The 288,358-nt window shown below is 47.1% G+C and overlaps 2 protein-coding genes across 2 annotated transcripts; both read left to right on the top strand.

The window, feature by feature from the left end:
* The first annotated feature begins 52,239 nt into the window (after positions 1 to 52,239).
* IGSF3 (immunoglobulin superfamily member 3) lies at positions 52,240 to 151,056 on the top strand. The gene is made up of 11 exons (XM_069541282.1): positions 52,240 to 52,352; positions 52,987 to 53,654; positions 107,237 to 107,614; positions 115,378 to 115,788; positions 119,800 to 120,189; positions 124,351 to 124,752; positions 127,653 to 128,057; positions 137,131 to 137,541; positions 140,987 to 141,394; positions 145,582 to 146,058; positions 147,895 to 151,056. The coding sequence occupies exons 2-11, from the start codon at positions 53,612 to 53,614 to the stop codon at positions 148,143 to 148,145; spliced, it is 3,576 nt and encodes a 1,191-aa protein (XP_069397383.1). The 5' UTR covers positions 52,240 to 52,352; positions 52,987 to 53,611; the 3' UTR covers positions 148,146 to 151,056.
* Positions 151,057 to 154,478: 3,422 nt separating this feature from the next.
* Positions 154,479 to 198,402, top strand: CD58 (CD58 molecule). Its single transcript, XM_060027765.1, has 6 exons — positions 154,479 to 154,608; positions 176,684 to 176,980; positions 184,549 to 184,818; positions 189,316 to 189,387; positions 192,187 to 192,227; positions 197,215 to 198,402. Exons 1-5 carry the CDS (start codon positions 154,539 to 154,541, stop codon positions 192,204 to 192,206), a joined length of 729 nt encoding a protein of 242 aa, XP_059883748.1. The 5' UTR covers positions 154,479 to 154,538; the 3' UTR covers positions 192,207 to 192,227; positions 197,215 to 198,402.
* Positions 198,403 to 288,358: the final 89,956 nt, after the last annotated feature.

The following is a 288,358-nucleotide window of genomic DNA, read 5'->3' as shown; positions in this document are numbered from 1 at the left end:
TGGGGGGGGCCGTAAAGGCCTCTGAGAGAAGGGATACACTATGTCTATGTACGTCACTAGTTGTATAATCACATGATTACAGAGAAAAGAGATTTGTGCCAAACAGAGCTGGCCCACGCATACTAGTTATACAGACCTAGGCATGCAGTTTCAGCTTGTGAGCCTCAGTTTCCACGTTTGTGAAAGACGACAAAGGCTCCATCCTCAAGCTTATTGTGAGTCAGATGAAGTGATGTGTGTCCAGTGTCTAGGGCAGTGCCTGGCCCCAAGGAGATCCTCGACAAACATCACCTCTCCTGTTTGCCACTATGTTCCTGATAAACGGGTCTACTTCAGAGAATAAGGGGCGGGGACAAAACTGAGAAGCTTTGCCTTCAGAAATTAGCCGGGAGAGCTGGAGGCTCTCAGGGTTTCGGAATACTTTCCAGCAAGAAAGTTGCGGATTAAGACCAACAAGAGCTAGGAAACTATAAGATTTCTTAGGGCACGTATTGCTTTGCTCTGCTTTTTATTTTTGTAGCCTTCTTCCCCGTACTTATTTCTCAGGGCTGCTGAGCTAGAACGCCAGCAGGACCTGTGAGTTTGTGATAGAAGAAGCAGTGAAACAGAGCGCTTCTCAGCTGCTAGGCTTGGGGACACGAGCCCAGGGAACAAGAAGACGGTACTGGCTGCAGAGTAGGGGAAAAGACTGAGGGCCAGCACCTGAGAAGAACAGGATGGAGACACCGGCTGGCCTAGGCCCTGAGAAGGGTCCACGGTGGCTGGAAGTCCATGTAACTCTCCCACAAACAGCAAGAACGCAGTAAATGCTGGTTGCATGAACAACTGAATAGAGAAGGTAAAAGAAGTGGTGGTATGCTGGAATTCGAGCTGGAAGATCCAGGTTTAAAGTGAGCTCTAACTTTTCCCACTTGCTAGCTGTGTGCCCCTCAAAGTCCTTCTGTGAGCCTCAGTTTCATCGAGTCTGGGATGGTGAGGTAGGAGAGGGGCAGCAATTCTGCTGGCTCAGTTTAGCTCAGAAGGTTGTGGTGAGAGCTAGATAAGGTAACTGATGAAAAACACACGTGACAGTGAGAGTGGCCATCAAAAACTTATGGGGAAATCATCAAAGGGAGGTGTCTGGGCTTAGTGCAGGCACAGCCAGATCCCACTGCAGGAGAGAGGGCAATCTCTTCCGAGTTAGATGAGCTGGGCGGAAAAGAAAAAGATCACCGATCACTGCAGGGCAATCCAGCAGCTCCCGGGACTGCTTTATTTCAGAGGACCATGGGGCAAAGCTTCCGCCTGCTGCTGCTGCTGCTGCCACCCTCTGGTCACAACCTGAACTGCACCCTTGCTAATTGCACTGGAGGTGGTTAGAACGCTTAACCTTTGCATACACACTATTTGTGTAGTGTTTTTGTTTACATTTCCCCCCCCTTAAAAAAACCATGTTCTTTCACCCACACAATATCCTTGCAGTATAAGCATTTTTGTAGGTGAAGAAACCAAAGCTTGAGGAAGTTAAATGAATTTCTGTGGAGACTTAGCCAGGAGATGACCCAGATTCTTTTATCCAAGAACTGCGTTCTTTCTGCCACTACTATAGTAGGTCTCAGAATCTGAGCATGGGCTTCTCCTTACCTCTTCTCCTACCCCATCCTTCCTCCACGGTCCCAAACTCCTGATACCCCATCTGTATCCGAGGCCACCTGTGAGCAGGGGTGGTGCGGCTACAAAGATGAGCAAGGGACGTGCAGCCCCTGTCCTCCCAGGGATCTCAGACTCATGATGCAGGTGAGACGGGCATCCAGGGACCCCAGTACCCATGAGAAGTGCCACGGACACGCTCAGGTGGAATTCATGGGAGAGCAAAGAGGCTCCAGCTGGGAGAGGTTGAGCCTGAGCTGACCCTTAAGAGACTAACAGGATACAAGTTCATAAAGTGGTCAGTGAAGGACATCCCAGGCTGAGGGCCCAGCAGGAGGGAAGCACAGATGCAGACAAGCTTCAGTGCGAGGGAAAGAGGTGCTCCTGTTCGGCAGAAGAGAGAAGTGGGCAGTGACACTGGACCTGGAGGTTGGGGACAGGATGACATTCACACTCCTTTCTAAGGGCCCTCCATTCTTCCATGCTTTCCACTTACTCTTTTAACAAATATTTATTGTGACAGGCACATATTCAGTTTGTTTCTAAGGATAATAGCAAAACCAACACTTTGTCACATAGTATTCGTTTATTTATTCAATGAATATTTATCGACTGCCTATTTCCCTGTGCCAGGTGCTCTCCGGGGCCCTGGGATGTATTCTACGCCCCCCTCCCCCAATGAACTTGCATTCCAGTGGAGACACAGACAATCTACAGCATAAATAAGTAACATGTAAGCATTTAGGTGGTGAAAATGAGGGAGAAAAATGAGGACTAAAGCAGGGGTGCAAGCCGGGGTGGAGGTTTTGCACTTTTAGAGAGTGTGACCACGAAGGTCTTACTGAGGAAGTGGCTCAGGGTAAAGGCCTAAGGGAGTGTGTGTGGAGGGGTGGAGTGTGTCGGGGAGGAGTGCTCCAGGCGGGGGAACAGAGCACACGAAGGCCCTGAGGTGGGACCGCAGCGCATGGCGTTTGGGGAGGGGGTTTCCAGTGGGGACGTGTGGGGCCGGGCAGGTGTTGGGAGGAGAAGAGGTCGGGGAGGCAGAGGAGGGACAGGCGGTAGGAAGTCATAGGAGGCTTTGTTCCGAGCAGAAGCAACTCAGTGCTGCCTGCCTTGAAGTCTCCTTTCTGCAGAGTTTAAAGCAATGTGAAAGGAGACTTTTCTGCAGCCTGGCTCTGTAGATTCGACTGGGGTGTGGGGAAGTGAGGCCAGGGGGCCCTGGGATGCACAACAAACCACCACAAACATAGTGGCATAAAACAACCACCATGCCATTATGCTCCCAGGACCCGTGGGCACGGCCCTTCCCTGCCCTGCCACGTCTGTAGCCTCCACTGGGAAGGCTCAGGTGGCTGGAGGGATGCTGGGAGAGCTGGGAGAGCTGGGCCTGGGGGAGGCACATCCAACACTGACTCTGTTCGTAGGCCTGATGCTTGCACTGGGGGGCTGCAGCACTGTGGGCTGGAGGACACCACGTGGCCCTTTATGCGGCAGTGTGGTGGCTTCCTTCCGAGAGGGAGGGGCCACCAGAGAGCCAGGATTCCAAGAAGAGCAGGCACAAGGGCCTGGCCTTTTATGACCTATAGCCTCAGGAGTCCCAGACATCATTCCCATGCACTCAGCTGGCTGAAGGGGTCACAGAGCTCAGATTTCAGGGGCGACTAGGTCCCATGTCTTGATGGGGGGCATCTCAAAATAATAGCAGCCTCTTTAAAACACCACTTCAATGAACCGTGAGGCCTGAGGCCGGTCTACAGGCCGGTCAGAGCAGAGCACCAGACTTCCCTGGTGGCGCAGTGGTTAAGAATCCGCCTGTCAATGCAGGGGACACGGGTTCGAGCCCTGGTCCGGGAAGATCCCACATGCCACGGAGCAACTAAGTCCGTGCACCACAACTACTGAGCCTGTGAGCCACAACTAATGAGCCCACGTGCCACAACTACTGAAGCCCACGCGCACCTAGAGCCCATGCCCCACAACAAGAGAAGCCACCGCAAGGAGAAGCCCGCACACCGCAACGAAGGGTAACCCCTGCTCGCCGCAACTAGAGAAAGCCCACGCGCAGCAACGAAGACCCAATGCAGCCCAAAATAAGTAAATAAATAAATTTATATTAAAAAAAAATCAGACAGAAGACCCAAGTTACCTTTAACACCGTGCTCACGTGAAGAGGTCTACTGCCTGTGTATCTCTGGGCCTTTACAAGAACGAGCTCTGATGAACATGGGAATACATGATTCACAATAGCCAACAGATGGAAACATGCCCAGTGTCCATCGACAGATGAATGGATAAAGAAAACGTGGTATATGCATACAATGGAACATTTTTCATCCTTTAAAAAGAAGGAGATCCTGTCATTTTGACAACATAGATAATGGTGGACATTATGCTGTGTCACAGAAGGACAAGGACTGCATGATTCCACTTATCTGAGGTACCTAAAATAGTCACACTCATGGAAGCAGAGAATACAGTGTGGTCGCCAGGGGCTGAGGGAAGGGGACATGGGGAGTTGTTGCTCAGTGGATGTAAAGTTTCAGTTATGCCAGGTGAGTAAGTTCCAGAGACCTGCTCTACAACACAGGGCCTGTAGTTCGCAATACGGTATTGTGCACCTCAAAATTTGTTAAGAGGGTAGATCTCACGTTGTGTTCTTCCCCCCGCCCCCAGCTTTACTGAGATATACTTGACATATAACATTGTATATGTTTAAGGCTTACAACCCAATGATTTGATAGGAGTGTATGTTGCAAAATGACTATCATAATAAAGTTAGTTAAGAGCTCCATCACCTCACAGAATTATCTTTGTGTGTGTGTGTGTGTGTGTGTGTGTGTGTGTGTGTTAAGAACATTTAAGACCTACTCTTAGCAACTTTCAAGCACGTAATTCAGCATTGTTAACTATAGATCCCCAGAACGTATTCCTTTGATGAGTAAAGTTTGTAGAGGAAAATCTTCCCATGTCCCCCACTCCCAGCCCCTGGCAACCACCATTCTAACTCTCTGTTTCTATGAGTTCAGCATTTTTAGATTCCACCTATAAGTGAGATCATACAGTATTTGTCTTTCTCTGAATTATTTTGCTTAGCATAATACCCTCAAGGTCCATCCGTGTTGCCACAAATGGCAGGGGTTCCTCCTCTTTTATGGCTGAATTATGTATTTTCTCTAACGTTCATCCGTTGAGGGACATTTAGGTTGTTTCCATGTCTTGGCTATTGTGAATAGTGCTGCCACGTACACAGCATGCAGAGATCTCTGAGTTAGTGTTTTTATTTCCTTTGGAAATAAACCCGGAAGTGGAATTGCTGGATCATATGGTAGTTCTATGTTTAATTTTATGAGGAACCTCCATACTATTTTCCACAATGGCTGTACCATCATGTTAAGTGTTGTTATGACAAAAAAACAAACAAAGGGACACAAGGGGACTTTGGAAGGTGCTGGATATGGCTGTTACCTGGATTGTGGTATCATGAATCTTGGCATATGTCCAAACCCATCAAATTGTGTACATTAAATATGTGCAGTTCTTTGCATATCATTTATACATCAATAAAACTGTTTAAAAAAAAAAAAGAAGAAAAAGAACAGTTCTCCAGAAGGGCCCTGGAAAGGCGGCTGCATCCTAGGCCTTTTCCCACTGTAGGCTGTGTCTGTAAACATACAACGAATCCCTCCTCCCTCCCCACGGGGGACGGGGCAGTGTCGGGTACCAAATCTGTGCCAAGTATGTATTAATAAACCCTGAACCGTATTGGCAGCTTTGTGGTTTTCTGCAGCCTTTTGCAACCTGGAAAACGTTTTCCGATTAGAAGCCCCTGCTGTTTTATCTATGACACGTGAAACCGAATAAGTCTACACGTGTCCACTGGGAGTTGGTGAGTAACATCAGAGTGTGCAGCGAGGGGAGAGGAATTAAAAAGGGAGCTAATGTCATCCGTGGGGAATAGCTGGGGGAGGGAAAAACCCGCTCTGGAGGAGAAGGGCTGCCGAAGGATTTTTTTGCCATGTGTCACGGCCGCTCAGGCAGGAGCACACGTCTGCTGTCCACACCCCCAATGTGTAAAAGGCAGCTGCACAGAATGTTACACATGGGCTGACTTACAGGGAGAAAAATTTTTATCTCACAAGGCAGATTTGATTTCCTGAGACCATATGCTCGCTTGTCTTTTCCCCAAAGAGCCCACGATCTCATGTGGGAAAAATTCAGAGTTTTATTGGCTTTCGGAGAAGAGGGAATTGGAAATGTTAGCTAAATAGAGACCATGTGGACCAGAATCTCGTAGCACTCCCCCAGGGCTGTGGATGAGCTTCGTGTTGTGAAGCTGCAGCTCTGCAGACACAAATGCAAAACTAAGGAGAGCGGTGGCTGGGAGCAAGGAAACGTGGGCTTTGGTCCCTGCTCCGTCGCTTACCTCTTCTGAACCACGCTTTGCCTGGGATGTGAGGCGAGGGCAAGATTTGCCCTGTTTATTTTGGAAAACCGATGTGAGTAGAAGGGGCACCATATATAACACTGACTTGGGACACAAAAGCGGTGGTCGCAGGCCAGGTATTGTTATTATATGAAGATGTAACTTACAATCTGACCAAAGCTAAGTTATTCATTTGTCTACTTTTTAAGCAACTATTACTTGAATGCTATATTAGGACACTCTGTCTACAGGTGGCACAAAGCCAAATGAAAATACCTTACTCAAAATAGGGAAGTCATTAGTTCATTCACTTATTCATTCATTCAACAGTAAGTTGACAATACCCTGAGTCCCTGCTATGTGCCAGTTGCTGTTCTAAGAATTGAATATACGGCAGCCAACTAAACAGTCCAAGTTTCTCAGGATGTACATGCTAATGAAGAGATACAGATGGTAATAGCCACATATATACGTAAATTTTCAGGTAGCGGTGAGTGATATAAAGAAAAATTAAGCAAGGCAAGGGGACACAGAGTGACAAGGAAGTGCTGTTTTAAGGAGGACTGGCCAGGGATGGCCTAACTGAAAAGGCAGCAGCTGAGCAGAGCCCTGAAAGAAAGAGGGAGCAAACCATGCAGCAGTCTGATGGAAGAGCATTCCAGAGAGTGGGAACAGCAAGTGCAAAGGCCCTGAGGTGGGAGTCAAGGGCCAGTGAGAATGGAGTGAGCTGAGCTAGGGCGAGAGTGGTGAGAGATGAGGTCAGAGGGGAGCAGGCAGGTCACGCAGGGCCTCTGAGTCAAGGGAAGGATCTTGGAATTGAACAGAGAGCTTTCAGAGGGTTCTAAGCAGAGCAGTGGTATTATCTGACTTACGGTTTTAACAGGATCTCTTGGGCTACCCTGTGGAGAATAGTGCATAAGGGAAGAGAGTGGAGCCAGGGAGACCAGTGTGCAGGTGTTGCAGCGGCCTGAGTCCGAGGATTAGGAAGGTGGCTGCAGACATACAAGGAGGGGCTGGATTATGGATGTAGCTCTCAAGCAGTGCTCGTGGGATGCGTTTATGGCTCGGATGTAGGGTGTAGGTTACCACAAAGGTCTAGGGTGGTTCCGGCACAGCTGGATCCATGAGTACAAATATTAAAATCAAGACTCAGCCTTTCTGTATCTCTTGGCTTTGCTTTCTTCTGTGTTGGTTTCATTTTCGGGTGGGCTCGTCCACATGGTGGTAAAGATAGCCACCTGCCCCTATGACTTACTTCGGGAAGCCCTCTCAGAAGGGCAAGGAAGCATTTGTTCCAAAGTCTTCAGTTAGATGTCCTCTCTCATCGTATCGGTTTGAACAGGGCCCTGTACTCACAGTGAACCAATGAGAATGGCCAGGGGATGGAGTCACATTGACTGGGATAGGCTAAGCCACATGACCCCTTTCTAGAGCAGTGGGGAGAGTTAGCTTCCACTTGGCGCGGGAGGAGTTGCAGGTAAAGGAAAGAAAACCGAGTGGCTACTGAGAGAAGGGGGCTGGCTGTGGCACGGCTGCCGCCATGTGCACAGCAACCGGGGGAACTTCAGCAAGGGCAGCCAGGGCAAATAGAAACAGGTATACACCAAAGATGCTAATTGGCAAAATATCGTGTGTGGAGGTTGAGGGAGAAGGGAGGTCAGAGATAATGCTAGAATCATTTAGGCAATATGTTAACAGAAATGAGGACCGTGGGATCCAAAGTATGTTTATATTGCAAAGGGGTGAGTTGATGAGTTAGGTTTTGCCATGTGAGAGGCACATAAATGACTAACCACGAGTCAAGGCAGGACAAAATAGATGTTAAATGAGAGGCATAAGCAAAATACACCTGGGAAGCTTTAACTGTGGTGCCCGCAGGTCAGAAATGGAGACAAGGACAGCACAGTCAGGTAGACATTTAGGTCTGCCTCTCAACAGACCGGGAGTGGCGTTTCACTGTCACTGATAACGGGCACTTAATTATCCAGGGCCGCTGGCCCCGCTAAGTGTGCAGCATCTCTTCAGTTGTTAGCTTCTCCAGCAGTCTGCGCCCCGAGCTGCTAATAGGTACCCATCTGACTGCCCAGCTTCCCTCTCCCTCAGGCACAGCCTTCTGTACCAGCAGCGAAACAGCCAGGGGAAGAATCACCTGCAGTTGATGGGCAAAGAGCACTTTGGCTGCAGATGGAAAACCCGAGAAACCTGGGTGGTTTTCAGGGGAGAAACAGGTGGCAAAGGAGGGGGCCCACCCATAATTAAAGCCCAGCCCAGCCCAGCCCTTCTAAAAGGGAAGCGAAATACAATCAGTGCAACTTCCTCCAAAGACCGATGAGAGAGCCGCAGAGAAAGAAATCCACTCCTGTCTGTGGAGAAAAACGGAGAGAATTAAACGAGAATAGGCTGCATCAGTTAAAGCTTCCTGGGAAAAGATAAGAGTGGTGAAAAATCAGAATTAGATCACACCAGCCAAAGCAATTAAGGAGAATAAGATGTGCTTTCACAAATATCAGGGGAAGGGAGATTATGAAGAGGAAATAAGACTTAATAAATGCAGAGGACCATGAAATTAACGATGACCACAAATGGCTGAAACACCGATTCATTCTTTGTTAGCCTTTAAGTAGGAAAACAAAGAAAAGAAATTGAGCAATTAAAAAGCAAGTACAGGGGCTTCCCTGGTGGTGCAGTGGTTAAGAATCTGCGTACCAATGCAGGGGACACAGGTTCGAGCCCTGGTCCGGGAAGATCTCACATGCCGTGGAGCAACTAAGCCCGTGCGCCACAACTACTGAGCCTGCGCTCTAGAGCCCGCGAGCCACAACTACTGAACCCGTGAGCCTAGAGCCTGTGCTCCGCAACAAGAGAAGCCACTGCAATGAGAAGCCCGCGCACCACAAGGAAGAGTAGCCCCCGCTCGCTGCAACTAGAGAAAGCCCGTGCACAGCGGCGAACACCCAACGCAGCCAAAAATAAATAAATTTATTTTAAAAAAAGAAAAAAGCAAGGACAACTTGAGAAGAGAGTGACACAGCTGCCGGCAGGGAGGAGGTGTCTACCTCCATGGTCCTCAGATTTTTCGGGCACTTTTTTGGGACCTGACATACAGGGCTCTCGTGTCAGCCGCAGCCCGGCATGTGCACTGGGCTGGTGGGAGTGGTACCCTCATTCTCCTGAGTCTAATGAACTGATGGAGCTGAGGAAAGAGACAGAGTGAGAAGGGGAAGGAGAGACTCCTATGCTCTGGTGAGTTTGGAACCATCATAATGACCCCGAACTGAGTTCAGCTGGGCTTCAGCGTGGCCCCTCCCCTCCCATCCTTCCCGCCCTGCCTCGGGACCTCCGGCCTCAGGGCTTACTATCCAGTGTTTAGTGCACATTTCTGAACCTTTTCCCTGTGAAGAGCCCACCCACAGGACTGTCCTGTTTCTGAGAAACGGAGAGGCTAGGGCGTGCTGACCAAGCAAGAGTGGCTTGTCCTTTTTTGCTTAAGTGAGGAGATCAAGTTGATTTCTACAACTTGTAACCAAAAGTCCTGACTTAGCCAGCCAGGTTCTATGACAGGCACTGGGGATACAACGGCATGAAGATAAGGGCACTGCTCTCAAAGAGCTCACAGCCCCGTAGGAGAGACCTCACACATATACAACTTTTTGCAATACAGTGCGATGGAGGCAATCAGGGTGAACGTCTGGAGGAGGTGCCCCAACAGCTCAGAGGAGGAAGCGACTCTGCTCAGGTGGAATAGTGAAGGCTTCTAAAGGTCTCTTGAGCTTGCTTCTGACAGATGCCTGGGATTTTTGACATGTGGCATAGGAGCGCTTTTCGGACAGCGGGAACCCTGAGTGCCAAGGCCAAGAGGCACCAACAGCACGTGGCCTCCAGGATGTAAGTCATTCCCTTCCGTTTCTAACTCTTTCCAATGTCTCCATCCTCCAGCTGCCTAACATTCTCTTGTAACGAATATTTCTTGCTAGAGAGAGTGTTTTAGGAATAGATTAAACTTTTGGCTAAACTCAAGTGTTAGGACACTCTTACCTCCCTTAACTGCATTACAAAAAAGACTGAAAGGGCTCCCCTGGTGGTGCAGTGGTTGGAAGTCTGCCTGCCGATGCATGGGACACGGGTTCGTGCCCCGGTCGGGGAAGATCCCACATGCCGCGGAGCGGCTGGGCCCGTGAGCCATGGCCGCTGGGCCTGCGCGTCCGGAGCCTGTGCTCCGCAACGGGAGAGGCCACAGCAGTGAGAGGCCCACGTACCTCAAAACAAACAAACAAAAAAAAAAGACTGAAAAATTGCATATATATGTGGCTATTATTATCTGTATCTCTTCATTAGCACGTACATCCTATGAGAAACTTGGACTGTTTAGTTTGCTGCTGTATATCCAATTCTTAGAACAGCAGCTGTTCTAACTCAAAGACTTGGTTAAGGACAGTGCCTAACCAAGTAATAGACCTCCTGACTTGGTGGTTACAGAGGTTTGGAGGGAGTCGGGGAGGGACTCAAGGGCTGGAGAGCACCCTATTGATGACCACCTCCTCTGTCTAGATGGCCCCTAGGCCACTGGAAGCACACAGCACCTCACACACCTTCTTCTCCTCATTCTTTTGTTCAGGGGGCGCCATGCTGAGCGCACAGATGACTCCTGCCCTCCCAAAGGCTAGAGGCTAGCAGGAGGCTCAGATCATCACAGAAATGAATGGACAGCTGCCAGTGGGAGAAGTGCTGGGAAGGAGAGGCATGGGTGTTGTGACCGTGGACTGGACTGAGTCGGGTGGCGGGGGGTGGTGGTGCAGGTGGTGTGATCTGGCCAGGAAGACCAGGGGAGGCCTCCCTGAGAAAGCTCCACTAACCTGGGATGGCCAGGACAGGTGCCTTACCTAGACTAAGAGGGGTGGGAAGAACAGTCTCCAAGGCAGAGAGGAGAGCGGAGCAGAGGCCCATGGTGGGAGGGCTCGTGGGTGGAAGGAAGGTCGTGTGCCTAGAACTGAGAGAGCAGGGGCTGGGGGAGGGGCCTGAAGTAAGACCGAGCTGGAGAAGTACACAGGTGCCAGAACAGGCAGGGACGAGGCTGATTCTTTATCCCAACGGCAATGGGAAGCCACTGAAGAGTGCAAGCAGTGGGTGACCGGACGGGTTCTGATTTGTGTAAAATAAACTGGAGGGAGCCACCTGGTGTGGGTTCAGGTTCAGATGACAGAAGATAGATGGAAAGTGGGCAGGATGTGGTGATGGACTGAATATGGTGGAGTGGGGGGCGGGTAGGGAGACGAAGGCATAGCATATCTGATGGTCAGAGGTACCATCAATAAAGATGGGGACCCCAGAAGAGGACTGTGGCCTCACTAAGCCTCAGCTCCCTTTGCTCTCGTGCGTGGACCTTGCCAAGGACCGTTTGGAGGTGCCAGCACTGTCACCGTCGCCTTGATTGGCCTCCAGGCTTCTCCTTTGATTATCAATAGGCCACAAGGTGTCCTGCTTTCTCAGTGGAGGGAGAGAGGCACAGCCGGACAGCAATAAGACCTTGAAGTTGTGGCTATATTGTTTTTGCCAACTTTTCTGCTCCCCCCTCTAGAGGGAAGACAAGAGTCTAATGATGAAGACAAGAACTTTAAAAGGAGCTATCGACTTGGGAAAACATACGGAAGAGTTACACGATCAATCAACCATACAGTGTTGGAGCCGAAAAAAAACTTAGTGAAAGAAAAAAATCTCTTCCAGAGCAACTCTGACAGCTGTTAAAACACTCCCTGCTTCAGCATTTCCAATTGCTGGGGGCAAACTGTCTGAACAAGCAGCCGACTCCATTGTCAGAGGGCTCTGATAGCAGGAGATAGGGTTTTCTTGCATTCAGTGGGAATTTATCTCTGAGCAACTCCCACCCATTTGTCTTCGTTCCATTCTCTGGAGGCAGAGCAGGTCAATGTCCCTTTTAAAATGTGGTGCCCAGAAGGCGACACAAGACTCCAAATGTGGTCTGATTAAATTAAAGCCCTGTGGGGAATTTAGAGGGGAAAAAAATAAAGCCACCGAGTTAACCAGCTTTAGAAAATGGCAATCATAGAAAGCGCCCATAAGAAGAACCTTAGAATCATAAACTAAAGCCTTTGAAAATACCCAGCTGGTCCCTTTCCCTGAAGAGATCACACCTAAACCTGTCCAACCCAGAGAAGCTGACCTATTTTTTAACATCTCTAAAAGCAAGGATTCCACGGATGTTTATTGCCAAGAGGCTTCTTACAAATCAATCATTGTAAAATATTTTCAAATATTTTCTACAAAACACAAGCAGTGTTTTCTAGTAGACTAATTTGTTTTCACATTTTCCTTTCTTGCTATTATCTCTCCCACCACATAAATTGTCTTCCTAATGAAGCCGCTTATTGTATCATTTTCCGGGAGTGCATGTTCTTCTGCTCCTTCTGCTTCTGTTTCAGTTCCTACTGCATTAATTAACCACACTTCCTCTATTATTTTCCTCTTTTTTGTATGGGATCCATGCTATTTATCCTTATATTGTTGCATAATGCTTTTTGTGATGGATGTGTTCTCAAAATTGTGCGCAAATCTAATCTTTGTAAATTGAGTCTCTTCAATTAGAAGTGCCTTCCAAATGCATTTTGAGTGTCATTTTTTTTTTTTTTTTTTTTTTGCGGTACGAGGGCCTCTCACTGTTGTGGCCTCTCTCATCGCGGAGCACAGGCTCCGGACGCGCAGGCTCAGCGGCCATGGCTCACGGGCCCAGCCGCTCCGCGGCATGTGGGATCTTCCCGGACCGGGGCACGAACCCGTGTCCCCTGCATCGGCAGGCGCACTCCCAACCACTACGCCACCAGGGAAGCCCGAGTGTCATTTTGAGGCGTTCTGTGGGAGGTGGCCTGGTAGAAGGGGAAACACTGGGCATTTGGAGCGAGAAAACGAAACCACCCAGATCGGGGTCTGCATCTTACAAGCTGTGTAACCTTGACTGGTTACATAATCTATGTGGGCCTTTGTTTCTAATCCACGAAATGGAGATAATAGCGCCGCCTCAAAACGTTGTTGGAAAAAAATAACTAAGCAAGGATTTCCCTGGTGGCGCAGTGGTTAAGAATCCGCCTGCCAGTGCAAGGGACATGGGTTCGATTCCTGGTCCTGGAGGATCCCACATGCCGTGGAGCAACTCAGCCTGTGCGCCACAACTACTGAGCCTGCGCTCTAGAGTCTGTGAGCCACAATTACTGAGCCCACGTGCCACAACTACTGAAACCCCGCACCTAGAGCCCATGCTCCATACCAAGGGAAGCCACCGCAATGAGAAGCCCACTCACCGCAACGAAGAGTAGCCCCAGCTCACCGCAACTAGAGAAAGCCCGCGCGTAGCAACGAGGACCCAACGCAGCCAAAAATAAATAAATAAGTAAAATAACTATGCAAAGCAAAATCCCTGCAACTCAGGAAATAGATACATCTTTCTGTCTTTAAAGTGGAGAATCATTTTTTAAAGTAAATAATCTTCTCAGAAATCTATTTTGCAAGTTCAGACGTTTCTGATCACACGTCCTTAAAGCAGGAAGCAGCAAACATTGATTTCCTTCACTGACTTAGGAACCTTCTACCAGACCTTGTCTTGGGTTCTCCCCTCTAGGCCCTACCCTGTTCTGACAGACCTTCTCACCTGGTCCATAACAGAGGTTAACATCTGCAGGGCTAGCTGCTGCTTTGCCAAGTCTGCTTCTACTCAGCAAGCCTGAGTTCTTGACGCGTAAGTCACATTCCTCTGTTCTCACTATCATCTACGTCTGCTTCTGAACATCTTTACCTGCTCTTTTTTTTTGTTATTTGAGTCTTTTTGGTTTCCCCAAAGTTCTTCCCCAGAAGGGTGGGATTTTGCATTCACTCGAACCACGCATCTCTCCTACACGACTCTGAGTTCCTTGAGAGACCACGCACGCCCACAGGCCAAGCACAGTGCGTGAATGAAGGGCTAGTGACCCTCCCTGGGAAGCTCTTCTACAGCCTGACATATGGAGAAAGTCACTTCCATTCTCAATTTATCTGTAAAATGAGGAAATACAATGATATTCGTGGTTTCCAGGCTGGAGTTCATCGTGTTTAGGGATCCACAGTGGGAGAAATGGAGAAAAGGAGAAAACTACTCTGAATGTTTTTAAGAGTTCAAAAGAAAGTGTGCCTCTACCCAATTATGGCTACACTGGTTCATGTAAACCCTGTCTCTTGATCTAGTTGGAATGATGTCAGTTCTGTGCAGTATCACAGGTACAGTCATGTCACTCAGCATGTGCACCAGTCAGGATTCTTGGTTGTGCAGAACAGAAACCAAGTCTGATTAACTAAAACAAAACATAAGTGCATTGGAAAGATGTCAGCTAGCTCCAGAAGAAATGGAAAAGCAGGAGGAACAGGCTCTGGAAATGGGCAGTAAACAGAAAGCTGAGCAATGAGGTACTCAGCGAAGGTCCCATCAAAGGAGCAGCCCAGTGGGGGGGTGCCACTGGACACCAGGCACTGACTCACTGGAACCACCACTCTGGCGCATAGGACGCTGTTGCCCAGTGAGATGAATTCCAAACCATGGCGGCTGCTTTGTGTCCCTCACTCCAGATGCAAAGTCCCAGGTGATCATCCCGTGGGCTAATCTTAAACTTTCTGTGCTCGTGTCCAGCTTCTGGAGAACAAGGATACTTGCTGGGTACTTTCTAGTATCAGTTCTTCAGCGACTCTACTGTATTAGGAAAATTCCCTAAATATAGAAAGAGAATCAGCTGTTGACAGCCCCCCAAATGTCCACTATGGTTGTTAAATGTTTGCCATGATGAGTAAACTAATTAGAACTTAATTGATGGGGGAAAATTTTATTTTGAAACATTGGATCCATAGAAGAAAAAGTAATGAACATGCTTGATGATTAAAAAAAAAAATTGATCAGAAAGGATGATTTCTAATGTCACTCCCAGGCTTCGGTGCCCCCTGCAGGCAAGATAGAGGAATAAGAACTGAACTGATTTTTCTCAAGCTCTTTGCTTCATCAAATACAGTTGTCCCTCAGCATCCAAGGGAGATTGGTTCCAGGACCCTCTGTGGATACCAAAATCTGCAGAGGCTCTTGTCCTTTATATAAAATGGTGTAGTATTTGCATATAACCTACGCACATCCTCCCTTCCATATACTTTTTTTTTTTTTTTTTTGTGCGGTACACGTGCCTTTCACTGTCACGGCCTCTCCCGTTGCAGAGCACAGGCTCTGGTCACGCAGGCCCAGCAGCCATGGCTCACGGGCCCAGCCGCTCCGCGGCATGTGGGATCCTGCACTACCAGGGAAGCCCCCTTTACATATAATTTAAATCACCTCTAGATTACTTATAATAGCTAACACAATGTAAATGCTATGTAAATAGTTGTAAATACAGTACAGATATTATGTAAGTAGTTGCCAGTGCAAGACAAATACAAATTTTGCTTTTTGGAACTTTCTGGAATTTAAAAAATATATATATTTTTGATCCGTGGTTGGCTGAACACACAGATGCAGAACGTGTGCCTGTGGAATTTGCCTCGCACTGACTGTATATGTCATAAAAACCTGGACTTATAGAATTAATCACTGCTCAGGAGTAATTAGCCATAGCTAATTTTAGGTTCTGCTGCATATAAGAGAAAACAAAGGGAATAATAGCATAAACATGATATGGAGTTTTCTTTTACATAAAAGAAATCTGGAGGTGGGCAGTCCCAGGCTGGTATGGTAGTTTCATAGTGTTCATGAACGCAGGCATCTTTTATTTTTGCTCTTCCATCCTTAGTAGTTCAGGCTTTTATCCACAGGGATACTTCCTCGAGGCTGCTGGAGCTCCAGCCATCACGTCTGCATTCCAGACAGGAAGTAGGAGGAATAGTGAAGGGACAAATGGCAAAAAGGCACATACAAACTGCCCTCTTAAGACTTCCTGAGAGTTGTACTTAACAATGTCTGCTTATATCTTATTGACCACCTCTAATTTCAGGACAGCCTGGGAAGTATATGATCTTTTAGCTGGGCACTTTGCCACCCAAATATTGAATGGGAAGCTAGCAATCTTTTCCTCCCCAAGGAACTCTCAAGGTGATCAGAGGTAGGCAGAGGTCTCATTTGGTGCCCATCAGCTCTCTACAGTTAGGTTTGTGGGTATCACTTAAGATCAAGGAAGCCTCAGAGGGGAAGACCAGCACAGATGCCTTAGGAGCTACCTTTCTGAAATGCTTGGAAGGTGGTAATGGGTCCTTTGAGGAGCTTCCTAGAGAATAACAAAAATAGTGAACACTTGTTGAGTGTTTACCTTCCGCCAGGTGCTGTGCGAAGTGTTTTATCTCCAATCTCTCACCTCATTCTCACAGCTACTCCATGAGGTAGGCACAAATGTGCCCAGACTGCACTTGAGGAAACCAAGCGTTAGTGGCGATAAGCATTTTGTCTGATCAGAGTTAGTAAGTGGGAAAGTGGGTCAAAACCTAAAGGGTCTGTCTGACTCTGAGCCTAATACACATACACACATAGCAGCTGCGCCGTCCCATACGGTGGTCGCCAGCCACACGTACATTTAGATTAAAATTAATTAAATGGAATTAAATTAAAAATGAAGTTCCTCAGTCCCACTAGCCACATTTCAAGGGCTCAGTAGCCACATGTGGCTAGTAGCTACCATATTGGATAGCGAATATATAGAGCATTTCCAGCATCACAGACAGTTCTATTGGACCACCCTGTGCTACATGAATGGATCATTCCTGGATTCCAGCTCTCATCATAAATGAGGCGATGAGATAGTCTCTTCTTTTCCCTGGCCCCCTTTCCCGTTTCTGTAGCCCCATCTTGTTACACATACAGCTCAGCCATGCAAAGAGATGAAAGAAATTCTGAAAAAGAAAATACCCACGGAAGTTGGAAAAGCGGTGGCGTGTGTTATTTGTGCTGCTACAGTACTTAACTCTGGGGCAGGGGAGCCACTGTGGAGGGCAGAGCCGGCCTGGGGTGGAGGATGTTCCCTGCAGTTCACAGTCAGCTCAGCTCACAGGGTGGCCCCTAGACTGGCCTGAATTCCTGAACACTAAGTTGCAGCCCCCTTATCTTGCCCCTCCTTTCTTTAGCTCTTCCTCCCTCCTTTTCCCATTTTGGCACATGCCACATGTGCTTTCATTTAAACCTGCTCTTTTTAAAATTTGCAAAGCTCCCAGCTGTTGCAAAGTCAGATTTTTAAGAACACATTTGCATCTTTTCTCAGTTGCTGCCTTAATTACATATAATAAAGGTACTTAGTTATAGAAGAATAGCTGATGAGCCTGCACCACCATAAAGAGGTCTTGCCAAAAGCCATTTCCTTTGTCAAGAGAGAACTTGCTCAAAGACAGTGAGAAGCCATGATTCATTCTTATGCCACAGCGTTACTATAAAAAATTCGGTTCACTGTCGCACAAACTTTAAGCAGTGACAGAGTTCTCAGCCATGTTCTGCCACCAACACCTGTGCCTGGACTGGAAAAGTGTGATAAGAGAAGACCGGCGTCGTTTGTGACGGGTTTATCGGGGTCAGGAAGCTTTGTGAGCTGCCTGCCTGTTTTTGCCAATAAAGCATTATTGGGACATAGTCATGCTCATTGGTTTACCCATTGTTTACGGTGGCTTCCACACCACACCAGCAGAGCTGAGTAGCTGCCATGGACTCCATCTGTAAAGCCTAAAATACCCTCTGCCCTTTCACCAGCCCTTGGCTTAGAAGGCAGGAGTTGGGGTAGATCAGAGGTCTCAGTCCTATCCTGTATTCTTTTGTTGTTTTTGCGGTACGCGGGCCTCTCACTGTTGTGGCCTCTCCCGTTGCGGAGCACAGGCTCCAGACGCGCAGGCTCAGCGGCCATGACTCACGGGCCCAGCCGCCCCGCGGCATGTGGGATCTTCCCGGACCGGGGCACGAACCCGTGTCCCCTGCATCGGCAGGCGGACTCTCAACCACTGCGCCACCAGGGAAGCCCAGTCCTATCCTGTTTGGGTGTCTCTATTGGAGGGTTTGCATGGACCCTGCCCTCCCACCTGGTCCAGGGCACCATCACCTCACCCCTGCATGACTTCCCTGGCGTACTTCCTGACTACCTGTGTCTCCCTGTCCCCTGCAGTCTATTCTCTATTCTCCAGTGACTGGTCTAGTCACTGCAACCAGAATGCCCCTTTGAAACATAAGCCCTTTCTTATCATTACCTTGCTCAAAGCCCTCCAAGGGCTTCCATTTCATAGAGAGTAAAGTCTGAAGTCCTTAGGGTGACCTGTAGGCCCGTCCATCATCTCACCACCACCCACCTTGCCCCACCTGGCTTCCCCTGCCCCAGCCAAAGCGGCCTCCTTACTTAGCCTTGAACTACCAGGCCCTGTCTCCACGCACAGGCAGAGGGGGCCACCTGGCCCCCAAATTGCCTGTCCACAGAATGCCCTGTTGCCGGGAAGTAGCAACCCAGTCAGACCCCTGGCATTCAAGTGTGGCATCGTGACTGGTTCTCACTGAGGGAACATAACAGAAAGCGGTGCTTGTCACTTCCGCTGGGGGTGTGGTCTTCAGAACCGTCTGTGCCTTCTCCACTCCCCATCTGCCCCTTAATGGGGAGGTCTTCGAGGCCCTTGGAAACAGGAAAGCTGCAGGATAAAAGGCATTTGAGTCTCTGGACCCAAATGAAGACTGCCCATCAGCAGCAGCTTAACAGTGGACTGGAACTTGAGCAGGAAATAAACATTCATTGTTGCCATCCTTTCATTATGGAGTTTTAGGATTTGTCTGTCATGGCAGCATTATCTGGACTAAGACAGGGCCTTTGCACTTGCTGTTCCCTCTGCCTGGAAGGCTCTTCCCCAAATATCTGTATGGCTTTTCACTTCCTTTAGGTCTCTGTTCAAATGCCATCTTATCCTAGAGACTTTCCCAGATGACCCTAAATAGAAGAGAGCAAATCACCTGCTACCCCAGTACTATCCACCCTGTACTGTTTCATTTTGCTTCATAGCACACACCATCACCTGACAGTCTCTACTTACTAGCTCATCGCTCAGTGCCTGAGTTGTGTGCCGTCTCTCTCACTCCACTAGAATGTAAGCACCCACGTGTCCCCGGGGCTGAGCACAGTCCCTGCTACAGCGTAGAGGTTCAATGAATGTCTGATGAATGAATGAATGAATGAATGAATAGACCAACAATCTCAAGGATTAGAGGAGAAAATAATAAGATTTAGAGTAGATGGTCGGGTGGGGAGAAGAAAGGATGTGGGATGATTCCTTTTGCAATTTTTAACATTAAGTTTTATCTGATGCCAAAGGCAGTGCAGACACCTGGCGTTTGGAGCACCTGCTCTCATGAGTGTGTGGGCACAGGTGGCAGCATACCGTGAGGGCTGCTCTGTCACAGGGAGCCCAGGGTGCTCAGGGGATGGGCGTCAAAATTAGCCTGTGGGGTCAAGGGACACTGGCCAAAGGAGACAACACGTAGAAGGAACTGGCTGTGAGAAGAAGCCAGAAGAGGAGATTCCGGCATATGGGAAAGCAGGATACGAGCCCTGAACACTCTGATGTGGCATGAATTTGGGGCAGGTGGGGAGTGAGAGTAGGGGTGGGCAGCAAGGCCTGTGGGGCCAGATCATGAACAGACTTGCCTGCTATGCTAAGAAGCTTGAACTATTTCCTGAAACAGATGGGAACCAGGCAAGAGAGGGCATAATCAGGGGTGCATTGTATGAGGCTCTTTCTGGCAGCAGCCTGTAAACGGGATTGGCAAGCACGTGAGATTAGAGGCTAAGTGAGGCGACTATATGGAGATGCCATGAGGTGGTCCAGGGTCCCCACCGCTCTCTGCTGGCAGACAACACAAGCAACACGGCCTAGCTCTGGGCAATGGGAGCCTGGGAATCTGTTTCTACTGTCTTCCTCCCTGTTCCAGGTGACGGGGTGGGTACCATCTGGGTCTAGTTTCATAAAACCATGGGCTCCAGGAAAAGGCAGTGACTGCAAGCAGTGGCATCTCTGAATCCTTACTGCATTCTACCTTCCCTCCCTATCCAGCAGGGACCCTGCAGGGATGGGGGACCCTGAGGTATCACTGCCACAAACCAGTGCCTATGAATATGCCGAGAGCCTTGGGGTCCAGCTGAATGGAGGATGTTTGGGAGGCCCCGGGCACTCAGATCTAAGTGTTTAGGGTCTTGGCACCGGAGGGGTGTCCAGAGAGGAGATATGTAGATGGTGCAACTGCATTTCACATGAGTGGGGTTGGCATTCTCCAGTTAGGAGAGACCAAGGAAGATAGGGGGACGTCCGCAGGGGGTGGCTGCAACCATGCAAATGTCAGCAGTAGCCCTTCGAGACTCTTGGCTTGCTCCCAGGCACTGGGCGGCTTCCACACGGCAGTGTCCACACAGCACTAGAACTCTGGATACGTTCATTTCCATCATCTCCTGAGCTCACCCTCCCGTGGAGCACTTGCTGAGGATTCCAGGAATGGGAGGAGGGTGGAGAGGGTCTCCCAGGGATGTAGCTGAGCAGTGGCTGAACTGCAGGGGTCACGGCTTCCAGCAATGACTCATGAAATCTGGGAGATGGTCGGGTCAGCCCTTGTTTCTCACATGGTTTGTGCTGTGAGCGAGCCTTCTGGGTTCAAGGAGCTTGGAGAAGTTGCCAGGCTGAAGTGAGGAGTCCATGCGGTGGATGTGTCAGTGAGATTGGAAACAGAGGAAGCCATGTGGAACATGTGACGCGTGCCTGAAACAGGGTATTATTGCCCAGAACTGGCTTCTACAGCTCTCTGTGACTTGTTATACATGGGTGGCATGGGAGTTTGAGTTAGATGTTTACAAGGGCCCACAGCCATGTAGATGAGTAAAGCGGGCAGGTGGTGACTGGTCTCCATCCAAAGGGGGAGCCGCCCTTTATCTCCAGCCACTTGTTGCCATGGGGCTCTGGAGGCCAGTGTCATCAGATCTTCTGATTCTTTAAGAGAAGGGCAAGGTCCAGATTGTTATGGGCTGTCTCCTCTATCCGTCACTTTTTCTAGGTTAGGCTGTGGTAACAAGTAGCCCTCAGGGTATCACTGGCTCGTAACAGTAAAGGTTCATTTCTGTTCCTGTTACATATCAGTAGCAATGGTTCTGCTCTGCGGTTCCTCTCTTTCCAGGATCCAGACTGAAGAGCAGACCCCATCCTGGATGTGCTCCCAGGTGTCAGAGGGAACTTCTGCTCACATCCCATCCACCAAAGCAAGCACCCTGGCCAATCCTGAGCAACTGAGGAGAAGGGTGATTGCCCACCCCCTCACCCCCGCACAGGGAGACATAGCTGTTCACGTGGCCACTGGTGGGAGGGGAGATGGTAATCGGGGCAAGAATATGATCTGCCACACTTCCTCTTTTTAAACGTTGGCAACTGCACCAGAAACATCATAAAATGTGGGCAGAGCCAAAGAAACACAGGGAACCACAAGCTACTAATTTATAACTTCTAATTTATGAGGTCAGAGATGGAGTGAACAGTGTCGCTCTCTTCCTAAAACACAGACACTGGCTCAGAATCCCCTTAATAGTCCTCTCAAAAAGAAAGGAAAATGGTTACAACACCTTAACATTACGGGTGAATCTATACTGGCTCCTAGTAATCATTATTTCCTTTTATAGGTACTCATAAATTCCCTTGAAACAATTCTTTCATAAATACTACCCGGGATCCAGGTTGCTTACCATTTGTGGTTTTCAGAATTCACCTTCTGTTTTGTTTTTTTTTAATTTATTTTTTTCTTATTAGTCATCCATTATATACACATCAGTGTATACAGGTCAATCCCAATCTCCCAATTCATCACCACCACCACACCCACTGCCGCTTTCCCCCACTTGGTGTCCATACATTTTTTTCTCTACTTCTGTGTCTCAATTTCTGCCCTGCAAACCGGTTCATCTGTACCATTTTTCTAGGTTCCACATATATGCATTAATATACGATATTTGTTTTTCTCTTTCTGACTTACTTCACTCTGTATGACAGTCTCTAGATGCATCCACGTCTCTACAAATGACCCAAGTTCGTTCCTTTTTATGGCTGAATAATATTCCATTGTATATATGTACCACATCTTCTTTATCCATTCATCTGTCGTTGGGCATTTAGGTTGCTTCCATGACCTGGCTATTGTAAATAGTGCTGCAATGAACATTGGGGCACATGTGTCTTTTTGAATTATGGTTTTCTCTGGGTATATGCCCAGTAGTGGGATTGCTGGGTCATATGGTAGTTCTATTTTTAGTTCTTAAAGGAACCTCCATACTGTTCTCCATAGTGGCCGTATCAATTTACATTCCCACCGACAGTGCAAGAGGGTTCCCTTTTCTCCACACCCTCTCCAGCATTTGTTGTTTGTAGATTTTCTGATGATGCCCATTCTAACTGGTGTGAGGTGATACCTCATTGTAGTTTTAATTTGCATTTCTCTAATAATTAGTGATGTTGAGCATCTCTTCATGTGCCTCTTGGCCATCTGTATGTCTTCTCTGGAGAAATGTCTATTTAGGTCTTCTGCCCATTTTTGGATTGGGTTGTTTGCTTTTTTAATATTTAGCTGCATGAGCTGTTTATATATTTTGGAGATTAATCCTTTGTCCGATGATTCATTTGCAAACATTTTCTCCAATTCTGAGGGTTGTCTTTTCGTCTTGTTTGTGGTTTCCTTTGCTGTGCAAAAGCTTTTAAGTTTCATTAAGTCCCATTTGTTTATTTTTGTTTTTATTTCCATTACTCTAGGAGGTGGGTCAAAAAATACCTTGCTGTGATTTATGTCAAAGAATGTTCTTCCTATGTTTTCCTCTAAGAGTTGTATACATCATTGCAGCACTATTTACAATAGCCAGGTCATGCAAGCAACCTAAATGCCCATCGACAGACGAATGGATAAAGAAGATGTGGTACATATATACAATGGAATATTACTCAGCCATAAAAAGGAACGAAATTGGGTCATTTGTTGAGATGTGGATGGATCTAGAGACTGTCATACAGAGTGAAGTAAGTCAGAAAGAGAAAAACAAATATCATATAGTAACGCATATATCTGGAACCTAGAAAATGGTACAGATGAACCAGCTTGCAGAGCAGAAATTGAGACACAGATGTAGAGAGCAAACGTATGGACACCAAGGGGGGAAAGCGGCGGGGGCGTGCTGGTGGTGGTGTGATGAATTGGGAGATTGGGGTTGACCTGTATACACTGTTCTGTATAAAATGGATAACTAATAAGAAAAAAAATAAGTGAGTTTAGTTGCAGAACACAAGATCAATATACAAAACAAATTGAATGTATTTCTGTATACTAACAATAAGCATGGAAAATAAAATTTTAAATGGAATTTTTCAACAGCACCAAAACCACAAAATACTTAAGAATAAATTTAACCAAACATGTACATGCCCTGTACACTAAAAACTACAAAAAAAAAAAAAACCCCTGCCCTTAGCAGCAGTGGGAGCAAAAATGCCAAAAGCCAGGCTCTGGGTCCCCCATCTGGACCCACAACCTACCTCAAAGAAACCCAGTACTGTGTGATCCCAGGATCAGGGAACCACCTGGGGGATGGGGGCGTAGCTCCTGGTGTTACTACCTGTGAATCCTCCCAGCTCCCCAGAGCCTAGCTTCAGCAAGGCCAAGGCCGCTCAGCACCACCCTGGAGATCAAGGCCCCGAGCCTCTGAGTTCTTTCCAGTCCATGGTAGGGCCAGCAGCTTTCAGCTCTAGCACTGAGGACCCCTTGCCTATGCTGCACCTGACTGCGCAAGACATCATCCTGAGCAGCACCACGGCAGTTCCACTACCAGATGTGTGTCCACTGGGGTCTGTGGCCCTCACCAAGGAGAGCTCAACCAGGAGGCCGCCTGGTACCACACTCCTCACCCCTCAGACTGTGAGCGCATCCGGCAGTCCCTCCCCAGGAGCCCCTGTCCGAATCCCCAAGCACCAGCAGGTGCTGCCCCCGCACTTGCACACTGCAGAGTTCTACCGGCGTCTGTGGACAGAGACGCTCTCCTCCATCTTCTTCTATCTGCAGGGCACTAAGGTGCAGTACCAGGCAGCCAAAGCCCTAAAAAAAAACAGTCGTGGCAATTCCATACCAGATACGTGATATGCTTCCAGAGGCACAAGGAGCCCGAGGCCACCGCCGTCCAGTTGGGGCAGGGCACCTAAACCTACTTTAATTAGGAGAAGTGGGGATCATGGAAGAAGGAAGACTTCACCTTTGAGTGCGCCGGCCCCTCACTCCACCCCACCCCTCTCCCTGGCATGCTGATCCTTCTGCCCAGGTGAGGGCCTTGCCCTGGAAGATTGATGGGACTCCTCGCCCCCCTTTAGAAAGCAGGGAGCGAGCCCCGAAGTTTTCCCATCCTGGCGGCCCAGGAGCAAGGGCAAGGAGCAAGCTCCGACCTCCCCAGTAAGGGACATTTTTTGGTAAACCTATTTTCATTTTGGAAAATATTTATGAATAAAAAAATTTATATAAAAAAAAGGAAAGACGTACCCTGTTTGCGAATTGGAAGACTCAGTGTTGTTAAGCTGTCAGTTCTCCATAAATTGATTCAATACGATCCCAAAGAAAATCTGAGCAGATTATTTTTTAGCAATTGTCGTGCTAAACCTAAAAGTTATATGGAATTGCAGAGAACCTATATTAGCCAAAATAACTGTGAAAAAGAAATTCAAAATTGGAGGACTTGAACTATTCAAGTCTTGTTTTAAAGCTACTGTAACCAAGCTATATTGTCTGTAGTTGCTTTCTCACTGTAATGGCTAAGTTGAAGAGCTGTGACAGGGACCATATGGCCCACAAATCCTAAAATATTTACTATCTAGCCTTTTACAGAGTTTTCTGACCCCTGTGATAGATGATGTTTATATATAAGACATACTCTTATGTACAATTCCTAGCCCGAAAGGTATTGTTCTACCACTTTCTCTGCTGCTCGTTATAGCATATTAGAATGCAGGTTAGTCAACATAATTTTAGAAATAATCTTTAATCCCAACTAATATATTTAAGAATATAAATTGTTCATAAATTATGATACCTTATAATTATTAATATATTGTTTGCAATATCCCTTACAACTGCTCACAAAGCCATGGTTGAAAACTGCTCCTAGCAGAATGAATATAATTGCACATTAAATTTGTATGTAAATATGTAAATGAGGCATAGTACTACTAGGCTTGTTTTATAAATGAGTGGCAAATGTATCTGTTAGAGCCTGCTGTAGGTGGTTAGGAAAAGCAGACCAACGAGACAGTGGGATGAATAGGTACAAACTGGTGATGGATTGGATATAGGTAGTGAAGACAAGTATTGAGAAAAGTAATTCTGAGGGTTGGAATCTGAGTTTTTAGATGTAGTTGCTTTTGACCTCATGCGACGATTGTGAAGAAATATTTATTTAGCTGTCGAGAGCAGAAAGGCTACGAGTTCAATTTGCAACTGCTCAAAGCAATGCGTTTCAGATTAATGAACTTGCCAGGTCATCCTGTTGGAATGCAGACTGATTCAGTAGTTTTGGGACAAGTCTCAACTTTCTGCAGTTCCAAGAAGTTTCCAGGTGATTCTGACATGGCTGATTCAAGGGGCACGCTTTGAGTAGCTAACAGAAATTCAAGTGTAGGTTTCTTCTGGAAGATAAGGGGAAGGTTGTAACAGGGAGTGATTTTTATGCATGGAAGGAAAGAGTCTATTGGTCTCCTCTAGAGGCAAGATTGTAAAGGGCCTGCAATCTTGAGGAGATCCTTAATGCAGAGAAGAGGAGGATCCAGGGCAATCAAGGAGAAAGAATAAGAGCTGTCAGGAAAAAGAAAAAGACAAACCAGGTGAATTTAGTGTCATTAAGGAATCCTATGGAACGCTGAGTTTCAAGGAGGAGGTCAGTGGAATTCCAATATATAATTCATTCATCACATTAACTTCCCTGGTCCCTTTTCAGGTCCTCTCTTAGCTATAGTAGATGTCAATGGATTGTCTGTGCAAAACTTACCCACTCCTTTTGCTAAAAAGGCCTCTCCTTATCAGTATGAGGTCCTTAAGAGCTGCCATGTTTTTATATAACCCCATGCCCCCTCCCTCCCTACGGTTGATTGGTCCAGGCATGAACACCTGATCCCAGTTTGGCCAATCATAGTTCTTCCCTAGGATAACTTGAAATAGGACTTGATCATGACAAAAGTTGTTCGGTACAGAATAGTTTCTATAGTGGTGAAGGTGTTAGGTACAGAATCTGCTAGTTGTTGCCAGCCATGTTAGAACCAGCACAGAGGAAAATTAAAGACAGTTGATAGAACAGAGCCTGGCAGTGTTCCAGCTGTTCCAGCTATTCCCAAGCCCAACTATATGCCCTTTTATTCCCCGTAATTTGGTTATTCAACACTCCCTTCTGTGACCCTGAAAATTCCCCTCTTGCCTAAGTGAGTTTGAGTCACTTTCAGCAGAATTCTGACTAATACCCAGCAAATCTTTTCCCAACACGTTTCCTCGTACACGTCACTTCCCAGGGCCTCTGCACCCTGTTGACTAAAGCCTTCCCCAGGTGCTTCCACAGGGTGACACGAGGCCAGAACCAGCTGCTTGGCAAGGACCAGAAACTCCAGCTTTGGTCTTGGCGGATGTGCATTTGTCAGGGAACACCAGTGTCCCAAATCCATGTGTTCACGCCAACAGCCGAAAAGAGCCCACGAAGGTATAATCTTCAGCACACTGGGCCCGTCCTGACAGATTGTTAAGACCCTGGGCCGGAGCTTAATGTGCACGAGCATTTGCAAGGCACAATTTCCTTTTTACTCATTTCGACTAAATTAAATTCATTTTGGAATTCTCAAAGGCATTACTTGTTGATTTCTCCCGTCACCCTTACGTCACATTCTGGGTACATTTCCTCCCAAACTGAAAGTCACCCTCTTCTCTAGTTTCCTGGGTGCCTCAGATCCCTGGAGAGCTTCTATCCCTTGGTAGTTTGTTACGGTTCATGGAATAAGTTAACTCCTTCACTGTTGGGAAATTTAAAAAACGAAAAATAAAACCTGCTGTTCTACAAAAAGGCAAAGAACTTCCCACTCCCTTCCCCACCTTCGCTACACACACACACACACACACACACACACACACACACACACACACACACACACACACACACACACACACACACACACCAGGCCTGTCTGAGGGCAAGAAGCCTACCTCCCACCACCCCCTCCGCAGGCAGAAATGCTGGCATTCGTGAGCTGTCACTCTGAGGAAGACAGCAGCTGTGTTATTCTCTGATTTATAGAACAGATTTGCATATCCTTGCCTTTGAAGATTGCCTATAATCTGACACATAAATATTTGAAAGACAGGATGGTGGAAACAGACCTAAGCAGCTTAATCGAACACTTGGCAGGTAGAGGACTTAGGCTGGTGTTCATTTAAAATGTCCCCATTGCCCTGGGGCCTCTTGGTATGTGTATACAAAATTGAAATTCAATGTTTAAACCTAATCCTACAGTCAAAAATCCCACTTGGAGGAAAAGCCAGAAGAATGCCCGTTGGAAAATAGGTTTCATTTCATGTCTGGTCTCTTGGGTCAAAATCCTGTTTGACTTCCTTAAATTCTGCTCCAAGAAACAGGGGGCAAGGAGCAGAAGCATCTCAGCCACTCCAGAAGCCCCACCTGTGCAAATGGGGTGATCTGAACTCCACCCTGCCCTGCAGCAGCCCTGAGGCCACAGAGAGACAGCTTCACCGGGAGTAGGAACGCTATTTCCCGAGAGTAATTAGGGGTTTGGCTGTCTTAGGGAGCCAGGAGACCCTGTTCGAGGAGCAAGGGAGCTTCAGATTTTCCATGCCTCTTCCCTCATGCAGCATTTCCCAAAATGTGGTACAGAGCACAGTTTCTGGAGTTATTATAGGTTCCTATTAGATGGCCATAGTCAGAAGCTCTAAGTCCTGCAGTAATAACAATCATAGTTTGTTTAATCTAATTGTTAGAGCAGAATATATGCATTCTTATTTTCACAGGAGTCCTATTAATATACTATAGAATAAGTAGAAAATAGCAAATTATTCCCTAATCTGATTCAATAAATATGTGTTGATTCTCCTACTTGGCCTAGGAGAGGGACTGTCAAAGGTGGTCTTCATCCTCAAGACAGACCACCCATGCCACTCGTAGCTGGGCCCCTTTTCAGATGTCATACAAAGTTGGGGGAGGGCTGAAGGAGGAGGTGCTCCAAGATAGAAGGACTTTTGTAAAATTCTGAATGGGAGAGGGCAGATGATCCAGTAAACAGAGACCCAGACTGAAAGTCAGGAGACGTGGTTAGCCCCATCCTGCCGTGAGTTCTGTGGTCCACGTCCTGAGTTCAACCACTTCCCCTCTCTAGACCTCTGTTGGCTCATCTGCAGAATGAGGCAGTTGATCTTAGGGACACCCCCCCCTCAACTCCCTTTGCTGTTAATATTCTACAACAGGCTGGGTTAGAGCTAAGATTCAGGTACGTCTGAATGATGGAGTGACATCTTCCCACCTGGATTTCCGGATCTCCAGAGAAAGAACCCCCGCTGGGGTTGCCTGCAGACTTGGGACAAGGAGAGGAAGGAGGCAGGGAGATTGGTGACAAAAGTCAAATGTGAAGGGCTTCCCTGGTGGCGCAGTGGTTGAGAGTCTGCCTGCCGATGCAGGGGACACGGGTTCGTGCCCCGGTCCGGGAAGATCCCACATGCCGCGGAGCGGCTAGGCCCGTGAGCCATGGCCGCTGAGCCTGCATGTCCGGAGCCTGTGCTCTGCAGCGGGAGAGGCCGCGACAGTGAGAGGCCCGCGTACCGCAAAAAAAAAAAGTCACATGTGAAGCTCCTATAAGATGGTTTAACTTCAAGGAGAACAGAGCCTGGCAGATTCAGCGGCACAGGTCCAAGTCAGGAGGAATCAGTGGTCCTGGGGCCAGTGTGGTAGTCTCTACGGCAACCAGCCACCCTGGAGGCAAGAGGACAGCTGGGGTGTCTCGCCCTCCTCCCAGCCCCCCGGATGCTGAGCGACCCTGTTCTAGGGCCCAGTAGTATTGTCACACTGGGGGCAGGGAGGTGTTTTCCTTCTTGTACTCCCAAACTGACTGCCAAGAGCCAAAGGTCCAGGAAGGCAAAGCGATTTGCAGACATGGCTGAGACATCCCCAGGGACTTCCAGAAAGTGGGTATGAGACACACCAGGCAGGTGGGTGTCCTGGGGCCGTGAACAGGGACGGGGTACTGATGTTAATGTGGCCTCATTTGGACACTCCACGAGCCTACACTCGTTTACTTAACATGGATCTGGGGAGGTAGCTGCCTGGAAGACGGAGGCAAAAAGACCAGCCTCCAGAGGAAGCCCCGTGAGCAAGCCTGCCGTCACAGCTGACAGAGGAAGGGGGAGGAGGACACACTGCTCTGGCCTGGCCGGGCTATGACGGGCAGGACTAGCTTGAACCTGGCAGAAGCAGCTGAAAATCCCCAGAGAGGTTTTCACTGTTGGCAAGACGAGGAAAGAAGAAGAATGACCAGCCTCTGAAATGGAATGAGATATGGGGACCACATCTATCAGTCCATCCTCATGCCCACCTAGAAACTGGGCTACAGAAAGGTGGGAGAGATTCCTACACCAACAGCCCAGAATTTCAGGCCCTGCCTCTTCATCCCGCAGAGCTGTCACACCGAGCAGCAGCCTTCCCCTGCTTCCACGCAAAGGAGGAGCAGCTGGGCCCGCCCTGGCACGATGGGGGAGGCTGTGAGCCCATGGGGGACACAGAAAGACACACACAGGAAGCAGTGCCATGGTTACCTTGCACCTGTCTGTTCATACCCCCAGGTAGCTGTGGCCGAGGAAATCTCTGCTACACAGATTAGGCAGAAGCCTTTGACCTGATGTGTGGGTCCTTTGTCAGAATCACGGTGGCTGTCCCTCTCTTCACAGGCTGATCTCACAGCTTGCCTATTGTCCTGTGGCCTCAGCAGCTGTGCCTCTGACCTGGGTGGGGCTGCAAGTCTGGGCAGGAGAGGCTTTGGGAAGCCAGAGTTGTTGCCAGTCATCTGTTTCCAGCCTGGGGTGGGAGCTGGGCTGGGTTCCAGGAGCAACATTTGATCAGTCATTAGGCACAGACTCTGCTCCAGCCACACCATCACCTCATTCCTGCCTCAGGGCCTTTGCACTTGCTGTCCCTCTGCCTAGAGTACTTTTCCTCCTGATCTTCACCTGACGTGTGCTCCCTGTTCCGTCAGATGTTACCTTCTCAGAGAGGCCTTCCCTGACCACCCAGGCTAGTGTAGCCCCTGTTCTCTCTCTGCTATACTGCCCTGTTTATTTCCTTTTTGGCACTCCCAACAATCTGTAATTCTCCTGTTAACCTGCTGACATGTTCACTGTCCCGTTCCCCATTGGAACGTTAGCTCTTTGCGGGAAGGGGTCTTTTGTTTCTTATTCACAACTGTCCACAGCTTCCAGCACGTTGCCTGGTGCATGGTAGGCGCTTAACAAGTATCTGTTGGATGAATAAATGAATGAACGCCACAGCAGCCATGATAAACTCACCCCCACGCTTCTCCCTTCTTCACAGAAACTCAGTGTTGTTTGGCAGCCTGTCCTACTCATTACCATGAGTTACGAGCCATCATGGTGTCCCTTTCCCTGTGCTAGTAAGTGGCTACGGAAAGAACAAGTAATAGAATTCTGGCCAGAACCATGAGCAGAAGTCTACTAGGTGAGGGTCAGAGGTTCTAAAAGAGGTTTTCCCAGCAGATACTGCCATTTGATCTGAATACCACGCCTGAGTGCAGCTGTAGACCCTGGGTCCTTTATGGCGTTACTGAAGAACAGGACTTCCTGTTCCGGCCATAATAAATGTTCCCATTTTTAAGCCATTGTAAGCGGCATCTTTTGTTCCTTGCTGCCAAAGGCTTTTGAACCATAGAGACTACGGCATATGCTGGTCCTTAGTCCTAGCGGCGGCCCCTGGCCGGTAGACTGGAGCCTCGACTTTTATCCCCTGGGTGTAGTGTTAAGTGAACATGAATTAATGAACTAGTTCCTTCCTTACCTCATCTGTACATCCAACAAACTTCACTGGAAACATCTGTGCTAGAAAGAGAGATGGATGAGGGAAGGTCCCGGTCCTGAAGGAGCTCAGAACCCACGGGAGGAAAGCTTGTGAATAGACTGGCAATCCGGAGGGTGCCTGTTACAACAGGGGTCTGCGAGGTGCCACGTGGAGTCGAGAGCAGGGGAAACAAGTGTCTGAAAGCAGGAGGCGGGAGGGTGACTACAAAAGAGGTTGTGTGTGAGCTGAGTCTTGAACAAAAAACAGGAGTTGCCCAGATGGACAAGCTGGCAGAGGGAACAATAATATCCCCCGTTCTAGACAAGTAAAAGATGAGCGGGACTGCTTTTTAAACACCTACAATGAGCCAGGCACCGTGCTAAGTGATTTAACATACATTTCCCCTCTCATCCTAAGGATATGCATTTCAAGGCAAATACTGTTAACCCATTTTACAGTATGGAAACTGAGGCTTCAACTAGTTGTGATGTACCCAAGGTCATGCAGCCAGAAGGTGGCAGGGTCAGGCTTTGAACATGGACTGTCTGGCTCCAGATCCCATATTTTTTCTACTACCCCAGCACTCTTCCTACAGACGTGGACCCAGCAAGAACACATTTGTAGTCTGACCCGGTGACCCACATGTAGAAGAGACACGGCTCCATGAGCAGCAGAGAGAAGTGAGTGAGAAGCAATTGGCAGTGTGCTCTGGGTGGGGTAGAGGTGAGGTGGGTGGTTGACAGAGAGATGGTGGGCAGAAAGGAGAACGTAGGTGACCTGGAAATGCCTATCTCTCTTACATGGGGTTTATTTTAAGTTGCATGACTATAGTCAGGGTTGCCATCTCCTAACCATTTTCTTTTACATCACCCTTATAGCTAAATATTATCCTAAAAATTTACCAGCCCACACATTTTTGTTAACCAGCCTGCTACAAATATTATACAGATGGCAAAATAAATAAAACCTATCAGTAGTTATGACTAGCCTCCCTGAAATGATAAGTGGCCTCCGACTCACAGGGACTAGGCTTTGAGAAGACTGCCTTAAATAATGAACAGGAAGATGAAACAAACACTCCGTCTCCAGGCACTGCGTGGCCCTGCAAGTTAGCACCCCAGATCCTGCAGACACTCTGGTTTGCAAACTCTCTTTTTCATGAAACAAGGGGTATGGCAGACACCCATCATCATAATAAAATAATGACACCAGCTAATTTCCCGAGGCTTCGATCTCAGCAGGGAAGGATATAATATTACAAGCCAGCAGAAGCCAACCAAGTGGTGATGAGGTAGTTCTGTTTTACATTACATTAAATGTTACTATTTCTGAAGGGAGTATCTGTGGAGCGCTGGTGTAACCCATAGCAACCAGCTAATAAATTGTAACTTACACTGCCTCAGCTTATTGTAGGGGTGGAGAACAGCAGGAAAGAAAAAAAAAAAAGACCAAAATTAAGAAAAAAAAAAAGCAAATGCTGGCAAAAACGCCACGTTTTCCCCCTCTCACTACCTCCCCTACACAGACACACACAGACACACCACCCCGCACCCCACAGCAAATACAGGCTGCACCAGCGTACTCTAGCAAAATTACTTAAGGGGAAGCAGGACGATTCGTGGTTAAGGGTTTAGAATTCTTGACCTTCACGTTTATACATTTGGTGCCTCTTTTAACGCTCCAAAGATGTACTTTAAATGTTTCTGACTCTGGGCCCTCCCCTCTACAAGGATAACCCTGTGCATCATTTCACAGCCTCTACTGAGGGTGCCAGTCCTCAGCGTCAAGGCTGCACCTAGAACGGCGCTGCTAAGCTCACCTTTTCTCTCTCTGTCTGCAAATAGCTCACACCTAATGGCCCCCATACTTCAAACTCACAGCTTGCTGCTGAAGCTCCTTCTTTGCTACAATGTGCCCACTCTCCAACCCCAAGTCCAATAGACTCCTCCCACCCATTAACTCCTGTTCCCAGAGCCATTCAGTCTTTCCCACACCCAATCAGGCTCCCTGAAACTTAGGCACTGGATTCCTATTTACATGGGGCCCTCTGTGGCCTTCAGAAAGTCTGTTGACGTGTGGGCTGATTAACTGTGTACCCGCCCCATCTGTCTATGTGAACACCGGTGGACTTAAGGAAATTGCTTCCTATTCCGAAATGCCCGTCGCTCAGCCTACTGGGAGGAAGCGACTGACACTCATGCCACCTGAATAAGTGTCCCTGGGCATCTCCTTTCTGTCTGGCCATCTCCGCTCTGCATGCAGAAGAGGGGTGTCAGGGAGTACACCAAGGCTCAGACCAGAGGGAATTCCCTTGTCTCTTCCCCTAGGGGACCAGCACAGGGTACAGAGACACGTGGGGCTTGGAATCAGGCCGTCGGGATCAAGAAGCACCTCAGGTACTTACTAGCTGAGGGTCATTTGGCAAAACTATTTTGCTTCTGGGGGCTTAATTTCCTCATCTGCAAGTGAGGCTACTGTATCAGTTAGCACACATTTGGCGGCAGTAACGGAAAACCCAACTGACAAGACTTTAAAAAGGAGGAAAGATGTTTTCTCACTTGGCCATGGTTAGGGCAGGCTGGAGGCTCTGTTTCTACTTCCCTGTGATTCTCTCCTGGTGGGTCCCTTTTCTCCCTACGTTCTCCTCACCAGAGCATGTCTCTCTACTGCAGTTTGTGTGTTTGTCTCCTCCCCTGGACCTGATCCCCTCACTCATCTCCGAAAGCCCCCTGCCTCTAGCTCCGTGCCTGAATGTGGTCGGGATGAAGAGATGGGTGGGTGAATGAATGAATGAGTGATTAGAAACAGTCTCCCTTCTTATAGAAGGAAAAGGAAATTGGGGGAAATAGAAAGCTGTAATAAGTGTGAAAATGCTCTGTAACCTGTGAGATGCTGCAAAAACTTTAGGAAATGTTATATGTATTCGTTATTACAATCATGAAGCTTCCTGCTGTAGGAGCAGCCTATTGGATGCTAGCATGGGCTCTAAGGCACATCATACTGTCGGCGAGGTTTTTGATAGGACAACGGAGGGAAGATTTTTTTTTTTCAGGAAAAGTAGATGATTTTTGGCCCCTAAAGAAAAGAAAAAAAAGAATTTAACACCCACAGTGTAATTATTTGGTATGTGGGCCTCTCACTGTTGTGGCCTCTCCCGTTGCGGAGCACAGGCTCCGGACGCGCAGGCTCAGCGGCCATGGCTCACGGGCACAGCCGCTCCGCGGCATTGGGATCTTTCCGGACCGGGGCACGAACCCGTGTCCCCTGCATCGGCAGGCGGACTCTCAACCACTGCGCCACCAGAGAAACCCCCACAGTGTAATTATTAATTACAAAGGTCAAAAGTTATCTTTACAATGAAGAGATCTGATAGACATTCCCTTAGCCAAATTTTTAAAGTTGGTATCACAGACAGTGAGGGTAACTGACGTTATGGCCTCCTGATGTGGGCAGTGGGATGCACACGGCTTCACCTGTGTAGTATTCTTGTCTCAGACACTCAGCCTGAATATAATCATGAGGAAACAATCAGTAAAACCCAGATCGTGGGACATTCCACAGGATAACCAGCTGAACTCTTTGATAATATCAGTGTCATTAAGAAAAAAAGTCAGGGCTTCCCTGGTGGCGCAGTGGTTGAGAGTCCGCCTGCCGATGCAGGGCACACGGGTTCGTGCCCCGGTCCCGGAAGATCCTACATGTCATGGAGCGGCTGGACCCATGAGCCATGGCCGCTGAGCCTGCGCGTCCGGAGCCTGTGCTCTGCGACGGGAGAGGCCGCAACAGTGAGAGGCCCGCGTACCACAACAACAACAACAAAAATACTGGGCAGAAAGACATTAGCAGAGAGCATGAAAATCCTATTTACTTATTTAGACACTATTCTAGTTAGACATTTACATTTTGTCCATTTTGATTCCCTCAATTTTTATTATTATGCATTTGTCTCTGGAATCCTTTTACCTAGGCTAAATTAGAAAAATTAGGGTAATGTATCAGAGCACATATATTTGTAAGGATACATCATTCTTTCAAAAACATCATCTGGGCTCCTGCTGTGGATTCCTTCTGTGCCTCTTCTCTCTCTCTCTCTCTCTTTCTATCCTCTCGTGTCTTCCCATCAGCGACCTCAAGTGCCCTATGCATTTAAACGACCTTGGTCCCTGCCCTCCAGTCCTGTATACCCTACACAAGACTTCCTTTGAGCCAAGCAAGGGAAAAAGCACCAGTCACAGCCCCAATGCCTACCTTGTATAAACACACCTGAGACTTGGACAGAAAGGGTCAGCTGGACTAAAATTTAGCCTTGGTTTATCCAGTCCACAGTAGAGGTGGTATTTGGGGAAGGATCGTGGTAGAGGGAGGGGCTCTGAATTGAAAGGCTTGGTCTGGCCCTGGCTGATAAAATGTAGATCAGGCCAAGCCCAGGATGCTAGACCATCTGGCAGAATTTCTAGGAAGGGCTGGTCCCTGCTGTGTCTAGTCCCTGAAGCCGGAAGAGGCCAGGCTGTCCTACTGGCCATTGGCAAGTGGCCCTTTGTCCTCTGGGGTATCCAGTCTTGGCTGTGCTCATTTACCAGATCCACACGCCTCTATGGTATTTGGCTGTCTTGTGACTTCATTCCTCAACTTTCCTCTGGTACACCCCTGCTCCCCAAGCAGGGCCCGACTTTTCCACAGGCAGGACCAGCAAGGTCCTGATGGTGACACAGAGGCCCTCTGGCACCCCACCTCACGGGATGCTGCCCCTAGTTTTAGGACTGTCAGGCCTGATTTACCCATTAGGCATAGAGGACAAAGAACCTTAAGTCCACAATACTTTTAGGGGCCCACAAAAATGTTTTAATTTCTTTTAACATCAAAGGGGAAAAAATGAGCTGTTAGGGTCAAAGATTATATTCTTTATTCCAACATAGTCATAAAACATAATTTGTAATATTTTTATAGGAGAAGACCTGCTCCCTACACACCCCCAAGGAAAGCATGCCCTGGAAGGTCATGACACAGCCCTGGGGGCTAGTTGCCTCTACTCCCCTCCCTCCCCCAAACCCAGGGCGCCCAGAAAGACGAAGGTCCCATACGCCTCAGCACCTCTGTCCACGTTCCTTTGCTCTGCTGCTGCGCCTTCCCCAGCTTCTCTCCCCACTGCAGCTCTAGGACTCATGTTTTCATGAATCTGCAGCCAAGTGAGACAAGTAAGAACAATGTGATGATTTCTTCACAAAGTTAAAATTATACCAAGTACAGGACGTTCCTTTTTTCTGAAGTTGTATATTTCTTTTTTTTTAATTTTTATTGGAGTATAATTGATTTACAATGTGTTAGTTTCAGGTGTATAGCAAAGTGAATCTGTTATACATATACATATATCTATTCTTTTTTTAGGTTATTTTCCCATATAGGTCATTACACAGTATTGAGTAGAGTGTCCTGTGCTATACGGTAGGTCCTTATTCGTTATCTAATTTATATATAGTGGTGTGTATATGTCAGTCCCAACCTCCCAATTTGTCCCTCCCCCTCCTTTCCCCCGGTAACCATAAGTTTGTTTTCTAGATCTGTAATGAAGTTATGAACTTCTGATTTCTCTTTCTTTCTTTCTTTCTTTTTAAATTTCAGGTACTAAAAGGCCTTTCATCTATAAAATTATGATATTTTGTATGATCATTATCTCACAAAATGTAAACGTCGGTGACCCAGTAGTGGCCCTGCCCTCCCCAATGATGCCATGAACATTGTGCTGGTCTCTGACCAGCACTGGCTGAGATTACCTGAGCTTATTTTCAGGACTTACCTCTCATGGCTCATCCTCCAGGATGCCCTCCCTGGCCCTGGGCTCTAGGCTCCGTAGGTCCCTCCACTGTTTCCACCACGGCATTCACTTCCTCTGGTCCTGTTAGCGTTTTCTCGACCGCAGCCATGACTAGGCATCTTCTGGAAGGCAGGCCTGCACCTTACTTCTGTGTGTCTCCTCCGCCTGGCACGGTGCCTGGCACACAGTAACTGCCCAATCAGTCTTTGTTGAATGAATGAAGAAATAGGCTAATTCCCAGAAAATTAAGTTAATGAATAGAATTTCTCCAGTTTTTTGTTTTTTGCTCTCTACATTTTTATTAAATCTTTGGCACCTGTTACTGCTTGTCCACTGGCCAGTGCTAGCAGATGACAGAGAGAATTAGCAAGTAGCAAATGAATATTAATGCACCCAGACATAGCCGCCAGCACTTAGTTTGACAGCTTGTTTTTTCTATGGACAGGTGTTTGGGCTTATGGTTGTGGTTTTATATTGGGTGTTAGTGTCTGTAAATTTAATTAAATTTAACATTTCTAAGCAACTTAAGCATACAGTACCTAAATATCTAATTTTGTGCTAAATCATAGGCTGTATTTTGGACTTAAATATATCAATATTTTATGGTGTTCTGAAAAGGGTACCGTGATTAATAGGAGCTCCACTGTATAAAACATTAGAGACTAGAAGATAGAGAACCACTGTCCTGGTGCAAATGTGGGCTCTGGGGGCAGATTGTAAACAGAATGGGGGGTGGGGGGGACTTCCCTGGTGGCACAGTGGTTAAGAACCCACCTGCCAGTGCAGGGGACATGGGTTCGATCCCTGGTCCAGGAAGATCCCACATGCCGCGGAGCAACTAAGCCCGTGCGCCACAACTACTGAGCCTGTGCTCTAGAGCCCACGAGCCACAACTACTGAGCCCACATGCCACAACTACTGAAGCCCGTGTGCCTAGAGCCCATGCTCCGCAACAAGAGAAGCCACCGCAATGAGAAGCCTGCGCGCTGCAACGAAGCGTAGCCCCCGCTCGCCGCAACTGGAGAAAGCCCGCGCGTAACAACGAAGACCCAACGCAGCCAAAAATAAATAAATAAATGAACAGAATGGTGATTCTTTCCTGTTATAGGGAGCCTAAAAGAAGAGGGGCAAGCGGAATCCAGGAAGAAGGGTTGGAGAGGTTTGTACAAGACCGGGGCAAATGATCTGTCCCTGTTCCTCCCTCCCATGGCTTGGGTCTGAGAATGTAATTCTCTCTTGTTTGTTTTTGCTGAGGCTTTAGGTGCATCTATATTAATGTCTGTGTGTGTTGAGGGTGTGGCAAATAATCAAAACAGTTATTATTTGGTAAAAAAGAACAGGCTTCAGTCCGTCTACTAAAGATGGATCTCCCCACATTCAGCTCTGATCCTGTTACCTGTCTATTGAGAATATCCCCAGGGGCCGCCCTTTGCAACCTAAGCAGATCCTCATTTCTTGGCCTGCTATTTAAGGCGTCTCAAATCCTGACCCAGTGTAACTTTTCAACATTATTTCCACCCCTCCTCTACACACTATCCATATGCCAGCTGAACCGGATATTCCACTTGGCTTTCCAGACCAGTCCACTTTCTGGATTCTGCCTTTCCTAGTACAGACTCCTAGTTTCTAGACCTGGAAAGCCCTTCACTCTGTCTCTAAAAATCCTACCTACTTTTCAAGACCCGGCTTCTACTCTACTTCCTTCATGGAGACTAGCCCACTTTCCCCCAATGGATGCTATCACTATCTTCTTTGACCTCCTGTATCTCTTTCAAGGCACTTAACACATTCTGCTTTCTAGAAGAGTCATTTTCTATTTTATTATTCCCATCCCCCAATACAAACACACATAGATTTGTTATAAGTAATTTATGGTAAGGCAGTTTTCTTCATCTGTGTCTGATACCATGCCTGGCACGTTGTTCTCATTTTCTCTATGTTGCATCGAATTGAATTGGTGTCCTCAATAAAGCCAAGCTAAATTCTGCAACTATTTTGCTGATATTCTGGGTATCAAATTTCTTCCAGTTGCAAAACACAGATGAACCAACACAAAAGGGCAGCGTCAATAAGGAAACTAGTTGATAATATCTCACATACTAAGATGGCAGGAGTTAGGGAGGCTCCTGGGTTGAATTCAGTGCCTCAGTGATGTCATGAAAGACCTTCCTTCTTCCATGTGGGCCCCCCTTAGACCTGGCCTCAGTGTGGCTGCTTTCAGACTCAGGTTCTATACACAGATAACACAGGGGAGCTAAGAGAAGAAATATCCTTTCTAGGATTCTCTTTATATCATAAGGGAAAATCTTTTCTAAGAGACTGCCAACAGATCTCCCCTCACATGTTATTGATCAGAATCGCAACACATGTCCAGGCCTACAACAATTGCTGGCAGAGGGACCAGAATTATCTTGATCAGCTCACACTAACCAATTAGACTAGGGTCTAATCCCTAGTCAGGGAAAAGACCCAGACTCCCCTAAGCACGTGGCCACCATGTATCTGAACAAAACTGGGTTCTGTGTCAAGGAGGAAGTAAGAAATGGCTTTGTCTAGGCTCAGTAGTGCCTACCAAAGTCACTCTACATTACAGGCTATATAAAGCCTGGATCTACCAGTGTCCTAAAGTAGTCCTGGAGAGTAATGGGTAGGATGGGAACGCTCACCGCTCACAGGGAGATCATAAGATGGCTACCATTCATTTCTATCCCTTCCTCCTTGACCTTCCAACACCCCTTCCCTTATCCTCAAGTTCAGCCAATGACTTTGCCAGGAAAACATAAGCAGTGAAATTTCGTATACTTCTACCGACATCTACTCACTAGCTTACGTCAGTGCCCACGTATTGTGCCTTTCCTCCCACATTATGTATGGTCCATTCTTGTTCCCAGCTAAGACCAGTGCCTCCATTTATACCCTGCGTCTTATTTCCACTCAACTCAAGGCCATCATCCGGCGAATCTCCTTTCTGTCTCCTGCATCACTTGATTTTCCTCTCTCTACTGAATCATTCCCATCCATAAACAACATGCTCCCAACCTTAAGACACCTTCCCTGATTGCACATCCTTCTACCACTATGGATGCATTTTCCTATTTTTCTTTTATATCAGAATCCCTCAAAGGGGATTTCTATGGCCGTGGTTCCAGTTCCTCTCCTCCCATTCACTCTTCAATTCCTTGTAAGCAGGCTTCCACTCTTACCACTCCACTAAAACTGTTCCTCTCAAGCTAACTAAAAACGTTCGTGGACTAAATCCAGTGGTCAATTCTCAGTCATCATCTTATTGAATCCATTAGCAGTATTTGACATAACTGATTCCTTCTTTCTACCAGTAACACAGTCTGTTACTTGGTACCAGGACACCACACATGCCTGGTTCTTCTCCTTTTGCACCGACTGGTCCTTCTCGGTCACATTTGCAATCCTTCTTCCTTTCTGGATGTTATGGTGTCTCGGGCCTCAGTCCTTGGACTCCTCTTCTGTACCTATACACCCACACACCGTTGGTGCTTTCAGTCTCATGGCTTTAACTATCATTGATATGCTGATGACTCCCAAGATGTGTTTGCAGCCTGGACATCCCCTGGATTCTAGACTCATACATCCAGCTGCCTACTTGACATCCCAGTTTGAATGTCCATAAGACGTTTCAAATTTCACGTGATTGTACCAGTTATCTATTGCTCATCAGAAACCCTAAAGCTTCGTGGCATTTTGGGCTGGACCAGCTGGATCACTCAGGAGACTGAAATGCTCTGGAGGCTCTACTGGGACCAGATGGTTGAAGATGCCCTCATTTACATGTCGGGCCATTAGCTGGAGCTCTTGGTCGTCCTCCATATTCCTCTCCAGCAGGACAGTCTGTGCTTCTCACATGGCTGAGGCAGCCTTCTAAGAGGGCAAGTCCCAGGGTACAAGCCCCAGTGCATGACTCATTGGGAGCCATTGAGGCAACAGTCTCTCACAATATCCAAAACAGAACTCAGAGCATTTACTCTAAATGGCAATTTCATTCAGGCCAAAACTCTCACAGACATTCTAGAACTCCTCTCTTGTTTTCACACTGCTCATGGAATCCGTCATCAAATTCTGTCACTTCCTCCTTAAAAAACATATGCTGAATCCAACCCACTTCTCACCACCTCCTTTCTTCCGCATGATCGAGGCCACCGCCGTCTCTCCCCTGAACTACTACTGCACTGGCCTTTAACTAGTTTCCCTGCTGCCACTCTGACCCCTGTGGTCTACCTTCAACCCATGATCCTGAGCACTCCTGTTAAAACCTTAATTGGATTATACCACTCCTCTCCTTAAAACTCTCCCAAGTTTTTACAATGATCAACAAGTCCCTACATGACTGCACTCCCTGTTACCACCCTACCCTCCTGCACATGCGAACCATTACCTCTCTGGCCTCATTTCCAACTATTCTCCCACCCCGACTCAGCTGCAGCCACACCAGCCTCCTAGATGCTTCTTAGCCCCACCTGGTGCACTCCTGCCTCAGGGCCTTTGCACTTGCTGTCCCTCCCCCACCCCCACCCCACCCCCCACCCAAAAGGTTTTTCCCTCAGACATCTGCAGGCTGGGCTCTTTCACCTCCTTCAGCTCTTTATTCAAATATCACTTTCCAGGGAGTGTTGGCCACTGGATTGAAAATTGCAAATCCCCCCTCCTCCAGCACTCCTATCCCCTCCCTGATTTTATTCTTTCCACAGCCCTTTTCATCATCTAACATCCTGTCTATTTTACTTATTTACTTGTTTCTTGTCTGTCTCCCCCTCCTAGAATATTAACTCCATGAGATCGGGATTTTCTTTTTGTTTGTTTTTTCTCCCAGCACCTGGAACACGGACTGACATTTAGTAGGTGTTAATCATATCCATTAAATGACGGAATTCTTTAAGCATTTACTAGGTGCTACAGATATTACCCACCGTATCACCCCTGAGCTCCCTGTGCTAACCCTGTGAACGAAGCACTCGGATACCTCCTCACGTGAACCAGGTGCTATTACCTCCAGTTTGAAGGTGAGGAACCTGAGGCTGGTAGGGTAACTAAATTATCTAAGGACACGTAGCCAGTGAAGGAAGAAGCTCTTCCCCGAAAGCTGAACTGCATTACGGTGTTCTCTCACAGCCCAGAGGTGGGGTTGGGAGCTCTGGGGCCCTCTGGGCGACATCTTCGCGTGGTGAGCCTTCCAACTGCCTTGCTGGACTTCCATTGCTGCTCCAAATCTGCAGTGTGAAAGGAAAAAGAAGGAGGAGGAGAAGGAAGAGGAGGAAGAAGAGAAGAAGAAAGCGTTGGGAGAGAAAGGGATGGAGGAAGCGGTGGAAGTAGTGGGGTCCGGAGCCATCCATCTGCTTCCTGCCTCGACAGTAGGACCCATGAGCACCCGGGAAGCACTCCCGGGCGGAGGACTCGTGTGTGCTTCCCACCACACACCCCAGCTCCTGGTGCTTCTTTCAAACCCTGGCAGTGAGGTCTGTCCTGGTTTTCCCTGATGGTCACGACTGGATTCCTAGGTTGAAAACAAGCCTCTTAATGAGCAGCAGGTGCTGAGCTTTGAGAACAGCCCTGAGCCACCCCATCTCCGTTCCCAGGAGGCTTTGCTCTCACCCTCCCCACCCCCTCACCCTGCACCCCTAGCTGGCCTCAGGCAAGATCAGGCCTCTCTCAGTTCTGGGGTGGAGCTTGGAGAGGGTTGTCAGCCCTCACCACTGCACAGACCAGAATGGCTCTGCGGTGGGTGAGGATGAAAGGGAACCTCTGGCTGGCTGACATCTGGCGGCCAGGAGCGGCCTGTGGGCTGGGACAACCCAGCTGAATTCCACAGGGCAGCCATTGTTGCGATGGTCTTGTGACTGATACACACACGCACATATTTAAAAAAAAAAAAATTCTTCTTTTTTTTAAACAGTCTAGGACCAAGACAGACGGCTGTGGTTGGGTAGTGTCTGCAGAAAACTAGCAACTACTGTGTTTGGGTTATCATATGACAGCTCACAAAGAAAGGGGCTTTGTTCTGTGATTGGTTTCTCTAGTCATTAAACGTATAATATCTGCCATGAGGTCCCTGCTGTTTAAGTAGAGGTACTTTAGATATGTTTCTTAGAGACATGTGTGGTTACTTAATTTAAGGTTCTTTCTTTCTTCTTTTTCTTTCTTTCTTTCTTTCTTTCTTTCTTTCTTTCTTTCTTTCTTTCTTTCTTCCTTTCTTTCTTTCTTCCTTTCTTTCTTTCTTCTCTGTCTCTTTCTCTCTCATTGTCTCCCTCTTTCTCTCTCTTCCTTCTTTCTTTTCTTTCCCTCTGCTCCTTCCTTCATTCCTCTCTCTTCCTAATTTTTCTTCTTTGGGTCATTCTCTCTTTTCCAAGTTCTTTTCTTCCCTTTCTGCTGCTCCCTACCACTTTTTCCATAAATAGAAAATTATAAGTGAGGAAAAGAGTGGAAAGAGGACCGGGGGGCAGGGGGCGGGTGTCAGAGACGTGTTATAGAAATCACAAGTGATTATGAAAGAAGCTTGTTAATATCCATGTATGGTCATTTGTGCTGTGAACTTAAGGCACAACTGTGGGCTCCTAAACATTGTCAGCTTTACCCAAAGCCACCCAGTAGAAATGCTGTCTCTGATTAAGTCCCAAGGGCCGTGAGCTCTGGGCTGGGGTGGAACCTGGGGATCCCAGGGAGATGGGCAGGGGAGGTGGACGGCATATGTCCCTTGCCTGGGGACTTTGTGGATGGAACTAAAAAGGAAGGCTCTTGGGCACAAGTAGGAACAAAAAATCTGACCTCCTACTTGTCTGCAGGGACCATCCATCCAGAGCAGCTGGGCAGAGAAGCAGATGCCACGGATAAAGTCACCCAGAATAAAACTCATGAAATGCCCCAACCCCTGGCTGCCGTGGCTTCCTGGAGCTCAGGGGCTGGGGGTCCACTCTGTGGGCTTGAGGATACAGTCCGGGGTATTCGCATAACCACTCCTTCACCTAGCCACTAGAGCTTTAGTTGAGTGCCGGCTAGGTGCCAGGCTCAAGGCAGAGAGGGGAAGACACAGTTCTATCAGACAGTCTCTGACCTCGAGAAACTCGTTAGACAAAATACACAAGTAAACACATAACCTTAATCAGTGGAAAAGCGCTAGCCCAGAGGTCTACACAGAGCTTTCCTAGATGATGCACTCAGTGCTGGGAGGAGGCAAGCAAGGAGAGGGGAGGAAGTCTGCTTCATAGAGAAGCTGATGCTTCAACTGTTCCTACTAGAAGGGTGAGCGTTTGATGGTAGTGGAAGGAGAAAGGGCATACCTGGCAGATGACAGCGTATATAAAGGCACATCCAGGAAGCCATAGGTAACTGGGTGAGACCAGATCATATCATAGTGGGAAGCATCAAGGGCATAGAGAAGTTGGAAATGGCTCCAGCGCGGGCGTGGGGATGGGGGTATTGGAGGAGAGGCCAGTAACCCATTCTAAGGGGTTTGAATCTTCTGTAAGCAATTGGAAGCTCCAGAAGGGTTCCACCTGCACTTTAGAAAGATGTGTACTTTAGAAGGATGCATGGGCTGGGAGTGAGACCAGGTGAGAAACCATGACAAGAGTCTAGAAAGGGGTGATGAAGCCTGAGCAAGGGCAGAAGCCATGAAAACAGAAAGGAGCACACAGCTTTGAAAGATGTTAAGGAAGGAGGTAGAGTCGCCAGTCCCTGTTACCACTTGGACCTGGAAAGTGAGAAGTCTAAAATTAGTCCCAAGGTTCTGACTTGTCCAGTGAAAAGTGGTATCATTAACTGAGACAGGAAATTGAGGAGAAAAAAAATAGTTTAGGGCTTCCCTGGTGGTGCAGTGGTTGAGAGTCCGCCTGCCGGTGCAGGGGACATGGGTTCGTGCCCCGGTCTGGGAGGATCCCACATGCCGCGGAGCGGCTGGGCCTGTGAGCCGTGGCCGCTGGGCCTGCGCGTCCGGAGCCTGTGCTCCGCAACGGGAGAGGCCACAACAGTGAGAGGCCCGCGTACCTCAAAAAAAAAAAAAAAAAAAGTTTAGAGGGAAAAATGACGAGCTAAGTTTTGGGCATGTTTAGTCTAAGGTCTCAAAAGGCGGTTTCCTCCATAGGGGTAAAGCTCAGAAAAAAGGACTGGGCTGAAAATTACCATTAGGAAGCTGTCTACTGAGAGAGAAGTAGAGACCATGTGGGGGCTGGGGGAGAACAGGGTCATAGAGAGAGTACACAGGGGCGGTGAGCTATTCTGGCCTTTTTCCCATACCCCATGTCCTATCCATCAGGAAGAGCTGTCAGCTTTCCCTTCAAAGTATATCCTGAATTCACTTCTCACCACCTCCATCACCACCACCCTAGTCTAAGCCTCCATCATCTCCCACCTGGACCTTGCAATGATCTACTAATTCGTCTTCTTGCTTCTACTTTTGCGTCCCTGTAGCCTATTTCCTATACAACAGCCAGATTGGCCTTTTAAAAAAGTAAAGTAAGTCATGTCACTTTAATGCTGTAAGCCATCCAATGGTTTGCCTTGACACATGGAATAAAACCCAAATTCCCCTCCTCACATGATCTGCCTTTGCCTTGTTTCCTGAACTCACCTTCCACCACTCTCTCTCTCTCCCGCTCACTCTGCTTCTGCCACACTGACTTTCTCTCCCTCAAATGTGTCTCAGGGCCTTTGCACATGTTTTCCTCTCAGCCTGGAATACTCTTCCTCTAGATCTTTCTACAGCATCCAGTTCTCTGACAAAATTTTCCAGTTTGAATTTTAGTACGCGTAGTTATTCTATTGGCTGTGTCAGATAACTCCAATATCTTAAGGATGTGTGGGCCTGTTTTAGTTTTCTGCAGTTTCTACTGGTTCTCACTCATACTGTCTTATTTCCTGGTTATATATGATTATATGCTGGAAATTTCTTTGTAGAATCATAATAGGATCTCCCTCCTGAGAGGATTTTCATTTGCTTCTAGAAGGTGCCTGGTGCCGCTTGCAGTCTGCAACTCCTTTCATGGAAGTTCTAGGCTCCAGGTCTCCTGTCGCATCCAGATGACGTGAAGCCAAGTCCACAAATATTTATTTACTGAGCACATTCTTTGCGCCAGGCATTTTGCTAGGCATTGGCATACACTAGAGGACAAGGCTGAGCAGATTCTGGCCCACAGGGAGCTTGCATTCTCAGGAAAAGACAGACAATGAACAGAAGAATCAACACAGTGCAAATTCTACGAGGATAGGAAGCATGCCTGCTTTCTCCAGCACTTCAGGGCATAGAACAGTGCTTTATGTTAACTAAATATTTGCTACATTAAAAAAAAAAATCCTGTCTCAATGTTATTTTTCAGTATTACTTAATCACTGGTGTTTCAACTGTATTGCTGGCTGACTGCTCTTTTCCTCTTAAATATGTAGTATTTTAAGCATATAAAGGGTTAAATAGACTTGTATGTCAGCCTGGAAATATAATCACCATTTATTATCTTACTCTTATGGGGAGTTGTGTTCTGAGTTCCAAATAATTAACTTCAAAGTGAACTTTTGGAAACTGTCAGCCGGGCCCATATATATTTGGGTGAGGTTGGCCAATGTCTTTGTACTCTTTTATAGGAACAGGCAACATGCCAGCCAGACCAGGCCAGACAGGCTGGGTGATCAGTGGGGTAACAGATGTCTCAGAAAGAGCACTTCCACATCCAGAAGGCTCTGTTCCGCTCTAAGCTCGTGGTTGCTTAATCCTTAGAATCTTAGGTCTATGGTGACACACCTTCCCCTGTAGGAGGACGGAGGCTCTATGATCAAACTAATGTTCTTTTTTTTACAAGAGAGGCCAAGCCAAATTCTTAAGAGTCCTCCACCTGGGCAACAGCATGGTTGAAAGTGGCAGCCAGCCCTGGCCGCCAGCCCGGCTGCCCTGGGACACTGAGAGAGTGAGAGAGAGATTGGGGTCAGCCAATCTAACTCACAGGAATCACTCCAACATGACAAGTGCCACAGTGTTCAGCCTGAGCTCAAAATCCTTGCCTACCCAGAGGCTCTGGGTTATTTCCATTCTTTAGCAAAGGGAGAGAGTGCAGAGAGAGAAGAGCACAGGTGCTGAGCCAGAGTTGGGTGTAAGAAGCCCATCTAAGGCTGTTGTTGGGTTTAAACAAACAAACAAAAAAATTAGGACTTGCTGAGATTTTGGAAAGGAGGAATGAAGAGCAATGAGATGCTCAAGGCTTGGGGTGGGAAGGATGGTGAGCCTCTTGACACGGTCAGGACTAAGTTTAGAATGGAATAGTGGTGGAAATGATGGGTTCTTCTAATTCTTTTGATCTTGGTGACATGCTATTGTAGTTGAGGGTCCTCCCAATCAAAATCAGAAATGGACTTGGATAGAGGAGTTGGATCTTGAATTTCCATTTATGATGGAAAGATCCGTCATAAAATTTTGAGCTGGAAGAGCCCTTAGAACTCATTTAGTCCAGTCTCACACCGATGCTTGGAGACTGAATCTTCTGGGATGGGGTTTGGGAATCTGGATTTTAATGCTTCTGGAGTAATTCAAGCACAGCAGTTTGGGACCTTCTGACTCATCTGACCAACCCCATTTTACAGAAGACGAAACTTGGGTCCAGAGAGGTCAAAAGACAGCGTAGGCAGCAGAGCCTGGACTGAAAGCTCGAATTTCTGGCTCCTGGTTCCCGGCTCCTTGGACTGTGTGAGGTTTATAATCAGTGAAGAGAATAGCTAATGAGCACTGAGAACTAAGTACCAGACATTTTGCTAAGCTCTTTCTACATATCAGCTCGTTTAATCCTCACAAGCTCCTTGCGACAGCAGATGCTATTGCAATCCCTTTTTACAAACCAGAAACCTAGGGTGAAGGAGGTGAAGTAACTTGACCAGAGTTGAGTGTCAGTAAGTGCAGATCATACAAACCCAGGCACCCTTCTCCAGGTCCACTGTTCTCTGTCAGCCGGAGAATAAGCGAGCACAGCTGTGGGGGTTTGTGGAGGAAGGAGAATGTTCGCTGAATGAATCTTACTTTTCATCCCAGATGAACCAGCCTTCAGAGTTCCAGGTGCGGGTGGGTGCAAGTCCAGACCCTTCTCTAACGCTAGATGACACCCCTTGGGTTCTGAGCACCCACCTGTGGGGAAGGCTTAAGGGGCCTACCCCTTCACCACGCCATCTCAACATATAAGAGTCAACTCTGTATTTTTTAAAGACAGACAGTATCCTGAGTAAGCAATTCCTAGTCTTCAGCTCTGGGGATCCTCGCCCGCACAGGAGGGTAATCACCAAGAAGGAAGCTTCTACCAGGAAGATTGTTTAGTGGCACTTTGAGCTCTGACTTGGCTGTTTAGTGAAGGCATTGCTATTTCCACCCAGTATTTCAAGATGCATTAGGAGCAATTAACATCAGTGCTTGTGAGCACGCAGTGTCAGGCTATCTTTAGGCAAAATGCCTTGCCCTCCGCTTTCTTTCAGCTGACAACAGAGAATGAGGTTAATGCCCCCTTCCTTTTTTTCCTTTTTTAAAAAATAGAACTTTCTGTCACTTGTGGTTTTATATTAGTCTTTTGATTGCAGCCACAACAGGCCTGGAGACGTCAAAACAGATAGAACCACTTGGCCATATTTATCCACAAAGAAATTCTGTGCTGTTGTTTCCCAAGAGTGTTCATTTTTAAATACTAGCTTCCAACAAATAAAATTAGGAAGAATTCAGTGAATTCTGGATCTACTGCTTTTCCTGAATAGTAGGAAAATCAGGCAATATTGGATCTTTGCTTTTCGAGTGCAGCGCTTTGCTGGAGCTGTGCTCCTGTAGGCTTCTTCGTTTGACTCCCCGAGGGAGAAGATTGAGTTTTCCGAAACACTCAAACTATCCACCCGATTCCAGACCAGTCCAGGAGAGGCGTCAACATTCCAGCGTAAGATGTTTTGAAGCAAGTTGCTAATGTTCAGCCTGGGCACCAGGCATTTGCTGACTGGGGACTCCTGTCCCCTCTTCTCCTTGGGTGCTTCCCCCTCCCTTGTGACTTGAGTCTCTCTCGGCCTGTGGATGATCTCCTGAAAGGGCCACTGTTCAGCACTTACTTCATGTACTTGCTCCTCTGTCCGAAGGGCAGAGGCATCCTTTTAATTGTACTTTACTCTCCCCGCCTGACAGCACAGCTCTTTGAATATCAATGTGGAAATAGGAAAGATACTAGGCTGGGAACCAGCCATAACGTATCTGGGGTGGTGATGGAAGTCCAGGGTTGACAGATCATCCAGACGGATGCCAGGGGTCTAGGTGGTAGGAGGTGGGGTGGGTTGAGAAGGAAAGAACTGAGAAGGGATAATTGAGTACAGGGTTCAAAGATGCAGGAAGTGGCCTGGGCAGAGGACTGGGGATTGAATGCTTGGGAAGCGTGGTCTTGGAGAAGGGGTTGGGCAGCCTGGTGGGGCTGAGAGCTCCATTGCAGGCTCATGTGGATCTTATGGAAGAATCCTCGACTCTCCTCTTTCTCGCCCCTTCCATATCCAGTTCTCCAGAAAATTCCATTGAATCTACTTTTAAAATGCTTCCAGACGCCACCCATTTCTCACAACCTGTATCTCTACCACCCTAGTCTGAGCCACTATCCTCTGTCGCCTTTTCAGTGTGCCTCTTCCACTCCTATCTCCCAACACTGTAGTCCCCCCCACACCAGACTGCCCCCAAGCCTGCAAAGGCCTACAGGATTTTGCCTTTGCAACTTCCCTGATCATATTTCTCCTTCTCCTTCCCTCCTATGCCGTTTCAGGCACACTAACACACCTTCTATTATCAGAGCATGTTAAGGGGCTTTGTGCTTGCTCTTCCTTAAGCTTGGAATGCTCTTCCTCTAGAAATATCCGGGACTCACTCACTCCTTCTAATTTGATCTCAGCTCAGATGTCACTGCCTTTGTGAGACCTTCCCTGACCGCCTACTTAGAGCAGAATCTTCCTCCTAACCCCACACACATACGTGCATATTCCCTTATCCCAGTTTTCCTCAGAATATGTCACATTATGCCATATATCTCTTTGTCTCATTGTCTGTGTTTCCCGTGAGAATTGTAAGCACCACGAGTGAGAGCAGAGAGTTTTCTTGGCACATAATAGACGCTCAATAAATAAAGGAAGAGGTCTAGCAGATAAGGAGAAGTGAGAGATGCCGGAGTCAGGGTTGTCTTGGGGGAAAGAGGTAATATTAAACACAAGAAGAGATTTTCAATACAACACTTGGCAGATGTGATAAATATTTAATTTAATTCAATTTGGTCGAAGTATTAATAGTGTAATTATTGTATGCAGATCACAATGTCAAGAGCTGTTTGGGGTAAATGATAATTAAAGGGTAGATCCTGCCCACAAGAAATTTATAGCCAAGAGAGAGGGGTGAGGGCAAATAAGACCCCTTAGTTATTTTTGCATCCCCATAGCATGACCTTCATTGCCCTGCACCCTGGTGAGGGGAGGGGGTAATTAACATTTTTTTTTTTTCTGGGTATCAGTGAATTATCAGACTATTTCTTCACTAAATACTGTCACCATCACACTGTCCAATGGGGTGGAAAATACCTTACAAAGCCGTAGCACCTTTCTGACTTCTGAACTCCGCTCTACCCTTACCCCCCACCCCAATTACATGGACATCTTCATTTGCATGCCTCCTGAGCATCTCAAGCTCAATACATCCAATCTGATTCTATGTACGGTGATCTCAGTTGCCGAGGTTGCACTGTGTTCCATGCCTCACCCTCAACCTGGCACTCCACAGAGCCTAGCTCCTGACCTGCTCATTCCTCTCCCTCCCTGTTGCTACTTCTGTGGTCCTGGTCACCATCATCTCTCGTCTGCAGATGTCGAGCCTCCTGTAGAACTCCCCTCCCATCCATCCTCCACACCTAGGCCAGAGTGGGCTTTCTAGAATGTACTTCTGATAACAATACTGCCTTACTCAAAATCTGCAGGGGCTTTGCTATGGCTCTGGGCTAAAGTCCACACCCCTTAACACATCATACAAAGCCCTTCAGGTTCTGACACCTGGTTTCTTCTCTGCTCGTTTCTTGCCACTTCTTTCTTACAGACTAATTTGGGCCCAACAGAGATCTCTGATCCCCTACCTGGGCCACTCTCTCTCTCCGCTCCGGGCCTTCAAGGATACTGATTCCAGGGCCTGTGAGTCCTCCCCTTCCTCCTCTCTCTCCCCCTGGTGCCTCGTTCTGCTCTTTTGGATTCTACCTAGTTTTCATTTCCTCTGAGAAGCCTTCCCGGCACCTGGCCTGATCTGATCAAACCCCCCTCCTCCTCATGCCCTGACCCCGCAACACAGGGTCAGAGGCCTTGCATGTGCTTCCTCAACACTGTTCTTTTCCTGCCATACCTGTTTTATGGTTTCCTTACTAGACTGCAAGCTCCAGGAGGGCAGGACTGTCCTATTCTACCTTGGTTACCTCGGGTCTGTGCTTACTCAGTACATGCGTGTGTTAGACAAGTATTGAATGAATGAAAATGCACTTGCTTGGATACGAGTGTTCCTCATAAAATAATTATAGCTTGCATTTACTGAGTGCTTAAGATGTAGCAGGCACCATCCTAAGTGTTTTACAAGTGTGCCATGGACATCTCATATATCCCTATTAAGCATAGGCCATTTCCTCATATAACAGGTGGGTAAACTGAGGCACAGGGCTATTGAGTAACTCGACCAAGGTCTGCAGCAGGGAAGTGGAAGAGCCGGGGTTAGAAGCCAGACTGTTTCCAGAGTCCAATTCAGTCTCAACGTCTAGGAAATTCTGTTTTAGAGTGAAGTGCAATGTGGGGTTCTACTATATGAACAGATTCAAGGCTCCTGCAGAGGGCTTTGTTTTTGTTTCCCAGAGAGGGGACGCGCTCTCGGTCCGCCCTCTTCCAGGCTCAGGGGTCCTTTGCTGGGCTTTGGGAAGGGCCTGTGCATCCAGCCCGCGGCCGGCCAGTCTGCGTGTGAGCCCCCTGATTAACTTTCGGCGCTGCCCGGCCCCCACGCCAGCTGCGCCCAGGTCCTCGGTTGGCCCTTGCTACCCGCAGGTGCGGGCGGGGCTCCACCAGCCGCACCCTGAGCCCCCGCCCGGCCCCCAGCTCGGCCGCCCGGCCCCCAGGGTTGGGGGGAAGGGGCGGGCCCGGGGGCGGTGCCTCTAGCCGAGGCCACCGCCCTCGCCCCGCGCTCGGCTGGCCCGGGTGCAACGGGCCGGGTGGAGGGGGCGGGGACTGGGGAGGGGCCGGAGCGCGGCCGCCGGTGCCGCTGCCGGAGCAGAGAGAGGAGGTGGCGCGTCCCTAAAGGCGTGCGCCGGGACAGACGGACCGACGGACCGACGCGCGAAGGGAGAGGGCCGGCGGCGAGGTCGGTATCCGGCGACCGCGCGCGCGGCGCGGGGAGGGCGGCAGCGAGGGGAGCCGGAGCCCGGGGGGAGGGCGGTGGGAGGGGCGGCGGTGGGCCCGGCTGCGGCTCCGCTCGGGGGGTCGGCCTGAGACCCCTCCCCTGGCAGCGAAAGCGGAGCCCCGGGCTCCCTTCTCCCTCCTTCTCTTTTCTTTCCAATCAGCGAAAAATAAACACCCGGAGAGGTAAAACAATAGCGGGGCCACCTGGGACGCGGCGCGCGCACAGCTCCCACGTTGGGGCGAGGGCCGGGGGTGGAACGGGGAGTGGCGGCCCCACCTCGGAGCCTCTTCCCGATTTGCCCCCGCGGAGGGTGGGGCTACCCGCGGCGCCGGGGCTCGGTGGGAGGCGGAAGGAATTCCCAGGAGTGAAGCATTTGGTGAAAGTATTGCAGGAACAATCGGGCTTCCCACAATTGCTCGGCTCTGTGCAGGGAAACTGAAGTGGAGGCTAAGGTGGCGACTTGGCCAAGGTCAGACTGCAAAGGTTGACCGTCCTGGTCCAGGACCAGGTGCCCGGACCAGCTTGGCGCTCTGCCCCTCTCGCTTTTGCGGCGGCCGTGCTTGCCTTTGATAAATCTCTGTTGTGTTTGTTTTAGAGAGCTGCTGGCATTGTGGGACCGCTTCAGGGCTGCCGAAAGAACGCCAACTTGCTTCGTGTGTTGCGGGCAGGTCTGGGGCAGGTGGTAGCCCCGTGATCCACCATCATGCGTGGAGACGGACTTTTTGATGAAGAAACCCAGAGCAGTCGATGCCGACCAGGGCGATTTGGCTGTCAAAGGTTTTGACAAAACCTGCCCCGTTCCCTTTGGGGAATCCGAATGAGGGAGATTACAGACACCTTCACTGCGAAGCCAAGGACATTTCTGTATAATCAGTGGATGAAAGGATTTTCTCAGACTCTTTCTTTCCTTTTCCTTGAGGATTAATCCACCGCAATCTACAATTACAGTGGAAACCACAAGGCACAGGATGTGGCACGAGCCTCCAGCGCCGTCCGAATTGTTTTGGACCCTTCCTTTAGCCTAGGAGAGTTTAACACTTGCCACCCGCCGCCCCTCCCCCACTCCCTCCTGCTGAGCTCTTTAACCTGTTCTCATTCCCTGAGTTAAGTTCTCTTTCCAAAACTGTCTTCTGGAGCTCTAAGTGGATTGCCAGAAATGAGAGATTAAGTGCTGGGAGAAGAGGAAGCGCCCTGTGTTGTGTCTCCTCTCAGCTGCCGACATGAAGTGCTTTCTCCCAGTGCTGAGCTGTCTGGCTGTGCTGGGTAAGTGGCTGCTGCCTATCAGCGCGATCGATGTGAAAGTTTCACCTGCTCTTGGTTCCTGTAATTCCTTGTGGTTCTTTGCCATCAACACTCGGCTTTGGGGGACCCCGGGAGGCAGCGTTGTGTGTCACAGGTTGGAATAGAGCCCCATTTCTGACCCAGGAGGAAAGGTGGCCCATCGTTTGTTGTCTTTAAGAAGGGACATTTGCTGTCCTTCAGTGTCTGTCCCGGGCCCCGCCGTGGGGTCCCCTATCTATGTCGACGCTTTAGGGACTCCGTGTGGATCGTGGATTGGTTTCTTGTCTTTTATAAACATGGTGCTTCAGCGTCTTCATGTCTGTGTCAGTCCACATCAATTCCTAATCCGATCCGAAGTGGCAGCGTTATTCCCACTCTCAGGAAAGTTGGTTTGATGATAACGATGGTGTTTTTTTTTGTTGTTTTTTGGTTTTTTTGAGGGAGAAGTAAGCATGGGTGGAATAGGGGTTGAAGGGATGCTTTGCCCTACCTAAGTGATCAGTAGACTAAAAATGTTTGAGGGTCTAGTCATATGTCCCCTCACCAAAGAAGCTCAGATTGTAGTTCTGGGGGGAAGAGAGACTGGAGGAGTGGTGCCTGGTAGGGGCTGTGCTAGGATTGGGTTTTGTGACCCACAGAAGGTTAGGATGGTTAGATCGGGATGGAGAAACTGGGGCCTGAGAGGTGAACCCTTGACACCTCTCTTAAGATTCCCTCCCATTGAAGAGTCCCCCCTTTGCCCGACATTCTCCCATTCAACAGTGCTTTCCATGCCACTGAATGCTGTCTTACTCTTAAGTGTGGTATCTCAGGACACATCTTGGGTCTAGGATAAGCTCCCTGCCCGGGATCTGATGCATCCTCTCCCTCCATTGCCTTAGACCTCGCACATGAGCACACCCCACTGCCCTCTGGGTTCAGCTCAGTCCCCTGCATTCAGAAGAGGTTATCACTGCTGCATGTGGTGTTTGCATCTCCACATCTAGGTGTCTTGCATTTATGGGACTTACTTGTGATCTAGTGGCAGTGGAGATTGCTTTCATGTGTTGTCTACACCCTGCAAGAAGAGTTCACAGAAGAGTGGAAAAGGAGTGGACTTTGCGGTGGAGAACCTGAGTTCAGATCTCAGTCTGACTATGATTGACGTCTGAATCACAGTAAAATGGGGTGTACCGCCAAGGGCTGTCTTGACAGTTAAAGGCTATAAGGTGTCCTGAAGGTCTTGACTGCTTTGAAAAATGTCAGGAACACGTAAGTATGAGCCATCAGTGGTTCTCAAACTTGGGAGCATGTTAGAATCACTGGGGGAGCTTTAAAAAAATCCCGATGTCCAGGCAGCGGCCCCAGACCAATTAAACCAGGTTCTCTGGGAAGGTGACCCAGGCATGAGTCTTAGCTCTCGTAGACAATTCCAGTGTGGAGCTGAGTTGGAGAACCGGTGTGTGAGTTCATCACTGCCAGCTCTGCCCTCCCCTCCTCAGCGCTCACAGGGACACCCAGTCTGGTGGCAAGTTTCGTCAGTCTTCTGCTCAGGTGTGGGTCAGGATACAGTGTCTCTGTGTCTCCTGTATGCTCAGGCAGAGTCAAGAAGACAGGTAGCTCTCCATTGGCCAGTCCTAAGTACTGTATTGGTATTTGTCATTCACTTAGTGTGTGGGTTTAAATCAGTAATTAGCGATTCATGTGGATACAAGAGGACCAAGAGGCGAACCCTCCCGGGAGGCTTGCGCAAGGGGTTGATGGTGTGGCTAAGGCGGGAAAGAGAGCTGAGTGGAAGGGTGGGGCCCAGGGCAGGAGAAGGAATCACCAATGGGCAAACAAGGCAATGTGACATTTGTGCCTTTTGTTTCTCCTGGCTGCTCCAGAAATGTAAGGCTGCTGGCTGGTTCCCCTTCTGTTCACCCTCTGGGCCACCCTGGAGTGGAGCCCTGGCACTGGGCGCTAGTATCTTTCCTCCACTCCCAGCCTCAAGTATAAACAGGTGCCACGGAGGAAAATGAGTGTCAAGGTGGTGTCAGAGGGGAACGGCGGCCGAAGAGCACACCTGGGTGAGAGTGGGGAGGTTTAGAACTCTGGACGTGCCTGGGTTTTTGATCCCCACTGGTGAAATCTCACCCTTTCTTACCACTCGATGGCTGGCAGCATGGCAGGGAGGGGGCCTCGCTACTACTTTGTTAACCTTGGAGACTAGAAGGTCTTTGTGGAGGGAGCAGAACCCAGGTTGGGGTCTTATTTCTTGCTTGTGATCTGGTGTGATCGGATTCACGTGTCAGCATTCTGGCTGTGTAATGAAAATGAATGTGTAATATGAATTGAAAATAGCAGAGACTCTCAAGGTTTTGTGTCCGGGTGGGTCACACGCTTGGAATAAAATTTTGTATGTAAAAAGTAGGACCAGTTTAAGTGCTCTGCAAAGTGAGACTGATACAGGTGCTGCCAGCCTCCAGAAGTGGCAATTTGAGAAAACCCTGTGACAGTATGTGAGGGGCGTACAGGGTAGATCTGAGATGCTTGTGACTCCCTCGACATCATCAGACCCGTGCTTTCCGCTCCCTTCCGTTACCGATGTCTAGGACTTGGATCAGGTTCCTCCTTTTCTGCCTGCTTGGGTACCGATTCCTGCCCTCTCGACCACCGTGTCTTGTTTCGTCCTGTTGCAGCTCTGGGTGCCCCACCCAACTAGGCAACCATCGGCTGCCATGGCCACCCTTATTCCAGTTCGAAAGCCGTCTTAAGCATGGGCTTGGTTGAGCCAAGAGGATAGTAGAGTCTCCGCTACTGAGAATGGGTGGGGCCGGAGGGGCAGAAGATGAGTAAAGAACAGGGGCTGGTGTGGACGTGGCTTGAGTGTGAAAGAGGGAATGAGGAGAGAAGGGGGTGGTTGTGTCTGTGCCTAGGCCCGGGGCAGGGAGCAGCCTGTGTGAGTGACAGGGACATGGGAAGGTGACAGCACTGTGGGGGAGACAATAGCATTTGTGTCTGCAAGAGCAGGAAGGGAAGAATCAGGGAAGTTGAATATAAACTTTAGGCACGTAAGACAGATTTCGATTTTGCGTAACCATGAGGAGTTAGGCCTTCCAGACCAGTGCTGATGCGGCAAACACGATGAAATAGCTTTGAAAGTGTTAGCAATGAAAAACGTAAGTGATGGGGACATCCCTGGCTCAACACAGAGAACTTGTAGGTGTCAGATGGTCATCTGTGTTCTTCTCCAGTGGGAGAGAAATTCGTTCGTAGAGTTTGAAAAGCCTCTTGTTTGAATAGGTTGGGACTGAGGAAGCGATCACGACCTTCCCAGTTAGTTAGGGAAGGCTTCTTAGGGGAGAGGCCAGAGGGTGCTTCCAAAAGAGATTGAAAGAGACTTTGATGTTCTGGGGGGAGTGAGCTCAGAGGCAGGACTGGGTGATCAAAGGCAGAGGAGAAGGAGGAGGAAGTGGAGAGCAGCGAGGTGGCCTGGGGTAGTCGGGGGAAGGGTTTGGAAGGAAGAGGATGAAGATCGTGATTTACGGATGAACAAACACCACTGTCCCCACAGTTGTCCCAGAGGCAGTGCCCTTCCCTTTTCTGGGGACCATTTGACAAGGGTGCCAGAGAAGGGAATTCTTGTCAGGACTAGGCTTGCTAAGATGCCTTTCAACTGTGTGAATCATTGAGCCACCCCTGGGCACCCAGGGCTGTGTTAAGATGTCCCAATCCCCTCCATTTGTCATTGCAGCAAGAGAATAACAGTACTACCACCTCTCCTAACTTTAGCCCTTACTGTGAAGCAAGTCCTATCTCATTAAATCCTCAAACAGTCTTGCCAGCTAGACACCTTATATTATCATTCGTTCGTAGATGGGGATATTGAGGTCCAGGGAGGTTAAGGAACTTGCCTGAAATGGTTTGGAATGGTGCTCTACAGGGGTGGGGATCCAGGTCCTTTCTGTCTTGTTCCAAGTGCATGCCTCTATTCCCAAGGTCATCTCATGGTCCAAGATGGCTGTGCTAGTCCCAACCATTACGAAGGAGGAAAAGGGTTGGTGAAGGGCATGCCCTTGTGCACACATTGCTTCTGCTTATATCCCCATTGGTTAGAACTTGATCACATGACCATACTTTGCTGCAACGGAGGCTGGGAAATGTCATCTAATTCTAAGTATCCAGCCAAAACTGGGGCTCTATTATTGTAGGGGAAGGAGAGGACAGAATTTTGGAGGGGACAGCTCTTGGTCTCTGGCACAGTTACAAAGCTAGGAAGTGGCAGAACAGGGTTTTGAAATCAGGACCATTTGGTTCAAATCCTGTGTTCTTGCATCTAACAAGATGCCCCTCTGAGTATGAGGCCCCGCCCCGGGCCTCCAGGAAGCCTTTTTGGGAAGGCGTGAGCTAGATGAACCAACACTTGTTACCTGGGAAGCAACGCAAATCAGCATACAATTGAGTGCTCAATATTGTGGTTTTAACAGTGGTACTGTAGTGTTTATAGAATGCTTATGTGCCAGTCACAGCCAAACACTTTATAGAGCATGATCTTCCGTATAAAGTGCTTAGGGACCATCTCTGTGCAGTTCATTACTGTAGCCCCAGAACTCAGCCTTGTGCCTGGCACGAAGTAGGTATTCAGTTAAATTTTTGATGAATGAATGGTTTCACAAGGTAGGTGTTGTTTCTATATTGACTCCCTCGATCAAGATGAGGAAATTCAAGGCTCAGGGAGTTCAAATCATTGTGCTCAAAGGGAAAGAGCTAGAAATTGGCAGGGCCTGGGTTTGAATCCAGGTTGTCTGGCTATAGAGCTCATGCTTTTACTCCACTGACCAGGGGTTCTTAACCTTTTTTGTGCCGTGGGTCCTTCTGGCAGCCTGGTGAAGCCTATGGACCCCTTCTTAGGATAACATTCTCAAATGCATAAATAAAAACTTAGGATAACAGAGAAAATCAATTATATTGAAATGCTGCCATGAAAATATTTAAAATTATGATACAGCAATGTGCTTCTTTAATAACACATTAATAACAAGATCTACCAGCAGATCTAACAAGTACGTAATTTTGCTGTAGTGAAGGGTGAAAATGATATTTTGAGGTATCTGCATCCACTGTGATGTGATATGAAAGTAGCTATGGTTTGTATTGTGACAGTCACAGGTCCTGGAAACATTACCATGATGCTTGCCTACATTCACAATTAAGGAACAGTTAACTTAGAGGTTCGTGAAAATGAAGATGTAATTTTTTTTCCCGTTCAAGTTCACATACCTCCTGAAGTCTGTCCATGGACTCCCGGGAAGTTCAAGGTAAAGTTCAATGTGGTCACTGGTTGTTGTTTCCCATAGGTCACTGGGAAAGACCTATGCGTGAGGACTTGGGCTGGGCTTTCAGAAATGGGCAGTCTTTGGATGGGGAGGGCATTCTCTTCCCATGAGAGTCCTGCCAATGCAGAGGAGTCAGCAGTCATAGTGGTGGCAGAGTGGCCCTTTAGGGATTGGAGAAATGACTGTCAGTAGTTTCAGGGACCAGTTCATGTGGGATGTTGCCGGACACAGAGAATTAGTTCAGATTGTAATGAGTTTGAGATTTGGGCTTAGACTGGGTCTGCCTTGAGCCCAGGCAGACCACTTCCACTGAGCCCTAGCCTGGGAACTGGATGAAGTGGCTCCACTTCCTGGCCTCCCATGGTCCCTGGCCTTGTGCATCCTGAATTATGGCTCCTTGATTAGTATTTGTAGGTTCCTTTGGGAGTTCCTCATTCACCGTGATTGGACACCTGTTTCTTTGCTGCTTTGATGTGAGCACAGCTATTCCTTGTAAAGGGTTGGATTTTAATTTAAGGAAATTTAGGACACCTGTGTGTGAATGACCCTATTTTTTCAAAGAAATGAATGGTTGCATGAAAACCAAGCTTATATTTGTAGAAAATCACATGTTGCCAAATTCCCTCATCGAGACCCTTTTATTAAGTGACTAATTGTGGGCCACAGTGGCAGGCACTTAACAAAGACCATGACAATGGGCCTCCCTTAACTAGAATCCCATCCCAGATAAGTGGGATTTTGTTTTTACTTTTTTTTTTTTTTTTTTTTTTTTGCGGCACGCGGTCCTCCAACTGTTGCGGCCTCTCCCGTTGCGGAGCACAGTCTCCGGACGCGCAGGCCCAGCGGCTACGGCCCACGGGCCCAGCCGCCCCGCGGCACGCGGGATCCTCCCGGACCGGGGCACGAGCCCGCACCCCCTGCATCGGCAGGCGGACTCCCAACCACTACGCCACCAGGGAAGCCCTTGTTTTTACTTTTGAGCTCCACTTTCAGGAAGGTGAAAATCACAAGATGTAGTAGCAAGGATTGATTCTAGAAATTGGCTTCCAGGCCACCATCAGCCCAGTCTCTACATCTTCTGCATCTGTAATTACAGTAGCAGGAGAGAATCATGAGCCTGGGGGCACTGCAAGATTCTGAATCAAAGATTAAATTATATTAACTCTACTCAGGCTGGGAAGTGGTCAGATGTATCTTAAAAAGCTTTATAATAGGTTTTATGATCATGAGAGTTGAAACAAAGGTTCTGCCTAACCCTCTATTAACCCTCTATGAAATTCACCCGAATACCCTATTTCCCTTCATCCAGGTGATGCAGGCTTTGCTGGAACACAACCATGTCCCTCCCCTCTAGGAGATGATAATCTAAAGCCTGGGGTAAAAAAGGGGTAAATCACTTTGCAGGTGGACAAGGAGACAGTGATATACCACGTGTTCTCCAAGGACAGTTGTCCTGTTGGGGAAGGAGAGGCGAGGCAAGTTTGGTCTTGCTTTCAGCTTAGCAGGAGGAGTGAAGGGAATGCTCTGTCCAGGAGAGGGATGCGACTGGAGTAGCTCTCGAGTGGTCAGTCTGGAAGGGCTTTCTGGATGGGCGGGAATTTTAGGCATTTATTTAAGTAATAGGAGAGTGAGGTCCTGGCAGAATTGTGGGGTGGAGGACACCGGGGCACAAGGGGCTGTTTTGAGAAGACTTCTGAAGGGGTGGAGAAGCCCGAGTGTCAGTGGGCCTGGGCCCTTAGAGGTGCTGGTGGGAAGAACTGGAACAGTCGGTTGGTGTGAGGTCTAGGTATTTGGATCAGAGACAGATGGCAGACACCAGAGAGCTGTAGGTAGGTGTCCTAGAGGACCAGCGGGAGAAGTGGCAGGGAGGGCAGGGGGCATTACTGGAGGTGGGGGGTCCAGAGTGGAAGTGAAGGGGACCTGTTTCTGTACCGAAGGAAGAGCTTTTGTATGTCCATCAAAACATCATCAGAGCAAAGACATTCTAGCAAAACTGTGAACTCAAAGAGACTGGTGTCCAGTCTTCTCGTGGGACCTCTTCCCATCAACTGACAGGTCCCCAGACCTTCCCTTTATTAAAACAGAGGGAAGAAATCTGATACCAGCTATGCGTACTTTCCCATTATGATTCTTTCTTTTTTTATATAAATTTATTTATTTTATTTATTTATTTTTGGCTGCGTTGGGTCTTTGTTGTGGCACGTGGGCTTTTCGTTGTGGTGGCTTCTCTTGTTGCGGAGCTCGGGCTCTAGGTGCGCGGGCTTCAGTAGCTGTGGCTCGCGGGCTCTAGAGCACAGGCTCAGTAGTTGCGGCGCACGGGCTTAGTTGCTCTGCGGCATGTGGGATCCTCCTGGACCAGGGCTCGAACCCGCGTCCCCTGCTTTGGCAGGCGGACTCTTAACCACTGCGCCATGAGGGAAGTCCCTCATTATGATTCTTTGATATAGTGGAGTATGTTCAGAATTGCCTTAAGTTGGTGTTATTTTCATGTATTTGTTTCTGCTTTTGCTTGTAACACCCATTTTCCGCTACTCTGGGGTACGGTCTGCTCCTTTTCCATGGCAGCCTCTGCAAACACCTTCTCTGCTCTCAGCTGGGCACTGGCTCCTGCTTGTGTTATGCTGGTAACCGAGCCATGTCATGAGATGGGCTGCCTACCTCCTTCTCAGGGACCCCCTTTATTAACTCTCCTTCCCCCAAGAGCCCCATAAATTTGAAATCTTCTGTCTCCCAGCCAGGCAGCATTGATTAAGTAGTATTAATCTGTTTTTTCTATGTGATAATCAGTGTGACCCCTCACATTTGATACAGTAGTCCAGTTTTAAAGCAAAATTAGTTTGGTGCTCGGGGTTGCCAGTGACCAAAGGAGACATAGCCTGGACCCATTAGGTACCTTAGCCCTGTGTCCGCAGCTTAGGGAAAGTGGTATCATGGTGAGGTGTTTTTGAAACCTGTAAGGTGGCCAGCTTCCTCACCCCAAGTGTTACTTTGAGAGCCCTAAGGGGCTTGCGTAACTTACTTAGGGGTTTTTGCCCATCAACTGGTTGCATCGGCAACCTTGATTTGACCGTTGCTAGGAAGGGCTTTTAGGAGGAGCAGGAACTGGAGACCTGTGTGTGAGTAACCATGGCTGCTTCAGGGCAAACCCCACCTTCCCTGTCCTGGCCAGTTACCACTTCCCCACCCCACATACCCACCCTTTCTAAAGACTTCCAGAGAATGAAATTTCACAACCTCTTAGATGTAGCACCCCCATCAGGAAGGAAATCTCGATTTTCACTGAAGATTTGGCATAATTTAAAACAAATAAAGTGCTTCAGGGTAGAATGTTACATAACAGAAAGGTGATGAGCTGTAAGTTGCAGTTTCACAAGATAGCTTATTTTTGCTTGCTCTATTTCTTTGACTTCTAATTTTTTGGACAGAGTGACATGTGAATATAGTTCTGTTGTAAAAATCCAAACAGTATCGACAGAAAGTAAAAAGTGAAAGTTCCCCTCTCTGCCCTGAGCCCCTTGTTGAGTCTGAAATATATTTTTTTACAGTTTGATACACTATGTTCTCTCAGGCTTTTTTTCTATAATTTCTAGTCATATACTCGCACAAATATAGATTTTTTTTTGACATAAATGGACTCATACAGAACATATTATTCAACAACTTGATTTTAAAGGGGTGATTTATTCCACTGTTTTTTTCAGTCTCAGTTTTATGGCCATATAAGAACTGATTTGGTTATTTTATAGCTAGAAGAAGCTGTAATTGGTGAAATCGTTGGGGAGTAGTGAGCCTTATTCAATAGCCATATAACAGAATAATTTTGTCTTGCTGTATCAAGAGCAAGAGTCATAATAAAAACACTACCCTTAAGTTTTAATGTACTTAAGAGAAATAATTGACTTGTTTATTCTGAATATGTTCTCTAGAAACACATACATTTAACAAATTAAGCACACACATATTTTATTGACCGTCTTAGTTATAATCTTGAATTAAAATAAAGCCCATTCAAAACTTGTTAAGAGGACAGTCGTAAATACTGGATTTTGTATCCAATTCAATCAACTGTTCTTATTTGTTCATAGACTAGGAAAAAAATGAGAAGTTTTCCTGCGTTTTCAACTCCCACATGATTCTTCCATTTAGAGTGAGCTGGACTGGAGTAACCTTTAAGGTTGCTGGCTACCAGACCTTCAAGGCCTTAACCCAAAGGAAGAGAACTTTTTTTCTTTAACCCTGCAGGAGCAACTATTGCTGTAAAAAGATGATCATTTCAAAGTGTTGGGTTACTTCTCAGGTTCACTGGTGTGACTTTCTTTAAAACCCTGGGGGCAAAAGCAGGTTTCCTGGCTGGTTCACCTTTAGACCTGATTTTTAAAAGAGTCGCTGTTTTGGAGGGGTGGTTGTCGGGTTCACATATCACAGCCAAGCCTTCTTAAACATCAGGGTTTGACCTGGCTACCACCCATCCAGAGACCACTAGAATCTCCTTACAGTACTTTCCTGAAAAGACTTCCATCTATTCCTTCGACAAATATTTGAGTGCCTGTTACAAGCAGTCATCGTTCTGTTATCTCAAATACCAAGAACCGAAAGCTAAAATCATAATGAACATTTTAAGTAGTCACCTGATAGGTATTTTTAATCTTCAATAAATAGAAAGATTAATTAAAGACACTCTGACGTAAGGGAACTCTTTTCCTAAGGTAAGTCTTTTTACTGACTATTTCTTACATCTTTTCTTCCTGTTTTGTTCTCAGCTCTTCATTAGCAGCCATGAATTACACATGCCCTGGGCAGGCCTGGTGAAGGGCCTATAGGAGTAGGAGAAGGGTACCAATGATGGTGGGAGACGTGCTTATTAACTGCTGGGGATGTTGTATTGGAATCGGGAATTGCATACTTAGCTCTGAACTTCTAGGAAGTCAGAACAAAGGAGACCTAGAATAGTCACATACTTTGCCATCAGATAGGAGACAGCGTCCACAGCCAGCTTTCTGCTGAGGACCCTGGTGTTAGGGGTATGGTGGTGTTAAGGCTGATCACCCTTACGTGGTACTTGGCCTCCCTTAACTCCTGTCCGGAGCCCAAGGCTCTCACCACGGTTGTTTTCCGGAAGCTGCTGGGTTAGCTCAGCCGGGTGGCACGGGACACACTGACGGACTCTTCCAGATCTGCACCTTCCCGGGGGCCTTCCCTCGACATGGGGTTAACCTTAAGAAGCCCTGATCTGCGCTTCTCTCCCTCGTCCCTGGTATTTCTCCCCTCTCGCCCACGTACTCTAAGTCTGCAGGTCCCAGGCAGGTTGTAAGCTGTGCCCGGTGGCGATGGCTTGAGCCCCGGAGCAGGCAGGGCTGCTCCCAGGAGCCTGTGCGCAGGGCCAGCCTTCTCCCCACGAGCAGCTCTCCTCAGAGACCTTTCTGGTTTTCCGCAGTGCTTTTGTTCTGCGGTGGTTTTGTGTTGGTCTGGAGATGGATGGTCCGTTGCGGGGGTTCTGCTTCGCAGATGGACACATCTGTTGGTTTATTAGAGGAGGGACTGTGCGGATAAGTTTGTTCTTGGCTCATCCCCAAGCTAGACAACCCTCCCTGACGCTGTTCAGAGATGATTTGCTGAGCAGTATCTTAAGGTCTTCTGATGTTTCAGTACAGTAAGGTAGCTTGCTGGAGAGTTTGGCAATCTGTCTACTGGTATTGCATTACAAAAGAGCAAGATTGCATTCGGAGCACCGGCCCAGGTCTTTCTCCTTCCCTGTGTCAGGATGGGGGATGACTTTTAGCTGGGTGTCCCCGCACCCCTCGGCTGGGAGAAGCAGCACGCGTAGTAGCCCCTTTCTCTCTCACACTCCGAGTCCAGGTCCATCCACTCCACCCCCCACGCCCAAGGGTGGATTTCTAAGAAGGTTGAAAGTAGGTGAAAATGAATGTGGCTCTAGACTTGAATTTATTTTAGAAGACTCTTTGCAGATCTCATTATGCATAATCCCCTTATTTAAAAGGGGAATTATTCTGGAGGTGATGAAAAGACTGATGGCCTGGGTGGGGAGAGAGTGGGAGGAGGCCTGGAAAACTCTCCCAGCAGAAGAGAGAAATTCTGGGTACGTCGTCTTTGTTTTAATTAAAACGTTACGCAACACAAACATTGCCTTCCCGCTCTTACCCCACCACAGAAGAGCTGTAATTTCCCATATTTGGAATCTAGGAAGAGCCAGGCCACGCTTGAGGACAAGGCCAGATTCAATCTATGCTTTGGGGGAAAGTGAGTGTGAGAGCCGGAAGGGCGGAGGCATTTCTGGCGAATCTATGGTTAATGTATGTGCTTCCTTGTCATAATTTATTCAGCAGCCCCTGATGTCCTGGGGCTGGTGCTATGCCCATCAGTAATCTGACTCTTGTTTTCTTCTGCATATTTTCCCTTTTTCAAATGTATAGGCATTCAGGCTTTAATCAAGTAGGCTTTTTCTCTGTCATCTGCAACGGGGAATGACTGAAGTCAGGTGGAGGATTTTAAGTAACTAATCACTTAAGACATTCAGAGCATAATCTCCCCTAGCCCCTGATCATGCCTGCATCCCAGAGATTGGCAGGGTTCCGCAAAGGAGGCAGGACAGGGACTTTGGCGTCCTTCGGAGAGACCGGGTGTCCTCCTTGCTGGCGACAGAGTTTTGTCTGCCTTTGGCATGGGGACAGGGCCTGCTGATCATTTGCTATGTCAAGAGAGTTTAAGACGTTCCATGAATGTGACCAGTGTTTTACCAAATCTCTGTGCTGGTACAGCGAGCAGTGACGGGCCAGACACGCATGAAGATACTATCCAGGCTCATTGATGTCTCTGCAGTGTGTCAAGGGCTGGCTCTCACGGAGATGCCGCAAAATAGATAGGAGGCCTGCCGGTTAGTGGTGTTCACCGATGTTTTTCATGAAATTACGTCAGGTCAATCAAAAGATCAGGGGTGCGGGGCCTAAAGTTTTCACGTGCTTTGCTTGGAATTTGAATGTGACTTCATCTAGGTGTCACGTATTAGGCTGAATTGGATTACAGCTGCTCTCCAAATTGTCATTTCTTTATTTTTTTTCCCACCTGTTCTCTGATGTTAGCTCTGGTTCTCGCTGCCCGAAGTGTCCTGCAAAAGAATTTGGTGAATATTACTCGAAGGGCAGCCTTTGATGCTTCGTCTTAATAGGATCGTAAAATCCCTAACAAGGTAGACTAACGAGGAAGATTAGTTTGAATTAGAAAAATGTCCGAGTTACCAGATATTTCTCCAGAACTTCACTGTTAGTACTTTTAAGTAAATACTGGAACTCAGACTAGGCTAATAGAGCACCTGCTGAAGATCCTCGGGGCATCCTGCTTTAGGAGAGAAATAAGAAGGATTTGCAATTAACCTACCAATTGTTCATGTAAATGGCGTTTCTGAAATACGAGGCTGTGCTTAAAAACAGTTTGTTCTATTAAGTATTTTAAATAATCCCCGTGAAACCCCATGTACTTATGCTGCTGGCAATATCTGTGTGGTATACGGAGCTGTCTTTCGAGGACCTAATTCAGCCTTATCAGCAATGTTAGAAATTCCAAGTTGGTGAAGGCCCTGACACTTACGTCCCCGAATTAGTTAGATCACTTTGCCGGATGCTTCCACAGCACCTGCACTTGTCTACCGTAACATGAATTAATAAGTTTAACAGATATCCAGTGCTTTCTGCTACGTGTTTGGCTGTGTGTTATATAGAGGAGACAGAGCCATCCTTGTGGATTATAGGCGTGCAAAGAAGTCAGGCAGTAAACACATAACTACGCATATAATTAATTATAATAGTGCAGCTAAACTGTGTATTCCTTTCTTTTCTTTTTTTAAAAACAGATGACTTTTTTTTTTAACATCTTTATTGAGGTATAATTGCTTTACAGTCGTGTGTTAGTTTCTGCTTTATAACAAAGTGAATCAGCTATACGTATACTTATGTTCCCATATCTCTTCCCTCTTGCGTCTCCCTCCCTCCCACCCGAGATGACTTTTTAGTTCATGGTTTAATGCACTAGACTGTAAGTTCCATCAGGACAGGGAGTATGGCTGTGTAGTTGGTCATGGTGTCCCAAGCCAGTTGCCTGGCACAGAGTAAATATTAGGTTGAACTGTGTGACGTTGCCATGTTCGTAGGTCAAAAACGGTCGAGTGTCGGCAGTGTCATACAGTTCAACCTAATATTGCTCCGTCACTGTGTATCGCATGTTGCATACGTGTCATGAGTTCTGAGAGTGGCTGCATTCAACGCAGTTTTCTTTAGCCCCTGAAATCCCAGCTCTACAGTATTTGAAAAGGAACTCCAAAACTTCCAATAGGTAAAAACTCATGGACCTGTGATGTAGACGTAGGGCATCTGTGAGACTTCAGAGCCTCGTGTTCAGTATATTTTCTATACAGTTCTTTGTGCATTTTCCACTCAAGGGTGGAGGCATGTGCCTTTGGGGTCTGGACTGCTGTCCGTAGCCCAAAGAATCTGGGAGAATGTGCTGGAAAGCTGAGCTGGGAGGCAAGGATAGGAACAGGGTGGCCTGAAGAGGAACGAGGGTGCAGAGACCTGTGACCCCGGCTGAAGGAGTCGTCCCTGACCCTGAGTGAAGGGAGGACTTGTTTTCAGAGCCCAGACCTCCTGTGCTAAGGTATTCTTGGTCCACAGACTTATGGTGCCCATGATGTGCCCAGAGAGCAGCTAGGCACTGGCAGGCCTCATTGGGAACCTCCTTTGTGCCTGACAGGCTGTGGGCTGGATGTAGACCCCTGGCCCAGTGGAGGCAAGGGTTGAAATGAGGAGAAGGCCCAGCTGGGCCCTGCTGGGAGAGGCCCAGCCCTCTGGCCTGGGGCCCGCTCCCTGGATGTGGAACTGGGAGTCAGGCCAGTCAGGCCCAGCCTAGGGTTTGGACCGGAGCTTCCCCACCTCCTCTGCGAAGTCCTTGTTTGCATCTGTTTGGATTTCATGGCCCTCTTTCCACTTTCTATGCACAAATGTCCAATTGTGCCACTCTATTATAATGCTCACTGTTTTCTCACACCCACAGGATAATTCCTCGTTTGGCTGAATTCCACCGATATTTGTTGAGCGTCCATATGTGCCAGTGCAGGACGGGTGTGGCCAGGGAGGGAAGACGCAAGGATGCATGACGCCGGGCCCTGCCTGTGGCAGACACTGTTGGTTACCTACACAACAGCCATTTGTTTTCTCTTCTTGTTGGCAGAGCTCTGGTTTCCTTTGAATGTCATGCCTCCCTCCCCACCTCCCTGCCAACTACTCAAGGAAAGGTAACTCTGCTTTAAGCTCTATGGTAAAAGCTGGTGGATCCAAGCCAGTCATGGACGCCCATAGTCTAGATACGGGCGTGTGACATCGTTTTGGCCAGTGAGATATGAGAAGTCCTCTGGGGAGGTCGGAGAGTGGATTCTGGGAAAGACATTTTCTCTCTTAAAAGGAAACGCAGAAGGGACAGCTCCATGCACTAGATTCTTGGAAAAGAGGCAGCCATTTCGTCACCACGAGGAAAAGCAAATCTGTTGAGGCCATCCGAGGGGAAAAGATGGGAAGAACCAGGGTCCTTGATGATAGAGGCGCTGAAGACTGAGCAGGCCGACCTTGCACTTTCTGTCATCACTGTTTCAGCCGAAGGAATTGTAGGCAGTTAGGGTAAGGAGTCCCCGGAGGAAAAGAACCAGGCATGGCTTTCTTGACATAAGAGAAGCCATTTTGGGCCTAAGTTACTTTGGGATCTGAGCCTGGCCACAGTGCTTGCCCTCGAACAGACCTCAGTAGTTAATAATCTTAAGGGAACAAAAGAATGCAAGAACTGTTATCAGTCAAGAGATAGTAAGTATATAACAAAGATAATAGATCAGTTATAAAGACTCCCACTTCTTTTTCAATAGTGAAGATTAGCCTGAAGCACTCAACCACCAGATCAACTGGAGCCTAAGGGATGATGATGTTGACCTTTTCTGACCCTCGTGACTTCAGTCAACTGAAGCTTAGACTCTCAACCACCCAAGCCCCTCCATGAATATCATGTACCCTGAGCTTAAAACTATCCTAATTTTGTTGTTCGGGGTGACACTGCTTTGGGAAAGACCCCCGTGTTCTCCTTAACTTGCTTCAAGTAATAAATCCTTCCTTCTCCTGAGTGTTGGCTTGGTTGTGTCTTTCTTGGTTGAACACCCACCAAGAGGCAAACCCAGTCTTTCGGGTGAGAGAATTGCCGTTTTCCACTACGTACAGTTGAAGGCAGCCTACATCAGCCACTCCCTCAAAGGAGCCGGAAATAGGATTTACACTTGTAAAACAGTACAATGTAGATTCTCATGAGAAGGCACGCTAGGCAGAGACAGCGCTTAGCCCTGTGGTAAACCAGAAGAGAAAGAGGTTAAGTATGTTAGTGGGAAGGACTCAGGCGAGGAGGTCGTATTTGGAGTGGATCATGAGGTAGGATGAGGATTTGCACAAGAAGAGTAGGAGGGTGGCGTGAACAGACCTGTGGAGATGGGAGTGGACATGGCTGTGGCAGAGAACAGGGAGGTTACGTCCTGCCTAATTCCACAGGCAGATTCTAGAGCGCTGCAAATTGCAGGCTTAGAAGGTGACCCTTGATTTACACAGTGGGGAGGACTGTGGGCCCCTGAGCGGGGGAGAAACTAAGAAAGTGGACCTTGGAAGGGAGGATTAGGCAGCCGTGTACCAGGTCGATGGCAAGGGAAGAAAATAAAAGCCGAGTGACCAGTTTAAGCTCCTGGAATAATTCAGTTGTTGGTGGTGAGATTTGAGTTGGAAGTAGTAGGAAATGGGGGAAAATATCAAAGGAAAACTGTAAAGGAAAGTAACTGTTGAAAGAAGGGAGGATTGAATGAAGAGATGATTGAATCTTGCGTCTAGAAGATGACTGTAGGAGTTTGAGTGTGATGACTTGACATAAAATGGAAATTTGGAAGAGGGGACCGAATTTAGGAAGATGCTGTCTGTTTTTGCCACTGGGTTTTGAGGTAATGATGGAAGCTCTAAGTGATGAGACCTTGAATTCATTTGAAAATAGGGGCTTTACCTTGGGAATGAGAGGTCTTAGGACTTAGACGATGTGGCAGAGACAACAGCTCACCAGATGTGCACGCACCCCTCCAAATTTGTGCCGATTTTTTGACACTGTGTGACTAATGTGAGCCAGTGAAACGGGTGAGGAAGTGACAGGTGTCATCTCCTGGCCGAGGCAGCCAAGAGCCTGTGTTCCTTCATTTTGTCCTCCCCTGCCACAGCATCCTTGGGGCCGAGGGCCAGGGGCCGGGGGTGTGGCCACAGAGGGAGGAGTGCTGTCCTTCCAGAATCAGACTTGGATTGCTCCACCTTTAGCTGGGGATCCTTGGGGAAGCCAGGTCTGGAGCTGTAACAGGGTGGCGCCGCTGACGGCTGTTTGTGGTCCAGGTGATAGATAAGTGGTCTTCAGGTTACACTTTTCCATCTGCTTCTGACTTGATTTGCTCAGAGATCTGTGTTCTGACTTGATTTACTTCTGACCTGATTTGCTCAGAGATCCGGGAGCTAGAGCTTGCTGGCTGGTGTTTATTCTCTCTCTGGGGCTCTGAGTATTTTTGGAGGGTGAGTTTACTGCCACCCTCAAGGCCCTTTAGCTTAGGGGGATCCTTGTCCCTGAGCCGTGTCAGCAAGATGGCTGCTCTCTCCCATCGGTCACCAGAATGTCAGTGGCTTGCAGAGGGGAATGTTTTGGTGACTGGTATCCACTGGTGACCAGCTTGAGCATCTCAACCATCCAGCTATAGGTGGAGCTTCAGGAAAAAGTTCCAGGCCTCTAGACTAGACGAAGAATGAGGTACGAAGCCCGTCTTTTTCGCCTTTCCTAGCCTGAAAAGCTTCCGAATGTGCCTTTTCTTAAAGGCTCGGGAGCGCAGATCTCGGCCCTTGAAGCACGGGCGCGCTTTGTTCAGTGCCGGGTGCATTTGGCCCGCCTGACTCAAGTCCTTTTCCGAAGGGCAGGGGCCCCGACGCAGTGCTGCGAGGCACTTGGCATCTGGTTTTCGTCAGGCAACGAGTAAAAGTGCAGATGCTGAATCTGATCTTGCTTTAAACAAAGCAGAGTTAGACACAAAGGAAGGGCCTTTGTGCGGCGCCTCTCCTGCTCCGATGTAATCTCTGCTGTGTCCTGTTTCTCCTCTAACTGAGAACTTTGACTCTGCAAATAAATACTCGGAGGAAAACCCTTCAGACTTGGGGACGGCCGGCATGGGCCACCGGGGCTCTTCTTTATGATTTGAAAATTTAAAGACAGGGACAGACTGTTTCTCTTTTTCCTGTTTCTCGTGGAGGGTTGGTGTTTTTATTTTCCCCCCACTTTCAGCAAAATAGGGCTGTCATATATATTTGTCGATGCTGTCCTGTTCATGGGCTCGTTTTACCCACCACTCTCCCTGCTTCCTCTGACAGGCGCAGAACGGCCAAGTCTAGTCCCAAGAGGAGCTGTCTGTCTGTCAGCCTGGCCTTTCCTTTGTCCATCCAGTCATCCATCCATCCGTCCACCCGACCACCACTCGATAAGCATTGGTTATTCAGCCAGCGGTGTGATTTGGAGCAAGTTACTTAACTCTTCTAAGCGCCCATTTCCTTATCCGAACATAGCAGGAGCCATTCATTTGGGTTATCGTGAGACTTGAATGGAACCGTCGGGGAGAGTCTTAATGTGGGAGATGCTGCGTAAGTGGTAGTTGTCACCATTGTTGTTCAGGACCCGGGTGCCACCCTAGTCAGCTGACGGCCTCAGGTTGGCCTTAGTTAGATAACGTGGTCATTTGGAGGTTGGATTTAGGCCACAGTACATACTGCTGAGCCATTAAGACACCACCTTTGGACCACATTGTCACCTCCCTCGGGATATCTTGCTGTTCTTGTTTCAGTCTTGGCGAGGCCATTGTGGGTGAAATCTCTGAGCCTTTGAGCAAATGGCCCCTGGGCGTTCCCCAGCTTTGGTGTTCTCTCATGCTGACAGCATCGGGTGGCTCTGAGGGGTCCTCCCCCCATGGTCTGGGTGGTGCTGCCTGGGTCTCCCCTGCCCTGCCCTGCAGCAGTCACCTCTTTTGCCACCTGCCACACCTCCGCCTCTGATGTCCCCCAATGTGTCAACCATTGTTCCCCCTTCTCCATCTCCTCCAGCACCTGTTCCTGTCAACACTGCTGTCTCTTGCCTGTTCTTCAAGGTTTCCTTCGTTTTGCGTTCTCTCCCAGTGCTTCAGGGAGCAGTGTTGACATCCTCTGTGTACCGTACTGGGCTTTACTCCAGAGAACCTGCCCTGGCCCTGTGAGTGTCAAGCAAAAAGGATGTAATTAGACCGTCCTGGAGAAAGGGAGTGGTTTATCACTGGGTGGCGGGGAGGGTTTGCGGAGATAGCAGCCTTACCTGACTGGGTGTCACCTGAAACACTGGCATCTAACAGGCAAGAAGGCTCTACCCGGCTTTCCTGAAGGACGCGCAGTCTTGTTCCCAGTTTCCTTTGTTGCCCAGCTTAGCTGTCTGCAGCTAATGCCCTCTCTGCATTTCACCCCTGACAGCTCACTTGATTCTGCCTCGGGCAACTTTAGTTTCCTGTGGGTTCTCTTCTGGGGCCGCTTTCTGCCTCATTCCAGCTCCATTCAGAGAACTGAGGAAATGCTTGCCTTCGTTATTTTTAAAATTTATTTCTTTTTAAAATTTTATTTAATTACTGGCTATGTTGTGTCTTTGTTGCCGCACGTGGGCTTTCTCTAGTTGCGGCGAGCGGGGGCTACTCTTCATTGCAGTGCGCAGGCTTCTCATTGCGGTGGCTTCTCGCTGCGGAGCACGGGCTCTAGGCGCGCGGGCTTCAGCAGTTGTGGTGCGAGGGCTCAGTAGTTGTGGCTCACGGACTCTAGAGCGCGGGCTCAGTAGTTGTGGCTCACGGGCTTAGTTGCTCCGCAGCACGTGGGATCTTCCCGGACCAGGGCTCAAACCCATGTCCCCTGCATTGGCAGGAGGGTTCTTAACCACTGCGCCTCCAGGGGCAGTCCCTCGCCTTCGTTATTCATGAGCCCAAACTAACCCTGTCTTGGCCGGAACATGTTTTGTGTTAAGAGGAACTTTCAGAGTAAAATTAGACGTAGTAAAGAACTGGCACCATGAATTTCCAAGCCTTTTAAGGTTCCTAGAAGTCCTTTGGATCCATTCTCTCTTTTTGACCCCACCCCCACCCAGCCCCCAAGTCCCCCCGCTTCCTCCTAAAGATACTGACGATGGCATTTAACCAGAAGCCAGGGAAAGGAATGCTGCGTCCTGGCGCCTGTGGGAAGTGACGGGGAGTGGCTGGAGCTCGTGTTCCGTGTCAGAGCCCAAGGGTTCAAACGGGTGGGGATGAACCGCAATGTGTCATAAAGGAGACTTTGTCCTGCCCCAGCTTGGCTCTGTGTTTAAGCTGACGACTTTATAGGGAGATGATGCAGTTGTGGGAAAGCACTTCTGTGACCCCTCGTTAAAGGAGAGGAAATGAGAGACCTGGAGGCCACAGCCAGGCCGGCCTTGAGCAAAATGGTCAAGCGCGGTGCTGTCCCACCCACCTCTGTGCTGTCCCCAGCCTCAGCCCCTTCCCCAGCAGCCGCCTCCACGAGCTCCCCGACCCGCTCCGCCCCCCCAGGCTGCAGCCTTTCTCCTTCACCCTCTGCAGTGTTTCAGTTCCTCACCGGGTCCTCCGGCTCATCCCCGGCCCCGGCTGGTTGAAGGCTGTGGGTCAGTGGAGTCGCTCACTTACACTGGGGAGGGCGGGTGGGCAGAGGCTGACACTCATGGACCCCCACTGGGTGCCAGGTCTGTACATTCGCTCACATCCTCCGACTTCATTCTTGTCGTTTCGAGCCAGGGGACCGTGAGGCAGCCCCGTACAGATGGCATAGTTGGGGCCCGGCAAGGTTATGTGATTTCTCCAAGTCACAGCCAGCATGGGCCACTTCTTTGAGCTCCAGTTAAGGAAAAGGAACCTAGTATTGTTTTAATGTGCTTTATTGTGGTATAATGTACATACAACAAAATTCACCAATTTTAAGTGTACAATTCGTTGAGTGTTGACAAGTGTAAACAGTCATGGAAACCACCATCACAGACAAATGTAGAATGCTCCCATCACCCCCAAAAGCTCCCTCCCCACATCTCCAGGTCCAGCAACCACTGACCTGATTTCTGTAACTGCAGTTCTGCCCTGTCCAGCGTGTGGTCCACATGGAATCCTACGTACGAAGTCTTTTGAATCTGGTTTCTCTCGCTCATCAAAGTGCTTTCATTCATGTGGTTGTATGGGTCTGGTTCATTCCTTTTGATTGCTGAGTAGTATTCCATCGCATGAATGTATCCCCGTTCGTTTCTCCACTCCCCAGCTGATGGACGTTCGGTCTGTTTCTAGTTTGGGGCTATTATGAATAAAGCTGCTCTTCTGTGTGTCAGTCTTTGTGTGGACGTAGGTTCTCATTTGTCTTGTGTAAACACCAGGAGTGGGGTTGCTGGGCCATATGGTGAGTGTGTTGAACTTTATAAGAAACTTCCAGATCGTTTCCCATGGTGAGGCGCATCTCACGTTCCCACCAGCAGAGAATGAAAGGGACCCGGTGCATTTGACTTCTAATCTCGGACCTTTCTGGTCAGACTGTAGTGTCACTCGCTGCTGTTTTAGTGGCGGATGGTTAACGAGTCCCGAGCCGGCCCTTCTAAGAGCGGGTGTCTGGAGAGGTTTCAGTGTTTGGAGCCAGTTGATACGGGGAAGGCCAGGCAGGGCAGCCTTCTCCTCTGACGGCCGTGTACTCCACGGACGTCCTCCTTTGCTGGCTTTCCCTTTGGCCGTCACCTCGGTTCGCAATTCACAGTCACCCGTGGATTTGCGCTGCTGTAACCGGGGCCCTCTTGCAGGGTGGACACCGGAACATTCTGCACATGCGTTGTTCCCTTCCCCAGCCATCGTGGCCCTGTGGGCTAGCTTCAGGCCAGAGCTGGAGTTGGAGACACCCTCTCCCCAGCGACGGCGGGAGCGGCAGCCACTGGGAGCCATGGGCAGGCTGCGCGCTGGAGGGCGTTTTGCTGGGGCCTGGGCAGCCGTTTGGCGGCCGCGGTTTCACGGGCGTCTCAGGGCTGGAGCTTGGTGAACAGGCACCCAGCGACGGCGGTGGCCTGGATTCTTCTCCTGTTTTGTGCCGAGGTTTTGACAGAGCCCGTAAATGGTAGCGGTGGATGCAGTTCGCCCTGGTGCGGCCTCTGGGGGAAATGGAGAGGAGGAGTTTGAGGACCTGTGGTTGGGTGTACTTTTTTCTTCACTTGTGGCAACATTTCCGGAGCGGTGTTCTTGGTAGGGGTCAGGATGGAAGGAAGCACAGGCCATCCTTTCTAAAGGAGTGGGAGTGCGCAGCTGTTTGTCCTGCGGCACGTGGACCGTGGAGGGGCCTCGCCACGTTGGGGCCACAGGTTTGGAGAGGTCAGAGACCGCTGGCAAACCCGCCCGTGGGGGCAGAACGAGCCCTGCCCTCGGAGTGGGACGCCCTGGCTGCTGCCCTTGCCTTGACTCCTACTGACTTGATGACCTTGGGCGAGTCACTGACTCCCTGGCCCTTAGCTCCTCACTGAGGAGTAGGAACAACATCCCGGTGGCCCAGGGATTTGGATGCCAACCGCCCTGCCCACAGGGAATCCTCCTGAGTGCGTGAAGTCCCTTCCTGCAGCTATAACCTGGCCTCAGCTCCCCTCCCTTCCTCTCCCCCGGACCTGATTGCTGCCCAGCAACCCCCCAGGAGGACCAGGCATGGATGGGTGCCCCTGGGGCAGGCCGGCACCAGGTGACGTCTGCTGAGAACGGTCAGCCTCTGAGCACCCAGCCTGGAAACTTCCTGCTTGCTCCCTTAGACTGGCAGGAATAGATGCACAAAAGAGGACAGAGCTGCTGACGAGCGGCCCAGAGTCGAGGACACAAAGGACTGCAGGGGAGTGAGTCAAGGCCCCTGAAGGTCCTGCCACGAGTGTCCATCCAGATGAGATCTCAGTGGCCCAGGGGTGTGAACAGAACAATTGCCGGGATTCCAGCGCAAGGAGGATGCTTTAGAAGAGGGAGGCGCGGGACTTCCCTGGCGGTCCAGTGGTTAAGTCTCCGTGCTTCCACCGCAGGGGGCGTGGGTTCCATCCCTGGTTGGGGAACTAAGGACCCGCATGGTGCCATGGGAGGGACGAGAGCACTGATCTGGGAGTCTGGAGACCTGGCCTCTCTAAGTCCCTTTGTCAGGAACTGGTCGTGTGACCTTGGACAGGTTGACCTCAGCTCTGGAGTGCATTGCCTCTGCAGAGGAGCTGGCGCCACAATCCCGGCCCCTTTCACTGTTCACACTGTGTTTTCCGGACCTGTGGGCTTTGTTACTGGCTGCTAAATGCCTGTGGTTAATGAATAATTGCTTCAGGGGCAGAGGTGGGCGAGTGACGACTATGAGTGAAGATGTGTGGGACACACGTGTGTGAGATGATTTTAGGCAACAGCATTCCGAGGAACTTGGAAACGACTTGCTAAGTGTTTTTTGCTGCAGGCTCGATGGCAGGTGGCCCTGGTGGCCCTGAGCTCCCAAGGCCCGCTGGAGCCGTAATTGATGTCGCTGCGGCCAAGCCTCTGCCCTGCACCTGCCGCTGCCACGCCCTGCCATTCAGTACACTTCAGACATCCTACGTCCCAGTTGAAAACCACTGGCTATAATTCTGGTTGAGGCTTTCCCTTTTCCACATTTTCTTAATCCAGTTGAGCTAATCTGCCTTTTCCTACCTATGTGACAGGAATTTTTAGCTCCCTCTCAGGTCAAGTTTTGCTCTGTCTAGAATTCCACTGTGTTTCTTTGGGGTTTATCTTTTATATCCCAGGCATCCTGACCAACTCGATTGCTTGGACCCCTGCCCTGTAAGCGTGGGGACTCAGGTCCTACCTGCTTGGAGGCATCCAGAATTCTAATATGGTTCATGATGATTCCAGTTTCACTCAGAAGCCTACAGTATGACCTCTTATCCTTACTGAAGTCATTCCAGACTTAAAAGCCTAAGGACCATTTTTTTTTCACTAAAAAGTTGTGTGTGTGTGTTTTTTTTTTAATGATGTTAACAGGTAATTCATGCACATATTAAACAACAAACTTGGGAGTATGAAAACAAATGTTCTGTAATTCAAAGTAAAATTTCATGGAACAAACACTTGAGTGATTTTGAATGGTGATCATTCTATCAATCCTAGTTTAAAATCTGATAACGTTTTATTAGGTGCTGCAGTATTGTAAAGGGTCATCAGAAACACCAGTTTGAGAAATAATGTTCCTAACTCTTCTGACTTAAATCACAACACAATTTGAAAGCCCCCTCTTCCAGCTTCCTTTTGTCCTCTTCTACCTGCGGCTCCAGGCTCTGCCCTTTCTGAAGGTTGCCTTCCTTCCACTGTTACAGGGGCTCCTCTTTGTTGCGTTTTCTTTGCTCCAAGTGCAGCTGCTGCTTTTCCTTATTTTAATTTTGTATTGTGGAAAATTTCAAATATACACTAAAGTGGAGAATATAGGATAATGAACCCCCATGCACCTATCCCCCAGTTCTAACAATTATCAGCTCATGGCCAGTCTTGTTTTATGTGTACCCTTGCTCACTTCTGTATCCTTTCTGTATTATTTTCCAGAAAATCCAAGGAAAACTTACTCTACTCCCATGTGTTGTTGAGAACTCTTGCCCACTAAGCTGCATTTATTAGTAATGTATTTTCTCATTTAAAAATGATTTTCAGAATAACAAGGAGATAACATTTCATCCCCATCAGATTGGTGACGCTGTAATAGTCGAACAATACCAGGAGATGATGAAGATACAAAAAGAATACTTAAACACTGACCTTGGGAATATAAAATTGGTGTACCAGTGTTGCAGAGTCATTTGGGCAATGTCTCCTGTGACCAAAGATACCCCAGACAAACATCTACAAGCGTATTTATTGCAGTGACATGTTGGAAACGTCTGAAAAATTCATCAACAGGAAAATGAATTTAAAATTTGTGATACAGATGGTGGTGAATATTCCTGCAATGAACTGTGATCTGCAGCGATCAGAATGAATTCACTAGAGTGACATATGTCAGCAACGATTACTCTCAAAAGTGTTTTGTCAAGTAAGAAAGATGCAGAAGAGTACATACAGTGTGATGCCATTTTACAAAGTTTGAAATCATGCAAAAATTATTAATATGTTTTTGGATACATACATATATAGGAAAAGCGTAAAAATGCATGAGAGTGATAAATACCAAGTTCAGAATGTTATTTCTGGGGTGGGTAGGGGTAATTGAATTGGGAAGGAACTTGATAGGGACTTGATCAGTGTGTAATGCTTTCTTTCTTTCTTTCTTTTTTTGCAATTAATTAATTAATTTGGCTGCATTGGGTCTTAGTAGTGGCATGCGAGATCTCTCGTTGCGGCATGCAGGCTCCTCGTTGCGGCGTGCGGGCTTCTCTCTAGTTGAGGCATGCGGGCTCCAGAGCGTGCAGGCTCAGTAGTTGCGGCGTGTGGGTTCTCTAGTTGTGGCGCGGACTCAGTAGTTTTAGCATGTGGGCTTAGTTGCCCCATGACGTGTGGGATCTTAGCTGCCCGACCAGGGATCGAACCCACGTCCCCTACATTGGAAGGCAGATTCTTAACCACTGGACCACCAGGCAAATCCCATAAAGCTTTCTTTCTTGAAAAAAAATCTAAAGCAAATGTGGCAAAAATGAGGATTTGACTGTCTTGGATGTATACAGGTATTTATTATTCTCTATACTTTTCTATATATTTTAAATACTTTCTCATTCAAGAAGTAAATTTAAGAAATGTATAATTGTTCTTTATCTTCTGACGAGCTTGAGATGGTCACTGTGTCACATGATGTTGTCAGCATCTAAACCAAAGCTCAAAAACTTGTCCAGTCCTGAGAAAATGCTTATTTTCTTTGTCATCTAATGACATTAGATCACAGTTTCTCCCTAAATTTAATGGATTCCTAGAAGTCCATGACTCCACGTATTTTCCAAACGCTCATATTGATAGTTAGCAAAAGCCAAGTAATGAAGCCCTAAGGATTGGACTTAACAAGCTTACAGAAGAAGCAATTGCATTGTATTTTCTTTTTCTTGTTGGAGAAGGTGAGGACAGTGTGAAGAGGGGAGACTGAGGAGGGCATCCTGTCTTGCCTGTATGGGGACTGGTCCTAGATGAAGCTTCTTCCCTTTCATGTGCAGTCGGCTAACACCTGTTTGCACTGGAATAGGCTGGATGGGCCTTGGAAGAGGGAGGGTTTAGATAATGAGAAGTGGTTGACCTGATGTGTCGCAGGATTGAGGGCCCATCTATAGTGAGACAGACCCCTCAAGACCTAGTCCCTGCCCGCCATCTTCACCTCTGCTCCCTGCCCGCCTCCATTCATGCTCCCCTTCCAGCCAGAGAGCCCACACCAGCCCTGTGAGTGAACGCATCCTTGGTTCTCTGGCCTCTGGCTTTGCCCGTGCCCTGTCTTCTCACGTGGCATGAGTGCCTGTACCTGCTCCTGGGCTGCCTGCCTGACTCCTGCTTCCAAGACTCAGATCAAGGTGCGCTGCGTGCGACCCCCTCCCTGACTCCCCAGGCTGACCCCGCCTCCCCCAGTACCTGTACAACTCGCTGCTTGTGTGTGGCTTAATTCCATGCTCATCTCCCTACCTGTCGTGCAAGTGGCGTGGTTCAGAGCACAGACCCCACGTGTGCCCGGGGCAGAGTACTTAACCTCTGGGCGCCGCACTCACCTGCAAATGAGGATAAGGATGGCACCTGCCTCCTGTCGTTGTTGTCAGGGTTAAATGTTGTCACGTGTATGAGGCGTTTAGAGCAGGCCCTGGCAGGATACTTCTGCGAGAGTTAGCTGGTGCTGCTGTCGTCATTCTTCCATTCTCTTCCCTTCCTCTTTCTTTTCACTCTTCCTCCTCTTCTCCCTTCCCTCTTTCCTCTGTCTTTTAACATCTTTTTTTTTTTTTTTTTTTTTTTTTTGCGGTACGCGGGCCTCTCACTGTTGTGGCCTCTCCCGTTGTGGAGCACAGGCTCCGGACGCGCAGGCTCAGCGGCCATGGCTCACGGGCCCAGCCGCTCCGCGGCACGTGGGATCTTCGCAGACCGGGGCACGAACCCGTGTCCCCTGCATCGGCAGGCGGACTCTCAACCACTGCGCCACCAGGGAAGCCCTTCTTTTTCCATCTTGTTTAGCTCTTCAACACCGGAAGATGGAAAACATTGGAAGCAAAATGTATAGGTGGGAATGAGTCACGGCGGGCTTGGGGGGGGAAAGGCAAATTGTGGAAGGACTGGTAGGAATCAGATTACATAGATGGGGGAGCGAGGCCAGAATCTGGGAGCCTAGAACACCAAGAGGAGGAGTTGGACATGAAGGGATTGGCTAAGTGGAGCCCCTGGGCCATTGTGCCTGAGGCGGGAAACTGCCGTGGGGGACATAAGAGGCAGTAAGTTAGTGGGTGGACTGGCTGGGGCGGAAGGAGAGAGTGGCAGTAAGGAGCCAAGTATTAAAATATGCTAAAGACCTTTAAGATTGAAGAGAAGACAGCTGGACAGGGCTGCTGGTGGTGGCAGGGGAACAGGAGGGGTTCTGGTGAGGAAGGAGCAGGCTTGGGTGAAGCGGTAGAGTTAGGCTGCAGGAAGCCACAAAAAGAGGGAAGACAGCAGAGATAACTTTTTTTTTTAATTTTATTTTTAGTTTTAATACATGTGGAATGGCTTAGGATTTGGCATCAAATTGGTGTATGTATTGAGAATACCTGCTGCGGATGCCAGCTAGAGACACCATGCGCTCCTACACTTACAGGCAGGACAAGAGCCGGGAGACAGTGTGCCCAAGCATCGTCGTCAGAGCTCTCTGGCTGGGTTAGGTGTTGTAGGATTCTGTCCTCGACCTCTCTGCATTTTTCTAGTCCGTTTTGATGAAGGTAGAGGTCATACTCCTCCAAATCATTTAGAGTTATGTACATCACTTTAAAACAAGAAAGGACAGCAAGTATGTGGCTTGATAAGGAAGAAAGAGATGGGCTGATGGGCTGGCTTCTGTTAGGACGGGCAGGGATAAGTGCAAGGTTCTGAATCCAGTTGCACAAGTGTGGGAAGGGCAGGTGGTGGAAGGATGGAAGGCTTTAGCTGGCAGGCGTCAACCATGTGATGTGGCCACCAAACAAATCTGTCTTATCTGTCTTATCTGTGGTGTCTAGAGCTGAGGGGTAGTGGTCTGCTCGCTCCTTGCTGACCAGACCATGCGTGGGGAAGAGCACAAAGTTCCGGGCGACACGCTTGGCGGGACAGAGGCAAACTGGAGCCCGTTTGTAAGAAACAGGGAGAGGAACCGAATCCGTATCATGCACAGCCACGGAAGATGTCCAGCTGTTCAGCCTGGAGACAGAAGCTTCAGAGCTTCTAGATGGCGAGCTCCTTGAGGTCCAAGATCGTTCTGTGCGTCTCTTTGTAGCCTCAGTGTCTGCTTCAGTGTCCAGTGCCTAGAATGTGCTCGTTTATTGCCCATTGAATGGATAAATGAGAGACTGGGTTTGTCCAGGACCCTGGAGCCCGATTTCAGTTCACAGTAAAGAACTTTCCCATAGAGCTTCCCCGCCTGGGCTGCCATCAGCGGCGATGTGCCTCTGCCGGGGGGATGTCCACAGGCACAGTCAAGTTTAGGTGGGTGGTTAGACCAGTGGGCCCCAAGAATCTATCATTGTTTACATGAGTCAGGACTTCTTGGTGGAGGAGAGGAAGGGGGAGTGGGTAGAAATGTGTGATCATTGAGGGTGGCCAGGAGCAAGTAGATTTGTAAATGAATCTGATGGCAAATTTACTTACAAGTACACACCCCCGTCCCCAAAACGGTGCTTTTTACAATTTCTAGGTAAAATGCCCTAATTTGAAATAGCATCGAGTAGAATTTAAGTTAATAGTGCGAACTGCAGTGCCATCTGCTTGGCTTCATGGCCCAGTAGATCTGCAGAGCCATTTGTCACAATTTGTTTTAAAGCCAGGAAGAAAAATACTCCTGGATGCCATCCAGAACTTCTCGTGGAGATGCTGTCTTTGGAATGTGGAAGGGGTGGGTGGTGAGAAAGCTGCCCACTTGGGCAGAAGGAGGGCCATGTGCTGGGAGGCAAGAGACGGGGGTTCCAGTTTCCCTCGCTGGCTTGCTCATAACCTTGGGGAAGTTGCACAACCTCTTATGCTTTGGGGCCTGGTGTGGAGCGGCCCGGCAGACCACAGCTTCTCCACGTCAGGGCTGGGCCAGGTGACTGTTCATTTTTTCATTCATTCAGCTAGTATTTTTGAGCTCCTATTAAGGGCCAGGCACCATTCTTTTTTTTTTTTTTTTAATTTATTTATTTTTGGCTGCCTTGGGTCTTTGTTGCTGCGCACGGGCTTTCTCTAGTTGTGGCGAGCGGGGGCTACTCTTGGCTGCAGTGCACGGGCTTCTCATTGCGGTGCCTTCTCTTGTTGCAGAGCACGAGCTCTAGGCATGTGGGCTTCGGTAGTTGCGCCATGTGGACTCAGTAGTTGTGGCTTGCAGGCTCTAGAACGCAGACTCAGTAGCTGTGGCGCACGGGCTTAGTTGCTCCGCGGCATGTGGGATCTTCCTGGACTAGGGATCGAACCCATGTCCCCTGCATTGGCAGGCGGATTCTTAACCACTGCGCCACCAGGGAAGCCCCACACACCATTCTTGAAGCTGGGGATTCGGCAGTATTGGTGCTTTTTCTAGTCTAAGACCTAGGATGCTAAGAACATCACCATCCATTACACTAATGTTACTGGAGAGCACAGCATTTCCTTCAGGCATAAGAACCGCATGTGGGAAAACTGTTCTGAGCTGGGGGAAGTTGTCACCAGCCTTCCAGCTGATGTGCTTGAAACCTAAAGGGCAAGTAGGGCTGACTCAGAAGTGCATGAAAATCAAGCCGTGAAGCCTTGGATAGCTGAACAGATGCTTCCAGAGGCACCTTCCAGCCTGGAAGGAATCGTAAACCTGGGGTGGGGCATTCTTCCCGGGAAAGATGGCTGTGGAGTGGGGCTCTCAGCAGGATGAGGGGTCCTGCTTTGTTCAAGGAGAGGCTGAGGGAGGCCTCAGGGTGGGGTGAGGGGTGATATCAGCCTCTGTGAGGAGGGTGGGTACACGGAAAGGGGGTTCCCAGAGAGCAGCCAACTGAGTTCATCCCACGAGCACTCATTGGGCACCTACCGTCCGAAGTGCGGAGGGCGCACAGAGATGAGTTAAGGTGAGGCTCTGACTTAAGGTGCCCTGAGTCTGCACGCAGGCAGGCGAGCGTGGAGATAAATGTTGGTGCCGGGCAGGCACACCACACGGGGAGAGAGTGACTGACAGCCTAAGGGGGCGAGGAAGGCTTCCCAGCAGGGATGACAAATGAGCTGGGCCTCAAAGTGTGACTAGGAGTTGGTTGGGTGTGGAGTAGAGAAAAGGCCATTGCAGGGGAGGAGCCTTGAAATCTTCCCGAGTTTACCTTCACGTTGTGAGTGGAGGCCAGAGACCCCGTACCCAGATGTTGTTCACGGGATTCTTGGTTCTCTGTGGGATATACTGCTTCAGCGCCCCCGCAAGGGGACGGTCATCCCTGTGTTTGAGGATGAGAATTCTTGGTGCTGACGCTGCCTCCAGTCTTTTCTGAAACATCGTGGGTGTAAAACAAACGAACAGAATAGTCTTTCCTGTTCTGTGTGTGGGGAGTTGGAAAGGATGAGGGGCAGCGAGGTGACTGACACAGCCCTGGGCGCAGAGGCCTAGGACAATGGACGGAGATGTGAGTGCAGGAAGGCAAGAAAGGATCCGGGCCGAGTTCCTATGAATGTGCAGAGTTTAGGGACAGTTGCATGAGTGGGCGTGAAATTAACCAAGGAGTGGAGGAGACCATGGACTCCTCTATTCCAGGAAGAGAACTGAGTAAGGTAGACATCGGTGGGACAGTTTTGGAGGAATAGGCCTTATGGAAAGACACAATGAATTTACGTAAACAAATTTCTGGAGATAGCGACTTGAGAGCTTTGTCAAGCTCAGTGCCTTAACACCAGTGAGATGTGGGAACCGAAGGTGAGTTTGAGATGGGGCTTTGGGATTGTGCTGTTTAGAGGCAGGTTAATAAATTAATTAATTAATAAAATAATTAATTAATAAATGCTTTGTAAGCAGTCATCCCAAATCTGTGTCTTAAAAAGTATTTTATTGTCTTTCAGGAATTCTCTGTAGCTCAGGATTCCGGGAAGGGTTTGGCTGGTGGCTGTGTCTCAGTGTCTTTCATGCTGGGGCCGGGCCACTGGCGAGCTGGAACAGCAGGGCCACCATCTAACTGTCTTCACGGGGTCACTCCCAGGCGGTGACTTGGGTTCCTCAGCATGGGGCGCTCAGAGCAGTCCGGCTGCTTATGTGGCTCTCAGAGCTCCAGTTGAAGTCACAGAGGGTCACTGCTCTCACAGTCATGAGCCCACCCAGCTTCAAGGGGAAGAAACACAGATCCCTCTTCTGGATGGGAACAGTGTCAAAGTCACGTAGGCAGAGCTGGCAGGATGGGAGATCGCGTTACAGGCAACTTTGGGAAATATACCTGGGCTCAGGTGGGGCGCTCGTATGAACAGGTGAACTCCCTAATAGTATGATTACAGCAGAGGAGAGTGGAGGGCACCTCCTGTGGTTTGGTGGGCAACCTGAGTCTCTGGGCAGGAGGCAGGAGGGGACGTACCCAATTACTGAGGAGATGTGGGCAGGGATGGAGGAGGAGAACCAGGTGTTCTGGGCGCAGAGCCGGGCTTGCTGTGGGAGCTCCGAGGCAGATGTGAACAGGGAGGACCGGAGAGTGGTGGGTTTGGCCAGGACGATGGCTCTTGTTTATCAAGTTGGTTTCTTCACTAGCTTGAGCCCTCTGCATCCTCCTCCCCTAGCCCCATTTTCCCCTTAGATTTTGAAATGACATTTCATTAGGAGAAGTTTTAAACTATCTTTGTCTTTTTTATTGCTTTCCTGTTTTATTTTGGCATGCCGTGTATTTTATTCATTTATTTTTGAATAGGTAAGGCAATTAAAAAGGGTAGCTTAGGAGGTAGACTGTGCAGAGTGTCTGCTTCTCACCCCATGCCCCCCAGAGGTCACCGGTGTTCTCGGTTTCACATGTTTCCTTCAAAAAGTGTTCTCTCTCTGTGTTGCTGCTGTGATGCTGACTGTGGGCTCCTGCTCTCTGGCCTCCATTTCAGCCTCCACAGCATAGGGTGGGGTGGGGTGGGGTGGAGGCCCTTCCCTAGCTGGCATCCCCTCTGCAGACCAGAATCTACCCACCTTTGCAGGAAGGCAGGGCCTGCGGGCTCAGGGCTGACTTCAGCCCTGGATTCTGTTCAAGCTTTTCTGAACCTGAAATTTTAAATGTTGCTTCTTAATTCAGGTCAGATTCCTCTCGTGGTGGTTCTTCATTTCTACTTTGTATGGTTTCTAAGTGTTCTTTTACTCCCAAGGTGGTGATTCTGATACTTGGTTTCGTTCTATCATTTACATGTAAAATTTCCTGGAAGAGGAAAATATATATAATTAGGGGAGTCCTGGGGCTCTGAATGTTGGTATCACAAAATCACACAATCTGAAAAGGGACTTTAAGGCTTGTCTAGGTGTTTTCCCTTTTGTGTTTGTGTTTAAAATGTTTTTTAAAGAAGCTTTTTTTTTTTTTTTTTTTTTTGCATATAGGGTATTCAGCACTAGACAGGAAACTAAAATATTGTCTAAAGCCACCCCCCCCCCCGCCAAAAACAAAAAACCAAAAAACCCAAACCAACTCTGCTATCCTTCCTGGGATGGATGGTGACCTGCTGAGACCTCCCAGTTCCCTGGTGCAGGCGGTGGAAGTACCTGGCCCAGCTCTGGACAGGAATGCTTGAACCCGGGTTATTCTCGATGATCCGAGTGTGGGGATGTTTGGTGCTGTGTCCAGGCTTGGGTCTGACTTCTCCTTAGCTGGCTTTCAGGGGGACAGATTGCAGCTGAACTCTGCCCGAGACCCTAGTGCAGCTCCTAGAAACCCGAGGCTGTGTCTGCAGTGCACAGCATCGATCCGTAGCGTTCGAGTCTATTTTTTCTCTCTGCGTGTCCACAAAATTCATTCCTTTACAATGAGCCTGTCAGGGATAGCTGCAGTGAAGAAATGCTCCACTCCAGTCCCAGGGCCTCATACTTCTGGAATTCTGCCTTGGCAAGTGAATCAAGTACTCTGTAAACACGCTAATGTCACGGTCCCTACCCATGGGGAGTTAGAACTTTTTCAAAGCCCCTTTCTATCTGTTGCCTCACCTGTTCCTCACTGCAGCCCTTCATCTTTCTGGATTTGGCTGGAGGTTCTGTAAAAAGCATTTAAACAACAGCTCCTTTGCCCCCCAAAAGTGCCCCCCATGCCCTGGGGCCTGTTCTCTTGGCCCTGCAGGTCTGGTGAGTTAATCCTGTCGGACAAGGGCAGCTCTGAGTTAATGAGTACAATCTCTCTTTCCCCCCCTTGGAACATGGATTTTTTAAAAGTCTTTCCTAACTTTGGAGAGACAGAAATATATGGCTGAAAAAGGATTGCGGGGCAGGATTAAAAACTAATCCTTCAGCGTCCACGTGCCCATTTGTTGCCTTCCGGGTTTGCTCTCCGTCCCAGCTCCGAGGGCGCCTCACTCAGCATGTTGTGTGGTTAGTTATTCCACAGTGGTCTTGAAAGTGGTTTCGGAGACGCTGTTTCAATCCTGGAGGATGTGTCACCATGCGATGACAGTCTGCTGTGCTGAGAGATGCTGACAGCCCCTGCCCAGACCCACACCGGCTCCGCATCTCATCTGGCCAACACAAAAGGCAACTGATCATTCCAGTTCTCAGCACTGGGTGGGCTGGAGACCTTTGGGGGTGGTCATCGTTGTCCGGTATTTTCAAGGTGCAGCTCTAGCCAAGCAATAACCACAGCCATATCGTCAGAGCCCTCATCACTGGGATCATTTTCTGTTTTGAACGTCTCGGTTGTCTTTCCTCTCTTTCCTCAGTCAAGCCTTCCTTGATTAGGTCGCGTGAGCCTGGAGTCCTTGATTGCCTTCCAGGGATGGGCTCTGCCCTTGTTGACTTCTGCTATGACTTGACCTTTGTGCTGACGATACCCATTTGGGAGCTGCGGGGTCTGCAACTGATGCAGACTTGGAGGACTGAATGCCAAGTATTTGGGAGCAGCTTGGAAATGAACTGTCTTCTGGCAACTTTCTCAAACGGATCGATGGTTTATTATGACCTCTGAGGCCCCTCTTGTCTGAACGCTTGCTATCCATCAGTCGTGTGACTGTTCTCTGCTCCCTCTGTCCTGCCAAGGGCTAGCTGGAGGAGATGATTTCTCGCTGCACGGGATGCGGTGGTCTAGAGAGCTGGATGGGCCCAGGGAATAAATTCGCAGTCCAATGATGACATCATCCACTTCCCCCTAAGCCTACCCCTCCTCTGTTTCCATTCTGCACGCCACCCCCCCCCACCCCGGTTGCCTAAGATTTGGGGGTTGTTCTCGACAGCTCCCTAGACACCCCCGTGCGCTCTTGACTGCTGATGTCATTTCCTTAGCATCTCTCCTGCCAGACCACACCCCCTCCACCCCCTGTGCTCTGCTCTAGTTGGGGCCCCAGCAGCTCTCACTGCCGGAGCCTTCTGCTGGGGCCCCTTTCCCAGCATTCCTGCCAGAACTATCTTCCCAAGACCTGATTCAGAAGATAGATAGATAGATAAATAGATAGACAGGTAGATTTTCCCTTATTTACACCCCTCAGTGGCTCCCCATTGCCTGTGGTCCATGGGCCGAAGCTTCTTTCGCGTGGCATCCAGGCCACACCCTGATCCGCCCCTTTCTGTTGCTTCCTCTTGGTCTTCCTTTACCCCTCAGTTTTCCCCTCACCTGTCAATGGCAAACTGCTACAGCACTCTGGCCCCTCTGGCTCTCTCCTGTAGCTCTGCGCACACTCAGGTTGCTCTGTGCTGAGATCCTGCGACATGTCCTCCTGCCGTCACCCAGCAGGCATGCCCACTCCTCTCAATTAAAACCTGGCTCAAGGAAGCTCCTTCTCTGAAGCCTTTCCCGACTTCCCCTGGTGAGAGGGGACCCTTGCTCCACGTCCTCCAAGCGTCCTTGACCGTGCCACGAGCACGTTGCAGCCTCCATTTACACATCTATCTCCCCCTCCTAGACCGTGGGGATTTGGGTCTGCGCAACGCCTGGCAAAGAAGAGCACGATATATCAGTATTTGTAGAATGGATGAGAAAGGAGCTTGGAGTCAGAGATTGGGGGTTGTGGTGCTGGCTCTGCACCTACTAGGACACTGAATTTCTCCGAGCCTCAGTTTGCTCATCTCATCTGTGAAATGGGGACAGTACACTTTTCTTACGAGATGGCTGTGAAGTTAAAATGAGAAGACAGCTGGGAAAAGGCTAGTGTGGCGCAGATTTGGCGCGTGTCTGGAGCCAAGCAGGGACTCGCTCCCTATTGCCCACCTCAGCTGACAGCTGGGGAGGAAGTCTCCATTTCGCGGTGATGAGTCTCATGACCACCTTGTGCTTCTGTCTCCTCTCAGAGAGGGCTTCTCATCTTGCCCCTGTTGCGGGGGTGTGTGTGTGCCTGGGGGTGCCTTACAGCAGGAGGGCTGGGTTTGCCACCAGGGGGCAAAGGCGTGTGAACCCTCCTTACTCTGTGGAGGCCTCAGCAAACGTTCAGAACCCGAATCCTGTTTGTCCAAGTTTCTCCAGGGCCTGGAGCGCCCGCTTGGCTGCCAGCAGGGATTGAGAAACGGCCCTGCGTGGGCTGTCGTGTCCTGGGCCCTGTGTAAACCAGTGGCAGCCTGCCTGTTAATGCCTGGACTTCTGCTTTCTCAGGATTTCTCCAACTGTCTGTCCCTCAGGTGCCTTCTCTGTGGTATCCCGGAAGGATGATTTTCATCACGGCTCATGGTATCTGTTAACGCCGTGCAGACGCATCCAGTGGGAAGAAGCAGGGGAGATGTGTTAGAGAGATCCACCTGGAATTGCAAGTTTAATAACTTGGAAAAAAAAAGGAGTTTTAGGGAAGTGACTAAACAGCTTTAAAAGAATGGAGATGAGGTCAAACCTGTTCAACCAGGTCCTTGAGCAGTAGGTAGCTCAAATAGAAGGCGACTGATTAAACACGTGACACGTCGCACACTTGCTGGGCCACTTGGCCAGTGTGGCCCCTGCTCGTTTTGGCATCGGTTCCTCTCTCAGCCCCTTCCCTATTTCACATCAACCCCCTCCGCCGCTTATACAACCTCTGACTCATCTGCACCAGAGTGCTCACCCCTCTTGACTCCTTTCTGGGGGGCAGTGAGGAGGAAGGTGGTCTGAGAAATGACTTAGGAGCATTTGTCCTCGTTGCGGGAGTAATCCACGCAGAGTGCAGAGCGGTGGGAAAACACTAAGTGCAAAGAAAACAGTCACTTGTTACCTTACTGCCTTTTAGCATTCTCTTGTGTGTTCGCTCAGCACTTTCCCCACCCGTGTGTGTGTGTGTGTGTGTGTGGGTGTGGGTGTGGGTGTGAGGGGGGGGCTCTTTACAAAAACACGTTCAAACCCTTTTAGAGCCTTTTCCTCCTCTAACTTAGTAATGCGCTTTCAGCAGTGCTGGTGTTCATCAGTGTTTTCCTCTGTGATTTGTAATGGCTGCGTAGTATTTCACCTCACGGGGAAGTGCTGTAATTTACGTAACCGAGTCTCCCCGTGGACCTTTCCTTGCTCTGGGAATGCCCCAGGGGTGTGTTGCTCGTTCTTCTCCCTCCCTCTGGAAGGTTCCCGTACTCTGCCAGCACAACCCTCCACGTTCCAGTACTGTGTCCAGACTACTCCACCTCAGTTCTCTGCGCGGGGCTGCTGCAGAGTTAATCTCTGCCACCGTGGTTCTGTCTTCCGTGCCTGTGCCCCCCAGTAAGAACAGGCAGGGCCCACTGCCTATCACCTGTTCACAGTCATGCTCGAAGCATGTTCCTCTAATTGAATTGGGAAGAAAAGATTCAACCCCAGAGTTGCCCACAGAGGAGGGCAAAGAGCAAGAGACTGAACCACCAACAAGGAAAGTCAAAGCTGAGAGATGAAGAAGGGCCACGGATTGCTATTCTGAGTAACACGTGCCTGGGAAAATCCCCAGAAGCCATGTCAGGGCACTTGACTCTTAAGTTTTTGTTGAGTGTAGACGTTGGTACTTAATTATTACTGGCCGCCCACACTCAAAGCAAAGTGGCCCCCTCCTCGGGTGGTCCCTGCTGCCCTAAGTGGTTGTATGCCAGGTCATGGAGTACAGATGCCCAGCTGGTCAAGTCTGGCTGGACCTGGGTGGGCCCCCAAGTCTACAGCTTGGGAGGGCTGGTTAAGAGTTGCTCAATCATTGAGCTTGCTGTCTGGGTAATTTGCGCCAAGAGACAGAGCGGGGAGCTGCGGGTGAGTGCAGCGGCGACAGTAGGCACGTGTGTAGGCTGCGTTTTCGGAGCCCAGAAACTGAGGCCAAGGGCAGGAAGCACATCCCTGAAGGGTGGAGTGGAGCTGTCTGTGGGGAGGGGGCCTAGGTCATGCAGGTTTTCCAGTTCTGGGCCTTCCAGGGCTTCGCTGTGCTGTGGTTGTACTCTCGGGTTGCTCTGAACCTCCACTCTGAGTTGTACCCCCTTCTCCACCCTCCTCCCCGGCACACACTTGAGCTAGTCGAATGGGCTCAGCTTCCTGTGATTATCTGTTCACCGTCCAACAGGACAGCCCGCGTGTGTTGGAGATGGTTGCGGTCTAGGAGAACGGTCATCTCTGCTGCCCGCCCAGCTGCTGCCCTTACTGTCCTATGCAGCCAACCCCAGCTCCCAGAGCCACCTGCCCTTTCCCACAGGAAGCTGGCTGGGAACCTCTGGAACCAAATGCGGGTGTTCAGGGCTTTTCCTCACCTCAGGGAAGTGAGCACTGGGAGCCAGTGCCCTGCTGGAGTCATCGAACTCCTTCACCCATCCATCAGTAATGTTTACTGAAGTCTCTCCTAAGCCCAGTGCTGGGCTCTGCCCAGGGCCGCACAGAGAGAGACACAGTTGGTCACTGTCTGGTGACTCCAGCCCTGAGAGTCACTGCACGGCCGGGGGACCAGAGGAGAAGGCTCTGGGCGGGGGCCTTGGTTGGAGTTGAGAAGAGCATTTGTGTTTTACACAAGGAGGCTTACTGGGTCGGAGCTGGAGGGGCTGCACCTGGAGTGGGAAACTGCTCTGAGGGCCCCTGCAGACAACCCGTTCAGAACTGGGCGCCCCTGGGCAGCAAGGCAGTCCCCACTTTCTAGCTCTGTGTCTCCGAGGCTTGGGTGCTGAGAGGCAGAAGCGGGGGGCGTGTGTCAAGGACCCCTTCACGTCAGGTCTTGTTCCTGATGTCACTGGGGAAGCCCCGGAAGGTCTTCTGCTTCCTTCTGCTGCCCAAAGAAGCCCTTTGAGATTGTTCAGGAAGGACCTGGGCTCAGTGGTCCTCTTCCTGATGGGACTGGCCAGCTTCCAGGAGAAAAAACAGGACGGCTGAGTGTGAGGGCAGCCGCGGAGGAGTTGTTCTGCCCCGTGTGCCGGGAGGGTGGGCAGACAGTAAAGAGACTGTTGTGAAGCCCAGCAGACACCTCTCGATCTGGCTCAGAATCTGGAGCAACCGAGACATCCTAGGTCCAGAAATGCAGCCTAAATGAGCAGCAGCGGCAACAGTCCTGAAATGTATGCTTGTGAGAAGGACCAAGGCATCTGCTGGTTCTGAGGGACGGTCCTTTTCTAGAACTCACTGTAAGCTTGTGGTTCCTGGGCCCCTGGACTTGCCAGGAACTGCTGTGCCATGAGGCCGCCTTCTTACTAAAAAGAATCAGCCTGACACCCAGCCCACTTGTGTTATTTTTGAGACCGATGGAAGGAAACAGTGGTCAGTAGATCTAGGGTAACTACAGCGAGAGCATTTACAGGCAAGTAATGTGATTCTTTTTATCTTAATTTTTTTCCCCTCTGGAAAACAGAAGGCAAATACAGGTACTTATATTCAATTATGATCATCTTCCATTGGATTTGCTGCCTTGAGTCCTGGTGGAGCTGGGAGACGGGTCCATCTCATAGCCATGGGCATGGTTGGCAGGGCTGCAGGACTCCCCCTTGGCTGCCTGTCCTTCCAGATGTTGCTTCCATGCCATTCCTGGTTTGGGGGTGAGGGGGAATACAGGTGAGGAATATTATGGGCTGGGTAGGACTCTGGAGTGTTATTCCTGCCTTTTCAGGGAAAGGAGTGGAGGGTAGTGGCAAGAGGTGAGTGCCAGGAGAGGAGGGGCTGAGGTGGAAGAGCAGGGAGGTGTGGTCTTTGGATTGGTCCTCGTGCCAAGCACGTCATGCGATGAAAAGAGCCATGGACATCCTGGAAGTGCCCAGGTCTTCCCTATGGTTTAAATAGTGAAGGAGAGGAGAGCTGGAGGATTTCATAAATTCAGGTGAGAAAAGGACAAGAAATTGAAGGCATGTGAAAAGAGAAGGGCTTGTTTGTTATAGCCCCCACCCCCCCAAAAAAAGAAAAAAGTAAACCTAAATATCCACCAATATGGGAATGAATAAAATGGGGTGTCGTCCTGTTGTGGAATACTATACAGCTGTATAAAAGGAAAGACCCAGAATTCTATTCAATCTCAAAAGTGTTGAGGAGGAAAACTAAGGAATATTTCTGTATGAAAGGATGATGTTTATGTTAAAAAATGCTGATCAATAGTGTATATTTTCAATGGCTTTATATATGTATAAATATATATTTACTATATATATATATATATATATATATATATATTTTTTTTTTTCCTTTTTTAAGTCAGGAGTGATCCATCCCTAAGTCTTAACTGTACCAATCTCTGGGGAAAGGAGGGGGAAGCAGGATTCTAGCTAGTAGTCAGAAGAGATTAAAAGCTTGTAATATTTTAACTAAAAATTTTTGTCTAAAGTATTAGAATGTTTAAAAAACTTTTGAAGTCATAGTTTAGCAGTCCTCTAAGGTGGCAGCTTCAACATCTAGTAATGAGTGAATTAGACAACAGCTCAGAAGCAGGGACCCAGCCCAGGGTCTTGGTAGCTAAACGTCCTGGGATGGTGGGGCACCTAGTGACTCAGCGGACATCATGGAGATCAAAGTCAGTTTGGGACGAAGTGATTCACTTGTTTGCAGCCCTCTTTGCTGGTTCTGGAGCTGGTAGTCACACCTTAGAAGTAGCATCAATAATTTAACATTTATTCATCATTGTCTCTAGAACATCTCTTTTAGGTACCACCGGAGATTTAAACTAAAAAAAGAATGAAGGATTAAATGAGTGATATTTTTGTCCTTGAACTTAAAACCAGGTCAGGCCCTCATCTTGTCTCACCTGACTGTTAATTTGGTCTCCCTGCTTCCAGTCTTGCCCTCTACTCTGTCCTCCCCCTGCCACTCGAGTGATGATTCAGAAACACAAAACCTGACCTGTCTCCCACTTGCCTCTTCTCAGCTGCCCTGGTCCCAGAGGAGGGGTTTGATTTTATTTGCATGACTTTCAGTGCCCTTTCCCGCCTGGCACTGACGTGCCCCCCAGTCACGTGACAAAAGAGACCTTGGCAAACTTCTTGCTAATAATCCTGGGACATAGTACAATGTTTTCACATGGCATGTACCTCACCTTGCTTCCTTCAAGACCCAGTTCAGATGTTACTGCCTCTGTGAAGCCTCTTTGTCCTTACTTTCTCCTTTTGAGGGGTCTTAACCTTGCACTTTGCACCTCACTGCCATCACATCCCGTTGTATAGTATTAATTAGTTATGAGTATTTCTTTGGGAATTGTCAACTTAGGCTCAAACTACGTCTTATTCATCTCTCCTTCATGGTTTCTGTGCTGGTCCCCTTCATATAATAGGTATTCAAAAAATGTTGGCTGAAAGTATAACACATGTTCTAGTTACATTTGTTGTGTAACAAATTGTTTCACAACTCAGTGACTTAAAATAACCATTTTATTAGGCTCACAGCATCTGTGGGTTGGAAATTTGGGCAGGCACTGGCAGGGGTGGCTTCTCTCTGCTCTACAATGTCGGGGGCCTCGGCTTGGAGGATCCCAAGGCTGGGAGGCGGCTCACAGCTCAGGCCTGGAATCATGAAGGCTGGTTCCTGCCCTTGGCTGGCTACTGATGGCGAGCTCTACTGGGGCTGTGGACTGGAGCACCCTCTCCATGTCTTGGACTCCCTCACAGCATGGCAACCTCAGGACTTCTTCCATGTTGGCATCAAGTTGCAGAGTGGAAGCCGCATTGCTTTTTATGGCCGAGGCTTGAAAGTCACACCATGTCACAAACCTGCCCAGATTCAAAGGGAAGGGTATAAACTCCGTCTCTTGGTCACAGTGCAGAGGAGCATGTGGGACGGGAGATATTGTTACTGCCATGTTTGGAAAATACAAACCGCCGTGGTTGGTGTGTGGGAGAGATCAGTTGCACAGCTAGAACTAACACAACTACTGCTACAACTACAGTTGCTGGCTTAATGCATACTGAGCACTTATGGTGGGCCAGGTCCTAAGGGTTTTAACTCATTTAATCCTTCAACAATACTGTGAAGATCATATTACTTTACAGATAAGGATGCTGGGTCACAGAGAGGTTAAGTGACCAGCCAGGGTCTCCAGCTACTGCCTGTGCTGTGAGAGGTCAGAGAGGGAGAAGCTCCAGAATTAGCTCCATCCTTCAGGTCCGCTGCTGTGTTGTGCCACTGCATGGCTATTTCAAGGGATGTTTTTGATGGCAGTAAGGACCTGGGTGCAGGTCTTTGTGCTCGTGGTCTGGGGAAGCTGAGCCATGAGCTGTCCTGGCTCTGTGGCTCCCCCGTGTGTGTGGACCTTGGTCAGGCTGCCTCCGGAAGGCAGTGACATTGACCTAGCGGGGCCTTCCTTGTTAAGGTGTTTTCCATAGTGTGGGTGTCTCCAGCCTGGCTTCGTTGACATATTAATACACATAACTTACTGTCCCTGATTGGGACCCAGCAACTGCTGGCTCTTGGTGGTAAGGGCCAAGCTCCGTGTCTGTCTGTCCCCTGACCCAGAAAGGGATCCAGTGAGGATTCGTTTTAGCTCATGCCCCTTCTTGTCCTCCCTTGGCTGAAGGCTAAAATGTGAGAATCCCCAGCCTTGTCACTGGAGTGGCCTTCCTGACTGCTCTCTTGGGAGCCTTTCCGTTCTGTGAGGCCCTGAGGTGGCCTGGTTTCCCCCCCATGGCTGGTCTGTTTGGCATTTTTAACATGAGACCTTGCACACTCCCCATCATCGTCTTCAGGACCAAGTTGGCAGGGAAACCCAGGTTTATCATCACTCATCACTGATATTCACCAGGCACCTTCAGTATGAGCCACAGACTAAGAAAACGATTAGCCATGTTCTTTGTCATGGAGAAAGTGACGTAACCTGAAAAACCATTTCCTCCTCGGGTAAATGTGGCTATGATGAAATCAACCTCATTTACTGTGAGGATTAAATGAGATGACGCGGGCAGAGTATGCCTGACACACTAAGGTGCTAATCATTATCCTCCTTCACCTTCATTTTAAACATATACTTGCTTATTTTTAAAAATGGTAAAATAGAGGAAAGGAAAAGAGAGAGGGAAAAATCATTCACCATTCAGATTCAGCCCAGTACCATTAATGTTTTGTTTGGTTATTTTTCTAGGTACAGTATATATTTTTTTAACATAAATTTACTGTGTGTGCAGTTTTTCATTTTTAACTGAAATTCAAACGTTAATCTTCTCTTTCATGCTTTTGTACTTAACAAAGATTTTTCCTGATTTTGGATTAGTATCTCACGTTGGTAGAAACAAGATGAAATTTTAAATTTTTCATTTGGTGACTTTCACAGTATTATTTGATCTCTAGGATTACCTCTGAGATTGATATATAGTGCATTTACATTATTCCCATTTTACAGATTAAGAAATATACTAGTGTGGCCGAGGCACATGCAGAATTCCTAACAACTGTGTGCTGTTTGAGCTCTGAGGATTATAGAGGTCACAACTGGAACAGGAGATGTGGAGTGGTGAGCTAGATCCTTCTGACACTTTGACATGCTCACTTATGCATCTTGAACTCAGAAATTGGATCCCGTGCTTAGAGATGTGTGTCCCTGCGCCCAGGCATGTTCAAAAAATGCGTGGGAAGCTGGCTTTCACAGGCGCAGCCACACCTCCCTGCTCACTAACTCCTGAATCACGTTGCCTCTAGCCAGGTTGTCTAGGACTCAGCACGAAGGAAAAAGTGGGAGCAAACTTGGACAAGCAATAGCTTGAAAAACTAGTTAAGTGATATCATGTGTTTATGGATTACAGACTGCCAAAACTAATCTAAAAGGATGTAGCCTTTCCCACTGACCATTTATTGTCTAAATCAGTGATTCTTAATCTTTTTTTCTGGGTCTTGAATCTCTTTATCTTTTGAAGTTCATGGACTTTTTTTCTAGAAGAACACACACAAGTGCATGCAATTTAATTTTTCTTTCAATCTTAGGACCCACAGGTGTCTATATTAGATACATGTTGGTACAAAACAAATTACTCCAACACTTAAGACTAAAAGAACAGTAAATTCTTCTCAATTTTATTGCAAATGTAAAACTGCTCTTAAAATAAAAATTGTCCTAAAATAAAAATCTTGATGGGAGAAACTGTGTTCTGCTAAACCAGTAGTTATTGCTAAACTGCTAAACCAGTAGTTATTGCAATTGTGAGTATAATTCTTAAAGCAAAACAAAACAAAAAAACCCAAAACCAAACCAAAAAAACAACAGTTAACATTTATTATCTCTCACAGTTTCTGTGGATCAGGAATTCAAGAGCATCTTAACCGTGAAACTCTGACACTGGGGCTCCCAGGGGGGTTCAGTCAAGATGTCATTTGGGGCTGCAGTCGTCTGAAGGCTTGGCAAGGGCTGGAGGAAGGAGCTCCTAGGAGGCTTAGTTATACGCTGGTTGTCGGCACTAGGCTTCACGTGGACCTGGTCACAGGGCTGCTTTGATGTCCTCATGACATGGCATTTGGCTTTCCTCAGGGTATGTGATCCCAGAGAGCACGGTGAAAACCCCAGTGTTTTTTTATGACCAACTTTGGAAATCACACTCCATCATTTCTGCATTTCCTTTTGGTCACACAGGTCAGCCGTATTCAGTACCTAGGGCAAGGTATGGGGGAGTAGCTTCCAGGCCCTCTCCGGGTGTGCCACCCTCCCAGCACATTGACCTGGAAGTTCTAATCCTGTCATTTAGGGTTTTTATCTGGGGCTGGAGGGCGGGGTGCTATTACATAGGCACGATTGATTAAATCATTGGCCATTGGTGATTAAACTCAACTTCCAACCCCTTTCTCCTCCCTGGACTTCAGAGGGTGGGGCTGAACATTCCAGCCCTCTCTTGAAAATATCTAAGGGCCTACCTTGAATGACCTCATTAGCAACAACTTCTGTATGGTCAGAGTCTCCTTGTGAATAACAAAAGACTCTATAGCTAAGGAAATTCCCAGAGTTTTAGGAGCTGTGGGCCAGGAACTAGGGGACAAAGACCAAATATATAGTCTTTCTTGTTACTTGGGCCTGGCTGCTTGCTGCTTGAAAGGCAATACAAGAGACACATGTTGGCCGGAAAGGAAAGGTTGCTCTATTCAGGAGGCTGGCCAAACCCAGCTCCAAGATTCTGCTTGACCCTGAAAGGGAGAATCATTTGCGGAGGGGGTCAGAGTCTTCGTTACCTTCCACGGTTTGCAGACTTTCTTTTGATTGGTTGGTGGTGAAGTAACAGGCCAGTGCTCCAGGAATCTTGTGCTCAGCCTGAAGTTACCATCCTCCACCTGGGTGGGGACCTTAGTACCTGCAGAAGAACTCAAAGGTATTGTTGATGTTTTTCTCCTTGAGGAGGAACCAGGACCCTGCCCCACGGCTGCTCCTCCTCAGTTCCTGCATTCCTTAATCACTTGCCATTCTATTACCCAGTATTTTCTTTCTCGTCCTTTTCTCTCTTTGTTTTTTTAAGAGTCTCTTTTCTTATTTTAAAAAATTTATTTTTTTGAGATATCATTGACATTTAACATTATATTAGTGTCAAGTGTACAACAATGATTCGGTATTGTAGATGTTGTGAAATTGTTACTGAACCACACTCAGGTCTGCTTCCTTGATGCACACAGCAAAGCCAATCTACTGACACTGGGTTGTGGTGAAGCAAGGTACAGCGTTTATTGCAGGCGCCTAATGCGCAAAAGACCCAAACTCCCCAATGGTTGGTTGGTTGGTTTGTTTGCGGTACACGGGCCTCTCACTGCTGTGGCCTCTCCCGTTGCGGAGCACAGGCTCCGGACGCGCAGGCTCAGCGGCAATGGCTCACGGGCCCAGCCGCTCTGCGGCATGTGGGATCTTCCCGGACCGGGGCACGAACCCGTGTCCCCCGCATCGGCGCACGAACCCGTGTCCCGCGCATCGGCAGGCAGACTCTCAACCACTGCACCACCAGGCAAGCCCGGTAGTACTATTTTTTAATTTTTTTGAGGAACCTCAGTATTGTTTTCCATAGCGGCTGCATCAATTTATATTCCCACCCACGGAGCACAGAGATTCCCTTTTCTCCACATCCTCACCAACACTTGTTTTTTCTTGTCTTTTTGATAATAGCCATTCTAATACATGTGAGCTGATGCCTCATTGTGATTTTAAGTTGCATTTCCCTGACGATGTTGAGCATCTTTTCGCGTGTCTATTGGCCATTTGTGTATCTTCTTTGGAAAAAACATCTGTTCAGATCCTCTGCCCACTTTTTAATCAGATTGTTTCTTTGCTGTTGAGTTGTATGAGTTCTTTATAAGGACTTTATTTTCTTTAGAGCAGTTTTGGTTTTTCAGTAAGATTGAGAGGAAGATACAGAGATTTTCCATATCCCTTTAGTCCCCACACATTCATAAATTGCCGCATTATCAACATCACTCATCAGAGTGGTACGTTTTTTAACCAAGAATGAACCTGTATTAAAACATCATAATCATCCAAAGTCCATAGTTGACCTCAGGGTTCACTCTTGGTGTTATACATTCTGTGGGTTTGGACAAATGTATAATGAACGACATATATCCATCATTGTATTGATAGTATCATACAGAGTATTTTCACTGCCCTAAAAATACTTTGTGCTCTCCGTATTCATATCCCTGCCCTCACGACCACTGATCTTTATGGAGACTGATTTGTCTCCATAGTTTTGCTTTTTTCAGAATGTCATTTACTTGGAATCATACAGTGTGTAGCATTTTCTGATGGGCTTCTTTCACATAATAATACGTATTTTCAAGTTCCTCCGTGTCCTTTCATGGCTTGATAGCCCATTTCTTTTCACTGCTGAATAATATTCCATTGTCTGGATGTATCACAGCTTATGTATCCATTCACCTACTGAAGGACATCTCATTTGCTTCCAAGTTTTGGCAGATATGAAGAGAGCTGCTGTACATATCCATGTGTAGGTGTTTGTGTAGACAGAAGTTTTCAATTGCTTTGTGTAAATACTAAGGAGTGCAATTGCTGAATTGTTTGGTAGGAATATGGTTACTTTTGCAAGATACCACAAGGCTGCCCTCCAGAGCATAGAGCATCAGTACCATTTTGCATTTCTGTTGCAGGAAGGGAGACCCCTTCCAGGGCCCGAGAGCGGGCTCTCGTCTAACTCTCGGAAATGAATTGTCCGAGGAGACACACGAGCTGACAAAGCAGGAGACTTTATTGGCAAGGAGCGCCTGGGCGGAGGGCAGGAGGGTAAGGGAACCCAGGAGGACTGCTCTGCCACGTGGCTCACAGTCTCAGGTTTTATGGTGATGGGATTAGTTTCCGGGTTGTTTCTAGCCAATCATTCTGACTCAGCGTCCTTCCCGGTGGCATGCACGTCACTCAGCCAAGATGGATTCCAGCGAGGAGGATTCTGGGAGGTTGGTTGGACATGTGAACTGGCGTCTTCTCTCTCCTTTTGACCTTTCCCGAATTCTTCCGGTTGTTGGTGGCTTGTAAGTTATGTGTTCCTTACCAGATCTCCTGTTGTAAAATAACTCATGCAAATTGTTACTGTCTTTGCCTGGCCAGGGTGGGCGGTTTCAGTCAGTGCTTCCCCTAACATGTCCACCAGCAGTGAATGAGCATTCCTGTTGCTCTGCATCCTCACCAGCATTTGGTGTTGTCAGCATTCCAAATTTTGGTCATTCTACTAGGTGTGTAGTAGTATCTCATTTTTGCTTTAATTTGCATTTCCCTGATGATGTATGATGTGGAGGGACCATCCTTTCATATGCTTACTTGCCATCTGTATATCTTCTTTGGTGAGGTGTCTGTTAAGGTCTTTGGCCCATCTTTTAATCAGGTTGTTTTTTTTTTCTTTGTTTTAGGAGTTCATTTTATGTTTTACAGTACAGTTCATTATCAGATGTGTCTTTCACAAGTATTTTCTCCCAGTCTGTGGCTTGTCTTCTAATTCTCTTGATATTGGCTTTTGCAGAGCAGATGTTTTAAATTTTAATGAAGGCCAACTTATCATTTATTGCTTTCATGGATAATGCCTTTGGTACTAGGACTGAAAGGACATCACCATACCCAAGGTCATCTGGGTTTTCTCCTATGTTATCTTTTAGGAGTTTTTAATTAATTAATTTATTTATGGTTGCATTGGGTCTTCGTTGCTGCACGCGGGCTTTCTCTAGTTGCAGCGAGTGGGGGCCACTCTTCATTGCGGTGCGTGGGCTTCTCAATGCGGTGGCTTCTCTTGTTGCGGAGCACGGGCTCTAAGCATACGGGTTCAGTAGTTGTGGCATGTGGGCTCAGTAGTTGTGGCTCGCGGGCTCCAGAGCACAGGCTCAGTAGTTGTGGCGCACGGGCCCAGTTGCTCCACGGCATGTGGGATCTTCCCGGACCAGGGCTCAAACCCATGTCCCCTGCATTGGCAGGCGGGTTCTTAACCACTGCGCCACCAGGGAAGTCCACTCTTAGGAGTTTTATAGTTTTGCATTTTACAATTAGGTCTGTGATCTATTTTGAGTTAATTTTTGTGAAGAGTGTAAGGTTTGTGTCTAGATTCTTTTTTTTTTTTATGTGAGTGTCTAGTAGTTTGAACACCATTTGTTGAAGAGACCATCTTTACTCCACTGTTTTTCCTTTGACCTGTGTCAGAGATCAGTTGACTATATTTATGATGCTAATGTAAATGGTATTGGGCTTTTACTTTTAGATTCTATTTATTCATTATTGGTATATAGGAAAGCAGTTGACTTTTGTACATTAACCTCTTGTATCCTGCAGTCTTGCTGTAATCTCTTAGTTCAGGAGTTTCTTTGTCAATAAAAACTTTTTTATTTTTACATAGGCAATCATGTCACCCGCAAACAAAGACAGTTTTATGTCTTCCTTCCCAATATATATACCTTTTAAGTCTTTTTCTTGCCTTATTGAAAAGGAATGGTGAGAAGGGACATCTTTGCATTGTTCCTGATCTTAGCGGGAAAGCTTTGAGTTTCTCACCATTAAGTGTGATGTTAGCTATAGGTTTTTTGTAGGTAGTCTTTATCAAGTTGAGGAAGTTCTATTCTGTTCCTAGTTTACTGTGAGTTTTCTTAATGATTGGGTGTTGAATTTTTTTTTTTTTTTTTTTGCGGTACATGGGCCTCTCACTGCTGTGGCCTCTCCCGTTGCGGAGCACAGGCTCCGGACGCGCAGGCTCAGCGGCCATGGCTCACGGGCCCAGCCGTCCCACGGTATGTGGGATCTACCCGGACCAGGGCACGAACCCGTGTCCCCTGCATCGGCAGGCAGACTCTCAACCACTGCGCCACCAGGGAAACCCTGGGTGTTGAATTTTGTCAAATACTTTTTCTGCATCTGTTGATATGACCATGTGGTTTTTCTTTTTTAGTTTGATGTGGTATGTGATAATACATTGATTGATTTTCGAATGTTGAACAACTACACCTGGGATGAATCTCATTTGGTTCTGGTATATAATTCTTTTTATATTTTTTGGATTCAATTTGCTAATATTTTGTTGAGAATTTTTGCACCTATGTTCATGAGAAATATTTGTCTGTAGTTTTCTTATAATGCCTTTGTTGATTTTGGTATTAGGGTAATGCTGGCCTGATAGAATGAGTTAGGAGGGGGTATTCCCTCTGTTTCCATCCTATGAAAGAGAGTGTAGAGAATTGGTATACTTTCTTCCTTAAATGTTCGGTAGAATTCGCCAGTGACCCCATCTGGGCCTGGTGCTTTCTGTTTTGGACGGTTATTAATTATTGATTCAGTGTCTTTAATAGGTATAGACCTATTCAGATCATCTTTGCTTCTTGTGTGAGTTTTTGCGGATTGTATATTTCAAGGAATTGGTCCGTTTTATCTAGGTTATCAAATTTGTGATCATACAGTTGTTCATAGGATTTCTTTATTATTCTTTTAATTTCCATAGAATCTTATAATTTCCTCTTTCATTTTGGATATTAATAACTTGTACCCTCTTTTTTTCTTTGTTAACCTGGCTACAGGCTTATTGGTTTTATTGATATTTTCAAAAAAACAGCTTTTGGTTTCATTGACTTTTCTCTGTTGATTTTCTGTTTTTAATTTCATTGATTTCTACCCTAATTCTTATTTCTTCTGCTTACTTTGGATTTACTTTACTCCTCCTTTCCTAATTTCCTAAGGTAGAAACTTAGATTATTGACTTAAGATTTTTATTCTTTTCTAATTCAATGCTATAAATTTTCCTCTAAGCACTGCTTTCCCTGCATATCATAGGTTTTGCTAAGTCATATTTTAATTTTCATTTATTGATAGTTTAAAAGTATTTTTTTAAATTTCTCTTGAGATTTTCTTCTGTGACCCGTGTGTTATTCAGAGGTGTTTTGTTTAATCTCCACATATTTTGGTATTTTCCAGTTATCTTTCTATTATTGGTTTCTAGTTTAATTCCATTTTGGTCTACCAGCAGATATTATATGATTTCTATATTCTAAAATTTGTTAAGGGGTATTTTATGGCCCAGAATGTGGTCTGTGTTGGTGAATGTTCCATGTGAGCATGAGAAGAATGGGTATTCTACTGTCGTTGGATGAAATAGTCTGTAGATGTCTATTGTATCCAGTTCATTGAAGGTGTTGTTGAGTTCAGCTATGTTCTTATGGATTTACTGCTTGCTGATTCTGTCCATTTCTGAGAGAGAGATGTTGACATCATCAACTATGCTAGTGGATTCATCTTTTTTTCCTTGCAGTTCTATCAGTTTTTGCCTCATGTAGTTTGATGCTCTGTTGTTATGTGCATATGCAATAAGACCTGTTATGTCTTCTTGGAGAATTGACTCCTTTAATCATTATGTAATGTCCTTCTTCATTCCTGATAATTTTCCTTACTTTGAAGTCTGTCTAAAATTAATATAGCCACTCAGCTCTTTTGATTAGTGTTAACATGGTATATTTTTCTCCATTCATTTACTTTTAATGTTTGTCTTTATGTCTAAAGTGGGTTTCTTGTAGACAAGATATAGTTGGGTAGTGTTTTTAATCCACTCTGACAATCTCTGTCTTTTAATTGGTACGTTTAGACCATTGATATTGAAAGTGATTATTGATATAGTTGGATTAATATCTACCATATTCATTACTATTTTTTGTTGCCCTTGTTTTTTGTTCCTATTTTTGTCTCCCACTCTTTTTATGTCTTTTGTGTCTAGTCCTTTTTATACAGTTATATATAATACTTGGATCATTTTAATTTAGAGAAGTGATAACTTACTTATTGCAAAACAAAGAGTACAGAAATGTCTAAAGTAAAAAATGTTATTTTTGATCCCTGCCCAGAGGAACCTTCTATTGTAGGCTGAGAGGGAAGATGGAAGGGACAGTGGGGTCAGGAGATGCCTTGGCCAGGGTCGGGGCTCTTTTTTTTTTTTTCTTTGCGATATGGGGGCCTCTCACTGTTGTGGCCTCTCCCGTTGTGGAGCACAGGCTCCGGACGCGCAGGCCCAGCGGCCATGGCCCACGGGCCCAGACGCTCCGCAGCACTTGGGATCCTCCCGGACTGGGGCACGAACCCGTGTCCCCTGCATCGGCAGGCGGACTCTCAACCACTGCGCCACCAGGGAAGCCCGGGGCTCTGTCTTTTTGAAGGTAGCAGCATCTAGGAAAATGAGATCCGGACAGCAGGGGCAGTGCCAGGAGAAGGAAATGGGGAATGTGGGGTATAGAATGGGAATTAAACTGTTGAGAAGAAAAAGTTAATTTCTATTTCTATGTTAAGGTCCACTTCCTAAGAGCAGCATTATTTTTAAGGGTCAGAGGCCCTTTGTGGGGTCGGAAGGGAATGCAGAAGATATTTAATAAGCAGGTGCAGCTGAATGTGTATGGTTAAAGTACAGTCTAGTATCTATTTATTTATTTATTTGTCATGACTGTTTCTAACCGGCTTCCGACTCGGACAAGTTGTTTTGACCCTGATGCCCTGGCTCATTCAGGCCACTTAACACTGTTTACCTTTCAGGGGAATGATGTGTATGATCCTCCGATCTAGTGCTTTTGTAAGGTCTGTAAATAGAATGCAGTCTAGGTGAGCTCAGTATTGCATCATCATAGCCAGTATCTGATGGGCCTCAGCTGCTTTCTTCTGCCCATTCACTAGAGGAGAATAAAACTTTTCTTGACCCAAATCAGCAAAGGGAGGAGCTCAAAGCTGTTGAGAGTCTTAAATCAGGATCTGGTCTTTAATTTGGGCACCTGGCTGGCACTCTGTCGATAAAGACATCTCGACACTGCTCTGCATTAGAGTTTTAAAAACTCCTAATGCCCAGGCTTCTGCACACCAGACCAGTTACATGGGGTGGGGCCCGGGCCCTGTTAGTTTTTAAAGCTCTCCAGGTGATCCCAGTGTGGGTCTAAGGTTGAGAAGTAGTGCCCTAACAAAGATGCTGGCTGGTCCTGACCTGCTTGCAGCCTTCTTTGCAGCGGGGGGGGCGTGGTTGCGGCTGTTTTGTCGAAATGCAGGGAGACCTAAAAGTTATGAACGTAGTTACATTGTTCTCAAAGTTCTGCATCTCTGGAGTACTGCAAACATTTGGTTCAAGTGTCATTATATACATATATATATTTTTAAATTGTTGTAGGACACAGTAAAAATGTTACACACTAAATTTTAACATACTGAAAATAACTAATGAGCTGTCTTCTCCATGACCTTCAATATAGTTGTGAATGCTGTCAACCAGAATGTATCACGTCAATTCACGCACCACGTCCATCTGTTGATTTGCCACCTCTCCCACCCCCCTTTTCACTTTCCTTGCTTCTGCTGCTTAAGCCGAGGTGGGGTTCCATGTAAAATTTTGTTTGGGAGAAAAGGTTGTGCACGAATGAAAGTTTATGAGCCACAGGCCTTTCCTTGTAGCGTCTGTTTTAGATTAGATCAGCTTGCTTTGAGGCTCAGGCATCCCCCGGGCTGGGCTTAGAGCTGCATCCTGCTAGGATCTGAGCCGTCCCGGCTGTTCCCCAGCTGGATCCACTGCAGATAAGTTTAAGCTGGGGCAGCTGTGATGGCCTTTTGGCGGGAGAGTGGGAGAAGCTTTCATGGGAGTGGGAGTGGGCTGCAGCTGTGGGTGGAGGTGGGCGACCCCACAAATGGTGTCATCGTCAAGAGGCCATTGGCGTGTCCTTAAGGGCTCACTGGCCCAAATCCTGTCCTCTCTGGATCCAGAGCCACAGAGTATTCCAGCCAGGAGGGGCCCTAGCTAGCAGCTCTTTCTTAAGGACTAATTATGGGCTAGGCCCCATGCTAGGGGCTTTATATATGTTATCTAATTAAGTCTTTTGATAGCTCTGCGAGGCACACATGATTATCCCTATCTTACAGATGAGAAAACTGAAGCTTGGAGAGGTTAAGTAACTTATCCAAGGTCACAACGAATCTAATAAGTGACAAAGCCAGCATCGGCACACGTGCTAGTCCACTCCAAAGCCTTCTCAGAAATCATTTTGTGGATGAAGAGATCAAGGTACAAGAGAGGAAAAGCAGCTTGTCCAAGACGGCACAGCCAGCTCCAGTTCCTGGCAAAGCTGTGACTAGCCCTCCCCTGCTCTTTCTGCCACAGTGCTGTGCGCCCCCTGCTGTCAAGGGGAAGGCCACAGGGGTGTGCCCCCCTCCCACCTTCTCAGTGGCTCAGGCAGAATCAGTTGTGCTGGCATGGAATGAGTAAGCAAACTCACTCTATTTCCCGCCCCTGAGTCTGCGAGGGGAGACCATGTTAAGAACATGGAGAAGGCAGGCAGAGGCCAGGCGGAGACGCGTATCCCAGCCAGAGGGTGGGGCGGCCGGTGGTGAATCAGAGCTCAGTCTCCAAAGCAGCCCGACTTCCTTGTTACGGGGGGGGGGCGCCGTCAGTTGCCCCCATCGGCGGCGTGTGGGCATCTGGGCGTCAGGGATGTGCGTCAGCCCTTCCCATTCCTGTTCATGTGGACTCCGAACAGCGGCCTGCAGGAGCTCAGCTTTGCCCCCGCATATGGAGGAAAGAGGGTGTAACGAATGCTCTACATGGTGTCGTGGGAGTAGCTACCTCTTGCAAATAAGGGTGCAGCACCAAAGAAAGGGCCCCAGGACTCCCTCCTCCCAGCCCTCTAATCAAGAAAGGAGCATTTATGTAGTATCAGGCAGATTGCAAGGCAGTTGGTTGTATTTGTTTTCCTCTGAATTTGTGCCAAGGATTCAACTTTTCCTGCTCATTTTATTAAAAACTTTATAAAGGGCATTAATAAATAGATATAAAATTGCCGCATGAATGACAGAGGGACTCAATGAATTTCCCAAGAGTCAGCCATTGAATAAGTAACAGAACCATGTCCTTGCGTGATCAAATTCCCATATATGCAAATTAGAGACAGTGCTTTACCACAGTGTTTTAATTAATATTTATAAATCAAAGAGCGCCTCAGAAAGGGCCAGTAAGCTACTTATATTATTACCATGTCACACGAATAACAAAACCTTTGAACATTGCTGCCTGCTTTGCATTTTGGTCTGAGAAGTAAGTGAGCCTGTTGTGTGTGTCTCCCCCACAGGGGTAGTGTCAGCACAGCGGCAAGTCGCCGTCCAGGAAGGACCCTTGTACCGCACAGAGGGCTCCCACATCACCATCTGGTGCAATGTCAGTGGCTACCAGGGGCCTTCTGAGCAGAATTTCCAGTGGTCCATTTACCTGCCTTCCGCCCCTGAGCGCGAGGTCCAGATCGTCAGCACCATGGACTCTTCCTTCCCTTACGCCATCTATACCCAGCGTGTCCGCAGCGGGAAGATCTACGTGGAGAGGGTCCAGGGGAACTCGGCTTTACTGCACATCACCGATCTCCAGGCCCGGGATGCTGGGGAGTATGAATGCCACACGCCCAACACCGATGAGCGATACTTCGGGAGTTACAGTGCCAAGATGAACCTCATGGGTAAGGAGATAACTGTGTTCACATGGCTGCTGTTCTGTCTGAGTGTCATAGTCAGTGTGAGCTGCTATCATAAATTATCATAGACTGCACTGGGTGCTTAAACAACAAGCATTTATTTCCCAGTTCTGGAGGCTGGAAGTCCCAGATCAGGGTGCCAGCACGGTTAGTACTGGTGAGAGCCCTCTTCAGGGTTGCAGAGTACTGACTTCTTGTTGTCTCCTTACATGGCAGAAAGGGAAGAAGAAAGCTGTCTGGGGTCCGTTTATAAGGGCACTAATCCCAGGGACTTTCCTGGAGGTCCAGTGGTTAAGACTCTACGCTTCCACTGCAGCGGGCACGGGTTCAATCCCTGCTCTGGGAACTAGGACCCTGCATGCAGTGTGGTGCAGCCAAAGAAAAAGGTGGGGGGCACTAATCCCATTCATGAGGGCTTCACCCTCATGACCTAATCGCCTCCCCAAAGCCTCATCTCCAGATACCATCACACTGGGGATTAGGTTTCAGCACAGGAATTTGGGGGGGAACATAAACATTCAATCCATAACACTGAGTCACTTCTTTTATAGTGCAGTTTTATTTGACTTTAAACCTTTTAAAATCCAAAGCTCCCCAAATATTTTAGAGGTCAACAGGTAGCATAAGTGAACCAGGTTTGTGTGTTCACTTGTAAATAGTAGAAAGCTGAAGCTAAAACTTAAAGAAGATCTAATGCAGATGTTAAGAATTTCAGAGAAGGTCAACTGACCCTCGAACTGGTGAAAGGGGATATAAAAATATAAGGCAAGGACATTTGTGGTTGATAAGCTGAAGAAGCTGATGAGGAACACTAAGCAGGTGACATCAACTGGAAGAGAGGCCAAACCTCTAAGAAACTATGGGCCTTTGTTTTTTTTTAATTTAATTAATTTATTTTTTATACAGCAGGTTCTTATTAGTTACCTATTTTATACGTATTAGTGTATACATGTCAATCCTAATCTCCCAATTCATCACACCACCACCACCCCCCCTCCCGCCACTTTCCCCCCTTGGTGTCCATACGTTTGTTCTCTACATCTGTGCCTCTATTTCTGCCCTGCAAACTGGTTCATCTGTACCATTTTTCTAGGTTCCACATATATGCGTTAATATACATATTAACGCATATTTGTTTTTCTCTTTCTGACTTACTTCACTCTTACTTACAGTCTCTAGATCCATCCACGTCTCAACAAAAGACCCAATTTCGTTCCTTTTTATGGCTGAGTAATATTCCATTGTATATATCTACCACATCTTTTTTATTCATTTGTCTGTTGCTGGGCATTTAGGTTGCTTCCATGACCTGGCTATTGTAAATAGTGCTGCAATGAACATTGGGGTGCATGTGTCTTTTTGAATTATGGTTTTCTCTGGGTATATGCCCAGTAGTGGGATTGTTGGGTCATATGATAATTCTATTTTTATTTCTTTAAGTAACCTCCATACTGTTCTCCATAGTGGTTGTATCAATTTACATTCCCACCAACAGTGCAAGAGGGTTCCCTTTTCTTCACACCCTCTCCAGCATTTGTTGTTTGTAGATTTTCTGATGATGCCCATTCTAACTGGTGTGAGGTGATACCTCATTGTAGTTTGGATTTGCATTTCCCTAATAATTAGTGATGTTGAGCAGCTTTTCATGTGCTTCTTGGCCATATGTATGTCTTCTTTGGAGAAATGTCTATTTAGGTCTTCTGCCCCTTTTTGGATTGGGTTGTTTGTTTTTTTAATATTGAGCTGCATGAGCTGTTTATATATTTTGGAGATTAATCCTTTGTCCGATGATTCATTTGCAAATATTTTCTCCCATTCTGAGGGTTGTCTTTTTGTCTTGTTTGTAGTTTCCTTTGCTTTGCAAAAGCTTCTAAGTTTCATTAGGTCCCATTTGTTTATTTTTGTTTTTATTTCCATTACTCTAGGAGGTGGATCAAAAAAGATCCTGCTGTGATTTATGTTAAAGAGTGTTCCTCCTATGTTTTCCTCTGAGAGTTTTAGTGTACAGTCTTACATTTAGATCTCTAATCCATTTTGAGTTTATTTTTGTGTATGTTGTTAGGAAGTGTTCTAATTTCATTCTTCTACATGTAGCTGTCCAGTTTTCCCAGAACCACTTATTGAAGAGACTGTCTTTTCTCCATTGTATATCCTTGCCTCCTTTGTCATAGATTAGTTGACCATAGGTGTGTGGGTTTATCTCTGGGCTTTCTATCCTGTTCCATTGATCTATATTTCTGTTTTTGTGCCAGTACCATATTGTCTTGATTTCTGTAGCTTTGTAGTATAGTCTGAAGTCAGGGAGTCTGATTCCTCCAGCTCCGTTTTTGTCCCTCAGGAGTGCTTTGGCTATCCGGGGTCTTTTGTGTCTCCATACAAATTTTAAGATTTTTTTGTTCTAGTTCTGTAAAAAATGCAACTGGTAATTTGATAGGGATTGCGTTGAATCTGTAGATTGCTTTGGGTAGTATAGTCATTTTTACAATATTGATTCTTCCAATCCACGAACATGGTATATCTCTCCATCTGTTTGTGTCACCTTTGTTTTCTTTCATCAGTGTCTTACAGTTTTCTGAGTACATGTCTTTTACCTCCTTAGGTAGGTTTATTCCTAGGTATTTTATTCTTTTTGTTGCAATGATGAATGGGATTGTTTCCTTAATTTCTCTTTCTGATCTTTCATTGTTAGTGTATAGGAATGCAGGAGATTTCTGTGCATTAATTTTGTATCCTGCAACTTTACCAGATTCATTGATGAGCTCTAGTAGTTTTCTGGTGGCACCTTTAGGATTCTCTATGTATAGTATCATGTCATCTGCAAACAGTGACAATTTTACTTCTTCTTTTCCAATTTGTATTCCTTTTATTTCTTTTTCTTCTCTAATTGCTGTGGCTAGGACTTCCAAAACTATGTTGAATAATAGTGGTGAGAGTAGACATCCTTGTCTTGTTCCTGATCTTAGAGGAAATGCTTTCAGGTTTTCACCATTGAGAATGATGTTTGCTGTGGTTTTGTCATATATGGCCTTTATTATGTTGAGGTAGGTTCCCTCCATGCCCACTTTCTGGAGCATTTTTATCATGAATGGGTATTGAATTTTGTCAAAAGGTTTTCCTGCATCTATTGAGATGATCATATGGCTTTTATTCTTCAATTTGTTAATATGGTGTATCACATTGATTGATTTGCATACATTGAAGAATCCTTGCATTCCTGGGATAAATCCCACTTGATCATGGTGTATGATCCTTTTAATGTGCTGTTGGATTCTGTTTGCTAGTATTTTGTTGAGAATTTTTGCATCTGTATTCATCAGTGATATTGGTCTGTAATCTTCTTTTTTTGTAATATCTTTGTTTGGTTTTGGTATTGGGGTGATGGTGGCCTCATAGAATGAGTTTGGGAGTGTTCCTTCCTCTGCAGTTTTTTGGAAGAGGTTGAGAAGGATGGGTGTTAGCTCTTCTCTAAATGTTTGGTAGAGTTCACCTGTGAAGCCATCTGGTCCTGGACTTTTGTTTGTTGGAAGATTTTTAACCACAGTTTCAATTTCATTACTTGTGATTGGTCTGTTCATATTTTCTATTTCTTCCTGATTCTGTCTTGGAAGATTATACCTTTCTAAGAATTTGTCCATTTCTTCCAGGTTGTCCATTTTATTGGCATAGAGTTGCTTGTAGTAGTCTCTTAGTATGCTTTGTATTTCTGCAGTGTCTGTTGTAACTTCTCCTTTTTCATTTCTAATTTTATTGATTTGAGTCCTCTCCCTCTTTTTCTTGATGAGTCTGGCTAAAGGTTTACCAATTTTGTTTCTCTTCTCAAAGAACCAGCTTTTAGTTTTATTGATCTTTGCTATTGCTTTCTTTGTTTCTATTTCATTTATTTCTGCTCTGATCTTTATGATTTATTTCCTTCTACTAACTTAACTTTGGGTTTTTTTCATTTTTCTTTCTCTAGTTCCTTTAGGAGTAAGGTTAGATTGTTTCTTTGAGAGTTTTCTTGTTTCTTGAGGTAGGCTTGGTATTGCTATAAACTTCCCTCTTAGTACTGCTTTTGCCGCATCCCATAGGTTTTGGATTATCGTGTTTTCATTGTAATTTGTCTCTATGTATTTTTTGATTTCCTCTTTGATTTCTTCAGTGATCTCTTGGTTATTTAGTTACATATTGTTTAGTCTCCATGTACTTGTGTTTTTTACGTTTTTTTCCCTGTAATTGATTTCTAATCTCATAGCATTGTGGTCAGAAAAGATGCTTGATATGATTCCAATTTTCTTAAATTTACTGAGGCTTGATTTGTGACCCAAGATGTGATCTATCCTGGAGAATGTTCCATGTGTATTTGAGAAGAAAGTGTAATCTGCTGTTTTTGGATGGAATGTCCTATAAATACCAATTAAATCTATCTGGTCTATTGTGTCATTTACAGCTTGTTTTTCCTTATTAATTTTCTGTTTGGATGATCTGTCCTTTGGTGTAAGTGAGGTGTTAAAGTCCCCCACTATTATAGTGTTACTGTCGATTTCCTCTTTTATAGCTGTTAGCAGTTGCCTTATGTATTGAGATGCTCCTATGTGGGGTGCATATATATTTATAATTGTTATATCTTCTTCTTGGATTGATCCCTTGATCATTATGTAGTGTCCTTCCTTGTCTCTTGTAACATTCTTTATTTTAAAGTCTATTTTATCTGATATGAGTATTGCTACTCCAACTTTCTTTTGATTTCCATTTGCATGGAATATCATTTTCCATCCCCTCACTTTCAGACTGCATGTGTCCCTAGGTCTGAAGTGGGTCTCTTGTAGACAGCATATATATGGGTCTTTTTTTGTATCCATTCAGCAAGCCTGTGTCTTTTGGCTGGAGCATTTAATCCATTCACGTTTAAGGTAATTATCGATATGTTTGTTTCTATGACCATTTCCTTAATTGTTTTGGGTTTGTTTTTGTAGGTCCTTTTCTTCTCTTGTGTTTCCCGCTTATAGAAGTTCCTATAGCATTTGTGGTAGAGCTGGTTTGGTGGTGCTGAATTCTCTTAGCTTTTGCTTGTCTGTAAAGCTTTTGATTTCTATGTCAAATCTGAATGAGATCCTTGCCAGGTAGAGTAATCTTGGTTGTAGTTTCTTCCCTTTCATCACTTTAAATATATCATGCCACTCCCTTCTGGCTTGTAGAGTTTCTGCTGAGAAATCAGCTGTTAACCTGATGGGAGTTCCCTTGTATGTTATTTGTTGTTTTTCCCTTGTTACTTTCAGTAATTTTTCTTTGTCTTTAATTTTTGCCAGTTTGATTACTATGTGTCTTGGCATGTTTCTCCTTGGGTTTATCCTGCCTGGGACTCTCTGTGCTTCCTGGACTTGGGCGGCTATTTCCTTTCCCATGTTAGAGAAGTTTTCTACTTTAATCTCTTCAAATATTTTCTCGGGTCACTTCTCTCTCTCTTCTCCTTCTGGGACCCCTTTAATGCGAATGTTGTTGCATTTAATGTTGTCCCAGAAGTCTCTTAGGCTGTCCTCATTTCTTTTCATTCCTTTTTCTTTATTCTGTTCCGCAGCAGTGAATGTCACCATTCTGTCTTCCAGGTCACTTATCCGTTCTTCTGCCTCAGTTATGCTGCTATTGATTCCTTCAGGTGTATTTTTCATTTCAGTTATTGTATTGTTCATCTGTGTTTGTTTGGTTTTTAATTCTTCTAGGTCTTTGTTAAACATTTCTTGCATCTTCTCGATCTTCGCCTCCATTATTTTTCTGAAGCCCTGGATCATCTTCACTATCATTATTCTGAATTTTTTTTCCTGGAAGGTTGCCTATTACCACTTCATTTAGTTGTTTTTCTGGAAGGTTGCCTATTACCACTTCATTTAGTTGTTTTTCTGGGGTTTTATCTTGTTCCTTAATCTGGTACAAAGTTCTCTGCCTTTTCATCTTGTCTTTCTGTGAATGTGGTTTTCCTTCCACAGGCTGCAAAATTGTAGTTCTTCTTGCTTCTGCTGTCTGCCCTCTGGTGGATGAGGTTATCTAGAGGTTTGTGCAAGCTTCCTGATGGGAGGGACTGGTGGTGGGTAGAACTGGGTGTTGTTCTCAGTGATGGGCCTTTGGAAGGTGTCTCTGAGCTGCCTGGGGCACTGCTGAGTCAGGAAGCTGATGCAGCTGCAGGACCATGCTCAGACCTGAAGTGGGTCTGTGTGTCCTTTGGCTCCAGGGTGAGGAATTTTGTACCAGCTGTCTCCCTTGGCCCCTGGATGATGGAGGGAGGTGGAGGAGAAGGGAGAGGGATTTCATTGTGGCCGGCTCTGCGCCACAGTGTTTGCCAATGTGAAGGGTCAGAAATATCAAGGCTGTTCTGTTTTTCTGTCCACGTCATAATTTCCAGGCTTAATTGTGATAATAAAAACTAGAAATTAAGATTTCGATCCTTCACATCGAGAGGGGGTCATGTTTAGTCTCCACAGGAAACTGCTGACCAGGTGACCACAGAGGAAATCTCATTGCTTGCCTGACTCATCCCCATACCGTGGCTTCCTTCCAGCCCACGAACATGACACATGTTGACACATGAATAATATGAAAATTAAACCTACTAAAAAATTGAGGATGCTGCTGCCTCTCTCTACCACAACCTTTATTTATTTATTTATGTACGGCTGCTTTGGGTCTTCGTTGCTGCGCACGGGCTTTCTCTAGTTGCGTCGAGCGGGGGCTACTCTTTGTTGTGGTGCACAGGCTTCTCATTGTGGTGGCTTCTGTTGTTGCAGAGCATGGGCTCTAGGCGCATGGGCTTCAGTAGTTGTGGCTCGCGGGCTCAGTAGTTGTGGCTCACGGGCTCTAGAACACAGGCTCAGTAGTTGTGCTGCATGGGGTTAGTTGCTCTGTGGCATGTGGGGTCTTCCTGGACCAGGGCTCGAACCCGTGTCTCCTGCATTGGCAGGTGGATTCTTAACCACTGCACCACCAGGGAAGTCCTTTTTTTTAAAAAAAAAAAAAAGAAGAAGAAGAAGAAGAAGAAATAACCTTCCTAGTGCACTGCACTGCTGACATGGGGGTGGGGTGGCTAGAAGGGAGAAAATGAGCAAGTTGTATAGAAAATGGGAAACTCGAAGTTCCAGGAACTCTTTTTGTTTGAAGTTCAGTGAGAAGCCAAGTTAAAATGTCTGGAAGCAATACTACCGTGAACAACAAAATCTTATTTGACCTGACACAGAATTCCTTTTACATGTTATTTTCAGGGAGTTCATTTATTATATAAACTGAAATTTGACCCACTTTCTTTTAAGTCTACAAACATTATTTTACTTGTGTATTTTTTTTATTGAAGTATAGTTGATTTAGAATGTTTCAGGTGTATAGCAGAGTGATTCAGTTATACAGACATGTATTCTTTTTCAGATTGCTTCCCATTATAGGTTATTACAAGATATTGAATATAGTTCTCTGTGCTATATAGTAAGTCCTTGTAGTTTTCTATTTTATATATAGTAGTGTATATCTGTGAATCTCGAATTCTGAATTTATCCCTCTGCCCCCAAGTCACTTTTTATCTGAGTGTTATTGAAATATCAACCAGGTAAGTGTAAGCGCCAAAAAATTGCAGTCCAAATCCAAACAGAAAATTTGTTCGGTTTCTGTGCCATCTGGGGTCCTCCATGGCCACACAGGGACTGTCGAAGGCTGGTGGGTGGGAGCTCAGCCCCACAAGTGTAAGATCTGTGGCTTTGTGACCGTGTCCCATGGCTGTTCCTGTGTTGCAGTGATCCCGGACTCCCTGCAGTCCACTGCTGTGCGCCACACTCTGCACAGAGTGGAGCAGGACCCCCTAGAGCTCACGTGTGAGGTGGCCACGGAGACGTTACAGCACAGCCACCTGTCCGTGGCCTGGCTACGGCAGCGGGGCGGCGAGAAGCCGGTGGAGGTCATTGCCCTGAGCCGGGATTTTGTGCTGCAGTCGAGCAGCGACTACGCGCAGAGGCAGAGCCTGGGGGAGGTGCGCCTGGACAAGCTGGGGAGCAGCACCTTCCGCCTCACCGTCTTCCACTTGCAGCCCTCCGACCAGGGCGAGTTCTACTGCGAGGCCACCGAGTGGATCCAGGACCCAGACGGCTCGTGGTACCCGATGACCCGAAAGCGTTCTGAGGGGACTGTGGTCAACGTCCAGCCCACCGGTCAGTCTCTCGTCCCCACTCTCTGTCTGGCAGGGAGGGTGGTCAGACAGGCTGTGCAGACCCTTCTGGCGGTTCTGCAAGTACTTGGGGTACATAGGGCCCAGGTAGCCCCAGCCCTGACCTTCTCAGGCTGCACTCCCCCGGCCCCTGAGTCCAGCTGGGCTCTCGACCGGAGCCAAAAGCTATTGCTTGACCGCCTCAGCTGGGCTGGGGGCGGGTGTTCCCATGGGCCTTCGGTTCCCTGGCTTGGTTGGAAGTTGGTGGCGTGCCGTCCTGGAGCTGCAGCAAGTGCCCAAGGGCCTTTCCTTGTGTTACTGCTCACCTTCAGCGAGGGGCTGCCATTGTCCTGGTGAGCGGAGCTGTGGTTTGTGGGAGGTGAGCTGGGGCATCTGAGGCACAGGTGGGGGGCCCCCTTCGGGACCTGTAGTTTGACACCCCGCCACCCCACCCCATCCCATTTGCTCCAGTCAGATGGCGGTGGTCTTGGTCTTTGCATAGCTTTCCTGCCACCTGGTCTTCTGCCATCCTAAGGGTGTGCTTCAGACTTACCTAATAGCACAGATTCCCAGGCTCAGGCAGTGCAGATTCCTGAATCAGCCTTCTGGGGTGGGACCCGGGAAGCTGCATTTTCAGTACACTTCCACCGTCTGTGCTTTGTCAGGCGCAGAGCTAGAGGTAAAAGGGCAGAAGCGACTCTCTGGACATCTCATGGGCGTGAGGGCTTTTACGAGAAGGGTTGGGCTCCCGCGCTGGGAGCACTTTATCTGCTCTGTAGGACCCAGAGCATTTAGCCGCTTCTGGAACTTCCGGTACTAAACCTACAGAAGGCACTTTATTTCATATTTATCCCTTCCCTTCCTGGCTGGTGTTAAGAGCAGCTTCAAAAGTCTGGGCCAGATTTTAAGTCTTAGCGCTTTCAAATTAGGTTGCATCAGTTAATCTTCTTTATTTTAATCTTACCAATTTGGAATGAGGATTTTTTTGAATTTGCCCAGCAAATGTATCCAGACGAAGCCAGCAAAGGGAAAACTAGGTGAAAAAATAGTTGATGACTTCACTCCGTGTCTGTGCTGCTCTGGTTCAGTGGTTGCAGCCCCAAGGCTGCCCTTCTCTTAGTTGATTTCAGTCAACACTTAGTAAGTCTCTGCAATGCTGCAGGTGTGGCGATAGGCATCGGGGATTCAGAGATGAATAACGCTTGGTCCCTGCACTCGGGGAACTACAGAATTTGTATGAGGAAAGGAAGGGCTCCCCGCTACCGCCCTGCCTGAGCATAGCTTGAAAACCACTGCTGCCAACATTTGGAGGAGGGAATAGAGATTTTTAAGCAGAGAGTGACACAGTCAGGCCTGGGTTTTAGAAGGGAACAACCATGGAGGCCACCTAGTGTTGACTAAACAGGTTGGGTCTGAAGTTGGGAGACCAGGTAGGGAAGGGCTGATAAGGCCAGGGCTAGCTCAGTGGCAGTGACCTAGGAAGCGGGCAGTGGGTGCTCGAGGCAACAGAATGGAGAGTATTGTGGAAGGAGGAATCCGAGGCTGGGGCTTCGGGGGATACCTGGAACTGTGATAAGGAGGGATGAGGCAATGTGCCAAGTCTTGCTTGAGAGCCTCTGCTTCCCCTTCAGTGGCAGCACTGGGTGTCTTTGCATTTGTTCTTGTAAATTTTGGTCAAGGAGTCCATGCCGCAAGCAGACCTTCATAGAGATGCTCAGCACGTGAAGCACCCAGCATGTGATCAGACGTGGCACTCAGAGGCTGAGCTTGGGAGGGATGAGGGCCCAGGATAACTGTGGCAGTAAGAGGTGGTCAGGGGAGCAGGTTCGAGAGACAGAGTGGTCAGGCCAGCGGGAGAAGCAGGAGGGATGGTGTCATGGACCCAAGGGAGGAGAGCTGGTCCAGAGGCTAAAACATACTTGAGAAACGCCTTTGGTTGTGATGGGCAGGGGGTGTCATTGGGGACATTTGCTGGGTCAGTGAAGTGTGGGAGAAGGCCCAAAGCCAAATTTCAGTGAGCTGAGGAGTGAGGGGGTATTGGAAAAAGCATAAATCGATTTATGGAGGTTTAATTGACTGGGTATAACAAGGGCAAATGGCTGTGCAGAAAAGAGGATGGTTTGCCCTGAATCTCATCTTCAACCTGGGAATGTGAAAGCTTCACCAAGCCATGGGGAGATTCCCGTGAGACCAGAAGACTCTTCGGCCGCCAAAAGAAGACAGCCACTGTTGCAGCCAGCCTAACTCTGAAGAAGTAGGAAGTCTGAGGTCTGGGGCACCTGTTTGCATGTCTTCAGTGGCATTTATGTGGAAGGGGTGCTTTTTTTTTTTTCTTTTTTGCTAAAATCTCTGATGTTGAGCTATAGATTACTGTAATCTGATTGACCAGAAAGGCAGTATGTGGCAAATGACATGGGCTCCGTCCCACGTGGGTGTATGCCTCTAGGCAGAGGCTGGCAGAGTGAAACCCAGGTCTCTCGGCTTGTTCTTTTGGGAAGGGAAGCTGAGGCAGCAGCTGTCACTTTAGAAGTGAGCCCTTGGAGTCGTTGAGGGTAATTCGCTTTGTCAGGAAGTTTGGGTAATAAAGGAAGAAGCTGATTCACTGGAGAAAATGGGTGTTGGGGGCAAGACCCTGGCTCATGTGGGAGGGGAGGAGGTGGAGAGCCTGACGAACAGGTGGGTACAAAGCCAAACTTGAGCTGGAGAATAGGAATGTGGAAGCAGCACTCTTGTGATTGCTGTGTTTTTTAGGGAAACAGGATTCTCATCTGCTTGAAGAGTGCATGGGACAGGGGGATAAGAATGGGGCAAGGGCCTTAAAGATAAGATACCACTTCAAGATAGCGGTAACGGCTTGGAAATGCCAGTGTGGGGAAGACAGTCGAGATTGGAGCTAATGGTTATACAAGGAATTCAAACATCCCTGTCAATGTGATTCTCCAGTCAATGTTTTCCTTAGAGGCATAGAGCTAGAACTGGGAGGGGAAGGACTTGGGCAGTACTTACAACTGAAGCCTCTCCCACCCAAGGCTCTGTGACTCTGTTTTCCAGGACCCTTCACTCCTTTGTCTTCTGCCACGGGTGCCTGTGAGATACGATCATTATCTCATGGCATTGACAGTCACTGTGCACCGTTACATGGCGTGTGGGAGAGTTAGTGGCGATGAGCCCTTCTTTGATCACGCCCCCCCCATGCCTGGTTTAACTCCCAGCTCTCTGAAGGGTGCTTGGGTTCATTGACCATTTCAGAGGTCATCTGGCTGTCCTTGGAAGTAGGTACTTTCCCACTCCATCTTTCTAGAGATTTGATCTGACAGGTGATAGATTAGTGAAAAGACATTAGTTTTCACTTTTCCTATGCAGTTTTGTTAGGGATTGTCTTACCTGTGTCTTACTTCCAGTATTCACTTGGGGGTGGAGGACATCTTTCTCTCTCTCTCTCCAGATAGATAGATAGATAGATAGATAGATAGATAGATAGATAGACAGATTTCTCTCTCTCTCTCCAGATAGATAGATAGATAGATAGATAGATGGATAGATAGATAGAATGTTTATTTAGATTGGGGTCAGCACCTGGGGCACTGGGTAATTTGTCTCACAAGTCTCAGCAGGGTCATGTCTATAATATTTACTGAAAATATTTGTAATCCTGATGCTTTAATGGAGTTCTGGGCATATAGATCAAGGATGGACCTTTGTAATCTGCTGTGCAAGTGAAATTAGGAGTGATATTGCTTGCTGATCTCAGAGTCTAACCTGGGGCGTTATACGCTGCAGACAGAGCCCTGTCGACTTGACTGGGATAGCAAGCCCTTTAGACTCTCTGGGTCTGGCTACCTTTGAGTTCCCTCTGTGATATTCGAGAGTTTTTCTCTCAAGACAAGTGTGGAGGTGCCTTCCCAGTAGTCATCTTGGTGAGAAGGTGTGGGTGGCGGGAATTTGCTGATGCAGTTTGGAGAGCTGGTGCCCTCGGTCACCCAGAATGCAAACGTTTTGTTATTTGTTTTCTCAGACAAAGAGTTCACCGTTCGGCTGGAGACCGACAAGCGGCTGTATACGGTAGGTGAACCGGCGGAGTTCAGGTGCATCCTGGAGGGGCAGAACACTCCCGACCGTTACTTTGCCGTCTCCTGGGCCTTCAACAGCTCGCTCATTGCCAGCATGGGGCCGAATGCTGTGCCGGTCCTCAACAGTGAGTTCACCCATCGGGAGGCCAGGGGCCAACTCAAAGTGGCCAAGGAGAGCGACAACGTCTTCGTGCTGAAGATTTACCACCTCCGCCAGGAGGACAGTGGGAAATACAACTGTCGTGTGACAGAGAGAGAGAAAACAGTCACCGGGGAATTCATCGACAAGGAGAGCAAGCGTCCCAAGAACATCCCCATCATCGTCCTCCCCATCAGTAAGTGCAGGGATGTGCTGCTTCCTCCTCCTCCCACTCGTCTGGTTCAGTAGCTAGCACCATCTGACAGAAGTCGGGGGAGAGGAGAAGAGCTGTGGGGAGGGAAGGGCAGGGCGGGGCAGGTTCAGTCCAAGCTGGCAGAGAAAACCCGTTACCCCCTCTCCTCTCTCCAGCTCACCTGCCCACACTTAGCAACCCTGGTAGGCAGAGCGCCGGGTGTATGTTTGCAGGCTGGAGAGGGGCACGGCAGATCCTAGCGCTAGCAGCTCTGTGTAAATGCCTGCAGTGCCAGCTCAGCCTGGATGCCGACCAGGAATCCAGGACAGCTGTTTGCTCCTGTGTGGGAATGAAGTCCCAGAAGAAGTGGGTGGATGCCCGTCTTGAAATCTCACTTAAGAGGGTTGGTCTTTTATGGGAGGATTTTAAATGCTAACGTGCATTATTAAGAAAGATTCGCTCTCTGGGTTTTGGAGGTATAGGGGATTGGCATTACCCTAATTGTCCATCCCCTGTCGGAGGAATTGGGTTTTTAAAAGTCAGTGGATGGGACCTCTCACATCCTCCTGGAGCACAGGCTTTTAAAGCTTAGCTTGTTTCCAAGGATGCTGAGGTGGGCTCCCCGCCTCCTTGTAGCTGGCATTGTCTGGGTGGGAATCAGTCAGGACTGGGGACTCGGGGGACTGCCTGTGTTTGCTTATGTTGGGTTTAATTATCCACAGTATCAGGATGTTCTCATTAATATCTCATTTCTCTCATAGTTTTGTTTTTAGTAAAATGAGAATGCTTAGAATGCCCTGATTTTAAGCAAGATGGTGACGTTTTTAAACTAACCTTTATTTAACCTTTTGCTCCACTGCTCAAGCTGTTCTTTCTCTTAGCCCTGTAATGATTCCTTTTTCATTTTTATTTACACTTTTACATATTTAATATAGTTTCAAGTGTGAAGAAAGGAAACAGACAACAGGGGTCTTGCCACTCTTTTTTTCTTTTCTCACCAACAGGATGACTTTCCTTTGTGCTTTGTTTTTTTTTTTTAATCTCTCTCTCACACACATCTCATCTTGAAATCCTTTTCTTTCTTAGACTGTTTCCCCCTGCAATGCCTAGCATGGTGCTTTGCGTAGGGTAGGTGCTTGCTGAATGGAATTTGTTAAACTGGATGCCCACTCTCTTTAGTATTTTCCTGTCGGGCTGCGCCTGCCTTAACCACGGTCTCTCTACTTTTAAATCTGCAACTAATTCCTCACTGTTCTATAAGGATCCAGTGAAGGGCAGCCACACTGTGTACTTCCCTATTTTTTGTACTAAGAGATTTCCTCCATCCCCTTCCGAGAACTTGTTTGATGATCTGTGGCCTGCTATATTGCTTTTCCAGCAGATAACTGGGTAGTTAAAGTCCCCCAGCACCACCAGATCCTGCCCCAAGGCCACTTGGGTAAGTCTACCAAAGAACAACAGTGATCACATCGGTAATGGTGATAATAAAAACTCAGATTTTAATGGCGCTTTTCCTCTCAAGAGCCCAAAGTGCTTCTCTGCGTGTATCATCTCCTTCTCCACTCCCACCCCTCCAGTCCTTGGAGAGGCCAGTATTCTATTCATCCTGTGAATGAAGAGGCCAGAGCACCGTACAGGGAAGTGGCTGAGCTGGTCTGATAGTGGTCGGTCGAGCTTGCATCGCATGGGAAGTATTTGCTTCTAACTCCAGACTCACTGCTCTGCGCTTAGCCTGTGCTCCGTCATCAACCTCCTGATTGGAAATTTCGTTTTTAACCGTGCACTCAGATTCTCATTAGTTCTGTCCTAGTTTTCATTTAATCCAGAGAGTTTTAAATTGTTGGCTGCCTTTTCTCAGGCCTGAGAACACTTGTAAATAGTCTTTAACGGGCAGTCAGCACCGTGTCTGCATTTGCCTTTGCCTGGGCTGCGGAATGGTTTTGCTTCTCGTAGTTTCACATCTAACTGCGTGGTTTTTCCAGGCTTGCTCGAGTAACAGAGCACCAAACAGCAGCCCTTGTAACAAACAAGCCAGGGCTTATAGAAGACAGAGCCCATTGGGGTGACAGTCGGGGGTGGGAGTGATGTCCTGCAAGTCATTCTTCTGCTTGAGGCAAGCAAAGGGATTTTTTTTTCCATTGATGCCGAAGCTGCCCTTCTTTAATTCCTCACTTTGAATTGATAACGCTGGAAGTGAGTCATTAATGAGTCTTTAATCTGAAGAGGAATATTGTTATTATTAATGAGGATGATGAAAAATAATTACCCCATCTGATACCCTCAGTGTCGTGACCCTAAGAAGTAGGACTCTTAGTCTCTCCATTTTGCACATAAGAAGTGGAAGCTTGGGTAGGTTCAGTAAGAGCCCCAAGATTGCAGAGTTAGGAAGCAGTAGACCTGGGCCTGAGCGTGGTCTGCCTGCCTCCAAATCCTTGCTTTCAGCCACTCCTGCTACAGATGTAGCTACTCGGGAGCCTGTCATCTCCATGACTCATCTAGGTATGACTCCTGGGAAAATTCCTATTCCCCACCCTGTCTGTCCGGACTTTTTGTCATGTGAAACAAGCCAACCCAGAATGGGTGGAAGACACGTTCACTATAGCAAGAGCTCCATGCCTGGGCTCAGTGCTCATCTTTGCGTGTTTCTGCCTGTGGGGGAAACACACGGGAGAAAAGATTGATTCAAATGCATGGTCGTGGGTATGCTTTTCCCCTCAGTAATTGGGTGTGCCTCTTAATCTGGGATTTGATTTACTGATTGATTTAAAATTGATGTATGTGTTTCATGTGGATGGTGCCCAGAAAATTGGAGCCGAATTCATCTGGTACTTTCTGTTTTTTTTTAACACTTAAGGGCTTTTGGAGCTCTATAGATAATTATACAAAATAATCTACGCATAATTAAGATAAAGTATCCACATTCTTTATAAAAACGAAGAGTCAATGGGAGTAGTAAAGTTAATTATGATCATGGTAACCAGTTTTTGAAAACCTACGTATTAGGTGATTTCTAGACATTGTCTCATTTACTTTTTAACCTTTGAAAAACGTAGCACTCTCCCTATCTCATAGAAGAAGGCGTGTAGAGCTTAAATAATTCCATTGGGGGAGTTCATATAGCTAAGTGAGGAGCGAAGGAGAGAGGACTCCTTATCCCAGAGTTTGATTGGCAGAAACTCAAGGTCAAGAGCAGTGGAACCCCAGGGCTGAAGGTGGACAGCAGCAGGAAGGCGAGCCACCGGCTTTGGTCTGTTCCTGTGTGTTAATGAACGTATGAAAGCTTGCTCCCCACACACGCTGTGAAAGGAGGCCATCTGTGCTCTATTGCTGCCCTCACCCAAGCAAGCACGTGTTGTCCTCCAAATACTTCCTGTCACTTTTTTTTTTCCTATCTCCTGATATTGCCCTGAAGGACTCAGATGGCATGTTTGGATGTTCAGCTTTTATGTGACTGCTGCAGCCCCTCAATTATGGGAAGATTCGGTGAAGTAGAATTTTCAAGGTATTCAACGTACTGAAAATCCAGGTCAAAAATTCTTGAACCCTGCTGAACACGTTACAGTCATCCTTCAGATTCCGAGGGGGATTGGTTCCGGGACCGCCCCAAATCTGCGGATGCTCAAGTCCCGTATATAAAATGGCATTGGATTTGCACATAACCTGTGCACATCCTCTCTAGGTTACTTATACCTGATACAATGTACATGCTATGTAAAGAGTTGCCAGTGCACAGCAAATTCAAGCTTTGCCTTTTGGAACCTACTGGAATTTTTTTTTTTTTTTTTTGGCATATTTTCTATCCATGGTTGGTTGAATCCATGGATGTGGAAGCAGTGATGTGGAGGGCCTGATGAATTGCTTTGTGCCCTAAGGGTAATGTCTTTCTGTTCTGATTCAGTCTCAGGTCTTAGACGCTCATGATCCCACACGTTATCTTTGTGTCCAGTAAAGGGCCTCCTAGGTTATCAGCTCTAAAATCACAGGGAGCGAAACCCAGAAGCAGCCAGGGCTTGCAGCAGCAGCAAGTGTCAGAGTGCTTGCATCCTCCAAGGTCCCCTTGTACCTGAATAGAGTGACATTTGTACCCCTCCTCCTTTGATGTCAGTGGGGAGGGCTCAGTGGAGCCCAGAAAGCCCCAGCGTGGCACTCTCTCCCTCTGCACAGAGAGCAGCATCTCGGTGGAGGTGGCCAGCAATGCCAGCGTCGTCCTGGAGGGTGAGAATCTACACCTCTCCTGCAGCATCCGCACAGCGGGTAGACCCCTAGGCCGCTTCTCCGTCATCTGGCAGCTGGTGGACAGGCAGAACCGCCGCAGCAACATCATGTGGCTGGACCGGGACGGCACCGTGCAGCCTGGCACGTCCTACTGGGAGCGCAGCAGCTTTGGGGGCGTCCAGATGGAGCAGGTGCAGCCCAACTCGTTCAGCCTGGGCATCTTCAACAGCAGGAGGGAGGACGAGGGCCAGTACGAATGCCACGTGACCGAATGGGTGCGTGCAGTGGATGGCGAGTGGCAGATCGTGGGGGAACGCCGGGCCAGCACCCTCGTGTCCATCACGGCTCTCGGTAAGTAAGCTCGGCAGTCTTTTCGTGGGACCGTTGGGGAGATGCTCCCATATCAAGACTCTGGTAGGAGGTAGACGGCACCTTCCAAAGGGTTTGATTGAAGAAAGTATTTATGGAAGTGTGGATGGGGTTCAAGGAACCAACAGTGGTTCTCCATGGTGGGCCCTGGGGATGGGCAACAGCTGAGCGCTGTTACTACTCCTTGGTCTGGGTGGTAGGAGTGAAGTTGTAAGGATTCTGGCCTGGGGAGTGGTGGCCCCAGGTGGAGGAACAAAGGCCACTGCCAAAATTAACCTGGAAGAGCGGGAACAAATCCTCTCCCTCCTGCACCCCAGGCCCTCCTGTGCAGGGGCTCAGCCCTCCTGAAAATTCAGAGCAGGGCAGAGAAGGGTAGGAAATCACCTTTTGCTATCTATTTAGCCCTTACTACCCTTCCTGGCTGAGTGTAAGCACTTAAGCTTAATTGTCCCTTGGAATCCTCACCTAGCCTACAGATAGACACTGTCATTTTACAAGGAGACTAGTGAGACAAGTTGGCTGATTTGCCCAGGACTATAGCTTTTAAGTGACAGACACACAATCTGAACCCAGGAAACCAGCAATCTGTCTTAAATTTTTTTTTCAAAGCCCGTGTTTTTACCTTTTCCTCTATAAGGCTCTTCCTAAAGAAAACCATTTCCTGATTAGCATGAAATTAAAAGATACCTTGAAATTTGCTAAAACCAAAGAATATTAGATTTGCTTCTCACAGGGTAAAGAGGCTTCTATCAACATTTATCTGCCTAATAGAATCAGTATATTAAAAGACCAATCTGCTACTTTGCTGGGGAGGTAACTTGTCATGTTAGGTGTTTCTGTTTGTTAAGAGACTGTGACATCAGTTGTCCTCAGTGACTTTGCATCCCACCCCTGGGACCATGCTGCCACCTTCCTCATAGGTAGGGCTGGTGGTGCTTTGGACCATCCTACCCCAGTAAGGATGGCAACACCAAGTGGTTTTGCCCCCAACAAAGTCCTTTTTCACCCCAGATTAGAATTATTTTTACTTTCCATAAGCTTAATCCCAAAGGTTGATCTGCTTTCGGCACTCATCATCCCAATCAGATTTCTGTCTCTGGAAACCTCATCCAGTGGTTGAGTTTCCAGGTCAGCTCACTCCCCATGTCTCTCTCAGCTCAGTACCCTATGTGGACACGTGGAAATGGAACCTGTGAGGAAAGTCCTGGGTGTCCAGCAGAGGGAGTCTTTCCCATCCTGTGAGGCTAGGAATGTCTGAGGGGTGGTTAGGGTTAGAAGTAATTTTTCAGCATGAGGTTGTCCTCTGAGTTTTTTCATATTCACCGTATGTCTGTGGTTCCCATAGCCAGAGCTCACCAAGGGACTCTGGCCAGGCTCTGCCGAAAGATTCATTCGGTGCCTTTTTACCTATGAAGTTTAAAGTACTTTCCTTTATGTCTATTTTTTTTTTAAACAAACTACATATTTAACAAAATATAGTATACACTGTGTGTCAGGTACTATTCCAAGTATTTTTTTTTTTTTTTTTTTGGCGGTACGCGGGCCTCTCACCGCTGTGGCCTCTCCCGTTGCGGAGCACAGGCTCCGAACGCGCAGGCTCAGCGGCCACGGCTCACGGGCCCAGCCGCTCCGCGGCATGTGGGATCCTCCCGGACCGGGGCACGAACCCGCGTCCCCTGCATCGGGAGGCAGACTCCCAACCACTGCGCCACCAGGGAAGCCCTTCCAAGTATTTTATAAATACTAACTCATTTAATCTTCACAAGGACCCATTTTACAGATGGGGAAATAGAGGCAGAGAGAAGTTAAGTAACTTGCTCAACGTCACATAGCTAGACAGTGCCAAAGTTGGGCATCTGGCTCCAGGGTCTGTGCCTTTAACCACTGTCTTATGCTTCCTGGGAGTAAAGCAACCTAATAAGTCCCCCGGAATCAGTGGCACACAGATTTGTAGCGTGACTGCCATTCACTGGCAGCTTGATAGTGGACAATTTATCTACCCTCTCTGAGCCTCAGTTTCCTTGTCTGGAAGAAAGGGGTGATGGATTCAGTGAAGTGTGATGAAAGCCAAGCAGTTGGCACCATGCCTGGCCCATAATGCTCAGGAAATACTGGCTGCTCTCAGTTTTATGAGCATAACGAATGTGGTAACAGTCAGTTGTGTTTCAAGGCTGAAGGGACTCTGATCACTTCTACTGAGGAGTCAGTACTGGGGATTAGTGATGCTGGAATACGGAGAGACTCAGCCTAGCATACCTGCAGGGCCTCACCCCAGGTCCTACTTGGTGAAGGTCAGTCCCTCCTGCTGTGGGTCCCTCGCTGCCTCTTTGCCCTGGATTCTGTGGGGAGGTAGAAGAGGGACTGGAGAGCAAGCCAGCGCTGCCCAGCCCGGGGAGCACAGGCACCTGCTCCACCTGCCTCCCCTGCTCCGGCACTGACGCAGCGGTGGGCCAGGCACAGGGGCCGTCCGGGCTGGGGCGGGGTGCATCCACCTTAGTGTGATGAAGGAAATCGGCCCTGAGGCTCTTTTCTCCTGTTTCAGCACGGAATCCCACGATATCTCGGGATGGTCCCGCCTACATGCACTCAGTCCCTGTGAGTGGGACTGATCGAGCACAGATCCACGTGAGGGTTCATCAGGAAGGGTTCACTAGTGCTGCTTGAGGATTGCTGCCGGCCTCTTTCTGTGGGGTCCTGTGAACTGCTGGGTTTGTGTGTCAACACGCTAGCAAAAGTAATACTGGCCTGGGCATCCAGAGAGCCCCACGTGTGAGCCTTTGCTCTGTCCCGCTAGCTTCTGCCAGGAGCCCTGTCACCGCGTCACAGGGCCCTGAGAAGGCCAAGTGTCTCCTCTGGCCTGAGTTTCTCTGCTCTCTCTCCAGAAACGGGCTTTGCAGTCACTGCCATCTCCCGCACGCCGGGGGTGACCTACAGTGACTCCTTTGACCTGCAGTGCATCATCAAACCCCATTACCCCGCCCGGGTCCCTGTGTCAGTGACGTGGCGGTTCCAGCCGGTGGGCACCGCCGAGTTCCATGACCTGGTGACCTTTACCCGGGATGGAGGAGTCCAGTGGGGGGACAGGTCCTCCAGCTTCCGGACCCGAACGGCCATTGAAAAGGCTGAGTCCAGCAACAACGTCCGTCTGAGCATCAGCCGGGCCAGCGACACGGAGGCGGGCAAGTACCAGTGTGTGGCGGAGCTGTGGCGGAGAAACTACAACAACAGCTGGACGCGGCTGGCCGAGAGGACCTCCAACCTGCTGGAGATCAGGGTGCTGCAGCCAGGTGAGGGTCCCGGGGTCCCCCACCCCTGCTCCGGCTGAAGAGAGCCGCAGAGAGGCGGGAAGTGACGTGCGTGGAGCCCTCGGCCCGGCTGCTCTTATTTCCCAACTTTCTAGTTTGAGAAATTTCAGGTGTGTAGGCGGTTGCAAGACTCGTATTCCCTTTTCATGATGACCAGCTGTTAACATCTTACCACGTTTGTTTCTCCCTCCGTGTGTAATTTTTTGTTGTTTTTGAACCATTTGAGGGTAAGTTGCCAATATCAGGAGACTTCCTTCTAAATACTTCAGTGTGTATCTCTGAAGATCAGAAGTCCCACCCGACCGCTACAGTGTAATCAGACTCTGGGAATTTGACGTGATTATAGGACAGTACCAGCATTTCCGCAGTTGTCCCGAAAACGCCCCTTATAGTGTTTTTTCCTTCTAGGATCCAGTCAGGGGTCACACATTGTATTTAGTCGTCATGTCTCTTTATTTTTCTTTAATTTTTAAAATTTGTTAAATTTTAATTTATTTATTTTTAATAATTTGGCAGTTTCTTTTCTTTTTTAAAAAGTTATTTATTTATTTGGTTGCACTGGGTCTTAGTTACGGCTCTCGGGCTCCTTAGTTGCAGCGCGCCGGCTCCTTAGTTGCAGCATGCAAACTCTTAGTTGTGGCATGCATGTGGGATCTAGTTCCCTGACCAGGGATCATACCTGGGCCCCCTGCATTGGGAGCACGGAGTCTTATCCACTGTGCCACCAGGTAAGTCCCTGTCATGTCTCTTTAGACTCCTTTAATCTACAGTAGTTCCCCAGCCGCACGTGCATGCGTGCGCATGTGTGTGAAGACGTTGATATCTGTGAAGTGTGCAGGCCAACTAGGCTGTTTTGCAGAAAGCTCCGTCTCTTAATGTCATCTCCTATAATCCTTGCAACAGTGATGTGAACAAGGTACCACTGTCCCCCCCCCCCCAGTTTGCAGACAAGGAACCTCAGAGGCAAAAGGGAAAATAACAGGTACTTACTGAGTATTTGCTTTGTGCTAGGTGCTTAGGGTTGGTTATTTTATGAGAATTTCACAACAGCCTCAGGAAAGATTAAGTGATCAGCCCAGGGTTGCCTAGCTGGTGAATGGAGCCAAGGTTTGAATCCTTGTCCTTCCTTCCTCGACACTTTCCCTGACCCAGACCCTGTCCCCCTGCCCTGGATTTGAGCGCATGAGAGCAGGCAGGCGGAGTCTATCTCGCAGCAGGTGATAAGGATGCACTCATCTGGGGAGCCTTAGTCAGGGGACGTTGTGCAAACACTCACCGTCATCAGGCCCTTCCCTTAACGCGGGGGAGAGGGTAAGTTAGTGCTGCTCTTACACGGTTTCCTCCGTGTCTGTACCTGTCTCCGGTTAGGGTGGAAGCAGGCGGAGGGTGGACCCCGGCCCTGGCTCCTGCTTCCCTCCATTGCCTGGCCCCAAGCAGGAGAGCACAGGCATGCGTGAGACGAAGGGGGGGGGGGGCTGGATGGGAGGTGACTTTGCAAAGACTTCTTTCTGACTTTCTGCCCCACCCACTTTGCAAAGATGGTTTGAACACATTGCAAAAAGGATTTTTCTGCCTGCTTACAGCCACGATGTGTGCCCAACCCGGTCTGCTCCACCACTGCAGATGATCACAGTGCTTGTTATTTTCAGCAACGCGAGGTTAGGAAACGGCAGTGTCTGGGCTTATCCTTCGCCTCTTCTAACCCCATAACGGAGTCTGTATCGAACCAGTTTGGAACAAGTGAACTGTATAAATGATGGGACAGTTCCTTGGCCAATTAGAGCCTAAACTTGGACAACGAGATGCCAGGGAAGAGGCTGTTCTGCTGAAGTGGATTTTCAGGTTAATGGAAGGTTAAGCGGAAGACCCCATTTCGTGTGAACCCTTGTTGTGGAAAGTGCCGAGGGACTCGCCTGCCTGCCTCGCTGAGTAATTGCGCCCTTTGTGGTCTCCTCTGGCCTCAGGGTCGGGCTGTGGGCCTCCTTGTGCCCCTCACGTGGTTCCAGCTGCAGAAAGTAGAGGAAGTGCTGACCCCAGGACCTTGCCTAGCCTTGCCTTTTTGAATAAATCCCTAATATTTGCCTGTTTGTCTTACGACTTAGAATCTAAGGCTGGAGTGCCTCAGGGAAGAAAATGGAGTTAGGTCATTGAAGGTTCTCATTATTTGGATTCAGATCAATTCATGGTGCTCCTCAAGGGGAAAAGGGGCAAAAATGTATTAAATACGTCTTGGGTGCCAGGCCTTGTGCTTAGTACCTCTGTTTTCTTTTTAAATTTTTCCAGCAATGAAATAACGTGTAGACACTTTTATGCCCATTTTGCTCCTGAGGAAACCCAGGCTCCCAGTGTTTGGGAGGCTTGACGGAGGCAAACCAGCTTGTCAAATGAAAAACAGATCGGAACAAGACTGGAGCCTAGGTCGTTCCGATGTCCATGTATCTCTATTTTCCATTACATCATTTTATTGCCCCCTGGAGAAGAGTTAGGGGACCCGGGATCTGCTCTGAGGATTGTCTTCGTGTCTCCTGTGGCTTACGCTGAGTCCGTTTGTTTGTGATTTCACTGTAAAGCAAGAACTAGCGGCGGCTGGCGTGGGAACCTTGGGAATGAGCACCAGGGTGCTTGGCCTCTCCTCAGAGGTGCATGGTAAGGCACTTGGCTGGCCCTCTGGGGGGCCGCAGAGAGCAAGGGGGGGTGCTGAGGCTGGGCGGGCGCGGCCCCTGGGAAGGGCTGTGGCACCAGGGAGAGTGCATCCTCCTTAAGTGTTACAATCTCTCCTTATTAAATATTTATGCATTGAGCACTTACTATTTTCCAAAGGGCTTCATGTTCATTTTTACTCTTTTCCCCCCGCACACGCTGGTTGGTACTGGTGCTTTTATTTGGGGGAAGTAGAAGTGGAAAAATACCAGAGGGCTGACCGCGTGCCGGAGAGTATACTGGACACTTGGTGTAGATGACCTCAGTCACCTTTGCTGCAGCCCTGGGAAGAAGCTACTGCTTTCCCATTTTATAAATGGAGTAACTGAGCCTCAGAGAGGTTGGGACTTGGCGGAGTCAAGAAATAGAGAGTGGGAAGTGGGGATGGGAACCCAGGTATGAACTTTATTAAAAAGCAGTTGGGGTGGATGAGAGGAAGACTTCAGCCTTTTTTAAGGCCATATAATAAAAAACGATCCTTTCTAGGACTTCCCTGGTGGTCCAGTGGTTTAAGCCTCTGCACTTCCATTGCAGGGGCACGGGTTCCATCCCTGGGTGGGGAACTAAGATCCTGCATGCTGCACGGCGCAGCCTAAGAAAGGGGGGAAAAAATTATCCTTTCAGCATTCAGTTAATAGTATCATTTACAGAAGCGGTTTCTCTTTGTCGAGTGCTGTGTGGAGGCGTCTCAGCACCTGTAGCGGCAGAAGTAACAACAGTAACGATAGTAGCTAATCTTTGCTGAGCTTTCGTAGCATGCCCATTACCACCTTGAATGCTTTATACACAGTAACATTCTTCGTTCTTAATTCATGCAATGCCATGAGGGGGTGCTAGCTTCACCCATTTTATAGGACGCTGACACAGAGGATAAATAAATTCTCCAGTGATTCATAATAAGTGGCAGAGGCAAGATGCAAATCCAGACAGGCAGTCTGGCTCCAGAGTCCAGGCTCTTCATTTTATTTTATTATGGTAGTTTTTTTTTTTTTCCCTCGGGAATTCTCTTTGGTACCATATACTTTGATTGAATCCCCGCTCTCTCTGGTTTACCATCCCTGAGCCCCTTTAGCAAATACTTAAATTTGTTCTTTTTAAGTTGGGGTCACAAGGTCCCTGTAGAGGTTCCTCAAGACACGGTTTGCTAATGGTGTAGGAGTTTTTGTGCCTCTTCAAATGCCTCTGTTTCTTCTAACTTCTGCCACCAGGGGGCTCTAAGGCTTGGGGGCTCTAAGGCTTGGGGGCTCTAAGGCTGCTCTCCTTCCATATCTTGCCTCTCAAAACATAGATTCTTCTCCCCGCTCTGTTGTTCTCCACAGGAATATCATCGCCCTCCCCCTGCCCCCAACCCTTTTAGAAGATGATTTTGTCCAATATTCTTATTCCGACAGCAGGAAGCAGAAACCCAGGGACCGTTGGCCCGCTCATGCCAGTCCATTTATCAGCCCTCCACAGCTTATGTCGCCGGCTTCCAAGAAGGCTCTGTGTGGTCTGTGCCCCAGACCAGTCCTTCTGCCAGAGCTGCCTGCTGACCTGACCACATCACGGGTATTTGTTTCTTTAAAATCTCTGGCTGGATGGCCTGATGAACGTGTTGTGGATCTCTTATTGACCATTCCAGACTTCCTGTTCCAAATGCACATCCCTAAGGTAATCTTCAAGGAACGCCATCCCTCCTGTTTTGTTGTTGATCTGTCTTCGCCTTAGCCATCGATGGCAGAGTGTGACTCCACAAGGGGCGTTTAGGCAAGCCTTTAAGCCAGTTCAACATATTCGATTCTTAGCTCCTAATCCATTCTTTTCTCTTTCAATTTTGAAGCATTGCTGCGCTTCCTTCTGATTTTCTTTAGCACCCAAAACACCCTCCAATTACATCTCCCTAAATACAGAGGAATAAGGGAAATGTCAGCGCTCATATTCCAGGTATTTACAACCGTATCTTGGTTTGGCTATTAAACATTGCATGTTAAAATTGACGAAGCAATAAACACGCTTCCAGGAGGACAGCCTCCGGTGTGGAAAGCTGGCTTGTCAGTGGGTGTATTCTGCTGGGATTTTACTGATGGGCAGTCAGGATGAATATTCAGTACCCTCCGGATGCTGCCAAACCCGTTCTCTCCAATTTCTTATTGCTGACCTGGCAGATTGGCAGAGCTGAGGGCTTTTTCTTTGACTTCCAGGAGTCCAGGGCTTGTGACAGTGGCTCTCCTTGTCACAGTCCAGTAGGTGACAGGCTGCCCCATCCTTCAGAGCGATTGGCCCCTCATTTCTTTCAGGAGAACCTGGGGTTCTCCTTCCATCCCAGGGGCATGTGGCTTCTGCCTGCTGGCTGTTAACAGATAGAGTGAGCATGAGAGCAGGAGCCCTAGAGGAGTCCCCCCTCCCCCCCGCGCCTCCCCCCCCAGGCCTCGTTGTCATGGTAACACCAGGTGCACCTATTTGGAGTCAGTGAGCAAGGGTCACTGCTGTGTCTGCAGACGTGTAAGGCAGACAGGGCAGTAACCCTCCTTCTATGAGGACAGGTGGGACATGGACATGCACACGCGCACACACACACACACACACACCCCACAGCTCTTCCTTCATTCTCTCCCAGTCTTTTGGCTGACTTGCGTCCCTCAGTTTGAAAAATCTCTGCTGTCCAGCCACTGGCCCCCTCTCCACGTGACTGATTCCTGTCACGGATCCATAATAAAGAACAGTCTTCCTTTTCTCCCTCTGCTCCCTCACTGCCTGTATGCTACCCTCTGGCCGCTGCTTGCACCATTGCACAGAAACTGCTGTCTCTAGAGTTACCTGTGGCCCCCTCACTGCCACACCTGTGGCTTCTCAAACTTAGCGCATCAGAATCACCTGGAGGGCACGTGAGCCCGCAGGTCTCTGGGCCTCACCTGTGGTGTTTGTGAGATAGCGTCTCCACCCCAGGTGGTGCCGATGCTGCCCGGCCACAGGGGATCGGAGGCCTCAGAAGGAAACTCTCCAGATGCAGAAAGAAAGGGCCCTTCCCTCCAGCAGGGTACAGCCCCGCTCTGGAAGTCGTGAGGTACCTGAGACGGCAGCTGCTGGGTGCGCTGGAGTCTGTGCTCGCAGGTGGGGTGCTGAAAGGTGGGGCCTGGCCCGCAGCCTCACACCCTTCTTCCTGCCTGTTCGTCCTGCTGACTCACTGTTGGCGATCAACCAAGTCCTCAGCGTCTTGTCTTTCACCTTTGTGCTTATTGCCTAAGTCCATTCACTCACACAGCCAAGTCCAAGGTTTCTCAGGCTTTCAGGTTCATTTGAGTCACCTGGGAGTCTTGTTAAAAGGCAGAGTCTGGTTCAGGAGGTCTGGGGTGGGGCCCAAGAGTCTGCATTTCTAACAAGCTTCCAGGCAACACGGATGCTGCCAGTCCGTGGACAATACTTTCAGTAGCAAGTTTGTGACTCAGGTTTGGCAGTTCTCCATCTAATATGGAGCTTTGAACGTGGGACTGAACCCGGAAACTGAAAAGAAAGAGGAATAGTGAAAACGTACTGCGTGTTGATTATAGACCAGGTTCTGTGCTAAACTCTTACTGTAGAGTATTGCTTTTAATCTGCACAGCACTGCTCTCAGGTCAATGCTGTGATTGTTCTCATCTTGCAGATGAGAATACCTACGGTTCTTAAGGGGGCTGGGCTCTCCTAACCCCACGGAGGAAGGTGGGGCCAGCAGGCCGCGCACCGCCCAGGGCAGTGCTGGGCAGGATGTGTGAGTGCCTCCTAATTAGTTGTGTGCAGGCTGCTGTCTCCCCTGGGCTTCAGGAAAGGTCCTCCCTGTCCTTGAGAAGCGGGAGGAGATTCAGAGCGTAGAAGAGGAGCTGACCCCTTGCCTACCTGTCAGACATGCACCAAATTTCAAAAGTGCCTCTCTTTCAAGCTTTTCAACACTTCACAATATTTTGACGTGGGAAGGAGGAGAAAAAATGGAAATGCTTTGAAACAATTCTCTTCCTTGGATTCTCGTTCTCAGACCATGTGACTGAGCTGAAGTTTAGTCATAGGCATCCAGTTTAATATATGCGGTTACTATAGCAATGGAGGTTTCCTTAGTAACAGTTGCAAAAATAATCTGGCCCCAATTAATAATGCATTTTAAAGCTCTTTCTACTCTACACTGAACAACCCAGTTTTTTGGGCCCAGAACCAGATAATTCAGGTGGTGTCATTTGCTCTGATAGAGATATCATTTGCATGCGGCGAATCGGGTTGGAAAGGAATGAAAAGGGAGCTGGTTGTTTCAAGTATTAGAGGCAGCGGATAGGAAAAGTCGACTGGCAAGCTAAGGTGAATCTAGTTTCCAGAGCTTGGGTGCTTGCTGGTTAAGCCTGCCCTGTATTCCAGTGCCCTGGAGGACTTGTGCGTTTGAAGAAGGGAGAAGGCGGGAGACTGGGCTTGTTCCCAAAAAAAGATGAAACTAGAAGGGTAGGGTCATGGGCCGGGGGATTTCTCTCAGACGGGTGCCGGGTGCATTCTTGATGGCTTGAGAAGGTCTGTAGGTACGTGAATCCAGCTTCCTTTGTGAAGAGTGTCCCCTGATTTAGCACCGGGAAACAGCCTCAGAGTTGCTTTCGCAGTTATGGTATTGGGCGTCCGATTCTGCCGTACTTAGCTCGCTGAATCCTCTCAGCCACTCAGAACCGTTGTCTGTGGGTTACCCCAGTGCCCAGGTGACAGTCTGGGGCTTTCAGAAGTTTCAGTTGCCTTGGTGCGTGGAACTCAGACCTTGATCCTGTCTTTCCACACTAAGCTCTAAGCGAGCCAGCTAGCCAGCACTGGCAGAGGAGGCCCAGGCACGACCAGTGGGCTCAGTCCTGTGTCTAGATCAAGAGAGATGACCAGCAGAGGTGCTGGAGAAGGGCCCAGGCCAACCTGTTCTGGCCTCCCCTCTGGGCAGGGTCACTGGAGGAAGCCCAGCTTGCTCTCCCTGTCAGGGTCTGTGGCTTGTCCTGGGCTCCTTTCTCAGCTGACAAGTATTTAGTCCTCGACAAGTGAAGGGTAAAGAGAAAGGTGAGGGTGGGATGATGCTTCTACTATTAGCTCCGTAAGAGGAACTTGGAATTGTGACTTTTTCCTTTTTTCTCTTTTTCAGTAGGGGGAGGATGGTGGGGAGGGGGAGCAGAGCTAAGTATAATAATGATGGAGTGGGTGAGATCTCAAATTACCTTCATAAGATATATTTCATTAGACCGTGGCTTCTTGCCACCTTAAAGGAGAGCACGGTCATTAATTAGCAGGTAGGGAGGCCCTCTGGAGTCTGCCCTCCCTTCTGGTTTAGGAGCAGGATCGTGAGGGGAAGGGGAGGCGGAGTCGGCTCTGTTCTGTCCCACTGTTTGTCATTTTCTTCTCTGCCTTCTCTCTTCCCATCCTCCAGGAAGAGCACCCCAGCATCCTCCAGCCACCTGCTACCGTATTTCTCCAGCTCCCTCTCGTTCGCTCACCCACTCACTCAGTCACTAACTCACACATCCCAGCAAACGTTGATTGAGTGGGTGCTCTCCAAAGCCTGAATCCGGGGGTGCGGTGATGAGAACCTCTCCAGGCAGGACCGTCTTATTCTTCAGAGCACCCCCAGCACTTAGCCTCGTGAGGGGCACGGAGTGGGCACACTCTAAGTATTTGCAGATCGAATGGAGAAAGCTTGATCTCTGCTCTCGGGGAGCTCATGGATAGCATGGGAGGGACGTAAGGAAAAACAAGCTGAAGATGCGTAAGGGTGCTGATGGGAGCACAGAAGAGGGGCATCTGACCCAGTGGGATGGGAGTGAGGGAGAAGAGGACTAGAGGGTGAGTAGGGAGAAGGGTCGGAGGGGAGATGGTAGGAGACAGGCAGGGAGGACAGCTGAGCGGAGACCGAGCTCAGGGAGAAGCGGCATGGGGAGGTGTGGTGTGGGTGTGACGGGGGAGGCTTGGAGGTGATGAGGACAGCGGGGTGAGGGCCAGATCCTGGAGGGACTTTGTACTCTGAAAGGAAATGTTTTTCTTGTCTATAAGCAGTTGGGAGCCATTAAACTTCTTAAGCAGGGAATTGATACGGGCTGGGTGTGTTTTTGCCGGATCCCCCTGGCGGCCATATGATGGCAGGGAGAGCTGGCAGGAGAGACGGCGAGGACCTGAGCCAGAGAGAGGCAAGGAGGAGGCCAGCGGAGGGTTGTTTGGGGTGCGATTGGCTCTGTTCTGCTGTCCTCACGCCGAGCCATGCTTTGGGGGAAGCCCATCAGTGTTTGGTCCTCTAGGAGCCGTGCTGGACAAAACCAGGCGGTGAGCCTGGAGGCGGGACTCGGGCCACATTCCAGGGGTGTGTGGTGATTCTACTGAAGCATCCCCTTTTCCTTTGCAGTGACAAAGTTGCAGGTGAGCAAATCAAAGAGGACCCTCACCCTGGTGGAAAACAGGCCCATCCAGCTGAACTGTTCGGTCAAGTCCCAGACCAGCCAGAACTCCCACTTCGCCGTGCTCTGGTATGTCCACAAGCCCTCGGACGCCGACGGCAAACTCATCCTCAAAACCACCCACAACTCCGCCTTTGAGTACGGCACCTACGCCGAGGAGGAGGGCCTGAGAGCCAGGCTGCAGTTTGAGAGGCACGTGTCCGGGGGTCTGTTCAGCCTCACTGTCCAGAGAGCCGAGGTCAGCGACAGCGGCAGCTACTACTGCCATGTGGAAGAGTGGCTGCTGAGCCCCAACTACGCCTGGTACAAGCTGGCGGAGGAGGTTTCGGGGCGCACGGAAGTCACTGTGAAGCAGCCAGGTAAGGATAGACGGTGCAGCCAGCCTGGGCCAGTAGGCTGAGGGCAGAGACTGCCTGGGGGTGCGGCAGGGCTCTGCGCGGTCCATGAGGGATGTGCATGCGGTACAGAGCATCATCCTCGTTCACTGCAGGCCCACCCACCTTACCTAGCGGGTCCTGGTGCTGATGGCGAACTCAGAGAAGCATCCTCTGTCAGCGTCTGCTGTTGTACGCAGCATCTTCACCCGGGAGAGGCCCGAGGGGCAGCTGGGGGTTGCAAGGTGCGGCAAGGCAGGATCCCTGGCAGCGCCTGGATCTCATTCTGGGTTTGCAGTTTGCACCTTGGATCTCGGGCTGGTGCCGGCTCCATACCCAGGATTCCTGCCTGGAGGGCGTTTTCTGGTTTCCCCTTCTTCCATACCACGCACAGCCCACGGATGAGCCCTTCCTGTCTCTGAACAGAACCACCCTTTGGCCCCCTCTCAGACCCTGTGGGTGCAGCCTTTATTCCGTTTATATCCGGCTCCCTGACAGATGGCGGCTGACTTCTGCTGGAGCACTTCCCAGGCAGGAGAGCTGACTGCCTCCGCAGCCCTCAGTTCCACTTTTGGGCAGCCCTGGTTGTTGAAAAGTTCCTCCTCCCTGTAATTTCCCTCTCAGGTTTTAGGTCTGCCCGAGAACAACCCAAGATTAGTCTGAGTCATATCCTTTCAAACATGTGAAGGGAGCCCTTTCTCCTTGTTGAAAAGCTCTAGTTCTTTGAACTTCTCACATAGTGTGGCCCTAAGCTCCCTCTCCATCCGTCATTCCTGCGTGCCCTATAGTTAGTTGTTATCCCTACCTCTGGTGCCCGATGAGCTGTGGGATGCTGTGTTGCCACCCTGAGTCCGAGCTCCTTGCCTTTGCTTATGCTACCCTCTCCTCCTGGAATGCACCCCTCCTGTGGCTTCTCCCCTGTCTTCACCCCATTCCTAAGACTTTACTCAGCACCACCTCCAGGAAGCCTTCCCTGATTTCTCCTATATCACCAGGGGTTCCGTATAAAACACATAATGTAATAATTATTTTCATTTCTTCTCCACTATACCGTAAGCATTTTGAGGACAGGTGCTGTGTCTTTGTATCTCCAGCCACTGACGTGACACCCTGAATAAATACTGGTTGAATAAGGAATAAATGGTTGCTTTCCTTGACACCCCAGGGCCTTTGTACTTGCTCTTCTCATAACCTGGAATGTGTTGACCATAGATGTCCATCTATCTCGTTCTTCCTCAGGGAGGCATTCCTAGCTCACTTTAACTAAAATGGCACCCTAGTCACTCTGTATCCCCTTTCCCCAGCCCCTTCATAGCACATGTCACCGCCTGGCATACCTATTCATATATGAGTAATTATGAACTACCTGTTCAGATTTTATACTCATGGAAATTCATTTATCATTGGTTATTATGTTCACTGTAGTGAACACTATCACTTGTTCACTCTTAATATATTCAAATTCACTAGACGGGTAGCCGCATGAGTGAGCACAGGTCCTGTTCTCTTTACCATGCTATCCTCATGGCTTGTCTCCCAGGAGGCCTCAATAAAAGTTTATTCTGGGATTTCCCTGGTGGTCTAGTGATGAATACTCCGTGCTTCCACTGTAGGGGGTGCGGGTTCGATCCCTGGTTGGGGAACTAAGATCCCGCATGGCGCGGCATGGCCAAAAAAAAAAAAAAAGTTCTGTGATCAAATGGAACCAGATGCAGAAGTCCAGATGTGGCCTGGCCCTTGCTGAACGCCATGGGGCTTGTCCCCTCCTTTCCTCAGGATATTGTATGTCTCACGCTGTCCCAATCCAGGGATTCAGGTCTGCCCACGGTGACATTTCATGCCGACCCTTCTGGTGCATAAAATAGGAAGCTGTGGTCTAAGTGATTCCTGTTGGTATTTCCAGTGACCTACGTCCTGCCTTCAGGCCAGTCCCTGGGGCTTTTGAGAACTGAAGGTTGCCATTAGGCCCACATATGTTCTTTCAGGTTTCTGTTCTTCCTGTCTTTTCTCAGTTCTGACCGTTTTCCCCGTTGGGAGGTCATGGTCACCCTCCCCCACCGTGTTTCCTCTTAGTCATCATTCTGCCTTTCCCTTTTCTCATTTGTGCTGAAACTAAGAGGTTCTTGGTAGGTCCTAAATTTATCAAGGGAATTTCCCCATTGGAGGTTAACAGACTCGCCGCAAGCTAACTGGGGCAGTGCACTAGGGCTGTAAGGATTCTTGTCAAAACAGTGAAATCTCTGCTTATGGGGAATATTAACACTATAAACAGAAAACTCACAGGACACATTAAAACAACACACTCCCCCTTTTCCGTTGAGATTTTTAATTTGTGTGTTTTTCTCGCCCCCCCCGCCCCACTTCGTCTAGTTCCCCCCCCTCCCCCCCCCTTTTTTATAAGAAAGCATACATTTATAGAGCTTTTGGAAAATACTAAAAAAGCACAAAGGAGAAAATAACCTTTCAACCCAGAGACAAGCAGAGTTAATATCTTCCCAAGTATATATTTTCAGAGACTGGTTATTTGAAATATATTCTCTTGTTTTTTTTAAAATTTTTTGACCTTTTATTACAAAGGTGAAATAAATGTGCATTAGAAAACATTCTGACAGTATTAAACTGGAAAAGTGAAAGTCCCTCCCTCCTCAGATATCACTCAGGAGGTGTCCTTCTCAGGGGCTTCTGGGCACTTACAGTGTCATAGCTTTTTAACCCCTCGGGTCCAAAGAGGCTTTTGGGGCCTTTATGAAATTGTATGTGATCAGAGTGTACCGCGTTTAATGACACCTTTTCTCTGGAGGAGAATCTGATTGGCTGAGGTTTCAAACAGCCATCAGTATCAGTCTTTTCTTTACTGATGTCAGATCGGTTCTGTTTCCACCTTGAGAGGGAACCCGTGTGGGGTGTTTTTGGTAAAGAAAGTAAGAACCGCAATTCTCAGGGCCAGCTGGTGAACGTATTAACGTGGCTTTCCCTTGCAGTTCTTTTGAGGCTGACAGCCCAGCACATTCTAGCCATCATGTGGTCAGTTTTAAAAATTTGCTCTCCCAGCAGGGTTCTCACCATGCCCTTTGCTGTCCCTTCCCAGCCACGCCCTCCCCTTGGCCATACTCTTTGTGGTCTGCTGTCCCTTGGACGTGGAGTCATCTACCATGCACGCTTGTCCTCTCCTAAGCATCTGAACCGATGAGAGTTATAAATTAGGGGGCAGCTGTTACCGTAACATTGAACTCCATGAAACTCAGGCACTCAGACCCGTGATCAAGAACTCAGAACGTTCAGGGTGTGCGCCTGAGCAGTGCTTCTGCTGATTGAACGTGCTGCTGTCCTCCTGCGTTTGGAAGGCACCCGCTCACGTCCGCTGGGAAGGGGTGCATGCACGTGGCTCGTTGCTTTCTTGTTGGCAACGTCTCTTTCCTCGCCTTTGCAGACAGCCGCCTGAAGCTCAGCCAGGCGCAGGGCAACCTGTCGGTGCTGGAGACGCGGCAGGTGCAGCTGGAGTGTGTGGTCCTGAACCGCACGAGCGCGGCCTCCCAGCTGCTGGTGGAGTGGTTCGTGTGGAAGCCCAATCACCCAGAGCGGGAGACCTTGGCCCGCCTGAGTCGCGATGCCACCTTCCACTACGGAGAGCAGGCGGCCAAGAACAACCTGAAGGGCCGGCTGCACTTGGAGAGCCCTTCCCCAGGCGTGTACCGGCTCTTCATCCAGAACGTGGCGGTGCAGGACAGCGGAACCTACAGCTGCCGCGTCGAGGAGTGGCTGCCCAGCCCTGGTGGCACGTGGTACAGACGGGCAGAGGACACCGCTGGCCAGACGGCTGTTCAAGTCATGCGACCAGGTGAGAGTTAATGTCCCCAGGCCTCCGCCCTCTTTGGTGGTTCCCCTCTAAGTGTGATATTTTATGCACTGCATAAAATTAGTTAATTTTAAAGTGAACTAATTGTTAATTAAATTAACCCAATTAATTAGTTACTTGCAGTTAAATATATGAGCATTTACGTTGTACATTTGCATTCACAGTTGTCTGAGATTTTTTTTCCCCTAGTGAATGGAAAATTGCACATCTGGCCTTGGCCTAAGGTGATTCTGTTTCTTAGCTAGAGTAGCATTTGTCAATTATTTATTGCAGAGCCTAGAATATTTTCTTTTTAAAGAATACATTCAGATTCAGACAAGTGGCAAAAATCTTGAAACAGGGGGCTTCCCTGGCGGCGCAGTGGTTGAGAGTCTGCCTGCCCATGCAGGGGACACGGGTTCATGCCCTGGTCCGGGAAAATCCCACATGCCGCGGAGCGGCTGGGCCCGTGAGCCATGGCCGTTGAGCCTGCGCGTCCGGAGCCTGTGCTCCGCAACGGGAGAGGCCACAACGGTGAGAGGCCCGCGTACCACAAAAAAAAAAAAAAAAAAAAATCTTGAAACAGTAGCCATGTGGTTCAGAAAATTCAGCTTGTGGATTTTCAATGGAAAAGAATTGATTCATATGATTTAAATGGAAAATGACGTAACTGCAGCCGTTATACTCTCACTTCCTAATAATTTTATTGGTACTAATGACTGTTCTTTGTGGCCTTGTGCTTTTCTTTATTGTTGCTTCTAAAGTACCCAAATGCATATAATTACTGGGTAGAATTATTGTTCCACATTCACACACATAATTAAAGCAAAGATGTGCAGGGTTCCTGTGTCCTGCGAAACATCACATCATCCTTCATTCATATCGGAGCAAAGAGTCGGTGATCCCCTGAAGGACATGGAGCGGAAATGCACTGTGACCTCCATCCAGGGGAATGCTTTGTCTTGTGTTCTGAGCATCCGGGGTGCTGTTTGTGGTCGTGGGCACCGTTGGAAGCTTTCATAATGTTTTCACATCTAAGTAGAACAGCTCTTTTTGTTGGTGGAATCCTGGAGCTTCACGGTTGTGCCTGCCCCACACATCAATGAACACACTTCGGGGAGTGCATATAGCCTTTGTTACAGGAGAGGGACATTATCTCTCTCCTCTGTGTCTTGCCTAAGCTGGAGGGGAAATTGCCTCTACTTTGAGTCACCCATATTTCCCATGAGCTTTCTTTCCCCCATCCTCCTTGCTTAGAAGCTGCTGCGTGTCTTTTCCCAAAGGTAAATGGTAAACGCAGCAGCTGAGCACTCTCCTCCTCCACCTCCCACCCATTATGGAGATCCGCACACTGAGGCCCCAGGCAGCATGGGAGGAGGCAGCCAGCTGCGCCCCAGCCACAGTGAGGCTGTTTATGTTCAGTCTTCACCACAGCCCCAAGTGGTAGGTTTTACTGTCGAGGGAACTGAAGCCTGAAGAGAAATGTCGCACAGCCAGTACTTTGAGCAGAGTGGGTGGTCGCCCAAGGTTCCCTCCCGCCACACTGTGTGCTCACAATGTGACCCCTAAGTCTGCCTTGTGTTCAGTCAGTTGAGTAGCCTTCCTCCCTCCCCCCCTCCTTCCCTCCCTTCCTTCCTTCCTTTCTTCCCTGATTATATAAGGTGATCATTTGGAAAACAGATCATTGCTAATAACAAAGCATTTGGAAAACAGAAAAATATAGTTTTGAAAAGAAAATTTATCTGTGGGGACTTCCCTGGTGGTCCAGTGGTTAAGACTCCGTGCTTCCAGTGCAGGGGGCACAGGTTCAATCCCTGGTCGAGGAACTGAGATCCCCCATGCCCTACAGCCAAAAAAAACAAAAAGTTATGTGTAATCTCACTACCTACATATCTTCATATTCCCTCTGTCTCTCTCCCTCTCTCTCTCTTTCTAAACGAAGTCAGGATCTTATTGTTCTATGTGATTTTTTTTTTCCCCACTCAGCATTCTTTTGTGAGCCTTTCCCCATGTCATTGAAAGCATTTCATGACCACCATTTTTACTGGTTGCATAACATTCATTATGTAGATGTACCTCAAAGCTTTTTTTCTGAGATATAAGTTGAACATATAGAAGACTTGAAATAAAAGAGCTCTAAAAGTTGGGTTAAGAATCGCCTTGCATTGCTTAGGGGCGACCGTAGTATGAAATATACAAACTGAAGGACTACCCTGGGTGAGATTGTAGCTGAGTGGATGAGTAGTTGTGTTTGGCTCACTGGGGTGGAGAGAGAACCACATTCCTCACCCACAGCCCAGAGTCACTGGTCAAGGTCACAGCATGGGAGCATCAGCATGGCCTCGGGGAGGGGCAGGGACGAACTTTTTTCTTGTAGCTTACACACGGAAAAGGAAGGAAAGAGTGTCAAAGGCTGACCAGGGAGATACTCTGGCCTCTTCTAGAAGGGGACAGACACGGGAAGCCCAAAACTTGAGTCATTAACAGAGACAGGGCACTTGAAGGGGCCCCGAAAAATTGTGAGCTTTAGACAAGAAGACAGCAAAGAGAGAGTAGATGGGAAGAGGCCCTTCTGGGGAACTGAATGTGCCACGGTCCCTGACCACCTTGCCATGATGGGTCCATTGCCTCACTGCACAGCATCTCTCTCTGTGGGCACGTCTGCCTTGCTCCCTGGAGGGATAAGGCGATGAGTGAGGGAGTTTGAGTCACCTGTAAACTGATTTCCCGTCCTGCCGCTTTCTGCCCTCCAGCATCTCTCCCCAGCCCCAGTGAGAGCTGGGCTGAGGCACCGTGCCTGCCACCTATAGCTGGCTCCTAAGCTTTTGTGTCCAGCGGTGCACCCAAGGTTCCAGATGTGCTAAGGGGGGTGGGGAGGGGCTTGTCAGAGCCCCACGGAAGCAGTGGTAACCGGCTTTGTGTTCGCTGGCACGCCGATTCAGCCACTTCATTGAAAGCCCAGGACGGAACTTGGGAAATGCTCCTGTTTGGTTGTCGTCCAAGTAGAATCCGATTTGGTCTCTCTGCTTTCGTTGATGCCACATTGGCATCTTTCATGAGCATTTCACAAACAGAGCCAAAGGGAGGCCTTTTAGGAGGTAGGGAGTGAATTACTTGTTTAGAACGTACCCCAGTGAGCCAAAACCCGCGAAAGAAAGAAACAGATACAGCTGTCTGGTGGTGTCTGTGGGATGTGCTTTACCTGCTCAGGTGTCTCCCCGTGGCTAGTCTGCATCTCCCACCTCTGTCAGGACACTGTCTGTGTTATCCTCCTGGGGGTCCATACTCAGGGTGAGGGGCCCTTTCAGGTTTATTGTCTTTTGTTTAGCTTCAATCCTTGGAGAAGTTTTACCTGCTTGGGTTGGTTCCCTGTGGTGTAGGCAAATTAATCTACATGCACCCGGTTTCAATTCAAAAGCTGCTGATGGGGTGAATTCATTTCCAAGGGCTGCCATAACAGATTAGCGCAAGCATTGTAGCTTCAAACAACAGAAATCTATTCTCTCTCAGTTCTGGAGGCTAGAAGTGTGAAATCAAGGTGTCATCAGGGCCCTGCTCCCCTGAAGGTTCTAGGGAGGGGTCCTTCCTCGCCTCTTGCAGCTTCTCACGGCCCCGTTTTCCCTGGCTTGTGGCTGCGTCACTCCAGTCTCTGCCTCTGCCTTCCCGTGTCCTTCTCTCTGTATGTCTCTCTGTGTCCTCTCCTCTTCTTATATCGAGGCCTGCCCCAAATCAGTATATGAGTGCCTCTTAACTAATTACATCTGCAAAGACCCTATTTCCAGTTAAGGAAATTCGGAGGGTCCAGGTGGACATGAATTTGGGGGGACACTATTCAACCCCACTGCAAGGGGTTACAGTGAAAATAAGTGTCCCTCCCTCCCTGGATTCCTGTAAGCCTCCATGTTACCAGCTCCTTGTGCATTCTTCCAGATGTTCCATGCAAATATAAACAGATTCTTATGTCAGTATAAAACTTATTTTCTCTTTTCTTCCACTCGATGATGCATAGAGTCCACAGTGTGCTGTACTCTAACAGTTTTTCTTGAATCTCCTTCCACCTCTCTGCACACAACGCCCCCTTGTTCCTTTCAGTGGATACGTAGAATCCTCTTGCATATTACTAGAACATATTTAGTGGTGGACATTTAGGTTGTTTTGAACAGAAATTAAAACAGCCTTATCTCCCCCAGATGCCGCCCTGCAGGTGGACACGGTGGTCCCCAATGCCACGGTGTCCGAGAAGGCGGCTTTCCAGCTAGACTGTAGCATCGTGTCTCGCTCCAGCCAGGACTCCCGCTTCGCTGTGGCCTGGTACTCCCTGAGGACTAAAGCTGGAGGGAAAAGGGGCAGCCCTGGCCTGGAAGATGGGGAGGAGGAAGGGGAGGAGGGGGAAGAAGAGGAGGAAGAGGACCCCACAGAGCGGACGGCCCTGCTGAGCGTGGGCCCAGACGCTGTCTTTGGCCCAGAGGGCAGCCCCTGGGAGGGCAGGCTTCGCTTCCAGAGGCTCTCCCCGCTACTCTACCGGCTCACAGTGCTGCAGGCAAGCCCTCGGGACACGGGCAACTACTCCTGCCGCGTGGAGGAGTGGCTGCCCAGCCCTCAGAAGGAATGGTACCGGCTGACGGAGGAAGAGTCCGCCCCCATCGGCATCCGGGTTCTGGACACAAGTGAGTTTTTCCAGTTTTCAGGGTGGGGGGGTGTCACTGTTGATTCCACCTGTCCGGAAGATAAAATCAGAGCTTGATGGTGGACTACTAAGCAGTTTTCTTGCCTGTTGTGGGCATTTAGGATTTGACAAACGAGTTCATATAACTGACCCTTGATTGCCCTTGGGAAAAATAGAGAGAGGAATTAAAGTTATAATTGAAGTGATGATCTTTATAATAAGCTTGATGCTCCACCAGATTCAATTTTCGTTGGATTTCATTATACAAGTGTATTGTTAGATGTTACCTTGTTAACTCGTTAGAATAGCCAGCTTAGTCTCTTCTTAGCAAATCAGTAGCAGAAGAGGAAGAAAAAATAAAATGAAGTCTGAGTACCTCACTGCCACTCTCCCTTTTTCTCAAGTTCCTGAGTCATTTTTATTTCGGAGGGTAACTTGGAGGATTAGGTGGACTTTGCATGGTTAGTTGGGAAGACCAGCCTAGAAGGGCAGTGATGTTACAGAGCATCTGGAAAGAGCTTAGCAGCAGCTCTGTTAGCCAACAGCTATTGCTACAGAATGATCCAGAACCCAATGTTTTTATAATACCGAGGGACTCATGAACAGAGACTGGAGGAAATTCTTGCTGACCTGAATTATTAGCTCTAACGAGGAGCTCTTTTGGTTGGCCTTCTGTCAAAATGTGGAATTTAGCAGACGGAAAATGGTGTTTGTTATAGTAGAATTAGCCTATGATACAGAAATTAAAAATTGGCTAAAAATTTCAACTTCTTCTCAATCACAACATTTTATCAGATCATTTTCAGTTTTGTCAGCTTTTTCTTTTCTTTGATAACCTCCTGTTTATTAAATAGAACCTTATGAAACTGAGATTTCGTTGGTCAAAAGTGTTTGATATCACCAGTCTCATAGACCTTGGAAATCTAGTAAGTGTAAGTGTGCGTTAAATTTTCTTAATAATACTGATGAGCAACAGCTGTGCGGTAGAAAGGAAAGCCCAAAAAACCCCCCCGAAAAACCCTAAATCATACTTAGACCCCCTAACGATCTGCTGAATAACCCACTGTCCAAAAGTACAAGGGAAGGTGTTTAGACAACATTTTTTTCAGCCCATGTGGCTGTCCAAACTTAGTAAACTTCATAGCACACAGGGATCATCCAGCAGCCTTATTTTACAGAGAAAACGCAGCCTCCCAGAGCCCAGGCTCCTGTCACAGAGCAGCAGTCCTTGATGAGGTCAGGGGTGTGAGGTTTCCTTCTCCTCTGTATCCAGAAATAACTAACACTGTGTTCTGTGCAGCCACAGATACACTGCAGACATTTGTAAGTGGTCCATAATGACTTTTTAATTGATAACATTAATCAAATGAGCATCATTTCTGGTAAAACTGCTCTCAGAAGCTGGTGGGTAGAGAATGTGTTCTGTTCCAAAGAAGGACATTGGCAGCAGAGCTAAGTGCAAAGGGACACGTAAAATACAACCAGGAAGGAGGTTCAGGCTGAAGTGGATTCAGCATCTTCACCACCCCAGATACGGTTGAGTTCACAATCAATAAATTACACTTTCTTGTGTGGCTTTCCGAGCAATACAACTGACTCCTAGTGGGAAATGGAGGCATGGCTTTGTTTGAACTTCCAGCTGTGTTGGAAGAGATGCGGTTGTGAAAACAAGAATACCAGGGTAGTCTGCCCTCCAGTAGTGGCAGGAGGGGAAAGACAGGGTGGATGCAGGAGTCCTGCCAAGTTGCATCCATGCAGTTGGGTGGGGTCTTCAGGAGTGAGTGAGAGTCCAGGTTCTCAGCCCTCATTGTCCTGTCACCCTCTCGGTCCTTTTCAGGTTCCACCCTGCAGTCCATCATCTGCTCCAACGACGCGCTCTTCTACTTCGTCTTCTTCTACCCCTTCCCTATCTTTGGCATCCTTATCATCACCATCCTGCTGGTGCGCTTCAAGAGCCGGAACTCCAGCAAGAACTCCGACGGGAAGAATGGGGTGCCCCTGTTGTGGATCAAGGAACCACACCTCAACTACTCCCCCACTTGCCTGGAGCCCCCTGTGCTCAGTATCCACCCAGGAGCCATAGACTAAGGGGACCCCTGGCGGTCATAAGCCACAGAGGAGCTGAGGCTCTCCCCACTGCCTCTTGCTCTGCGATCAGACAGCGGACAGCACCCGACCTCTGGGGCGCTCCCACGGAACACGGTCGGACTTGCGAAGCGTTCGGAGTCGCCGCTCAGCCAGAGGCGGACCGCCTCTAGGTGGCAGTCTTGGTTGGTTATAGCTATTTTCGAGCAGGTGGCGCCATCCTGCCGAATTAGGTTGCTTGTTTCTGTTTTCGGTAATGTGGTGAGTAGCTCCCGGTGCCACGTCTACTCACTGGTTTATATAGCATTCTCAGATATAGATGTTACAGGGGTTCTTATTCTTTGTAAGGGACGCTTTTTCAATCCCTTTGGTTTACGCTTTTTGGATTCCGTCATGTTGTGGACAAATTACCCTTAAATACGACTGATGGCAGCAGGAAGGACGAACTTTATAGCGCAAAGGAATCTCTTCCAAGACTTTTTTTCATTTTTGCACACTTGAAAATGCCACCCATGGATCAAAATATACCCAAACATTTTTTACTTCCTTAACGAGACTTGAAAATTATGTGTAGTGTGGGCCCAATTTGTATCTTATATTTTCCCTCAGCTGGAGTTGTTGGAACCACTTTGTAGTTAAGATGAAAGCATTGAATTTTGCTTCAAAGAACTGTATGTACAAGATAAATCCTGCATAACCCCACTAGGAGTAGATAGCGCCCAGCCTAGCCTATCTGTTGGGGAGGCAATAGGCTTCATCCCAACCTTGCCAAAAAATGAGCAGACTCTGTTGGAGAACGAGTCAGAAGCTCCAAACAGCACACACTTTGCAAGTTAAAGTGGGCAGAGGGCTGCTTTTAGCAGCTACTGACTTTCAGATTGATCAAAGTCACTGATTAGTGAAAGAAGGAACCAAGGCTGGTCGTTGGTTTGGTCTGTTCTGCAAGGGCAGTCTCTGACTGATAATTGCGAGCAGGTGGGCTTCTATTTTCAGGTGCTTTGCCAAACTCTTAAGGGAAAATGGCCAGTGAGCCTGCAGAGGGCCCAGCAGCCCCCACATACACTGTCGGGAGGCACTGGGGGCTGGCTGACAGCTAAGGTTCGTGAACGTTGGGACAGTCAGCCAGCGGTGAGGGGGGGTTTCCAGAGCCAGCCACTGTAGAACAGGGAGGAATAACTACCTCCCTGGAGATATGAAGACTAGGTTTTCCTTCTTCCTTCCAATTAGATTTTTCTCAAAGATACGGATGTCTCTCTCCTTCGCCGTTTGACCTGCATCTCACTGCCATAAGAATATCTGCCCAGGTGAGGCCCAGACGCGGCCCTTTGTAATCTTTATGGATTACCTCATCTCAGCAGAAAGTGATCACATGCCTTTGTCCGTGGATTTTTTCTCTTTCCCTTTCTTAGCTCTTGTTTGTGGCTTTAGGTGATTTGGTTGTTCACTGTCATGGCAGCTTTTCATTTGAATGCCCCTTAAAGCCTGGCGAAGGCCAGTGTCACCTGTTATTTCACACTTGCTGGGCAAGATGCCGGGCTCCGGAGCATCATCGGTTGCAAGTGTTTCCTTTTGTGCACTCCATGAAGATGTTTTCCTGCCCTGGCTTTCTCAAGTTTTGCTGGCCACAAGTTCCATCTCCCTTCCTTATGAACTTGCAGCTTGAATCCCAGGGGAGTTCCCACTTTGGAAAAAACCTCCAGGGATTCTGGAACTAGGTCTAACCAGAGAGATTAGTGTGAAACCCTGTTCTGGGACAGAACAGACTCCAGGGGAGCGCTATAGGATTCCAGGCCACGTGGATACTGATCCTCATTGGCGTGTGCGGGTGTGCAGGGGGCCTGGGTGCTCGGCAGGTGTTTTGATGTGTCATAGCCAAGGGGGAAGCAAGGCAACTGCCCGACTGTCTTCTGAGGGGCTTGCATAGCCTGCCTTCTCTCCCTCCCAGATACACCAGTCCTCTCCTGTGAGACTGTGTAGGCGCGGCCGCCTGAATCCCACTGAAGCCTCATGTGCTCATCCCCATTTCTTGTGCTGCATCAATGCTGTAGAGGTTACACAGCAGGCGCAGCGTTGAGGACATAAGGCGGTCTTTGGCCCCATTTCTTCACTTCAGGGTGTGGGCTTTCAGTGGGAAATTGCTGGACCTTAATTCATAGACAGAGTCAGCTCGAGAAGACGATGTACATTCCCTCTGTCTGAAAGGAAAGATGCCGGAGGGCTGGCTGGAACTGGGACGCATAATGAAGATCTGAGTTTGAATTGGTTCACAGAAGAAAGAAAAGCCAGTGCTGCACGTAAGTAAGTGAAGCACTTGCAGGAGATTTGAAAGGAAAAAAAGAAACCGAAGCCAGTATTTTAATAACTTTTTTTTTTTTTTCTGTGCGTTTTCTATTGGGCCAGGGGATACTGTCAAAGGGTGAGCTTTTCAGCTTTCTATGAAAATCCCCAGGACCTTCTTTCTTTGGCCATTTCTATGGAAATGTGGCGTCAGATGAGTGATAATGGTGGCCTCCGGTGGCTGGGAAACCTCACTGCAAGTTGCCTACAGGAGAGACACGCAGAGGAAAACTGCCAACTGCTCTCTTGACTTATCTACATCTACGATGTTGCATTAATGAAAAACGACACTGTGCTAGGCCCGTTCCAGGACATGGATATGACCACACCCTCTTTCCCTAGGGTGTTTCTGTAGCAAGTTTTCATATTCTTTTCAAACAATGGTTTCTCTGCGTTAACTTTTGAAGATGAAAAAAAAGAGGTAGGGTAGGCAAACTACCCATGCATGATGTAGAGAGCTGTTGATTTGTTTTTGTTTGTTTTTTTAAAGGAAAACTATTTGTAAGATGTTGCACTAAAATGTTTTATATACACTTCAGAGACCTGTAGTAAATTATGTTGAAAATATGGCTGTTTACATTGACTAGAGTCCACTGTCCTTCTTTCTCCTCGCTAATCAGCCACTCTGTCCACGGAGCTATGCCCTGGGGGCCTGGAGTCCTGCCCCAGACTTTGGCTTGCTGAACTCAGGGTTTGTGAATTGCGGCTTCTATTATCACGCCTCACCCCCAGTGCAAGTGGCACCTTTGTACAAGTGATAAAAACCACCCCTTTCTCAAGACACTTTACTCTCAGCTGCTGAAAATGTACGTATATCACACATACATACATACATACACATCCACCCTGACTGTCAAGGCCAGAGTCGTGCACCGCTCAACACACAGGCCTGGAGGCCTGACAGGCCAGTTCAGAATCTAGCTTTCTTTTGGGTGGGAGTGGGGTGGAGGTGGGGAGACAGGATGCAGTGAGAGGAGACTGATAGAGGAGGGGAGCAGGAACCTGGGACAGCGTTCTCCTTTGTCTTGGCAGCAAGAGCACACCCTCTTCTTCAGACTCTGTCGTATTGTCCTGACAGTGAAATGCTCAGCAAGCCTTTTCCAGGATGGAGGAAAGTGCAGGAGCTGCGCATTCCCGTGCACTGAGCCCACGGAGCACACCCATCTCTGTTCCCTGCACAACTCAAATGCTGGGAGGTTTTGGGGGGAGTTCACCACATCTGCAAATTGAGAAGAATAATAGAATGTTTAAAGCTATAGCAGCGACACGTGATTAGTCAGAACCCATCTGTAATTCTTTAAAATTCACAGAATGCAAAAGGAACTAGATGGAGGTAAAAAGCAGAAGGAGGTACTTCCTTTTCTTCTTCTTCTTTTTAAAACTCAAGCCTTTCAAAGGCTTTAATATGTGCTTTCCTCTGCTCCCCAGCCCCATTTGCTGCATCCTTATCAACTTCTTGCAGCTGCTGGCTTGGTCGGGAGTTGAAATGTGACTGTTTATCTCTTGGGTACCCAGAAATGGTTCCATGTTAAGTCTTATGTATTATTTTTGCCTAATTTTTTCCAAATGCTCTCTTTTTGCCAGGGAGCATTTTAAAAAGGGAAACAGAGTATTATGGAATAAAGATTACCCCCCCACACACACACCCTTGGTGCAAATCCGCCCAGGGTTGATATAAATGAAGTGAATATACACTTCCATATGGGGCAAGGACGATTTTCACGTATGCAGGATTAGAATCAGTGTTTTGCTCTGTCTTTCTAGGATTCCCAAGCTTCTTGGGTGTAGTTCCAAGCTTGGCAAGAACTAGAGCCAGAGAACTAGAGTGGCATGCTGGGAAGAGCAGCAGCCCATCCACGCCACACAAGCAGACTGAACGAGCCCTCCTTTTTTCCCTTCTAGTCCATGATTCTTTACAGTGATGAGCAGATAAAACTGGACCTCTCAACCCTGGTCACAGGATGTAAAATACATCCAGCCCTCCTTTGGGTGGCCAGTGCTCAGTATATGGATAGGGCCTTTTGGCCCATCTGCCTAATGCATTGCAGGTCCAGCCTTTCTGAGCCACTTTTGACTCATGAAGTCTGCTAGACCAGGCATATAAGGGCTTCTAAAAATGTTTGCTGGAAGCACAGCATTTCTCTTGATGAAAGAGATGGCACCATTCGTTGGCCAGAGAAGCAGCCAATCGAGGAAGACCTACTAAACCATTCCTTGCCTGATACCTGGAGACCATGACCTGGGGAATACTTCCCAGCCCAGGTGACTGGGCAGTCCTTTCCTCAGCCCTGCTCTTGGGGCTGACAGCTTTTGCTGGCCAGTCCAAACAGCAGTATAGCTGCCCATCCTGTATGAAAGGGTAAGAGTGGTACTTTGGACTTACCCTGGGTTGGACTCCCAGTTCTGCACCTTACTCTGTGTCCTTGGGCAAGTCATTTACCTTCTCAGAGCCTCAGTTTCCTAATCTGTAAAAACAAGGACAGCAGTAAGATTAAATTAATGCAGGTAATGCACTTAACGCAGGGCTTGGCTCATAGTAAGTACTCAACAGATGTTTGCTGTTAGATTGCTTCCCAGCTCAGAAACTTTGAGGGGCTCCCCAGTGTTTAAAGTTCTGATTCCATCTTACCTTTCCAAGTTAGCCCGAGTTCTTACCAGCCCAGAGCAGAGGAGAAACTTGATCTTCTCACATTTTGTGCTACACACTGTACCTGCCTTGTGTTCCCAATATCTTCAGATGATAGGGAATGTCTAAGCTCATGGTACAGAACATCAGTCCCAGAAATTTCACGGATATATAGAGACACCTTTTACAATTTCATGGCTAACGTAAGAAATAATTTATGAATTCCTAACAGGGCAGTTCAAGTGTCTTGAGTGGAGGTCCCCACCCGAGGATGATGGTAATGACAGCAACAATAAAGCACACTTCCACCGCTTCACAACTGGCAAACATGTTGGTGTTTGTCGGGACGTCAGAGAGTCCCGTTCAAGAGTCCAGCTCATGGGAGGAGTTTCCTGCTCACATGGTAACGAAGAGTTCCCTCAACGGCAATGGCTGAGCAGGGATCATTCTGGTGCCACTGTCTGAAAGAATGGGGGCTGACCGGGAGACTGATGCCAGTAGCTGGTTCTGGGAATACAGTAGTAATTGAGTCTGGGATCAGATGGATTTGAGGGGAGAGGACTAACGAATAAGATGCGGAATTCCAAGCGCCCGCTGCAGCACGAGGGAGAGAGGTTTGGGGAGGCCAAACGGAGAGGGAGTGAGCAGCGCTGACTCCCCAGCCTGAGGGCGAGTCCACAGTAGAGATGGAGGAAGAGTGAAACAAAGAGGAAACGGAGAAAGGAGAAACCCAAGGCTGGAAATCCCAGTTCCCAGTGAGGGAGTGTTGGGGTGAGGTCCGTCTTAACGAGAAGGTGGCTGCACTTGAATGAGGAGAAGCAGGCACTTGGGGGAGGAGGATTGGGGCCGCACCAGGGGACCCCACACAGTCTAGCAGTCGTCTAGAATGTTGCCCGTTTCCTTTTGTCTTAATATTTGAGGAAGCTGCCTTGTCCAGGGTCGTAGTAGCGAAGTGACTGGCAGGAAAAGCGAGGCTGCGCGACTGCGGCTGCTGGAAAGCGCTTAAGGAATAAAGCGCTTCAGAACCTCCCTGTCCCGGCACAGAGCTCTGCTGTCACCTCCAGCCGAGTGGGGCGCAGTTTTCGGGGAGCGACGGTCCGATACCCCCGGCTATGGGGGCGTCTCCATCACGTTCCAAATGCCAAGGAAAAGTGCGGGAGGTGCGGGAGGAACGAGGATAAACCTGGTGTGAAAACGCAAGCCACTTTTGGAGGAGAGCTCCACAGAGGAGGGCGGGGGGCGGCAGAAGAGCAGGAAGTACCCGGGGCCCAGACGGCGTTCTCGGGAGGGGGGAGAAAACGCGCGCCAAGACGTCATCCGGGGCCTGGCGGGACGCGCGGGGCGGGGCGCACCGCGGGGCGGGCTCTCTCTCCCTCCGGCAGGCCGAGGCGACGCCCGGCTGGGTCCCTGTCGCGGAAGCTGGCCCGTCCGCTATGGCCGCGGGGAGCGCCGCGGGGTGGGCCGTGGGGGCCCTCGGAGTGGTCTGCCTGTTGCTCCGGTTGGGTGAGTGGAGGCCTCCCCCGGGAGCCCGCGGGGACCGGCAGCGCGGGGTGTCAGTGGCCCCAGGGCTCCAGGGTCGGGGGTGGACGGGCGCGGCCCGAGGCCGCTGCAAGGTGGGGTGGTGGGGTTGGCGTGGGGCACGCAGCCCGCGCGCGGGACTTGGTCGTGTCACCCACAGGTCTCCCTAGGGTGGTCAGTAGGAAACGTGGACCGCAGACTCTGAAGCCTGTTTGGGAAAAAGAAGGACGCGACTCCTTCTCGTTCACCTCCCCTAGGCTCTTTCCTCCCTCTGGGGAGCCTTCTTAACCTCCACGATCCCCGATTCCCACTCGTGTTCCTCCGGAAGGGGTGCCTTTTCAGTGCGACTCAAGTGACTAAGTTACTGCTTCCAGCCGGAGGTGCCGTAGCGCAGAACTTGAGGGGAACTTGGTTCGCCGCTTCCGCAGCGCGGGAGCTTGTCTCGGGCTGGCCTCCCTGGCCAAGGAACGCGCTCTTTGCGCGCGCGCCGGCCTCCGCGCTGGGGGTGAGCGCGCTGCGGCCAAAGCCAAGTATGCCCGCGCCCACGCGGAGGGCGGCAGTTCAGAACTGCTCTGCGGCGGGAAGGCGAGGGCCTCAATGCAGAATTCCTAAGGAGTGTCGGCTGGTCCCCTTTCCCCTCCCTTCCGGACATGAAAGGACTAACATGTGAGTGTCTAGGACTGTGTTCATCCCTTTCACGCTTCTTCAGCTAAATCGTTACGACAGCGCCATGAAATAGTTATCTTTGTCTCAATTTTTTACCTCCCCACCCTTAGCAACCTCTCCCCACACAGGCCCCTAGTTAAGTCATAACCAAACCCCTGAAGCATAGTAACAACCCCCTTAACTAGTACTTCTTTTCTTGGAATTTCCTGCCACCGGCCCCTTAGCCCACACCCCTGATGAACCTCCCCTCTCCACTCTGCGTTCAGCGTTTATTGAGTGCCTTTGGGGTGCATGCATCTGTGGCTTACAGCCTGCGGAATGGGGGGTTGAGATACGTTCAAAAGAACCTACAGTGTAAGGCACAGAAGTAAATGTTTTAAGAGAGGTAAAGTGCTGTGGGCGTGCAGGGGGAAGACAGCAACATCTTTTGTGAAATCAAATATCTTTTGTGAAGCAGAAACTTCATGGAAGGGAGGGTATTTGAACCTGGCCTCCGAGGACAGGTGGTATGTGAACATGCCGTGATGTGGGAAAAGATTCCAAGAGCAGGAGACCAGGAAAGAAAGACAGGGGAGCAGGGTGTAGAGGGTGACCTTGGGCAGTAGGGAGTCATCAGTGTCACTGCAGAGTTGCAGTGCCCACGGGAGCTTGAGGCCCCCTAGGGGAGCCCTGAATGTCCTCTTTGAGAGTTGGGATTCTCTTCTGCAGGCGAAGGAGACCTCTTTCTGGGCCTGACAGGATCAGAACCATCCACTTAGGAAGAATTAATCTGGCAGCAGTAAAGAGAAATGATTGTAGTTTAGAGGAATTGGAGGTGGGGGACCAGGGCAGGTACCATCACAGACCCCAAAGAGCTGTGAGGGTTTCATATGCTGGTGGCTATGGGCAGGAGGGAGAGGCATATACAGAGGTTGAAGGGATAAGGTAACTCCTCCAGAGGCACAGGTCTCTCCCCGGTCCCAGAATGCACCTTTGGTCACTACTGCCTGCTCTGTGCTCTCTCTTCAACTGAAAACCCAGTTTACCCATCAAGCCACACCTCTTCTAGGAAGATCCTCTGAACTAGCTGGTTTCTCCCACCTAATTCATTTATTTATTCAGACGTCATTTCATTCTGCAAGCATGAATATCGCCTTCTCTGAATAGGCTTTGCGCTAAGGGAAACCGTGTAGGTCTGCAGTGAGCCCTTTGGGGGCCAAACCCACCTCACTAGGGAAAGCTGCCTAACAGTGATGAAGAGTATCTGCTCCCAGAGAGATACCTGGCCTCTGACCTGGCCCCGCTCCTCGCAGTTAAAACTTCTGGAAGTTACCTTACTTCTGTGTGCCTCCATGCCTTTGCCTTTAAAGAGAGCGCCACTCACACGAGAGAAAGGATAATAATAATATCTGCTTAATAGGATGACTGTGAGCATCAGCCATTCAACACGCACTTATGGACTATCAACTATGTGTCAGCACTGGGAAGCTTACATTATAGTGGGGGAGAGACAGTAAGGAAATAAAGCAGTAACTATGTAGTTGTTGGGTGGTGGTGAACATTTACTAATATAGAGATTACTAGTGCAGAGGCAAGGGAAATGGAAGTGGTTAATAGTTCCTTTTAATTTTCTAAAATTCTGGAAGATTTAAAATCTTTAGAATAGTTGCCAAAATAGTAAAGTGAACACTTACACACCTTTCTTCTTGAATCACCACTTATTAACATTTTATCACATTTGGGTTACCTCTCTCTATATACACCCACACCCATCCAGTTAACTTTTTTGTTGTTGTTGTTAAATCATTTGAGAATTGCAGTTCTTATGACAACTTAACCCTAAATATTTCAACATAGGTCTTTTTTTTTTTAATATTTGTTTATTTATTTTGGCTGTGCCACGTCTTAGTGGCGGCACGCGTGCAGGATCTAGTTCCCCAACCAGGGATTGAACCTGGGCCCCCGGCATTGGGAATGAGTAGTCTTACCCACTGGACCACCAGGGAACTTCCAACATAGGTTTTCTAAGAATAATATGTTTGCAGTTAAGCCCTGGCACCATTATCACAGTCAGGAAATATAGCTTGATACAATACTGTTTTCAGATAGGGTCCAGAAGCCGATCTTGGATCACACAGCAGATTTGGTAGTCATTCCTCTTTAATCCCCTTAAATCTAAAAATCTAAACTGTTGCCAGCTTCTTTTTTTTTTTTTTTTTTTTTTGCGGTACGCGGGCCTCTCACTGTTGTGGCCTCTCCCGTTGCCGAGCACAGGCTCCAGACGCGCAGGCTCAGCGGCCATGGCTCACGGGCCCAGCCACTCCACGGCATGTGGGATCTTCCCGGACCGGGGCACGAACCCATGTCCCCTGCATCATCGGCAGGCGGACTCTCAACCACTGCGCCACCAGGGAAGCCCAAGCCAGTTTCTTTTTCTCTTTTCTACTTTATGGTATTGCCCTTTTTGAAGGGGTCTGGACTAGTTTTTTTTTTTTTTTTTTTTAATAAAAATGTCCCTCGATGTTGAAGTACATGCTTAGATTCTGGTTTAAACATTCCTGGGCAGGAATTCGCACAGGTGTGCATCTCATCAGGCTGCAGATGCAGTCCATTTGTCTCGTTATTGGAGACGTTAATGTTGATGATTTGGTTAAGGTGAGGTGCACCAGGTTTCTCCATTGTAGAGGAGAAAATACAAGCATGTGAGGACAGATTTTGCATGCTCGGTTCCAAACCACTGGAAATATCGCAATAAAGCAAGCCATAACGAGTTTTTTGATTTCCTAGTATATTTAAAAGTGATGTTTATACTATACTGTAGTCTATTAAGTGTGCCATAGCATTATGTCTAAAAAAAATGTACATACCTTAATTAAAAGATACTTTAGTGCTAAAAAATGCTAACTACCATCTGACGGTGCAGAGTTGTCACAAAACTTTAATTTGTAAAAAAACACAATATCGGGCTTCCCTGGTGGCGCAGTGGTTGAGAGTCCGCCTGCCGATGCAGGGGACACGGGTTCGTGCCCCGGTCCGGGAAGATCCCACATGCCGCGGAGCGGCTGGGCCCGTGAGCCATGGCCGCTGAGCCTGCGCGTCCGGAGCCTGTGCTCCGCAGGGGGAGAGGCCACAACAGTGAGAGGCCCGCGTACCGCAAAAAAAAAACAAAACAATATCTACAAAGCACAGTAAAGCAAAGCACAATAAAATGGGTATGTCTGTAATACCTGATTCATTAAGTAACACTTTGAGATTGTGTGAATATCCTGTTTTCCAACAATCTTTCACCCAATGTTTTACAACCCAGTGGTGATTCTTCCCGCTAAAATGTTTGTAGATAGCAATTTTGTATCCCTATTTTGTTTATACTTTATTGACATTCTTCAGTAACAAAGAGCTTCTGCACCTCCCTTTTTAATTTTCTTTTTTTTTTAATACTAGTAAGGACTCGTGTATTATTTAAGATGGCATTCCTGTCATTTTTCATTTTGATGCTCAGTGATTCTGTATTTGGCAAGTGAGAACCCTTCCAAGTTTCAGTGTCCTTTTGCCATGTTTCCCTCAGTTTTGAGCACTTTCCTTACTTTCTGGTGTAGAAGGGTGTTCTGGACTCATTTTGTTCTTTTCCTGACTCAGCCTTGGAATCATTAGATTCCTTTTTTCCTGTTAGTGGGGGATGGTATTTAGAAATTAAGACCTGGGTGCTAGGTGTGCTCAAGACTCTTGGAGCCATAGCTTCTAGGCCCTGTCAGTTTTCAGTGCTAGGAAATAGTTTTCACAAAGTCAGGCATTCATCTTGTTACTGCAAAAGCTAATCCAACAATTCAGTTTTTCCTTTTCCTCCATTCCATATTAGTACCTCCCTTCCCCAAGGCGTGAATTCTATTCTTAGTAGCATTAGTATATTTTCCAAATCTACATTAAACACAAACTAATTCCATAATTGCTATGCCAATACTACTCCCAAGCACAAACTTTACTAAATACAGTTCAAGATTTCTTAGCAGTTCTTTTTATTCTTTCATATATCCCACTAAATATGTATAGAACACTGTATTTTCAAGTTATTTGAATTTTTCTTCTGTGTGGTTATGTTATCAAAGTGATACATAGTTGCATTAATTTGTTTCTCTTTCTATTCAGTTTTAGGGTTTCCCCCACCTTGATTTAATTTTTAAATATGTAAACTATTAACATGGTTCAAATCAAAACCATATACAGCTGGCCTTCCATATTTGCAGATTCAACCAGCTGCAGATTAAAAATATTCAGGAAAAAAAAAATTCCAGAAAGTCCCAGAAAGCAAAACTTGAATTTGCCACATTCTGACAACTATTTAAATAACATTTACATTGTATTAGGTATTATAAGTAATCTGGAGATGATTTACAGTATATGAGAGGATGTGCATAGGTTATCTGCAAATATTATGCCATTTTATATGAAGGATTTGATCATCCTCAGATTTTGGTATCCACTGGGATCCTGGAACCAATTCCCTGTGGATACTGAGGGATGAGCATAAAAAAGTATGCTCAGGGGCTTCCCTGGTGGCACAGTGGTTGAGAGTCCGCCTAATGATGCAGGGGACACGGGTTCGTGCCCCGGTCCGGGAAAATCCCACATGCGGGAAGATCCCACATGCCTCGGAGCAGCTGGGCCCGTGAGCCATGGTTACTGAGCCTGTGCGTCCGGAGCCTGTGCTCCACAACGGGAGAGGCCACAACAGTGAGAGGCCCGCATACTGCAAAAGAAAAAAAAAAAAAAAAAAAAAAAAAAAATATATATATATATATATATATATATATACGTATATATGCTCAGAAATTCTATTCCCCCCCTTCCTCTCCCCCCATAACATATAATTTGTTTCAGTTTTATCTTTGTTTCTTTTTGCAGTTATAAACAGATACATATGTTTATTTCTAACTCCCTTTTTTAAACAACAGGTAACATACTCTGTGTACTCTTTTGTACCTTGTTTTTGTCAGTTAACCATATGTCTGGAAAATCGTTCCATATCAGTTCATAGAGATCATCCTCATTTTTTTTTTTTTTTAACAGCTTCATAGTGCTCCATGGGGTGGAGGTATGATATTTCATTGTCACTCTCTGGTGGTTAGTATTTTATGTAGTGTGGTCAGGGGAGGGTCTCTTTAAAAGGGTAACAGTTGAGTGTAGACTTAAAAGGAAATGATGGAGCAGGCCAGGTTACCATCTGGGAGAGTAGTATTCCAGACAGAGAGGACAGCAGCAAAAACCCTGAGATAGGCTTCAGCCGTTTAAAGAACTTCGAGGAGGGCACTGTGCTGGAGAGTAAATAGGAAATGAAGTTGTACAAGTAGTCAGGGCTGGACCCTAGAAATAAAGTTTTGTGGGCCCTTCTTTTTTTTCAATAAATTTATTTATTTATTTATTTTTTGCTGTGTTGGCTCTTCGTTGCTGTGCGTGGGCTTTCTCTAGTTGCAGAGAGCAGGGGGCTACTCTTCATTGTGGTGCACGGGCTTCTCATTGCGGTGGCTTTTCTTGTTTCGGAGCACAGGCTCTAGGCACCTGGGCTCAGTAGTTGTGGCTTGTGGGCTCTAGAGCTCCGCAGGCTCAGTAGTTGTGGCACACCGGCGTAGTTGCTTTGCGGCATGTGGGATCTTCCCGGACCAGGGCTCAAACCCGTGTCCCCTGCATTGGCAGGCGGATTCTTAACCACTGCGCCACCAGGGAAGTCCCTGTGGCCCTTTGAAAGACTACATTTTTTTTATTCCCAGTAAAATAGGAAGTCTCAGAGAGTTATGAACAGGAGTGAAATTGTAATGAGTGTTTAAATGAATGATTCTGGATGCGGCGTGGAGGATGGTCCTTGCTGATGAAAAAAGAGAAGCAGGGAGACCAGTTAGGAGGCTGCGGGAACAATGACTGGGTGGGGGTGGGTAAGAAATGACTGGGGTTGGGGTGAGGAATTGAAGATAGCAGGGTGTGTTTTGAAGGTAGGGCTGGCAGGATTTGGCCCTGGTTTGCATCAGTGGGGTAACATGTGGACAGGACCTAGGTAGCGCTGGGCAAGTAGCAAGATCAAAAATAGGAACTGTTGTATTAGTTAGCTCTCATTAGCAGCGCCTGCCTTATTCTGCAGTGGTTGACCATTTTTGGATCCTTTATCTTGCCAGTTGTCTCTCCAGCTAGATTTTAGATCCTTGTATGCAGGAACCAAGTCATATACCACTTCATATAAAGTTTCTTTCATTGATTTAAATGTATTTGTTTATTTATTTGGCTGTGTTGGGTCTTCATTTCTGTGCGAGGGCTTTCTCTAGTTGCGGCGAGCGGGGGCCACTCTTCATCGCGGTGCGCGGACCTTCTCACTGTCGCGGCCTCTCTTGTTGCGGAGCACAGGCTCCAGACGCGCAGGCTCAGTAGCTGTGGCTCACAGGCCCAGTTGCTCCGCGGCATGTGGGATCTTCCCAGACCAGGGCTCGAACCCGCGTCCCCTGCACTGGCAAGCAGACTCTCAACCACTGCACCACCAGGAAAGCCCGTCTTTCATTGATCTCTTTTAATATTTTTAACAATACAAATTGTTAAATCTGGACATTAGATGATAAAGTATTGGTCAAACATTTCCCCATTTTAAATTATCATTATCTCACATTATTATGTGAGACTTGTTCATATGCTTTGCTTAATTAAGATTCAGAGAGCCTGTGAGGTTTTATTTATGAAACATAATCCAAATCAAAATAGTGTTGTGTTTTCCTCTCAAAAAACTAGATCCAGTATTATAATGGGGTGTATATAACAGTTGCCATGAATTAAGCACGTGCTCTGTGCCAAGTGCTGTGCTTAGAGTTTTAGATTTTTGTTTTCATTTAATTGTCACACCAGTTTTATAAGGTAGAGACTGTTAAGGAGGAGAACAAAGTTGAGGTAGATCAAGTACCTTGTCCAAGTTCACACAACAAATAAGTGGTAGAACCTGCTAGCACTTAGGTCTGTTTGACTCAAAGTCTATGTATTCCCAACCCAAGAATAGGTAAGCAACTTTTTGTTGATTGGTGCAGCCATAGTTAATCTCTTATATATAACATATATATTGTCCAACGTAATTTTGCTAAAGCATGTGAAATTATATGACAGCAAATTACCAATCACACAGATTGTATCCAATATTGTAATCTACAGTAGAGGGGTGGGGGAACCTTCTTTGGGCCATAGAATTCAGAATGGGGTTTTATTTATGTATTTATTAACATTTTGCCATAATTATACCTTCTTTATACACCCATACTTCACTCCTAAATGCTTTGGCATGAGCCCAGTAACATAATATTTATAAAAATTAACAGTAATCTCACAATATCACTTAACTTCTACTCTTACTCAAATTCCTCCAATTGTCACAAGGATGTCTTTTTTTAAATACCAGGATCTAATGAAATTGCACATTTTTCCATTTGTTGCTGTTTTTGTTTATTTTTGACAGGTATCTTTTAGGAATTTTGAAAAAGACTTACAACTACTTTTAAAGAACTAGATCTAGGAATTTGTTTTATTGCTGTCTTTTTACTGTAATTTAAAAAATTGAATTGTACACTCTATTATGGTTATTTGTTTTTTCCCTTTTTAAATTGACTTACAATATTATCGATACATTAGTTTCAGGTGTAAACATAGTGATTCAATATTTTTTTACATTACAAAATGGTCACAATAAGTCTAGTTACCATCTGTCACCACAGAAAGTTATTACAATATTATTGACCATATTCCCTATGCTATACATTACATCTCCATGACTTATTTATTTTATAACTGGAAGTTTGTACCTCTTAATCTCCCTCACCTATTTCACTCACCCTCTCTATCCATCTTCCCTCTGGTAACCACCAGTTTATTCTCTGTATCTATGAGTCTGTTTCTGTTTTGAATGTCTGTTTGTTTTGTTTTTTAGATTCCACATATAAGTGAAATCATATGGTATTGGTCTTTCTCTGTCTCACTGGTTTTACTTAGCCTAATACTTTCTATATCCATGTTGTAGAAGGCAAGATTCCATTTTTTATGGATGAGTAATATTCCATTATATATAAATACCACATCTTCTTTATTCATTCATCTATCAGTAGACACATAGGTTGCGTCCATATCTTGGCTATTGTAAATAATGCTGCAATGAATATTGGTGTGCACATGTTTTTTTCCAGTTAGTGTGTTTGTTTTCTTCAGGTACACAGAAGTGAATTTGCTGGATCATACGGCAGTTTGTGTTAATTTTTTGAGGAGCTGCCACACTGTTTTCCATAGTGGCTGCAACAATTTATGTTCCCACCAGCAATGCATGAGGGTTCCCTTTTCTCCACACCCTCGCCAACACTTGTTCTTTGTTGTCTTTTTTGAGGATAGCCATTCTGACAAGTGTGAGGTAGCACCTCATTGTGGTTTTGATTTGCATTTCCCTGATGATTAGTGATGCTGAGCATCTTTTCATGTGCCTGTTGGCCATCTCTGTGGCTTCTTTGGACAATGTGTTTTCAGGTCCCCTTCCTATTTTCTAATCAGGTTTTTGTTGTTGTTGTTGTTGCTTTTACTATTGAGTTGTATGAGTTCTTTGTATAGTTTGGATATTAACCCCTTATCAGATATATCATTTGCAGATAGCTTCTCCCATTCGGCAGGCTGCTGTTTCATTTCGTTGATAGCTTCCTTCCCTGTGCAGAACCTTTTTAGTTTGATATAGTCCCATTTGTTTATTTTTGCTTTTGTTTCCCTTGCCTGAGGAGGCAGATCCAAAAAAGTATTACTATGATGGATGTAAAAAAGCATACTACCTATGTTGATTTCTGGTCTTACAGCACTGTGGTTGGAAAAGATGCATCATATGATTTTAGTCTTTTAAATTTATTGAGACTTGTTTTGTAGCCCAGCATGTTATCTGTCCTGGAGAATGTTCTATGTGTACTTGAAAAGGATGTGTATTCAACTGCTTTTGGATGTAATGTTCTCTATATATCTATTAGGGTCATCTGGTCTCATGTATCATTTAAGGCCAATGTTTCCTAATTGATTTCCTGTCCGGATGATCTGTCCATTGATGTAAGTGGGACATTAAAGTCCCCTAATATTATTGTGTTACTGTCACAATTTTTCCCATTATGTTTGTTAATATTTGCATTATGTATTTAAGTGTTCCTATGTTGGGTACATAGATATTTACAATTGTTTTATCTTCTTGTTGGATTGGTCCCTTTATCATTATGTAATCTCTTTCTCTGTCTCTTATTACAGTCTTTGTTTTAATTTTTTACTTAATTAATTAATTAATTAATTTTTGGCTGTGTTGGGTCTTCGTTGCTGCATGTGGGCTTTCTCTAGTTGCGATGAGTGGGGGCTGCTCTTCGTTGCAGTGAGTGGGCTTCTCATTGTCATGGCTTCTCTTGTTGCGGAGCATGGGCTCTGGGCACGCAGGCTTCAGTAGTTGTGGCCTGTGGGCTCTAGAGCTCAGGCTCAGTAGTTGTGGTGCTTGGGCTTAGTTGCTCCACGGCATGTGGGATCTTCCTGGGCCAGGGCTCGAACCCATGTCCCTTGCATTGGCAGGCAGATTATTAACTACTGCGCCACCAGGGAAGCCCCACAGTCTTTATTTTAAAGTCTGTTTTGTCTGATGTAAGTATTGCTTCCCCAGCTTTCTTTTTATTTCTATTTGCATGAATACCTTTTTTCCGTCCACTCGCTTTTAGTCTATGTCTTTAGATCTGAAGTGATTCTCTTATAGGCAGCATATAGATGGGTCTTTTTTTTTTTTTTTAATCCATTCAGCCACTCTATGTCTTTTGGTTGGAACATTTAGTCCATTCATTGAAAGTAATTATTGATAGGTGTGTACTTATTGCCATTTTGTTCATTGTTTTCTGGTTGTTTTTACAATTCTTTTTTGTTCCTTTTTTCTCCTTTTGCTCTCTTTTCTTGTGATTTGATGACTATCTTTAGTGTTACGTTTGGATTCTTTTCTCTTTTTTGTGTATGTATCTATCATAGGCTTTTGGTTCCCATGAGGTTCATATATAACTATATAATGAGTCAATTTTATGAGATTATTTTAAGTTGATGATCTCTTAAGTTTGAACACATTATAACAACCCTGCGTTTTTGCTGCCCACCCCACCCTCGCATTTAATGTTTTTTGGTTTTTGGTTTTTTTGCAGTACGCGGGCCTCTCACTGTTGTGGCCTTTCCTGTTGCGGAGCACAAGCTCCGGACGCACAGGCTCAGTGGTCATGGCTCACGGGCCCAGCCGCTCCACGGCATGTGGGATCTTCCCAGACCGGGGCACGAACCCGTGTCCCCTGCATCGGCAGGCAGACTCTCAACCACTGCACCACCAGGGAAGCCCACATTTAATGTTTTTGATGTCATATTTTATATCTTTTTATTTTGTGTATTCCTTAACTTTTTACTATAGATATAGATGATTTTATCGCTTTTGTCTTTTAACCTTCCTACTAGCTTTTTGTGTGGTTGACCTTTACTGTATGTTTGCCTTTACCAATGAGATTTTTCCTTTTTTAGTTTTCATATTTCTAGTTGTGGTCTTTTCTGCTTAGAGAAGTCCCTTTAACATTCCTTGTAAAGCTGGTTTAGTGACACTGAACTCTTTTAGCTTTTGCTTGTCTCCTTCATATCTGAATGATAGCCTTTCTGGGTAGAATATTTTTGGTTGTAAGTTTTTTTCCTTTCATCACGTTAAGTACATCATGATGTACTTCTGGCCTGCAAAGATTCTGCTGAAAAGTCAGGTGAAAGTCTTATGTGAGTTCCTTTGTGTGTACTGGTTGCTTTTCCCTTACTGCTTTTAAGATTCTCTTTTTATCTTTAACTTTTGCTGTTTTAATTGCAATGTGTCTTGGTGTGACCTCTTTGGGTTCATCTTGTTTGGGACTTTCTGTACTTCCTAAACTTGGATGTCTGTTTCCTTTCTCAGGTTAGGGAAGTTTTTAGCTGTTATCACTTCAAATAAGTTTTCTGTCCCTTTCTCTCTTCTCCTTCTGGCACCCCTATAATGTGAATGTTAGTGTGCCTGCTGTTGTCTCAGAGGTCTCTTAAACTAGCCTTACTTTTTAAAGTTCTTTTTTTTTTCTGTTCAGCTTGGGTGAATTTCACTACTCTGTCTTCCAAGTTCACTGATGCATTCCTCTGTGTCATCTAATCTCCTGTTGATTCCTTCTAGTGTATTTTTAAAATTTCAGTTATTGTACTCTCCAGCTGTTTGAGTCTTCTGTATATTTTCTAACTTTGTTGAACTTCTCACAGTGTTCATTCACTCTTCTCTTGAGTTCACTGAGCACCTTTATGATCATTACCTGAAGTCTTTATTGGTTAGATTGCTTATCTCCACTCACTCAGTTCTTCTTTGGGGGTTTGTCTTGTTCCTTTGTCTGTTATACATTTCTGTCTCCTCACTTTGTCTGATTCTCTATGTTTATTTCTGTGTAGCGGGTAGGTTGGTCACGTTTCCTGGTCTTGGAGAAGTGGCCTTATGTAAGAGATGTCCTGTGGGGCCCAGCAGGACTCTCCCCATCCCCTTTGGTGACTAGAGTTATATGCTCTAGGCTGCCCCCTATATGGGCTGCATGCACTTTTCTGCTGTGGCGGAGCTAAGTAGTGTGGGCAGCTGACTCCACTGACTCCACTGACTCCACTGGCTGCCAGCCCTGCTGGCCTGCTGGGGGGTGGGGCTGGGTCCCAGCATGTCTCCCTCTAATGTGTTTTAATTCATATAGGCTTTGATGGTAGGCATTGCTTTCTCTGTTTAAAAGCAGAAAGTTTGCCAGCATACATCAGCCCTTGTTTGCACAAGTTTTCTGTCTTTTGATTTCTTCTCATGTTGTTTTCTCTTGGGTACAGAAGGCTTTTTGAAGTTTTTACTTAAGGGCACACAGCACCTTAGATTCTGCAGTCACAGATAAAAGCTTCCATCTCAGGATTGAAGGTGAAACCTGGATACAGCCTTTTCCATTTGCTCAGACAAGTTGTTTTTTTGGTTTTTTTGTGTGCGGTACGTGGGCCTCACTGTTGTGGCCTCTCCCGTTGTGGAGCACAGGCTCCGGATGCGCAGGCTCAGCGGCCATGGCTCACAGGCCCAGCCGCTCCGCGGCATGTGGGATCTTCCCAGACTGGGACATGAGCCCATGTCCCCTATATCAGCAGGCGGACTCTCAACCACTGCGCCACCAGGGAAGCCCCAGACAAGTTTTGATATGAAGTGTGACTAAAATAGTGATACCGTCCCCCAAAAAGTGTGGAAAACATTTTAGCAGTTCCTCTTTGGAGATAAGTTTCAGTGCCCATCTACCAGACTCAAAGGAAAATGTCTTTTAGCTACTTTATGGGCATGGGATTCTCTCCTTTGGCCTCTTGGTTTTCTTGTTTTCAGTCCCTTTCCCTTGTGCGCATTGGCCTTCTCCTTCTCAATGCTGCTCGTGCCTTTGCTGATGAGCTCTTAGCCCAAGGACTCTGGGGCTCAAAATGAAACCAGTGAAAGTGAGGGGACCTCTTGCCCAGAATCACTGTAAGAAATCATGTCTGGTCTCTGCCCCCATTTGAAAGTTATTAGTTCAGAGTTCTATCCTTTGTGACCTTGATCTATTCTGTTTAGCAAGTATCCATCTCAGGGAACCAAATTATTTTGATAGGCTTGTTCTGAGGAAATGAACCCATTTTGATTCCTAGTGACCTTCACTTTTCATAATGTTCCCCTGAATGTCTGTTAAGAACAGTGTCTGAATTTCCATCAGCCTCTCTGGTCTGTAGTTTCTGAATGTTTTTCCCATGTAACAGTTAAAAACTAGGAAAAAAAAATGAAGTTTACTGTACACATTCAGGAAATAATAAGAAATTCCTATTAATAAGAAACTAATGACTATGTCATCATAAATTAGTTGTAATAGAGTTTCTCAACTATGAACTGAGTAACTAGAAAATAATAGGGATTATAAAGAAATTTTTAATGAAATGATCAATAGCGCATTGAAATACCTTTAATCAGACTTTGGAGAATAGATTTAAAAAGACTTGCAGAGCATTAAATAGCTCTAGTAAGAACCTTATTCTCCAAAGCATGCTGTAGGTCTCAGACATATCCTGTCTAAGACAAGAACAGTCAAAGGCAAATGTGGCTTTTGAGCGTGATGTGATATGGGTATCTTGAAAGAGCCGGCCAGAGTAGTGCTGTTAAATAGAAATATAATATGAAACAGGTAAAATTAATTCTAATAATATATTTTATTTAACCTAATATACCCACAGTATTTTCATTTCGACATGTAGTTGATATGGAAAATGTTAATGAGAGATTTTACATTCCCCTTTTCATACTTGGCCTTCAAAGTCTGGTGTGTATCTTATACTAACAACACATCTCAATTTGGACTAACCACGTGGCATGGGCTCACGAGCCACATTGGCTAGTGGCTACTGAATCGGACTGCACAGATTGAGAGGGAAATGTCTGGTGAAAGAAGGATTTTTAAGTGCAAGAATAAGGGGTTAAAAAGGCAAGTATTTTAGCATGACAGGAAACAGGGAAGTTCAAAAGGAAGTTGATTTAAAGAACAAACGTCTTAATTCTGGATGCACTCATCCAGGAGACAAGGAATAGCTTGACAACTGAGAGCATATGTGAGGCGAGTTCTGTGGAGTTTCTGGGACTGGGGGACCAGGGGGTTTATTGTCTGTTGGGAGTCAGGGGGCTGCAGTTTCAGTCTGAAATAGATGAAGACAGGGAAGCCATGGTGGCATATCTGAGACCAGTAGATTTCTGCCTTCAGCACTCATGGAAACAGAAATCACTGACGGGGACTGGATGCAGGTGGAATTGACAAGGAAGGACCAAGGCATCTCACACTGTGGCTAACAGTGCAGGCTTTGGAGCTGGCCACCTGTGTCTGGACACCAGCTCTGTCCCGGACCAGCTGAGTGACCACGGTCAGCTTCTGAACCTCTTTGAGCCCCAGTTTCCTCAACTGTAACTTAGTGGTTCTCACTCTTTGAATGCTCTTCCCCACACGCTCAAGCTCACTCCCTCGTTTTTTCTGGGCCCTGCTCACATGCCAGCTGGGACCACCTCACATATAATGGCAACCTCCCTTCTCATTATTAATCATCCTCCCCAATACATTGCTTTATTTTTCTCAGTAGCACTTAACATCACCTGTGATACTTTCCCATTTAACGTGTTCCTCCCTGCCCCGCGTCCCCACCTTCACCAATAATGTAAACTCCAGGCGGGCAGGATTCTGTCTGATTTGTTTAGTGCTGTATCCTCACTGCTTAGTACAGTGCCTGGGACATAGCAGGTACTCAACAAATATTTGGTGAGTGAATAAATGAATAATAAGCCCTACCTCATAGAGTTAAGTTGAGGAATAAATGAGCCTATCCATCTATCTGTCTATCCATCCATCTATCTATCCATCTATCTATCTATCCGTCCATCTATCTATCCATCCATCTATCCATCCATCTATCTATCCGTCCATCTGTCTATCCATCCATCTATCTATCCATCCATCTATCTATCTCTTGGAACAAGTGCCTGGCACACAGTGAGCCTTCAGGAAGTGTGTTGCTGTTGTGGAATATTATTACTGAGGCTGAGTTGGTCTAGGGCTCGTTTGGATTGGATTTATTAAGAGCTAGGTTAAAGAAACAAGCTACACTAAACTTCCTTGAGTGAAAAGACTGGGTGCTCTTCTTTTGATTATCCATGTACCTGGTGAGCATATGTCGTATGCCCAAACTGGGACATGGGGGCTGACAAACAGAATGTTTGTAGACTTAATAGGACAGATTGTTTGACACTAGCCCTGACGTAGACATGTGAGGAGAGTGGCTGCTCTCTGTACTGTGAGCATGTGTGTTTGTGACTCCAGAGACTTAGTTTCGCAGGCTGCCACCGCTCCAGTACCCCAAGTGGGTATCAACTGAAAGTGTGCTGTGATGCTGAAGTGAGAGGAACAAGGTCATGGTCACAAGCCCCTGTCTGCAGGAGAAATCCAGCTGCTCACTTGGGTACAAAAATGCCCAAGGCCCTCCTATCTCCCAGCTTGAATGAACCTTTAACCGAATTGTCGTTATGGTGTCATACAAACAGGGGAAAATACCAAGATTTATGTATTTGGGTACTGAAACTTTCAGGGGATTTTTTTTCTCTTTTCATCAAATGAATTTTTGCCTTAACTGCTAAAATCTGCAGCCATGTGGAACCTTGAAGAAATTTTAGGAAGAGAAGGAAGTATTTTAAAATCACATTGTTCATTTCTAAGAAAAAACTCCAGAAAAACCTTTCCTCCAAATCCCAGAAGAGTGGTTAGCTCGGCTCTCAGCAATGGCATCAGTGAAACAATTGCATCTCCTCAAACCTCAGACAGGGTGTTAACATTGATGAAGGGCTGATATCCTGAGTGGGTGTAAGCTTATCTGGTGCAATGCCCTGAAGCCCACAACATGTGGTAGGTGAAACCCCGCTAAACCTGAAGGGGATGGCGAGTGGGGAGCCAGCAGACCCTCCAGTCTTGCTTTGGTTCTGGAGGCAGGCAGTGAGGAGGAAAGAGTTCTCTTCTGACAGCATACGAGGGGTCCCAGGCCATTCTGCAGCTTCAGTTGAACGTCTCCACCTCTCCTTGCTGAGTCATGGTTCTCCAACCAGGTTCCACAGCGATTTGAGGTATTGCAAAGCTCAGGGTTTGGGGTGACTATCAAATATTGTAATTCTGTCAGGAAGCCCTGCCTTTTAGACGACATTTAAGTTGTATTTAAATCAGTTTAGTTAATTCACTCAACAAAGATTTATGGAATGTCCTTCATGTGCCAGCAGGGGATGCAGCAAAGATGGAGAACAACCCTGTCTTTGTCCTCATGGGGCTGGCCTGACTATGGGATACCCCTCTGCTCAGATTGGAATTAATTGCCCACTGATTCCATAAAATTTGATTTTTGTGTTCCCATAAAATTTGATTTTTGTGTTCCCGTAAAATTTGAACGTCCAGCATTTCTTGGAAACTTAGAAGATCCGGCAATTCGCACATGTCCACGTGGGTAGGAGCTGAGGGGCCTCTCCCTAGGCGAGCCAGCCTCACCAGAGCTGCAGCCTCCACCGCTCCCTTGTAGGTCACACCTGGCCCGTCTGTGGCTCCTCTGTTGGCTGAACGGCTGGTCTCTATCTCAGGGCTTCATTTGCTAGTTCTCACAGGCTTCTCAGCTGCTCCTGTGATTTTGTGTCCTTATTACCTCTTTGTTTGCCCCTTGTTTTCTCACCACACACGCCGCTCCAGCTTTTCTTCCTTCCTGCCTTCGAGTCTCTTTTGTCCCCTTACCCTCTCTTACTTTTTCACATGTCACATATTCCTTGCCATCACACATGAGAAGTGCAAACTCTTAGACCTTACTTTCAACTTAGTTTCTTGGTCTTTAATTATGAAACCCTGTCTCATTTTCCATTGAACATCTAAAATTATTTTTAAAAAACAACAGCATTATGAAACTTAGGTTTAAATTTGGGTTCCCATGTAACATTTTGGAGATTTGGGTTCATCGCTGTCTTGCTCAATCAGCTCTTCGCAATTTCCTCATGTATATGAGGATGGGTGTGGGGCGGGCCAGGGTCCTCTGAGGACCTGTCCAGCCCTGACATTCAGTGATGTGTTGACCATTGAGCTTATGCTTCACTTCTAGGTTTCAGAGGTGTGCTTGGCTCCCGACTAGAATGGTTTGCCTTTTCTCATTCCCAACATCTGCTATTCCCATACGTTCTAGAAATTGCATTCTGACATATCCTGTATCACATCACTGTCTTTAATAGCCATATACCACATAGCTAGCCAAATAGAAGCAATGGTTAAAAGTCAGACTATCTGGGTTCAAAAGCAGTTTCGCTACTTAATTAGCTAGTCAGTTAACGTTTGTGTGTCACAGTTTCCTCATCTGCAAAATAGGGTTAAAAATAACAGCTGCTTAATATGGTTTTTCTTTTTAAGTTTTTTTTTCTATCTATCTATTTATTTATTTTTTTTGGCTGCGTTGTGTCTTTGTTGCTGCGTGCAGGCTTTCTCTAGTTGCAGCCAGTTGGAGCTACTCTTCGTTGTGGTGCACAGGCTTCTCATTGTGGTGGCTTCTCTTGTTGCAGAGCACGGGCTCTAGGAGCACAGTCTTCAGTAGTTGTGGCACACGGGCTCAGTAGTTGTGGCTCACGGGCTCTAGAGCATGGACTCAGTAGTTGTGGTACACGGGCTTAGTTGCTTCGCAGCATGTGGGATCTTCCCGGACCAGGGCTCGAACCTGTGTCCCCTTCATTGGCAGGCAGATTCTTAACCACCGTGCCACCAGGGAAGTCCTGATATGGTTTTTGAGAGGATTTGCTGAATACATATTTGTAGAGTTCTTCCAACTGCCTAGTAGATAGTAAGTGCTATATAAGTGTTTGATTAAATAAACTAAAAATAGCAGTCAATCTAAATCCCAGGACCCGGGACTTCCCTGGTGGTCCAGTGGATAAGAATCCACCTTCCAATGCAGGGGATGCGGGTTTGATCTCCAGTTGGGGAGCTAAGATCCCACGTGCTGTGGGGCAACTAAGCCCGCGTGCTCTAGAGACCGTGCGCCACAACTAGAAAGCCCACGTGCCTCAACTACGCAACCTGCGCACTCTGGAGCCCGCATGCCACAACTAGAGAGCCTGTGCGCTGCAACTACTGAGCCTGCGTGCATGCTCTAGAGCCCACGCGCCATAACAAAGAGCCTGCACGCCGCAATGAAAGTTCCTGCGTGCTGTAACTAAGACTCAACACAGCCAAATAAATAAATAAATATTTTTTAAAAGAATCCCAGGACTCAAGTGAAAATGCACAGAGGAATTTGTGGCTGGGAGTTGGGGGAGGTCCCATTTCATTAACCCAGTAGTTAACGGTTACCATATTTTCTAAATCAAAAATCAGGTCACTTTGTCTGCAAAATATTTGAGTTCCACTTCGGACTTCAAGCCCTGTGAGAAGAACTATCAAAACTGGGTATAATGATGATGTTTTTTAAGACTTCAAGAGTCTTTGAAATTGGAAACAAACACAGTACATATAGGTATTAGGTACCCTCATATCTTTCAAAAGAAAAGATCATTCAGTATTATTCCAAACAAATAAACCTCTAACAGTTAAAAAAATTCTGTCTAGCACAGAATATCTGTTTAGGCAATCACTGATACATTTTCCCCCTACCTCTATCTCTCTCTACTTCGAAACAGCAAAAACTCACTCTATGCCCAGTTCTCACACAGCCAGGGTCACCTACAGTGAATGCATTGATGGTGGCCTGAATCACTGAAAGAAAAAGAGGGAAAACCCTGTTGAAAGCCTACTTCATTTCAGCCATTGTGTAAAGACTCTCAGTCTTATTCAAACCTCAAAACAATCTTTTGTGGTAGGCGTTATGATTTGTTTTTTAGGCTGAGGAAACCTAGTGTGGCGAGAACTTTTGAAGGTTCACCCTGGGCGCATCTGCCTTGAAAGTCGGTGCCCTTTTCATTCTGCCCTCTGGCATGGTAAGGTAGCATCCCTGTGGTCCCTTTTCTGACCATTCACTGTTATCAGCAAAGTAAGCAACTCACTGCTGACTCCTTTCCTTAGCTGCTGTTTGTTTGCTCATTCTTTCATTCGTTCAGGGTGTGTGACCTTGAGAAAAAAATTCACTCTCCTTTCTCCTATTCTTTTTCATTGGAAACAGTCATATTGGTAACTTACCTTAGGATCAGTCTTGGAGGTGCAACAGAAAAGACTTTACTATAGGAAGGAAATGGTAGACATAGCATCTACAAATGTAATGGATCCCAAATCTGTATCTTCCCCTGGGAACCCGCAGACCTGTGGACCCCGCAGCCTCCTGGACAGCTCCAGGCAGATGTCTTGCAGGTCGCTTATGCTTAGCATCCATCAGTCAGCTGACATCTGGGTGAAGAGGGGGAGGAGAGATGGCCAAGCAGAGGAAGAAGTGCCTCTGAGGAGGCAGGTCCTGAATCAGGAAGGCGCTGGGCGTGTCTGAGGAAATAAAAGCAGTTCCAAAAGGCTCGAAGGAAGAGAGCAAGAGGGGAACGGGTGGGGAATGAGGCTGGAGAGGCAGGCAGGGGCCAGACCACAGGGTCTGTGAGTGAGGGGCTGGGCCATGTCAGGTCTGTTCTGGTCCCTCAGCTACCATAAACTTGCTGAGTGACCTTGAGCAATTGATATGTCTCCCGGGGCCTGAGAGATGGAGTTAGCAACACCACTGCACGGGGATGTGGAGAGGATTAAAAAGGGACACAAGTACGTGAACACGTAACTGGCCGAGGGTAAGCGTTCAGTAACATCTTCTTCCGTTTTTCTTGGTGCCCTGTCCTTTCACCTGTGAAATGGGGGTTATTTGACTGACTAATTGTTGGAGTTTCTTCCAGCTCAAAATGACTATGATTTTTTCTGAACTGGTCTCCCCCTTTTTCCACCGTTAGCTCCATTCCAGACTTTTCTTCTTCCTGTTCTCAAGCCCAGGAAACATCACCTTCCCCTGGGAAAAACAGAAGCCAGCTTTATGCAGCCAGGGAGGGGCAGTTCAACTGAGACCTCTTCTCTTCCTCCACCACCCTACTTACCCTCATCCGTTCATTCATCTATTCATGTACAAGACATTTCGAGCCGCCACTATTGTGTGTGGATAGACTCTCACCCCTCAAATCTTATTCCTTTTCATGCCTTTTCATGGGCTCTGGTTGATTGGGAGAAACAGTGCATGGTCAGGAAAGCCACAGAAGGACGCTGGTGTATTGCAGGCAGCCTCCCTGGATTAAGGGAGGTGGGTTCTAAAAATCCTTGCACATAGACAAATGGGGCGTATTTGCTTCTTATTTGAAATTACTGGATACAATTGCCTGCAATTGGTCTATTTAATATTTTTGATTTTTCCTGTACTCTGTCAATTACCCTGATTGCTTCTAGGTAAAAACTTCAATCAATCAAGTTTTAATTTCTCTTTTATGTCTCTCCCCTAACAGCTGCTCTTCTCTCTTAAGAAAGTCAAGTCTGGAGCACGATGCATTGAAGCCCATTTTGGGGTATCAAGAATATCCCAATCTAGTAGTAATAGTAAATGTTTAACAACTGGATTGATGTGGAGGAGGTGGGAGGTTCTGATGTGAAGCATGAGGCAGTTTCTCTGCTATAAATACTCCCACTGTGGTGCACTCCAAGCTCTCCAGGCTTCCCTGAACGGAGTCCGGCAGAGAGGCTAACAACAGTTGGTTTCAACACGCCACCGCACCCAGGCCTCGAGACCTCAATCTTCATCACACTCCCTGACTTCCTTCCTGGTCATTCTGATTTCAGTTAATGGCACCTCAGTCAGCCAGGAGAGAGGCCTGGCAGTCACCATTAACTCCTCTCATCCAATCACTAAATCCTGTTCATTTCCCTCTCAAATGTAGAGTCTGTCCACTTATCCATCCCCACCGCCGGCGCCCTGGTCTGGTCTCCCGGTCCAGCCTTCTTTCACTGCTCCCGCACTGACTGCCCTTCTGGGTTTTCTCTGCCCTCCATCCTTACCCTGTTGACCAGTGTCCACCCTGCAGACAAAGTCAACCTACTGAAACTTAAATGTCATGCCGGTCTTCCCTGTCCGTGACCTTCCCTTGCCATTAGGATAAATTCCAAACGCTTAGCGTATCTTACCGGACATGGCCCAGCCCCTCACTCACAGACCCTGTGGTCTGGCCCCTGCCTGCCTCTCCAGCCTCATTCCCCACCCGTTCCCCCCTTGCTCTCTTCCTTCGAGCCTTTTGGAACTGCTTTTATTTCCTCAGACACGCCCAGCGCCTTCCTGATTTAAGGCCTGCCTCTTCAGAGGGGCTGCTTCCTCTGTCTGCTTGGCCATCTCTCCTTCCCCTCCTCACCCGGCTGTCAGCTTGCAGACTCCTCTTATCTTCTGGTGGTTTGCTGTCCTGTGTCAATTTCAGCATGATTTGCTAGGAAAGGCCTTTGCCTGGGTGGCTCTCCTTGTCTGCTCAGTGTCTCCTCCCTTGAGGGCCTGGAGTGACACCTGTCTTGTTTGCCGCCATATTCCCAGCATTGCCCACAGTACCTGGCACGTAGTTGGTGCTCCCTAAATGTTGAATCCACTTCTTGGATTTCTGTGGGCCCCAGTTCCCTATTAAAGAATAAACTCTTACAGGGTCAAGCATGTTCTCCTTCCTATACTTTTTATCAGCAGTTTATCAGCTTAGTACAAAAAGTAGCTAATGAATAATTTTACCACTAAATTTAATCATTTTCCCCCCACAAGGCATCTTGGAAGATAATTTTCTGCTTTTGATCAAGTCATGTTATCTTCCCTAACCAATTTCTTTTTTTTCTCCTAGATTTCATTAGCTGTGATTCCCAAGTAATATATGGAGCTGTGAACAAGAGTGTAACTTTATACACATCAAGTTTTAAACCCTTTAAGGAGATTGTGTGGAAAAGAGGAAAGGATAAAGTTGTAGAATGGGATGACCAATCTGAAGTCAGAGCTTTTCTATCTTTTAAAGATAGAGTTTACTTAGACACTGTGTCGGGTAACCTCACAATCGACAAGTTAACACCATCGGACGAAGATGAGTACGGAATTGAATCCCCAAGTGTTAGAAATAACACCAAGTTCACCCTCAGAGTGATCGGTGAGTATGCCATAACATTGGTTTGTTCAAATGGCAGATTTCTAACTATTTTAAGATACTAATCATTGGTTTATGAGAAATAAAAATTAGTCATCACCTGTTGTCAGGGTTTTCCTCTCTTTCCGGTACACAGGAGCCACTTTCAGCTCCCTTGTCATCCTCTTGGTGAGGAGGGGATGTGACTGAGGTCAGGAGAACAGCACACGTTGGGCAGAGCTGCTGGCAGCAGCATCCCTTGTCTTGCTGGGAATGGGAAAGGGATGTCGTGGCATCAGTGAGCTCAGAACTCTGAACCATGGATAGGTGGTGCTCTATAAATTAAAGTTCCTGCTTCCCCTTGCAGCTCACACAGGAGGTGGGATTTTTTTTTTCCTCCTCTTCCCACTTTAAACTGGAACTGGGGATAGGATACAGGTTCCTCTGTGCTTCTCGCTGATGTTTCCAGGTTATTCTCCTTCCCTCATCTCTAAAGCACTTTCCTTGTTGCAGTCATCCAGAGGCTGATGGGTACACTTTAATGTTTCTTTTTTTCCCCAGTTTTATTGAGAAATAATTGACATCCATCACTGTACAAGTTGAAGGCATACAGCATGGTGGTTTGATTTACATGCATTGTGAAATGATTACCACGATAGGTTCAGCTAGCATCCGTCTTCTCATATAGATACCATAAAAAGAAAAGAAAGAAAAAAGGAAAAAAATGTTCTTCCTGTGATGAGAACTTAGTATCTTCTCTCTTAACAACTTACCTACATACCACACAGCAGTGTTAGCTATAGTCATCATGTAGCACATTGTATCCCTAGTGTTCATATATTTTATAACTGGAAGTTTATACCTTTTGACCACTTTCCTCCAACTCCCCTTCCTCCCACCCTCCACCTCTGGTAACCACAAGTCTGATCTCTTTTTCTATGAGCTTCGTTTTTTTCTTTTTACATTCCACTAAATCTAAAAAGATTTCTAGAGATTTCTCTCCTTTTAGAGATCATACAGTATTTGCATTCTCGGTCTGATTTATTTCACTTAGCATAATGCCTTCAGGGTCTACCTATGTTGTCACAAATGGTAGGATTCTCTCACTTTTCTTTTATGGCTGAATAATAGTCCATTTATATACACCACATCTTCTTTATCCATTCATCTGTTGATGGACACTTACAATGTTTCCATGTCTTGGCTATTGTAAATAGTGCTGCTAAGAACATCACCCCAATATTTCCTGATTATTTTAGTGCCTGGTTCCTTTTCACTGTTTCTGATGTTCCTGCTGTCATAATTCTTGGTGCTTTTGTAATATTTAAATAAAATTTCTTTCTAATATCCTGACTTCTTAGTCCTTGCTCTCCTCTCCTGTAATGATCTTCTCCTTCACTCTGTCTTACCTCTCCCCACAGATATAATGTAGAACTTGTCTTTACCAGTGATTCCATTCCCTCCATCACCTCAGTATCTCAGTTCCACTTCCTCTGCTGGAAGCTCAGTTCCTCTGCTCTGCCAACTCTGACAGTCCTTCCCCCACTGATGTCCTCCCTGCCCTTCTTCTGCGCCCCAGTGCCGTGCTCACTCCCTGGGCTCACTCTGTTGCAGACACACCCAGCTTCTTTGCTCCTTTTCTGATTGGTCGTGCTCAATGATTGAACTTTGACTGGACGAGCCCAGTCCAGCCAGGTGCGATCCAACGTTCTGTGCTCACGCCTTGTAGCTGCAGAAAAGCACATCACCTTGCAGAGTCCCACACTTTAAAATTCTGATGATTTACTGCAGCTAAACCCAATATGTTCCTAGTGTCTTCACTCACCCACTCCCAGCAGTTTACCTTTTCTCTCCTCAAACCTTGAACACCTCCTTCTCCAGACCCACTGCTCAGCTGAAGGCTTTGCTTCTTGTTTCACTGAGGAAAACGAGCAACCAGAAGAGAACTTCGACAAGCTCTCACCACTAGCCTATCTGCTTACCTGTGCCTGACCCTGTATCCCCTGTTCTCTACCATTCCTGTTCGGCAGTTCTTACTTTCAGCTTGCTGAGTTCTCATCTGGAGCCAAACCCTCTACTTGTGCCCTGGATCCCACCTCCTCTCATTATACTCAGGGATGTCACTTCTGTAATTCTACCCACTCTCTCCTTACAGTAATTTCCTCCACGAGATAATGACTCATTCCCATCAGCATACAAATAAGCGATTATCTGTACCATCATTGCAAGCCCTCTTCTGGCCCCTCTACTCCTCCACCTACCACCCACTTTTCTGCCTTCAGTTTATAGAGAATCTACTGGAAGAGCTGTCTACATACCCCCTTTCTCCTATTCACTTTTAAGCTACTCCAGACAGGCTTTCATCCCCACTGCTGTACCCAAACTCCTCATGACTTCCTCATGTATAAATCCAGTGACTCATTCTCCATCCACATCTTTCTCTCAGAAGTTTTTGAAATAGCTAACCACTCCCTCCTCTGTGAAACATCTTCACCTTAGCATCCGGGCACCACCCGACTCTAGTTTCCTTTTAAGTCACTAACAGTTCCTTCTCAGTTTCCTTTGTTGGTTCGTTCCCTTATCCCCTTGCATCCCCCAACCTCTTTTTTTTTTAATTTATTTTTGGCCGCGTTGGGTCTTCGTTGCTGCGTGCGGGCTTCCTCTAGTTGCGGCGAGCAGGGTCTACTCTTCCTTGCGGTGCGTGGGCTTCTCATTGCGGTGGCTTCTCATGTTGTGGAGCACAGACTCTAGGCACACGGGCTTCAGTAGTTGCAGCACACGGGCTCAGTAGTTGTGGCATGCGGGCTCTAGAGCGCAGGCTCCATAGTTGTGACGCACGGGCTCAGTTCCGTGTCCCCTGCATTGGCAGGCAGACTGCTAACCACTGCACCACCAGGGAAGTCCCTCCCCCAACCTCTTAACATTGGCGACTTCAAGGCTTAAGCCTTGGACCTCTTCCCTTCTCTGCCTGCATTCACACCCAGGTGGGTGGGCTTATCACATGTCAGGGCTTTAAATAGCATTCAGTGCTGATAGTGCATAGATTTAGAGCTCTAGCCCAGACCTCCACTGAGCTCCTTAGGTGTTTATCTGACTGCCTACTCTGTCTCCACTCAGATATCTAAGTGGCCTCTCAAATCTCACATGTCCAGAAGTGAGCTCATGACCTTTCCCTCAAAACCTGTTCCTCCCCAAACCTTCCCCCTCTCGGTTAATGGCAGCTCCAGCCTTGCAGTTGCTCAAGCTGAAACCTTGGTATCATCCTTGACACCTCTCGTTCTCTTGAACACCATGTTCACTCCACCAGAAAATTTTGTTGGTTCTGCCTTCAAAATATAACCAGAATCTGACCACCTCTCATCATGTCCTCTGGTCTGATCCAGGACTGCTTCATTCTCACCTGGAGGATTGCAATAGCCTGCTAATGGGTCTCCCAGCTTCCACCCTTGCCCCTCTACAGTTTAATTTTAAACACAGAAGCCAGAGTGGTCTTCTTAAAACAGAAGTCAGATCACATCACTCCTCTGCTTAGAACTTTCTAGTGGCCCCATCTGACTCTGAGATACAGCTAAAGTCTTTACAGTGGCCTACAAGGCTATATGAGATCTGGCCCCTGTGACCTCCCCTTGCTTTTCTCAGATGTCCTAGTAATGCTTTTGCCTCATAGCTGCCTTTTCTGTGCCGCCACCCAGCACAGCTCAACCTGTACCCATCTGTCCCCTCTCTGGCGTCACAGTTTCACTTGTTTTATCCAAGATGTGGGTATAGTTCTAGGCCTACTTCCTCTATGTTAAAGGGTGTTTTAGGAAGATCCAACTGGTGGCAAAACTCTGTAAGATGGTTTCCAGGGGATGGAGAAGAGGCAGAGTGCAATATAGCAGTTCAAGTCTGAGCTGTTTGATGTGGTCTCAGTGGAACAGGATATAGCTGGGTGAATAGCTGTCCCTCACCGGTTCAGCTACCCAGTATCGGAGACAGTGGGAGGGAGAGAGAATTTCTCTGTTGTTCACCGTTGTACCCCCAGAGCCCAGCAAAGGATTTGAATAGGTAATGGGCACTCAGCAGACATGGAAGCAATTGATCAGGATGATTGGGAGGTGGAATGCACAATTTAGAGTAATGGGGGGGGGGCTCTCAGACTGGGTGACTGGTTTGTCCAGGAGATGATGAACTCCTTTTAGATAAGTGAAGCTTGTTAAGGTATGCAGGCATCCTGTTAGAAGGATCAAGCAATGCCTTTGAAGAAGCAAAAATCCTTAAAAGCTGCAAGCTGGAGATTTGGCAGTTGTAGGGCAAGCAAACAAAAAGATTGATTCAGAATTTAAATTAGAATAGAATGCATTTTACGAGCCCCTGTATAGAGTTTGTAAAACTGAATTCGAAACATTTAAGTTTCTCTTTTTAAAACTTGATGAAATGTTTAAAAGTAATAATTTTTAAATAATTTAATTGTAAAAATTCCATGGTAACTCAACAAAGGTGCTTGATTTTGGTAGTGAGACTAACTGGATCGTCCCTAGGAAGCTCAGCAAAGGCCTGCAGAGGAGCAAGGTGCAGGGGAGGCAAGTTTCAATCAGGAGGCACTGAGTGATATTGGCCGTTAATGTGTTGACTTCAAGTTCTGGTTTGGGAATCTGGGTTTTAGCCTGTGGGAGTGGAGAGCCACTGTATCTGATACTGGAGCAGAGAAGTGCCTTGATGAAATATATTTCTGGAAGATTAATCAGATGGGAGGTATTTATGGTGGATTAGGAAAAGGAGACGCCAGGTTGGAAGCTACTGTGATCATCCAGGTAGATAGAGGTGTTAGTAGTAGATGTTTGGAAAGGAAAGAATCAGAAGACACTTCCAAGAAAGAGTTAATAAGATTTAGATTTTGCTTATAAAAATACATACGTGAATGTCAAAACGATTAGTCATACTTTTGTTTTTAGAAATGAGGAAGTCATACTTCCATGATGGTGTGTTAAGACTAAACTAATAAGACTCAGTAATCTTCCGGAGACACCAGACCCTTTCAGAAAGGATATTTTAGACAGGGGGATTTCCTGGTACCTCTAGGTTCAGAGCATCTACGTCCTTCTGTGTAAGTGAACATCTGGCTTTCCTCCTTCCCTCAAAGTCCCCTTAAAAATTTCCACCATCAGCGTTTAATAGTCCTTGCCCATCCTCTTATAACCTTTATTGCATGGAGGCTGGTAATGTTCATATAAGTACAATTAACTGCTCTATCCTTAAAAGGTCTGGACTGGCATATGACTTTTTATTAAAGTTTATGGAAATATAGAAATGTCATCAGATATGTATAAGAAATTCTCATTTCTTACAGAATAGTGAGCTGAACTCATTAATTATAAATCGACTAAGTTGTCTTAGGGCTGAAGTAGGCACATTTCTTGCCAGTTGCTTAAGGCACAGATGTAACTAACATTTGTTAGATTATAGCTGTGGTAAGTCCCGTCATGGGCAGCGAGACTTCGGCTGAACTAGGTCCCATCATGGGTAGCGGGACATTGGCTGAACTAGATCAATAAACTAGAATCTGTAACAGAACAGGTGAACTTTTCATCTTCCAAACTGAAACTCTGTACCCATTAAACGCGAACTCCCCATTCCCTCCTCCCCCAGTTCCCTGGCAACTATCATTCTATTTTCTGTCTCTAAGAATCTGGCTACTGTTAAGAACCTCCTATCAGTGGAATCGTGTAAGATTTATTCTTTCGTGACTGCCTTATTTCACTTAGCATAACATCTTCAAGGTCCATCCATGTTGTAGCATGTGTCTGAATTTCCTTTCTTTTAAGACTGAGTACAAATGTGATTTTGAATGATCCTGCTTAGGATTATCTGTGGTGGTTTTTCCAGTAGACCATGGGATTCTGAAGTGATTATTAGAAGAGGCTCCAAGTTGCTACTTGAGCACTGGGTTCAGCAGTCATTTCTGCTCAGGACCTGTTCTTGGCCAAATCATGAATCATGGCTTCTGGGCCTTCCAAGTGTCCCCTCACCTTCCTTATCCATTTTCCCTTGAAACCAAGCTTCGTTGGTGCCTGCCTCTGCCACGACTCACCACTCGTCACCCTGCTTACTGATAGCAGGTAGTCTGCAGTGAATACACACTCGTGTGTGTGTATGTCTTAGAGTTCTTTTAACTAAAGAACACAACTTGAAGGCGGCATGTAATGAATTATGTGAGCTAGATTAAACCTAAAACTTGAGGAAACGCCAAGCAGAAAGCGAAGTCGTGTGTGACTCAGGTCTAACAAGACAGGCTGGGTGTGTTATTTAACTGAGCCAGAAAGAAGTCAGGAGGAGAAGAGGGAGGCAAGATGAGTTGAACATATTTATTTTTTAGATTATCAAGTGGGGCTTGTGTTCCTTTGTCTTAGAAAATATTTTAAATGACAGCATAGTATCGCATCATCTTGATGAACTTTAATTCGCTTTTTAGTAGATGTTTGCAAGGTATTGAAATTTTATTATCCAAATGCTACCATGACCAATTTTTGTATATTCCATATATTTTTACATGTTTCTCAAATCTCTTGTGATTAGTTTTTGGTGGAAAGGAGAGATGCAAGAAGGTATATGAATTAATAAACCACTGACTAATGGGGTGAGCCGATGGGCTTTGAGGTTAAATTTAGAGGGTGATAATGGCGTGTCATGACTTCTGTCTTATCCATCCTTGCAACTCCAGCTGCCTTAGCCAGCAGGAGGTGCTTCCAGAATAAACCTGGGGGTGAGGCCTCTAGACCGACAGGGCTGTGACAAGTGCCGTGCCCTCCTCTACCTCAGAGCGGGGCCAGCCCACAGTACAGCTCCTCAGAACCTTTTGCAAAATCCTTTGAGTCAGGTGTGCTTTGGAATTCAGCCTTCTTCAGATTTTAGAAAGGCAATAGATGTAAACTGTTTCCTCTGTGTGTGTTAAGAAGCACTTCACTTAGTTACGGAGAGCCGCTTACTCAAGCATGGAAATATTTTTAGTAAAACATGGTCATAAATATTTGTGAAAAATCTTTTGGCTTTCGGAACTCTTTGGATTTCAGAATTGAGGATAAGGGATTTGGGGCCTGTATCTATGCTGAATTTGAGCAGATAGATCTGACCCAGAAGAAGAGAGAATTCTCTCCCCTTGGTGCTCAAGGGGGTAGACTGCTCGTCTTTTCAAGCTCATAAGGAAGTTGGGAGCTCTTTCTTTTCTTTTTTTTTTTTTTTAAATTTTTGGCTGTGTTGGGTCTTTGTTGCTGCGTGTGGGCTTTCTCTAGTTGTAGCAAGCGGGGTCTAGTCTTCATTGTGGTGCACGGGCTTCTCATTGCAGTGGCTTCGCTTATTGCAGACCACAGGCTCTAGGGTGTGGGCTTCAGTAGTTGTGGCGTGCAGGCTCAGTAGTTGTGGCACACGGGCTCAGTTGCTCCGTGGCATGTGGGATCTTCCCGGACCAGGGATTGAACCCGCGTCCCCTGCATTGGCAGGTAGATTCTTAACCACTGTACCACCAGGGAAGTCCCTGGAAGCTCTTTCTGAATTTGCAGATGAGGAGTCTAAATATTACTCTTTTCTGTACTAAACATTACTTTTTTTTTCCCCAGAGTCTCTTCCATCACCAACACTGTCTTGCACATTGACTGATGGGAACATTACACTCCAGTGCATGATCCTGGAAGATTACAACACCCATCTAGAACTCATACAGTACTCCTGGGACTGTCCTTCAACAATACAGTGTCAGAGTGGCTCAAAACCATCTGAAGCGTATGTTACGGAGGAAGGTGATCTTTCACAGGAAATTCAGTGTATCATTAGCAATCCATTATTCAGAAGGACAACATCAGTCATTTTGTCAACCTGTGTCCCAAGTGGTAAGTGACTACGTGTGTCATGGTAGAGATCCTATATACAAGTGGGGTTCATGGACCTACATACAAGTAGTGGTTCATGAATTTCATACCACGGATGCAGTAACTAACATACATTTCATAAATTTGAAACTTAAATTGAGTTACAGTTTTCACAGACACTCTATTACAGATATAAAGCTAATACTTTTTAGTACTTTCTGTGTCAAGTACCATTCTAATACATATGTTAATTAATTCCATCCCCACGCAATCTAGTAATTATCCTTATTTCATGAGGAGAAACCAAGACATAGTTGGGAGTTTAAGTTGCTTGTCCAAGATCAATAGCCAGTAAGTGGTAGAGCCTGGTTTTGAAATCAGGCCGTCTGGCTTCAATGTTAAATGAAAGTACAGACTGTGGAAGATTTTGTAGGACTGAAGATCAAGTTTCTTCAATAAATAAATTATAAGGGGAGTAAAAAGAGAGGTGATGGGGGGACTTAAAGTTTAAGGAAATTTAAGAAACATATTAATTAATTGCAATGTGTGGACCTTATTAGGTCTTGATTCAAACAGAAAAGAGTAAAAAACAGGAGCAATTTAAACAGTGATTCCATGTTTGATGATGTTGAACACAATTTTTTAAGTCTGACGATGCCATGGTTATGTTTTACAAAGAATCCTTACCTTTCGGAAATACATACTGAAATGCTTATAGCTTAAAAATTGTGTTCTCTGGAGTCAAACAGGGGCTCGCACCTCTAATTGCTCCATAGCAAGTGGGAGGGGAGAAGGAGAGGGATGGAGCCTGGTCCTCCCCTTTAAAGATCAAGTGTGGCATGCGTCACTTCCATTCACACCCCCTTGGCCAGTCTGAGTTCATGGCCACATCTAGCTGAGGGGCGCTGAGAAGTGCCATCTTTTGCTGGCCATGTGCTCAGTTAAAACACAGGGGTTCTCCTCCCAGAGTGAAAAGGAGAGATTGCTTATCGGGGAACAGCAGATGCTTCTACCACAATGTACTACAAAATGAATATAACTCGTACAATTTTAAAACATATACAAAATCTAAAAAACTTAAAGAATGACATAAGCCGTAAAAACAGATAGAGGTTCTAATTTTTTTTGCACCTCATTGCTCATCTTATGTTCTCCCTGGGGTTATGTGCCTAATTTGGAAACTCTCGGTCTAAGCGAGAGAAGATGGTGTCTTGGACTAGTAGAGTTGGGAGAAGTGGTTCCGATTAGGCTACGTTTGGAAAATAGAAACAGGATTTTCTAATGGTTTGAGTGGAAGAAAGGTGTCTAAAAAGAAATACTCAGATGACCCCTAGATTTCTGGCACAAGCAACGGAATGAATTGTGTTGCTATTGGACTGGAAAGCAGGGGAACAGCAGGTGTGTGGAAGAAATAGAGTTTGGTTTGGGACATGTTGTTTGAGATTCCTGTTAGATTTCAAATGGAGACGTCAAATACAGTCCTCTGATTTATGAGTCTAGGTCTCTCGTGAGTGGTTAGGGCTGGAGATGGAGATTTGGGCATAATCAGAGTACAGGAGGCATTTAAAGCCTTGGGACTAGAAGAGATTCTGTGGAGGAAGCAGTCGTCCGAGAGGGGTGCTGAGACTGAGTCCTGAGGACTCCCACATGTAGGGGCTGTTAAGGGCAGAGGATCCAGCAAAGGAGACTGAAAAGGATCACTAGGGAGGAAGGCAGAAAACCCCAAGAACTTGGTATCTCCAAAGCCGAGTGAGGAGAGAGCGAGCAGCTGTCAGTGCACCGGCCAGGTCAAGGAGGAAGAACGTCATTAAGAACTTGTATCCTTGTTGTTTCATCTCCCCTAAATCTCTGCTGTCCCAAAGCGATGACGGCATCTGGCATCATCCCGTAGGAGAAAGGATTTTGGAAGGGACTGTATCAAGTAGTGTTAGATTCAGCTGTTTAAAAATTTTTTTTTAAATATCAGTGACTTAAAAATGTAGATTACTTCTTTCATGCTAAAAAAAAACATTGGGGAGGGAGGGATAAATTATGAGTTTGGGATTAAAAGATACACACTATTGGGCTTCCCTGGTGGCACAGTGGTTGAGAGTCCACCTGCCGATGCAGGGGACACGGGTTCGTGCCCCGGTCCGGGAGGATCCCACGTGCCGCGGAGCGGCTGGGCCCGTGAGCCATGGCCGCTGAACCTGCGCGTCCGGAGCCTGTGCTCCGCAACGGGAGAGGCCACAGCAGTGAGAGGCCCGCGTACCGCAAAAAAAAAAAAAAAAAAAAAAAAGATACACACTACTATATATAAAATAGATAAACAAGGACCTACTGTATAGCACAGGGAACTATATTCAGTATCTTGTAATAACCTATAATGGAAAAGAATCTGAAAAAGAATATATATATATGTGTGTGTGTATATATATGTGTATATATGTATATGGTTGGCCAAAAAGTTTTTTCGGGTTTCTCCATAACATCTTACAGAAAAGGTAAAATATATCAGGTATATCACTGTGCTGTATACCTGAAACTAACACAACATTGTAAATCACCTATACTCCAATTTTTTTTTAAAAGGATAAATGATGAACTTTTCTCAACTAAAAAAAAAAAATAATAATAATTGGAGGTAGGCAGCCCTGGGCACATTGCTACTTTATGCAGTTGTGTGGTCCAGCTCCTGCACCTTCCCTGCTATCTCAGGCAGTGGGACCCAGGGAGGGGAAGATGGTGTGTCTTACCCCTTTCAGGGAGACTTTTGAGAAATACCACACAACCCTTCTTGCATCTCACGGCCCCAAACTTGCCACATGGTTAAACCTTGCTACAAGAAAGGCTGAGAAACTAATCTTTTAGGGGAGTGGTGGTATGCCCAGCTGAAAATCTGAATTCTTTTATTAAAGAGGGGAGAATGGGTATGGGGAGCAACTAGCGGTTTCTGGCCAGGGGCCTCTCAAATCAAACCAATGGATTATTGCCTATTTGCTCTAACCCACCTGTGTTCCTACTAAGAGGAAAGGGTGTGTGTTCATACTCTCATGCATTCTTTCGTTTTCTCTCTCCCCGTCCCTCCCCTCCCCTCCTCTCTCCTCCTCTCCCCTCTCTCTCCTCCAGGCTGTACCTGCTGTGAGTGACCCCACCCTCTCGCTTAGCAATGTGTGGTGATTTCTTTGCCATATGCTCAGTATTCTGCCCTTAGAGTTTTAGTAGGTGGATAGAGTCCACCTCATGAACACACATCATTCTTTTCTATTGTGGACACTTCGGTTGTTTCAGCTTTTTGATATTGTAAGACTGTGGTAAATATCTTTGTGCCTTTTTTTGGAGGGAGGAGAGGGGCACATAACTGATAGTTTCTGTAGGTTAATATCTTAGACATGGAATTGCAGGATCAAAGGACGTTAGTAGGGATTCCAATAGCATCAACTCAATAGGTTCATGGCAAGAGCTAATGGCTGTTCTTAAGTGTATTGACTCAATGAATGCTCACAATTACCCTAGGAGGCATATTCATCAGTTCCATTTATAGTGATCCCCAAGAGGAAACTGAGGCACTGAGAGGTTAGAGCGCCAATCCAACGTTGTCGCAATGATTTGGTGAGCCTGTAGGCACATCATTTAGCACAGTGTCAGCGGCTGTATGATGAACGTTTCTCAGTCTTGCAATGCATGGCTGCCACATTGCCCTGCCAAGCACACGATACCAAGCTGTGCTCCCACTGGCAGGACAGGATGGCTGAATAGTGGACTATCTGCTGCTTTTAATAAACAGCACTGGGCCAGATATGTATCAACCTTGTGCATATACGTTTATTTAGAAACACAGTCGATTCTCTTTATTCACGATAGTTATGTTTTACTGTCACTGTAAACACAGAATTAGTGCATAGTGAACCATTGCTCCCAGGGGAGATAGAGGTTTAGGTTCCTGCAAGCCTCCGGTCACAACATTTTTGGCAAGGAATCAATACAGAACCTTGCTTTATGTGTGCTTCTGTTTAAAGACACCTTATTTAATATATGTGCTTGCTGCATGAACAGTGAATTCACAGCACCACAACTGATGCCTAAGTGAAGCTTATCTAACACGTGTGTTTTCTCTGTAAGGCACACACAGCCTTCTTATGCTTGGGAACACGAGACAGCATTTCAGCACTGTGCTTGGGGGCCGTTTTAGACAGTGAACTAGACAACAAAAAAGTACAAAAATGTGAAACACATGGCACTAAATAGACCACAAATAGGGCACATGTCTACAGTACAAGGGCTAAAACACAAGGGCAGAGCATTGCCTTGAACCTCAGCTTGGGAATGTGTACATCAGGCAACACAGGTTTCACCATTCTGTGGCCCATGTCAGCGCATGACCGTGAAAGCGCTGCAGGTATTGGTTTGGGGAGTACAAATAAATTTTAGCAAGTGGATAAATTGCAAATACGGAATCTACAAATAAAGAGGATCAACTGTATCTCTGTTTTGGTCAGTTCCAGCTAATTGTATTTCTTTCTTTCTTTTTTTTTTCAGACAAGACAAGGCACAGGTTTGTGCTTTTCGCCATACTGCCAGCACTAATAGGTGGTTTGCTGTTTTTAAAATGTACGTATACTTTCTTTTTTAAAAATAATAAGTTTTCAAACTGGAATGGGTTTTTCAAAGGCCAGAAAATGATTAATTTGAAGATGAAAACAAAGTTTGAAATCTTAGCTGTTTCGAAAGAAACAGAACCTTTTTTGTTGTACTTGTTGTCTGGGGTTGCTGAGTGTGTCAGGTTCCCCAAGATTCTGCATTATCTTGAGGTGGAATGAATCCTTGGGCCATAGAGAGCTGTACAGGAGTGGGAACACAGACGAATATACTTAGGACTGTTCCACAGCCTCATATCTGTGGCCCACCTCAACATATAGTTATATTTCTGGTCTCAAGCCAGATTTTGCAAAAAAACCTCTTACTCTTGACTGCCATGGTCATAATTTTCATGACTTATAGCCCAGAAGGAGGTCCCAGGTAGGAAGGAGCATTTGTTGAGTCAGGTGACATGGAGTGGGTAAAATGACCTGGTATTACCTGTGTTGCCTTCCTGAGCCTTCCTCAGTCTCCAGAAAGGAACCCATATGCCCTGGAGAACTGGTAACCTCATCCCAGCCTGTTCTTTCCTGGTGTCAAGAAACCCCTCCTCAAGTCCCAGAGGATGTTGACTAGGCTGTAAATTTCAGAGTAGAGGTTCTTGAAGCCCCATCAGTTTCTATATCAGCCTTCACCAAAAGGAAATTTCCGAGACTGATTTGTCACTCTCACAGGGAATGTTGAAGAGGAAGCTTTCTGCAAGGTGATGGCATCCGGGGTCCATGTCATTTCACAGTCATGTCTTGAATCAAGTTCACAGACTAGATTTAAGTTTCCCTAGACCTGCACTGTTCAATACAGTGGGTACTAGCCACGTACAGTGATCTAAATATAAATTTTAATTAATGAAGATTAAATAAAATTTAATATTTAGTTTCTCAGTCATACTAGCCACATTTCAAGGGCTCAGTAGCCACAGATGGCCAGTGGCTACCATGTGAGACCAAATAGAGAACAATTCCATCATTGCAGAAAGTTCTGTTGGTCAGTGCTGACCTAGACTTTTTTGGGGTATTGGCACTAGAATATGATTTCCCGAAGGTTCCATTTCTATATTATAGGTTTCAAATACCACGAAGATCCCTAAGTTATAGATTACCAGTCAACTGAATCTCCTCCAAACAAGTTATAAAAAAATCAGCTGAAGAAAGTTTTAAGCCATCATTACCAATACGTAAAACATTTGGGGAGCTCAGGTGTTCTTTTTAAAAAGTTATTTTTAATCGCCAAATAGCGATATTATAGTTAATCATCTCCTTAACAGATTGGTCCCCAGAAACCAAAATAATTTTCCACTCATGTGTTTTTCTTGGGAGGGAGTGGGGGTGTCTACCACCAGAACTCCTGAACCAGAGAAAAGTAGCACTGAAGACTTTTCTGTCTGATTTAACTTATTAAAAAAAAAAAAAAGTTTGGGCTTCCCTGGTGGCGCAGTGGTTGAGAGTCCGCCTGCCGATGCAGGGGACACGGGTTTGTGCCCCGGTCCGGGAAGATCCCACATGCCGCGGAACGGCTGGGCCCGTGAGCCATGGCTGCTGAGCCTGCGCGTCCAGAGCCTGTGCTCCACAACGAGAGAGGCCACAACAGTGAGAGGCCCGCGTCCGTATACCGCAAAAAAAAAAAAAAAAGTTTATTCAGTGGAGGGAAACTTACACCAGTGATCACTACTGGTAGCACCATATAACCTGGAAAAACAAATTGTTCTAAGAAATAATTACTTCAGCAAGCATCTCAACCCTAAAGCCATTAATTGGGAAAGTGAGGCATTTGGCATGGAGCCTTCAGAAGGGGAGAGAGTTGAATGTAAACAGCTCCATCGGCTAGTTGTAGTTGACACTTTTACAAGCTCAGTCAAGCCTGTGGACTTGGCTTCTGGACCATTAGCATGGCTCCAGGCTAGCTGATGCCTTCGATGGGGAGGAAACTGATGCATACACGTGGGACCGTATCTTAACGTCCAAACCGGTGCTGTCCAAAATGGTAGCCACGAGCCACATGTGGCTGTTGAACCCTTGAAACAGGAGAGTCCAAATTGAGATGTGCCATCAGTATAAAATAGACACCGGGTTTGTAAGACTTCTTATTAAAAAAGGAATGTAAAGTATCTCATTAATAATGTTTATATTGATTACACGTTAAAATAGTATCTTTGATTTGTTGGGCTAGTCAATAAAATGTATCATGAAAATTAATTTCATCCATTTCTTTTTTTTAAATATAATTGCTCTCCTACTATTTTTATTTTATTTTATTTATTTTACTTTATTTTATTTTATTAATGTTTTGGCTGTGCTGCGTGGCGTGCGGGATCTTAGTTCCCCAACCAGGGATTGAACCCGTGCCGCCTGCAGTGGAAGCACAGAGTCTTAACCGCTGGACCGCCAGGGAAGTCCCCATCCATTTCTTTTTACTGTGTAATGTGGCTACTAAGCATTTTAAATTACTTACGTGGCTCACATTATATCCCTATCAGGCAGCGCTGGTCCAGAACATTCCAGCCTTCCCTCCATCTTTAGCTTTATGCACAAGCTGCTATAGAAAACAACGTTCGTCAACAGTTTTTGGTTTTCTATCATCTGATGACCAGTTTTTGAACAACTCTTTGGCCCAGCTCTATGGCCAATTTGATGCAAGCATTTAGGAGAGTAGGAGATACCAGCTCGACAGGGCTCTGCTTTAGAATTTTCCCAGTTCAGGCCTCTAGCCAGCAACTCCAGATTCCAGCTTTTCTTTTCAGCTCTTTAACTGAGATGCAAATGTCTTCATTTGTAGGTTTTCTGGGACACCCATAGCAGATAAACACGGAGAACTAGGTAAGTGTCCTGTAGACTGCTCAGTGGGTGCATTGTGTATCGTGCACTAGAAGCAGAACAGCCTGATGTAGAGGGCCTGTTCCTTGGGGAGCCAGATTCTACTTATCTGTCAGTTAGTTGCCTTGAACAGTAACAAGTTACATCAGCAGATATACTCACCACGGTTCATTAAGCACCAAATGGCGACTTCCCATGTAACATCTCATTGAACCCTCTCAGTGAGCTTTGCGAGGGGGTATCTTTACAGCTTGTTTAGAGACAGCAAACGTGAGACTCGGAGAAGTCAGGTCCCATCGCTCATAAATGTAGAGCTGGGATTCAAATCTAGGTCTTCAGACTCCTAGAGTTATCCTGTTACCCACCACAATCTGCTCCCTCCTTCTCCCATCCCAGGAAAATCGAGCCAAGGATAGGGTTCACTCCAGGAGCCAGGGTCAGAGCTGGGCCCGTATCGTGAACAAAAGATAGGATCCAAACACAATGAACGGTGGCGGTGGGTGAAGTCAGTTGCCGTAAGGAGGCTCCAGAAGGCCCCGTCCTGGCAGAGTCCCCGTGGTCAGGAGGCAGGGGCCCACGAGCCGGGCTTTGAGGGATGAAGGGAAGAGTAAAGGCCCGGGGCTGTAAAAGGCAGGGTAGGGGGTGGCAAGTCATCCCTCTTGGGGGCAGCGTATGTTGGTGGGATAGAGGTTGAGCCAGGCCAAGATATTGAGAGAGAGTTGCCAAGAGGTTGGGTGATTTTTTTCTGGGAAACCACTGAGGATTGATTGATTGATTTTATTTATTTTTGGCTGTGTTGGGTCTCCGTTGCTGCGTGTGGGCTTTCTCTGGTTGCGGCAAGCGGGGGCTTCTCTTTGCGGTGGCTTCTCTCGTTGCGGAGCACGGGCTGTAGAGCGCAGGCTCAGTAGTTGCGGCTCATGGGCTCAGTTGCTCCGCGGCATGTGGGATCTTCCCCAACCAGGGATCGAACCCGTGTCCCCTGCATTGGCAGGTGGATGGATTCTTAACCACTGTGCCACCAGGGAAGTCCCCACTGAGGATTTTTGAGCAGAGCTATGCTTTGGAAAGATCTCTCTGCTGGTAAAGCATAGGGTGAATTAATAGACAAGAGGCTAGAGATGGAGACACTGGTTGGTGGATAAATGAAATAATCCAGCCAAGCAGAGGAGAGGTTGAATCGGGGTGGTCATGGCAGAAATGAAGGAGGGCTAGGTTTCAGAGAAAGTACGGATATCGTATGAACAAAGTCTCAGCGGAGAGTGTAGTCTGGTGCCAGACTCCCTGGGGTTAAATGGCAGCTCTGTCTCTCACAGCCCTCGGACAAGTCAATTAAACTCTTTGCCACCTCAGTTTTCTTCTGTGGACAATGGGCATAACAATAGTATAGAAATCACAACGATAGTGTAGGTAATAATAGCAGAGAAATAATATGTACAAACAAGTTATTGTAAGCAAAATACTTAGAAGAGTGACGGGCTCATAATGGTGCTCAGTAAATGTTAGCTATTATGGTTATGATTATTCTTCAAGAAAGGAGCCAAGGGGCTTCCCTGGCAGAGCAGTGGTTAAGAATCCACCTGCCACTGCAGGGGACACGGGTTCGAGCCCTGGCCCGGGAAGATCCCACGTGCCGTGGAGTGAGTAAGCCTATGAGCCACAACTACTGAAACCCGCGTGCCTAGAGCCTGTGCTCTGCACCAAGAGAAGCCACCACAATGAGAAGCCCACGCACCACAATGAAGAGCAGCCCCCGCTCGCCACAACTAGAGAAAGCCCACGCACAGCAACGAAGACCCAACACAGCCAAAAATAAAAATGAATTAATTGATTGACTAAAGAAAGAAAGAAGCCAAAAGGGACAGGAATTCTGACCCTTGGCAGCATGGCAGGCACAACGGAGGACTCAGGCGGGGCCCTTGTTTGGGAAGGTGAACTTGTGCTCTGACAGGCTGAGTCTGGGGTGCGGGCACATCACGTGGATAGGGGCGTCCAGCATATTGGAGAAGTGGCTTTAGGGGCTGGGGTTACAGGTTGGGGAGCATCTTCGTCAGAACAGTGATGGATTCCCTGAGCATTTGAGGTCACCAAGAAAGAGAAGCTGAAGGCCTTCGAGTGGCGGGCGAGGCAGAGGAGCCAGGAGGAGACCCAGGCGGCTCCCTGTTAGGGGTCCGAGGGGGAGGCGACGTGCTAGAGCTGCAAGGAGGCAAAGCGGGAGGCAGCGGTCGAGACCTTTCGCTTGGTTGAACGAGTTGCCGACTTTCATGAAAGCCCCTGGGTGAGTGGTTGGAGTGGAGGGATCGCAGCACAGCAGTGAGGGTCTGGGGGCAGTCAGACCAATGGGTGGGCTTGGGAGGCTTCCTTTCTCCCCAGCTGCCAGCCAGGACAGTGACCAGGTCACCCGGGAAGTCAGTTGCAGCAGAAGGCCTGGGGCAAGGGGTTCTAGGGGACAGCTCAGCCAGCTTCAGGGTGCAAAGTGGGCAGCGGTAGTGAGTCTGCGAGGGGTTGATGGTCCAGGAGGCCCCATGGAGAGGGGTTGGAGAGGAGTCAGGTAGCCATGGATGAGGTGGGGGGCAGGTGTGCTAGCAGTGTGGGGAGAGGTAGAAGACCTGGGGGTTATGGTCAGAGGTGGGGCGTTTCGGATTTGAAGTAATGTGTGTGAGGGCAGGTGACGGTGAGATCGGAGGAGTGCCTCTGCTGAGATCCACTTGGTAGCAGTGGAGGCATGGCCGTCACAGACAGTGACGGGGAATGTTGTTCATGGGAGCGCTGTCATCCCGGGCCACTGAGAAAGGTGACGGGGTGTCCCAGAACTCACTCCTTTCCCTTGCTCCTTTATTCATTCAGCAAATAACTTACAGAGATTACTAGATGTCAGGCGCTGTGTTAGCCCGTGGCTTGAGACCAGTGTACCCAGTGAGGCTAGACATTGTGTGGGATTCAGAGAAAGCATATATTAAAGCTCCTACCCTGAGGAGCTTATGGTCACAGTGGGGAGAATGGATGAGTGTGTAAGAAACAGAAAGACTTAGGCAAGAAGCACATGGTGATGGGCTGGAATGGATGGTCAGGGCTGGGCAACCAACAAGGGGGAGGTGAAGAGGCCAGAATAATCATGAAGATTTTGAAAGGAGTACGATGTGAGCTAGATCTTCAAAGCAAGAGCAGAGTGGAAAAGGCATTCCAGCTGGGAGAATCAGCAGAGACACGGAGGGGAACGCAACCTGTCGTGGTTATTTGATAAAGACGTCAACCTGCTTAGCATCAAGTTGAAGAAATGGCAAAAGAGACAATATTTGCAAGAAAAATTTTGGAAGCCAAGGGCGTTAAAATCAAGTGATATGGGAGTAGGGGGTCATTGTAGGTTCTGGAGCAGGAGAGTTTTGCGTGAAAAACATTGCTTTGGAATGATGAGCTAGGAAAGTAAACCTGACTTCTTAAGGTAACATCCCAGGGAGAAACCTAGGTAGGATGGGGTTGGGTGTGGGAGAGGAGCTTACTTTCCTTGGCGTATTTTTGTTTGCTATTCAGATTTTGTACTTTGTGTGTTTCCTACCCTATTTAATAATACTCTTTAGATTTAAAGAGCCCACTGTGGCTGCAGGGGGGAGTTCCCTCAACTCAGTTATTAAAGGGTTACAGATATGATGGAGAGGCAGGGCTTGGGAGAGGAGCTGGGGAGGGGCAAGCACAACCAGGAAGAAATGTGAACTTGTCACGTCTCCGTAAGACCAGTGTCAGGAAGAGCTAACCCCAATTAAAAATACCTGAGGGGGACTTCCCTGATGGCGCAGTGGTTGAGAGTCCGCCTGCCGATGCAGGGGACACGGGTTCGTGCCCCGGTCCGGGAAGGTCCCACATGCCGCGGAGCAGCTGGGCCCGTGAGCCATGGCCGCTGAGCCTGCGCTCCGCCATGGTAGAGGCCGCAACAGTGAGAGGCCTGCGTACCGCAAAAAAATATATATATCTGAGGGCAACCAAGTAAATATCAGATATCTGAGGGAAGTTGGGTGTGATATTACACTTCTCACCAAGACAGTGCTGGTATTCTTCACTTTTGGTAAATGTCTGGAAAACAGAGCCAACCAAATTAAAAAGGGATCCGAGTCCCCCAATTCTCTGGGAAGAAAGACTTGCAGGTGCTACCTCAGTCTGAAGGAGAACTGGAGACGCAGGCCTGATTCTTTGGCAGTGGACGCACCTGGCTGTGGGAGAGGGTGAGAAAGTCCCTGCGGAAGAGCCTGTGCTGCCAGGGCTAGGTGGAGAGCTGCTGCCCACTTCATCCCCCTCAGAAATCCCCAGCACCCATTTTCAAGTCCTACAGGGTTCTTCGTAAGGAAAACTCCTATTTCCTTTATCTAACCCGTGACTCCAGCACTAAATTTTTATGAATTCCTGTTACCAAAGGAATGCAGATATTTTGGGAGCTGTGGTCTGATCTGGCCTATGGAAATATAGACTGTGGGGAAGACAAAAAAAGCCATGGAATGGAATCTCAGTTCGCAGGGACTTAGTCAAGGCTGGAGCTGGGTGTTTGGGCTGATTTCCTCTGAGTTACCCAAGGGTGCTCTGTCATCACCACAGAGATGAATAATCAGAAAGAGAAACTGAAAGAAGAAAACCACACCCAGGGATTCATGTGGCAAAGAAGGAGATGACTGTTAGAAGGGGTGACAGTTTACATATGGGTCTTAAGGGCCCAGCTCTGTTGTTTGGAGATTTCATTTATACTCAAAGACTGAGTTGGTTTGAGAAGATGGGACTGTGAATTAGTGCTGTGCACTGAGAGTAGACCTTCTGGTGGATCTCCAGCTACCATCTCATGAGAGCCCAAGACCAATCTCCCTCCATCTCTGCTCCCTAGAACCCTTGCTTTTGATGGGTTTATTACAAAAGGGCTACCCGCATTAGAATCGGAGGGTAATTTATAGACTCATAGACTGCAGCACAGACTGACTGCATTTTATACTAATATGAGATATTTCTTTTATAGCACCTGTTGTTTGGTAACAGAAGATGAAGTCAAACGCATGCTAATTACGTTATTTCAGTCACTTTGAGAAGGCATCTGATTTACCATTTGAGTATTACCTCATCCTTGAGGAAACTTTGGAAGTCTAACCTGAATGGACCCTTTATAAGAAGCAATGTTTCAGGACTTCCCTGGTGGCGCAGTGGTTAAGAATCCACCTGCCAATGCAGGGCACATGGGTTTGATCCCTGTTCCGCGAAGATCCCACATGCCGCAGAGCAGCTAAGCCTGTGCGCCACAACTACTGAGCCGGCGCTCTAGAGCCTGCGAGCCACAACAACTGAGCCTGCGTGCCACAACTACTGAAGCCTGCACACCTGGAGCAACAAAAGAAGCCACTGCAGTGAGAAGCCCGCACATTGCAACGAAGAGTAGTCCCCACTCACCACAACTAGAGAAAGCCCGTGCACAGCAATGAAGACCCAACACAGCCAAAAATAAAACAAATAAATAAATTTATAACAACAAAAAATAATGCTTCATGGAAGAAACAAGGACTAACAAACAACAGGCATTAGTTTCTACTCTGTCACCAACACTGAGTATCACCAGATACTGTCTTGTCCCATAATTGTTTATTATAAATTGTATTTTTGGAGAAATGTAAATCTTTGTAAATAATGTAAGTATGTGTATATATATATATATATATGTGACTAAGTGGCTCTTTTTTTCTTGTTAGAGTTGTAAAACAAAATAGTCACATGACTCAGGAGGTGAAGGTTTTTTACTAAAATCTATAATCCACTCTTTGGTTTTAGAGGAAAAACAGTTCATTGCAGGATCAGTAGCACGGTAGTTTATCATGTTAGTTAGCTGTCACATTGGCAGGTAAACAGAGAACTCTTAAACCAACTATACTCCAATAAAAGTTAATTTAAAAAGAAAATTAAAATTTTAATTGTATATTTAGAGAATTTGTTTCAGAAGCATATGTTTGTCATTCATCAAAAAATACATTTTTGTTGTACAATGTGCATTATTTGTAAATTACGAGGCTATAACAATTTCATGTTCTTCCCAAATGTTTAAATTTTAAGTAACCAATATATGTACTATTGTATATGTTTGAAATAATTTCTTCAGTCTTACTTGCACTGTCTCCTCTCAATAGAAAATACTAACCTGAAAAAATTCTTCATCTATTTTTTTCCTCTTTCCTAACTGCAATCAGTCTTAAGTGAGAAATGAATTATTCTTGGAATTCATACTTTAAAGTGGCAAAAATGGGAAAAGTTATAAAATACTTTGGGTGTTAAAATCTGTATCTTGATCAGCACCCAAAACAAACGAATGAAAAAACAAACTGTAAAGTGATATACACCAGGGGTTCCCGACCCCTGGGCCTCGGGCCGGGAGCGGTCCTCGGCCTCTTAGGAATGGGGCCGCCCAGCAGGAGGTGAGTGGTGAGCAAAGCTTCACCTGCCGCTCCCCATCGCTCTCATTACCGCCTGAACCGTATGCCCCGCCAACCCACCGCCCGCACCACCGGTCCGTAGAAAAATTGTCTTCCAGGAAGCCAGTCCCCGGTGCCAAAAAGGTTGGGGACCGCTGCTGTACGCATGCAGAACAGCAGCTTCTCCTGGATAAAGAGGTGAATTTCAGGGGACGAATCATTCACACTGCTTATGCACGGGACACCCTCTCCCCTCATCTGCATAGGGACATGACTCTTGTCTTTGTCCACCTGTCTCCACAGCATCAGCTTTAACTTTTCAACATCATACAAACATACTGTCATTTCTCATATCTTCAAAAAACCAAAATGCTCGACTACACTTCCCTGTCCAGCTCTTGTCTCATTTTTCTGCTCTCTTTTATGAAAAGTTCCTCAAAAGAATGATCTGTACTTCATTTTTCTGACTCCTCTCTCCCCATTCTTTCTTTTTTTTTTTAAGATTTGTTTATTATTTATTGACTTTATTTTTATTTTTGGCTGCATCGGATCCTAGTTGCGGCACGCGGGATCTTCGTTGAGGCATGCGGGATCTTTCATTGGGGCGCGCAGCCTTCTCTCTAGTTGTGGTGTGCAGGTTTCCTCTTCTCTAGTTGTGGCGCGGGCTCGAGGGCACGTGGGCTCTGTAGCGTGCGGCGCACAGCCTCTCTCGGTAAGGTGCGCGAGCTCAGTAGTTGAGGCAGGCGGGCTTAGTTGCCCCACGGCATGTGGGATCTTAGTTCCCCGACCAGGGATTGAACCCCGCGTCCCCTGCATTGGACCACCGGGGAAGTCCCCCCCATTCTTTCTTGAACACACTTCAATCAGCCTTTCGCCCCCACTATTTGCCAAGCTTACTGATGACCCCCTCATTGTAAGATCCGAAGGTCAGTTCCCAGGCCTCGTCTTACTCTGTAAGCATCATCTGAAACAGTGGAAGACCCCACACACTTTTGTTTAGTGCTTTCTAGATGCTAGTTTCCATGGGGTATTCGGAGGAAGCTCATAGCATGACGGGGCAAGCAGACCTGTGAGCACTTGTGAGGAGTATACCATATCCTAAAGTGGAAGTGTATGCAAAGAATGAAGGAAGTATAACCACATGTCCCAGCAATTCCACCCCTTGGTATACACCCAAGAAAAATATACACATATGTCCACAGAAAAACTTGTACACGGATGTTCATAGATCATTATTGACAATAGGCAAATAATGGAAATAATCCAAATATACATCCACTGATGAACAGATCAATAAAATGTGGTCTATCCATACAATGGAATAATATTCAGTATAAAAAGTAATGAAGGTCTTTAGTGATGCAGACTATACTGTGTGGTGCTATATGGTAAAGAAAAGGTCATTCGTACTCTAAATGATGGGGGAGGAGGGCATACTGACTGTGAAGGGTCATGAGGGCTTCAGGGGAGTTGACATTGTTATTTCTTGACCCACATAGTGTTTATGAGAGAATATACTCTATGGTGTGTTCGTATAATATTAAAAAACATTTTTGGGGCTTCCCTGGTGCTGGTGCACCGCAACGAAGAGTAGACCCCGCTCGCCGCAACTAGAGAAAGCCCGTGCACAGCACAGCAACAAAGACCCAACTCAGCTAAAAATTAAAATTTAAACAAACAAACATTTTTCATGCCACGGAGCAACTAAGCCCATGCACCACAACTGCTGAGCCTGTGCTCTAGAGCCCGTGAGCCACAACTACTGAGCCGGCATGCCACAACTACTGAAGCCCACACGCATGGAGCCTGTGCTCCACAACAAGAGAAGCCACCGCAATGAGAAGCCCGCTCACCACAATGAAGAGTAGCCCCCGCTCGCTGCAACTAGAGAAAGCCCGCGTGCAGCAACGAAGACCTAACACAGCCAAAAATAAATAAAATTCATTAATTAAAGAAAAAAAAGAAAATTAGAGGTGATTCTCAAGTTGGACATTGTGTCCAGGCTCCCATGAGGTGCCATTAAAAGAAAGAAAAAAAAAAAAACTGAAAACATATTGGGAGAGTTATCATTTAGCTTAATGTTCTACTTTTAGGATTTCAGACCTGATTAGATTTGCATTTGGGTAACGGAAACCTACCTATATCTGCGTAGAATGAGTTTCCCACTGAATTTATAAGTAGCTAGCATTTAATTATTTAAGGCAACGATAGAAGATAGGTCATATTTGAACACCTATCTTTCACCAGTAAATATTCTTAGATCCTGTTCTTCAGCAGTTTCTGGGTCAGAGTTTATTGTAATTTGTTACTGTTTCCACCAAGACGGTAATTTGTTCAACCTTCAGTGTCACTTGCCCTTCAGATGGTTTTCCTGTTGTCGGAGGAGGGTTTATGTGCAGATTTGGAGTCAGTTATGTAAGCTCTCTTGGTTTCATGTATAAAACAGGGCTAATAGCATCTACCACACTCTGACTTCGTTTCTCCTCTCTACCCGGGGCTGAAAGTTACCAGGTCAAAAAGCAACTTTCTGTTTGGAAGTCTGAGCAAAGAACTGGCTTCAGACGCTAGCTAGTGAGTCTATGAAAGCCCTTTAAACCAGAGTTTAATTTAGAATCTTGAGACAGATTGTCCCATTGTGTTTCTCCCTCCTCCCCTCTTAGCCAGGCTCTGCCCAGTGTACACATCCCCCGGTCATCTGCCTTCTTCTGCCCACCCATTTCTACACTGCCCCATGCTTCCTGTCCCTCTCCTCCTTCTGTGGGTGTCCTCGTGCAAAGCCACTGGAACCTCCTTTCCACCGTCAACCGTCTACCCTGCAGCCTCAGCCTTGTGTTTTAATCACACCCATCTCTGCATCCCCTGGCCCTTCTCCCCAAAACTCTGTCTCCACTGGCAGCCCTCTCCAAGGGACAAGCAGGTACTATCACTCTCCTTGTTTCACAAATGAGAAAACTGACATGTACTTGTTCAAGGTCAGTCAGTTATAAGTGGCAGAACCAGGATTCAAACGCAGGCAGTGTGGCCCCAGTGGCCTCTCGACCACCAAGCCACACTGATAATATAGATGTGTTTGGTCTATTTTTCCACATATAGTTAGGAGTCCTCAGAAATGCTTTTCCAAGTTTTGTTTTATGTTTACTCAAAGGAAGAGTGTATCTTTAGGTATTCTCTAGAGAGAGGGCTTGCTTTTAACCACTTGTGTTGACCATGGATCAAAGGCACCAATATTATGCTGAATTCCACCTTCTAGACTCAAAGCTGGAGGGGTTTTCAGAGGTCCCATCAGACAGATGAGAAGACTGGGGCTTAGAGAAGGAAGGGAACTGGACCAAGCACTCACAGCTAGTCCAGTGAAAGGCCCAGAAGCAGGAGCCCTAAAATCTTGGCCTCGTCTCCAATGCCTTCCTTTGACACCAGGGTGCCTCCCAACATCCACCCTCAGTTTTGTTTTTTTGTTTTTTTTTTAATTTTTATTTTCAGTACATTAAATTTACTCATAAAAACATTCGAAAAATGTATAATTTTTCCTTTTTAACAAAGTCTAATAAAACATAAAACCCCCCAAAACAGAATACTTGACATTTACAATTCAAAATCAAATTAGCAGAATATTAAATACTTACAAAACTATATCTTTTAAAAATATTTATAAAGTTACATGCAATTTTGTAAAATTGACATAAAAGAATAGCTCAAACATGGGAGAATTTTCCTTCATTCCTAAAAAGAAAATATGTCAAACAGAAGCTGTGAAGATTCTTTTGCTTTTTTAAAAAAATAAATTTATTTTATTATTTAGTTATTTATTTTTGGCTGCGTTGGGTCTTTGTTGCTATGCGTGGGCTTTCTCTAGTTGCGGTGAGCTGGGGGCTACTCTTCGTTGTGGTGCGTGGGCTTCTCGTTGCAGTGGTTTCACTTGTTGCAGAGCACGGGCTCTAGGCACACGGGCTTCAGTAGTTGTGGCACGTGGTCTCATTAGATGTGGCTCATGGGCTCTAGAGTGCAGGCTCAGTAGCTGTGGCTCACGGGCTTAGTTGCTCTGCCGCATGTGGGATCTTCCCGGACCAGGGCTCGAACCTGTGTCCCCTGCATTGGCAGGCGGATTCTTAACCACTGTGGCACCAGGGAAGTCCCTGTGAAGATTCTTGAGTGCACGAGGTCTTCAGTTTCAGTACCAGAGTCTGTCTTTGTGCATCTAAGACCTTTACGTATGTGAGGGGCTTCTTACAACCCCAAGATGGACTGGCTGCCGCTCCCCTCCCTCCGAAAACAGTGTAGTGACATTGACCTTTGGCCTCAGCCAGCATGGTGCATAATTTGCGATGTTGAGTAAAAATACTCAGTTTGATTCAGAACCTCAGGACTTTTCAGTAATTGAGCCTCTTCGGTTTTAACCCCCGACCAAGTGTCAGATTTGTACACCAGCCTGAGGAAGCACAGCACTGGCTATTGGGACCACGTAGTGGGAGGCCTGGCTCAGCTCAGCCCCCCTTGAGGGGTTGTGGTGCGAGCCGTCTTGGGTGGTACCCATTCCCCTGTGTCGGAATGGCAGAAGTGAGAGCAAAGTGAGCCAGTGTGTGGGTTGCCCGGGCTGCCTGTGTTAATGTCTGACGCCTGGGGAATAAGAAAGCCCTTCCTCTTTTGCCAGGCTCTTCCTCTTCTTGATCTCTTTTTCTTCCTTCTCAAGATCCTTTCCTGCAGAGGGAAAGCTAGTGATCAAATAGGCCTATGTGTCTTGATTTGGGAATCATTGAAAAGTGCGCCAATCAAGACCACCTTGCTCACCAGCTGCCTGGAATCCCCTCACCTCCTCCTCCTTTATCTTTTTAATATTTATCCTTTTTAAACGTGTTTTTTATTGAGGTAATATCAGTTTATAACATTACATACGTTTCATGAGTACATTATATTTCTACTTCTGTAAACACTACAGCACGCTCGGCACCAAAAATTTCATTTCCATCCGTCACTAAACAGTTGATCCCCATGACCTGTTTTGCCCTCCCCCCTCCCCTCAACCCTGTCACCCCTGGTAACCATTACTCTAGTCTCTGTATCTTCGTGTTTAGTTTGGTTTGTTCATTTATTTTGTTTTTTGTTTGTTTTGTTTTTTATATTCCACATAGGAGTGAAATTATAGGTTATTTTCTTTCTCTGTCTGACTTATTTCACTTAACATAATAACCTCAAGGTCCATCCACGCTATTGCAGATGGCAAGATTTCAACTTTTTCCATATATATATATATATATATATATATGCATGTATTTTCTTAATAGGTCATATTTTTCCAGAACATTAAAATAGCTTACAAAATGAAAAATTGAGAAGGAGGTATATTAAAACTCAACATTATTTTACATTTAAACATTTTATTTATACCAAAAAAACAGAATTTATTAGACTGTTCTTTCCTATTAGACTGTAACTTTATTAATAAAAGAAATTCATTAATAAAGTTTCAAAGTCTGCTTCTTTACTTACCTTATTTTCAGTTCAGAACATTGCCATATTTGAGAATTTCCCTTGACCAAGTGACAATCTTAAATAATTTTCAATTAACTTTAGCTCACTGCAATTTCTTTAGGATCATGTCTTTATTTAAAAGTTTGAGATTTTGTTCATCACAGATTTTTTGGCATTAATTCTGATTTTTTAAACTATTGCATTAAATATCATTTATCTTGATTACTGAGTTTTCTTGGTGTCCCCTTAAATTTTGCACCCAAGGTGAGTGCCTCCCTGACCTCACCCTAGTTGCAGCCCAGACGAGAATCTTCTGAAAGCACAAGTATCAGGGAAGAAAGGAAACCAATTCATCCATTCAACAGTGAAGTCACTCAATCACCCATCCATCCATCTGTCCATCCATCCATTTTTTCATTCAACACATTTATTGAGTGCCTATTATGTGCCAGGCACTGTTCTGGGCACTTGGGATGTAACAGTAAAACAGATGAAAAACCTGTCTTCACGGGCCTGCATTCTAGTGGGTGGAAATAGACACTAAACAAGATAAATAAGGAAAGTACAGTACTAAGGGCTATAGAGAAGAATAAAGTGAGGAAGGGGTAGGGAACACCAGAAGTGGGGAAGAAGAGCCTTGCTGGTAGAGCTCTGAGAATATGAAAAATGGATCCCTGGGGATCAGCGTTCCCAGCAGAGGTGGAGGTGAGGGGATGCCGACTGTGGCCACAGAGCAGTCAAGAGGCCCATTTGCCCACAGGTGTGTTTTGTTTGGCACTCACAGTGTTAAACATCTGTTTTGGATTTGGATGCTTTTAGATGGGCACGGCTTTATCCACAGGCCCTACTCTTCCCTATTGTATTGCACTCATTTGTGCGCCAAGCCACAAAGATAATTATGTGCTCTAACTATGTCCTAGAAGCAACAGAGAGCCACAGGACAAATGGACAGGGCAAAGGACATCCAGCCCAACCTGTGTGCATGCAAGATCAAGGTCAAGCACCCTCCACCCCCAGGTCCTTCACCACATCAAATCACAGTCCACAGCGCCAAAGTGGGGGGTGGTCCCCAGGAAGGACTGGGGTTGAAGTTTTCCACCAACAAAGAGAAATGAGAACTCAGAGTCAGAAATAAGTTGAGTTGTAGAAACTAGGGGACATGGCATTTCTTTCAGATCTTAGCTTGTAGACTAAGAGTCACGTCCACAAGAGTGATATCTACCTGGCCTCTCCTGTGTTCCAGACAACTTTGGACTCTAACCTCTATTTAATTCTCACCGTAACTGCTCAAGCTCAGTGTGATTTTCCCGCTCTTGTTCTCCATGTCTCAGATGACGAAGCTGATGACTTGCCCAAGGATGTGCAGTGAATTCCTGGTGAAAGTGCCTCCAGATCCCATACATCCGCCTCCAAAGGCTACGTTCCTTGTTGTAAACCTTGCCGCCTGTTGTAGGGATGGAGTCCCTCACCCCACGCCATTGTTGCAAATGTTATCTAGGGTGTCCACATATGAAAATAATCCGGATGATCCTGCCATTGTGACGAATACTTTTAAGAACATTCCTCTCATGTGAGCCTCAAAAGAACTCTGTGAATTAGACAGTGTCACCCCATTTTGCAGACAAGAGAACAGATGTAGTGATGTAAGATGACACTCCCAAAGTTATGCAGGGGGTTAGGGGATGTGAAGCCGGGCCAGAGTCCTTAACCAGCCCTGCATCACCTGTTCTGAGACAGGATTAGAAGCATGAGGTCTGCCCTCCTCAGCCAGGCTACTTGCCCCAGACTTTTTGCCATGTTAGCCAACATGCCACGTGATGTATTGAAAAAGAAGGCTGTAATCCTCCATGCTTCCTCACTCTCACATCCGCTTGCAGCCTTAGATATTTCGATCATAGAATAATCGACAGAGTCACATGATCCGAGAGCTGGATGTGATCCAACAGCGGTTACCAATTCACAGCACATAAGGGTTTTCAATGAAGTTCTACCTCTTGTAACTGACCGGCCAGGATCCATGACCGTGTGCATTCTCTCCGTGAAACATACTGACTGCTGCTCCCTTGCGGGGAGTGGGGGGCACTGAATGTGCCACCAGAGGGTGCCCACACCTTCCGGGATGCCATATACAGTGGCATCTACCTGTTGACATGAATGTCACCCACACTGAGATGTATTTATTCCCAAGCCTGTTTAATGCCAGTTGTACCTTAACAAAATGTCACATAAACTGAGGAAATGTGAAGGTAAGAGAAAAAGAATTGTTTCTGTAAGAACCAAGTTGACAGTTTTGGAAAGACAGTAAAGGAGAGATCCTAAAATAAGATTGTTGAATTGGGTGTAGGCAAGACAACTGAATAAGTTGGTGGGGGGGAAGCATAATATCTGAAAGATTCCTGTACAAAGTTGTTTTCCAAGTGTCTAAGTCCTCACTTCACTCTACAGAAACTAAAATTAGAAATTGCAGACAAAGGCCTTCCCTGGTGGCGCAGTGGTTGAGAATCTGCCTGCCAATGCAGGGGACACAGGTTCGAGCCCTGGTCCGGGAAGATCCCGCATGCCGCGGAGCAACTAGGCCCGTGAGCCACAACTACTGAGCCTGCGCGTCTGGAGCCTGTGCTCCGCAATAAGAGAGGCTGCGATAGTGAGAGGCCCGCACACCGTGATGAAGAGTGGCCCCCGCTTGCCACAACTGGAGAAAGCCCTCGCGCAGAAACGAAGACCCAACACAGCCATAAATAAATAAATAATTAAAAAAAAAAAAAGAAATTGCAGACAAAGCATTAAAGGTGTGATTTTTGTACAAAAAGAGAGTGGGGCAGAACCAGTCCTCCCAAACAGACTTATTCTCAGTGAAAAGATCTTGGCTGTCTGTCGAACTATTGGTGAAGGAATGTACATTTGGATGCTTTAGGTTAACAAAAATGTTTAAGATATGTATATATAATTTAGAATTTTCTTCTTACATCTGCTTACACAGATACTTTTATGTTAATACATAAATATATATATTATACATATTAATACATATATATGTATTAATTTCAATGCAGTCTTTTTTTCTTTTCCTTTTTCTTCTGATTGGGTTCTCCCTCCCTTTCTCCCATCCCTCTCCTGCCACAGGACAGTCCTTCCCTCAAAAACCATGATGACCACTGGGTCGAGATGCTGCCATGTTTTTCTCCATGCTCATGTGTGTTGGCTCACATGCACATTGGGGACCGGGGGTGGGGAGGGTGGCATTATTTCTTCTTTAAAATGGAATGATTTAAAATTTTCTAACCAATTTCCTGCACTTTGCCTTTTCTCATCAATTATTCATGGCAATCCCTGTGAGGCACCTGATATAGCTCCAATTTATTCTTTTTAATGGCTGTAGAGTATTCCCTGGCATGTCATAATATACTCATGGCATGTCATAATATACTCAATAATACCTCTTTTGAAGGACATTTTTTCTGTTTCTAGGTTTTGTTTTTTTTCCACCATAAACAATTCATTCTACATATTTGTGCGCATAGCCATACATTCGGGTATTTTTATTTCTATAGGGTAGATTTTCAGGAGTGGAACTGCTAGGTCAACAGGTTTATGTATTTTATTTTTTTTATAATAATTTTTTAAAATTTATTTTATTTATTTTCGGCTGCATTGGGTCTTCGTTGCTGCGCACGGGCTTCCGCTAGTTACGGCAAGTGGGGGCCACTCTTTGTTGCGGTGCAGAGGCTTCTCACTGCGGTGGCTTCTCTTGTTGCGGAGCTTGGGCTCTAGACGTGCGGGCTTCAGTAGTTGTGGCGCACGGGCCTAGCTGCTCCACGGCATGTGGGATCCTCCCAGACCAGGGCTCAACCCCCGTTCCCTGCCTTGGCAGGCGGATTCTTAGCCACTGCGCCACCAGGGAAGCCCAAGGATGTGCATATTTAAGGAACATTTTGTGTGTGTGTGTGTGTGTGTGTGTGTGTGTGTGTGTGTTACACGGGCCTCTCACTGTTGTGGCCTCTCCCGTTGTGGAGCACAGGCTCCGGACGCGCAGGCTCAGCGGCCATGGCTCACGGGCCCAGCCGCTCCGCAGCATGTGGGATCTTCCCGGACCGGGGCACGAACCCGTGTCCCCTGCATCGGCAGGCGGACTCTCAACCACTGCGCCACCAGGGAAGCCCAAGGAACTATTATTGACTCAATCCCTTGTTACCCCTGAATTCACAGGTGCTTTGACTGTGTGCCCTTCCCTCACTTCAACCTCTGGGTGACAAGAACCCCTTAGCCCTTGGCAAGGAGCCACCTTGGCAAGATGCGGAGCACAGTGATGGGGGGAAGATTCTCAGCAGTGGGCACGGGAGGCGTGGCCTCCAGCAAATCAGGGAAGGTCCTGAGCCTGCTCCCACCCGAAAAAATAAGGATAATGATACTCTCCCTCACCTCACAGCAGGTGAGTGAAATCACTGTAAAACATCAAGGCACTATATAAATAGTAACTTTTATGAGGAGCTGGAGTGTCAATATCAGAAAAGCCTTGACTAACTGTAGGAAGCTGTTGAGAGATCCCCTTGCCCCAGGTGGACGTAAGGCTGGCTCCATTCCAGCCATGACCAAGGGCGAGAGGGCCCTTGTTCCAGCGCCTCCTCACACCACCAAGAATATGAGGATGTTACATACAACTGTATAACACTGGAGCTTCCCAGAGCAACCCCCAAGCTAAATCCTCTCCCAGTGGACTTGTGCCCCAGAGATCTGTCCCAGAGGTGTCTCTGCGAATCTGTGAAAAGACTCTTTGGGGTTGGATCCAGCAGACAGACATTCAGATCTCAGTTCTGTTTATGAGCTGAAGCCCTCCCTGACCGTCAGTGTCTTCTTCTGTACAGTAGTAGAGTGGCACTAGATATTCACCTCGTTGTGAATACATGAATGTATGAAAGAGTAGGGCAAAACACATTTGAGGCTCAATAAACACTTGCTGAGTTTGAATTCAGTTTAATTCCATTCTCCACTTTCATTTTTTCCCTCCGCAGTGGGAGGAGGGGGAGGAGGACAGATGATTTGTAGGAAGTCTACCAGGTCCTATGCTAGATGCTCTCTCTATGGAAGCTCATCTAACCTCTCGGCCACCCTGTGAGGTGTGCCTCTTTCACAAACGAGGCATCTGGGGCTCAGAGAGGGTCATCTGTCTACCCAAGCCCTGACTTTTAAACCTGGGCCTGACACCCAAACCTATGCCATTTAGATAACACAGCACCCACAATCTATTCAAATCTACAATCATTTTTCTCACTGACCATGAGAAAACCTCAAGGTTCAAAACAAAGGCTGAGAAGTTTCAAACCCCATCTCTAGCTGTTTAATGGCTCTGCGGTCACTGATTAAATCTTCTCCTGGATGACTCTCGCTCACCACTGTGCTTGTTCTTCTCTCACTCACCTGCACCCCAGGCCTAGGCTGGAGAAGCAAAAAACCACAGAGTATAAGAGGCCATCCCATCCAGCCCCTCCCTCTAGAGGGAGGAAACGGAATTCCAGAACAACAGCCCAAAGTCACCCAGGGGGAGGCAGGAGCTCCCGAGGGCCAGCCCCGTGGCCTTCCCTGAGCCCCGCCTCCCGGGGGTACACGGGGCTTCTTCTCCGTCCCCTCCCTGTGCCCGTTTCTCTGAAGCAGGGCTCAGAGACTCAACACTAAGGACGGGGCTGCATCACTGCATTTTCCTTTGAACTGGACAGCCAGGCCACTGGACAGCCACTTTCTTCTTCCAGATCTAGGACATCTGATTGCTGAGGAATTAACGTTTCCATAGACAGTGGAAATAAAAAACGCTTTTGCTAAGAAGTCTGGGGGGTAAATGCAGGGCACAGCCTGGAGAAGTAGGACAGCGCACTGAGCTCGGGGCTCATCGTCTCAGTCCTTCTCTGCCCAGCCCCAGTTCCTTCCCGACTTGTACGTTCTGTGCTTCTTGTCCCCCAGCCAGCCCTTCCCCCTTGGGTCCTAGGTCCTGCTCTCTCATTCTTCTCACGTTGATTTTTCATATTCTGAACAGGAGTAAGGTCTGTTCTTCTTCAAGGCTGTGATGCATCATGATGTTAAGAATTTGCTCAGGAATTTCACACATTCAGTCTAAAAAACCATTCTTGCACTGATTGGCTGTGTGACTTTTGGAAGCTCAGTCTCTGGACCTGTTTCTTCATCTGTCAATGGAGAGAATAATATTTCTTTGGCAGAGCTCATGTCAGAATCAACTAAATAGTGTCCCTTACAGGGTTTTGCATGTTCTAAGAGCACGGCAGACGGTCACTTTTCTTCTTCCAGCACGTTGATTATCCCGGGTCTTACATGCCCACCAAATGCAGCCATAGTGCCCCAGTAGCCCACCTGGAGGGGGCCCAGAGGTCTGCTCTGCCCCTGCCTGTGACAAAGGGACCCAGCTGCAGCCTGGTTCTATTTCACCACCTCTGTCTGGAGCCAGGCCAGGCATGCCTCCAAAGCCATAATTTTCAGGGTGCAATTATCCATCTCAGCGCAAAGAGGCCCGCAGAGGCCCCAGAGCAAAGAATGATAGAGTGGAAAAGAAATGTGCCTTGGAAACTTGGGTCCAACTTTCTGCTGCATCACTAGCTAGTTCTGTGAATTTGAGCAAGCCATTTCGGTTCTCTCTGGTTCAACTGTAGAAAGTCATTTGTAATTCTTCCCTTCCCTCTCCCCCTGGCTACCACTTTCCTTCAATAAATATGAATTAGGCATCTAGGCACCAGGGATATAAAAATAAATAGAAACAGATAAAATACCTCCATGATGGCATCATTGAACTCATCGTCCAATGAGGCACAAGTACTGTAAATCAATGCGTGCAGAATTCCATCCTTGAGGAATGCGTTCTGTGCTGGAGAAGGTCACGGTACCTGCATGAGTCTAATGGTGGGATTGACCTAGTTGGGGAGGTCAGGGGATGCTTTCTAATGAGGTCATGGCTGAATGGAGATCTGAAGGACGGGAGGCAGCCACTGACCAAGATGGGGTGGAAGAGATTTCCAGGCAGAGGACAGGATCAGTGTAAAGACCCAGCAGTAGTGGGGAACTAAGGTGTGTGGGAGGAACTGGGAGAAGGTGGGGGGAATGCCGGATGGAGAGTGGGGTGGGGGAGTGGCCGGTGGACAGAAGGGCCTTTTGGGTCTTGCTGAGGATTTTGACTTCAGTCTCCAAAGAGCAATGGGAAGCCCTGGGATTGTTTTAAAAGGAGTTTTTGGAAGAGTGACTAAGTCCCTTAGCACCTCATCTTCCCATTCATTTATCAGATTAAGCAGTCAGTCATTTAGAAGGGGCTGAACATTTGGGACACAGAAGAGGATGTTTTGATGGAGGACATTTTGCTAGACAAAGGGCATAGGGAAAATCTGGAAGGTGAGGTGACGTCTCAGAGTTCAGGCCTCGACACTGTGTTACAGCAGGGTCTCCAGGCCCCTTGTCAGGACCTCAGGGCACTGGGCACGTGGCATCAGAGGAGGGTCAAGACAGGTATCCTGAGGAAGAGAGGGGGAAGAGTCCGGTGTCTTTAACACCAGAGATACGTAGCCTGCTTCATAATTGGGATCAGGGCTAGCCATTCTTGAATACATTATGGGTAGAGAAAGAGGAAAACCTAGTGATTGGGGACTTGCTGAGCCAGACACACCCCCTAAATCAATGGGAGGAGCCGTTATCTGACAAGGTCAAATGCATATGTCCATAACTGAAATTCAGTTCAACCCTATGGCTCATAAAGATATTTTATATGTGTTTAACCTAACTTTCTGCTATCTCATGGAATCAAATCCAGGTCTGCCTGCTTGCCTGACCACAGCAGGTAATTGCATGGGGAAGATACTTGCTGTTTGATTCTGGGCAAGTCGCTTAGGGGAGGGTGAAGCCCAGTTTCTGCATCTGTGAGTTGAGAACAATGATACTAATGCACTGGGTTAGATGAGAGAATGTACGTGCCATGCTTCGCATAGTGTCCGGTCCTGTGGCAACAGTTATTATTATGGCAGTTATTCCGTATATGTGATATAACTATAGCACTTCCATAGAGACAAGGAAGGCAATGTAGTCAACAGCAGGGCAGGCAATAATAGGTAATAGGGCGGAGTGAGGACTGTGGCAAACTGGAGAATCCTTCTAAGGGGGCAGCAGCTCCTCAGCTTCAACCACTGGCTCCAACACTTAGAACCAGTGTTGTCTGACTTTTCCAGAAATGCTAGGAATCCTAATTTATGACTGTGGTATTTAATTCCAATTTTAAAAAAAGCCCACCAACAATAGCAACATCTAACAACCTTATGAGACACACTAAACAGGTCCTGGAGCAAAGTTAGACTGAAGGAAGCATAAACAGAGCTTCACAGAGGCCAGCTGTTCTCAGGAGTCAGATGTGCCCCACAGATAAAACTCTAAAAGCACAGGAAAGGCCATGAAAGCAGGCCTAGGAAGCGCTCCTAACAGGTCCTGTGAAATGACAGCACTGTGAGCGCATGCAGACACCAACCTCCCTCAGGGAGGGTTTTGAGGAGGACAACACTCATTTAGTTTCACGTACTGGGACAATTACTCAAAGATGACACCAGCCTTTTACACTCCCAGCCCAGGAAGTGAGCTCCTGGAAGCCTGAGGGTGTTTCTAGACACTTAGGAGCTGCGATACCACTAACTTCCACTGGGGGTCTCTCTCACACCAGTGATGGCGCTGCCGTCCTCAGGTCTGCGGGATGCAAGGTCCTCCAGATCTCTGTGGGAGGATTGCTGTGGCTCCCTGATCTTCACAGTTATGTGACTACCTGTTTAATCTTTACAGAAGCCAAACATGGATTTGAAAGGACCTCTTTCCTGCCAGTCAGTCAGCCAGTAGCCTTTCCCGTGCACAGAAAGCCCTTGGAGATATTCTGCACACGAGGATTTCACGAGAATCTTAGGAGTGCCTGTACAGGTCAGCCTGCTTACTTTCCATACCTGGTGTCTCTCTCTGATGCTTCACCAAGGGACCTGCTTGCTGCCTCCTTCCCTGATGGGGCTGAACAAGAGGTTGACTCCAGGCTTCAGGGATTGCCCTTTCCAGAGCAGCTTTGCCTGGTCCCAAATCCCTATTAGCTGTGTGACCTTGGGTAAGCCTTAACCTTTTGGTCCTCAGTTTCCTCATCTGTAAAATGGGACAAATACTAATCTCCAAAAATGTTCCCAGTATGAAACAGGAAGGTGTGTGCAGCACTAAAAGCTGGAATACCAGTGAGTCGTTTATATTAGTACTTTGAAGCAGGGCTTGGCGAATGTTCTCTGTAAAAGGACAGATAGTAACTATTTCAGGCTTTGCTGGTGTCCGTGGCAAGTGTTCAATTCTGCTATTGCAGCCTGAAAGCAGCCACAGACAGTACATAGCATGGCTGTGTTCCCATACAACGTCATTTTACAAAAACAGACAGTGGACTGGATTTGGCCCATGGGCAGTACCTTGCCCACCTTTACAGTCTGTTTTTGTAAGGCCTGTGAGCTAAGAAAGGTTTTTACATTTCTAAAGGGTTGTAGGAAACAAACAAGAAATAGGTGACAGGAACCAGACTGTAGATGGCTCAGAAGGACTAAAATGTTTGCCATCTGGCTCTTTATAGAAGGTGTCCAACCCCTGCTCTTGAGCGTCTCAGGCTTGTCTTAGCCCAGGAGACAGCAGCTCTGTTCCTGAGGGTGATGGGACCTGGTGATATGTCACAATAAGACAGGCAGGAGCCAGGGCCTGGGAGTCTGAGTCACTCCCACAAGGGAAGCTCTGGGGCTGGAGGAGGGAGGGGAAACAGGGCCACTTAGTTCTCTTTTCCGATGTCTATTTTAGATGGGTTTTATGCAAGAGGCTCAGAAAAGATTCCTTCAGAAAATGATCAAGTTCAAGGTGCTTTCATTTCCTGAATTGTTTCTAGTGTGCGAGGCTGTGCTGTCATCTGGAACTGCTGAGCTCTTGTGAACAGGAACTCTGAGTCATGGGAGAGCCCGGGATTTCCACCCACTTGGGGAGGCAGGGGCTCTGACACAGAGACCAGATGAGGGGCTCCATCAGGCCTGAGACCTGCCCCTGGAGCCGTGATGTTGCTTCTTTGTTTTAGATTCAGTCACTCAACTGAGCAGAGCCAGGAGGTACCAGGCCCAGAGACAGTCCCCAAAGAAAAGAGAGCGAAAACCTGCGGGAGGAAAGCTGGTTGTGCCCGTGAAACCATAGCCCACAGCAGCAGGGCCTTCTCTGGAGGAGAGCGCTGGGAGCCCGGATCCTTGGGAGTGCTTATGTTTGCGTGTGTACCAGGCAGAGGAGAGCAGGGTGAATGTCACAGCTATTGCTGGTTCTGTTTTCACTTCTCTCTCCCCTCCTCAGCGCTCCCCACCACTGATCCCAAGACAAGGTGCTGGTGGCTAAACAGGGGCTTCTTGTCATCACTGAGTTCGCCATCCACCATCAGAAACTGGAGGTTCCTCCCAGTATCCTTATGGCTCTAAGCAGCTCAGGACAGACCTGGTGCCACTCAGACCCCGGAGGGTCTCCCAGAGAACGGTCCTGGAGAAGACTTCATTTATTGCTTTTTGTGACTAAAAGTGATATATAGCTACTGCAGAAAATTTGGAAAATATAGACATGTGTAAAGAAGAAAATGTACAGAATGATTTTAGATGGAAAACCAACCTGATTAATTCAGGAAACAAGTATTTAATGTGCATCTACTATATGCCAGGCACTGTTCTCAGTGCTGGGGACACTGCGTGAACAAAACAAAGTGCTTTTCCTCCTGGAGCTTCTATGCTAGTAGAGGAGACACTCAGCAGAGTAGAGGAAGGGACTAGAGGCTGATGGAATGGGGCACCATTTTGGGTAGGTGGTCAGGAAAAGGGGAAGCAGCTAGGCGGGCATCTGGGGAAGAGCGTTTCAGTCCGAAGGAACGGAATGTGGCAAGAGCCTGCCTGGTGTGTGTAGGGCATGTAGGAGGCAGTGTGGCTGGAGCTGATGAGCGAGGGGGAAGCCGGGCGAGGACATGTGGGGACTCCTAGGCTGTGGTGAGGACCTCAGATAGATAGTGGGTGAGTGAAATGGAAATCTAATGCAGGCTCTTGAATAAAAGAGCTACCTGACTGGCATTATGCTTTGAAATAATCATTCTGTACACTGGATGGAAAATAGACAAGGGCTGGGGCTGGAGGTTGGCAAGGGTGGAAACTGGGAAGCCAGAGAGGTGATTGCACTAGTGTAGGGAGGGGAAAGTTTTCCTTCTCCCTCTTAGGGTCCCTGGCTGGATCTCAAAATTAAACTGACAAAGACAGATCAATGAGAGAAAAGCATATACATTTTATTTATTTTTTCACATGTACGTGGAAGTCTTCACAGGAGAATGAAGACCCGAGGAAGTGACAAGAGCAGGAAGCTTCTCTACCTTTTAGACAAAGAAACAACACATTTGAGAAGAATTGACAAGACAAGGGAGTAAATGTGAAGAGGTAACAGGGTTTGTTTATACTGCCTTCCGGGGCCTAAATTTCCTGTGATAAGGAAATTTAAATTTCTGGTGATAAGGATGCCTTCCTTCCTCCTGATATAAGGAGGGTCCTTTTGCATGGGAGATTCATCTCCTGCTTTCAGGAGGACAAAGGAGGGTCAGGGTGTTTTTTACACCAGCTATTTCATAAGTCCCTTTCATTCAAAATGACCAATAGGTCAAGGTGGCATATTTTGAGGTGACATTTTCTCCTCTATAAGGGTAACACAAAGTTGTACAAGGGGAGGGGGCTGCCCTGAGTGAAGGGGAGAGGTGGACGGGAGCCTGAAACCCCTCCCCACGGAACCCCAGGGTGCCTGGGAGCACAGTTTGCAAACCACTGGACTGGAGCGTCTCTGGGCTCCTGTGCTCTTGTGCAGGCCAGGTCTCTACCATCCAGGCTTCTGAAAATGGGACCTTGAAAACTGGATGCGGCCAGCCCTGTGCAGGGGTTATAAAGATGAGTAAACGAAGTATCTGCCCCAAGAAACTCACCAGCTGGGATGGGAGCTAGGAAGTCACACAAATGACCTAAGTACACTGTAAAGGGTCTGTGGCCCCCTTCCCTTGCCTTTCTTCCTTGTGCGCCTGGGCCAGTGGTTCCCAAACTGGGCTGGTCTTGAGGTCACCTTGGGAACTTTATACAGACTCCCAGAGGACTCCTCCAGAGATTCGAATTCACTTGGCCCCGGGTGGCGCCTGGGAGTCTATATGTTAAAAGCTCCCTGCAGGGGGGGTGGGGTGGTGGGGTGGAGGGAACCGATTTGCTGCTGGGTTGGGGAAGCTTGGGAACCCCCTGCCCCAGTCTCCTCCGCCGGCTACCCATACTTGGGTTAACTCTTTTTTTTTTTTTACATCTTTATTGGAGTATAATTGCTTTACAATGGTGTGTTAGTTTCTGCTTTATAACAAAGTGAATCAGTTATACATATACATATGTTCCCATATCTCTTCCCTCTTGCATCTCCCTCCCTCCCACCCTCCCTATCCCACCCCTCCAGGCTGTCACAAAGCACCGAGCTGATCTCCCTGTGCTATGCGGCTGCTTCCCACTAGCTATCTACCTTACGTTTGGTAGTGTATATATGTCCATGCCACTCTCTTGCTTTGTCACAGCTCACCCTTCCCCCTCCCCATATCCTCAAGTCCGTTCTCTAAGAGGTCTGCGTCTTTATTCCTGCCTTACCCCTAGGTTCTTCATGACATTTTTTTTTCTTAAATTCCATATATATGTGGCATACGGTATTTGTTGTTCTCTTTCTGACTTACTTCACTCTGTATGACAGACTTCAGGTCTATCCACCTCATTACAAATAACTCAATTTCATTTCTTTTTATGGCTGAGTAATATTCCATTGTATATATGTGCCACATCTTCTTTATCCATTCATCTGATGATGGACACTTAGGTTGTTTCCATCTCCAGGCTATTGTAAATAGAGCTGCAATGAACATTTTCGTACATGACTCTTTTGGAATTATGGTTTTCTCAGGGTATAGGCCCAGTAGTGGGATTGCTGGGTCATATGGTAGTTCTATTTGTAGTTTTTTAAGGAACCTCCATACTGTTCTCCACAGTGGCTGGATCAATTTACATTTCCACCAACAGTGCAAGAGGGTTCCCTTTTCTCCACACCCTCTCCAGCATTTACTGTTTGTAGATTTTTTGATGGTGGCCATTCTGACTGGTGTGAGGTGATACCTCATTGTAGTTTTGATTTGCATTTCTCTAATGATTAGTGATGTTGAGCATTCTTTCACGTGTTTTTTGGCAGTCTGTATATCTTCTTTGGAGAAATGTCTATTTAGGTCTTCTGCCCATTTTTAGATTGGGTTGTTTGTTTTTTTGTTATTGAGCTGCATGAGCTGCTTATAAATTCTGGAGATTAATCCTTTGTCAGTTGCTTCATTTGCAAATATTTTCTCCTATTCTGAGGGTAATTATCTTATCTCAGAACATCTCTCCTGGGCTGAGCCATTGATCCGTGAAACCACTTACTGGCCTGAAATATCCCCAGAATACAACCAACACTGAAGAAAATATTCTTATAGAGCATCACAAATCTCACTGAGGGGAAAACTTACAGGTGGGGTATGGCATGCTGAACAGGTGGGACCCTAAAATTCACTCCAGAACCTGAAGAAAATCAGACATTCCCAAACAGAAAGAGAGAAGAAAGGGGAGGGTGGGGGAGGGAAGGGGAGAGTGAATCGCATGTGAATGAATGCTCATTTTCTCTCAGTTACCAGGACGACAAAAATAGATCAGCAAAATCAGATCAAGAGTCATCAACGAAAAAGATTTCTCTGAGTCAGACTTCTTTCCTGGAAGCTGTGAACTTTATCCTCCAGCAGCCATTAATCTAATATTAAGCCCCTTAACCTTCCTAATTGTTCTCTTTCAGCATCGGCTGGTTTCATATTAACCTTTCAATCTTTCCTATAATGCCGTCACCTCCAACTCCAGCCAGACCTGGTCCAGGTGCTCCTGTCGGCCCCGTCCTTTTCCTCTCCTGGCTGTGTGTCCCCCTTTCTACCAGCCTCTATGCCCTTTCTTTCTTTCTTTTCTTTCTTCCTTTCTTTCTTTCCTTTCTTTTTCTTTCTCTCTTTCCCTTCCTTCCTCCCTTTCTTTCTTTCTCTCTCCCTCCCTCTCTCTCTTCCTCCCTCCCTCCCTTCCCTCCTTCCTTTCCTGTGAAGCAGCCATCTGGCGTGGTGTCTGACTCCTGGATCTGGGCTGACAGAGCATAAGGAACATATTTTGCAAACGGGCTGTGATGGCTCCACTATTATTTCAGACGAGGCTGTCAGTGGGAGGCCATAGCTACCGGCCAGTCAGGGCTGATCAGCCCCAGGCTATTTCTGTGACTCTGGTGTTTGAGTTTTGTTTTTCCTCTCTCCTGGGAAGAACTCATTGAGATTATTTCTTTGGAAAAGACCAAGCACGTCACCCAGCTGCTCAAGGAACACGTGGAAGCTGGCTGTCTCGGGTTCCCCTTTGTGCCCCATGAGGGCTGAGGGCCACTGGGCTCTAAAGCTGGACTGTGGTTCTGTCTCCAGAGAGGCCAGCTCAGAAGGAGCCCTCTGTGGCCGCCACACAGCCCGAGCTTGAATTCTGGTGTCTCCTTTGAGCAGTGAGTGACTCCTTGAGTAACGGTAATAAGTGTGAACAGTGAGCGCTGGGGGAAGGTCTTCTGTCCCCCGGGTGATGCCACTGGGGCACTTCCTCTTCTCTTTTACAGTCAGGGTAGAGCTAGAAGGAACCGCAGCATCACTCTCCGTATCCTCCATCCATGGGGACCAGAGGCCTTGCCTCAAGCTGGGGCTGTGGAAGGGCTGAGACTGGTGAGGGGCCTTCACCACACCTACTCTGGGAAGGGCAGGGACAAGCTTCCCAACAGGCACTGCGCTGTGTCCCCGACTGAGGCCATGGACCAAAGCCAGCTCTTCCACGGCCCCCCTGCCAGGGGCATCCAGGTTTGGTGTTTGTTTTGGGCCTTTGCCTGGTGAGGATGCCCTGCCAGCACCTCCTCAGGCCTCAGGGCGCACCCCCGCGCCAAATGAAAGCAGCTCTGAGGGTGGGAAAAGGCAGGCCCCTTGCACATCCGGGTCCTCTCTCTCAGCTCGGCACGTGCCCACAGACAGCCCACCCCCTGTCCCCACAGCAGACCCGCTTTCTCTGGTGTGTCAGGCTTCCCAGGCACAGGGCCCCTTTCCATAAGCGGACCAGCCCTGGGCTGCGTGCTGGGGCGAGCCGCACTCTCCCTGCTGGGCCCAGCGTGCCTTCCCCGGGCAGCTCTGGCCTGCGTGCCCAGGGCTTCCTGCAGAGAGTCTCTGGGAAGTGGCATCCAGCTCCAAGGTTGATTCTCCCCTGGAGGCGCCCTGACCTCTGCGCCCTTCTCACCTGAGTGGGATACTTCTACCAGTTTACTCACACCTTGGGGGACTGGAGGGCAGGTTCCAGAAAAAGGAGGTTGGGACCCCCAAACCAACATTGCCTCCTTCACCCTGTGGCCCAGCACAGCTCGACTTGCTTACAACCACACACAGCAAGAGGGAACTTCACTGGCCCTGCACTCCCAGGCTCTACGAGACGTTGCCCATTGGACAAAGGGAAGGCCCCACATCTACACCTCATGTTTGTAAGTTTAACCTTGCCCCAGAGAGCACTCTGGAAGGGCTCCAGCCTCTCCCAGGCACGAGGAGGAGCTGCCCTTAGGTTGGGCGGTCTCGCATAGCCCTTCATGTGAAAATGCAGAAGAGGGTCTCTGGGCCACGTTAACTGAAGGGGGTCATGGGCCTTGGGGGTAAACGCTTCCCTGGGTTTGTCCCAAGTGACAGGCAAATGAGACTAAAGAAAAACTTGCAACAGGAAACTGATTTAATACCCACAAAAATAAAACACTTCTAAATAACAAAGCACGGCTTTTTCATTCTTTATCAGCTGAGGGTATTTCAGGCAACTGAAGCTTTAGCGTTCTTCCCTCTTTCGGTTGTCAAATGTTCAAAATGATATCCAGAGCTATACAATTTGCCTGTCACTCCAGGCTTTTGATCCTTAAGAAGTAAGATTGAGTAGGTTTACTTGGACAGGCTTGGAGGTTGAGTCTGTCATCTCTGGGAGTCGGGGAGTAGCATTTACCAAGGACCTGTGGTCAGCAGAGTCCGGCCTGGATCTGTGGGACGATGCACCCAACTGGCCCAGGTGTGCACTCATGGGGCCACAGTACTATTGAGAAGAGAAAGTATAGGAGCTTGATAAGAAGGGAAAAAAAATAGCATAATGAGAAACCAAGCAAGTGATTCCACTTAAATACATTACATGCAAATTCATTAGAATTGGGAGGTTTCGATTGGAGAAGCGATTGGCCAGGTGTGGTTCACCCAGAGCGGGAAGCGAGCTCTAAGCTGAACTTGGAGGTGGAAGAGAGAAGGTAGGGGAAGGTTTTGCTCTTTGGGTGGAGTGGTTAGTGGCTAGTGACGGTGGCAGGAGGGAAGGGTGTGGATAAGAGAAGTCACATACACATACAGTTTGGGGAGGAAAAGGAACAGAGGGACCACGCTGGCCTAGAGAAATCAGTCACTAGTCTAACAGGTCACAGCCGGGATTCTGCGACCCCTCCTCCCTCCTCCACCACCGCTCCCTGCATGCAGTGCTCAGCTTCTCTGCAGGCAGGCCTGTGCCCAGGGTGGTACAGTCATTTCCATAGCAACCAATTGTTCTGTCACAGAGACACGATTCTGACTCCAGGTGGGTTCTGAACAGAAGGGACATATGAAACCACTAAGCGACAGAGATCTAGTTTTCCAGTAAGTGCCCCTGCTAATAACAAAGAAGAGAAAATGTACAAGCCACAAGATGAATGGAACAGGGAAGAGCAAATGCTAAATTTTCCGGGAGGCATCAGCTGTTTGCTGCAAACGATAATAACTACCTAACGGGTTCAACAGAAACGATGTTGGGTGGGGAATGGGGGGAGAGGGAGCCAGAACAGCCTCTATCAAGCAGCAGATTAGGGGTGGCAGCAGGGCGGGGATTCACAGTGCCAGATCTGGGAGGTGGAGAGCAACGCCTTAGGTGTGTTGTCTCAATCTGGCACACGTTCCTAGTGCTTTTGCTGGGAAAGCGGAACTGTTGCGGGATCTAACAGGATCCCAGGATCCCTGACTGCCTACAGGTTTACTTCCAAGGAGGCTTTATCAATGCTAGATACGGTTAGCAGCCCAAGAACAAACCTCACTAATTAGAAATCACTGGGAGAAATTAAGTTTGAATTACAGGGTCCTTTAGGAGCAAAGCAAGCGTATTATTACTCTGAAGTCATGACTGAGACGGTGCCTTTGTCATGGAATCAGAGAGTCTGGGTCAGTCTGATCTGCAGCTCACACCGCATGACCTTGGGCAAGTCACTTCCCTGTCTGTGTTCTCATCCGGTCAGTGACTTAAGGCCCTCCAGATGCAGCACCTATGCTAGTCCATGCTTCCAAGTCCTGTCTAGTGCAGGGACCTCCTGGCAGGGACTGAACTGTGAATATAAGATTGATCTGCTGCATTGAGTGCTTTCATAGAGCAGAACCAAGACCATTTATTCATTTGCCATTCATTTCCACCTTCAGTTAACACCGACTGAGCACCTTCTACGTGGCGATCACAGGGCCAGGCATCAGGAATCAAGGTAAGAGGTGGCGGTGCCTTTGGGGTCCTCCCAGCTGAGTTGGGGAGACAGGCAGCTGCACGCTCAGGCCCAGGGGCAGGGCTGGCCTCTGCGTGTGGATGGGGCCCAAGGGAGCCCCGGGGAAGGGCGTCTGTGGGTGCGGCTGCAGTGCTCTCCATGCCCCACGTGTGGCTGGAAGGAGAGGCGGGAGGCTGCGTGGAGGGGGGTAAGCAAGCTGCGTGGAGGGGTAGTGCTGACCCCAAAGGACCAGGGACCTGGGGCGGGGGGAGAGGTGGGAACAGGCATGCCGCGTGGGCGTCGGTGCTCAGACCTCATCGTTCTTCTGACAGAGCTGGAGATAAACAGGCCGCTCAGAGAGGGAAGACAGTAAGTTAAGGGGAAAGAAAACAGGCAGAATCCCAGGGGGGAAGAAAATGAGATCTGGGATTTGTGCCGGCGGATGTGTCCCTAGAGGAGAGGTGAGGCGTTGGTGGCCAGTGTGGTTAGGCCGTCATCACGGAGTCCCTGGAGAGGGGCTAGGCGTGAGCACCCAGACGTGGGAAAAGACCAAGGGAACAGGCAAGGCTGCCGGAAAGCCTGGACCACTCCCGCCGAGCCCCCTGGACCCAGTGGGCAGGGTGCTCCCCACGACCCTGCGCCCCCCGTGCAGATGGTGGAAGGCATGGATTTTGTGCAGGGCAATGGCAGTCTCCTCTTAGACCCCCAGAAAGTTGGGGAGAGGATTATGGACTCTGGTGCAAAGGTGAATGTTGGCTAAAGAGCCAGAGATAGCAACCACCTGCCTGAGATTTCCGTGCTTCTCTACTTAAAAGAATCACAGGGACTTCCATAGCCTCTCCTAAAAATTCACCAGGAATCATTCAGTACCTGTTATTTTTTGTTATGCTAAGCCTTCTCAGGGCTCCGGCAAGGCCAGTGTCCACGCCCTTGAGGAGTTTAGAGCCCACCTGGGAGTTTACAAATGCATGTGCAAGTTTAAAGGAGCTGAGCTCTAGTCTCTGTGAGGGCTGAGCTTGGATCACAGGCTGAGAGGGTCAGAGGGCAAGAGAGAAGGAGGGAGAAATCTCTTGGAACTGTGTGCTCAGGAACTGTTCATGGGGAAAGTGGCATTTGCAAGCGTCTTGAAGATGGAGAGAAAGAGGTCAGAACAAAGCTGTGTTTGGAAGGCAGCCGAGAGACAAAGCTTCCAGAAGCATCCGGTCAGTGACTGCTCTTACTTGTCTCAGAGGACGTGTTGACGAAAATAATCAATAAACCATCAATAATAAGAATAGAAAAGAGTTTTATCTGAGCCAAACTGAGGACTAGCCCAGAAGCCAGGTTTCCAGATTATTCTGAGAAACCACTCCAGAGAAGCAGGGTTTTCAGCACAGTTTTATATCTGGACAGGAAAAAGAACATTAAACAAGTCAGGGCTACATTTCTTCAAGGTTTCAAAAAACAGACCAACACGTACACGTACAGCACGTACAGTGTGGCCTTGGCACCTGGGAAGGGAGTCTTATCATCGTATGAAGGGGGGCATTTAATCTTTAACATGGATGTTCTTTACTTCTGGTCAGTGTGCCCTTTTCTTTAACAGTTAAAGCAGATGTACAATATAGGTTTGATAGGCCACAAAGAGGCTATTGTAGTTAGCATCAAACTCAAGTTAACTCATGTATAAAGTCAGAATGACTTCTCTATAGTTCAATATGTGAAAATTTCTTTTATCAAAAGTTTGGACACCAGCATGGAAAGGACCCTGTTTTCTGGCATTGGAAATACCCTTCAATGTCAACCTAGACCCATGTTTGATTCCTGGGTCCGCCATTTAGTAGCTGGCTGGGCCTGGCCACCCACCTCCTAAATTTCCTCATCTGTAAAGCGGGAATGGCCATAATGATTATTTCAAAGGGCTGTTGGGGGGATGGAATTGAATGTGGCAACAGATAAAGCACCCAGCATTTAGCAGGCTTCCAGGAACACTGGTCCCTTCCTTTCCTGGCCCATTGAGAGGCTCCATTTGAGACTGAAGGGAATAAACATTCCGGAAGTCCTCTGAGTGCCCTTGCAGAGGTAAATACACAGATTGATCAGTGGGGAAAAATACGTTCCCTTCCAGCCTGTGGGGCGAGTTGTCCATGCACACTTGTCTCCGGATGTTTGACTTCCTGAGGCTTCTCTGAACAATGCCATCTCTGTCTTGGCACCGCTGACCAGCAGTCCCATGAGAGCCAGGTCCTTGTCACATGTCCTTTTCCTGGAGTGAGTCACTAGGGAATTGGGCCGTAGTCATAACCTTCGCGGGCTAAGGGAGGTGAAAGTGGGTTGGAATGAACACGAGCACAGAACAACTTGGTGCTTAATGTTCTCTTCCATCAACATGTTGCCCCGGGCTTCAACCTGGCAACTCAAAAGTCGGGTCGCATAATGAATGAGATAAACTGAGTGACCCTCCTTGTAGTCCACGAACAAAGGGCCTTTCAGTAGTCTGTGGTCCCAAGTCTTATCTATTGCACTAAAATCTAGGCAGTTACAAGCTGGACCGAGAATGGGTGCTCCCAGTAAGACTTCTCTGCCCCAGCGGAAAATCAGAAAAGCCATTAAAAAAGTGTTTTTTAAATTGAAGTATAGTTGATTTACAATGTTGTATTAGTTTCTCCTGTAGAGCAAAGTGACTCAGTTATATATATATATATATATATATATATATATATATATATATATATATATACTTTTTCAAATTCTTTTCCATTATGGTTTATTACAGGATATTGACTATAGTTCCCTGTGCTATACAGTAGGACCTTGTTGTTTATTTTGTATATAGTAGGTTGTAAGGAAAAGCCATTTTGATACTTTCCCGAGGAAAAAAGGTGACAATGAACAGAGAAGGGGAAAATCTAAACACCGGATGTTAAGACATATAGAATTTCAACTTTGAAAATTGACTGCACGCCTTCCTTCTTTGGTTGTATAAGCATAAAATAATTTTATGATGGCTAGCATAAAAATAAACACACAAATCTATGTGTGATCTCTACGACCTCGTATTTCCCCAAACTTGAGGTTTCCTTGGGAATCGATGGTGTCTTTTACCTGGACGACTCGTGCAGTGGAGCAGGAGAATAGTAGCCAGGGAACTGGGACAGTCGAGGTGCTACCCTACACTCTGGCCATGTGACGTCGAGCGAGCCACCTTGCTGCCCTGGGACTGAGAAATGAAAGCTTTGTCTAGATAATTTAAAGTTTCCTGTCAATGCCTCGTTCCCCCAGAAAGCTTTGATGTTCATGGCTACTCATACTTTGATCCTTCTGAAAAAAAAAAAAGGGAGTAATGCCAGACATCCTTACCAGCCCCTCTCCATTCCCTCACATGGCCCCTCAAACACAAGCCCAGAAGGGGCTCCCCTTTTGTGGAAGGTCTGTCCCGACACTTGTAAATTCAGATGGAGGCAAAATGTTGGCTCCCCGAGTGGTGTAAATGGTCACCCTGGCTTTCTGGCTTCCAGCAGGCTCACAGGTCATTGTGTGAGCTGTTCACATTCACACCCAGTCCCCACGTGCCCCTCTTCCATGGAGCACTAACCCTGCTCTGCAAATCCATTCTACAAACATTTATTCTGAGTCACCGACATGGCAGGCTCTAGTGCCAGATGCCAGCAAGCATGGCCCCAGCCCCGTGGAAGCTTACGCCCTAGTAGGGAATGCAGAAATACTTTCAGGTCAAGCGTAATAGAAACATAAACTCCTATGACAGTGCTTGGGAGGGTGGGAGTAGCTCAAGCTTGGGTAAGGCTCCATGGAAGAGGAGGGCTTTGACCTGAGCTTTGCGAGACAGGTAAGATTTAGACAGGCTGAGGAGGGAAGAGATGCCAGCAGAGCGGAGCCCAGGCAGAGGGGCAGAAGGGCACAATCGTATCCCAGGAAGGGTGAGCAGCCCTTTCTTGCTGGAGCTTCATGTGCGTGAGGGAAATTCAGACAAAGACCTATTCATAGAAAGTCTTCAGAGTTCTAAGGAATTTGGACTTTGGGGAAGGAACTGGGAAATGGTTCTGGGACGTTCTTGAGCAGGGATGTGTCATGGTGGGACTTGTGCTTTAGGAAGAGTGATCTGTCGGCTGCAGGGCTTGAAGGAGAGCAAGAGTGGAGGCAGAAAGAACAAAGTGATTATTACAATCACCCAGATGGGTGGTCAGGGAGACCCGAACTCCAGTGGGGAGGCCGGGGCCGGAAAGGAGGGAAACTCTGGGAAGGAGCTGTAGAGGCAACAGAGTGGAGCTCCGTGCCTGATGGGATGTGGGAGTTGTAGTCTCACCGAGGACCACAGAGAGAACGTTCCAGAGGGAATCTAGCCACCTGTCCAGTCTGGGCTCACGGCAGCTTATCCTGGGGGCTGTCATGCAGAAGTGCCCTGATGTCAAGAAGTGAACAGACAGAGAAACTGACCTACTGTGGTAGAGTCTGTGGGTTCCCCCCCCCAATATCTGTTCTTCCTTTCCTAAAAATAGAGCCCCTAATTTTTAGTTAGACACATGCCTCCTACCCCCACTTTGAACAAAGACCCTTTCCACCTTTCCTGCAGCTAGCTGTGGTCACATGGCTACATCTGATCCGTAATCAGAAGCGTTAGACTTTTGCTTTCCTGCTGGCCGGAAGGCGATACGACTTAGGAGGATTCGGGTCTTGTTGTTACAATCAGATTTGAATCCTGCCCTTTCTGAACTTACATACTGGATGCCTTAACTGGGCAGGAATCCCTTTACAGAGAATCTTCTGCACTTCTGCTGGTGTCCATTGTTTGTATCTTTAATGCTTTTACATTCACCTTACCACCTTATTTCTACGTTCTAGGGGATCCCTTGTCTTATGTACTAACTGCAGGGGACATGGACAAATGAATAGCCGAAAGTGAGTCTGATGTCACAATGTAGCTGCTGCGGAGGATGGAGGCAGCAACTCCCACCTCCCAACCCCGTGAAGGACACCTAGAGGTGAAAATGATTTTAGTAGGGAGATGGCAGGTCAGTTCCAAGCCTGCTGAGTTGTGATTCTAATCAATAACTGATACTATTTAACATGTATTGAGCACTTACTTTGTGCCGGGCAACGTTCTAAGCACTTAGAACTGCATCACCTCACAACTACCATTTGAGGAGCTGCTAATATTACCCCCCACTCAAGACAGAGAAACTGGGAGCTAAAGAGGTGAAGCCGTTTGCTTCATTGTCCTACAGTTCACAAGTAGAAGAGCTGTCGCTTGAATCCAGGTGTTTCTGATGCCTGGGCCATTAACTATTAAGTAATTGTTCTTAGGGAGTTGTTAAAAAATGCCTTTCCCACAACCTCCCTCTTATCGGAATATATCTCTCTTCTCTGATACTGATTTCATACTAGGCGGTTTATCTGAGAAAACCCCTGCTAACGGGCTGACATGGTCCATCTCCCAGGTGACAATATTTGAAGCTTGACAGGGGCTTTGCAGTGGCGTGCTGACTGATGCCCTGGAGGGGGTGGGAGAGCTCTCATTTGTAGCATTTGCCAATTTCCGTATTGTAAATGTTCCCACCGTCTATTGCAGCTTTTATTTTTTATTTTATTTTTTTAACATCTTTATTGGAGTATAATTGCTTTACAATGGTGTGTTAGTTTCTGCTTTATAACAAAGTGAATCAGTTATACATTTACATATGTTCCCATATCTCTTCCCTCTTGCGTCTCCCTCCCTCCCACCCTCCCTATCCCACCCCTCTAGGTGGTCATAAAGCACCGAGCTGATCTCTCTGTGCTATTCAGCTGCTTCCCATTAGCTATCTATTTTACATTTGGTAGTGTATATATGTCCATGCCACTCTCTCGCTTTGTCACAGCTTACCCTTCCCCCTCCCCATATCCTCAAGTCCATTCTCTAGTAGGTCTGTGTCTTTATTCCCGTCTTACCCCTAGGTTCTTCATGACCTTTTTTTTTTCTTTCTTAGATTCCATATATATGTGTTAGCATACGGTATTTGTTTTTCTCTTTCTGACTTACTTCACTCTGTATGACAGACTCTAGGTCCATCCACCTCCCTACAAATAACTCAGTTTCGTTTCTTTTTATGGCGGAGTAATATTCCATTGTATATATGTGCCACATCTTCTTTATCCATTCATCTGTTGATGGACACTTAGGTTGCTTCCATGTCCTGGCTATTGTAAATAGAGGTGCAATGAACATATTGGTACATGACTCTTTTTGAATTATGGTTTGCTCAGGGTATATGCCCAGTAGTGGGATTGCTGGGTCGTATGGTAGTTCTATTTGTAGTTTTTTAAGGAACCTCCATACTGTTCTCCATAGTGGCTGAACCAATTCACATTCCCACCAGCAGTGCAAGAGTGTTCCCTTTTCTCCACACCCTCTCCAGCATTTATTGTTTCTAGATTTTTTGATGATGGCCATTCTGACTGGTGTGAGATGGTATCTCATTGTAGTTTTGATTTGCATTTCTCTAATGATCAATGATGTTGAGCATTCTTTCACGTGTTTGTTGGCAATCTGTATATCTTTGGAGAAGTGTCTATGTAGGTCTTCTGCCTGTTTTGGGATTGGGTTTTTGTTTTTTTGTTATTGAGCTGCATGAGCTGCTTGTAAATTTTGGAGATTAATCCTTTGTCAGTTGCTTCGTCTGCAAATATTTTCTCCCATTCTGAGGGTTGTCTTTTGGTCTTGTTTATGGTTTCCTTTGCTGTGCAAAAGCTTTGAAGTTTCATTAGGTCCCATTTGTTTATTTTTGTTTTTATCTCCATTTCTCTAGGAGGTGGGTCAAAAAGGATCTTGCTGTGATTTGTGTCATAGAGTGTTCTGCCTATGTTTTCCTCTAAGAGTTTGATAGTTTCTGGCCTTACATTTAGGTCTTTAATCCATTTTGAGCTTATTTTTGTGTATGGTGTTAGGGTGTGTTCTAATCTCATACTTTTACATGTAGCTGTCCAGTTTTCCCAGCACCACTTATTGAAGAGGCTGTCTTTGCTCCACTGTATATTCTTGCCTCCTTTATCAAAGATAAGGTGGCCATATGTGCGTGGGTTTATCTCTGGGCTTTCTACCCTGCAGCTTTTAAAATTCCTGAATATTTAATTATGGACTCTGGTGCAGCCCGCTTCAGCCCACCCCTGGGGCCCAGAGGATTGTATTGTAGCTAAAAGAGTGCCCATGCTAGCTGGGAATTCTTGGAATCCACAGCCGGACTGATAGAGTACAGGCACTGAGGGGGCTTCCAGTGCTCTTCCAGGTGTACCTTTGAGGGGGTCCCTGGCTGCTTCTCGCTAGAGGTGTGGCCCTGGGCACTCCGGGAGGCCTTGCTGTGGCTGGTGGGCTTAGCAGCCCCTGGCTTGCCCGTCAGCTTTCCTCTGGAGGCTTCAGCTCACCTCCTGAAAACAGGCCCTGCGACCAGCAGATGGCAGCACTCTGGCATTCAATAATCGGTGCCCTAGCAAAATGAGGGGCCTTTGTTCTGAACCAGAGGCGGTGTCACCAAGAGAAAGGCCCAAAGGGGCAAGCTAATCGCTTGTCCTTAACTGACCTTCGCCTAAAGAGCCAGTGGACAGGCTCCCGTAGCTTCGTATAATGAGAGTCACCTTAGCAAACGACAGAGACAGCCCAGTCTCAGCACCACCGCCTGCCCCTCCCAGGGGCTTAGCTCCGCCTGGACTGGCATCATGGAAACAGGCACTGGGGTCCTTTCAGGAAGGGAGCTAAGTGCCAAGAAGGTGTTTCCAGTTCTATGGGGGAAACTCTTTATTCCTACCTGTCACTGCCCACAGGCCACACTGTGCTGTGATTTAACTACTAGATCATTGACTCTACAGGATGGTCAACTCCTACTTAGGTGACCAGCTGTCCCAGTTTGCCTGGGACTGTCCCGGGTTTAGTACTGAAAGTCTCATGTCCTGGGAAGTTCCCAGTACCAGCAAATGTGACGGTCGGCCACCAGAACTCCCAGGCCCAGTCCATGCAGAATGCCAAGCTGGCACACAGTAGGTGCTTTATATTGTGGTTACACCGCAGACGGTGGTCCTGAAAGAGAGGGGAAAGGCGGCAGTTGAGTGGGATCACGGGGGCCGACCAAATCCAACAGACAGAATTTGATTTCATTTCATTTAAAAAACCTCCTCCCTTTGCTTTTTATCAAAGGAAAGGTCTGGAATGTGTGAGGGGGAAACTCCAGAGCAGTCCCTTTCTTCTCCCCTCTCCCCTTCCATCTTTGACCTCCCTCCCCGTTTCCTTCCTCCCGCCCCCCGCCCCCACCCTCTGCAGCACAGCTTGCATCTTGTACCTGGTCCAGGGCCCTCCCATAGTCCACAGCAGAGAACTCCACGTTCCAGGGGAGGGTGGGGCCGCTTCTGGGGAAAGGGGCAGGGGTGGTGAAGCGGGCAGGCCGGAGGAGGGGTGAGGCAGGCAGAGGATCTTCCGCCCTAGAAACGGAGGAACAGGTGAGAGCTGCCCAAAGGAGCCCGAGGTTCCCTGGAGCCCTCGGCTGGTCCCCTCGACTCCGGGCAGGGCCGTGGGCATTCCTCTCTCCTCCTGTGGCTCAAGCCTCGTTGTCATGAGGCTGATCTGCTTTGTCTCGCTGAATCCTCTAGACGATTCACTTCGACTCCAAGTGGCTAGCTCAGGAGAGTCAGGCTCCGCAAACACCAAGCTGCACTACCGCTTGAATCAGGGCAGAAAGCTTTGCTGGAACCGATGTAAGACATTTTCAGATGCTTCTTCCCTGCTCCGGACATCGGGATAAAGGGCAAGCCTTTCACCGTGGCCCCCAAGCTCTGCGCAGACTGGTCCCTGTCAATTCTCCAACCTTATCTGGTGCCGCTTTCCCCAGCGCTCACAGTGGCAGTCACCCTGGCCATCCGCCAGTGCCTAAAAATGCCACGCTCTGTCCTGCCTCAGCAGGGGGAATCTGGCTTCGATGGGGTGGTCCTAGAAGCCACTGTGAGAGGGTGAAATTGAAGTTTTGATGGGAAGGATGAGAAGGGAGCACGTCGTCAAACTGGGGAGCAGGGAGAGCAGTGAGGACGCTTTCAACATGGCAGGGATCAGCTCTTCCGGCCCCTTGGTGCTGAGAAATACAGACTTCTTATGGGGTTTTTGTTTCCAAATTTCTGAATAACCCACCACTCCTCATGTCAAAATCTATCATTCTCGGTGGGTTCATGTTTATTTTCCACTGGTGACAAATTAATGCAGGCGTAGCCCTGTTCTAGATAAAAATTGGCCACGCAGGTGAAATCCTGCTGGCTTCTGTCTCCCAGCCAATATTTGGATTTGCTGGAGCCTGAATTAACGCCGGGGTCTCCATAGGGACTCTTAGGACTTGGTGATTGTTATTAACAGGCGTAATCTTTCACCTTCAAGAACAAAGGGCAGGATTTTGAGTTATTTTCAGCCACAAGATAGTGGCAAATGAATATGGGGTTGATTGAAGAAATGCTGGGTCTGTGACAGGGCGTTTACCAGGTAAACCAAATCCTAGATAGCGAGCACAGCAACTCTGGTTATTAAGACATGGACATCTCTAAATCTCCAAAGTTTGGAGGGGGTTGGTGAGAGCCCTTACTGGTGTCAAAGAAGGGCCTCCCCTTCATCTGCAGGGCTAGAGGAATCTTAACGCTTCCACAGGAGCCATAGCAGCTGAACCCAACGTAAGGTACATGAAGAGTACCTGGAAGGGATGCAGGCACAGAGGAGTTGCTTGTGCCAGCTCCTCACTGATGCTATATTGAGCCATGAAATGATTCCCATGGAAACTGGTGTGACTTGTCCATCTATGAACCAGTCACCCTTGGGATCCTGGGGGTGGACTGAAACCTTGGGTTTAAATGGCCTTTATCCTTTTCAAAGAGGCAGTGTCTACCACTTCTTCCTTTCCAGGCTAGCTCCAGCCGCTTTCCCCTTATCCTCCTCAAAGGGGGAAGCTGAGCTTCTGGGAAGAGGTCCAGGGTCTGGGGCCTCAAGGCAGTTTCAGAGACATTGGGTCATGGCTGCTCTTTGCCTCCATCTATTACCTAAAAATGTAGACTTTCCAGGTTGTCCAGGGTGAGCAGTCAAAAGCTGGGAAGTGAAGGTATGGCGGCAGGGAGGGGAAAATGGAGGGAAAGGCTCCTCCATCCTGTGTTGGTCCCCACCATCCCCTCGGGCAGTCTTAATCCTGCCTTCCTGTCTGTGCCTGAAGAGTCCCCAGACAGCCTGCCCTTTTCACCTCCCCTGCCACTGGCTTTTCTGTAAGAAGAAGCCTCACCCTGAGCAGAACACGGAGTTCTGTCCCAGAGTCTGGGAGGCAACCGGTGAGTGTGGAGGGGGAGGGCAGTCGGAGTTGGAAGTGAAGAGGAAAAAGGAAGAGGGACTCTTGGATTCCTCCCTTATGAACCCTGGCGCCGACCTGTTGTCAGACAGCTGACGTGGCAGGGCGGTCAAATGACATCTCGTTCGCCACATTTGGTGACCCTCTGTATCTGTAATCCCCCCGACTTGGCTTCTCTGCTTCGAGACCACTACCACCTACAGTGCATTTACTGAGCGCCAGTGGATACCAGGCACTGTGCTAGGCGCACGGGCTGGGAGTTTATGCTCTGCTGGGATCCACCGTCAGGGAAACAGCTAACAGCTATTGTGGGCGTGCTACAGCGGGTGATGGAAATATAAAATCTCCCTTCTGAGAACTGGAAACACGGCATCTTTAAACAACGGTTACCTTCCTCCTTAGAGGAGCCCCAGCTGCCTCTTCCCATGATGCCACCCAGGCACGTGGGGTGGGGAAGGGGGGCTGTTGAGACTGTGCCTTCTCTGTTGACTGACGGTGTTCCCATCATATCATCCTGCCTGTCCACTTGGGTCCCCACAGGTGAAGGTCAGCAGGCTGGACAGCTTGCCCTGCAGGACCTCTTTCTTTAAGGAAACACAGTCTGGGACCCACACAAAGAGGCAGTGTCTACAAAGGCCCCTAGGTGGGTGGGTGAGGGCTCCGTACCCACTGGCGAGCCCCTCCTGGGATGACCGCTCCTGTAGTGGCCGTGTTGGAGTTAAGTCCACTTACCGATGGTCTTAATGTGGACGAAGAACTGATCCGATAATTAATATTAGGTGTAAAAATATAATCAGAAATAAAATTTGTGAATCAGCTCATTCTTCCCTACGCCGGGTACGTAAACCAGCATTTGTAGTGGAGCTTTGTGTTATTTTCCAGTCGCAGAGATAATTGAACCATTACGGGGCATCCCGACCTGATTTTCTCCCCTCTGCTTTTAGGGAAGCAACTATGTGTGACGGTCCACAGGATAGCACACGGGGTTCCATAAACTGGAATCACCTGGCCCGTGATGTGATTTACAGGAGTAGATTAAGGAACAGGAAAGAGACTTCAGAGATCTGTTGAAACTGACAGGTGATTTCAATAAAGGCGATGGTGTTTTTCAAGGAGCCAGCTCTTGATTATACAGAATATGAAATTATTATAATACATCCTGATAAAAATAATGAGCAGGAGAGGCAAAAGCCTGGCTCTGGAGGGCTTATTTGCGTTGCAGATATCTTTCCCATTGGCGGTTTGGCCACCATCCCTCAGCCCATCTGTGTGCTGGTCTCAAGGGGCCGGAGTGCGAGTATGCACAGGGTGGACACCCCTTCTTGTGGGGACATCTGGATGGCCTAGATTGGGCGAGAGGACCCAGCGAGTGAGGCCCCCTGGGGGATTGCATCAGCCATGGGCATGAGGGTGGGAGGAGGGGGTCAGAGTCTTGTAGGGCAAAGAGGAGGCTCAGCAGAAAGGAAGCACACGACTGATGCCACTGTCACCTTCCCAAACCTGTTTCCAGAAGCTCCCACCCCCCATTGCAGAGGGGTGCTGAGAGACGTGACAGTCCCAGCTGCCGAAACACCATCAGCTTGATGCCGGGCTGTTTTGTTTTGGTCTTTTATGATGGTTAGAGGTTTAGTGAGCCCCTGGGCACTACTGTACAGTTTCTCTTTGTGTATGTTGTTCTGGGGAGAAAACATGTCCTCCAATCGTCAAGGGCCCATGACTCCCCATAATACAACATAAGCAGAACCTTCTGCTAATAATCACTCCCAGGAGACCTCTCCTTAGGAGCTGACTCAACCCAACTTTCCACCAATGTGGCCCAGGGCAGGAGGAGCCCCCGCTAAATGAGCCAACACAGCCCATGGGAGAAAGGCCCGTCAGCCACCTGCACCCTTTCTCCCGACCCTTCCCTTTCTTCTTTTTCTTCTCTTTTCCTTCTCTGGTTTTGCCTCCTCTCTTCCCTTCCCACCTCACACTGACCCCATGCTCACTCCGACATCACTTCCCTGATCACCTCTCCTGTGATATTGATTCGATATATTAATCATTACAACAGCAGCTAAGAATTCCACTGCACTTCATTAATCCGGAGGAAAATACCATGTTAGCTGATGAGTGCTCTAGGGTACACTCATACATTCTTCCCGGGGTCCAAGATAGTGGAAATTTCTCACTTTCCATTTGTCACAAAACAGGAGGCCATTATGGAAAGCCACAGTGAGCCCGGGTTGGGGATTGGCAAGGGGAGGGTGGGAACGTGGTGGGCTGCAGTCCATGAAGACATTAGTCACCCATCACGGACTCTGGCAGACCTTGGGCTGTTCAAGGACTCTCGTTGTAGAGGCTGAGTTGTAAAATCCCATTAGGGTGGCCAAGACGAGAACAGTGTGACTTTAATAAGGTTAAAGTTTGGCATTTTTACAGCTTTTATTATGATAAGGTTCTTAGTCACATGAGGGGGAAAGAACGAGAGTGGGTCTGTCCAAACTTAGCCGGTTAGACCTCAGGTATGGTCAGGCACGGCTTCCTGACAGGTGCCCCAGGTTGTCCTTTGTCATGCTGCGGGTCCCGCTTTCCAGCTACGAGTTCTTCCCTACATGTCAGAAAGCCTGTTTATCCAACTCTAGCTGCTGGGACTGGTAGGAGAAATGGGTCCAGGCAGCGATTTTCAGACAGGTAGAGTCCTTGAGACAAGCGGACTTACTGGAGAGAAGCAAGTGCCCCATTCCCTAACCAAAGGTGTCACCTGAACTTGCATTGTCATCAAGCCGTCACCCATAAGAGCAGCGGGGGAGACGATTCCATCCCCAGATCACGGTCAGGTTTGGATGCCTTTAATATCCTCCAGCCTAGAGCACTCTATTGTCCATCTGGATCTATCCAACCTTCAAACGGCCCCTCCTTTGGGAGACCTTCTCAAGCTCCATCCTCCCTTTCTGACCCCAGGAAGAATCCTCATTCCAGAGAGCTTAGGCCATAATTCTCAGCAGTGCCCATCCCAGTGTAATGTGTTCATTGTAAATACACCTTTGGTCCCACTAGACTGGGAGCCCTCCCTGCAGGGCCCACCTGTGCCTTGTTTAATTTGAGTACCCAGCCTGGTACAAGTAGGTGCCCGGAAATGTTGAATGAAGGTGCGATTTAGCAGGAGGCCCTGCCCTTTTAATTGGGAAAACAGCCTAAATGCTATGTCTTCCATATACGGATCATCTTTGCTCACAAAGAATAGTAAAAAGTACAATTTCTTTAAAAAAAATTTTTTTTTAATTGAAGTATAGTTGATTTACAATGCTGTGTCAGTTCCTGGCATACAGCAAAGTGATTCAGTTTATATATATATATATACTTTGATTCTTTTCCATTATAGTTTATTCAAGATATTGAATATAGTTCCCTGTGCTATACAGTAGGACCATGTTGTTTTTGTTTGTTTGTTTGTTTTTGTTTTTTTCTTTTTGCGGTACACGGGCCTCTCACTGCCGTGGCCCCTCCCGTTGCGGAGCACAGGCTCCGGACGCGCAGGCTCAGCGGCCATGGCTCACAGGCCCAGCCGCTCCGCGGCATGTGGTATCTTCCCGGACCGGGGCACGAACCCGCGTCCCCTGCATCGGCAGGCGGACTCTCAACCACTGCGCCACCAGGGAAGCCCAGACCATGTTGTTTTATCTATTTTATATATAGTAGTGTGTATCTGCTAATCCCAAACTCCCTTTCCCCTTTGGTAACCATAAATTTGTTTTCTATGTCTGTGAGTCTGTTTTGTAAATAAGTTCATTTGTATAATTTGTTTTAGATTCCACATATAAGTGATATCATATGATATTTAGGACCAGAGGGTGACCTCTCCAGGGTGGCCGGTGCTAAGGATGGGGAAGAATCACCCACACCTCAGCTCACACAGAGCCTCGCACCCAACCTCAGCTCTGTAGTCCGCAGCACATGAGCTGGTAATATGGTGGCCGGAGCAGGTGGCACTGGGGGCTCCGCGTGACATCTGGGAACTGCCCTTCCGTGGTTGCTCCACTTGGCTTTCCTATCCAAGATGTTAGAGCACAGCCTGAGCCACCTGGTGGGGCCTTGGCCTCCTTGCGGGGTGGGAGGTGCTGTGGATGGTCTCCTGTGTTCGCTTTGGAGCCTGGACAAAGGTGGCCATTAGGAAGGGTCCAAGGACACACGACTCCCATGCGGAGAGGAGTCAGGCTGATATTACTACTACTAAATACGTGCTCTGGCTCCTAAGTCCTCCTGCAGGGGCAGGAGATCTCCCTAGAAACGCCCCTCCTGGCCCTGGAGTGCCCTCAGCTGCCCTGGAGAGGCAGGTCCCCTTTGCCTCAGGCCACTCCCTGCTCGTGAATGAGGCTTGTGACACATCTGTGGGCCAAGCAGCCACAATTAAGGGAGCCTAACTCAGATGCCAGGCAGACCCAAATAGCGCGCCTCGCTTTCCTATGAATAGCCTCCCCAGCTGTTCCGCGGGAGGCCGAGCCGTGTTCTCATCCAAAGTACATTTGTCCTTATTTACGAGCTGCATCAGGCACCATTGGCTGCCTACCTTTGGCCCCTCAAGGCCAGCTTCGTGTTCTTTGTTCCCTCAAGTCTCACCAAAGTGAAATATTAACCGGTGGTGGGACGGACAAAAGGGCCTGGGAGCCTCTGCAGGCAGGGCTGACGAAGAAGGCTACCTGGAGGGAGGGTTGTTCACTGACCTGGAATTTTCCATTCCTCTGGAGCTCACGTGACCAGGGCAGGGTTTTCTGCAAGCCACACAGCGAAGATGGGTGCCAGGGTGGCAGATGCTTAGGAACTGGACAGTGGGTGACCACAGCTGTTTGTAGCATCCTGGTCACTGGTGATACTAATCTCAGCCATGCAGGGGGTGATGGGAAGTATCAGACCCGAGAGCTGAGAGACCCCGGGGCCAGGCTGCGGCTCTGCCTTCGGGATAGCCTGGGGAGCCCTGGGGGAGACACTAGTCATCTCAGGGCTTCTGTTCCCTTGGCTGTAAAAGGAGGGACTGGATGAAGCCATAGAGGTCCTTTCTGGGAGCTTCCCTGGTGGTCCAGTGGTGAAATCTCCATGCTCCCGGTTCAGGGGGCCCGGGTTCGTTTCCATGTCAGTGAATTAGATCCCGTATTCCGCAACTGAGACCCGGTGCAGCCAAATAAATAAATAAATAATTTGAAATCAGAAGCAACCCCCGAAAAACCCAAAGGTCCTTTCCCGCTCGGACATTTTCTGCCCTGGATGCTGAGACCAGTGAACTCCATTTGTAGCTCCTTGTAATAACGTATTGCTTTCTCTTCTATGAGAAGTTATCAGGGCCCGCCCTCGGCTACCTTTGCTTCTCTCTTCTTTCGCTTCTCTCTTCTTTCCCTTCTCTCCATTGGCCTCACTGCTGCTTGGCCTCATTCCCTTTATCTCACTTCCCTTATCTTTATATCAGGACTGAGGACAACTCCTTCGAAGCGGGAACACAGCTTAATCAGGTGTCTTTGAGTCAAGTGGACCCTCATTTGCCACTTTCTAGCTCTACTTCCTGGCTACGTGACCTGGGCCAAATGATTTCTCTGGGTGTCAGTTCCTCATCTATCAAAAGGGAACCATATCAGGGTTTTTGGAAGAATTACAATATCTCATACATGAAGTTTCCTTAAATATAAACCCTTATATGATTATAACTGAAAAGTTGGCACACGGTTTAGCCTCTGTTTCTGCTAATAGAGATACTCTCCTCCAATTACTGGGCTTTGGACTGCATGTCACCTTGACCTTTCTTCGCATTTGTTCCCTGCAAAAAGTATCTCTGGAAGACTTCCTTACAGCTCCCCTGGGCCTGACAGTGTGGGCAGAAGGTCTGTAGGTCCAGGGCCAAGCAAGGGTTCAGTCCTCTGCAGAGGTGGAGGTACTATCTTTGGGAATTGTGCGAAGATTTCCTCATCCAGGCACTTTTCTTGGGGGAATTAATTCAAGTCATGGTTGATTAGCCAGGATTCCCTGAACGTAGGTGTGGGCTTCATTGGTGGGGGTCACGTGGATCAGGCTACATTTTCTTTGGATTTTCTATTGACCTCCTTACTGTCCAGAGTCTGGCCTCGTGCAGATTCACGTTCCCTGGGCACTGAAGGTTGTCATGGGGCTCTTTTAGAGAGACGTGAACTTGAAACGGGTAGGGAAGGTGGGCACTTCCAGATAGCCCATATAATGCTTTGGGAATATAGTTAAAAATTGCTTCCTCTGGAAGATGCAGTTCTGTGGGCATGTAGAGGAATGTAAACTGGGTTTCAGTACCCACTCACCCCCCGTGGCCAAGAGCCTTTGTGCAGGGCCGAACCTGTCCAACCTTAAGTGCAGTCCTGACACTCAACCATTAGATTTCAAGTTCCACGAAGGTATGGTCCCTGTCTCTTTCATCAGCAAAGCCTGAATACTTAGCAAAAGGCCTGGCACGATGTAGATGCTCACTAAGTATTGTTGAATACTGAATGAATGAAGGAAAGGTGACTTCTAGCTAGGGATGCTTGATGTATTTGGGGCCCAAGAGCCCTGATGCCGACAGAGTTGGGTAGTTAAGTGCATTTGCTTTGGAATCAGACAAAACTGAGTTTGGATTTTGCCCTACCTCTTAATAGATGCATGATCGTAATTTCTTTGAGTCTCAGTTTCTCCATTTCTAGGGGCATAATAGCACCCGCCCCAGTAGTGTGGTGGTGAGGATTCACCGAGATGACATATGGAAAGCACCTAGATCAGTGTTTGAGAAAAGGTTGTGTAATTGATGTCACCCAGAGAACACCGAGGATGGCATTCCCCAGGCCCTTCCAAATCTGAATGGCTTTAGGGCTGCCAGAGCCTGGAACCTTTCCAGTCATTCTCGGTGGGAATCTCAGATATGGATTGAGGTGGCTTGTGGTCACAATGATTGCTTGCTCCTGGCATCCACCCCCACACATTTACTGGGACCTCAAAACCCATTAGGCTCGTAAGCAATCAGTACTTCAATTTCCCAGGAAAGGCATGACTTACGTTGCTTAGATTACAAATATCTTCTACAATTTACGGCTTCCCGTTACTGTACCCCTAGTTGCTCTTTCACTTGGTCTTGGAGATCAGCCATCATCATTTAGCTGATCTCATGCTATCAGCAAAGGCAAGGAAAACAATGGCCTCTCTACAGGACTCTGCCCTCCCACCAGCTCAGGGACCACAGAGCATGCAGGCTGGAGTGGAAAAGTAACCTCCCCAGCTTCTGAGGATGTTCAGCTGAGAAATATGATACATGCACGTACTCACTGGTGTCATGTCTGTGTTTTTAAAGCTCACAGCACCATCTGAGAGAGCGCGTCAATACATTTCATCCTTCAGCAGTGTTGCGAGTGGGAATTTGTAAAAGGCTCTGTAGAGGAGCTGGAGAAAAGTTGGTTAAGAAACTCAAACTAGAGGGGAAAAGTGGGAGAGAATTTTTCTATCCGTGGGTGCATGTGTCTATGGGGACCTGAAGAGTGCCTTGAACTTATCAAGCCTAAAATTTGCTATTTACAACCATCACTATTGGCCCACCCATGCCAATTGATCAGGGGCTGAAGTGACTTTTCAGGGGGTGGGTGTGAGGGGGTCAGGGGCAGTAAAGGGTGGAGTTCATGGAATAATGGAACGCATGCAGGACTGCGGGTCCAAAAACTTAGGTTGAAACCTCTGTTTTGTCCTTGATTGATTATGTGTTTCATTGATCTGACATCATCTTCCAGCGCCTCTGTTTCTCTGTCATATGCGAGCAGCACAGAGATGGGTGTGTGGCAATCATCAGAGCTTGTGGCTTTGAGTGTGCGCCCAACACGCGGTGGGTGGGAAGCCACGAGGGATGGGACCGTCTGAGCCCTGCGGTCATCCGGGGCAGGCAGCCCATATTCTTGTTCTACAGCCTCTTTGCGGGGTCCAAGGGACCCTTTTGAGAGAAGGAAACAGAAAAGAGAGCTATAGGGGATTTGGGACCTTTTTCCATGGGGGTGCTGTGTTGATGATTCAGCCAGTGAGCATGTCCTTCCCTGCCCAGATGACAGGATCTCACAGGTGTTAAAGAGCTTCTTCCATTGTAAAACAAGGCAGCTGTGAGTGGAGGGGAGAGAGGAGGGAGATGAGCAGACTGCAGAGAACACAGCCCAAGGGTGGATGTTGGGGGTGAGACGGTGTTGAGGAGAGAGAGAGAGAGATCAGAGAGGAGCAGCGGTGAGAGCAGTATGCAGGGCGCTCAAACTGCTAGAGAGGGAGGGGAAGGCAAAACTGGAAAGGCAGGAGAACCGGGGAAGCAGAGTGAGCCTTAAGGACCAGCAGTTACTCAGCCCAGATGATAACCGATGTCAAGCTGCTGCAGAGGGACTCTGAGTATCCCCTGAAACACAGGTACTGGAAGACAGACCCTGCCCCGCCAAGGGCCTCTGGCAATAGGAGTAGGCATAAAATTTTGGGGGGGGGGGAGCAAAAAAAAACAAAAACAAAAGAAGCTTCAGTAATCAAAATAAATGATATCCCATAGCAATTTTTTAAATAGATTTTATTTTTTAGAGCAATTTTAGGTTCACAGCACAACTGAACAGAAGGTATAGAGATTTCCCATATATGCCCTGACCCTACCCATGCATAGCTTCCCCCATAATCAACATCCCCAGCCAGAGTGGTACATGTATTACAACTGATGAACCTACACTGATACATCATCATCACCCAAAGTCTATAATTTACATTAGGGTTTGCTCTTGGTGTCGCATATTCTAGGGGTTTGGACTAATACATAATGATGTGTATCCACCACCATAGTATCATACAGAGTCGTTTCATGACCCTAGAAATCCTCTGTGCTGCACCTGTTCGTCCCTCCCTTCTCCCTGATGCCTGGCGACCTCTATCTTTTTAGCATCTTCATAGTTTTGACTTTGCCAGTTGTCGTATAGTTGGAATCATACAGTACGTAGCATTTTCAAATTGGCCTCTTTCACTTAATAATATGCATTCGATGTTCCTCCATGTCTTTTCATGCTTTGATAACTTATTTCTTTTTAGGGCTGAGTAATATTGCATTGTCTGGTTGTACCACAGTTTATTTGTCCTTCACTTACTGAAGGTCGTCTTGGTTGCTTCCAAGTTTTGTCAGTTACGAATAAAGCGGCTATAAACATTTGTGTACAGGGTTTTGTGTGACATACGTTTTCAACTCCTTTCGGTCAATGCTAAGGAGAGCAACTTCAGGATTAATGCAATATTTAAAAAAAATAAAAATTCATGAAAAATACGTACAAATGATCAAAAAGTTAAATAAAGACACAATCTGACCTTGCACTTGTGTGACTTGGCCTCCTCGCCTTCCTCTAATCCTGGCTTCGTGGCTTTTATCCCAGCAACTGAGCAGCTGTTTGAGGGAAACTTTCCTACTCAATCCACATGTCTGAGAGACTCTACCCACCGTAACTCCAGAATGATTTAGTCTTTATTGGGGTGGAGTAATACTATTAGCGGTCCTAAGTAATTCTCGGTTACTTTTCTCATTAGAGAAGATTAAACACACACCACATGTGCACACATTTTATGCCTGGTGAGGGCAGTCTGTGACCCTCAGGAGTATGTGTGCTGGGAAAAAGAGGTGTAAATATCTAGGGGGCAGGAGCGCTGCATGATTTTATGCACTGAAATACTGACTTGGGCCTAATTGTTTGCAAATGGTTTTTTTTGGTATATGTTCGGCTTCCTACTTCCTCACCAACCGGATATTGAAGGTTAGGGGCACTCCCTCATTTGTGCGTTCAGTACGTATTTGTCAAGCTCCTGTGTGAAGGGCATTGCTTGGTGCAGGGGACTCAGAGTTACACAGGCCTGACCTAGAAGTGCTTGCAGCCGGATGGGGGACATGTAAGGGACAGTGAGGGGGATGAGGACAATAAAGAATTATGATTATTAACTGGAGTCACAGTTGTATAAAAAAAGAGATTTGAAGAGTAATCCTACGGGATGCAAACTTGCTAGATTTCTAGAACATGGTGGTGGCAGTGAAATCCACCCTTCATGCTTTCCTGTCCTTCAACCCAGAACCTGAGGAGCAGGGAAATGGGAGAAACCTCTAGAACTTAAACGGGTAAAATCTGTCTCTAACGGATATGCTTAGCTATCTGCAGTTGTAAGCCAAAATGATGTATTTGACTGAAGGGTTTAGGAATACGCAAACACTAATCAAAGCGATCTTGGTGTAACCTAAGGAAGATAGGCTTGAATGGGATTGCAAATCAGAAAGCAGGAACCTAATGGCTTATACGTCACGTTACTGTATCAACTATGATGTGACACTACTTGCAAGGGGGGGTCTACAGGGAACCCACATCAAAATTACCTGGAGATTGTGTAAGGGGAGGTATGGGTGGTTAAAATACGCATTCCAGGGTCCCATATCCCAGAACCATGAATCGGAATCATTGGCAATGAGGTCATGGAATCCGTACTTTTAAGACATACCCCAGGTTCCAGAACAACTATTTTTTAGCGTCTGTTTGATAACAGTCCACTTAGAGGCATCTCCTTAAGGCAAAAGCAACTTTGGAAAGATTTCAGAAGAAGAAATAAATGATGTAGGGAAACTAGGGCTTGTTTATCAAGGAAAATTAAATATGTATAGGATTGGACTATATGAAGTCATGACTATGGTTTGTAAATATTTGAAAGGAACAGATTCAAGTGGTGGGATCTAGATGTTTATTCAGGTACCAGACGGCGTAAGTAGGAGTAATGGAATGACATAGGCAAAAAGCACTTGGGCTGGACATCAAGGAAAACATCCGACAGTGTAAAAAAAACTGTTATAGAATCTCTTCACATGGTTAAGTCAACCAAAATCTCAGTCCATTCAGTGGAAAAAAACAGTTGGGCAGCATTTGAAAAAACAACCAATTGAGAGCTTAAATCTTCTCTCTTTTTTTTAAATGGTTGTTTTGATGTCTGAAGGTTTGTTATTCCTAAGTCACAGGAATCAAGATGATTCTTAATAAGTGAAAATATGGCTCGTGAAAAATGTTTGGGACAGGAAGCGCCTACTGGTTCTGGCTGAGAGCTAGAACGAGGAGAAGCAGAAAGTTAGCATAAAACTGCCTCCGGTGAGCGTCTTTATGTTCCCTTAGACCCCCTGCTGGAAATGGTATGAGCATCAAAAAAAATGACTATGTGTCAGGCCTTGTCTCATTTGATCTGCACAGCTCCGTCAGATACGTGTTATTACTCCCATTTCATGGCTGAGGAAAGTCAGGCTTAAAGAGTATGAATAACTAGGAAATGAAAGCCTGGAATCTGAACTCTCATCTATATGACTCCAAAGTCCATGCTTTTTCTCTGCCAGCAGGTATTGGGTACAAAGCTCTGTAGTCCTCCTTGGTCTTTCTTTCTTTCTGTCTTTTTTTTTTTTTTAACTTTTTATTTTATATTGGAGTATAGCTGATTAACAATGTTGTATTAGTTTCAGGTGTACGACAAAGTGACTCAGTTATACATGTACATGTCTCTATTCTTTTTCAAATTCTTTTCCCAGTTTGGTTGTTACAGAATACTGAGCAGAGTTCCCTGTGCTATACAGTAGGTCCTTGTTGGTTATCCCTTTTAAATATAGTGCTGTGTACATGTCAATCCCCAACTCCCTAGCTATGCGTCCCCTGCACCCTTCCCCCTGGTAACCATAAGTTAGTTCTCTAAGTCTGTGACTCTGTTTCTGCTTTGTAAATAAGCTTACAAACTCTGTAGCCCTCCTTGGTATTTCTTTCTGTACCTAAAGGTGACAAAGTATGCTGAAGAGTAATGGTACCTACAGATGATCTAACTCTCTCCGAGTGACCTTGTTACTAGGAGGCTCTGTGAGAAATCACTGTATTTGTCTCATTTCAGATCCAGCCACTGTCCACAAAAACTTGATAATTTTGAATGCTAGTAAAATCAGAGTTGATGGGGCAGCTAGTGGAAGGGAATGCTCTTTGGGCAAACTTCAAGTCAAGATCTCAGAATCAGAAGCAATAATGACAGAAACGTGTCCTTCCCTCTACCCCCCTCCCCACACTTTCCTCATCATCCTCATTTTCCACTTCTTCCTCCACCACCAACCTCATCCCCATCAGTACCAGCACCAGGACCGCTACCACCACCATCATCTGTTTATGGAGCGAAATTGAATATTATCTATTCAATGTTTGTGAACGTTACTCCTCACTACTCCCAACCCAAGGAACCCAAATCAAGGTCCTGTGCTAGATACTTTTCCCTTTCATACCAGCCACACGTTGGAAGCATGAAGTAGACCCATTATGCCCACAGAAAAACAAAAAGAGAATTACAATTCCTTACTGCAACCTTTGCAAAAGAACAAGCCGGGTGCCAAATTGCTACGGCTTCAGAATCCCTTTAAACAGATATAAAGAGAGCTCAGCTTTCTTCATGCACCCTCGGGGCAGCTACAGAATCACTGGCTTAAAGAAAGCAGTGTCTGGTAAGCCCCAGACATTATGGTGCCGATCTGTCTCTTCACATCTGGCTCTGAGTGGGAGCTCAGAGATGTGGTCTAAGAGGGTGCCTCAGAACCTGCCTCACTCATAGACACATGACAGAGTTCTGCAGCGAAGGCTCTAGCCCCACCGGGAAATCTCCAACTCGAGAACCTGCTGACATAAACAAGGGGAAAGGCTTCGTAGAAAGTCAGAAGGCTTGTTTTTGGAAGCTGCAACCTGACTTGGGCAACCATGGTTCTCCACAGCGCCCTAATTGAGGAGGCTTAGGATGCCCTCAGGGGGCCCTTGGGGTTTGTAACCAGCTCTGCTTAGGTCAGAGCTCTGTGCAAATAAGCCCCCTTGGGCCTGCAGACATGTAAACAGCTCTGCACTGACATTCAGACGTAAACTCAGCATTCACGTGACCAGATCTCAGATCCAGGAGTACAGAAGAGGGGCTGGGCCTCCACCTGTGCCGGAGGAGTGGGACCCAGAGATGGGCTGCAGGACGTTGGCTGATTTATTGGTGAGCCAAGGATGAATGATATGAAAGAGGGGGTCCAGTGAGAAGATGGAACCAGCTCGGACATGGCTTGGAAAGGGAATGTGTAGTCCACTGGGGCTGCTCTGGTAAAGACAAGTTTTGCTGACAAATTAGGAGAGTGAAAAAGAAAGAGATTGGAGAGGCAGACAGAAGAAAAGAGGGAAAGGGTAAGTTTCAGTGAAAAGCCAACTGAGACAGTCAAGTGCCTTTCCAGGAACTCACTGTCATAAAGGGCAAGGGGGAAATGTTCTTCTTTGTCTGCCAGGTCAAAATTACAATACAAAATTCAGTGGGTTTAGGGTGCAATCCCAAAGCACTGGGGTGTTTTGATCGATTAAAACAAAAAAAGAGGTTGAAAGTAAAATCTGACTGGGAAAGCACATACTGAAAAAACCTGGCCATCACTGAGGCTACATCTCCACATCCTGATGCTTTAGGCAGCTGGTAGGTCAGTGAAGGGAGAAGTCGTTTAAATACGATCGATAGGAATTTCTCTCTCCTATGGACGGCTTCGGCTTTGTGTCTTGACTTCCCATTCTGGGCATGGCCGGCATGTCCCTTGCTCATAAGTATTCCCCCCAGTCTCTGATGCCTTCAGTCTTGCAAGAAATAACACTAAGTCCTGTTTTCCCCACACCGTGGTTGCCCTCAAAGGGAGGGATTCTTCCCTGAGTGGGACCTCCAACTAGGATTCCTTGGGTTGCTAAACTAGACACTGACTTCTGAGTGTCACCCTCTAAAACATCTCTTTTTCCAGCTCTGCAGCCTTCCTGTCCATCATTTTATTTTCTGTTCTCACTAGTCAGTCTCCTAAGCAGAAAGGAGCAAGAGGCCTTCCTGGTTTCATTAGAAAACAGGGAGGGGTGTGTGGTGAGGATAGAACGGGACCTGAGAGAAGCATGTAAAGAGTCCATAGTTCTTTAATTTCCTGCCAGCCACCCAAAAGGATTATGTTATTTTCTGATTTTAACATTTTACAATTATCTGTCATTTAATGCAAAAGAGGCATATCAGTGAGGTTGACAGTAAAGTGAGTTTCAAAAATTCCAAATCCATTTCTCACTGACCTCACATGAGACTGTAGCTGTGTTCCCACAGGAAAAGGAAATCCTCCAATAATTGGAGATGAAAACTCTTCAGGTGAAGAGGTTAAGAAGAGGCCAGTTCTGTGGCGAACAAGATAATGTGTTATTCTAGTGGGATTATGCCTGCCTGGAATCCAGTGATGTGGGACAGGATGATACAGAGAAAAGAGTACAGGATTTGGAGTTAAGCAGGTTTGGGGCTCAGCTTTGCCTCCTATGTAACGTTACTTGTAACATTAATTTAAATTTAAATTAAATCTCTGAGCTTCAGTGTCCATACCCTTGAAAAGGTGATCATCACACTTATTTTGTAGGGTTATTATGAGGCTGAAATGAGAAAATGTTATAAAGTACTTGGTATATAGTAGGTACCCATAAACGATGCTTACGCTTACCTATCAGCTCTCTTTGCTTTAGAGATAAGAACTAACTCGTATTGAGGGTCTACTGTGTGCTGCTCACTGGCTACAGACCCTCTGCATGCCATAACAGCTGCTATTTACTGAATACATAAAAGTGACAGTCAGGTGCCTTGGGACTCCGCTGATGATACTTAACAACAACTCTGCACAGCAAGTGTCCATCTCCCCATTCTACAGATGAAAAAACGGGGACCCAGATTTTCATACAACACCCTTACGGAACTTGAGCCACTCCAGGATGCCCTTCTGTTTGTCTCCCAGCTACTCTTCTGGGTCGTGGGGGTTACTTGCATATCTTGGACTTAGGGTTGCTAAACTGAGCAAAAAATACAGGATGCCTAGTTAAATTTGAATTTCAGGTAAACAGCAAAGACAATTTTGGTATAAGTATGTCCCATGCAATATTGGGGACATATTTAAACTGAAAAGAGACTTTGTTGTCCTCTGGCAGCCCTACTTGAATTCCACGTACTGGGTTCTCCTTGTCCTATCAGGACCGACCACGTCTGGAAACACTGGGCCGTGCTAGCCCACTTCTGAACAATGGTGCCTCTCCTACGTATGCTCCGGGCATGGCCTCCAGCTTCAAAGCATCAAGCATCCACCAGGGTGGATTTAAAGTGACCGTATGTGCATTTTCCTTAGAAACGAGACTTTGCATTTATTTCTGCTGAGACCTGTTTTTATTTTATTTGCTGCTGCTACTCTGTTAGAACCCCCAATTTCACCATGCTTGGATTGGCAAATAGTTGAAGTGTTTAATTTTAAAACAGTTCCAGTTCTGTTTTAATTAGATATTTAACTTAATTGACTGCTAGTCAATGGTTTCAGGAAATTTATTTTTGGCTTGGTGAGAATGGCAAAGGGACCAGTTTTGTGTATAATAGCTCACTGGTTGTCCTTGTTTCCGGGGATGCCTTTGCTCTTACTGTTCCTCCTTAATGCCGTGAATACTGGTCCTCAGAAAGTTAAATATCAGGCCTGACTAGAAGCTGCTCTGATAAGACCCCTTCTATATTGAAAATGCCCATAGGGACTTCCCTGGTGGCACAGTGGTTAAGAATCCGCCTGCCAACGCAGGGGACACGGGTTCAAGCTCTGGTCCGGGAAGATCCCACACGCCGCGGAGCAACTAAGCCCGTGCGCCACAACTACTGAGCCTGCGCTCTAGAGCCCGTGAGCCATAACTACTGAGCCCGCGTGCCACAACTACTGAAGCCTATGTGCCTAGAGCCCACGCTCTGCAACGAGAAGCCACCGCAATGAGAAGCCCATGCACCGCAACGAAGAGCAGCCCCTGCCCGCCGCAACTAGAGAAAGCCCGCATGCAGCAACGAAGGCCCAATGCAGCCAAAAATAAATAAATAAATTTATTAAAAAAGAAAGAAAGAAAATGCCCATAGAAACACTGAAGGTAGGAGAGCAGAGGGTAAGGCAGGGCAGGGGATTCAGGAAAACTGAAGCCCATTATAGAACAATCAAACTAGAACTTGACAATCTGAGAGCGGGTTCCCGAACTACCTTGGGCATGTGGGAAGCTGGGGAGGAGGGTCGGACTGACTCTTTGGCTGTGTCAGGGGAAGGGATATGAAATGTTTTAGCTCAGGATACTTCATCATGGGACCCTCAAATGCTCCCATTTGCTTTCTTCCCTGGGGAGAAAAAAAAAAAAAGAAAAAAAAATGTGTAAAGGAAAAAAGTTGCCTGCCATTCCAGTTCTACAAGGATCAAGCCATTAGATACTGTAGTCAACACCGGTAATGCAAGTGCACCCTGACAGGAATTTAGTGTGGAGAAAAACAGGAACCATTCTGTACTTTGGATATACTGGCCCTTAGATAGTTAAGATGTGTATCTAAGGAAAAATTTCAAACGACCCCAGATTTTTGCATCTTCCCATCCACAGAAAAGCGCTAAAATCATTAACTTGAGATGTCTGTTCTTTGTGATGAGTGGTAATCTTTTGATGCTTGACTACATGTTTTCCTCAGCAAAAAAGTTTACGTATATCCTGACTCCTTCCTTACGTCTCAGGAGCAGTTCCTCAGAGCTGTCTGAGGGGCTGTCTCCCAGGCTATAGCCCTCCGTAAGTTCTCTGAATAAAACTTTACTCACAGGTCTTCTTTCAGTTGACATCCCAACTCCCACCAAGCACTGTACTTAAGTTGAGCAGATCCTTTGCATTCACACAGCTTATATCCCCAGATCTTGGTAAATTCTCAAACTTGCAAAGATATCCATGGCATATCATTTCTATCAGGTCTCCTGTTCCCTTTACATCTTCTCACACCTCAAGGCCACACCTTTTCATCTTTCACACAATTTTCCAGACAGATATTTGTAGAGATTCACAAATTGCTTATTCTTAGGTATTATACAGAGCTTATGGTGAACTTGTTCATGGCACGGACCTGAGTCACTGACAACTTCATTTTCTACTCCTTAATTTGTTCATAGCTCCTATTTTGAGGAAGGAATGATAATTTTTAAAAATCTCTTTGTCTCCATCACTGGCACCAGCAGTTGTAACTCTCGTGGCATCCATTTTCCAGAAAGAAACATCAGTTTTTGTTATCACAAGAGGCTCTATGTGAACAACAGCAGATAAAGGATGATAAACCCATGATGTGATGCAGGTACCAAGCAGGTGGCTCAGCTCACTCACTCACTGAGAGACCAGTGCCCATAAACTCACTTCCAAATAGTATCTATGATTCAGATTTGTGCCTCAGCGAAATTAGAAATTACTATCTGTTATGGGTCTTTAGACAGACCAGCCCATATGAAATACAGGAACGCCAAAGGTCAGGCACTCAGAATCACTTTGTGTAGTTCTGTAACCCTGACTTGACTAGAACGGACCATTTGACTAGAACCGGCCAATCACTTTGTGTAGTTCTGTATCCCTGACTTGACTACAACTGGCCATTTACCAAGCGACCTCTTTTTCACAGTCCAATGTTACATAGTAAAAAGGTAGAAGAGTTGAGGCTATGCTGAGGTAATATATTAATCCTGCTACCGTTTGCCAAACACCTATTATATGCCAGATGTTTTCCATTAGACTCTGCATAGTGGCTACATTTCCTGGGTTTGAATCCTGACTGCAGCTTACCAGTTGGATGGTCTTGGCAAAGTTACTTTCTCTCTCTGTGGCTCAACGTCCTCATCTATAAAATAAGGATATGAGCAGTGTCTGCCTCATAGGGCTGTTATGAGGGTTAAAGGAGCTTATATGGGTCAAGTGCTTAGAAGAGAGGCTGGCACATGGGAAGCACTAAGGGTCTGGAGTATGTACTCTCTGGCTGCTGAGGGATCAGGAGGAGAAAGGGAGCCTGCCTTTCCCTGAGAGGGGCCTGGAAGGGAAGGAGTGTGTCAACCAAAGAGAAACACACAACCTAAAACTTGCAAGTTACGTTTTATTTGGGGCCCTTCACTGAGGACTGTAGCCCAGGAGGCAGCCTCTCAGATAGCTCTGAGGTACTGAACTCAGAGGTAAGGGAGGAGACAGACAGGATATATAGGAATTTTTGCTGGAAAAAAAAAAGAAAGCCATGTGGTGGAACATCAAAAGATTACTGCTAATCCCAGAAAACAGACATCCCAAAGTAATGATTTTAGTGCTTTTCTTTGAATGGGAAGGTGCAAGAGTCTCAGCTCACTGAAATTATTCCTTAGATATGCATCGTAACTAGCTTGGGCCAGTATCCAGAGCACAGAATATTTCCTGCTTTTCTCCATCCTGAATTCCCCTCCGGGTACACTGTGGTGGGTGGGTGGGTGGGTAGGGTAATTGCAGAGGCTGATGGCTTGACGGTGGGCAACATTTGTTGTTTACTGGAATGGCAGGCAACTTTCCCTTTCCACAAGTGTGACACACAGAGGCAGGGAACCACACAGAGAGATGCCATCACGGACATCATGAATTTTTCACTGCAGAGCTAAGGGTCCAACTTAGCCCTGATCTTAGAGCCTCTTGAGATCTGAAGGTCCAGGAGTCTGCTCTGAGGATGGGTCAGGAAGCCCATCCCTCCAGGCTTGGTTTCTTCGGGGTCTGATGCTCCCCTTCTACCCTGTAGCGTGGGGTCCTGTTATTGAATGAAACTTGGGTCCTCTCCACAGTGTGGAGCCGATTTACTGACCCCAGGCTGTAGTGAAGGAAAGTACAGTGTTTATTGCAGTTGCCAAGCAAGGAGAACAGGCAGCTCATACTCAAAAGACACAAACTCCCCAGTGGCTTTCAAGGAAAGGCTTTCAAAGGCAACATTTGGGGTGAGGGTTGCAGGAGGCATGACTTTCTTCTGATTGCTTGATAGTGAGGTAACAGGTTGGTATTTCAGGAATCTTAATGACCAATCTTCTGGTTCCAACCAGTCTGATGTCTCCATGCTTGTGGTCAGCATGTAGTCACCATCCTCTGCCTGGGTGTGGAGGGTGTTAGCTCCTGAAGAACAACTCAAGGACCTGCGTCAGATTGTTAGGTGTATCCCTTGAGGACGCTGAACTATTTTTCTGAATGCTTTCCCTTTGTTTCTGCATTCCCTCACTTCCCTAATCAGTAACTGCTTGAGTCTACTCTTTGGAACTCAGGGAAGGTCTAGGAGACTAAAACCTTTTTCTACAAACAAGAAACGGGACACGGAGGGGCTTTTGTATCTGGGAAGGCCCTGCAGGGTCCTGCTCAGTTTTAATCTCCTCCTCTTCTTTGATACTTCTCAATCAGGAGGGGAACTGGGGGCAGGACAAGAAAGAGAATAAAGTTTTGGATAGAGAGGTTAATCATAAATTTAGCAGGGGCGCTCGGTGTTAGGGGCACTCGGTTTCAGACCCAGTGTTCCAACATCTCAGTGCACAGGTCTCATCTACAAAAGACCTGAGAACGGACCCCCCCATCTGCCTTTTTGGGGGAGGGGCATCAGGGGAGCCGAGCTATCGGGGTGGGATGCTGCCCTTCATTTCTGGGGGCTGGAATGGGGACTGCTGTGGGTTGAGCTGAGATCTTTTAAGTCCAAAAGGCTAGAATTGGGTGGTTTGCCGAATCAAAGGAGCCAGGAGCAGATAAAAGATCCTGGGTACAAAATCAGGAATTTAAGAACCAGGAGATGAGAGCAAACACCAAGTGGGCTGAGAGTCAAGAGAGGGGTGCCCTTCTCGGCTGGTGTGGTTCATGGATGGGTCAGCTGAGCTCTCGGCAAAGAGCCTAAAGCCAGGGATCTCCTGAGGCCAGTCCCTCAGCTCCCCAGCTGCACTCTTCCATCCACGGGGCCCAGCCTGGGAAGAAAGAGATGTTGCTCCCTGGACTTTCCATCCTGACTGTAACTACTTGAATCCTCAAGTCACAATTCTATCTCCCAAGGCTCTCACACCTGAAGGAGTGGGGATTTTATATACCTCCCTCCCTTCCCGGGCTATGGCCGCCATCACCATTGTCAGCCACGTTCCAGATGTAGCAATGATGGTTTCTTTTTCTTTCTATTTATTTATTTAGGCTGCTCCAGGTCTCAGTTGCGACATGTGAGATCTTTGTTGCGGCAGGCAGGAGTTCACACGCATATGGGATCTAGTTCCCCAACCAGGGGTCGAACCCAGGCCCCATGCATTGGTAGCACAGAGTCTTGCCCACTGGACCACCAGGGATGTTCCAATGATGGTTTCTTTTTAGTTTCTTTTTTAGGCTGAAAGCCTCTGTAACTAATCAATTCCTGTGGGTGATGGGCAGATCACCCCATGAAACCCTGCGATGGGCTAGGGTCAGGAGGAAGAGTAGGACCAATGGAAGGTGGGATCCATTGGCTACCTTTTCTTCACAGCTCCCAGGCTTATTGCAAGTGCCTGAGCGAGACTCCTGGCTGCCTGAGTTAAGATGGGCAGATCTGAACAAGGGGCATGACTGCTCTTAACAATTTGTTTTGTTTCGTGTTTACAATGGAGGATGACCCTAAAATTTTACAAATCGCATTGGCCTGATTCAATAGTTGAATCAGTGACAAAATGTGGGCATAAAATTGGTCTTCTGAGTTTTCCAAGAGGGAGGCCTATTCTGGAGTGTACTTGCTCTGTTTCTGATGGATCTCACCCGTGTACTTCCGTGCTGCAGTGGGAATTTGCCACTTCCTGCTGTGTTCCTGGGCTCTGCAAGCCTTAAAAGAACCTCAGAGATGGAGGTACCTGCCGGTGATGCCTCAGGGCCATCTGTACCCTCATGAGCTGCAGACTCTGGTCATGGAACTGTTCTTTCTGTTGTTGTTGTTGTTGTTGTTGTTGTTTTGACTGCACTGTGTGGCATGCGGGGTCATAGTTCCCTGATCAGGGATCGAACGGGCGCCTCCTGCGGTGGAAGCATGGAGTCTTAACCACTGGACTGCCAGGGAAGTCCCAGAACTGTTCTTTATTCTCTCAGGAGCACATAGGGTGACTTCAAGGCTGTTTGGGCGTCAGGCTGTTTCTGGGAAGGGATGAGGTGACAGAGGGTTGGGATTCCACTGGTCTTGCCCTGGCTGCACCCTGAATGCCATCTGCTCAAGTGCCCAAGCAACACTGATGGGAGGTCAGCAGGTGACATGCAGCTGTGAGGCGTTTATAGTGGAAAGAGAGTCGCAGATGGCCCAGCGGCCCATCCTGCTGAGTTGTTCTCTTCACACAATTTTCACAGGGGTGAGGGTAAGAGTAGCTTGTGCTATAAATAAGCTAAGTCCCCTGGCAGCCGCTGTCCAAGTTACTGGCTTTGTCTGTGAGTGTTAACATACTGGCTGAGAGAAATGAGGAATGGCAGGATCTCCCTGGAGAGAAGGGCCGAGGCTCTTTTCTTCCGGCCCTGGGGACTGGAGGCCCTCTCCCCCACTCCCTTGGCTTGTTGAGGCACATCTGGCACAGCTACCGACCTTACCCATTCACATATTATCATTCAAATGATTAATGTTAATATTGTTATTAATCATCTCGCAACTCAAAGGTAGATCATAGAAGTCTACTGACTCCAGGCAGCCCTGGATAGGTGGGGGTTTAGAAATGTTTCTGCACGCTAGATGTCTCACATCAGGGCCCTTCCCAATCTGCCATCACGTGACCCTGAGATGCTCCCTCTTCTTTGACTTGTCCCTAGATACTGGCAACTCTAGGGGGAATTATTGGGCCACACTTCTGGGCAGTGCGTGAAGAAGCAGCAGATAGGGGGAGAGGCTGGTATTAGGAGAGACCTTTAACTACAGGCCCTGTGGAAGAGAACTCAACAGTATCCAACAAAATTCCATATGCATTGACCCTTTGGCCCAGCAATAGTACTTCTAGGATGCTATCCCAAAGATAGGTTGGCAAAAAATTTAAATATGATACTCAAGGCCACTCACTGAATCCCCATTAAGAGAGTAAAAGACTGGAAATGAATCAAATGTCTGTTGGTAGAGAAATGGTTGAATAAACTATCGTATATCCACTAAATGGAACATTATGCAGCTGTGAAAAGGAATGAAGGTGATTCTATGTACTGCTGTGCAGTTATCTCCAGGATACAATGTTAACTCAAGTTAGAAAGAGCAATGTACAGCATTTTCCCTTTTATCTAAGAAAGGGAGGATATGAATATTTACACATATTTGCTTATTATTTAATGGAAACATAAATCATTAAATAAATTAAAAGATTACTAATGGAGGAGAGAGTGGACAGGGAAGAGGGGACTGAATCAGGGGTGGATTGACTGAAAAGGTAATAAAACTTAAGCTTCAGGACCCCTTGTGTGTAAACACCTTTTTCAAGGCCCTAAGAGAAGTCCAAGCAACTTCTTACTCCTTTTCTTAAAGAGGCATAAAAATTTCCATACAATTCCTTCTTTAGACAGCTTCTATTGTGCCTCAGTTGCAGGTGACACCCAAAAGGGCTTGTTGAATGTATGCACAGAATAGAGTATGCTGATGGTCAATCAGCCGCATCATAGTACCACTTTTGATCCTCATTCTAATGGCCTGGAGAAACACGGAACAACAACCCACTTCCTCTTCCATGTACCCTCTACCCAGCCTTCAAATATTTAAACACCAAGTATTCTCCTCTGGTAGTCTCAATGACTCTTACTCGTGATAAGTGATTGGGATCTCCTTTCAATCCTGACATTTTCCTCTGAACGAGCTTCAGTTTTTCTAGAAATGGTAAGAAAGGCACACACTAAAATGGAGCCATTGCTTCAGAGCTGTCTTCAGAATCCAAATGCATAAGGATGTTATCTGAGAAGACTAACCCATTAGTGTATGGCCGTCAAAGTTCATTTCAATTTCTCTCATTCTCTCATTCATTCACCTATTTATGTATTCAATAACATTTATTTGGCACCTGTAACTTGCTGGCACTAAGTCAGCTCTGGGGCATACAACAGTGGATAAAGTCTGTCCCCCTCTAGCTTTAGAATACTAAAAATGAGAGCAGCCAAGTGAAAAAAGGCTTTGAGATGTTGGCACTTGTACTTTTTGCCGTGTAACCTTGGGCATGTTATTTAACCTCTGAGCTTCAGGTTCTTATTTACAAAATGGTGGTACCAACAACTACCCCGGAGGGTTGTTATAAAGTGGATGATATGCCGTTTGTAAAGTGCTTATTACCGTGACTGGAATGTAGTTGATCAGTTAGTTAATATTCTTTCCCTTCTGAAGGACTCACAGTTTGGCTGTTGAAATATGGATAATGGTGTTGCAGGAAAATGAGGTGAAAGAGGACGGTTGTGGCCCAGGTCTTGAGTGAGTCCCTGGGACAGGCCGCCAAGTGAGGGTCCTTGGCTTTGCCGAGGAAAGAATTCAAGAGTGAGCCATAGTAAAGTGAAAGTCGTTTATTGAGAGAGACACACTTTCCATAGACAGAATGCGGTCCATCTCAGAAGGCGAGAGTGGCCCAAAGTATGGGGTGGTTAGTTTTTATGGGCTGGGTCATTTCATAGGCTAACGAGTGGAGGATTATTGCAACTATTTGGGGGGAGGGGTGGGGATTTCCAGGAATTGAGCCACTGCCCACTTTTTTGGCCTTTTATGGTCAGGACCATCCTGGCACCTGTGGGTGTGTCATGTAGCATATGCTAACGTATTACAGTGAGCATATAACGAGGCTACTGGAAGTCAAATCTTCCGCCATCTTGAGCCTAATCAGTTCTAACCAGTTTATGTCGTATCCTCAAGGGCTACGTCATGCTTTTTTTTTTTTTTTTTTTTTTTTTTGCGGTACGCGGGCCTCTCACTGTTGTGGCCTCTCCCGTTGCGGAGCAACAGGCTCCGGACGCGCAGGCTCAGCGGCCATGACTCACGGGCCCAGCCGCTCCGCGGCATGTGGGATCTTCCCGGATCGGGCCACGAACCCGCGTCCCCTGCATCGGCAGGCGGACTCTCAACCACTGCGCCACCAGGGAAGCCCCGTCATGCTTTTAATGGTTGTGCCCCGCCCCACTTCCCTCCTCTCTCAACGGGAGTGGGGGAAGGGAAGTATGGGTTAATTTTGGAGGGAGCGGGTAGGGGTTTAGGAAATTTGGAACATGGGGCACTGCGCAGGGTGAGGCACCTTAGACGGCTAGAGCAGCATGTGGGTTTGGGGCACTTGCCAGCATGAAGGTCAAATATGGGGGTCACCAAGGGTGTGTCTGTGTATTGAGGTTGAGTGGGAGGGAAAGAGGCTGAAGGCCACCGTCGCCATTTTGCTCAAAACCAGGCCATGGTCCGTGAGCAGTAAACTGAGACTCTGCTTTTGTTTGTTTTCCCATCACTTGAGAACTTATTTTATTTGTTTGATTGAGCATGGGTAGATCTAAAGTACGACATCCTTCCTAGTGGAGTGGCCACAGAAGCATGGTTCTAGATGTCCCTTTGGGGCAGGTTTAGGGCAGCTCACAGGCCAGCTCTGGAGGTCTGACAGTCCACAGTGGGCCTGGGACCACAGAAGAAACCTCTTCGGGGCCTTCGTGCACAGTGGATGAGAGGGGCTGAAGGGTGGGGAGGAAGGATGGAGACTGCTTTGGGGCTGGCCTCAGGCAGGCCCACCCTGAGGAGGAAGAGGCCGGAGCAGGGCGGGGACAGTGAAAGAAGACGCTGGCTCCCGCAGGGCGGGGACAGTGAAAGAAGACGCTGGCTCCCCACTTAGGGCGCGTCCCTGCTCAGCCCCGTAGGAAGAGTTCCTCGGGGAAGGTCTCTGGCTTGGCCTTGCTAGCTAACCACCCTCTCCCGACCCTCCCCACTTCTCCAGAGAGCGCTCGAGTCTGGACAGTCCCAGCTTCTGAGCTTGCCTGCAGCCTCTTCTGCTCTGTCTGGACCTGGTGTTTGGTCCAGGCCTGCCTATTTCATTTCTGACTATATTAAAGACTCACCCCTCTGGAATTGCCTCTAGTTTCCATCCCCAGCCTGGGCCTCAGAGACGCACGGCAGGCAGACTGAACATCTACCTTCATCTGGTGTCTGTCTGTGCTGCCTGCACCCTTCTCTTCTCACCCCTTCTGAAGCCCTCTCCCCTCTTCTCCTCTCCCTCCCATCCTCTCTGTCCCTCCTCCCTCCCCCTTTGGTATCTGCTGCCCGGGTTGCCCACACTGAGGGCTGGGCCCAAGCAAGCAGCCAGGACAGTGAGCGCAGTGGCCTCGGCTGAGATGGGCACCTTTGGTGAGGGGTGAGGCGTACCCTTGGGCAGTCTTTGCCTCCCAACAAAGCCCCACGTGGAATCTTACGAATCTGCTGCTGAGTGAGTCTGTCCTGACAGAAAAGATGCTTCTCTGGCCTGAAGGCAGGTTATGGGGCCTCCAGGTCTACACAGCCTCAAGTCATTCCTCCCCACTCCCCGGTGGCAGAAAACCATCTCTCCTCCTTTTCCACTGCTGTGCCCCCCACCGCCATAACCACACCAGGGGGAGGGATCCAAATTCAGCTCATCTCAAGCCATTGAAAAGACCAACACAGGTCCAAAGTACGCTGCAGGCTGCCAGAGGTGAGTTTGCAGAAACCAGCTCTCTGGCAAGGTTATTAGCCTTGGCGCTGGGGGTGACACAGGCAACGTTTACATAATCCCTGGACTCAAGTCTCAAGAGAAAGCAGCAGAAACAAGAGGGGTCATGAGGCTTTCTAGTGTAAGACTTGGAGAGTGGAGTTTCCATCCATCTTGTTTACCCAGTTGTAAAGTGGGGAAGTTTTACAGCAGGACAGACAGGTTAAATGAGTTGGGGGTAAGCAGTAGTAACTGCTCTGTAAATATGGCTGCTGGAATCATAATTACCCTTCTTCAGCCTGCCGCCCGGCTAGCACTGAGCCACGGCATCCACAGAGCTTTGGTTCTTCTCCACTCCCTTCTGGCAAGGCTGCTAGGAAGAGAGATGCTTTAGCGTTCCGCCCCTTATGGCCTAGGAAAGTCACACTGGTTCAGAATTAGCCATCCTCCTGCCCTTGTCTTCAGAACCAGTGCTCGCCCTGCGGAAAATTTAGCTCTGGATCCAAATCCTGTCTCTGCCCCTAGCTTTGTGACCAATTTGGATGGATAACTCCCCTCTCTGACTCCTTCCTTCTTTATCTGTAAAATTCCTATCTGATAGGAATGGTTTGAGGATTCCATGAGATAATACCTATAGAGAGGGTAACACAGAGCTAATCTGGCCAGAGCAAGGGTTCAATAAGCAGTATTAGTAATTAGCAGCATAATTAGAATTCATGCTCATTTGAGGGAGCTCGAGGTTCTAAGAAATAAGGAATATTCAACTCTCAAAAAAAAGAAAAAAGAAAAGCAGATTTCTTAATGTGTGCTGACCTTATTCTAGATCTGTGGTCTTCAGCCTGCAAATTCACTGTCTAAATCCTCCTTGGGCAGATTTCTATTGTCTGAAAAAGAATTTCATGGTGTTTGAGTCTCTGGCCCATCTTGTCAGAGTAGATATTAATACTCCCATTTTGAAGACAAGAAAACTGAGATTCACGAAGGTGAAGTGATTATCTAAAGCCTCATGTCTGGTATTCTAGAGAGCCAGGACCCCAATCCAGGTCCTCTACTGCAAACCCCAGCCCTCCCTCTGTCACTGACAGTGCCTCATAGCTGCTCTGCCCCTCCGTCTCCTGGGCCACTCCAGTACTCCCCGACCCAGAGCAGCCCCTAGCTGATGAGATCATGTCTTCGAAAGGCTCCTCTTTGGTTCCACTTTGCCATCAGTCTAACACTTTGGGAACCTCAAAACTGACAAGTCCCAGACTTTATGATTATGAAAAATCAGAATCCTGTTGGGATTTTCTTGTCCCAACAGGACAACAGGCACATGAGAAGATGCTCAACATCGCTAATTATTAAAGAAATGCAAATCAAAACCACAATGAGGTATCACCTCACACCAGTCAGAATGGCCGTCATTAAAAAGTCTACAAACAATAAGTGCTGAAGAGGGTGTGGAGAAAAGGGAACCCTCCTACACTGTTGGTGGGAATGTAATTTGGTGCAACTACTATGGAAAACAGTATGGAAGGTCCTTAAAAAACTAAAAATAGAGCTGTAATATGATCCAGCAATCCCACTCCTGGACATATATCCAGTCATCAAACTATTCCATTTGTATAACAGGAAAACTGTCTACTCCTGGGCACTGTGTCTCTTGACAAAATCCCTGATGCCAGTATATATCTCCTTTATCTTTTGCCCTCTGGTCTCTCTCTCTCTCTGTTCTATTTCATAGGCAGAGCAAAAGAATCTCCCAAATCGACAAGATCGCTATCTAATAAACGGGGGAAAATATTCGTCACGGTAGGGCTCAGAAGTGAACTGATTTTCCGGCAGGCTGAGACTCCTAAGATCCACTTAGGGCGGTATTAGCGGAGCCTGTAAGATGCTGGCTTTGTAAAGTGGTGTGACATGTTGGCAACACTGGAGAATCAATGGTTGGCCTGAATTCAGTGGAGAAATGCAGAGATGAGAATGCTGGGAGGGACCAGACACCTGATTTCTTGGGCCCACTGCAAAGCCTCAGGTGAGGGTCTGCAGTGGGCAGATGAGTGCAGATGTGGAATGGGCCAAAGGATACTGCCTTGCAGACTGTGTCAGGAGCCCAGCAGTTCACCTTTTGTCATCGTTCATCGTATGTAGCAGACTTCACGTACCCACATATTATTGATTGTCTGCTCTGTGCTGGGCAACCACTCTCCCTCTGAGTTTCCATAGCACTTCACTTGAAGCTCATCTAAAGTACCTATGTCATTCTTCCTGGTATTATAGTCAGCTTTTTATAATCTTCCACTGGGTTTTAAGTTTCTTCATATCAGGAGTTGTGTCTTACTCATCTCTGGCCTTTGAGCCTTGCGGGAGTGAGGCTCACTTGTATACATCTGCTGAATAAATGAATTAAGGAATCAATGAACCAGTCGGTTGCTTAGTAAATATTTATGGACTATGTACTATAATAGGGTTTTGCCCGAAGCTCCTTAGCAGAGTCCACTTTATAAAGAGGCTGTCCTTTGTTATCAATACTTGACTGTTCCTTAAAGTAGTAGAAACTTCTAGGCATAACTATGAAACTGGCTGATGCAAAGTGATTATATCCCCAATACTTTGGTAGGTGGGGTTAAGTGACTATGCTGTGGTTGAAATGTTAAGAGCCTAATTTCTTTTAGCTAAATGTTTTTGAAAGTTTGGGGAGTTAGTTGTGCATGGGCAGCCCAGTCCTTGAATGGATGGTCATTCTCATTAAGAATCCAGATGATAGGCCTTCCCTGGTGGCGCAGTGGTTGAGAATCTGCCTGCCAATGCAGGGGACACAGCTTCGAGCCCTGGTCTGGGAAGATCCCGCATGCCGCGGAGCAACTGGGCCCGTGAGCCACAGTTACTGAGCCTGCGCGTCTGGAGCCCGTGCTCCGCAACGAGAGGCCGCGATAGTGAGAGGCCCGCGCACCGCGATGAAGAGTGGCCCCCACTTGCCACAACTAGAGAAAGCCCTCGCACAGAAACGAAGACCCAACACAGCCATAAATAAATAAATAAATAAATTTAAATCATATGGGGTTCTAAGAAGACCTCTGCTTAAAAAAAAAAAAAGAAGAAGAAGAGGGGCTTCCCTGGTGGCACAGTGGTTGAGAGTCCGCCTGCCGATGCAGGGGACACGGGTTCGTGCCCCGGTCCGGGAGGATCCCGCATGCCGCAGAGCGCCTGGGCCCGTGAGCCATGGCCGCTGAGCCTGCGCGTCCGGAGCCTGTGCTCCGCAGCGGGAGAGGCCACAGGAGTGAGAGGCCCGCGTACCGCAAAAAAAAAGAAAAAGAATCCAGATGATAACCAGCTGGCCGCATGAGAGATGGCCAGTGTGACTGCTTCTTGGGACAGGCTGAAGCCTCTGACACTTCTCTACCTGGTATGGGCTGCTTAGGTTGGATCAATCTTTGGAAGTTTTTTTCTTCCCCCACTTGGAAAGATAGTTTCCTGGGGTGTGACTCTTAGGCTATTGGAATGAACCCCCATACACACTTTTCACCTCAGCTTGTACCACACCCTGAATGGATGAGAGGAGACCATATCCCTTAATTCACCTTTTGTCTGGATATCCTCTCTCTCTTTCCTAATGGATCTTGGGAGGATGAAAACAGAATGCAACTATGCTTGTGTTTTACCAATGTCTGAGTCTTCATGTAAAGGACCATTTGCTAGAAAATTAGTTCTGAAGCAGAATTTTAAAATAACTGGCATTACCATAGAACTCTTAGGAGAGAACATAGGCAAAACATTCTCAGACATAAATTGTAGCAATATTTTCTTAGACCAGTCTCCCAAGGCAAAAGAAACAAAAGCAAAAATAAACAAATGGGACCTAATCAAACTTAAAAGCTTTTTCACAGCAAAGGAAATCATCAACAAAATGAAAAGACAACCTGCAGAATGGGAGAAGATATTTTCAAACTATGCGACTGACAAGGGCTTAATTTCCAAAATATACAAACAGCTCATACAACTCAATATCAAAAAAACAACCTAATCAAAAAATGGGCAGAAGACCTAAGTAAACATTTCTCCAAAGAAATACAGATGGCCAACAGGCACATGAGAAGATGCTCAACATCGCTAATTATTAAAGAAATGCAAATCAAAACCACAATGAGGTATCACCTCACACCAGTCAGAATGGCCGTCATTAAAAAGTCTACAAACAATAAGTGCTGAAGAGGGTGTGGAGAAAAGGGAACCCTCCTACACTGTTGGTGGGAATGTAATTTGGTGCAACTACTATGGAAAACAGTATGGAAGGTCCTTAAAAAACTAAAAATAGAGCTGTAATATGATCCAGCAATCCCACTCCTGGACATATATCCAGAAAAGATGAGAACTCTAATTTGAAAAGATACATGCACCCCCAGTGTTTATAGCAGCACTATTTACAAGACATGGAAGCAACCTAAGTGTCCAACAACAGATGAATGGATAAAGAAGATGTGGTATATATGTATATGCAATTGAATACTATTCAGCCACAAAAAGAATGAAATATTGCCATTTACAGCAACACGGTTGGACCTAGAGAATATTATAGTAAGTGAATTAAGTCAGACAGAGAAAGGCAAATGTTATATGATATCACTTACATGTGGAATCTAAAAAAATAATACAAATGAATTTATTTACAAAACAGAAACAGACGTACAGACATAGAAAACAAACTTATGGTTACCAAAGGGGATAAGGGGAGGGGATAAATTAGGATTATGGAATTAACAGATACACACTACTATATGTAGAATAGATAAGCAGCAGGGATTTACTGTATAGCATAGGGAACTATATTCAACATCTTGTAATAACCTATAATGGAAAATAATATGAAAAGATGCAAATATAACTGAATCACTTTGCCGTACACTTGAAACTAACACAATATTGTAAGTCAACTATACTTCAATAAAAAAAACCTGTCATTTGTTGAGCTTTTATCTGCCAGCCACTGATAAACACTTTGCATGCGTCATCTTCCTTTAATTCACAAAGCACCATTAGGAGGCTTTTTTTTTTTTTTTTTTTTTTTTGCGGTACGCGGGCCTCTCACTGTTGTGGCCTCTCCCGTTGCGGAGCACAGGCTCCGGACGCGCAGGCTCAGCGGCCATGGCTCACGGGCCCAGCCGCTCCGCGGCATGTGGGATCTTCCCGGACCGGGACACGAACCCGTGTCCCCTGCATCAGCAGGCGGACTCTCAACCACTGCGCCACCAGGGAAGCCCCCTAGGAGGCATTTTAATTCCTATTTTGCAGATGAAGAAATGGTTCATGAGGTCATGGTACTTGTTAACTTTCCCAGAGTCACATGGTGATTAAATGGCTGAACCAGGACTCCATCCTAAGCCTCTCGTCATAACCACTGTTTCACTGGGTGCCGTGTCAATGGCCGTGAGTATCCAAGGATGAGCGTCTTCTGCTTCTCTGGATGCTTAAGGGACAAACAGGCTAACTTCACAGGAATGGATCTTAGTCCTCACACCATCAGATATTCTTACTCTGTTGCACTATGCGTTTACATGCGGTTCCTCGGACACACCCTATACACACTCTGTAATGGTTAATTCAGAGGGAAGCTCAGAGTTTCCTTTGTTGAGACTGTTTTAAAAATTAGGTGCTGGGTTGTTTCTGTTTTCCTCTTTGATGAGCTGAAGGCCTTTAGCTACGAATGGCCTTTTGAGGTATGTGTTTTCCTGCCCATCTGGCTTTGCCTGAGCTCCTGTGGAATAGATGTTTGCAGGGAACTGCACCAGTTATCCCAAAGGGACAGCAGGCAGGGACAGGCCCTCCGTGGCATCCACTAAATGAGACTGGAGCTTCAATTAATCTTTGGGGAATAGGCCTTCCTACATAGGAAAGGGGTCCTCTGACCTCAGGTTTGAATATGTTGAAAGCCAGTGAGGCAGAATGCTCCAGATGTGGAAATATAGTCCCCTGAAGGAGGTGAGTGACCTTTCACATACTACCGTCCTTTGGTCCTGGAGCGCTCTTGCTAGAAAGTCCCCTGAACTCCACCTGCGCTTACCCCCGCCAGCTTGGTCAGTGGTGTTTGAAATTCCTTTAAGATATAAGGTTTAAAATGCAGCTGCTCCTTGAAAATGTGGACTCCTATTCACACTGCTATGACTACTCCTCCCATTTATGTGGAACTTTACAGTGTGTAAATCATTTGCGTTACCTTATGTCATTGTGAATGCTCACAGCAATCTGTGGGGTATGCCCTGCTCATGTCTCAGTTTATATAAAGAGAGCAAGAGAAGTAGAGTTGTATGTGTCACCAAAGGCAGTAGGTGACAGAGATAGAATTAAGACCTGGACTTCATGGTTCTAAGTCCAGAACTCTTTCACTATAGCAGAACTGCTTCTTACTCATATACATACACTGAGCTATAAGTGGCCATTATCCCCAAAGCTAGAATTGCTGATAGGAAGAGACACCCACAGCCTTAGAACTTAGGTACCTGCAGGTAGCGGGTCTCCTGAAAGATGCAGGGGAGGAGTGGAGGTAGAGAAGATGCAGGAAGTGTAGGGAGCATCCTAGGAGAGGTCTGCCAGCTTTACACTCCTGCCAAGGAGTGAGTCTGCTGGTAGCTCAGAAGTGGCCACAGAATGCCCCCAGTCCTAAAAGACTTTTAAAAATGTTGTTTTGGGGGACTTCCCTGGTGGTGCAGTGGTTAAGAATCTGCCTGCCAATGTAAGGGACATGGGTTCGAGCCCCTGGTCCGGGAAGATCCCACATGCCACGGAGCAACTAAGCCTATGTGCCACAACTACTGAGCCCGTGTACCACAACTACTGAAGCCCGCGCACTCTAGGGCCCATGTGCCGCAAGGACTGAGCCCACGTGCTGCAACTACTGAAGCCTGCGCGCCTAGAGCCCATGCTCCGCAACAAGAGAAGCCACTGCAATGAGAAGCCTGCGCACCGCAATGAACAGTAGTGCCTGCTTGCCGCAACTAGCAAAAGCCCGCGTGCAGCAACGAAGACCCAACACAGCCAAATATAAATAAATTAATTTAAATTTTTTTTAAAATTAAAATGATGTTGTTGTTATTTTATGACTTGCCTGGAGCATTTTCTCCAGATATGCAGTAATGGAAGACAGTGAGCAAATGCCAACTCGGTGATCCCCTGGGAACCCTTCTGGGCAGTGGTGTTTACATGGGATGAGATTGGAAGAGCTGCTACCGGCCGGCAGGCACTGGGAGTACGGAGTGCATGCGGGAGCTGCAGAGTCTGGAGCCCCGGCTGCAGGGCACAGGCAGTCTTTCTCAGCAACCAGAGGCGTGGTGAGAGCCATTTAAATTTCTTGCCTTGGGTACTTCAAAGCAGATTAATAGCAGAGCACTTTGTATTCTCAACAGGAAAAAAGGTAGAAGGAGTAACTGCCACTGCACTGATGCTCACTTTGTCTTCATTCATTCTGTCCATAGATGTTTCTCCATATAACTGCACTGGGAAGGTGCTGGGGATTCTCTAATCTCATCCACAAGTAGCTCACAGTCTAGGTGGGGAGACAGATATGTCAATAAAGGAATGATAATTCAGAGGGTTAAACACCAAAAAAAGCAGATTGAACCAGGCAGAGTGGCAACAGGAAAGGCGCAGAATTAACTCTAAGGGAGGGTATCCACAAAGTCTTCCTGGAGCTGAGCTCCCATGCGAGCTTCAGCATACAAAAAAAACTGTACACGTCGTTACTATACAATTTGATGAGTTTTCACAATTGGAATAAACCTGTGGAACTAGCACCCAGATCAAGAAACACGACCAGGGCTTCCCTGGTGGCGCAGTGGTTGAGAGTCCGCCTGTCGATGCAGGGGACTCGGGTTCGTGCCCCGGTCCGGGAAGATCCCACATGCCGCGGAGCAGCTGGGCCCGTGAGCCATGGCCACTGACCCTGCGCGTCCAGAGCCTGTGCTCCGCAACGGGAGAGGCCACAAGAGTGAAAGGCCCACATGCAGCAAAAAGAAAAAGAAACACAACCAGCATCCCAGAAGGCCCACTTGTCCACTCCCCATTGCTAGCCGCCTCCCTCCCTGGCCTCCAAGGAGTAGCCTCTCTCCTGACCCTAAAGCATAGATTTGTTTTGCCTGTTTTGAACTTCATGTAAGTCGAGCCATTCTACATAAGCTCCTTGATGTCCGAGACAGAGCTAAAAGGACAAATAGGAATTCATCAGGGGGCAGGGTAGAGAAGTGCATTGTGGGAAGAAGGGGTAGTGTGCTCAAAGCAGAGGTGGAATAACAGCCTGTGTGAGAACTGTCAGCTTTCAGCAGTGCTGGAGCATAACATTCAAGAGGGGGAAGGGGCACGGAAGGTTACCAGAGAGGAAGGCAGGGGGAGGTACATCATGGACAGACTTCCATACCATGCAAAGGCATTGGGATTTTAGCCTGGAAACCTGTGGTTCCCAAAGCTGACTGATCATCAAGGTCACCTGGGCAACTTTTAAGGCACACAGATCCTAGGACCCACCATCAGAGAGTTGAGTTTTGTAAAGTTCTTCCCAGAGGGTTCTCATAATTAGCTGAGTTTGGAAACCATTTTATAGAGACATTGGAGAGCCACTGAAGGATTATAAGCAAGGGAGTGGGAGGATCTGACTTGAGTTTTTTGTTTGTTTGTTTGTTTTACATCTTTATTGGAGTATAATTGCTTTACAATGGTGTGTTAGTTTCTGCTTTATAACAAAGTGTATCAGTTATACATATGTTCCCATATCTCTTCCCTCTTGCGTCTCCCTCCCTCCCATCCTCCCTATCCCACCCCTGCAGGCAGTCACAAAGCACCCAGCTGATCTCCCTGTGCTATGCGGCTGCTTGCCACTAGCTATCTATTTTATGTTTGGTAGTGTATATATGTCCATGCCTCTCTCTCGCTTTGTCACAGCTTACCCTTCCCCCTCCCCATGTCCTCAAGGCCATTCTCTAGTAGGTCTGTGTCTTTATTCCTGTCTTACCCCTAGGTTCTTCATGACATTTTTTTTTCTTAAATTCCGTATATATGTGTTAGCATACGGTATTTGTCTTTCTCTTTCTGACTTACTTCACTGTGTATGACAGACTCTAGGTCTATCCACCTCATTACAAATAGCTCAATTTCGTTTCTTTTTATGGCTGAGTAATATTCCATTGTATATATGTGCCACATCTTCTTTATCCATTCATCCGATGATGGACACTTAGGTTGTTTCCATCTCCGGGCTATTGTAAATAGAGCTGCAATGAACATTTTCATACATGACTCTTTTTGAATTATGGTTTTCTCAGGGTATATGCCCAGTAGTGAGATTGCTGGGTCATATGGTAGTTCTATTTTTAGTTTTTAAAGGACCCTCCGTACTGTTCTCCATAGTGGCTGTATCAATTTACATTCCCACCAGCAGTGCAAGAGGGCTCCCTTTTCTCCACACCCTCTCCAGCATTTATTGTTTGTAGATTTTTTGATGATGGCCATTCTGACTGGTGTGAGATGATATTTCATTGTAGTTTTGATTTGCATTTCTCTAATGACTAATGATGTTGAGCATTCTTTCATGTGTTTGTTGGCAGTCTGTATATCTTCTTTGGAGAAATGTCTATTTAGCTGACTTGAGTTTTGAAGGATGATGTAGGTTGTTTAATGAGGAGGCTGTGACAGTAGACACGAGATGCCCCAGCCTGATCTGGGATGTGGCACAGGGTGTGGAGTGGGGAGGACAATCTTGAGAGATAATTAGGAGGCAGAAGGAACCAAATGTGTTGATCAGTTGGCCATGGAAGGCGGTGGAGAGGGAGGACCCGAGGAAGATACCCAGGTTTCTGGCTTGTGCCTATTCCACAGGCATGAGCAGACTTTGGGGGCAGAAAAAGTAACATCATATTTTTGTTTAATTAACTTATCTATAATAACTTCACCCCAATTTCTCTACATATATTTATTCATTCAGCAAATGTTTTTTAAATGCCAAATATATATCTGACACTGTTCCAAGCACTGAATCATATGTAAGAGACAGAATCAAAAGGATACAAAATATTGAGAATTCACTGTTAGTGTTTGAGAAAAAATATTGGCCTTTTTATTCCTTTCAATTCACTAAATATATGCCATGAAACAGTCATATGTCAAGTTAGATCCAAGAGGAGCATATATGGGTTAGTGATGTGGGCTGGGGAGACGGAAGAGGGCTAGAACCACCCAGAGGTGGGTAACAGTGGTTATTTCAACCTTGTGTTAAGAGCCTACAATATTATTCTGCTCCTTATAGCAACTCTATATTTATTGTATTTATTTTCTACATTTGTACAGATGAGGAAATGAATAATTCATCCTCAGGTGCACAGCTAATAAGTAATAATGCTAAGATTCAAACAGGATGATGTGCCTCCCTGCAAACCAGAATGTAGGGAGAAAAGGTCCCTCGTTTTCATATGAGGAAACTGAAGCTGTGAGTGGTTTGGTTTTTGACCCAAGGTTGAATGGCAAACTAATGGCAAAGCCCAGCTGAGTAGACACAGGCCTTGATCTGTAGCCCTGGCCTGTGACCACACTCAGCTCAGTCACTACAGGAAGCTCAGCCCATCCTGAGCATGACCCAGGGTTCTGTAAGCCGCAGTTCAGGGTTCTGAACGTTTTATTGTTGGGAGAAGGCTGGAGGTCAGCTTTAGGACTGGGCTGAGTTTGGGGTATCTCTTTGCTGGAGAGTCTTCCGCAAGCCAAGGACAGGGCACAGTGGGTCAGGAAAGCACCGCCTATCCTTTCTAGAACTTTTGCCAAAATATACTCCAGGTGGTTAGGGGCACAGCCTTGACCCCAGATTCTGGGTAATCCTCTCATGTGTTGAGTTAGACTGGGGCCAATCTAGAAAAGGAGTCCACAATTAGCACAGATTTCTTTAGCCATCTGCAATCAACAAAGTAAGAGGGCTTCCCTGGCGGCGCAGTGGTTGAGAGTCTGCCTGCCAATGCAGGGGACACAGGTTCGTGCCCCGGTCCGGGAAGATCCCACATGCTGCGGAGCGGCTGCGCCCGTGAGCCATGGCCGCTGGGCCTGCGCGTCCAGAGCCTGTGCTCTGCGACGGGAGAGGCCGCGGCAGTGAGAGGCCCGCGTACCGCTAAAAAAAAAAAAAAAAAAAAAAAGAAAGTAAGAGAGCTCTGCTCTGAATTGGGAAGTAGGGGAATCAAAGAACAACTCAAGACACACATTGCACTCAGAGGAACTTCAGCCTGCCCTTCCCTCAGTTTGCTCTTTCCTACAGCCTGCCTCTTCCCCAGAAAGAAGTACTTGGACATCGAGGACACAAAGTTTCCTGAAGGAACTTATTACAGGGGTTGTTGGAACAGGTGCTGAGGAGGAGACAAGAGACTGGATTATCCAAAACTCAGGGATTGAGGTCACGCAGGATGGCAGACACATAGGGCAGGGTTTTTTTTTAATTAATTAATTTATTTATGTATTTATTTATTTTTGGCCGTGTTGGGTCTTAGTTGCTGCTCACGGGCTTTCTCTAGTTGCCGTGAGTGGGGGTTACTCTTCGTTGAAGTGCACGGGCTTCTCACTGTTGTGGCTTTTCTTGTTGCAGAGCATGGGCTCTAGGTGCGCAGGCTTCAGTAGTTGTGGCACATGGGCTCAGTAGTTGTGGCTGCAGGCTCTAGAGCTCAGGCTCAGTAGTTGTGGCGCACAGGCTTAGTTGCTCCGCGGCATGTGAGATCATCCTGGGCCAGGGCTTGAACCTGTGTCCCTTGCATTGGCAGGCAGATTCTTAACCACTGTGCCATCAGGGAAGTCCAACACAGGGCAGTTTTTAATAGTCAGTGCTGACCTCCCGTTTTCAAAAGGGCCAGGTCTCTTCATCCAAACTTACAGGCTGGGGGCCACCTTGCAGAGGAGCAGGAGGGCACAGTGGCCTCACACGCACCCTCCCAGGGTGCTCTTTCATGCCTCTGCGCACTTCTGGGCGAGGTCACCATCACTGAGGACACACTCTCCACCTCCATCCTCCACTCCCAACTGGCTCCTGGAAAGATGATTTCTCTCAGAGCACTCTGAATGGTTAGGATGCTTCAAGGGAACTTATCCTAAAGAAAATCCTAACCAAATGATCAGAAGACAAAAGGATGTTAGGACAAATGTCTACATCATCTGAACTGGACAAATCTGACATCAAGCCACGGGGTGGAGCTGCAATAACTTCCATTTTAAAATGGCTGTTGCCAGAGAGGCCGCGATAGTGAGAGGCCCGCGCACCACGATGAAGAGTGGCCCCCGCTTGCCACAACTAGAGAAAGCCCTCGCACAGAAACGGAGACCCAACACAGCCATAAATAAATATAAATAAATAAATAAAATGACTGTTGCTGAGAAGTGACTCAGGAAAGCAATGGAGAGTGGAGGGAGAAAGCGGTAAATTCAGCCAGGATCTGGTTTGTTGGCATGTTGCCTCCCTTCTCTGCAAAAATCCACGTATATGTTATATAAAAGCCTCCAACATCAGGCTAATAGGAGTTTCTGAAAGAGAGAAGAATTAAATCAGATGAGAGGAGATGATAAAAAACAATAGTACAAGAACAGTTCTGCAAACTGAAGCACATGTCTTCAGAATGAAAGAGGCCTTGGAGTGTCTGCTACAATGAATGAATAAAATCCCAGACCAATGCACTTTATTGTTGAATTTCAGAACACAGCAGGTAAAGAGAAGCTCATGTATTATTCTGGAGAGAAAAAGAGGTCCATGCAATCAAGAATCAGAACGTTATCAGACATCTCAACAACAACACTAGAAGGGAGAATACAATGAAGAAATGCATTAAAAACTTGGAGGGAAAATTATTTTCAATCTAGGTTTCTATATCCAGCTAAACTATTAATCAAATATGAGAATAGAATAATTCATTTTGGGGCATCAATGGATTTGAAAATAACTTGACACATATTCTTTTTTAAAAAGGTACCAGAGAATGCACTCCAGAAAAATCAGGAGTAAATTAAAAAGAAAAAAACTTGGTATCTAGGAACCTGGGCTATAACATAGGGGAGCATTGAAAGGAAGTCCTAGAATCACAACCATGTCACAGTCCTGGAGAGCAACTAGTCCAGTTGGAAAAGAATATAGAGGACTTTCCTTAGGTTTAGGAAATATCCAGGACAAAAAATGGAATGGATGCTTTTGAGCATATGAAAAGTTTGATAGGAATTTAGTATAATTGTTAGAGAATTTAATTAAAAGAGACAATATGGAAATAGACCAAAAAAATTTTAAAGGCAATTAACTCCAGGGGAAGTTTTTAACAAGAAAGGAAATGTAGGGACTTCCCTGGTGGCTCAGTGGATAGGATTCCACGCTCTCAATGAAGGGGGCTTGGGTTCAATCCCTGATCAGGGAACTAGATCCCACGTGCATGCTACAACTAAGAGTTCGAATGCCGCAACTAAGGAGCTGGCTAGCTGCAACTAAGGAGCCCTTGAGCTGCAGCTAAGAAGCCCACCTGCCTCAAAACGACCTGGTGAAACCAAATAAATAATTTTTTTTTTAAAAAGAAAGGAAATGTAAAAATAAGCATGGCACAGGAATCTACTATATTCTAGACTTTATTCTGAAAGCAGCATGAGTCCATGAACAATTTCTGTTTTGTTGTATTCTCAGGACAGAGCACAGTGCCTGACACATAATGGGAACTAAATAAATATTATTTGAATGAATGAAGAAAAGTGCTAGGTTCTAGGAAGAAAGCAAAATGAAGTAGACATACTCCCTGCTATCTAGGAGATCACAACTGAAACCAAGTACTCATCAAATGTCCAAGCCCAGTGTCCTACTTTATTGGATTTTGTGAGTCATGAAGAGAATGGGGCATGGGAAGAGACACCACTTTTTTGAATGTGAACTGTAAGTGGGCTGTGACTTCTGTTGGTGGAAGAAAATAGTCCTAATGGGGCCAAGGCTACATGTTTGAGCTCAGGAGGAGTACTTAGCAGGCAGAAAGCTATGGTGTAACAGCTGTATTAGATTGTTTTATTCCTCTCTTCTTTCTCTCTCTTTGCTTTAGTTTTATAATATTCAAAAGTTGTTATGGTATTCAGGATATATAAAAAATACTCAAAATTCAACAGGAAAAAAACAAACAGGCCAGTGGAAAAAATGGGCAAAAGACTTGAACAGAAAGTTCACCGAAGAGGATGTGTTGATGGCAATTAAGCTCATGAAAATGTGTCAAGTGTTGTTAGCTATTAGGGAAATGCAAATTAAACCACAATGAGATACCGTTACCCACCTATTAGAATGGCTAAAATAAAAATAATAACACCGAGTGTGGGTGAGGATGTGGAGTGACAGGAACTGTCATATACTACTGGTGAGAATGCAAATGGTACAGCCATTCTGGAAAACAGGTTAGCAATATCTTTTTTAAAATTTTATTTATTTATTTTTGGCTGTGTTGGGTCTTCGTTGCTGCGCATGGGCTTTCTCTAGTTGCAGTGAGTGGGGGCTACTCTTCGTTGCGGTGCGCGGGCTTCTCATTGCAGTGGCTTCCCTTGTTGCAGAGCACGGGCTCTAGGCGCGTGGGCTTCAGGAGTTGCGGCACGCAGGCTCAGTAGTTGTGACTCACGGGCTCTAGAGCACAGGCTCAGTAGTTGTGGTGCACGGGCTTAGTTGCTCCGCGGCGTGTGGGATCTTCCCGGACCAGGGCTCAAACCCGTGTTCCCTGCATTGGCAGGCGGATTCTCAACCACTGCGCCACCAGGGAAACCCAGCAATTTCTTATAAAGTTTAACATACAATCCAGCAATTCTACTCCTGGGTGTTTGCCATAGAAAAATGAAAACTTGTGTTCATGCAAAACTCTGTGCATGAATATTTATAGCAGCTCTTTTCATAAGCCCCCAAACTAGAAAAAAACAAAATTTCCTTCAAAAGATGAATGTATAGACAAACTGGTACATGTAATAGAATACTCAGCAATTTAAAAAAGAAAAAGAGAGAGAGAGAACAAAATATTGATACACAGAACAGCATAGATGAATCCCAAAGGGCTTATGTTGAGTAGAAGAAGCCGGTCTCAAAGGCTACATAGCAACTTCTGCTTCTGGGAAGATGGAGTACTTTCCCCTATTCCTCTAAGAAGTAGCCTGGAAATTATATATAAAAGAAACATAAAAAGATTCTCTGAGAGTTGAGAGAAGGGATTTTTTTCCCCCTGATATATCTACGAATGCTGGCACCCTGGATATGCCAGTGGGTGCAGACCAAACAAGCTCTAAGAAAAGTCTGCTCTCTTAGCCAAATGACCAGGGAAAGGGCAACCTTGCAAGAGAGAAGACTTTTAGGAATTAATTGCTTTACTTCAGACATCCTGGCAAAAACTGTAGTTCCCACAACAGCAAATGTCAGATGTGGAGCCTAAACTCTCACATCCAACAGGTTGTAACGAGGTGCCCCTCCTGCTTCCCAGTGCAGTAGTGTCAGAACTAGTGGAGTGTCTGGACTTTCATCACTATTCAATGGTAAAGACACCACCCACCCCCAAGGGATCTGTGGTGGCCATGTGGGGAACAGTAATGAAATAATCTAGTCTCTCCCAGCCAGGAAGGTATCAGTGGAGACATAGTGAGGAGCTGGAGCTCCCATCTCTGCCCAGCACTGATGAGCAACCCCTGCCCTCAAGTGTCAACAGAGGCCAAGCAGGGGACCATCTTCTGTACCCACCTATAGGTGACTGTAATGAAGTGGCCCACTCAGCCTCTCTTTCCATGCTGCAGCAGTGTCAGAGAAAGCCAGTTAAAACAGAAAGCTTCAATAAGATTCAGAATTTCCCAACTCTATACCCCAAATGCCCATGTTTCAATAGAAAAATCACTCATTATACCAAGAACCATGAGGATCTCACACTGAATGAAAGAAGACAACAGATGCCAACACTAAGGTGACAGAAATTTTTAATTTTATATAACAAAGATTTTAAAACAGCCATCATAAAAAAGCAATTATGAACATGCTTGAAACAAGTGAAAATACAAAGAGTCTCAGTGAAGAAATAGAAAGTCTCAGCAAAGGAATAGAAGATATAAAGAAGAACCAAATAGAAATTTTAGAACTGAAAAATACAATAACTAAAATAAAAAGCTCATTGAATGGGCTCAACAAGAAAATGGAAGGGAAAGAGGAAAGGATCAGTGAGCTTGAAGATAGAACAACAGAAATTACCCAAATTAGTGTCACTCTAAATAAAAAATGTAAAATACACTGAGAAAAAAATATATAAACAGAACCTTGGTACTAGTGGGACCATAATAAAGGATCAAACATTTGTGTCACTGGAGTCCAAATGGGAGAGGAGAAAAAGGGTAAGCCTGAAAAAGTACTCAAAGAACTAATGACTGAAAATTCCCCAAATTTGGCAAAATACAAAACCCTACAGATTCAAAAAGGTAAGTGAATCCCAAACAGGTTAAAACCAAAAAAAGTCATGCCCAGATATATTTTAGTAAAACGTCAGAAAACTAAAAATGAAGAAAAAAATCTTAAAAGCACAGATAGGAACAATGCTTTATCTCTAAGGGAAAAACAATTCAAATGACAGTGGATTTCTCATTAGAAGCCACGGAGGTCAGAAGGAAGTGACACGTTTCTCACGTGCTGAAAGATGTCCTGTAGACATCTTTCCAGAATCCCGTATCCGAGGAAAATATCCTTCAGGAATCAAGGGAAAATGAAGACATTCTTATATGAAGTAAAACTAAGGTAACTTGTCACCGGCAGACCTACTCTAAAAGAATGGCTGAAAGAGGTTTTTTTAACAGAAGGAAACAATAAATGGAGGAATCTTGAAACATCAGGAAGAGCAAAAGAACATGGTAAGAAAAATATGGGCAAAGACTCCTCTGGAGTCTTCTAGATTAGGTTTGATGACTGAAACACAAATTATAACACTTCTGATGTGGTTCTACGTATGTAGAGAAAATATCTAAGAAAAGAAGGGGGGAGGGTAAAAAGACATAAAAGGAGGCAAGGTTTCTACACTTACTTGAACTGGTAAAATTATGGCACCAGTAGACTGTGGTGTTACATATGTATAGTATAATACCAAGAGCAAACCACTAAAAAAGCTACATAAGGAGATATGCTTGAGGACAAGATAGGTAAATAAAAGTGGGAATCTAAAAAATGGTTAAGTAACCCACAGGAAGGCAGGAAAAAGAAAACAGAGAAATGAAAATCAGAGAGAAGAAACAGACAACAAAAAATAAAATGGAAGACTTAAGTCCTAACATACTAATTACATTAAATGTAAATGTACTGAATACCTCAATTAAAAGATAGATTGGCAGAGTGGAGTAAAACAAAATCAACTACATGCTGTCGACAGGACACTCACTTCAAATATAACAATACAGACAGGCTGAAAGCAAAATGCTATGAAAATATTTATCATGCAAACATTAATTTAAAAACAGCAGGAATAACTGTATCAATATAGAATAAAGTAGACTTCAGAGCAAATAAAATTACCAGAATCAGAGAGGGACATTACAATGAGAGGGCCAATCTACCAAGGAAGGAAACATGGAAATACTAAATGTATATGCACCGAACAATGTAGATGCGAATTATGCAAAGCAAGAACTGATAGAACTAAAAGGAGAAATGGACAAATCCACAAATACAGTTGGAGATTTCAGCACCCTTCTCTCAACAATTGATAGAACAACTAGACATAAAGTCAGAAAGGATATAGAACTCAGCAACGCCATCAAATAACAGGACCTAATCAGTGTTTGTAGAAAACTCCACCCAGTAACGGCAAAATACGTATTCTTTTCAATTGTCCGTGGGACAAACATAGGTCTTATCCTGGTCCATAAAATAAATATCAACAGACTAAAAAGAATTGAAATAATGCAGAGTGTATTCCCTGGCCACAGGGAACTCAAACTGGTAATCAATGACGGAAAGATAAAAGGAACATGCCCCAAAGTTGTAAATTAAATAACACACTTCTAAATAATTCATAAGTCAAAGAGGATTTTTAAAAATACTTGAGGATTTTTAAAAATACTTGAGTATTTTTAAAAATACTTGAAAGGATTTTTAAAAATACTTGAAACTAAATGTAAATTAAAATGCAACATAGCAAAGCAGAAACAGACTTAAAGATACAGAGATACAGAGAATAAGAGAGAACAGGCTGGTGGTTACCAGTGGGAAGAGGTGAGATGGGGGTAGGGGATTGAGAGGTACAAACTACTATGTATAAAGTGAATAGGCTACAGGGATGTATTGTACAGCAGAAAGAAATATAACCATTATTTTGTAGTGACTTTAAATGGAGCATAATCTATAAAAATGTTGAGTAGCTATGTTGTATACCTGAAGCAAATATGGTGTTGTAAATCAACTATACTTCAGTAAAAGCACTTAAGACAAACAAACAAACAAACAGAAATGCAACAAAGTGTTTTGTGGGATACAGCTAAAGCAATGTTGACAGGGAAATTTATAACACTAATGCATACATTACAAAAGAAGAAGAGCCTCAAATCAATCATCTAAGCTGAAGACGTGCTTAACTTTTTATAGGTTTAGAAGACGTTCGGTGTGGTGCAGTGGAAAGGGGACAAAATCTGGAGTCAGTGTGTTATTGTATCTTGGCTCTACCATTTCCTAAGTGTATAATCTTGCTGATCGTCATTATTTTCGTTTGTAAAATGGGAAAACTACCCACATCACAGGGTTATTTTGAGGCTTCAGTTGCATGAGAGAACCTAGAGTTCTTGCAGAAGGCCTGTAAATCCAGAAGGATGCCAAGCGTTTTTGGATAGAAAATAAATTGTACACTGTGAACATTTTAAAATGTATTTAAGCGCGATTGTAACCAATAAAATAAAAATACATAATTTAAAATTAGTTTTATGCTTTTATATATTTTCCAGTATAAAGAGTCTTTATACTTGAAAATATTGGAAATCAGTGAGAGATGTCTGGCACATGAAGCAGCTGCTCAGTGCGTGGCCGTTGCTGTTGGTAGTAGCAGTAGCAATAGTCGTAGCAGTGATAACAGTAGTAGTTGTAATCATTGTCACCCTCCTAATAGTATTTCACTATTGCATTGTTTTATTTCATCTGCACAGTGGTCTGTGAGGGACCAAGGGCAGAGATCATACGCTCCATTTTATGGTGAGAACATGGAGGGTGGAGAGGGTGTCTTCTTTTCCAAGACCTTACAGTTTGAAGTTGCCGTACCTGGGAGTAGAACCCAGGTCTTCCAACTCTGAAAGCATGGGCTAGAGGAGCAGGGAAGGCGGCTGTCATAATCTGCTTGGGCTGCTGTAACAGAATACCACAGACTGCGTGGCTTAAACCACAGACATTTATTTCTCACAGTTCTGGAGGCTAGAAGTCCAAGAGCGAGGCTCCTGCAGTTTCAGTATCGGATGAGGGAGATCTTTTCCTGACTTGCAGATGGCCACTTTCTCACTTTGTCCTCACCTGGTAGAGAGAGAGAGCTCTGTTCTCTATCTCTTCTTTTTTTTTTTTTTAATAAATGTATTTATTTATTTATTTTTGGCTGCATTGGGTCTTCTTTGTTGGGTTTTTGTTGCTACGCGCAGGCTTTCTCTAGTTGTGGCGAGTGGGGGCTGCTCTTTGTTGTGGTTCACAGGTTTCTCACTGCGGTGGCTTCTCTTATTTCGGGCTTCAGTAGTTGTGGCACACGGGCTCAGTAGTTGTGGCTTGCGGGCTTAGTTGTTCCGCGGCATGTGGGATCTTCCCCGACCAGGGTTCAAACCCGTGTCCCCTGCATTGGCAGGCAGATTCTTAACCACTGCGCCACCAGAGAAGTCCCTCCATCTCTTCTTACAAGGGTACTAATCCCATGATGGGGACCCTACCCTCATGACCTCATCTAAACCTAATCACCTCCCAAAGGCCCCATCTCCAAATGTCATCACATTGGAGGTTAAGGCTTCCGTATATAAATTTGGGGGAGACACATTCAGTCCGTAGCAGTAGCCATATTAGTATTTCAGGGATGTATTTTACATCCAGAGAGTATGCATTTTAAAGGTAACTGATCCCTCAGTAGACTCACAGTGTAGTTAAGCAGGACAAGCAACATCCCGGGGTGCTTCCTGTTTCCTGCACTTGGCTTTGGGCAAGTAAAGCCACTCGCTTTGGAAAGCAATCAGGCAGGACTGCGAGTCAACCTAGAGTTAAGTGTATCTTCATGAAGAACCCCTCCCCCACGGCTTCTCTGGGAGGTGGTCTGGGCCCTGAGGTGGGGCTGCTGTAACCACCAGGGTCCTGGGGCAGCTTAGCCCTGGTACCAGAAAGGACACTGCTCTGGGGGCAGGGACCCTAGGTCTGAGTGTGGCTGCATCTCTGACTCCATCACCTTTCTCTTTTTTAATTTTTTAATTTTATTATTTTTTTATTTTTTGCGGTACGCAGGCCTCTCACTGTTGCGGCCTCTCCCGTTACGGAGCACAGGCTCCGGATGCGCAGGCTCAGCGGCCACGGCTCACGGGCCCAGCCGCTCCGCGGCATGTGGGATCCTCCCGGACCGGGGCACGAACCTGTGTCCCTTGCATCAGCAGGCGGACTCTCAACCACTGCGCCACCAGGGAAGCCCATCCATCACCTTAAAACCTGGGGTTGGACTTGTTCTCGGGCCCATCCAGCTCCTGTGTTCCAAGATTCCCATGCCTGAGGTCATGAGGTCTACCTCTGTGCGGGGAGCTCTGTAAGCAGACCAAGGGCAGGGCTGGGGTTGGCCACTGGTTCTGTGCTCAAGACAACAAAGAGAAGGTGCAGCCTGAGCAAAGAGGGGGTAGCGGAGGGAATGCCGTGTCATCTGATCCATAGCTGATTAAGCCTTTGAAAATGCGCTCTGGGAACATGTCCGTGAAGGACGTCACTGAGGTGGGGGAAGAATGCCGCCTGTTGTCTGGGCCCAGGACACAAAGGCCTATCTGTGCGCACGTGGGCACTCCCGATCCAGGCTGGATCAGCTGCTCTTGTTTCCTCCTTCGCCATCACAATACAACTACAGAGTTACAGTCTGCCCTTCCACCCCAACCCAGGAGAGCTGGGCAATGGGATCTCTGCCCACTGGGTGCCCGCTGAGCACAGCCGGTGACACCAGCCTCCCGGCCCAGTTGGCTGCTGGCAAGTCTAGAATTTCAATAGCCTGCTTCTCCCTGCCCTCATTTACTGCCCTCTCTCGTCTTCTCTTTCTCTCACCCTCCCCTGCACACGTGTGAGTGGCAGATCCAGGGTGATCTGGACCCGGTTGATTGCCGAGGGAGCCAAGCCTGGACACTTGACAGATAAGCGGCTGGGCAGTGGCCAGCCGTGGCGCAGCGGAACACTTTCCTCGGGCGGTGGAGTGGCAGCTGCCCTGGTCCCCCACCCTGGTCCATAGGAAACGGGGCTAGGAGCATTCTCTCCCAGATGGAGTCCCCTGGCAATGCTCAGCGGAGAGCCCGTGCGGCATCAGAGGCAGAAGGCCTGGGATGCGAACGTGGGCTCCAACGCTCTGGCTTGTACTAGCAGAGGCAAGGCTCTTAACCCCTGTGAGTCTTCGTTTCCTCATTTATGTAAAATGAGGACCATAGTTCTTACCCCATGGGTTGTTGAGAACCTTCCATGGGCATCAAGCAGTGCTTAGCACAGGGTAGACTTATTACCAAGCATGGACACACACACACACACACACACACACACACACACACACACACACATTGATTTCCTTAGAAGGAATGAGAATCCTCAGGGAAGATACACCCACAGAAGGAGGAGGTATCTTTCCCTTACTGCCATATACTCTGCAAGTCCTTTATTGCCCACAGTGGAGTTGGTACTTCACACAACCCAGCCCATCGCTGTCAGAGAGAACAACCGGCATTTGCATAGAAAACACACAGATTGCATGTCACACGCCCGCCCGTGAGAGGAACAGAGTTTCCTAGGCTGTATTGTTGTTGGTGATTGAGGAGAGCCAGTGGCCCTTGTGTGGCAGGGACCAGCCTGTACCACCGCTGCCTGCAGTTGTTTTGGTTGTTTTTGTGTATCTCGCTTTTCCCCACCTCTCCTTTCAAATTATACCCTTTGGCCTGCAAATGAGTCCTTTCTCGTTCTTCTGAGTGAGTTTCTGGAGGCAACCCTGCTTTTTTTTTCCTCTGAGGTTGACTTGTCCTGTCAGGCTGCCTGCCTGAGGATGAAGGCATGAGAGCAGGTGGGGAAAGCAGAGCCCAGCCCCAGGCTGGAGCCGCCCCCAGGCCCACCCGTCGCCCCTGGGACTGCAGTCTCCTGGGACAGGAGGCTGGGACAGGAAGGTGTGGGACCAGCCAAGGTTCTTGCTTTATTCTCCCAGATCCCGTTTTGTGGTTTGGGGAAGGGGGTATCTTTTCTTGAGGGTCTGAGATTTTCTGCTCGGGTGATATGATTCCTTCCATCATTCTGAGGGCTGGTCCCAGGACTCTGGAACTCCCCCTTTTACTGTCCCCCCGGGGCTCTGTCTCCGGTGCTCTCCTACCCCTAGGTGCCACTCCAAGCTCCAGTGCTCAGGGCCATATCATAAAACAATACCATCCGATACGGCTTGGGCCTCCTTTATGTGGGTCAAGCCACACAGGCCTTCTGGAAACATGGCCTGTTTTCTGACCTGCTAGTATCCGTGGAATGGATATTTCAGGGGGGTGTTTTGGGCCATTGTTAGTGCAGGTCCTCTGAGAAGCAGAGGGCAAGATGGGATTAAATTGCAAGGATTGTAGCAGGGGAAATGCCTTTGTGAAATAAATAGATAGGAAGTCAGATAAGGCTGGAGGGCCATCAGACGCTGCATGCCTGACCCCAAGTGAAGGAGAGAGAGAAAGAAGATTGAGTGGAAAAATCCTGGACAACCCTACAGTCTGAGGAAGGTTCAGCAAGGCCACCAGCAGGTCCTTGGGCCAAAGTCAGCTGTCAGAGGAGTCTGGGCATCCCAGGATTGGGTCTGCCTTAGTATCCCCAGTGTGCTCAGTCACTGCCAGGGAGCAGCCCATGAGAAAAGTGATTTGGTGCAAATGTAGCTGTTGGTTCCAAATGTACCTCTGGGGCCCTTGGTTAATTATGCTCTAGTAGTTGGAAGTCTGCAAGCTACATTCTTAGGGCCAGTCATAAACATACCTCTTCAGATCGCTGCATGGCACTGAGTCTTTGGAAATGGCCAGGTCCCTCCTAGGAGCTCCACATCAGGTGTATGTGAGTGTCAAACTCACGTTTTAGGGTCGCCAGCCTATCCAGTGGTCTCACAGAGACCAAACACACAGCACGAATGACTATCGAAGTGCAGCCTGTTGACTACTTATAGCAGAATCATCAGGAATGTTTGCTTAAGGCACAGATCTCTGGACTTCAGTCAGATCTACCCAAACGCATCTCTGAGGGATGGCCTAGGAATTGGCATTTAACCAAGAACATATGCCAATACACGCATGTGATTCTCGTGCCTTCTAAATGTTGAAAATCACTTCTGATGCCAGAAACTCAGCCTCTGTGCACCAGTGCTGAACTGAATCTAGAGACAGAGTTTTGGATGAAGTAGAGAAGAATAGCTTTATTGCTTTGCCAGGCAAAGGGGGACACAGCAGGCTCCTGCCCTCCAAAACTCTGTGTCCCACCCAGAAGGATTTGGTGAGGAGTTTTATAGCAATGGTTCAAGGGTGGGGTTGCTGATAAGATAAGGGTGTGTGCAGGCCCTGCACTCCTTTAATCTGGTTTCAGGTAATCTCTTGATGAGCTTCTCTGGTTCCTTTTAATCTGTCTTCAGATGGTCTTTTCTGGAATGAAGAATGCTGACATCTTCCATTTATTGGGGGTTTTAGTTCTATAAGGAGCTCAAAAGATACCCTTATATGTATCCCTGAGGTGGAACCAGGACCTGCCCCAAGGCTGCACTGTTGTTTCTTGGCTGCCCCTCCCTTGTCTCTGCATCCCCTCCCTTCCCTGATCAGCAACTGTTCGAATCTGCCCTTTGGGACTCAGGGAAGTTCACGGAGGCTGGCGTCTATTCCCTACAAACAAGAAAGGGGGACAGAAAGGCTTCCGTGCCCAGGAGCCCCACAGGGTCCTGCTGTTTCGCTTCCTCACACCATGAGTAGGCGATTGACTCCAGGTCCCCCATTTCCTGGTCAGTTCCAATTTTAAATACTTTGTACTAATTCTCTGAGAATGCGCCTACATATCAGAACTTGAGTCTCAGTGTCTGGATTAGAAACGATGTGTGAGGACCACAGACTTCTGAACCGATGGGAGCTCTGGGAGACCCGTGCTTTCTGGCCTAGCTAAGCACAGGTGCCTATACATCACCTTTCCCAAAACAGTATACCAGATGTAGAATTTCCTGGGGCCTCCAAGTTAGGAATTTCAGTCTCTTGCTTTCTCTCTCTACACACCATATAGCACTACATCTTTTCAATCTGGGGATTGTCTCCTCCTTATAAGGATATTGGCATTCTAAATCTCCAAAGAGGTGTCTTCTAAATTCTCCATGGAAAGGTTTGCTTTGGGGACCCTTCCTTTTATCACTCTTACACCCACTGACTGTCAGGGTCCACGGGCTGGGCTTCCATGTGCTTTCCCCACCTGTCACCTGCTCTTCCTTTCTTCCACCAGCACCAGCTAGTTACTCAAGCCTCAGAGATCTCTTGTCTTATCCATGCTTTATCTGCAGCATGCCTGGAGGTTCAAAGTGCATTCTGCAGCCCCGCTTCTTGCAGCCGTGAGCCCCTGGAACACTTATGCTTTTGTTGGTTTCCTTATCTCTGCCCTCCTTGACCTTAGATGTCCTTTCTTGCCTTTGGGTTCATTCAGCCAAGTTGCTTGGCCCTGCCCTGTTCCCAGCTAAACCCAGCCCACTCATTCTCTGGATGAATATTTGTAGAAGGATAAACTCTAAAAACCAGTCCAATTGGTATAAAACCCAATAATACTCAGTGCTAGCGATGGTACTGAAAATCTGGTCTCCTTGTGTCTGGTTGTGGTAGATACTGTTATAATTCCTTAGGAATATACTTTGGCAATACACGTGAAGTATGAAGAGATCTAAGGGTGTTTATACCCTTTGATTTGGGAATCTAACTTTTGGGAATTTAGCTAAAGAAAATAAACCTAAATGGGAAAATATTTCACATAAAGGAAAACACAGAAATTTATAATAAGGAAGAACTGAAAATAATAACAATGACTCATATTAATTGAGTGTTTATTATGTACTAGGCACCACTGAATTCTTTATATTTATTATTTTATCGAATCCTCACCATCTCTCTATAAGATAGGAACAACTATGATCTGGTAAGAACTGCAATTACCTCCACATAACTTCTGTAATTTCCTCCAGATACCTAGTAAAAGGGAGGTGTACTGTAGTTTGGACCCTGGCCTGAGACTGCCCTACAGCTAGGTTCATTCCCTTACATTTGGACATGACCATTCCCTCTCCCTCCTTCTCCTCAGTAATTAGAATACAACAGGGTAAGTGTCATCACATAGCCAATTAATGACACGAATCGCTAAGAAGAAAGTTCTCCCTCTCCTCCTTATAAAGTTGGATTTATGAATCTGAGAAGACTTTAAATGAATTGGCTTAACTTGAGTAAATGGGGGAGGGCATCATTTTAGATCTAGTCCCTCATTTAAACCCTCAAGATTTTCTGGACCCTGATCCTTTCATTTAGTATAGTAACTCTCTCAAGTTTTGTTTTTTTTTTAACTACAGATCCTATGACACACTCTCTAAGTCTCCATTCCAGATGTTGATTAGCTTAGGGCCAGGAGGGCAGTGCAAGAGACCCTCTCTAGTTCAAGATGATCATGCCCAAACTCATCCACTCCAACCTTTAAAAAACACATCTTAAATTACTTATAAACTCCTTATATATAAAGCCACAAATTGAGCTTTTAACAACCGTCTGTTAGCTCCACACCACGATCTGAGTACTGGATCAGTTCTTTGGTGGGGAACTGCCTCCATTTCCTCACCTCGAATAAGACGGGTCATTCCAACGTCACAGCATTGCTGTGAAGATGATGGAGAAATGGGTAACAGTGCCTTCTGCAGCCCTTGGCAGGTAGATGGCTCTCAGTACACATTCATTCATTCAAGCCAGCTTCTCCTCCTTCTTCATTCATTCAACATGTTGGGAATGTGGACGCAGAGCTGAACCAGCCCTGAGCCCCGCCCACCCTGTGGGGAGCTACTGGTTACTGTGGAAACCTCAGCAGGGAAGAAGAGCCCAGATTTGAGCACTTTCAGCACCTGATTTTTCTATCAAAAAAGGCAGGCGCCTTTATACCCTGCAGGTCAAGGAGGGAGGCACAGGTGAGAGATAAAGGAAGTGGTGAAGAAAGAAGTGCTATCCTGATGAAGAGAATATCTTGTCCTGTATGGTGATTTTTGGCTTTGAGTTAGTCAATAACTTTTTTTTTTTGGTAGGGGTGGGAAAATGATCTTTATTGAATATATGTACTTCAAAGGCAAGGAGTGTTTTACAATTCAAATTAATAGTCCTTTTTAGGAGTAATTACTGCCCATGGAGACTTAGAACATGCTAAGATCACAATCTCTTCAGCAGTTACATTTTTTGAAAAATGGAGTGGGTTGTTTCCTAAAGGAAGATGCTCTTGTACCCATGTAGGTAAATTCTTCTTCTGGTAGTACCCCCTCCTTCCCCCCTTCTTGTCACCAACACCCCTGAGTAATACTTACTGTCCTTGAAGTGGTTGGAGGGACAGGGACAAAGCAGAATCCCTAGAGGTGGTGTCTTAAGGAAATGCCAGAATCACTCATTCACTCAACAAAGACCTTGAAGGTAGACACTTTTCTTTGTCTTAGAGAGCTTTGTCTTTGTCTTAATGAACAACACCACCTATAACCTTGCACTCACTAGGAACCCACCTTCTGGTGGGAAGAGGCCGACAACAAACACATGATAAAGAGGATGATTTCAGAAGGTCAAAAATGCCATGAAGAGGATAAAATGAGGCTTTGATGGATTAAATAATGTGCTCAAGTTCATGTATTAGTAGGGGACAAAGTCAGGACACAACAGCTTATTTATCTGTACCAAAATTCACGTTTCCGATTCTGTGCTACACAGGCTGGCCTGCATAGCTAGTCCTTCCATCACAACTGAACGAGGATTAGAGCTCACCTTTGCATAGCATTTTATCCTCTTCCAAGCTATTTCTAGCACATCACCTCATTTCACCTTGGGACATTATTATTTCCAGCTTCTCCTCTGAGGCCTGCCACGAATGCAAAGGAAAATGGCAGGAGCAGATCCTCTAGCAGAGGAGCCAATTAAGCTTCCCGCAAATGTAGAACAGTGAAATTCCCATGATGTGTAGCACCAAGAAAAGCCTTGAGTTGGCCATGTGTAGAGCAAACCCTGGTGGACCTGGATTTAAATAGGAGAAGGCCTTTCCTTTCTCCTCCTGCGACTCACAGAAACTGGATCTTACGCAGTCTCCTCGATGTTGAAAGAAGGTGCTAATGGGAAGTTTGGGCAGAGGTTCTCAGGTGCTGTGGGAATAGGAGACAATGGCAGACATGCTCCGCTTTTCCCTGCATCTCCAGGGAATTACCCCTTCCACTCTCAGTAGAGCTGTGCTTATTCCTTCAAGCTCCCAGTCTTAGCAATAAGGTCAGCAGTTGACTGTTTACAGAGTACTTGATCTTGATTGAGGTTCACACGAACCCTCCTGGGTGGGTTCTAATATTCCTCTTAATTACAAAGGAGGAAAGTGAGGGCCAGAGAAGGCAACTGATTCAGTGCGTTTCTGTGGGGTTTGCAGGTGAGGTGGGCCTTGAGACTTCTGATGCCACTTGCTCCACTGTGCTACCACTTGCTTTGGTGAAGGCTTTGGAAGGAACTCTTTCTAAAACGTATTACATACTTGCCTGCCTTTTGAAGCAGAGGATGCTGCGGGTGGGGAATGTGTGCTGTGGTGTAACATTTTCTTGATGAATAAAGGTACCTTGGTGAGCACATGTCTTTCTGTTCCGCTCATCAATGGACCTGTGTTATCAGTTTTTCTTACTCTGCCTTTTGATGTCACTGGGCCTTGTCTTCTTTTTGTATTTTGAAGCTTCCACTCAGAAGTCAAGCTTCTTACAAGTTGCTGTAGACAAATCTAGTAGGAGTGGAAGCTGATATAACCCTCCTGAGGGACAGTTATGCAACGAGTTAAAGAAGCTTTTAAAATGTTCATAATTTTTGATTCTTTCTAGACATGTAGCCTAAGAAAATATTCAGGAATGTGCAAAAATATTTCTGTACAAGATTATTTATCATGGAATTCCCTGGTGGTCCAGTGGTTAGGCCTCAGCGTTTTCACTGTGGAGGGCCCCGGGTTCCATCCCTGGTCGGGGAACTAAGATCCCACAAGCTGCGTGGCGCGTCCAAAAAAAAAAAATTATTTATCATGACACCATTTTATAAATTTACAAATTGAAAGTAGTTGATAGAAGGAAGAATTGGGCATTAATTAAATAAAATATATTAAGTCCATGTGATAGACTATTATACGTACAAGCCATTGAAATTGCAAAAGATTATCTCATGGCATTATGATATATTCATAACATGTTAAGCAGGTTGTAAAACAACATGTACGTTGTGACGACAATCTTGAAAAAAGTCATAAACAGAAAAATAACAGGAGAATATATATCAACATTTCTCAGGAGTTACTTACTTCTGGGTGTGGGTTATATATGGGTTTTTTATTTCTGTATGATTTTCTTATTTTCTACATTGAGTAAGTGTTGTTTTTCAAATAAAACACTTAAATTCTATTTCTGCCTGAAATATTGGCTACATGTTAAATATTCAGGGAGGCCCTGAGTAACGGCCAGGCTTGTGGATATGATATTAGACATGACCATGATTTCATAAGGCAGAGAAAATATTTCTGCTGATTTCTGAATCGTGGGCTGTGTTCTGAAGGTTTCAGGAAAGCTGTTATGGAAAAAGAAATACTCTCTTCCTCAAGCATTTTCATCTGACTGGGGAGAAAACACCACATCGAAGCATGAGAGAACAGGGAAAAAGGAGGGCGTGTCGGCGTGAGTCCAACAGTGATGAGGTGGCAAGATGCCGCCTGCGGGCAGCTGGGCCTTGAAGCGTAGTCAGAAAGCCAGGGGGAGGCAGGAAGGGGTGAGCAGACAGCCTAGGTGGGAAGAGGTGTTTCCTCCTGCTTCTGCCCTAGATAGCCAAGCCGCCTGTTGTAACTCTGCTCAGACCAGTGAACCCTGTACAGCTGTGTCCTTGGTTGTGAGACCATCTGTGAGAAACCTGACCTGGGTGGGCGTGCTATCGGGGCACCCTGCAGGAGAGCACGGCCCTGCCTAGCACCAGCTGGGAGGGCACCTGCCCACCTGCCCACTGCCCTTCACGAATCTGGGTTATACCTGCCAAAGCAGTTGGCCCTGTACTTGTGCTGTTGGCTGAGCTGCCCAGTGCCAGCCAGGGCAAGAGCGTGGGTGGTGCACGAGGTGTGGGTGGAGGCGGAGGCCTCAGATGCTGAGGCATCTGACATCAGGATGAGAGCTCCAAATGCCTGCGTGGCTCCTTATTACCGATAATACACTCGGGTTACGGGCAACAGGCTCACTGGAATACTAAGTGCACATGGGATGCATGAGCCCCAGGCTACCACCCCACACCTGCCTGCCCCCCAATACATCTACATTCAGGCCCTGTACTCCTCACTGCCGAGCATCCCTTAGATTGATGTGTCGATGGAATGCAGCCCCTCTCCCCTCCCGCCCCCCGGTTGGTTCTGCAGCTGAGCTCACAGGAGACATCCTTGTGAGGCCCCATCTTGTCTGATGGGCTCCTGGCAGCTCCATCTTCTGGAGTGAGTCAGCCAGACTGTAGGGCCTTCACTGCTCTGAGAATCTACAGAGTCAAGATAAGCCTTTTTTCCCTGGATGACTTGGGGAGGCGCACACTCATTCTGTCCGCCCACCCCAGCTTCCTCAGCTTCCCAGGAAGGTTGGGGCAGGTGAGCTGATGGACCCTACGCTTACCTCAACCTAAATAAGCCACTAAGAGAACTGTGTTCAGGTTTAACTGCCAGTAGTAGTTGTTAAAGTTGGTGTATTTTGTAGTAACCCGGAAAACACCTTCTAAGAAAATGAGATGCTTTTATTCATTCATGTTTTCAACAAATATTCATTCATTCAACAGATATTTATTCATTTTAGTTGCTAGGAGAAATGGAGATGAATAGTAAAAGATATAGCCATTTCACATCTTGGTATATCCCCAAGATAATTGAAAACACACATCCATACAAAAAGTTGTATGTGAGTGTTCACAGCAGCCTTGTTCATCATAGCCCAAAAGTTGTAACAAGCCAAATGTCCTACATGTGTTGAATGTATAGATAAAATGGGGTATATCTGTAATGGAATATTATTGGGCCATAAAAAAGGAATGAAGTACTGATAATACTACAGAATGGATGAACCTTGAAGATATTATGCTAAGTGAAAGATGGAGACAAAATGTCTCACTCATCGCATGATTCCATTTACATGTGATGCCCAGACAGGCAAATCTCTATAGATTTCTATAGGCAGAAAGTAGATTAGTGGTTGCCTAGGTTTGAAGAGGTAATAGGAAGGGCTGGAAGGTGATGGCTAAGGGGAGCAGAATTTCTTTTTGGGGGTGATAAAATGTTCTAAACTTAATCATGGTGCA

Source organism: Delphinus delphis, chromosome 1 (assembly GCF_949987515.2).
Source record: "Delphinus delphis chromosome 1, mDelDel1.2, whole genome shotgun sequence".
NCBI lineage: Eukaryota > Metazoa > Chordata > Mammalia > Artiodactyla > Delphinidae > Delphinus > Delphinus delphis.
This window is presented reverse-complemented; position numbering and strand designations above follow the sequence as displayed.

Bases quoted from the DNA above. Each gene is read 5' to 3' on its own strand.
- IGSF3 (XM_069541282.1), top strand. From the start codon at position 53,612: ATGAAGTGCTTTCTCCCAGTGCTGAGCTGTCTGGCTGTGCTGG. The intron at 120,190-124,350 runs GTAAGTGCAGGG...CCCTCTGCACAG, and splicing joins CATCATCGTCCTCCCCATCA to AGAGCAGCATCTCGGTGGAG. The intron at 124,753-127,652 runs GTAAGTAAGCTC...CTCTCTCTCCAG, and splicing joins CGTGTCCATCACGGCTCTCG to AAACGGGCTTTGCAGTCACT.
- CD58 (XM_060027765.1), top strand. From the start codon at position 154,539: ATGGCCGCGGGGAGCGCCGCGGGGTGGGCCGTGGGGGCCCTCGGAGTG. The intron at 184,819-189,315 runs GTAAGTGACTAC...TTTTTTTTTCAG, and splicing joins GTCAACCTGTGTCCCAAGTG to ACAAGACAAGGCACAGGTTT. The intron at 189,388-192,186 runs GTACGTATACTT...CTTCATTTGTAG, and splicing joins TGGTTTGCTGTTTTTAAAAT to GTTTTCTGGGACACCCATAG.